Genomic DNA, 235,178 nt, shown 5'->3' with positions numbered 1-235,178 from the left:
CTTTTCTGCAAAAGCACTTTTTGCGGAAAAGCGTCCGTGCCAATCCAGACGTGCTTTTGCGCAAAAAAGCCCCGATCGCCATTTTCGCAATCGAGACTTTTTTGTGCAATACAAATCTGAGCTGTCTATACTGGCCCTTTTGCGCACAAGCTTTGCGCAAAAGGACTTTTGCCCAAACGGGAGCAGCATACTATTTCCGCAAGAAGCACTGATTTCAGACAGTAGGAAGTCAGTGTTCTTGCGGTAATTCAAGCGGCCAGTGTAGACACCTGGCAAGTTTTTCCTCAAAAGCACGTGCTTTTTGTGGAAAAATTTGCCAGTCTAGACACAGTGGAGCAGTCCCCGGCCCAGATCCCCCTTTAGTCAGTTAACTGATTAAATAACAAAAGGTCTGGTAGCACTTTATAGACTAACAAAACATGTATTTCGTGGGCATAGCCCACTTCTTCAGGCGACCAGAGTTTTGAGTTTATAATGTGCACACCTAAAACAAATAGGAGAAAAGGAGGAGGGGCAAGGGGAAAAAAAGGAGGGGTGGGAAACGGAGCAGAGGATATAGAAAATTCAGGAAGGTAGAGGGAATCAGTAAGTATCTGAAGATTGGGTAGTTAAAGCAGATAAGAATCAAAGTCAAGTGATAGAATCCTTCCTGACCCGAATCTACACAAAGAGCTGTTTGCACCTTCATTGACTGTTGTTAGGCAGATAGTGTCTCAACCATCCTTCATCAAGAAAGATACTATCAATTGTCTCTCACCCCCTCCTTTTTTTCTCCCTTGCCTCTCTTCCTCCCCCCCCCCCCATTTATTTTGGGTTTGCATATCCTAAACTCAAACTCTCATCATCTGCAGAAGTGTGCTGTGCCCATGAAAGCTCATCTACATAGTCTATAAAGTGCTACCAGACCATTTGTTTTTTTCTGTACAGACTAATTCAGCTGCCTCCTGAAGCAACTGATTAAATGTTAGGTTAACCTAACCTATGACAGATTAACTGATTAACCAGGATTTTACATCCCTACTTTGAACCACCCCCAGCATGAAAAGCCAGGAATCCCTCCCTTCTCCTTTCATGGAGCAGGAGAAGAGAACAGCACTGGGACTCTAGTGATCATGAAGCAGTGTCAGAGCTGTTCACATTTCTTTGGTTTTACATATCGCCAACAAGGAGAAGGGCCAGTTGCAATGACCATGCAGCACAAATGAGAGGTTGGAGAGCCAGATCTCAGCTGAGCTCCTTAGGCTGGCACTAGAAGACATGGTGATCTCATAGACAACTTTGTAATTTGCTAGGAGTGCCTTCTTCTCCTGCCCCATTACTTTCCAGTTACTGCTGCCCCTTCCCCATTCTCTTGGCTCCTCTGTCTCCTGCTGCCTCTCATCCACTTATCTCTGTTTTTTTCTACTCCTCTCCTCTTGGGACCCCTTTGATTTTCATTCTTCCTGCTGCTGCTGCCTCCACCCTTGCCCTTTCACCCTTTTGATGTTGCTTCCTCAGTTCTTCTCCCTCTTTGCTGTCCTCACCATCAATTCACCTCCTCATGCAGCTACCTCCAGCCAATGTCTTCTCTCCCCCTTACAACCCCAGGATCTTGTTCAGGAAAACTGCTGATGCTCAGGAGACTAAACTGGGATCTGAGCTGGTCCAGTTGCTGTAGCAAGTGGTGGATCTGGCCAGAAAGAAGGTATTTCTTCGAGTTCAGCCCCCGCAGCAGGAGATGTGTGTTATGTGGCTCCAGCCTCCCCAGCCAGGAGGACAGGTGCTGGGGGCAGCAACACCTTGCTCCCAGAATGCCTACAATAGGCATTCAGGAGGCAGAGTGTGGGCAAGGCCATGCCAGGCGGTTTGGGAAGGCAAAGCCTTGCCCCACCTAGGCTACCAGATGCCTATAGTTATGCAACAGCCCAGACTATCCCATTACAGGACTTGTGGTCAAGCAAACTCCACCACCAAGCCCTGTGGTGCACCCATCCACACAGTCTTTTCCCTTGGGTTGTAACCATATATTTTTTCTGTAGCCATATTGGAAGGCCTGTAGACATACTGAAAGGCCTAAACTAAAGCCTTCTTTTGCAGCCAGACTGAAAGCAGCCATTAGCTGTAAAGCCTGGAGTCACATACTCACATTCCATCTAAATTGCATTAAAATAGTGTCACACTAGGCTGTGAGAAGGGGATCCTATCCTAATAGCACTCACTGTCACCAGATAAAGAAACAGATATCAAGATGGGTAAAGAAAACTTAATTAACAGCATTTTGTCTGGGAAGAAACTGTTTACCAATAGTTGAGATTGTGGAATCTGCATTTGATGATTATTGTCCTCACTTTCCTATTGTTTGTCTGTGTGATCTCTGTCTGGTTTGTAACTGTTTCTGTCTTCTGTATAATTAATTTTGCTAGGTGTAAATCAACTAAGATTGTGGGATATGATTGGTTAGGTAAATCTCTTACAGTATGTTATGATTGGTTAGAAAAAGTATACTAAAATAATTGGTTACAGTATATAGCTAAGCAGGACTCAAGTTTCATTATATAAACTGGGGTCCAAGAAGGAGACAGGCAAGCAAAAGGAAAGAAAGAAAGAAAGAAAGAAAGAAAGAAAGAAAGAAAGAAAGAAAGAAAGAAAGCGGGAAGACCCGGAAGAACTCACCTCCAAGACACAGCCTCCTCTGCATGACCATGACGTGCAGCAGCTAAGATCCAGAGAGACTGACCTTTCCTGGTCAACAGGGGAAGTCTGCCTGCCTTTATCAGGATTGGTGAGCATGACACTGTATGCTTAGCACGTGTATTCTGCTTGCTTGGAAATTGTCAATAAATAGAGAATGAGAATATTACTGTGTGAGGCTCTTTCAGTGGCAAAAGATCCTGCAAACCCACAGGAAGTTATGCCCTGAGCCCTAGGAATTGGGTAAGGGTGGATGTTTAAATTAACAGGGTTGCACCTTGAGCCCTAGGAACTGGGTAAAGGTGTGTGTCCCTAAAGTATAGAAGGGATAGAGAAAATTGTGCGGGCAACAAGGTCTCAAGACTGGGAGGCAGCCATCCTGCATGCTAGGGTGCGCTGAGGGAGTAAATGTAAAGTCCTGCTTCCCATAAGCATTGAGGGGTTTTCTCCTTGGCTTGGGTGCTTTCTCAGCACGCACACCCCATAATTCCAACATTCTGTCCCAGCCTGGAGCCCCCTTCCGGAGCCAGCATCCCTACCTCCATCCCCTCCTACATCCCAACACTTTTCCCTAGCCTGGAGCCTCCTCCAACGCTTCTCCTACACCCCAACATTATGTCCCAGCCTGGAGCCCCCTTTCAGAGTCAGTACCCCTCCTTCACTGCCCCTGCACCTCAACACTCTGCCCTAGCCTGCAGTCTTTTCTTCCATCCAAATTCCCTCCCAGAGCTTGCACCTCTCACTCCCTTCCTGCTCACAAATCCCTTGATGCCAGCCCAGAGCCTACACCACCTGTCACAGCCCAGTGAAAGTGAGTGAGAGTGGGGGAGACCAAGTGATGAAGAAAGAGAGGGGAATAGAGTGGGTGGGGCTTCAAGGAAGTGGCAGGGTAGATCCTGGGTTACCCTGATAATTTAAAAGTGACTTTGGTGTAAAAAGGTTAGAGACCACTGACATAGGTGAAGACCTTATACACTGCATGGTTATATTGTATTGCCCTGCTCGCTATGCTCACCTCTTTCTGGGGGTAGGTGTCTGGCCAAGAGGGAGGGTGCAAGAGCAAGGAAGGATGCAGGAGCAGGCAGTGGGTAAGTGTCTGGCCAGGGGGAAGGGGACAGTAGCAGGCTGGGGATGATGAGTTAGGGGGATAGAGGTGTGGGGTCTCAGCTTCTATGGGTGGGGACCACTTACTTGCTCTTGCATGGCTCCCAGCACTGTAGCTCAGGCACCGCCTACCTCTGCTTTTCAAAATCTAGCTAATTTGTTTTGTATTAATCATTTGAGTTACCTACGATTGAGAACCTGCATTTTCATGCCATTCTATATGTTGAGAGTTTGCCCTCACCTGCAGTTCTGACTGTGTTCACTTTTGGTCACCCTACCTCCCAAAAGATGTAGCCAAACATGGAGAGATTTACAAGCCAGGCAGTGAAAATGATTAGAGACCCAGAAAGGTTATGGGTAAAGAGAGACTGAACACATTGGGACTGCATCAGGCTGCAAGCAGATAGCCCCCTGGGACATGCCAACGCTATGCATACCAATGAATACATTGGGCAGGCACGCATTGGGGGTCTCAGATGGCAGAGGAGACATGGTGTGGGCCAGGGGGAGAGGTTGGGCTCAGATGGTTGAGGGGATGCGACACAGGCCAGGGAGGAGTCAGTCTCAGATGGCGGAGTGGACTCTGTGTGGCCTGTGAGGGGGTTGAGCTCAGATGGTGGAAGGGACCTCACCCAGTAGGGGGTGAGAGTCAGGCTCGGATGGCAAAAGGAGCCCAGACCCAGCAGCTCTCCCTGGCAGTGTAGCCCCCCGGGCATGAAGTCGGAGCCAGAGCTGGAGTAGACCATGCCCAGAAGGGATGGTGCCAAGGCTGGCCACAGCAAATGGCTGAGGATGGAGGTGGGTGGAAGTGGTTGAGGCGGCATGTGGACACTGATGACATCATTCTGTCATCCCACAGGAATTTGTTTTTATATTTAAAGAAAGATAAGTTTGTGTATTTTATTTGCCACACCTTTCTTACAACTGTAACCTTTATTGTATTTATTCCTATTTTTTTTTGCTTTATCTAACTTTATAACCACTCATTCCTAAATAAACAATTATTTATGTTTTTAAAGATTTACTGCTTGCTTATCTATTCTTGATTAGAGGGTTGTACCCATGTCCTTGCTCATCCTGGCAAATTCTTTAGGTTTTGCCACAACCTTGGTTGCCCATTTGTATACATTTAAAATAACATCACAGGTATAATTGAATCAAAATCTTCTAGTAACAGGCTGCTATCTCCAGAAACTGAGCCTGGGGTGGGAAGGTGGCCTTCTGCCTGCAGTCTGGCACTCTCTCATTCAGCCGCTGTTGTGCACCAAGCAATGTCAGAATCTGTGGCTGGAAGAGGGCAGGAATTGCCACTTCTCTTCTGATTCTGGCTCCACCCTTCTGCTGAAGGAGCACTTACCCTTGCATGCCACTTCTTCCTCTCGTGATCAGCAAGTGACCTGCATATTGCACTGCAGGTCACAGAATCTCACCCCACCCATTCCTGAAATAAGCCCCTAAACTGGCTGAGTTACTGAAGTTCTCAAATCATGGTTCAAAGATTTCATGTTACAGATAAGTCACCATTTACGCTAGTGTAAACCTGCAAGTGCCCCAAGCCTCATATTGCAGAGAAAGGCCAACAAACAAACATGGTTCTGTCAGTTTGACCTGGGAGGAAACTGCTTCCCAGCTCGAAATGTGACTGTTAGTTAGACTCTGAACATTTAGGCAAGCTCCTCCAGACAAATGCCTACGAAAGAATTCTCTGCAGTAACTCAGAGCCCTCCTCATCTAGCATCTCATCTCTAGCCATTGGGGAGTTTTGCTCCTGGCAATCACTGAAGGGCCACTTGACGTGTGAAAGCCAGTCTTACTCTAGTTCATGATTTGTGCTAGGGCATAGGCAAGAGATACGCAGTCCCTCGCTCTACCTAGGCTCAGGAGCACAAGGCAAGTAGAGAACTTGTAAAGTGTAAGTTTAGGCAGCAGCTATAAGGGGTTTTTCTTGGTTGCAGAGGCACCTTAAACTGAGACTTAGGTGCCTAAATCTCTTTGTGAATGTAGGCCTAAATTTCTAGCCCTCATGATCACAAAGCTACCACAGCAAACATGAACAGAGTAATTAACGGATGCAGTGGTCTCTTCCTGAGGCTGCAGACCTCCTGAAGCAATAACTCTGAAAATTATGAGGTGTCTCAGTCTCTATTATGATAATGGAATTTACTTTAATGACCAATGACAATACATTGTTATGTTAGCTATTTCATTGCTGATTTTAGTAAGTGTCTATGGGGGAGAAGGGAAAGACCCTCAGGGTTGGGCACAAATAAATTTATACTAACTAGTGGAATGGCAAACACCTAGCAAAACAGAAATAAGTACAAGGAATTAGGAGAAAAACAGTAAAGAATGGAATATTTGGAAAAAATGCAAGATAACATTCTGGAGGGGAGAAACCTAGAAAGTAGTAACACTCAAAGGAGGAGGGCCAATAATGGACAGCTAATTAAGCATGTATTTATTCAGATTAGAACAACAGCAACAAAAGGCAAGTCTTTACAGCAAAGAGAAGAGGCAGTATTTCCTCTATAAGGCTCCAGTCCTGTCCCATCTGGGATATTGTAAGTAGTTCTTGTTCTGGTAACCATTTTATGGCAACCATTTTAGAAGTGAAGGTGTAGTTCAGAAGTGAAAGGCTGGAAGCCTTTCTATTACTGGTAACTATTACTGGTGTAACTAGTAGCACAACCTAGTTACGGTTGGCTGACAAACCTCCTTTTTAATTGTTCATAACTTTGCTTATAACCATGTGCACTTAAATTTAAACGTGCTAGTTTACATTCTTAGGCAGAATTTTTCTTGAAATATGTATAGCTTGCCTAAACACTTATGGCTAGGAGAGAAACAAGTCTACCACTGTTTGTACGTAGTTGCACACACCCAGAGAGAACAGGAATTTAATATGGTGTACTGAGAAATAAAGTGGAATAACAAAAAGAAAGGGAAGTTCAGGCTAAATTTGGAAGGTTTTTCAACAGTCTGTTCTGTGAGGGTGTGGAATTCTACCAAGGGAAGTGATGCAAGATGCGTTGCTTGCAAAAGCTAAATTTACATTGGACCAGTTGCAGGAAACAATCCTGCATTAACAGGGAAATGGGCTGTATGTTCTACAACTCTTACCTCTGATTGTACTTAGTAAGTAGGTCCACAGTGGTTCTCAAACTTCATTGCACAATGACTCCCCTCTGACACTAGATGCCTCTCCCTTCCTCCCCTATCATGCAGGGCTGAAGCAACCAAGGGAGGGAAAGGGATGAAGCTAAAATTCAAGGGTTGACCCCAGGCATGTGAGGCTGAAGCTCACAACCAGCTGCCTTGAGTGGGGGAGCTGAAGCTGCAGCCAGAGCTCTGCTGCCCAGGACTAAAGCTCCAGGTGGCAGGGCATGGGGTTCCAGCTTCAGCACCAGATTCCACTGAGTCTTACACTAGCCCTAGCAACCCCATTAGAATAGGGTCTTGACCCACAGTTTGAAGATTGCTGGATTAGGAGGCTAAGTAAGGCATTCAGAGCCTGCAAGAATTTACAGGTGAAATTTAGTGTTATAAACCTCCAATCAGGATCCCTAAATTACATAGGCATTTGCCATGTTTGCAGATGTAATGGTAGTTAATGGTTATTCACTAATACTTGAAATAATCTCTAAAGGCTATAGATACTTGGATAGCATGAACCAAAATGACTATTTTCAATCCCAGTTTGCTGTAATAATCAAAATATACACAAGAGGGAGCTCTGACCCGAAAAAATGCAATACATTTCTTGCAGTTCTAAGTCTGTCTCACCTGTCTAAGCCTCAGCAATGAATTCACACTGCAAAGTGAACAAAGACAAAAACGCATCATCCATTTCAGTTCTCATCGTCAAAGGAAACCTGCTCAACCCCTTCAAAAGACAAGCCTATAAGCTTAAATTCATAACTTTGCTAGACCCTAAAGTCATGATCTTACTGAAGACACTGAAATTATGGCTTACTAGGTGGCTGAAACCCTGCTCACAATGCTCGCCAACCCCCCTCTCTCTGGGGGTCGGTGTCTAGCTGGGGGGAAGGTGTAGGAATGAGCTGGGGCAGAGTGTCTAACCAGGAGGGAAGGGTCAGGAGCAGTCTGGCTATGGTGTCAGGCCTGGGAGGAGAGGGTAGGAGCAGGCTGAGGGTGCAGAGTCTTGGTGGAAGGGGTGAGTGGGCTGGGGGTGTGGGGTCTCAACCGAGAGGGTATGTGAAGAGGCTGAAGGTGCAGGGATGGGGGAATCTTATTATATCATCCACTCAACCCCATATATTCCCAGCAGGTACCCCTGCCAGTCACCCACCCAGAGCTAAGTGGCTTCTTTTCAAGTGAGCCAGAGTTACTCAAAGCCCCTACTGTCAAGTTCCCCCAACCAGTGTCTCTGTTCCCCAAGACCCCCAAACCCACCCAAGCCAGGGGCCCCCCTTAATTCCTCACAGCTGGGTGCCCCCAGCCAGGTCCCTTCTCCGAGCCCCTCATAGCTGGGGCCCCCCTGCCAGCTCCTCCTCTCCACCTAGGGCCCCCCGCTGGGCCCTGCTCCCCAGCTCTGACTGGCTGGGCCACTCCTGAGGTGGGGTGGGGCTGGGCACGTGCTTCACATGCAAGTGGAGCTGCAGCCCAGACATTGCATGTGAGGCTGGATGGCATGGGAAGCACTGGGGAGGTTAGAGAGTGTGCAGCTGTCGTCCTGCAGGAAAAACATTTTAATATATATAGAGAGATTACGACAAATCTGTAACCCGCTAACCTGCCTTTTTTTGTCATATGAGGTGTTAACTAGCTAGATTGCTTCAATGATCTATTACCATACGTATCAGCTACTTATGTTCAATTAACTGTTCAGCCTTATACTTACCTTCGTGCTGAGTACCATGCCCAGACTTGAAAATAAAGCTCTTCATAAGCTCAAAAGCCTGTCTCTTTCCCCAGTTGAAGTTGGTCCAATATTACCTCACCCATGTTGTCTCAAGAAAATAAATCTAAGCAGTTAGAAGAAGACAAGAGATAAAACAAACACTTTGCCAAAATTTCAGAAGGGATTAATGGTTTTAGGAGCTCAACTTCAGACACTTTAAAGGACCTAATTGGAGAGAACAAGACTCCTAGCGCTGGTCTACACCAGGGAGTTATTTTGAAATAACTTCTCTGTGACAGGGTGTGCCAACCCTGTACTGGGCCTGAAGCAGTCAAACAGGGCTATGTGGCTGAGAGAGCGCTGGCCCCACCACCCTGCTGGGCAAACTCCAGCTGGAGGACCCATATAAAGGCCAGTGGAGCAGCTCAGTCAGGGTTGACTGCTGCAGAAGAAGGAGCTGCTACCAGAGCTCTGGAGGAAGAACTGCAGATGGACGGTGCCTAGGGTTGCCAGATGGTTTCAACAAAAATACCGGACACACTTGACATTACATCACAATCTACATTACATCTTATCTAGAAAATACCGGACATCTATATTTTCTCATTTATATTTTCTCAATTTGTCTCCCAAATAGAAAGTTCAAATACTGGACTGTCGGGTTCAAAATCAGACACTTGGCAACCCTAACAGTGCCATGGAGGGCAGCCAGTAGGGAATGGCTGGAGAAGCTCCCAGTCCGGAGGAGGAAAGAGGGGAAGAAGCCAGCTGCCACAAAGTGGATAGGAAGTAGCCCAGGGTGGGGAGACAAGCCCTGGGAGCTCAGTGTGTTGCAAGCAGATTCTCCATTGACCTAATGGTGGGACACATCCACTGACAGGACCCTGAGCTGGGACCTGGAGGAGAGGGTGGGCCTGGGTCCCCTACCACAATCCTATTAATCCCCCAAGAGGGTGCTACAATGATGACTACTGACTGACCACTAATCCTTATTGCCTGGTGAATGGGATGTGATTACTGCTGACTCTGGCTGCTGGGCCTCATTACCCTAAGAGAAGGGACGTTGTACTGACTGTGGCCACAAGGCTGGACTGTTATAGGGAGCAGGGACATAGGGAGGGGACCTTGCCCTTAGGGACTGGGACACTCATGGGGTAGAACACTTGGTGGGGGGCCTGAAAGGCACAAAACTCTGCCTAAGAAGGGGCCAGGCTCACGGGCTCCATGACATGCCCTAATTTTGAAATAACAAGCAGAGCTGTTATTTTGAAATAACAGGCTGGTTATTTCAGAATAACTCCTGCTTTGTATGAAGAATAACGCTTATTTTGAAATAGTTACTTCGAAATAGCAGGAGTATGGATGCTCCACTGCTGCTATTTTGAAATAACTACTCCCCAGAGTCATTCAGAGTAATTACTCCCCAATGCTTCCTGGGGCTCTAAGTTGAGGTAGTGCGCATTAAGGGAGCCTTCCTTGGACTAATTTCAAGGCTTCCTTGTAGTGTGAACATGCTATTTCAAAATAGTTATTTTGCGAGTTATTATTTCTAAATAAATTCCTAGTGTAGACATGCCCCTACTGCGATCAGTGAAGTCAAGATTTCATCCTTAGGGTGCATCTAGACTTGCCAGCTGTCTACACTGACCACTTGAATTTGCGCAAGAACACTGACTTTGTAATGTACAAAATCAGTGCTTCTTGCGCAAATACTTTCAGTCTCCCGCTCGGGAAAAAGCCCTCTTGCGCAAGAATACTTGCACAAGAGGGCCAGTGTAGACAGGGAAGAACTGTTTTGCGCAAAAAAGCCCCGATGGCTAAAATGGTGATTGGGGCTTTCTTGTGCAAAATTGCAACTAGACTGGCCATGGATGCTTTTACGCAAAAGCATCCGTGCCAATCTAGAGGCGCTTTTGCGGAAATACTTTTAACGGAAAAACTTTTCCATTAAAAGTATTTCCGCAAAATCATGCCAGTCTAGACGCAGCCTAAGAGTATGTCTACTCTGAAATAACACAAGTGTGGCTGCTCCATTTCAGCTGACCCTAGCTTGAGCTAAGAGGCTGTTTAATTACAGTGTAGATGGGCTCTGGCTGCATCATGAACTCTGAACCCTCCCACTTCACAGGATCCTAGGCCCTCCGCTTCAGTCCAAGCTCCAAATGCCTAGATGGCAATTAAATAGCCCCACAAGCCTGAGTGTGCTGGCACAGGCCAGCCATAAGCTTTTTTAACTGCAATGCAGACATACGCTAAATGTACAAAGCTTTCTGGAAATCAGGTCTAAGGTAAGACCTAAGGTCTAAGAAACTCAAGGTTATTAGGTGCTTTGAAGAATCTTGGCCCATAAAATGTATGATTTTTGCCAGATTTAACTTTCTTACCATAAAAGCTACCCAGAATATAAGGTCCTGGCAGGACCTTAGCCATTGGGGCAGAGATCATGAGTTGGGCAGGTTAAACACAGGCAGATTACCCAGAACTGTGCAGAACATAGTCTGGGCGCTAGGATGTGAACTCTGACAGACTGCTGGCTCTCCCATCCCATAAATTCAGTCCCCAAGAACTGAGAAAAGCAGCTGCCACAGGCACTTTGAGACACCAATGACATTCTGTCCAACTGCAGAAGAGTTTTCAGTCTTGGCACTTTCCTCATCACTGTGTGGCAATTTGCTCACACTTCTTTCCATCCCCTCCCTCAATATCTTCATCTTCAGCTCACTCTCCTGTTCCTCTCATTTTTTTCCTTTCCCCCATCCCACTTACACCCACTGTCCTTTTATGTCTCCCATCTATTTTCTTCCCAGTAAGGCTTCCTCCTACTATGTATCCCACCATCTCCACCCCCCAAAAAAGAAAAAAATGGCATTACTGTGACATTTGCAGCTCACCATATTGTTCAGTAAGCTTGTAGGTTAATTACATCCCTTTCCTCCATCTGTCTTGTTTTTTGAGGCCTTGTCTACACATCACAAAGTTAAGATGCCTTGTATCAGTCTGTGTTGACTTAAGTAGACACATGCACAATTAGATTTATTGCCTGCCACTGTAAGAGCCCATTATGCTAACATAGTATTAGTACCTCCCCAGGAGATGTAGCCTCATAGTCAATGTACTTCATGACAGCACAAGCGTAGACACTAAAGCCAACTCAACACTGGCAAGTTATTCTCAAGGTGTTCACACTGGCAAGGCACTGAGGGTATGTCTACACTACAGCGCTAATTTGAACTAACTTAGTTCCAATTAGTTAATTCGAACTAAGCTAATTCGAATTAGTGCATCTAGACTTAAAAACTAGTTCGAATTAGCGTTTTGCTAATTCGAACTAGCGCGTCCACACTGATTGGACGCTGGGGCACACTTAAGGGCGGCTGAAACCGGTTCTGGCAGGGCATCAGGTCAGTAGTTGCTTTGTGTGGCTGCTGTCTGAGGCTATCTGAGGCTCGTGCTTAAAGGGACCCCCCTGGACAGCCGGTTCTCAGCTTTTCCGCTTGCTTGCCTACCTTGCTGAGGGACAGCAAAGCATTTTTCTCTGCGCCCGTCTGTGTTGGTGCTTCCCTTCAGGGACGCCACCGCAGGTGGCAACATGGAGCCAGAGCTCACCCTGCAGTTTCTGGTGCAGTTTGTGGACTTGCTGCTGCAAGCCTGCCAGCAATGGCTGGAGGCTGCCTGGCACCACCTGGTGCACATCAGCCCCCTGCCTCTCCGCCTGGCCTCCCTGGGGGCCGTGGAGGAGCCACGGCGGTGCCCGGACGCCGGCGTGCCCCGCTGCATCTGGCATCTGGACACCAGCACCGACTGGTGGGACCGCATCGTCCTGGAGCACTGGGGAGACAGGCAGTGGACCCAGAACTTCAGGATGAAGAGGGACACCTTCCTGGAGCTCTGCGAGTGGCTTGCCCCTGCTCTGTGCAGAAGGGACACTCGCATGAGGCCCGCCATCCCCCTCCAGAAGCATGTGGCCATCGCCCTCTGGAAGCTCTCCATGCCGGACAGCTACCGATCTGTCGGGAACCAGTTCGGCATGGGGAGATCCACTGTCGGAGCAGTGCTCATGCAGGTACGGCACTCGCCAGCCACTGGGCCGGGGGGAGGGGGGCTGCAAGGAGGGGATGGGCCGGGCCGCCCCAGGGAAAAAGGGGGGAGAGGGGGAGGAGGCGAAAGTGCCCCGCATTGGAGGGGTCGGTCTGTCCTGACCGTACTACACGCCGCCCGGGGGGGTTGCTTCTGGGAGTGGGGCGCGGGGCACTGCCAGAGCACAAACACTCCAAGCCACCTGGGTGCCCCAGTGATTCGCGCTTTGCTGTGTCTCTCTGCAGGTGATCAAGGCCATCAACCGGGTGCTGCTCTGCAGGGTGGTCCGCCTCGCCGACCCGGATGCCGTCTGTCATGGCTCCTTCCCCACTCTGGCATGATAAATGCAGAAGTGGGGGCCAGCAAGTGTACCCCAAAGCCTTATCTACCAGGCTTTGTATAAAACTTCCCCCAAGATCTTAACAACCTAGATCTTGGGAATAAAACTTCCGCTGCCACCACCCAAATGTTGCTAAAGAAACCAGGGGAAAGATCATTTGGGAAATCTTCCCCCTAAAACAAAAATCAAGGCACACAATTAACCACTACCAGGTTAATAAAAGAAAAGAAAGAACTTTTATTATTACAACAATATTCTGGTTGCAAGTATAATGACTAGAGAGGAAGGTAACAAAATATACTCATGGAGAAACTCCATGGGCCTAGAACTTAGTTACAAAGAAAAGCCAAAACATCTTCTAAGCAGTGCCAGATCTCAGATCCCATACCCAATCCATAAAACAATAAAACCTAAAGAGACTACCTAAACTTTACCCTACTTACAGAAAATGAAGAATGGTGTCTTGGAGAGAGAGAGAGAGAGACATGCTTGTCCCTCTCTGTAGCTGCAGAGAACTCTCAGAGAGACAAAAGGGAGAAAAGAAAAAAACCCAAATTCCTTTGTCCCAGTTTGAAAAGTCCCACCTACATTCCTATTGGTCACTCCACCTGGCTAGGTGTAGTTAACCCCTTAATCCCCAGGCTGCTGGCTAACCCTCATAATCATGACACCGTCATCCGGGGGTTCGGCGCCCTTGGCTTCCCCAACTGTGGGGGGGCCATCGACGGGACGCACATCCCCATCCGTGCCCCGGAACACCAGGCCTCCCAGTACGTGAACCGCAAGGGGTACTTCTCCGAGCTCCTGCAGGCCGTGTCTGACCACCGGGGCCAGTTCACGGACATTAATGTGGGCTGGTCCGGCAAGGCACACGATGCACGGGTGTACCGGAACTCCTCCGTGTGCCAGAGGCTGCAGGCCAGGACCTTCTTCCCCGACCACCAAATCAGGGTCAGGGACGTGGACATGCCCGTGTGCCTGGTGGGGGATGCAGCCTACCCCCTACAGCCCTGGCTCATGAAGCCCTACACGGGGCACCTCAACCCATCCTGCCAGGCCTTCAATGCCAGGCTGACCAGGGCCCGCATCATCATTGAGGGGGCCTTCGGGTGACTGAAAGCCCGATTTAGATGCCTCCTCACCCGTCTCGACCTCGCAGAGCACAATATCCCTCCCGTGGTGGCAGCATGTTGTGTGCTGCACAATTTGTGCAAAAGGAAGGGGGAGGCTTTCCTGACAGCCTGGATGGCTGAGGCTGAGCGCATGACTGGACACTATGCTCAGCCCCGCACCGCCGCTGTCCAGGAAGCCCTGCGGGAGAGCTTCCATGTGGAGGAGGAGGACTGAACTCTCCCTGCATGCCCCACTGGGGCTTTCTTCCACCCTCCCCCCCTTCCCCTCCCTAAGCCCCCTTCCTAATGTCAAATACAGACACCTTTTTTGCCAACAAAATTCTCTTTTTATTTTACATAACTGGGGTGGGGGGGAGGGAGGAATGAGGGTAGGAGAGGGGAGGGGGAACCTGGGAGGAGGGAGCTGGAAGGGGAGGAAAAGAAGGGAAAGCTCAGGCTTGGGGGTCCAGCTGGCTCTCCCATCTCGCAGCACTGTGGGTGCGGGGGCGTCGGGGGGGAATGGGTGTTGAGGGTGGAGCAGGAGGGATGGGGGGTGCGGAGGAAGCAGGAGGGGGAGCAGGGGCAGCAGGATCAGGGGCAGCAGGAGCAAGGGGAGCAGGGGTGGGAGGAGGAGCGAGAGCTGGGGCAGCCGCAGGAGCCGGAGCAGGAGGAGGCAGGAACCTGTCCACCAAGGTCTGGAGGTGGCCTCTGAGGGCATGGCCCTGCTCCTCCAGTGCTTCCAAGCTCCACTGGTGCAGCCGAAGGTCCTCCCGGACCCAGTGGTCCTGGGTGCTGAGCTGGTGATCCAGGAACCGCAGGTGCCGCTGCTGGTACTCCTCCTCGTTCCTGGCACGCCTGCTGGCCCGGGTGCGGGTGGCTGTTGCAGGCGGGGTGGTGCGTCCTGCAGTCCCAGGTGCTGCGGCTGTGGTGAAACAAGAGCAGCGGTCAATTCTCCCTGGGGACAAGGTGGGTGAAACCCAGCCCCCCTCTGCAAGGCCAGGGCCCCTGCATGACACCCAGCTGCTGCTCCATGGTGGGCAAGGCCCAGGCGCATGGTCCCTGGGCTCCCTCTCCCCCCACAGCCTCCCGTACACATAAGGAGAGCATGATGGTACTCACATGTGGAGGCCTCCCCAGCCTCAGACGACACAGGCGTTGTGCTCTGTGGGGTGCCTCGGGGGTCCTGGGTCCTGGGCAGGCTCCCGGCAGGCTCCTGGCTCTCAGCGTCCTCCTGCTCCTCCTCCTCCATGTCCGGGATGGGGCCCTCTGCCCCGGGGTTGATCACCACCCGGGGGGCAGGAACAGCGTGAGAGTGAGCCTGAAAGTGGGGGGAGTAGGCCTGGCGCAGGTCCTTAATTTTGTAGCAGACCTGCTCCCACGTCCACTGGTGGCCTCTGGCGGCCAGGCTGTCAGCCATGCGGCCATAGACAGCCACGTTCCTGTGGCTAGTGCGGAGATCGTGGACATTGGAGGCTTCCCCCCAAACCTCGATGAGGTCCACGATCTCCGCACTTGACCAAGTGGGCGCCTGCCTCTTGCGGCCCCGGGCAGGCTCCTGTGAACTGCCAGCCTGGTCCCGGGAAGAGGGGGAGGGCTGGGTGGCAGCGGGTGGCTGGCTCATCTTGTGCCAGGTGCAGGGTCTGCTGGCTGGGTGCTGGCAGGCTTGCAACTGGCACAAACACTGTAGCCAGCCCGTGCCCCTTTAAGGGCTCCGGGGCCGAGAGGGGGGCAGAAGAGTTTCCCTGATGTTGGCCAGAGTGGCCACCAGGGGAACCTGGGAACGGCTAGCCTCCCATTAGTTCGAATTAAGTGGCTACACAGCCCTTAATTCGAACTAGTTAATTCGAACTAGGCGATAGTCCTCGTGGAATGAGGTTTACCTAGTTCAAATTAAGCGCTCCACTAGTTCGAATTAAGTTCGAACTAGCGGTTCGCTAGTGTAGCGCCTATCAAAGTTATTTCGAACTAACGACTGTTAGTTCGAATTAACTTTGTAGTGTAGACATACCCTTACTGTGCACTAACTCTGCAGTTTCTGAGCTCTACCTAAACCCACCTCAATGAGAAGTACAGAACTTGTTCTGCTTTGGATACAGTGCTGGGGTACTTATGTGAACACCTGAACTGTTTGTTGCATTCTGACTGGCCTCTGGAAATGGTCAGCTGTCTGCCCTGCAGGCATGCACATATTGCCCTTTCAGAGTCCCGTGTTTGAAGAGCCTGCAAGCTGTGCTAATGTGCTCCAGGACATGGAGCAAACCATTTGTGGTGTGTGTGCGTGCATGTGTATGTAAAGAGCTGGAGATGGAGGAGGCTGAGATACCAGGGTTTCACTCTCCCCTTGCTTCAGAAAGGGTTGTTTCCTGCCGCTGTGTGAACTTACAGGACAGCATGCTGACAAATCCCAAAACTGTCTCCCTCTTGCCCTGCATAAACACACACTCTCTGTCACACTCTCCCACTTCTGACTTCTGTTGAAAACCAGATGTCAGTGTAACAGGATGACCCTGGAACAATGGGATTGGGAAATCTGCATCATGTGATGCTAATGCCCCATGCGGCATTGCAAACCCTTCCCAAAGCACTCTGTGGTCAGTTGCACAGTGGGAAGGGTACTACAATGCTCTGCTCTCTGTGGCATTTCAAGAACATCTAATGTGGACATGCTCCATAATCACAAGGAGCACAGTGTGGACACACAATAGAGGTTTCCTTGAAGTGCTCTGAGCAGCATTGTAATTACCAGTACTTAACTTAACCTATGTCTACACTGGCAGATGTAATGTCAACCCTGTCTGCCCTCCAGCAGCTGGAGCACAATGCTCTATACTGATTGCTCTGGTCCAGCATTTTAACTCCACTGCCTGGGGTCACAGGATCTTGGAAACTCCCTCCCCACACTGCCAAAATGTCCCCTGAATGTTTGAAATTTCTTTTCCTGATTGCCCGGCTTGGTGAGCACACCTGGCAGCTCTCCACTGCTGTGTGCAATTGCCTAGTTGATTATGCCAACTGCACATTCCAGACATGCTCTTGCTTGGGGTAGGCACAAGATATTGGATCTCCTGGACCGGTGAGGACAAAAGGCTGTGAAGTCACAGCTCCAAATCAGTTGTAGACACCTCAACATCTGCAAGCAGATTGCTCAGGATATATAGGAGAGAGAGTACGACAGGGACCAGCAGCAGTGCCCATGAGAGCCAAGGCGCTATATTAGGCATGTCAGTGCCAAGCTGCAGACCTAGCACTTTTGCTAAGAGCTTCATGCCATCCTCAGCAGAGCCCCCACCTTCCCTAGCAGCACTATGGATGCCTCCAAGGAACCCGAGCCACAAGCACTTATTTTGGACCCCAAGTAGGAGGAAGTAGTAGATGAGGAAGAAGGAATATAGAGCAGCGGTGCAGGGCCACAAACAGCTGGCTGCTGGGTCACAGTGGCTCTGGGGATGAGGGCTGGGGTACATGCTAATTCGGCTAGTTTTTAGGTCTAGATGCACTAGTTCGAATTAACTAATTCGAATTAAGTTAGTTCGAATTAATGCTGTAGTGTAGACATACCCCTAAAGACTACATGGAGCACCCCAACACCAGATCTGGTAGGAAGTGAACCAGGGAGGGTGCACAAGTGGTATCTCCCACCTGAAGAAGCTCAGCATGTTGCAGTTGGGTTCCCCATTGAGCGAGTGGTGGAGTGCTCTGCCATTAACAGAGCCCTGGGTTGGAGCCCAATGGAGTAGGGTCCTCCTGGGCCTCCCTACCCGGGCTACTGCCCAAAACCTATGATTCTAGCCATTGGGCTGTGCTGCCCTGCACTCTGGGGCTGTGATTACTGACTCTGGCCATTAGATTGTGTTGCCCTGCACCCCAAGGCAGTATCACTCACTCTGGCCATTGAGCTGTGCTGCCCTGTGAAGAAAGGGGCTATGCTACTGATCCATGCCAATAGGCCTCAATGCCTCATGACGACAGACTGATGTTGGTTGTCAGTTCATCAGTGACCCAACAGGTGACATCCATACCCTTTGGTCCTTGTACCCTACAGGGCGGGGTGTGCATATTTCACAACAGCACAACTTGCACGCCCACTCCACCTTTCCATTTGGCAGGCCTTATATTAACAGATGGTGGGATAAAGGATAGAGTGGAGTTTAGATTTTAAAACTGGTTTACATGAGTGGCAAGAACGTGTCTACTCTGCTTCCTGTGACCACATTTATATGTTCTTATTGGAACCTTTGAGGGCACATATGTTAGAATAAAAGGAAAGGTGTTTTCTTATTTTTATAGTTGAAAGACAAAAACTGATTTTTGAAGCCTCTAAGATACTTAACTAAATAACTCCCTTTGAAATAAATGGGATATATATGTGAGTAAATTCCAGCCAAAAGCTGTACTGCTTTTTCTAGACCAGTGATGGGCAGCCTGTAGTCAGTTGCCCACTGCTGTTCTGGACAGAGGATGTTGTCCTTTTTGTTCCAACTCAATTTTCATGTCAACAGTTCTTTACTGAGAAAGCACACCACAGTCTAATTGAATTTCTAATTGTTTTAGGAATTAAACTTTCTGGATAAGCAATAAAGGAAAAGTTTCAGAGCAGCATCATTTTGGATGAGGAAAATTAAATTACAGTTTTAATAATATCTCATATTTATAGAGCATTTGTCATCCAAAGTGCTTTACAAACTATATATAGGATTCACTTCCCCCAGCAATGACATGCAGCACAGGACAGGAAGACTACTTTATCCAGCTGAAACTACAGAAGGCAGATAGGCAGAACCCACATCAAAATTTAGCTGACACACCAAAGATCATACTTCTAGTTTGGTGCAAAGTGTCCTGAATCTTCCAAGAGGACAGGATTTGTGTTTTACATTGTTTCCCTTGGCACACTTAGCAGCACACTGCTCATTAATTGCACATTATGACAGAACTGACTCAGAAGCAAAAGCATCTTCTATTAATTTAACATCTCGGAGCACATACATTTTCTTTGGGAACTTCCATCTATATACTGACCAAGCCTAACAGTTCTTAGCTTAAGAGTTGATACAATTACAGCCTGAATTGATACATCTTATCTTTGTTTTTTTACACTGGTGACTATATTGGATCTGTGATGGCAAATGATGGTAGCCATCCCCAAGCTAGCTTAAATCTAAGTAGCTTGGGTATCAATAGCAGTGGATTGATTCAGTGTGGGTTAGCTGCCCAAGTACATGCCCAGGGTCCCAGGAGGGTTTGAACAGCTTGGGTTGAAGCCTTTGCTGCTACATCTCCACTGCTGTTGGTACATGAGCTAGTTGGATTCCAACTAGCTCAGGTAAGTCTACTGCAGTCACACACCCCAACTGTAGTGTAGACAGATCCTAAATGAAACCATAACAACCCAAAGTTATAGAAAGGGGTAGGGACATTTTCTTTGCCAAAGAGAAGATTATGGAATATTTTTCCTTTTACACCCCCCTTCTCAAGGGATATTTTTAAACAATAAGGCTATGTCTACACTGCAGGCTTCTTGCTCAAGAATGGCTGTTCTTGCGCAAAAACTTGCAGAGCATCTACACTGCATGTGTGTTCTTGCACAAGTAAATTTACAGTAAGGTGTCAGAACAGAGGGCTTCTTGCACAAGAGCTATTCCTCTCCCCACAAGGAATAAGCCCTCTTGCGCAAGAACTCTTGCACAAGAAGGCAGTATGGATGGGCAACAGCGGTTTCTTGCGCAAGAAACTCCTATGGCTAAAATAGTCATCAGAGTTTTCTTGAGCAAGAGAGCATCCATACTGTGATGGACGCTCTTGTGCAAAAGCAGATCTCTTGCGCAAAAGCACATGGCAGTGTGGATATGCTCTTGCACAAGACCTTTGCATAAGAACTCTTGCACAAAACAGTTCTTGCATGAGAAGCTTGCAGTGTAGACGTAGCCAAACGTTTTTCCAAATTCTATTTCCAAAGACTTTGCAATGGTGAAGAAAAGAATATGGCCTTGTTGTGGTTAGCCTGGAATTGTTGTAGGTGCACAATCTGTACGATTAATTTGACCTGTAACATCATATACAAATCTTTCTGCCTCCTGTCAAAGTCCAAATCCAGATCCAAATCTTGATCTGAGCTCTCTGGCTAATGTCCACCTTTCTTATTTATGCCTTTCAGTTTAACACACTATTGTAGCTCTTTTGCAAAATAGGAATGTTCAAAGACTAGGTTTCTTCCTTTCAATCGGCGTGGGAAGGGGAGATGGTAAAGCGAGCTGCGAATGGAAAATTACAATGAGAACAAAAGCCTGTCCAAATTATGCAATAAGGAATCATTATGCTACAAAATTGCTCTTCAAATGGGGTTGTCAATGGAAGATATTAAGATTTCAAAAGTTATTTTCCTGATGAGGACTTAAAAACCTTATTTTAATGCAAGAAATTAAGCTTAAAACTATGCCTACACAATTAGCATCCTTTGGTTCTTAGAAAAAAAATCAAAAAGCTTGAGCATTCCCAGAGCACATGAATGTAATATATAATGCTTTTGTTTCATGGCAGATTAATCATCTTATAGGCCATTACCACATTAGGACTAGTAATCATATTGGAAACTTGATAACCAGACAACAGTTAGACCGTTTGCTAAAACCACTGCCTATCATGCTGGTGACTGTTGTCTTATTGTTTCCTGTTACTCCCTCATCTGTATCTAGCTGGTTTGGAACCACTGTAAAGCTCTATTTGTAGGGGGAGTAGAGAGAAAACAAAATGGGCAGATGAATGGTCATAATGCTGCTACGGCTGCTCAGGCTTATCCCAGGCAGCCTGACCTACCTGTAATTGGTGGTTTGTGCTCACTGATGCACATGTTTAGAGTTGTGTCCCTATCTACCTACGTTTTATATGACTCTCCAATTTGTTGTATCTCACTGTTTCACAATGTTCTGAATTTACATACAAGATAATTTCTGTCTTCCCTACAATCAGCAGGGTCTGAGCGTGGATCTTTTGGTGCTCTTGTAAGCAGTGCACTGGACTGAGAGCCTAGGTTTGACTCCTAGCTATGCCATTGTCCTGCTCTATGACTCTGGGCAAGTAATTTAACCTACCCAGGATTAGAAGGCATCCTGTTTTGAGATCTATAGATGATTATTTTACAGTTCACTGTGATTCCATATGCTCAGATCCTTTGGACTTTGGAAGTGGATAATGTGTATTTCTTCACGGGAGAGATACTTGCTCCAGCTTCTTTATATACATACACGTATTTTGCCACTGGGAGAAAAGATATTTGTGCACCAAGAAGAGTAATCACTGTTCATTACTAGTAAGGCTGTGAGTCTGTCATGGGTCACAGATGCTGTGACTTTTTGGGACTTTTGCAGTGGATAGTGTGGCTGGCCTGGGGATTGCCCAAGCAGCTTGGAAGTCCCTGGGCCAGCTGCACTGGCTGCTGCTGCTGCAATCTGGAGCTGTCACATATTCCCCCATTCCACCCTTACTAGCAGAAGTCTCAGGCCACTGCATTCCCTTTCCTCCCCCAGCAGCAGTAGGGGTCCTGGGCTGAGTGTCCCTCCAGCAGCAGCGGGAGTCTTGGGCTGTTGCACTTCTTGCCACAGCAGCAGTAGGGTCCTGGGCCTCTTCTCCTTTTTATTATTTTTATTAATGCAGTGCTTAAAGCTCCCAACTGAGGCAGGTCCCCTGCTGTAGGCAACGTTCACACACAGACAGTCCCTCATGCAAAGAGTTTACAGTTTCGATTGCCAATACAGACAAAAGATGGGAAGGGAAGCAGAGGCAGAAAGGTGAAGTGACATGTTCAAGACCACACAGGAGTCAGTGGCATAGCCAACATAGTACGCAAGGGGTGTGTCTACACAGGAGTTTCAAACCAAAGCTTTGTGATGCATCTCAAGTAATTTGCAGCATTTGAGTTGTGCTAATGATGTACACATGGAACACCTGCCCATTTCTGATTTGCATTGTGCAAACACATGAAGCAGCTTGCTGCAAACTCAGGGCATAATGTACTCTAGGGGTGGACAGTGTGCATCCTGGGATTGTTTTCTCTGTGAATTGTGGGAAGCCATATACATTTAAAATTGTTTTAAACCTTACGTGTTTCTATTGGCTTTGCCCCATGTTTCCTTTCTGGGCTGGCTAGTGCCTTTTTCAAATTGCTGTTGGCCAGCAGGCACACAATGGAGCACAAATATAAGCACAAATACACACAGGATGGACAGGCTGCACTACAACATTCAGAGCCAGATAAGTGTAAAACTGGACTTTGCCCATTACACCACCCAGCAGGAGCAGGAGAATATTCTATGACAGCAGCAGCAGCTCCTCTGGCAGCGCAGAATGCTCTGCAGAGGTGGTAGCAGGATATAAAGAGGAGGATGCTAAGCTATTGGACCTAGAAGCTGGTTCCTGGATCAGCTATATAGCATTCAGCACTGTTTGGCATCCTGGGAAGTCAGTGTGACTTGTGAAGAGCAGGTCATTCTACAGAGCTGAGAGATGACCATTACTGGTGAGAGGATTTCTGGAGGAGGAGAGCTATCTTTTTTTGAGATCTGCACAGAACTGACCCTGGACCTGCAGGAAAGTGTACCAACATGTGATGCCCAGCCCCATGGAGAAGCAGGTTGTCATTGCCACCTGGAAGCTGATCACCTCAGAACATTTCTCATCTGTAGCCAACCCATTTGGGGTGGGGAGATCAGTTCTGAGGACCATTCTCATGCTGGTCTGCTATACCACTGATAAGGTGATTTCTAACTGGGACCTAAAGTTAGTAATGCTTAGGAGACTATTGATGGCTTTGAACGCATGAGGTTTCCAAACTGTAATGGGACAACTGATAGAATTCATGTGCCTATCATTTATCCTTGTCCGTGCATGGATCATATACATAGAAAGGAGCATTTCTCATAGAATCATTGGACTGGAAGAGACCTTGAGGGGTCATCTTGTCCATTCCCTGCTCTCATGGCAGGGCTAAATATTATCTAGATTCTAGACCATCCCTGACAGGTGTTTGTTTAACCTGCTCTTAAAAATTTCCAATGATGGAGATTCTACAACCTCCTTAGGCAATTTGTTCCAGTGATTAACCTCCCCAACAGAAGTTTTTTCCTAGGCTGTGTCTAGACTACATGGCTCCGTCGATGGAGCCATGTAGATTTGTTGTTTTGGCAAAGGCAAATGAAGCCGCAATTTAAATGATTGCGGCTTCATTTAAATTTACATGGCTGCCGCGCTGAGCCGACAAACAGCTGATCAGCTGTTTGTCGGCTCAGCGCGCTAGTCTGGATGCTCCCCTGCCAACATCAAAGCCCTTTGTCAGCAGCCCCGTTATTCCTCGTGGGATGAGGTTTACCGGGGCTGCCGACAAAGGGCTTTGATGTCGGCAGGGGAGCGTCCAGACTAGCGCACTGAGCCGACAAACAGCTGATTAGCTGTTTGTCGGCTCAGCGCGGCAGCCATGTAAATTTAAATCAAGCCAAGATCATTTAAATCACAGCTTCATTTGCCTTTGCAAAAAAAAACAAATCTACATGGCTCCATCGATGGAGCCATGTAGTTTAGACGTACCCCTAATGTCCAACCTAAACCTCCCTTGCTGCAATTTAAGTCCATTGCTGCTTGTCTATAATCAGAGGTTCAGAAGAACCATTTTTCTCCCTTCTCCTTGTAACAACCTTTTTGTACTTGAAAACAGTTATAATGTCCCGTCTCTACATTATAATTGTGTAGTTAAATGTATTTTCAGATATGAAAACATCATTATTTTTCCACACATTCAGTTAAAACTATTTTTGTGTTATTTACTATATATTTGAGAGAGTTTGTGCATCTGTTTGTCTGTCCATCTGCTTCAGGGAGTGGTGACCCCCACAACAGCTTTACAGATGCAGGATGATCTGGAAGGATCCACAATGCTCAGAACTTTCAGAACTCTTTTACTATTTAGATTAGTGGAGAAAGAACAGTTTGCCCTTAGGATCACTGTGGATATTAATGGTGTGGCGATTAGCCTAGGCATTCTGGGAAATTCATTTTGTTCTCAGCCTGATTATTAAAGCCACATACAGGCTTCTTGGACAGAAGGAAGGAATATTTTAACTGTCATCTGTGTAGCTGCAGAATGGAGTGGAGAGTGTTTTAGGCTGTTTGAAAGTCAGATGGCATTGTTTATGGAATAGATTGGAAGCAGCAGAAAAACACACCCAAACCATTATAATTGCTTGCTGTGTTTTGCACAATAGTTTAGAGAGCAAGGCAAAAAGCCTTAACAATGGTGGGAGGCTGAAATAGAGCCCTGCGTGGTACAAAATTTGTATCTGCATCCACATTTTTATCCAAAAAAATGAGATGTGGATGCCTGCATCCATATCTGCAGATGTGGATACCTCTGGACATTGTTCCCTCTTTTTTCCATACATGTGCAAAATAATTTTTGTTATGTGCATCAAAGTATGTGCAAATGTGCATCACTTTCAGTTTTGTTGCACTGTTGCTTAACTGATGTTTTTTATAGTTGGTTAATTAAAAGATTGTGTAGTTAAATATATTTTCAGATATGAAAACATCATTATTTTTCCACACATTCAGTTAAAACTATTTTTGTGTTATCTACTATATATTTGTGCATCTATTTGTCTGTCTGACCATCCATCTGTAAGTCTGTTTGTTCAAGAGTCTGTTTGTCCTAACGCTAACCAATAAGAGCTAGGACCACCAAATTTGCATGCAGCTTCCGCTTATCATAACTTACAGCAAGTTAAGGGTTTGGTTGCACCAAGACAATGGGATGTGAGTGGAATGTGATCGTTTCACATCAAATGGAGAGGGATGGCTATCATAGTTGGGACAGTTATACTATAAAATGACCACTTGGGGACAGCAAGCAAGCATGCCCACCTTCCTAACAACCCCAGGGAGCCATGGAGCAGCTGTTGGCCAGTCAGCACGGTCCCTACCACTCCTGCCAGCCCAGCGGAGAGATCCCCATTGCCCTGACAGCTCTGGCTGGCCAGGGTGGCCTCTCAAACCTCTGCCCTGACTCCTGCACCTGCACACCTGCTGCTGCCCTGAAGGACCTGAGCAATGCGGGGTAAATCGTCTAGTATTTCATTATTTGTAAAAAGGCAATCCATTAGTTAATGTTGCATTTAACTCTATGGTGGACATCAGGGGCAAGTTGGATAATAATTCCCCCTCTATCCTTTTTATCCTCATTTTCAGTGATGTTACACTCAAGTGGCGAATAGGAGACAGAAAATGGTTTTATTCATAAAGCCAAAGGGCAGAGTAACACGACATCCTGTATAGTATTCATCATGTTGTTCTCCCCAGAAGTGCTGCAGGAGTGGAAGGGAGTTGCAAGGAACACCAGTGGGCGAGCAAGCATCTATTCCTTTTAATACGTGCAACAATATTGAGCAAACCCTCAGTCTTAAGTTCTACTATATATTTGCTTCAGACAGAGAACAAATGCAGGGAAAAATACATAGGATCCTACAGTTACAAGGCAATCGTATCTCAGTAGGGAGCAATATTGGGTTTCCTGGCTCAGCCAATGCAGGGCAGGAATTGTGATCCATTGCAGCATAGAGCTGGGGTTGGCTTTCTAGCTGGTTTGCATCCAGGTCCCAAGTCCCCAAAAGCTCCAGGCTTTCAGGGAATAGCTCCTTTCTGGCATCCTCCTGCTCACCCTCCCCCTGTAAGGGGTTGACCAAATCTAGTGTGGGGGAGTGTGCCGGCAGCAGGCTCCAAGTAGCATCCGGAAGGGTCATAATATAAGCATTCAGAATTCTGTCCAGTTCCCCAATAAATGTTTGCTGCCTTTTGTCTTTCGTAGCTATGCAGCTTTTTCCTGAGCTGCTTGCACTCTATCTGCCAGTGGCTGGCATCACAGTTGTGACCTATTGCAGACTTCGGTATTGCAGTGCCCACAAAAATGGTTTTTTTATTACTGTGGCTGGCCCCAAGAGCTTCCTGAACCACAGCTTCTCCCCACAGGGCAATGAGATCCAGGACTGATGCCACTCAGCTATCTGAGGCATGTGGTGGGGCTGCTGAAGTGCTATCACGGTTGTCACGGTAGAATAATGTTATCCTGGATCCATGAAGAAATGGTCAAAATCCTGCCCCACAAAGTGGTGGTGTTGAAAGCCATTGAACAAAATGGGAAACCCCTATATAACAGTAACCACAGCAAGCCAGGGGGTGTACTTGTGGCCCCTATCTCAGCAGCCTACTTCCAGCACCTGTGACTCCGTGTCAGCTTTTAAAAGGGGAGGTTTGTCCTAGGAACTTGACTTCAGAGCACAGGAAGGCATACCAGAAAATAAATTGATACTTCTCAGTGGGAATTTCCTTTTAAAATAATTGATGTTTATACTGCTGATTACTGAACAGCTTATTAAAGCTCCAATCCAATAAACACTTACACATGTGCTTAACTTTACCACCGTGAGTACTTCCACTGATGTCAATAAAATGATTCAAAGTAAAATGAAGCAAGTGCATAAGAATTCAAAGAATTGGGATCTCACACTGTACGATCTTCCAGACAGGGACCATCTCTTACCACATGTATATACAGTATCTAGCCTAATGAGACAACTATATCCAGTGGAAGGGGAAAGGGGGCAGATGCCATGGGGCCTGGCAATGTAAAAGGGTAGGTGTGGGAGCCCCTAGCTGCATGGTCCGGGCAGCACAGAAGGCCTGGCAGAGAGTAGCCTTCCATACAAGGGCCTTGCCTTTTCTGGGAGGACCTGGAACTGGCCCCCTCCATCTTTCCCAGTGGCCTGCCCCAGCATGCCTTCCTGGGGTATTCAGCTGCACCGCTGACTGGGAGCCACTCAAGGTAAGCCCCTCCTGCCACAGCCCTGATGCCCCCAAAGCTGGAGCCCCCCTCTGGCTCCCAACGCTCTCATCCTCAGCCCCACTCCTAAGCCCACGCTGTAGTCAAATTACGTTAGGTCACGGGTATCAATTATTTTCTTCACATAGATCACGAGAAAAAAAGCTTGAAAACCACTGCCCTAAATCACATAATGGTATTGTTTTTATTCCCTAATTGAATTATTGAAACTTTATAAAGGCAAGGCAGCATGATTTAATGGCTAGGGAACTGGACTGGAACTCAGGAGACCTAGGGCTTATATACACAGAGGTTTTAAATCAGATCAAATTGAGTTAATCCAGTTTGAAAATGCTTGCATACACATGACACAATATATCATTGAGCAATAACTCTGCATTTATCATGAACTCTCAAGGTATGCTTTGAATCAAATTAGTTTGGACTATTATTCATGTGCTTGCAATTTCTGAGCACCATTTTTTGCATGTTTCCAGTGTCTAGCCCACATTGCTTTGCAAGTCAACCATTATTAGCCTTACATTTTGAAGGAGATAGGAGAAGGCAGCAATTCATAATAGAAAAATCAAACTTTTAGGAAGCCACTTTTAGGACGGCTTTTTTAAGGGTAAATAAGAGTCTATGTCTATACAGATGAATTTCCTACTTTGGTCTTATCACCAGCAATTTTTGGTGCTGCTTTTCATATTTGAAATCTCTGTCCTTCAACATTCTTGAAGTCACTCACTCCAACAAAGCATTGCTCTTTATAAATGGGGTCTAATTTGTCAGTTAGCTTTAACACATCAGTAATTTGTTCCTCAAAATACCCAGAAGATCAGCAGATGGCATTTCTCTTCATGCTTCCTTAGAAAAGGCCAACATTTTCCTACTTCTCTTTCTGTCCTATTTGTCCATCAGTAAGGCTATGTCTAGACTACATTCCTTTTTTTGAAAGAGGAATGTAAATGAAGCAAATCAAAAGTGCAAATGAAGCACAGATTTAAATATCCCATGCTTCATTTGCATATTCATGTCCAAGCACTTTTTCGAAGAAGGATATTTCAAAAGTGAAAGCCCAGTCTAGATACAGTTCTTTAAAAAAAAACTGAAAAAATGAGGAGTATGGGTTCTTTCGAAAAAGAAGGTTTTTTTTTCCAAAGAACGTCTAGACTACGCTTTCACTTTTGAAAAACCCTTTTTTGAAAAAGTGTTCGGATGTGAATATGCAAATGAAGCACGGGATATTTAAATCCGTGCTTCATTTGCACTTTCGATTTGCCTCATTTACATTCCTTTTTCGACAGAGGAATGTAGTTTAGATGTGCCCTAACTGTCAACCAAATAAGAATACATCTGGTGAGAATTATCTGCCTTCCTCTAGGTGGCTGATGATACATTGTTTCCTAGAGGCTCATGCTGGTTTTTATTTGTTGTGACACTTCTTCGCCAAAAGGCTGTCAAAGTGAAAGTTCTACACATCATTCTATACCAGTGGTCTCCAACCTTTTTAACCACAAGATCACTTTTTCAATTTAAGTGCAGTGTAAAATCTACCTCAAAGCCAAATACCCTTGCTCTGCTTCCTTCCCACTTCTTGAGACCCTGCCCCTGCTCCACCCCTTCTCTGAGGTTTCACCCTGCTCACTCCACCCTCCTTCCTCCCCCATCTTCACTCACTTTCACCAGGCTGGAGTAAGGAGTTGGGGTGCAATCTCTGATCTTGAGCTAAGGAGTTTGGAGTGTGGGAGGAACTCTGGGCTTAGCCATGGGTACGGGATTGGGTTTCAGGGTGCAAGCTCTGGGAAGGAGTTTGGGTGCAGGGGACTCATGTCGGGGATAGGAGGTTGGGTGTAGGAGGAAGTTCAGGGTGGGGATAGTCAAAAACCAAAAATAACACACTTTGCAAACAATAAAAGAAGTAACAACAACCCCCCATGTATGTGTTGGGTTGGGAGATGAGTGAAGGACAGTGTGTATTTGTAAGAAAGAGAGACACATACCATATGTAAGAGTGAGAGATTTGCATTGCCAAGCTCCCTCCATCCCCTTCTCTCTGTGTGGAGATAGGGTACAGAAGTGAGGGGGAGGAGGGACATCCTGACATCAGGCCCCCCCATTCTCCTTCCTACACCCTTGCACTGCAATCAGGAGGCTACCGGGGGCAGAGGACAGGAGCAGCATGACAGTGGGTTGAGGGGCAATTGAAGTGCCAGCGCTTGATTGCTTCCTGGCCAAACCTGTCAGGATCACCTGTCAGAGGCTCCAGAATCTACTGGTAGATCCTGATCCACTGGTTGGTGACTACTGTTCCAGACTTACCACTCTATATCCAATTTTAATCGACTCTTAATTGCCACAGTCTCTTGTGAAGCTAGAATTCTACCTAGAAAAATGCCTTCTTGCCCTTTTTTCCTTAAAAGCAAGGGATAAAGGAATAAGTACAGATAAATAAAGACTGCTCTGTACAATTGTAATTTTTATGGCAATTTAGACAAAGAAAGTAAAGAGGAGGCATTTCTAATAGAAACAGAGGGTGATTGTGGTTTATCCAAACCCATATGGGAAGTTTCTCTAGTGTCAGGAATAGAAGCATGGTCTCATCAGTCCCAGCACAACTGACTTAACCACAATAAAATCCTTCCTCTTTGTGGGCTAGATAGATGTTATTTTAACCTAATCAAATTTTCCTGTAGAAAGTCAAAATCCCACAAACATGCAAAAGCTCCCCTTTTGTCTGCCATATATAGGGTTGCCAGGTGTCCGGTTTTCACTCAGACAGTCTGGTAATTGCGTCTTCTGTCTGGTAAAACCCCTCCAGAAAATATCAGAAATGTATTTTCTGTTTTTCTCAGATGGAAGGTTAACAGGGACATTTTTTCCTCTGCTGTGTCTGGAGGGGGAGTGCGGGAATTTAAAGGTGCAGTGACCCTTTTTTTTTTTGCTCAACAAGTTTGGTCTCTTTTTCCTTAACCAATTTTTTCCTGTCATGTTCGGGATTTTTTGTGTAAGTTTCTGGCAACCCTAGCTATACACAGAAGAGTTGGGAGCCTGGATGAGCTAAATAAAATCAGTGTGTATTGATTCCAGCCATTTGGTTCAACCTTTGACAAATGTACAAGTTTTCAAGACATCTGAATACAGCATAATCCATAAATGCTTTTGTAGAAGAATTCTTCCGAAATAGGTACCACATTTAATTAATTCCTTCAGCTGCTTTATGAGATACTTTCAGCTAGCTTCACAGCTGAAGAATTATCCATAGACTGCACCAAAATATCTGTTGTAAAAACCTGCAAAGATGAAACTGTCACTATATTAGCAGCAGAAAAACCACCTTTTGTAAAGCTGACTTCCTGCTTGAGAAACCAGAAGCTAATTGCAGAACAAACACTAGTTTTTAACAGTTTCTATTACCTACAGCAGTTACTCAGCTCCAGCATGCAGAGAAATTCACCAGGCACTCTTGTACATTCTTTGAAGAAGTCATTCTGAAATAAAAATTGCTCCCTGCTTCTGTTGCTTCTGGAGAATTACACTGCAGCATGAACTAAGCCACGTTTAAGCATTTGGTGAAAAGATTTTTCAGTTTCAGCAGGGCCAATGTTTAAACATTCCAGAAAGCAAAGGACCCTAGCTGGAGTAAAGACACAGCAGTTGTTTCTTTTCAGTCAAATCCTTGCCTGGTTAGTTTCCACTGGCTATTTATTTGAAAAATAGAAATGAGTCTTCCTTCTCACTCTCTTCAGCTCAGTTTTCGAAAGCAGGGACAGTGCTTGGGCCCAAACTGGAAGGTGCACGCAAAGCTGCTCACATTAATGTCTTCAGGATAAGGGCCCCACATCGTTCTGTTCTTTTTTTTTTTTTTTTTTCAATTAAAATAAACTCTGCTGGTAAACAACCTCTATGAAAAAGAAACTTTCAAGTTAAAAATGCACCTGAGTCTTAATCTCTTTCAGTCACAAGTTAAAAGAATTATTTTGTAAAGTGTCTCGTATTTTTCACTTTGTTTATGTTTTCAGCAGCATTTTGTGTATGTTGGTTGCAGAGTTTTCCATTTATAGTCAGTCTGTTTCTACAGTTTAGGTGGGTCTTTCATATAGGGAATAAATTAACATTTAAAAAATAATAGGAAAATTTAATTTACAAAAAGATAAAAATATTGCAGAAGTTCCTCCCCACACATTGTTTAATATCTTGGGACCAATATGGCTACAACTACACTGCATAGGGGAACTCAAGTACAACTGTAGTATCTGATACTCATTTTAATTTTTTTTTAAATTAACAAAATAGCAAGTTGTTTGGCTGCCTATAATGAAGATAAATGTTTACACTGCTTTTGGTCATATGAGCTTGAAGTAAATTCATGCCAAAGTTTCTTTGCTAAAACCAAACTGTATTAAACAAATGAAAGGAAATTAAATTCCCATTTTATCAGTGGGAATGCCATTCAGGTCTGACCACAGTGTTTAGTCAATTCAAACTGGGGGGGTTGGCAGTCTTTTAAGTTTCTTCGGGGAGACAAACAGCGAATAGTCTAAGCAACACCTTAAAGATTAACAAAACATGTAGATGGTATCATGAGCTTTCTTGTGCCCACGAAAGCTCATGATACCATCTACATGTTTTATTAGTCTTTAAGGTGCTACTAGACTATTCCTTGTTTTTTACGTTTTTCCAGTTATAGACTAACTTGGCTAACCTCTGAAGCGCTTATCTCCATGAGGTTTATCTTTCTTGTTCCCTAATTGTAAATGTGTCCCTGGGACCAGAGTGCAGGAGAAATGGAATTTCCACCCGAACCCAATGGTTCTCTGGAGGAATCTTTGGAGGTATGGAGCTCTCCCACACTGCTGGTTATGCCAGTATAAAGAGGCTACTGTACATGAGAATCAGGCCCATAGCTTTAAAACCTTTTTTTTAAACTGTGGAAATCGGTATCCTGTCTCTTTTTCTGTTCAAGATTACACAATACAACTCATTGTTATCTGAATACAAAAGACATCTGTCTTACAGGCGCTGATTCTGTTTAATTCAGGTCACATACAAAACATTAACAAGGCAAGAGCTGGTTTGTTTGTTTTTTGTTTGGTTTGGTTTGTTTTTTTTTTTGTTTTTTTTTTGTAAGTGTTTTTGCAAGGCTGGCTGCTTTTCTGGATTTTTTTTTTTAGTTAAAATTTAATTTACCTTCACAGATATGACGAGATTCGAGCATTATCAGCATGTTTCTATGGGTAAACTCTTAACTGTTAGGTACCCAGGCTATTACATTGAGTGATGTTAAAACAACAACAACAACAACAACAAAAGATCTAAAACAAACATCATTACTTTGAAAGTTTATTTGAAGGTTAGTCTTTAAATGAGCTGTTTCCATTTTGACTTGATTCTTAATGATAGAATCAATATCTTTACAGAAATACTATGGATCTTGAAGAAATAATAAATTGCATAATTAAAGAGGGGAGATGATATAGGACTATATCAAACAGAGGTTCTCAATTTTTTTCTTACTGAGCCCACGCCCTGCTAACATGCCATAAAAGCTCCATGGCCCAGTTGTGCCACAACTGTTTTTCTGCATATAAAAATGAGAGCTGGCATTAAGGGGTAGCAAGAAGAGCAATTGTCCAGGATCCCATGCCATAGGGGAAGGGCAAAGCTAAGTTGCTTAGGCTTTGCGTCAGCCCCAGATGGTTTGGCTTAGAGCCCCAGGCAGCAATCCTATGCTGCAAGGCTTTGGCTTTCTGCCCTGATATATAGCAAGTCTTAATACTGGCCATGCTTGATGGACCTCTGAATACTGATCGCAACCCCCAGATCAGAGGTTGAGAACCGCTAATATAGGACATAGTATAATGCAACTTTTTTAAAGCAGTCTCAAATCATACTCCAGTTTTGCTGGCACAGCTAATTGCAGCTGTGACTACTAGCATGTAGATGTTCAAATACCTGATTTACAGACACAATATGATAAATATCTAAATAAAAGCATTTGTTCTTACGTGGCTAAGGGCATTTCTATACTTACTATACTGCAGCAGTACAGCTATATTGGTACATAGCTCTGTGCATACTTGTGCCTATGCCAGCATAACATGTATCACTCAGGGAGTGGAATAGTCATACCCATAAGCAACATATATTTTGCCAATGTAAGTGATAGTGTAAACATAGTCTCAGTTACAGTTTCAACTAACTATAGTCACAAAATTGCCCTTTTTAAAAAATCAGGCCCTAGTAGGGGTGTGTTAAGACCAACAAAATAGCAACAGATAAGTCTACTACAGATTCCATATAAAAACCCACATATAGCTCTTTTTTTTCCAGCTAAGATTTCAAAAGAATTTAACAGCAAGCAAATGGTCTGGTAGCACTTTATAGACTAACAAAGCATGTAGATAGTATCATGAGCTTTCGTAGGAACAGCCCACTTCTTCAGATGACCAGAGTTATGACTAGGGGATAAGAAAACTCGAAATAAATAGGAGAAGGGAAGGGGGGGGGGGAGGTGTCAGCCGACGGTCAGGGCAGTGAGTCCCTTATGACCGGCTGAAGTTCTTTTAAATTGTGCTTGGTTCTGTTACAGCAACTGAAGGAGTCAGGTTAAAGCTTAAACAGTTACTATTTATTGTTACAGGGTAAACTTAGTTGTTAGATGCTACTACTGTGTTACAGATAACACAGACACTACAAAGGACAGGACAGAAATTACACTAATAAGTCACTTACAGGTACCATGAAACCCTTTGGTTCTCTGAGCTCTTATTAAATGCATGCAAAATAGACACATAGCAGGTATATATTCTCACCCCTGCGTTCCAGACTTGGCGTGGCCAGCGTCTTTCTCTCAATCCCTCGGGAAGAAGTAGGGCGAGGTTGGGCGTCCCACAGACCTCGGGAGACAATCAATACCTGCCAGCAGGTATAGATGATTGGAGCTCAAATAGGGTGGGCTGCTGAACCTCTTTTATACCCCTTGGGTCATTTAGGCTTCTTCCTGGGCTCAAGTGGCCAATTAGGAAAAATGGCTTTGAACGCCAAGTTTCCCACGAAGGGTGCAAAGCATAATTTACACCTGGGAAAATGCAGACAATGGGCACCTCTGGTATGTGATGGGCGAAGATTCCTCTCCTGGGACAGTGCAGGCGTGTCAATTACTGGTACTAGCCATCAGGGCGACGGGAGGCCCCGGGTCGTCAGCTAGCCCATTTACTGTCTGGTTTCTGTTTATGGTAGAGTCAGGGACAGGCAGCAAACCTGTGTTCCCAGGGCATCAAAGGCTGACTGCCTTTCTCTTGCTCTCTGGGGGGGGGGGGAAAACAAGATGGGGCTCGTGGAAAAACAAGATGGGGTTTTGTGTCTGGCTACAGGAGGGAAGAGAGAAAGATGCTCTGTCCACCCCCCTACCTCTGGCGACAGAGCGTCTTTCTCTCTCTCCCCTCCTCTTCTCCTTCCCTTCTATTTATTTCACGTTTTCTTATCCCCTAGTCATAACTCCGGTCATCTGGAGAAGTGGGCTGTGCCCACGAAAGCTCATTATACCATCTACATGTTTTGTTAGTCTGTAAAGTGCTACCAAACCATTTGCTTGCTGTTTTTTTCTGTAACAGACTAACTTAGCTACTCCCTGAAGCAAAAGAATTTAAGGGCATTAAGCACCCAATAGCCCCTTTCTTTTGAAAAGCCTGTATAATTACATTGAAGATAGTTTTCCTTAATGAGAAAACCTCCAAATTGAGTCTTGTTATATTTAATTACTCTAAAACTTTTTACCAGCTTATAACTATTTAAATAGATATGAGTCTGAGACTAAATTATCTGACATGGATCTCAGTTTAGTAAGGCCCCAAAACACATTAGCCTTCATAATACACAAATGACCCAAACCAGGAAAGGAAGCTTGAAACAATATGGCTTTCTTTTCTTTATTCATGGATAATATTATGCATCACTTTCTTTATCAACAATTTAGTGATGAGCCTGAAATAACCCAGATTCTTTGGGGGATTTTAAATCTTGATTTAGTCTGGGACTCTGATTCAAAGTTTTACACTTGGGTCAGTGTTTAATAAGTGTCTGTTATTAAAAGCATGAAAACACCTCAGTTGTATGGGAAGTTGGTAAATTTCATCCTAATGTGAGCAATGTATGTATATTTTAAAGTAGGCTACAATGAGAAATATGCGGTTTAGCAATAACCTCAAGAATCTGTATAAAACTACCTTAGTATGCAATGATCTGACATGCCAGTGGAAACTGACCTGATATGATTATTACTAAGGACTGAGAGAAAGATCTTTCGTTTCACTCTTGACATTTTTATACCAGCCATTGTTCACACTTAATTAATATGTTCTCTATTAAATTATTCTTTTGAAATTATAGTTTGAGGTTACTGTGTTCTTGCTCAAAGTGCATTAAAATAATACACCTGCTAAGCTTCCTTTTAATATACACTCTTTGTCTGCCTAGAACAACCTGACATTACTTGTATGCAGTATAAGAATAGTCAATATTCACCTTTCCATTAAGAATTAATGGCAGAGTTCCAAAGTAGAAATAAATGTTAATGTCTCAGCAACTGTTTACCAGCAACTCTTACAAACAGTTACTTTATATAAGAATATTATAAAATACAACAAAGGCAAACCTAAGATTTAGTGAGTTAGTAAATACTGTGTTATAGTCTCTTCTCCAGTCCTTGGTGTGAGCCCTGAGAATCCCCTCTATAATCCTTCCCACTTCATTTCAAGACATTTGATGTCCAATATGACAAGTGTCCATTTTGTATTACTTCAGTGCCGGAGAACATTGTGCTTTGTTTGAATTCCTGTTGAGTGAGAGAAGCCCAGATTCACAAAGTCCCAGATTTTGGCACCCTTGTGATGCATAAAACCCCTGCTCAGCTGCTGCCTGACACTGGAGGTGCCTGAATTCAGTAGGCAGCTACATTTCTGCTGTAAAAGTTCCCTAGATGCCTAAGTTTTTGCCTCTGGGTATGTACACGGCTGCTTTGGGAAGGCTCCCAGCCGCTTATTTCCTATAACCTCAGCCAGACCCTGAAACCATGCGGAAATAGTCATTGCCCTACCTGTGTTGCCTGCAAAGCCCCCACACAATGGATTTGGAAAAAGGATGCCTTCGGTTTAACCTTTAGCCCAGTGGTTAGGATACTCACATGGGTTGTGGGACAGCCTAGTTCAACTCCCTCCTTCTGCATGGTAAGGAGAAGGGATTTCAACAGGGATATCCCATTGCTCAGGTGAGTGTCCTCACTGCTAGACTAAACTTGTGATGCAAGTCTCAATCTCCCCTGTTGAATCTGATCCATTTTGTATAAAGATTTAAACAAAATATTCATTGGGCTAAAGAGACAGAGGGAATGACTATAATTCAGTAGGTAGGGTACTCACCTGAGAGGGAGAGACTCAATTTACCCCCATTCTCACGAGAGAGGAGAATTATACCAGGGCCTCCCACTCAGGAGAGTGCTTTAACTATTAGGCTAAAAGGGAGACCTCCTCCTTCTCTTCCTCCCCCTCTCATCTTACATTGAATTAGATGTGCATCATTGTATCTGCAAGAAGTGGTGTAGGTGCCTGCTTTCAGAAGGGGGTTCCCAGCTCTGGATTGCAAGAAAGACAAGATGCCTCCCTCCAGGCTGACTTTAGGCATGAAACTTACATCACCTCCACCTTTGTTGGTGTTGGTCATTGGCTAGTTTAGGCAGCTCCTCATCCAGAAAGCTGGCTTTTATGGATCTCATTCTCAGGAATGTATTTCTCCACACACATCCCATAGGGAGCCTAGCTTAATCCCTGGGGTTGTGAATTCCACTGTTTGTCGAGGTCTGTGAAAGTCAGACCTACACTCAGCATTGCCACTTAAATGGGGCTAATTTTCAGAGGGTAGGTTCTTAGCACTTTCTGAAAATCAGGTCTGCTTGCAGATGTGGGCCAGGGTCCCTTCTTCACCCCAAGACTGAGAAGTAAAGACACTCTGGTGATCAACACCGCCATAAGAATCTGGAACTCAGTACAGATATAGCATCTCTGATCATCTCTGGAAATAAACTACCTATTTCTCACAGCTTCAGAGGATAGCCAAGTTAGTCTGTACAGTTAGCATAGCCCAATTTCACTTACTTACATGGACAAACCAAAGATCGTCAACTTTTATGGCAAAAGTTTCTAATGTTTACATACTGAGGGCTTAACTTGACCAGGCCTTTAATTATGCACATACCCATTTGCACATGCTAATGTCCATTTACTCATGCTAATATGTGGGCACATTCAGTGGCTATATCTTGGAAATTTGTCCCCTAATTTTTTATTAAGCTTTGAAAGGAATAAAGTCACACGGAATTTAAATGCTGAATACTACGCCCACATGATACTGGTATGGAAAGTACTGCTGCTGTCTGACTTCATTTTTGAAAAAATAATAAATATCTTTCTCCTTTCTGAAACACTTCTGAAAGCCCTGTACCCTCTCCACATTCAGGTTCTTAAAGACCCACCTTTGCCATGATGACTATATTTGCTGATTCACAATGACAAGGCTGAGGAATAATTTGGGGATAATTTATAGGTCAAGATTTTCAAAAGTGACTGGTGGTTTAAGTGCTCAACTTGTAATACATCAAAGGGAGTTGATTCTCAGAGTAGGGATGTTAAAATTAATCAACTAATCAAATAGTCGATAAGGACGCTTACGCTTTGAAATGTAGCAAAAGCCTGCTGGGCTGTTGCTACATTTCAAAGGCAGAAATGCAGCATGGCATACCACCTTTGAAATGTACAAGAGCCTCAGCAGAGCCCCTTGTGCATTTCAAAGATTGAAACGCTTCAAAGATTGAGTCCCCCGCTGACTGCTGGCTCTATGCGGCACTTCCACTTTGAAATTCACAAAAGCCCCAGTGGTGACTCTTGAACATTTCAAAGGTGGAACACCGCCGCTGCTCCCTGCCTCTTCCCCCAGAGCTGGAGCGAACTGGCTCCTCCCAGCACCCCGGCCTCTGCTCTCGCCCCCAGGGGATTGATTAGATGACTAGTGTGTCAACTATCCGATAAGCTTTTGCTTATGTGATAGTCGACTAGTTGATTAGTTGCTTACTTCCCTATTTCAGAAGGTGGGTTCTCAACATTTTCTGAAAATCCAACCCCATTTACGGTGTCTCTGCTGTGCCCCCCAAAATTAAGACACCCCCAAATCATTAGCAACTTTTGAAAAATCAGTATATGTGTCTAACTTTCCCTATCCTCTTTGTCATTAGATTGTGAACATTTTCAACATTTATAGTTGGAAAGCACTTAGCACACAACAGCTGTTACTACAGATAAATATTAATTTCACTCCAAGTTTCAAACCTTTTTGGTGTTGGGTTTGCCCTCTTGGAGTAGAGTTTCCTGTGCATGGAGAGTTGAGTCAACAATAATTAATAAAGAGAACACTATATTGAACATGAAAGTATTTGCACACGTTCCCTTTGTAAAGAACAAAATTTCTTTGTCAATGTAATGAATTACTTTTTTTGCATATTTTTTAAAACATCAAGTAAAGTAGTACCTGAAGAGGGCAGTGAAGAGCTTAATAAAATGGCATCATTGTGATATTTCTCACATAGAATAATATTACACTAAACACATTAGGGATTAGTTCACTAGGAAATACATTTGGGCTGTGTCTACATTGGCAAGATTTAGCGCAAAAGCAGCTGCTTTTGCGCAAAATCTTGCGGCCTGTCTACACTGGCCACGAGTATTTGCACAAGAACACTGACGTTCTACTGTATGAAATCAGTGCTCCTTGCGCAAATACTCTGATGCTCCCACTCATGGATAAGACCTATTGCGCAAGTGTTCTTGCGCAAGAGGCTAGTGTAGACAGGTAACATCAATTTCTTGCGCAAGAAAGCCCGATGGCTAAAATGGCCATTGGAGCTTTCTTGAGCAAGAGAGCGTCTACACTGGCACGGATGCTTTTGCGCAAAAGCAAATCTTTTGCACAAAGACACATGCCAGTATAGACGCTCTCTTACTCAAATACCCTAACAGAAAAACTCTTGCGTTTAAAGTATTTGCGCTAAATCTTGCCAGTCTAGATGTAGCCTTGGACTTTTGTGTTTAAGAAGCAATGGAAGACTTCCCTGTTCCCACCACTGTCTTTCTACAGACTCTGTCTCAGAAGATTACTGGACATAATTTTCAAATGGCATTTATTGAATCTAGCTTTAAGAAAGCTGAATGTTGTCACCAGGTTTAATTGCTACTCCTTATGATAATCTACAGTTTGAAATTTTGTTATAAAGGGTAGCTGGAAAAGGGCAGAAGATTCACAATACAGTCATACACAGTGTGATACAATGACACTATCAAAGTCTTGGGTCTTTTTTAAATTAATCTACCTTAAATATGATAACACTTGCCTCTACTAAGTGTGTTCTTAAACTCATCTTGCTATGGTGCTTGATTCAAGGTGCAGTTGCTAGAAAAGTGAGTGTAAGAACAGCAACTCTTACTTACCTGGACGCATTGCACTAAGTACTGTACAAAAAGATAAGAAGATAGGATCTTCATCTTGAGGAAACTGTCGTCTAATTTCCCAGTTTACCATTTATTTTCTAGAGGACATGTTTCTACTTCTTAAAAATCTTTGACATAATTAGCAGCCATGTCAGCAGTCTTAGCCAAGGAGAGATTACAAGAGGGTCTCGCCATAAGGGCCCAAATGTACTGGTGTTTTCCCATGTAGGTGAGGACAAAATTGGGCCAGGTATGTCAAGACCAGGGAGTCTCACACTTCCTTGCACTGCAGTCCCCTTCTAACAAAAAAAAGTATGGTATGAACCTAGTATGGGGACCAAAGCCTGAGCCTGCCCGGACCTAGCTCTTCCAGGCAGGCCCACCGATGGATGGGAGGCCAAAGTAGGCAGTTGTCTTGGAGGCTGGCAATTCAAAGGGGCCCGGGCTCCAGCCTCCACTGCTGAAGTAGCAGCTGTAGTGGCCAGAGCCCTGGGCCCTTAAAATCACTGCCAGAATGCTGCACCATATGCACCAGGCAATACTAAGGACTGGGGGGGAGGAGGCTGCACTGAGCTCCAGGCAGCACTGATGGTCCTTGGCTCCACCCCTTCTGGGAGCAGGGTGCTGGGCCCCTCTGACCTTGCCTGGGGACCCGTGCAGCCTGTCAGCTCTGCTGGCTCCAGGCAGGGGCTAAAAGCAACACCCAAGGACTTCAGCTCTGCGTCAGGAGGGGGGTCTGTAATCCTAGCCCTACCGCTGAGGACTGATGCCAAGTGGTAATCCCATTTAAAATGTGTTGCATTCCACTTTGGAGTCTCAACCTATAATTTGAGCCACTGCTCTAGATTTAGAAGCAAGGCAGAATGAGAGAACTGGCAATGCATACCTATTTATTGGATAAATTATAATTCAGTTTCCCTGGTGAGAAAGCCTATAGCTGTTGTTGAAGATGCTACTATTTTTCCATTAAATATTTATGAATATTTCCACTCTTTCATAAAGATTGTCTGAGCAGTAGCAGCTTTTGGTCAAGCCAAGCTGAGGCCTGGTCTACACTATAAAATTTGGTCAACATAAGCTGTCTTTATGTTAACCTAACAATGAATGCCTCTGAGCTACCAGGTCCCTTCTCCAGGCATAACCCCTTGTTACATCAGCTTAATTACTTCACTTCCACAAGAGGCATAGCACTTCACTGCATGTTGTTAGGTCAACATAAAAACAATGTAGCCTGGCTTTCGTTGACTTAACTGACCTCCAGGAGGTGTCCCACAATACTCCACTGTGACTACTCTGATCAACATTTTCAATCTGCTGCAACACAGCAATGTACATAGGAAACATCCTTTCCCCATTAAAGGACCAGAAACTTTTAAATTTTCATTTCCTGTTTTTTCAGTGTGAAGGGATCGTTTGCCCAGCTAATCATGCTGGCTCCATGCTCTTAAATGTGTTCTAGCCTGTACTACATAGGTGGTGAATCTTCTTGGTCTATGGGGAGAATGGACACCAGAAAACGCAAGAAGAAAGTAAGGAAGACCACAAATAACACACAAATGAACAATTCTGAATGATATTAAGCACCTCAACATGAATCAGAAGAGTTGGAGAGAATGGCAAATATGGGTGAGGACACACTCCACAAACATAAGAAGTATAGTGTGGACACGCACTACCAACTTAATTATTGCAGCAACTGGATGTCAACTTAACTGAAGTTAATTTAAGTTAACTTAAATTTGTAAAGTAGACATGCCCTGAGAGAATGCACATCAAGGTGAATGAGGCTACCAATTTCTACTTAAGATCTGAAAAAAGCATGCTTGGAATTCAATTTGCAGTGCTTTATAGCTTTTCAATGTATTTTACCTTTTTCCCATCCTCAAATTAAGGTAATAGATTCCTCCTGAAGCAGGAGTCTAGGCTAGAATTCTACCTGTTAACATTAAACTAAAGACATTCAACTGTATCTGTATTAGTAGTAAATGGGAATTTCAATCAAGATAAACTAACTTAATTAAGCTAACTCAGTTGAAAGCACACTTTTTCATAGTCTAGACAAGATCATATTAGATTTTTTTGGCACATGCCAAGAGTGGAGGGTTTTTATGCAGTACTTATTGAGTTACAAACTAAACATTGCTTCATTGTTTCAGTTTCAAAAGTTATTTTTCCCCTTTCTCATAGCTCAAACAGCCAGAGAGTTTTAGCTCAGACTTTCCTTCATCATTCATCTCTGGGTTGAGATAATGCATGGAAAGTTTCAGCCTTAAATAATAAATTTGAGAAACCTGTGAAAACCAAAGGTTACATTGGAAGAAACCTTTACTATATCTTTTCCTACAGCTGTCAATCACACTTGTTCACCAATGTTTCAAGTTAAATTAAATGTTTTAAAAGATCCTCCATGTTTTAATGGAAAAAAAAGCATTAGTGTACAATTCTGTAACCTTTCAACCAGCTAAATGCCATTTGAAATCAATGGGAGTTCACAGTACTAAGCCCAAAATGTATTGCTTTTGTACCCGCATATTGTTTACATTGTGATCTGTACACTGAGATTGAAATAAAGTCTAGGATTTCAGAAACAAACTAGCATATTTACCTGACATTGCTTGGCTCCTTAAGGAGGGACTGGGGAAGGTGCTAGGTAGGGGGAGAGGTGCAAGAGTCCATTTTTTGGGGGGTGGGGTGGGGTGAAGGAGGGGACTCGTGTGTGTGTGTGTGTGTGTGTGTGTTTGTAGGAGAAGGGCAGGGGGAGGGGAACAAAGCCACCCCTCCAAGATTCAGACCAGGGCTGCTTGCTTTTTCCCTATCTGTCCCTCTCAGGCAGTGTGAGCAAAGTACACAACTCATCTGACCCTTGTGCTCCCCAGCCAGAGTGAGGAATGCAGAAAACTGCACTTTTCCCTTGATCCCTAACAAAGGGAAACAGCCAGCAATGTCCCTGTACAAATGGGGGGCAGCATCTCTGCCCTCTCTTTGGGCACCTGGGGAGTGGGAAGCTTTGGAGCAATCCTGGATGTGGCCGGGAGGGGGGGGAAACACCCCCAGCGAATCCCTTTCACCTGCCTGGTGAATCTGTCTCTTTTCTGTATGGTTTTATGAGGAGCAATCCCATTCCAGGCACATCCCATTTCCCTGGCACAATCAAACCTTACCCTTGCTTTAAATTATGGTAAGAGGAAGCGCTATACCAGATTTGGTGGTGCTAGCTCTTACTGTTTAGGAATAGTTCATGAACAGACAGACAGACATGGACAGACAAACTCTCTCAAATATATAGTAAACTAGACAATGTATCTGGTGTTGCTTGGGTCCTTAACTCAATTTAATGTTGGGTTTTTTTTGGAAAATAAAATGAAAATGTGCATTTCTTCATTTAAATCATTGCTCTTGGGATGGGGGATGGGGGGTTCAGTATGCAGGCTGCCCTGGGAAAAGAGGATGATCCCAGCCCTCTCTCACTGCAGCAACTTGGGGCCTGGTGAGAAGCACCTCTCCATGGCTGTTGCAGCTCCAGCAAGCTCAGCTGAGACTTGACAAAGCCCTGGCTGGGTTGATTTGGTTGGGATTGGTCCTGCCTTGGGCAGGGAGCTGGACTTGATGACCTCCTGAGGTCTCTGCCAGCTCTATGATTCTAGAAGTGCATGTCCCCCAGCTGGGGCAGATCCAGGTTTATCTGCCCACTATGTTCCCCAGCCAGAGTGAGGAATGCAGCAAACTGCACTTTCCCCATACTCCCTGTTGAAGGGAAACAGCCAGCAATGTTCCTGTATGAATTGGGGAAGGGGACCTTCAGCCCTTCCACTCCCAAAGGGCACCTGGCAGGTGGGAGGCTGAAGGCTGGGGCACTCCCAGACAGGGGAGGAGGGCATGCCACCAGCCAGCCCCTATCACCTACCTGGTGATTCTTTTAAGCCAGTTCCTCACAGGCACTGGCTCACAGGCACTGGCTCCTGCTTCTGACCCCCTTGCTGCCGTGCTACACGCGGCACGAACTAGGTAGTTCGGACTAGGCTTCCTATTCCGAACTACCTGTACTACTCGTGGAACGTGGCATGGAGTCCGAACTAGCGGACATTTAAAAATGGCGGCGCCCGGCAACATACAAATGAAGCCCGGGAAATTCAAATCCCGGGCTTCATTTGCAACTCTGGTTGACTACATTACCACCCTAGTTCGAACTAGGGTGACAGTGTAGACATACCCATACAGATCTTCCCCTACAGAAGCAGCAAGGTGCGGGTGTGTGTGTGTGGAGGGGGGGGGGCGGGGCGTAGGGAGGTATGTAGTCAACAAAATTGACTGATAAGCCCGGGTTTATCAGTTAATTGTGGAGTCATCTACACGTTGACATCCCTAACCCTAATCCTAGCTTCAAGTTGCCTACACATAGACACTCCAACTCTAGGGCAGGGAGCCCTACCTATCAGCACCCTAATCCTAGGGTTGGGAGCCCTATCCATAGAAACCCTAACCCTAGAGCAGGGAGCCAGACCCATAGGAACCTTAACCCTGGGATTGGGAGCTCTACCCATGAGAAAACAATTCCTAGCACCAAGTGTCCTACCCACAAGAACCCTAATCCTGCCTCCAAGTGGCCTACTAATAGGAACCATAACCATAGGCTGTGGAGTCCAACTCATAGGCACCCTAACCCTTGGACAGGAAGCCTTATCTATACGGACCCTATCCCTAGCACAAACTGCCCTACCCATAGGAACCCTAACCCTAGCTCCAAGAGGCCCACTCATAGGAACCATATCTGTAGAGCAGGGAGCCCTACCCACAAGAACCCTAAGCTTACAGCTTGGAAACTTACCCATAGGAATCTTGATGATCGAGAGGGAAGCCCTACCCCTAGGAATCTTAACCCTAGGGTGGGGAGCTCTAACCATAAAGTCCCTAATCCTAGTGCATGGAGACCTGTCCATAGGTACCCTAAGCCTAGGGCAGGGAGCCCTACCCATATGAACCCTATACCTAGTATCAAGTGGTATACCCAATAGGAACCCTAATCCTAGCTCCAAGTGACCTACCTATAGGAACCCTAACCCTAGGGTGCAGAGCCCTGCCCATAGGATCCCTAAGCCTAGGGTGGGGAGTCAAAACCATAGGAAGCCTTACTCTAGGGTGAGGAGCCCTAACCTTAGGAAGCCTAACCTAGCTCCAAGTGGCCTACCCATAGGAACCTTAACCTTAGGGCGGGGAGTCCTATCCATAAGAACCCTAACCCTAGCTCCACAAGGCCACAGTTGCAGAGCATAGCTGTCCTCAGTTCCCTGACTCAGCTCCACCCTGGGAAACAACACTCATGCTACACAGACTTATTTGAGTAGCAGCAGGGTGTGAATGAATTAGCAGAGTGATTGGTTTAGCAGCTGATGAGTTCTGCTACCTCACATTGTAGCCTGAAACAGTGTCTCTGATGCATGACTAGTCTGTGCTCACTCCCATCCCCTCTAGATAACTCTGACAGGCCAGCAGCCAGCTAGCTAGAATTTACAAAACCATTTAACTGGAACTAGAGATTCATGTGTATGGATGGGAGTTATGTCTACATTAGGGTATGTCTACACTACCCCGCTAGTTTGAACTAGCGGGGTAATGTTTGCATACCGAACGTGCTAATGAAGCCCGGGATTTGAATTTCCCGGGCTTCATTAGCATAAAGCTGGCTCCGCCATTTTTAAAAGCCGGCTTGTTCGAACCCCGTGCCGCGCGGCTACACGCGGCACGGGGTTCGAACAAGCCGGCTTTTAAAAATGGCAGAGCTGGCTTTATGCTAATGAAGCCTGGGAAATTCAAATCCCGGGCTTCATTAGCACGTTCGGTATGCATACATTACCCCGCTAGTTCGAACTAGCGGGGTAGTGTAGACATACCCTTACAGAGTTATGTCTGTTGCATTTAGATAAATAGAACTAACAGAATCTAGTTTGACAGATAAGGCAATATGCTGTGTTTATTGTGACTGCAGAATTCATTTACTGTCACTAGTTATTAAAATTATCCACCACATATATACACATAGTTCTACAGATGGGATATAATTACCAGCCTCGGTTTCTCATGCTAATCCACTGAGGAGAGGAGCTGGGTTGTGTCAGTGTGCACTGATGCCCTGATCTGGAGGGTGATTGTAGAACTGTCTTTTGCACCCATCTTTTTATATGTTTTAATAGATCTTGTCCTGACCCACTGACCCAGGGCACTGTACGGCCATGAGTCATCACTTTGATCTTTTTCTTGATGGGGCTTTTGTCTCCCTCTTTCTTGGGTGGGTTCTTTTGTAGGGCTCACCTGCATTCTTCTTTGACCATCAAGGTGGTGCTGGCAGCTGGTCACCCAGACAGGCTGGCTTTGCGGACAGATCCCCTTACACCGCTCTCCCCCATTCACAGTTTTAAATGAGATTACAGAAACACACACCTAACTTTAAACAACTGAGGCCGAACAAAGATTACAATGGAGTTTCAGTTACAATATGGAATCATTTTAGGTATAATGTATTAATAGTTTAAAATGGGATTTCAGTTACAATATGCGGTCACTTTAGTTGAAATGTATTAAAAAAGAGTTATAATAATAGACAATTCTTAACAGGCTACAAACAAATTAATTCAAAAGTGGTCCACACTGTTTCATTTATAAAATCCCATTCATAGAAATTGGGCTGCAATTCATGAGATTACATAACATCACCTGGGTAGATATAATTCATTAAGAGCAATTTAATTTTTCTGCCGTACTTGTCAGCAACGCTATTGTTGGGGTAGCTGTGCCCGCTTAGTTCCAGAGGCTATGTCTAGACTACATCCCTTTCGAAAGAGGGATGTAAATTAGACATATTAAAATTGCAATGAAGCCAGGATTTGAATTTCCCATGCTTCATTTGCACAATCGCATCACAGCGTTTTTTTGAAAAATGCTATTTCGCAAGTGAAACTGAAATCCTGCACTCCATTCTTTGAGGAGCACAGGATCTTTCAAAAAAGGCTTTTCTTTTCGAAAGAACAGCGTCTAGACCACGGTTTCACTTTAGAAATAGCATTTTTTGAAAAAACAACATAATGCGATTATGCAAATGAAGCTTGGGAAATTCGAATCCTGGCTTCATTTGCAATTTTGATATGTCTAATTTACATCCCTCTTTCAAAAGAGGGATGTAGTTTAGACGTACTCCCAGAGTAGGAACATCACCACCACATGTGATGTTAGCTAGATCAACAGAATCTGTCTTACATCACTAGTCCTGTGCCTGCACTGGGGGTGTTGTCAGCATAGCCATATCATAGGGGGTGGTTTTTTCACTCCCCTGGTAGTCACAGATATGCTGATATAAGTTTTAGGTGTAGACCAAGCCTTGGGTTCAGTGTAACACTTGTGTTATACCTCAAGCTAAGCACACTGAACACAAACCCCATCATTAAAGCAGTTGAGTGACACTCTGCACAATTAGCTTCTAACCCTGCTTCTGCCACAATTCTTATGGAATACTGCACAAAAGATGTTCAACAAAATTTTTCCAGGTGGTAACTGCATTTTTTGTTTTCTGTGTATTTTACTTGAGACACATGGCATGATTGGCAGAAGTGCCGAGCTCTCACAACTGCACCTGAGTTCAGTGGGATATCTACTGTCTGAAAAATCAGGCCACAGATACCTCAAAAAGTGGCAAATTAGCCATTGGGTCAAAAGGGCCGGTACCCAGGGTCCCTGGCCAATTGGGGGACCCCAGAAAAATGGACACCCCTGCACCTTAATCCATTCCCACACCTGGAGCCCCTGCCAGGGACAGGGGAAAGTCCTCATGCCCCAAACTCACTCCCAAGCAAGAGCACCAGGCAGGCAGTATAGGGGAAGACCCTACCCTTGTTTCCCTGCAGAAGTGCCAGCCAGGTGGGGCTAACCCTGGTGCTCCAATCCCACTCCTCAAAAGAAGCACCAGGCGGGTGGGATAAGTCCTCACACCCCAATCCAGTCCCCTGGGCGAGAGAGTGTGAGGGAGGAGGGGTGGGCAGGTGCGGGCAGGAGAGGGGACTGCAGGCAGCAGGAATGGGGTGGGGGCCTCACTTGGTCTGGCTCAAGGCTCCACAAAATCTTTATCCACCTCTGATCTCAAATTGGACACCCAAAATTAGCTGACATTTAATACATTTTATTTTAATCTATGTGTCTCTGTTCCCATATGTAAAATTAGGACAATAACACCACTTTGCCTCCCAGGGAGTTGTGAAGGGTCATTAATTTGTAAAGAACTAAGATACACAACAAGAACATCTTAGAAAAGCCCATGAGGAAATTAATAAATCTGTATTCAGTGCATGTTTTGGAAGGTATATAGTGAATGTGCAGCAGTACACTCTGAACAATGAGGATAAAAATAAATATTCAGTAGTTACTCATTCAGGCCATGTCTACACTAGGGGTGTGTCTAAACTACATGGCTCTGTCGACAGAGCCATGTAGATTAGTCAGGACAGCAAAGGGAAATGAAGCCGCAATTTAAATAATCATGGCTTCATTTTAAAAATAATCGCGGTTTCACGAGGCATACAGGATCTGCTGACAAAGGATTCTGGGATCCGCAGATCCCTGTCTAGACTGCCGCGCTGAGCTGACAATCAGCTGATCTGCAAGCACGGTGGCCATTTTGATTTAAGTGAAGCCGTGATTATTTAAATCGCGGCTTCATTTCCCTTTGCTGAGTAAACTAATCTACATGGCTCCGTTGACGGAGCCATGTAATTTAGATGTACCCTAGGAAACTATTTTGAAATTACTAAATTTGACTTAATAACTCCCAATTTAACAAATTCTAACTAGCGTGTCCACACTACAGGGAAGCCTCGAAATTAGTCCAAGACAGGCTCCATTAATGTATATACAGTACCTCGGACTTAGAGCCCCAGGAAGCACTGGGGAGTAATTATTTCAAAATAGTGGCACTAGAGCAGCCACACTACTACTAATTTGAAATAACTATTTCAGGATTAGCATTTCTCCTGATAAAAACAGGAGTACAGATTTTGAATTCTGTTAACCATTATTTTGAAATAATGGACTTGGTAGTGTGGACGCTCCACTTATATATTCAACTGGGGGAGAGGGAGGGCGTATTCTGAAATAAAGTCCTAGTATAGGCAAAGATTCAGTGAGCACCAGTCATCTTGTGTGCTGCCTGAGGTTGGGTCCTGTGCGAAGAAAATAGTATGTGCTGAAGACATATCATAATACACATGCTAAAGGCGGCAAATTATAAGGTGGCACAGGCCACGTTAATTCTGGCATTCCCTAATCTCTGAGTGCATGACTTTGCAACTTTAACATTCTTTTAACATTAAAAACAACTTTAAAAAAACAGAAAGTAGCTGTAATGTATAAATACAGTAAGGTGGAAATACTTAATGCAATAACCAGCACAAAATAATATATTATAAAGCACATTAGTAGGCAAGGTAAAAATTCTCAAAGGAAAACAGAAGAGCACATACTACACTGTCTGCATATTATAACTACAGATTATGGCTCAACCTTAGGAAAGACTATGACCAACTCTGCTGCTTGAGATCCATTTCAAAGCTATATATAGGCCTGCAACAACTATTGATTCAGTGGGCCAGTGGGGGGAAAAAACAAGTAGAGGAAAATTAGCCAGGAAATTCCTGTATCACATTATACCTTGAAGAACTGAAGGGCCATTCACCAAAATGGAAAGTTTGAGTCACAGTTATTAATGAGGGACTGTGAATTGTACGGATGAATGTTTAATTGAAGATTTAAAACATTAAGCTGTTGTACACAATTAAGGAGTGTGGGACCATTTATTAAATACATGAATTTAAAGCTTTATTTTTAAATCCTTAAAAACTAAAATCTTTTTTAACAGGAACTTGAGATGACACAGTGGTGATACTTACCCTAGCAACCAGGATGTTGTTGAAATTCTATTTTACAAACACGTAAATGTATGAGTCATTGTAAGTACAGTGGGTCTAATAATGAATGTGAATGTAGGGGCCAGGTTGCCCAGCAGAGTTTGCTATCTTAGTGAAGCAATGCAGACTTAGCTTTTATGGATTATAGGTTTTTAGATGGGTTAGACCAGGGATGGGCAATAATTTTTGATGGGGGACCACTCCAAGATTTTGGAAAGGGACACACTTTTCTATGGAGGAGGTGTGGGATTTGGGATGGAGGTTAGATACAGAAGGGAGATCGGGGTACGGGATTGGAGTACAGGAGAGAGTGTGGGGTCTGAGAAGGAGTTTGGGTAAGTAGGGAGTTGTGACCTGGAGGATTGGGGTGCAGGGTTTGGGAGGAAGTGGGGGTGAAGGATTGAATTTTGACTTGGGGGAGGGATGTTACACACGGTCTGGGAGGGAACTGGTACTTGGGGCAGGATGTGTGTGCAGAGGATTTGGGAGGTGACCTAGGGCAGGAGGAGGAGGTGACTAGGGGCAGGGAATTAGGACATAAATAGCATTTCCTGATTGTGAACCTCTTTCTAGAAGGACTCCACTTAGCTCTATAGTCAGGATTTGGTCCAAAGACATTATGCGGTGAATCCACGTTTAGTAGTTGTAAAGCAGTCTTGTCGTAGATCTTCCCGTATTGGCAGAATTATTTGGCTACAATTGCCATATACTATATCCAAGCGGGTGTAAATCCCCTTGGATTTAGAGTAATCAGCCCATTTAAAACCTCAGGCAGAGGAAGGGCTGATTGTTCTGGGAGGAGGGGGAAGATGGGAGAGAAATAGTGTGTGTGCACTTGTAGCTCCAGACAAGTGGGCTTACAGCGAGCAGGCCCTTGTGTAATGTAACAGCTGAGAGGCAGGCTTGAACCCTGGGAGGATCAGACTGGAGACATCTCAGGATGGGAGCTGGATAGAGCACTGTGAGGAGAACTTTGGAGCTGGACCCAGTATCACTATCACAGACAGGCCTTCTCAGAGGTCCAGAGAGGCCTGGGCCACTTCCAGCTTCTGAGGCCCCTAGCCATAATAAATGATGACACATGAAAACACAGTAAGGCACCCAAAAAAGTGTGTGACATAATTTGATTGTTTTTATTTAACAAATGTTTTTCTAGCCTTTCTCTCATCTCTTATTTGCTAAAAAATTGCAGCTCTACGTGGAGACCATATGTCATCTCTTGGTAAGATAAAGATGCAGATAAAAACGAGCTGCACAACTTATCAAATGCCAAAAAATTAACAGGTGTCTAAATATTAAGCCCCCTTTGAGCGTGAGACCCAGGTCAAATGGCTTTCCTACCCCCATCTGCCCCTGTGATTGGCCCAGGTCACACAGAGCTGTCTGGGACTGTGAATACTGAGCCTGGTGACCTTGCATTGGAAATAAAGTAGGAGGTTGTAGCTAGGTAAATGGGGAGATTGTCTCTCTGTGTGGGTTTACAGAGCGCAGCAGAACAGGGCACCAGAAGTGTGTGTTGAGGAAAGTTCAGTAGCGCCAAAGACAATCAGAAGCACCCAAGACTCTCTGCCAGACAGGAATTCAGCCCAGGATTCCTGAACTCTGAGTCTAGAAAGATGCAGTGTTTATTGTGTATCCTGTTATATTGTGGTACCACAGTGCCTATGGGTTCTCGTGTTGGATGCAATCCTGTTTTACTGTTCCCCCATCATCTCCCTCTGTTGGTTTGGCCATTTTCGCCTACAAAACACACTCTCTCTAGGCCACAAGGGTGCTGTACTTACATAGGAGTAGAACAGGACAGGGAATCTGTGTAACACAAGTTCTAAAGTGCTCTGTCACCAGACATCAATCTCAATACACTTAAAACACATCTAAAGCTCCTGTTTGACCTTGGGTATGCTGATGTGTACCCTGCATCTTATAAAACTGGATGGTCTATAGGACTTGTACAGTCTCCAATGCATACTGCTCCACAGTTCATCACAAACCGTTTGAACAAATAATTGAGATCAGAATTAAGCCTCAGTTTAGCATTCAGTTTCCCTGTAGCCAAGATCCTGTAATGACACTTCTATATGATGCCAGAGAACATTGCCACTGCATTGCAAGATTGGATCAACTAGTCTTTTTCTTCTCAGTAGCACTCAGAATATATAATAATATATTTTAAAGGAATAAAACAACATGGTTTAGAATTGTTGATTCATTCAAGAGACAAAGGCTATTTTTGCAATGAATTGTTTGTTTTACAAAATTCCTCAATGGAAGTACACAATGCCTCTTGAAGAGACTAGGTTAGAAGGAAGGAGCATTGATCTGTCCTAGACTGGCATGCCTACCAAAAGTACTGTCACAGATTTACTCTGTTTTCCTTATAGTTCCAAGATTCCACACTTTGCCACACTCTAGCTATTGCTAGGGTAGCAATCATACTTGTGAAGAAGGAGCATTGCTCAATCCCAGCTCAGCAAAACCAGGCTGGTAGTAAGTTTAGTATATGATTGCTCGCTGCTGTACTATGTGAAGGACACATCTTACACCCAAAAGATCTTTAAAGATTGAGAAGCAGGTGCCAGTCCTACAGTCCAGTGGGGAAACAGGGATGAGCTAACTAGAAACTCCTCAATATTGAGGAGTCCCAGAATAGAGTAAGGAGGAAAATGAGACCTTGTGAATGCACCTCATGTAAACATATGGAGTCCCAACGCTTTTGGGAGGAAGTGGATGGCTTATCAACATAACATTTATCAGAGCTTTTAAAGAAGATAAGCTGAGGTTGATGAACTCAGTGAACGCAGGCCAGAGTCAAAGCCCATAGTGATTTTTTCTCATATTCTACACATTCAGAGGTTCCATATCATCAGGATCCATCAGAGAGAACATATGTCCCCTATGGCTGAATTGAGAGAAGCTTGCATGGCTTCCCGAACTAGGGTTGCCAGGTGTCCGGTATTAAACCGGACAACCTGGAATTTGCACCTTCCGTCTGGTAAAAAATTCAGAAAATACTGGACACCGAAAATGTCCAGTATTTTCAGTTTTTCCCAAAGCCCGGCTCGAGCACACGATGGAAGGCCGTTTGGGACATGTGCTGTAGCTTGTGCTGGCTGGGGCAGAGGGAGGGGGGAGCAGCCCGGGAATTAAAGGAACCATGGCTGCATTTTGGTCCCCTTTTATTATTTTATTGTTTGCTCAAAAGAATTTTTTCCCAGCCTTTTTTTTGGGTTCAGTATTTTTTTTGAAACCATGTGGCAATCCTACCCTGAACACTTGTGAAGCCTTGATTTATGGCTGTTCCAGCTAAAGGTAGGATTCTATTATTGGGGGTGAGGGAAAACGCAGCGCTAAAAGGCATCTTTGAGTGACAGTGTGAATGAAAACCTGTCACTTCTCCTGGAGTAATAGAGCAAAGGATGCAGTGCATTCACATTATCTCTTATCAAAGAGCACGTACACTGCTTTATTTACAGTGAGGCACAGAGTAAGCCAGGCTTTTTTTAGCACTGCATTAAAGTACAGCGCCTGCTGGTATCAGTACTAGCAGCAAGCGACATCAAAACGACAGTGTTCGTGAATGTGCTTACAGCTCCCAGTTATGACTAACATAATAAATAAAGAGCAACAACATTAACTCTTTAGGATCCTGGCATGTTCTAAATATCCAGATAAAAGTTGGCCTAGGAAGACATGGGGGTGTAAGGAGGAGATAACACATAGCTAAACCCGGTGTAAACACTAATTTATTGGACAATTTTTACCTGTTTCTCTTTACAAATGGTCTAAAAACATGATTCTCCAGTTTATGCTATTATTCACAAACTTTAGCAAATAGTATTTGGTCTGCAGACAGCCACAAGCGATTAATTATCAATTACTAGATTTTCAAATTGTCATTGTATTTCTTATTTAACTTTAAGGTGTTGGTTCTATTGAGGAAGTTCCTTGGCCTATATTACACAGTACAGCAGGCCAGATGATTACAATGGCCCATACTGGTCTTGGAATTTATTAATAGGTGTCTTACATAACTGACCAATAGCCAAATTTTGCACTGAATATTTATTATTTATATCTATTTATATCAGTATCATCTTTTGGCCACAATCAAGAAGAGGCTGCCTTTGGTAAGTGTTATATATACACACAGGCTACGTCTAGACTGGCATGATTTTCCAGAAATGCTTTTAACGGAAAAGTTTTCCGTTAAAAGCATTTTCGGAACAGAGTGTCTGGATTGGCACGGACGCTTTTCCGCAAAAGCACTTTTTGCGGAAAAGCGTCCGTAGCCAATCTAGACGCGCTTTTGCGCAAAAAAGCCCTGATTGCCATTTTCACGATCTGGGCTTTTTTGCCAAAAACAAATCTCAGCTGTCTACACTGGCCCTTTTGTGCAAAAGTTTTGCGCAAAAGGGACTTTTGCCCGAATGGGAGCAGCATAGTATTTCTGCAAAAAGCACTGATTTCCGCAATAAGTCAGTGTTTTTGCGGAAATTCAAGCGGCCAGTGTAGACAGCTGGCAAGTTTTCCAGAAAAGCGTCTGATTTTCCAGAAAAACTGGCCAGTCTAGACACAGCCACACTGTATAAGACAGACTCTGTCATAACAAAAAAGACAAATGATGGAAAGGGAAACAGAGGTGAAGCATTTTGTCTAAGGTGACATAAATCAGCAGTGAAGGAGGAACCAAACCCCGTTCTACTGAGTCCCAACTAACACAATGCCCTCTTCTCAGGCATCACTCAGTCCTTGGGGCAGGATTTATATACAGTACACCAACTGGGAAGGAGAGCGCCAGGCAATCAATGTTTGTAGAAAGTGGGAGAGGAGGTGATGGGTGTGGTATCACCCCTAAGGAATGCAGCTCACATTGAAGCAAGTTCTTCCCTTAGGAGCTGAGTTAGTGCATTTCCTCAAGGAAGTAACACAAGAAAATAACTTGTTGCAGCCTGGGCTTTTTCTTTCCAGGGGCCTCAGCCACCTTCACCCAAACCAAATCAATGTAACTGCCTTGATTGGAAGTACAACCAAAAGCTTGAAGAATTAGCTTTCTCATTTTGCAGGGCATAAAAAGCTCAGAGAATTGAACGAAAAATGCCTCAGAGGGAACAGACAATGTTATTCACTGAAGAGCATGACTTTCCTCCTAAGTCTGAGCTCCCCTTTGTGACCTCTTCCTTGCATACCCACTAGTTGGAGCTGATAGGTCACCAAGCCAAACTACACATATTCCATACCCCTTAACCATTTTCCTGCCAACTCCAAATGCTGCAGAGTAGATAGGAAAATAGGATTGTTTTGTGGCCAACAAGACGGAAAGTAGTGGTAGAGCCCAAACATCCAGAGCCCTCATGCAACCCAGAGGCAGTGTTGCCAAATCTCATGATTTTATCAATAATCTTGCAATTTGACATTTTCCTTAAAGTTTCAACTGCTGGAGTCATGTTATTTCATGAGACTCTCATCTTCATTTTTTAAGATAACATGTTTGTAGCCCTCATGGTGATGAAGAAAAACTTGAAAATATGACCTGCATGTATGCCACAGGCTCAAAAACCAGAAGGCAAATAAAAAAATCCCCAAATGCTTGATTTTTTGTAAGGGGTGGAGGTTGGCAATACTGTCTACTCCAGCACCAGACAGATAGGGTATCACTTTCCCCCTCTCTCCTTCAGTTTTAATGCTCCCTCATAGACGATGGGCTATATAGCATTGTTTTTATTCTGGTTGCTAGAGAAGTGTCATAGCCATCAATGTTTGTCAAAAAGAGAAAGGAAAATGGAGGTCTGCCCTATTGCTCAATCAGAGTGATTAGCCATTCAAGAAAAGTACAGCTCTCATGCTTTAAACATTAAAAAAAGGGTGTGATGCTGGCTACCAAGTAGGGCAGGAGCACACTTGAGCGGTGTGCATGGTATATGCAAGTACAGAACTAGCAGGAAGTACTTTAAATAAAAGCATAGAGGAAGAATGGTCCATGATGGGGGTACTAGTCTCAGACTTGAGAAACCTGGGTTCAATTCTCTGTTCTTTTACAGACGTCCTGTATGACAGTGGGTGTGTCACTTACTCTCTCCGCCTGTTCCTCTGAAAATGGAATACAAGTATTTCCCCACCTCATGTGGGTTGTGAAAGTAAAACAAATGCCATAGATAAAAAATAAAACTGATGGTGATTTAATGAGATTACTGAATCAACAGCTGCATGTCCTAATATAATGTGAAACTGTTTAAAGAAGAGTGAGATTATTAAAATGGTAAAGACTTGTTTCAAGTACTGCAAAAGCTCAGTGCTTCAAGAGTGAAAAAAATAATGAAAAGAACGTGCTTTTTCTGGTTTGCCAGGTACACATCACTCACTGATTACAGAGCACTTTATGATGGGTTCAATTGTGGGGGAGAGAGCGAGAGATGAGTAATCGGACTGAAAAAGGAAGATACGTGCTTTTGATGGCAGAAAAAATAGAATATAGAAAGTACTAGGCGGTGGTGCCCCCTGCTCGATACACTCGCTAACCCCCCTGTCTCTGGGGGTAGGCAGGCCCAGCTCTCCCCCCAGGCACCAAGGAGGGCCGGGCTGCATCAGCCCCAGCCTCTCGTGTCCTCCCCCACCCCCCGCAGGCTGGGGAGAAGAGAGATGGTGGCCGTGCCATCCCTAGTCTCTTGGCTCCCCACCCCAGCCTCTCGACCCTGACTGACCCACCTTCCTCTCTGGTTGCAGCCCCAGTCTCTCGGATCCCCTCCAGCCTCTAGAGGAGAGCCGGGCCGAGCCAGGGGGCAGCGGAGGAAGCAGCAGCATCTCCTCTCTGTGCTCCAGGCCATAGACGCTCCAGGATACAGTGGGGAACTGCTACCTCCACCTGGCCCGCACTCAGGCCACTGACTGCCTGGTGCTCCAGCCTCGAACCTCCCTCCCCCTGCAAGATTACAGCTTCAGCACCAGCTTCCTGTGGGGGTGTGTCTACACTACAGCGCTATTTCGAATTAACTTAATTCAAAATAGTTAATTCGAATTAAGCTAATTCGAAATAATGCATCTATACACAAAAACTATTTCAAAATAGCACATCTACATAGAGTGGACCCTGAACCGAAGTTAAGGCTGGCCGGAACCAGTGCTGGCAGGGCATCAGGTTAGGACTTAGTGTGTGGGGCTGCTGCCTGAGGCTAACTGAGCTCCATGCTTAAAGGGACCCTACCCCCACCCCGGACAGACAGTTCTCAGGGTTCCCCACTTGCTTGCCTACCTCGATAAGGGACAGCAAAGCAGTCCTGTCTTGGAGTGCCCTGAGTGCCCACACTCGGGACACCATAGCACTCGGCCACATGGAGCCAGAGCTACCCCTGGGCATACCGGTGCATCTCGTGGGGTCGTTGCCATCAGCCCGGCTGGACTTGCTGCAGGCTGCCATCGGGGGGGGGGGGGGGGATTCATCGGGAGGCTGTCAGGATCCAGGAGGCCCTGAGGGAGAGCGTCCACCCTGAGGAGCCCTCAGAGCCTCCCCAGTCCTCCCCCCCCAGGGGCTCATGCCCCATTCGTCCCTTGCGTCCTTCCACTTACCCCTCCCTAGCCCCCCTTCCTGATGTCAAATAAAAGACACGTGTGTTCAAAAATAGAAACTGGGTTTATTGAACAAAACGGGGGGGGAGGATGAACCTCTGGGGAGACTGGGAAAAGGAGGTGGGAGAGGGGAAGAGAGAGGGTGAGAGAGGGGAGGGGGAAACCTGGGAGGAGGGAGCTGGAAGGGGGAAGCAAGGGAAAGAAGGAGGAGGGAAAGCTCAGGCCTCAGGGTTGGGGGTCTTGCCGGACCATCTTGAGTTTCATGCCAACCTGCTCCTAGGTTCGCATGTGGCCTTTGGTGGCCAGGCTGGCAGCTATCCTGCCATAGATGGCCGCATTCCTCCGTCTAGTGCGGAGATCATGGATGTTGGGGGCATCCCCCCCAAACCTGAATAAGGTCCATGATCTCCACCCTGGACCAGGAAGGCGCCCACCTTCTCCAGCCCCTGTCAGGCTCCTGGGAGCTGGCAGACTGCTCCTGGGGAGTGGTGGAGAGCTGGCTGTCAGTGGCTTGCTGGCTCATGTTTTGGGGCCACTGGGTCAGGGGCCCCAGTGGCCACTGCTGGCTGTGGGCTGGCAGGCTTGGAGCTGGCACAGGCACTGTGGCCAGGGTCTACCCCTTTAATGGCTCCGGGGCTGGGGGAGAGGAGAGTAAGTTTTCCTGGTTGTGCCCAGCGTGTCCACCGGCGTTCCCTGGGAAGGGCTAGGGGCCCCCTATTTCGAATTAAGAGTCTACACCATTTAATTCGAAATAGCTATTTCAAATTTGGCATTACTCCTCATAGAATGAGGTTTACCAAATTTGAGTTAAGGGCGCTGCTATTTTGAATTAAATTAAATTCGAAATAGCGGTTTGCATGTATAGACACTATTAAAGTTAATTTGAAATAACGGCTGTTATTTCAAGTTAACTTTGCAGTGTAGTCATACCCTGAGGAAGGAGAGAGAGGAGGAACCCTCAAGGCTCCACACCAGATTCAACTTGCAGGGACAAGTGGCATGCTGCTTTGGGGAGGGGACCTCCATGGTCCACAGCCCACACCCCTCCTTCCATCCCTACCCCCACCTCTATCCTCCATTCCTACACACACCCATTCTCCCTAACTCCTCCCCCTTTCCACACCACACTGCCATCCCCTGCCTCCATTCCTATATCCTCCTCACCCCCACCATTCCCCTTTACTGTACCACCCATCCCCGCATACACCCTATCCCCCTTCCTCCCTCTCTATGCACACCCTGCCCTCTCCCACGAATGGGCAACCTAACCAGCAAGGAAACAGCATCAGTGGGTTGGCAGCTGCTCTCAACATTGCTGGTCCACCCCTTTGTAATGCCTTAAGGGGTGGCAGTGAGGAAAATTAGCCCCCCCGATTTGAACTGCTCAGAGTCCATGGGGGGAGTGGTGTGTGTATGGGGGGGGGTGACAGGTCGCGAGCAACCCACACGCTAGCGCGCGGGGAGGGGCAGGAGGAAGCCACGGTCCTGGCGGAGGTGCCTGGATGCTGCGGTCTTGCCGGGAGTGGGTGGCGGCGGCAGAGCTTTCCCGCGCGCCTGTGCAGACGAGTGGCAGCTGGCCCCGCCCCCTGCGTGTGTCCACGGGGGGCAGAGGTGAGGATCGACGGGCGGGAAGAGGCGAGGGAGCCCGCCACATCCTGAGAGGGGTGGGGCCCAGAAGAGATCAGACGCCGAGTGGAGATGTCCACAGAGCCGGACGACAGAATCACGGTAGGCCCCGGGGACCTCCCAGGAACACACTGAGGGGAGGAAGCAGCCCGGGGCAGGGTCCTTCTGGCGCCCATGGACAGACGTGTTTAGGGAACGCATCTCACGTCTGTCGTGCAGGGGACGAGTGGACCCCTGCACTTAGGGCCCCAGGCTGGGACCCGGAGGAGAAGGTGGGCCCAGGTCCCCCTCCCCCTCCCCACACCGCTTCGGGAGTTGGTGCCACCCTGACCCTGCGAGAGAGAATCTATCCATCGGGACAGAACATAAAGGCCCCTACTGAAGGGGGCAGCACCTGGGTTCGCGGATCCCCTGGACTCATTGGAGCGGGGTGATTGCTTCTGATGGTGCTGGCCTGGGCCCGGACCCGCTAACCAGAGCCGCAGAGTTGGGCGACAGGGTTCGCCGAACCACCCTGCCAGCCGGTAGAGGGCAATCGCACCCCCAAACTCGTCCACAGGGGGGTTAACCACCTGCCCATGTGGCACACAGCTAGCTCAGGAGGAGAATAAGACCTGAGTGCAAGGGGGAGGGGTTAACCCCTGGCCCATGTGGAGCAGAGCCAGGAGAGGGTTGTGTGTGTGTGGGGGGGGGGGGGGGGGGAGAAGGATGGGGGTTAGGGACGCAGAGTGACTCATGATGTTACTCTGTCGGGTCACAGGAAAAGTTTTTTAAAATATATAGACAGATATTTTGTAATTTACACATATAATACAGGCATGACTGTGACAAACAGCAAAAGAGTGAAATATAATTTAAGAGTCTGGAGCAACCTCTTGAATTCTGCCTCCCTCACTGTTTCCAAAAAAACACAGGGTACATCTACACTACAGGACAAAGTCGAAATAAGCTACACAACTTCAGTTACTTCAGTTAATTGTGTAGCTGAAATTGAAGTAGCTTAACTTGACTTTTGGTGCTGTCTACACTGCAGGAAGTTGAAGGAAGAACACTCTTCCTTCGACTTCCCTTACTCCTCGTGAAATCAAGGTTACCGGCATTGACAGGAGTGGCCCTCACACTTCGAATTAGCTGTTTTAACCAGACTGCTCATTCAAACCCTGGAAGACTGACAGAGGCAGCTTCGATCTTCCTCTGTAGTGTAGACATACCCACAGGTATTAAAGTGCATACTGGGGAGAAGAGTGTAAGGAGTAGTGATGGGAGTTTGAAATGTTTACACTTACACTATTTATCTATTTGATGTGTGGGTAAGAGTAAAATACAGTTACTAAGGACACCTGAGAACTATGCATAACTGCCTAACTCTAACAACCTCTTCCTCTCAGCTCTGTGTGAAACCTCTTCCTCTCAGCTCTGTGTGATTTCATAAATGACCATTGCAATATGTACATAGCTACAAGAAGACAACTTCCCACTGCAACATCTGTAAGAGTATGTCTACACTACAGCGTTATTTCGAAATATCTTATTTCGAAATAGTTATTTCAAAATAGCTTATTTCTAAATAACATGCCTACACACAAAATGCATTTTGAAATAGCATTTTGCTATTTCTAAATAGCGCGTCCACACTGAGTGGACTCTGAATCACATTTAAGGCTGGCCGGAATCAGTTCCGGCAGGGCACCAGGTCAGACTTACTGTGTAGGGCTGCTGCCTGAGGCTATCTGGGCTCCGTGCTTAAAGGGACCCTACCCCCACCCCAGACAGACAGTTCTCAGGGTTCCCCACTTGCTTGCCTACCTCGATAAGGGACAGCATAGCAGTCCTGTCTTGGAGTGCCCTGAGTGCCCACACTCGGGACACCATAGCACTTGGCCACATGGAGCCAGAGCTACCCCTGGGCACTCTGGTGCTTCTCTTGGACACATTGCTGCGAGCCTGGCTGCACTTTCTGCAGGCTGCCATCTGGGAGGTCCATCGGGGGGCTGTCAGTATCCAGGAAGCCCTGCGGGAGAGCTTCCACACTGAGGAGCACTAAGAGCCTCCCTGATCTGCCCCACTGGGGGCTTGTGCCTCATTTCTCCCTCGCGTCCTTCAACTTACCCCTCCCTAGCCCCCCTTCCTGATGTCAAATAAAATACACCTATTTTCATGAACACAAACTCTCTTTATTTAAGAAAACTGGGGGGGGAGGGAAAGAAACTCTGGTGAGACTGGGGAAAGGAGACGGGAGGGGGAGAAAAGAGGATGGGAGAAGGGAGGGGGAAACCTGGGAGGAAGGAGCTGGAAGGGGGAAGAAAGGGGAAGAAGGGAGAGGGAAAGCTCAGGTCTCAGGGTTGTGGGTCTCGCCGGACCAACTTGATTGTCATGCAAACCTGCTCCTGGGTTCACATGTGGCCTTTGGTGGCCAGGCTGGCAGTTATCCTGCCATAGACGGCCACGTTCCTACGTCTACTGCGGAGATCACGGACACTGGGGGCATCCCCCCCAAACCTGAATAAGGTCCATGATCTCCACCCTGGACCAGGAAGGCGCCCGCCTTCTCTGGGCCCTGTCAGGTTCCTGGGAGCTGGCAGAGTGCTCTTGGTGAGTGGTGGAGGGCTGGCTGGCAGTAGCTCGCTGGCTCATGTTTTGGGGCCACTGGGTCAGAGGCAGAGACTGCTGGCTCTGGGCTGGCAGGCTTGGAGCTGGCACAGGCACTGAAGCCAGAATCTACCACTTTAAGGGCTCCAAGGAGGGGGAAGGGAGAGAAGTGTTCTTGGTTGAGCCTGGAGTGGCCACCAGGGCATCCTAGGAAGGCTGGACGCCCCCTAATTCAAAATGTCTACACAGCACTTATTTCGAAACAGCTATTTCGAATTTGGTGCTATTCCTCGTAGAATGAGGTTTACCAAATTCGAAATAAGCGGTTTGGCTGTGTAGACACTAGGAAAGTTATTTCGAAATAAGAGCTGTTATTTTGAAATAACTTTTCTGTGTAGACATACCCAAAGAGAATAAATTGGCACTTGACTATCTAAGCATTAATACCATAGGGTATGTCTACACTACAAAGTTAATTCAAACTAACAGACGTTAGTTCGAATTAACTTTGATAGGCGCTACACTAGCGTTCCGCTAGTTCGAACTTTGACACCCTGTACCTGTCTGTTCAGCCAGCCCTTCTGCTTACATCTTTCAATGCTCACCCCGCCTAGGAGATGCCTCACCGTTGTGGAGTGTGTTCCCAGTGGAGGCCATGTTCAAAGGATCCCACCCACAGGCCGCATGTTGAGTCCCACATAAACCCAAACCACACCATGGGCCGCAAACAAACGGGCTGTGGGCCATGTGCAGCCTGTGGGCTGCGTGTTGAGTAGCCCTGCTCCTAAAGTGACCGCATGGACAGTACTTTGAAGCTGTGGCTCTGGCCAGAGCTTGGGGTCTGAATCCTAGGAAGGGGTAAGCTTCAGTGCCTGAGCACCCATACTTGTCACATCTTCAAAGCAATGTCCACAGCTATGTTTGGAGGACTAGTGTGAGTCCTTTTGGCACTAGTGTCTCCAACCAGACTGGGAGGCTCACTCATAGGGGCTTCAATATGCTGTGTAGATGTAGCCTTAGGTCCCAGGCTAGGGCTTTATCCAATGGGACATGTTGCCACACTAGAAAAGCTTTCGTATTCCTGAAAAACATTCATGAACCCTCCAGTGGACATACATAAATGGATAACCCCAGCAGCCCCTCAGTTGAACTCAGGTCTGTAGTTGTAGAATGTAATTGTCTTTGCCTGAATATTTGTCTGCACCTCCATTGCAAAAAAAATCATTTACCACTCACATTATTTGTCTTTGCAAAGTACTCAGGTGTACTATGTGTGATGAGTTTTCCAAATAGTTTCACAGGATAAAATATTATTTCTCTCACTTTCCAAGGTCTATACATACACACACATTTTCAAATTCCACAAGTGGAACACCGCTGTTCTCTGAGGGGGCATTTTTCAAGTGAAAACAATAAACACTTTCAATTAACATATAAGGCTGTTTGCCAAGTGGCATTGCCTCCCTCCTTGCTGAAGGTTATGAGAAAATACTTGTTTAAACTGTAAAACAAATAACTTGATTACCCAGTCCTTGGGTACATAGGATTTATCACAGGATAAATGGGGAAACCTTTGTAGGAGTCACTTAAAATATTGGAATGACAAAATCGTGGTTCCTTTTACACTGCTATGACACTGGAGCAACCATATTGATTTCAGTTAGGTTACTCTGTATTTACCCAGAAGTCATTGAGGGCACAATTTGACCCAATATATGAGGCACTCAGATATTATGGCAGCTATGCAAAATCCTTCCGTCATCAATCAGGAAGGCAAGAATATCTTAGTGCATTTTTATTGAAATTTTGTAATGGTATTAATGTGGTGATAAGTATGGGTATGTCTACACTACAGCACTAATTCGAACTAACTAGCCCCACTGCACCACCACCCAGGAACCACCTGAGGTAAGCAGTGTCCAGCTGGGGCCAGCTCTGAACCCCTGCCCCAGTCGTGAACACCCCCCCTCCACCACACCCTCTACCCCAGCCCTGAGCCTCCTGAACCCAAACTCCCTCCCAAAGCCTGAATCCTGAACCTCCTCCTGCACCCCAACTCCCTGCCCCAGGCTCAGCTCAGAGCCCCTCTCACACTTCAAATCCCTTAGCCCAAGACCAGAGCCTGTGCCCCAACCCTCTGCCCCTGCCTTGTGAAAGGGAGGGAAGATAGGGAACAGAAGGAGGACGGAGTGAGCAGAGGCGGGGCCTCAGAGAAGGGACATGAAAGAGGTGGGGCAAGGACATTTGGGTTTGAGGCAGATTTCACATAGCACTTACATTAAAAAAGTGATCTTGTGCTTAAAAAGGTTGGGGACCACTGTTCTACAGGTTCCAAAACTCTGTGTAGACATACCCTCAGAGACCCTAATTCTCTTTTCAGTTCTGCCACTGACCTCCTGGGTGATGCTGAGTGGTTCTCCCTGGGCTTGTTTCCTTTCCAAGCCTTTATCGTTATGGATGACAAGCTTGTGATGGCAGGGATGGTCTAAGTTCATACAATGCCTAGCACAATAGAGCCCTGATCTCTGTTGAAGCCTCTATATCAGGGCTACTCAACACAAGGCCCATGACCTGTTTGTTTGCAGCCCACGGTGCGATTTGGGTTTATGGTACGATTTTGGTGTTTTTATAGTTAAATCCCTGGACGCTTTTGTGGAAAAGCGTCCGTGCCAATCTAGACGCGCTTTTGTGCAAAAAAGCCCCGATCGCCATTTTCGCGATCGGGGGCTTTTTTGCGCAAAACAAATCTCAGCTGTCTACACTGGCCCTTTTGCCCAAATGGGAGCAGCATAGTATTTCCGCAAGAAGCACTGATTTCTTACATGAGATCGTCAGTAATCTTACATGAGATTGCGGAAATTCAAGCAGTCTAGACACAGCCCTTGTGTTTAAATGGAGAGTTTCCTGGCATCTTTGTAGCAGTTCACTAAATTTCTCATTGGGATAGGATGATTTAACTAAAGTCTGTATTTAAACACCAAAAAGTCTGAGCTTGCAGTAAAGCACTTAAAGTAGCTACCTATGGGTATGTCTACATTAGCTCGATGGTTCGAGCTAGGTAGGCAAATGAGGGCAACAGGGGTTGCAAATGAAGCTCGGGATTTAAATATCCTGGTCTTCATTTGCATCTTCCTGGGTGCTGCCATTTTTAAATTCCCCCTTACTCAGAACTCCATGCCCGCGGCTACACACGGCATGGAGTAGGTAGTTCGAATTAGGATCTCTAATTTGAACTACCGTAACACCTCGAGGATCCCAGGTCTGTTCTTTGACCATGGATCCCAGGTCTGTTCTTTGCAATATAAGCTTGTGATTTGAACATTTGTAGAATCTGAAATTCCTGTTTAAATACAATATTTTCCCTGCATTTTATAATTTTCCAAGAAAATGAAAGCTCTTAGGAGAAACACACACTGCAATTTTCTGTATGCTTATCTTTTAAAGAAAAAATTCTTGAGCTATGGTCAAAGCAGTCCTTGGGATAACATTTGGCACAGTTCTCAAAAACAACGTAACAAAACTTTTTAAAAAATATTAGTTCAGTTTATCTAATATGACAAGTTAGTTACATAATTTACTGGTAATGTTTTTCTCCTTTTGCTATCTTTGTTCTTGAAAATAGATACCATTGGGTTTAATCTTAAATTAATTTTTGAAATGTGCTTGTGTCTGATAAGGAATAAAATAGTACATATAGAAAGTTTTTCACTTGTTAGTCAGCCTGCATAACGATATACACATCCTTCCACTTAAAAATTCCCAAGGACTGGTAGAATAAGAAAAGTTGTAGAGAAAAAGAGAAAACACACACTTACAGAGTCAGAATCTCATATTTACTAAGGATTTCTTGTGTTAGGTATCACTTCTAGGTTATCACAGCACTGTGTTCTTAACGTTTATAGCACCACGCGAACATAAACGAATCATACTTCCACGAAATGTTAGCCGTATTTTACAGATAATGGGAAAGGAGGCACAAGAAAGAGCAGGTCAGCATTTTTTAAAGTAGCCTCTAATTTTGGCATCCTCAGCCATTACATTCCCAACTTGAGACAAGTGTGGCATGATTTTCAGAGGTGCCGAGCACTCTCAGTATAGTTGTAGCTGCAGGTGCTCAGTCAGGTCTTGGTATCAAAACCAGAAGCCCTCACAATTTGAGACTAAGGCCCTGATTCAGCAGTACTTTGCCTGGAATTTTCAGATGAGCCTCATGAGTTACTATCCCAATGGAGTTGGATAGCTAACCCTCTTAGGGTTCTTTGAAAATCCTACCCTGAATTTTACATGCGTGCTTAAATCCATCCCTACTGTACAAAAATGTAAACATCTGACTTTAGGGTTGCCAGGTGTCTTGTATTGAACCAGAGAGCCTGGAATTTGTGCCTTTGGTCCAGTAAAAAAAATCAGAAAATCTAAAATGTCTGGCATTTTCTATTCTGCAGTGCAGCTCACGCTGGCTGGGGCGGAGGGAAGGGGGAGCCGCGACTGCATTTCAGCCCTGGTTCTTTTTTTTTTTTCTCAACAGAATGTTTTCCCAGCATTTTTTTTGGGGGGGTGGGGGGAGCAGCAGGTGTCGGTATTTTTTGTGAAACCATCTGGCAACCCTAGTTAAATGTGTTGCTGAACTGGGGCCTAAGTGACTTGCAGAAGATGATTACTAAAATGGTGCTGAACATGGTTTTTGGTCTACTCTCATGGTTCAGCTGCTCTCATTAATCAAATGCATTAACAGCAATGAGTAAGTTTTCTAGCATGGAGCAGTAGTACCTAACAACATTGCTGTTTTACTATGTGCACTATTTTGAGTCCTCCCCCAAAGAAAGTAACCAATGCATTAACTGTCTTTGACTTTGTCTACACTTTCTATAATTAAAGTGCTACCACTCTCTCCCAGTGCTCTGTGTAAACCACCTCCATGAAGGGAATAGCTAACTGCACTGGCACTGTAGCCTGGTTTTCACTGCTGCTTTATAGTGCTGTAATTTGCTGTGCTTGGACGAGAGGGTGTTTTTCACTTTCCTGAACCAGAAAGCTGCAGCAGTAGACTTACCCTTAGCAATAAAGCAGATCAAGAAAAGTCACATAATTTCATGTCTGAGGACTTGAGATTTCCATAAATATTCAGTTTACACTGACTAGCAATTGCAAATGAAAGAGGCCCTTTACTGACTAGCAGAATTCTTCTATTTACTCTTAAGTTTCTTATTGCATTCTGCCCCTTATTGTCCCAATCCTGTTCCCAATACAATCAACTGCAAAGTTTCCATTAAGTTGAATGGAAGTAGAATCAAGCGGTGTGTCCCTTTCAGGGAAGAATTTTGACAGACTATGAATATGCAACCAGTTTGAGATGCCAGCTTCATGAAGGCTGTTGTCAAATACATGAACAGAGTTTCCAGATGTCCCAGCTGAATTAGGTGTTCAAGGCATTTTTTCCAAATATTGAATGGTCATCAGTGGATATGGCCATAGTAATGATTTTGCTTTTTCTGTGCAATAAATTACCATGTGTGAAAGCTGCAACAATTAAAGAACTATTTCTCATTTTTAACTAGTATTTTCCTTTAGTATTTTAACTAGTATGTTCTTTTAGCCAGAGCCAGATCAACTAAGAACAACCCACAAAACTCCACACTATGGCCCTAACACATTCCTTAGCCCAGTGGTCACTGACCAGTAGATCGGGATCTACTGGTAGATCTTGGAACCTCTGACAGGTGATCCTGACAGGTTTGGCTAGGAGACTATCAAGTTCTGGCACTTCATCTGCCCCTCTCAGCACTGCCATGCTGCTCCTGCCCTCTGCCTTGGAGCTGCCCTCACTCCTGGGAGCCTCTTGCTTACTGTGCAGGGCACAGGAAGAAGAGGAGAGGGGTGCTGATATCAGGGTGCCCCTCCTCTCACTCTGTACCCCATCTCCACAGAGAAGAGGTGGGGCAGGAATGGAGAGAGTTCGTTGGCTGCTTTTGGAAGTAGTGCAGGGCCAGGGTAGGGATGAGCCTGCATTAGCTCCCTGCACCACCACCCAGAAGCCAACTGTGGTAAACGGTGCCCAGCTGGAGCCTGAATTCCGAATGCTGGCCCCAATCCTGAACCCCTCCTGCACCTTAACCCCTGCCCTAGCCCTGAGTCCTCCTGCACCCAAACTCCCTCCCAGAGCCTGCACCTTGAACCCCTCCTGCACAAACTGAACAATACATGGCACCATCAGCATTGTCTGTATATTCTTCAGGGGAGAAGTATAAATATTTATAGCAAATTAGAATAAGTGCAACAGCTGATATTGCTTTTAGTCTTCAATTTGGCATGAACTGGCTGGAAAGATGGCAAAATCAAATTTTGACCCACAAGAAAGTGTGAATAATTGAGTACAATTCACTATTTTATAACCAGCTCCGATGTGAGTGAGAAATCAGTTTTGTTCAAATGGGAAGATGACAAATTCTCCAATCACCCCTTCTGTCTATGCAGTACAGCTTGGCTACGTCTACACTGGCCCCTTTTCCGGAAGGGGCATGTAAATTTCATGAGTCATCGTAGGGAAATCCGCGGGGGATTTAAATATCCCCCGCGGCATTTAAATAAAAATGTCCGCCGCTTTTTTCCGGCTTTTAAAAAAGCCGGAAAAGAGCGTCTACACTGGCCCCGATCCTCCGGAAAAAGCGCCCTTTTCCAGAGGCTCTTATTCCTACTTCAAAGTAGGAAGAAGGACTTTGAAGTAGGAATAAGAGCCTCTGGAAAAGGGCGCTTTTTCCGGAGGATCGGGGCCAGTGTAGACGCTCTTTTCCGGCTTTTTTAAAAGCCGGAAAAAAGCGGCGGACATTTTTATTTAAATGCCGCGGGGGATATTTAAATCCCCCGCGGATTTCCCTACGACGACTCATGAAATTTACATGCCCCTTCCGGAAAAGGGGCCAGTGTAGACGTAGCCCTTGTGTATACCAGAGCAGCTGTGCAATACCTTGCTCCAAAGACCGTTAAAGTAATTGGAAGTCTTTCCATTGACTTTAGTAGGCATTAGATCAACCCTTAATGGTAGGCACCAGTTTAAGATGAAAAGGATGTGCTAGATTTCAGTGAAACTCTACATATATAGGTATATGTTGGTAAACTGAACTAATGAGCTGCTTACCTCAGTCAGCACACATCTATATATCTATGCACCACTCCACATTCTCACTTCTAAGTGAAATCTTACATGGGTACTAAATGTTATATAGACTCATAGACTTTAAGGTCAGAAGGGACCATTATGATCATCTAGTCTGACCCCCTGCACAGTGCAGGCCACAGAATCTCACCCACCCCTCTTAGAATAATCCTCTCACCTATGTCTCAGATATTGAAGCCTTCCAATACTTTGAAGGCCCCAACATGCAGAGAGTCCTTCAGCTGTGATCTGTGCCCAATGCTACAGAGGAAGGCGAAAAACCTTCAGGGCCTCTGCCAATCTACCCTGGAGGAAAATTCCTTCCTGACCCCAAATATGGCGATCAGCTAAACCCTGAGCATGTGGGCAAGACTCACCAGCCAGACACCCAGAAAGTTCCCTATAGCAACTCCTATCATCCCTCCATTGACCTATTTCCAACTGGAAATGAATGGTCAATTAGTTACCAAGATCATGTTATTTCATCCAACCATCCCCTTATCATAGAATCAGAACTGGAAGAGACCTCAGAAGGTCGTCAAGTCCAGCCCTCCGCTCTAGGCAGGACCAATCCCATCTAAATCAACCCGGCCAGGGCTTTGTCAAGCCGAGACTTAAACACCTCTAGGGATGGAGACTCCACTACTTCCCTAGGTAACCCATTCCAATGCTTCACTACCCTCCTAGTAAAATAGTTTTTCCTAATATCCAATCTGGACCTCTCCCACCACAACTTGAGACCATTGCTCCTTGTTCTGCCATCTGTCACTACTGAGAACAGCCTCTCTCCATCCTCTTTGGAACCTCCCTTCAGGAAGTTGAAGGCTGCTATCAAGTCCCCCCTCACTCTTCGCTTCTGCAGACTAAACAGACCCAAGTCCCTCAGCCTCTCCTCGTAGGTCATATGCTCCAGACCCCTAATCATTTTGGTTGCCCTCCGCTGGACCCTCTCCAATGCGTCCGCATCCTTTTTGTAGTGGGGGGCCCAGAACTGGACACAGTACTCCAGATGTGGCCTCACCAAAGCCGAATAAAGGGGAATAATGACATCTCTGGATCTGCTGGCAATGCTCCTCTTAATGCATCCTAATATGCCATTAGCCTTCTTGGCTACAAGGGCACACTGTTGACTCATATCTAGCTTCTCATCCACTGTAACCCCCAGGTCCTTTTCTGCAGAACTACTACTTAACTGGTTGGTCCCCAGCCTGTAACTATGCTTGGGATTCTTCCGTCCCAAGTGCAGGACTCTACACTTGTCTTTGTTGAATCTCATGAGATTTCTAGTGGCCCAATCCTCCAATTTGTCTAAGTCACTCTGGACCCTATCTCTGCCCTTAAGCGTATCTACCTCTCCCCCTAGCTTAGTGTCATCTGCAAACTTGCTGAGGGTGCAATCTATCCCCTCATCCAGGTCATTAATAAAGATATTGAACAAAACCGGTCCTAGAACCGAACCTTGGGGCACTCCACTAGAAACCGACCGCCATCCTGACATCGAACCGTTGATCACTACCCGCTGGGCCCGGCCTTCTAGCCATCTTTCTATCCATCTTATCGTCCATTTATCCAATCCGCATTCCCTTAACTTGCTGGCAAGAATATTGTGGGAGACCGTATCAAAAGCCTTGCTAAAGTCAAGGTATATAACATCCACTGACTTTCCCATGTCCACTGAGCCAGTTACCTCATCATAGAAGCTAATCAGATTGGTCAAGCACGACTTGCCCTTTGTGAATCCATGCTGACTATTCCTGATCACTTTCCTCTCATTCAAGTGTCTCAAAATGGATTCCTTTAGGATCCCTTCCATGATTTTTCCAGGAACCGAGGTAAGACTGACCGGCCTATAGTTCCCTGGATCGTCCTTCTTCCCTTTTTTGAAGATGGGCACTACATTTGCCTTTTTCCAATCATCCGGGATTTCTCCCGATCTCCACGACTTTTCAAAGATAATGGCCAAAGGCTCCTCAATGACATTTGCCAACTCCTTCAGTACCCTTGGGTGCATTAAGTCTGGACCCATGGATTTGTGTACGTTTAGTTTTTCTAAATAGTTCCTAACCTGTTCTTTACCCACCAAGGGCTGTCCATCTTCTTCCCATCTTGCGTCGCTTAGCACAGGAGTCCAGGAGCCGACCTTGTCCGTGAATACAGAGGCAAAGAAAGCATTGAGTACTTCAGCTTTCCCCACATCCTCTGTCACTAGGTTACCTCCTTCATCCATTAGGGACTGCACACCCTCTCTGATCACCTTCTTTTTGTTGACATGCCTGTAGAAACCTTTTTTGTTATCCTTCACATCCTTAGCCAGTCGCAACTCCATTTGCGCTTTCGCCTTCCTGATAACCCCCCGGCATTCTCGAACTATACATTTAAGCTCCTCCCTAGTCATTTGTCCAAGTTTCCACTTTCTGTAAGCTTCCTTTTTGTGCTTAAGTACACCAAGGATTTCCCCTGTAAGCCAATCCGGTCTCCTACCAGGTTTGCCTCTCTTGCTACGTGTCGGGATGGTTTCTTTCTGTGCCTTCAATAAGGCTTCTTTAAAATACTGCCAGCTGTCCTGGACTCCTTTCCCCTTCATGTTAACATCCCAGGGGATTCTTTCCATCAGATCTCTGAGGATATAGAAACCTCAAGAGTAATTACTGAAAACCCCTAAGGGGTATCTGAAATGAACCATCGCTGGAAAAATATACACTACTCTCCAAGCTGAAATGTTTCTGACTGGTATTAGTTGCTACTTGCACACAATAAATAAATTCTCTAGTAAACACTGAGTAAAAATTACATTAAAACCGAAAAAGAAAACTTCTAAGGGCTTGTCTTTCCTCCTCATGTATTCTTAACTATTTCCTGCTCAGCATCACAAAGGTTTATCTATGAAACCTCTTTAAAAGGATTAAAACAATACACTATTTATATATCTCGTGACCTTTGTCTTGCCTCTTTTTCCTGTCCAAGAGATATCCTGTTAGGGAAACAGCTAATCACCATTTCTTGAATTTGGAAAATGTCAACAATGAGACTTTTGGGATGGTGTTATGTACTTCCTGTTTAAGCACTTGTCTGATAGATGTTGATCTAAGCAAAGGTTGTGTAGAAGCTTTTTTTTTTTTTTTTTTTTTTTTTTTTAAAAACCTTCTTCACTTCCTTATTTTGAGTCCCATCCCTCTCAGGTCAGATCTGATTTCAAGTACAGGACTGATTCCATTCAATTGTGAGCTCTTTCCCACCTCCTGTTTTTCCATTCTACAGATTCATGACTTGAAAACATGGTATTGCATCTGTATCTGTTGCAAATCTCATTTCAAAAGCAGTGTCTTTAGACACAAGCTTCTTCACCTGAACTGAGTAAAAATTTAATAGATAAACCAACAGTTTTGGAAGGTTGCAAAGAAAAGATACATCTTGATATTAACCCATGGTGAGGGGTTAGAGATGAGCACAGAACTGAATGGGAACCTTTCCGGAAATTCCAAAAATGTTTCAAAAACAAAACAAACAACCCCATTCTGTTCCCAATTGAAACAGAAGCAAAAATTATTTAAATTTCCTGTGAAGTGAGATTCCAAGAAAATTCATTTTGGGTCTATCAAACCATTTTATTTTGACAAAATAAAAACACAACATTATGATTTTAATGTTTTTTAAATAAGATAAAAAATTAATTTAATTTTAAAAAGGTCAGTTTGAAATGAAAAGGAAAAGAATATGTTCCTAAAAGTCAAGACACTTTGCTTCATTAGTTTTCTCAATAAAATGTTGAAATTGACACTCACTTAAAAATGTTTTGATTTTGTTAAAAAAAAAATCAAGAAACCATTTCCACAAGAAACTTGCAAACAGCTCTATGTGATGAATTCAAACACTTGTTCAATACAAAATATAAGCTTCTATTTTTCATTGGAAAGTACCTTTTAGTTTTCATGGCACATAATATTGATCCAGACAAGCAATATAATGACAACCCCGCAATGCATAGCAAAAGGTACTGTGAGATCTCACAAAAAGCACAAGGTATGCTGCTTCCAACGCAGAAGGACTGAATGTGGGAGGTAATTACATTGCTCTTTCTAGATGGGTGACTCAGGTTTGAGTACATATTTTAGTTTAAAGTGCTGCAGTGTGGTCATGGCAGGAGTGCTGGAAGAGTGTTCTCCCAGAGTACGTCTACACAGCAGGGCAAAACTCGAATTAAACTTCGCAACTCAGCTACGTCAATTGTGTAGCTTAAGTTGAAATAGCTTAATTCAGATTTAGGCGCTGTCTACACAGTAGGAAGTCAAAGGAAGAGCACTCTTTCTTCAACTTCCCTTACTCCTAATAAAATGAGGGTTACAGGAGTCACAGTAAGTCCTCCAGCTCACCATTATTTCAGAATAATGGTTTGCAGTGCAGAAGTGCTCTTTGTTATTTCAGAATAATGTTAGTTATTCTGGAATAATGCTGCTATGTAGATGTACCCCCAGTGTTCTAGGTAAACCACCTTCATGAGGGGAGTAGCTAACAGTGCAGGGAATGTGTCTCCCTGTGCTGGGAGCTTGTTTATATTGGCACTTACACACCTTTGAGCCAGAAAGTCACAGCACAGTAAAGCACCAGTGTTGACAAATCCCAAGTGATTGTTGCCTTCCAGCATTTCTCCACGCAGGAAAATGATTTCCTCTCATGAGACTTTTTCATTGGTACCAAGGCACTAACTGTAGGCCTGAGCCCTAAAAATGTGGCTGCTCCCTTTGTATATTCTGAAAGTGTCTGCTTAGTGCTTGCTTTATTGCAAAAAAAATGTTTAGTAATTTTTTAAAGTCTCCTGGTTTAAATGATCGTAAAGCCTTGATCTTGAAAATCTCTGAAGTGCATAGTAGAGTATATGAGGTCACTGAGATCCCTCTAAAGTGTGAATGAAGGTCACACAGGTGCACAAATGAGGTAAGCCTTAGGCACTTACCTGGGCTCTGAGTGGAAGTCAGTCACATGCCCCTGCATGTCTAGTCACTTACTTTTCAGAGCATGGACAGAAAAAGGAGGGGAAAGTGGCTGGAGAATGAGAGCATCTGAGAAGACATGAACTTAAATATGATCCACAGCATGGAAAGGAAACTCTTAGCTAATACGATTTTTGTATTCACTGTTGCAGCTGTGAATGCTCAGCACTTCTGCAAATAAGATCCAACAGTCTGGCATCAGGCACCAAGAATATGAGAAATGCACAATCAGTGACCACCTGGGAATAGATGGTTTAAGTGACTTGTCAAGCATTACATGGGAAATTTGTAGCAGAACCTTTAATTCCTGCCTCATATAAAACATCTCCCAAATTCTGCAACAAATGAAGCAACGGGCTCAAAAACCACAGGCTCCTTCACTACACAACCTTGATGTATCCCCAAAGAGGGTCCATCCTGGGCTCTGAATGAAGCAGGGGGTCGTGTAATTCAAGACTATCATGATTCATACACACAAGGGGCACATCTACTCTTTTGGGAAAAATTGACACTCCAGAGGTCAATCTTACGGAGTTTGATTTAGTGGGTCTGGTAAGGATCCATTAAATCAAATGTTAAGGGTGCCCCTGTCGACCCCAGAAGTCGCAAGGAATATGGACCTCCCTCTGTGGGGCTGCCCCAGAAAATTGCTACAAGGTATGTTGACACCAGCTACACAAGTCACGTAACTGACATTGCATATCTTGCATTGATTTTCTCTGCCAGTGTAGACCAGGCCAAGGGGACAGAATTAATGTTGTACAGGCACTGGCAACCTTAATTCTGTCATCTCCTAATTTTTCTCTGCTTGACTTTTCAGTCTGAATAACGATCTTTGAATAGAGGTTCTTTTGTATGTATATAATTTCCTTGCTTTAAAAAAGCAACCTGAAAAAAACTAAGACATTCCCTGCTTAAAGGATAGCTAATTGACACCCATGTAGGTCATCAGCAGAGCTGAAAACTTTAGATAAACTGTGCAGACTTCTGCCACTTGAGCTAATGGCAACAGTAGGTTGTCATCTCCTCTGTGGATCACTACTGCAGGGGGAAGAGACACACATTTTGTCAATGGTTTTACAGATATTTGCTGACAACAGAGAAATAAAAGCTTCAGAGGGGTAGCCAAATTAGTTTGCAAACTAGGAAAACTTAAAAAACAACAAATAGTCTAGTAGCACTTTAGAGACTAACAAAACATGTAGATGGTATCATGAGCTTTCGTGGGCACCACCCACTTCTTCAGATGACTGGAGTATTGAAAGTTCAGGTCCAAATCTAAAGTCCAAATCCCTTCCGAATAGTGATAGAAATGTAGCCGTGTTAGTCTGGTGTAGCTGAAACAAAATACAGGACTATGTAGCACTTTAAAGACTAACAAGATGGTTTATTAGATGATGAGCTTTCGTGGGCCAGACCTACTTCCGCAGATCAAATAGTGGAAGAAAATAGTCACAACCATATATACCAAAGGATACAATTAAAAAAAGGAACACATATGAAAAGGATAAATCAAATTTCAGAACAGAAGGGAGATGCGGGGGGGGGGGGGGGGGGAGAAGGTATTCTGTGGGGGAAGGGAGTGTCTGTGAGCTAATGGTATTAGAGGTGATAATTGGGGTATTAGAGGTGTAATTGGTAAGATAGCTAGGGTCTTTGTTGAGACCCACGCGTAGAGAGTCGAATTTTAACATGAATGACAGTTCAGAGGATTCCCTTTCAAGTGCAGATTTAAAAGGCTTCTGAAGCAGGATGCAGGTAATTAAGTCGTTGAGACAGTATCCTTTCTGGTTGAAATGGCAAGAAATTGTTTTTTCTTTGTGATCCTGTCTAATATCTGTTTTGTAGGTATTGATCCTTTGGCGAAGTGTCTGAGACGTTTGTCCAATGTACAAAGCAGATGGACACTTTCGGCACATGATAGCATAAATTATATTTCTGGATGTGCAGGAATATGTATTCTTGATCTTATAACTCACTTGGTTAGGTCCAATAATAGTATCAGCAGAGTGAATATGTGGACAAAGCTGGCAACAGGGTTTGTTGCAAGGGAAGGTACCAGGGTTGGTATTAGTATGGTATGTCCTGTGGTTGTTAGTAAGAATCATCTTGAGGTTAGGTGGTTGTCTATAGGAGACTATGGGTCTGAGACTATTGTATCCTTTGGTATATATGGTTGTGACTATTGTATTCCACTATTTGATCTGAGGAAGTGAGTCTGGCCCACGAAAGCTCATCGTCTAATAAACCATCTTGTTAGTCTTTAAAGTGCTACATAGTCCTCTATTTTGTTTCAGCTACACCAGACTAACACGGCTACATTTGTTTCAAATCCCTTCCCTTATTTATTCTCTCCCTGATTTCCCCACCCACTGGTTTCTAGTCCCAATCTCCCCTCAGATCTATGTCTAATCTCAATATCCCACATCAGTTTCTTACCTGCAGAATTTTATCTAGATTAATTTAATTCATGTGAATCCACATGGGATGCATCATGAACCTTTTGGAAGATTTTTGCTGTGTTGTCCATACCAGAAGATTTTTAGTTTCAAAACAGCATTACTGAATTAGGACCTCTTGCCACATACCACTCTGAATTTTCATGCATAAGAAAAAAAGTTTTTTTTTTCTGTCATTTTCAGGGAAAAACCATCAGGTGATGAAAGTGTCTACTGGTGTATATATTAGGGATATAAAAACATCGTTAAAAATGTAACCTCGTAACTGCTAAAAATCATAGCCACAATGTTAGCCACAAACCAGGGGAAGACAAGCTCTCCACCTAACTCTCATATAGGGCTCATTACAGTAGAGCAGGAGTGATGCAGCTTCCCCTCGCCCCCGCTTGCCTGAATGCAGCCCCCAAGACTCAGGGGGAAGCACTGGGAAGCCCGTGCTGGCGCTCCAGACTCCCTACTGCCCCATGATGGGGCTGGAAGCACACAAAATCTACTAGACTAGGCCTCCCTAGGCCCTGGTGTGCAAGGGGAATGTGGAGAGTGTCTTTCTCCTCTGTTGGGGGCTATGTCCTCCTCAGTGAGGGTCTGGTTTTTTTTGTACTTCTCACTTATGTGCGGCCCCAACTGATTTTTTTGTGGGTCAGTAGCCCCTGACTCAAAAAAGATTCCGCATCTCTGCAGTAGGAAATGCTCAGAGGCCACTTAAGTCCACACAAAACAGCTGAACTAAAGGGGGAAGAGCAGGCCCTTCTTTATAACCTTTATCCCAGTTGTGAAGGTACTGCCCTAGAATGCCAGAGACCACTGGCTCAAGTTCCTCTCTATAGATGAGCAAAGCAGTCTGAATAGGGATCAAGTGAATGTTTTAACCAATTGAGAGATAGATAGGGTAGCCAGGTGTCTGGTTTTGAACCGGACAGTCCAGTATTTGAGATTTCTGTTCGGGAAATAAATTGAGAAAATATAAATGTCCAGTGTTTTCTAAATAAGATGTAATGTAGATTGTGATGAAATGTCAAGTGTGTCCAGTATTTTTGTTGAAACCATCTGGCAACCCTATAGATAGAGGGAACCCTATATCAAAATATCATGTGCAGGAGCAGATTTTCAGAAATTTTAGTGGTGCCCAGAATCTGCCCCCACTCAAACTCATCACCATCTACCTAAGGCTCCAGAAAGAAGTTTTGGTGGGGGAGAAGTGTGGGCTCTGGGAGAGAGTTTGGATGCAGGTTCTAGAAGGGAGTGTGAGGTCTGGGGTCCAGATGCCACCACAACGAGCATGGCAGGGTCAGAGTGGCTTCCTGCCCCTTGCTTCCCACAGCTACTTACATGTGCATCCCTGCAGCAGGGGGGATGGTGTTTCTGTGCAGGGCATGGAAACCCTACCCCACCCCACCTCCAGGATGGGACACTAAACTCCACCCTTTTCTCAGACAGGCACCTAAATCTGGATTGCAAGGAGGCACTGAAGATAAACAGTGATGAAAGTAAAAGGACATAACACAGGGTCTCTGTCCTCCACACATGGCCAGCTGTGATGGGGTATCCACCCCACCCATGACTGGAAGGGGAGGGATTATGGTGACCAGGCAGGCCTAATAGTTGCACAGGCTGCACCTGAAAGAAGACCCAGAGACCAAGGTTTGATTGCAGGCAGGTTCAGCTGGGTAGGAATAATCTGAAAAGAGAGAAGAGTAGCTGTGGGAAAGGCTAGTCATTTCCAGGGAAGAGGTAGGAGTTTTTGGAGGCTGCTGTTGGGAAAGAGCAGTTGCAGTCTCTAGTCTAGACATATGCATAGGAAGTAGAGATGTGTGTGCGTGCTGTAACAGCCCCAGGTTTTGCGCATTCTGGCCACATGTCTTTGCTGCCCAGGATCTTGGCTGCCAGGCTCATGGGCACTGACCCTGGGCCCTACTCTCTTCTGTGGTCCTGGCCATGTGCCCAGGAGCTTTGCTACCATGTCTGGCATGTGAGGTTTCACCTGGCTGCTGGCCCCACCTCTAAGGGGCAGTGAGGTACACAAATGCAGGTCAGCACCCGCACTGCAAAAACTGTTCCAGCACAACTGTCTCTGGAAAGATGGTTTGGAGCTAATGGTCCCAGAGAAGAAACAGAGACCCATGAGAAGCAGGAAGCAGTTCAAGGAAGGAACACTGACTGACTTCAGTTGCTCAGAACAGCTGGGTTAAGGGTCTCTGGACTGAAACTGAAGTAGTGAGTGGGCCTTGGTTCCCTACCAGCCACTGAAGGAGTCACCTGAGGCAGCACAGGGAAGACTTTGATGTGCCTGAGAAGGAAGCACTGACAGTGACCTGGTCAGATGGCAAAGTAATTAATGAACATAATATTTCAGTTCCTGAAGTAAAAGAGGGGCTGCAGAACAAGAGAGAGATGGACTGGTGGTGTGACCTGATGAGCTAATCCCGAGAACATCGGCTCATCCTAAAGCTGGGCCTGATTCACTCATTGGGTTCTGCTAGCAAAACTCAGGCTGTGTTGCTCCAGGGAAGTGGGCATGGCAGTGAAAAAGCTTCTGACAACATCTGCTCCAGCATGGGTCCTAGAGTCAACTGTCCTCCCCCTGGCCCATCCCCTTCTCTCCTGGTTAGACTCTACCATTGGGGTTCCTGTAGAGCACCAAGGGAATTTAGAGTGGCCACTCACTGACAACTTCTGAGAAAGGGAGGCGGCTGTACTGCCATTGGACTTCCCTTAGCGCAAACTTCTCCCCAGTATACCAGAAGCAGAGGGATGCAATCTGCAGCACACTGGAGTCATAGAGTGGGTGAGAAGGGCATTATTCGTCCTTAGTACGTGTCTATCTAATATCCCATTTTATAGTAAGGGTACTCAGTTATTTTTTGTCAAGGTCCAAATTTCTTGGCCAAGATATAGTCAAGGTCCAAACCTCCCCTACCCCCCAAAAAACAAAAAACCCACCCAAAAAACCCAACCCAACAACAAAAAAACTCAACTCCTCCCGCCCCCCCCCCCCCAACAACCCAAAGATAATAAGTAAATTAATTTTGGGGTTTGTTCAGAAGCTGTTAGTGGTCCAGATTTGGCCTGTGGTCCATGTATTGACTACCCTTATTCTATATGGTTCTTAAGCGCTAGTGAGTTAGCGTGCAATTGGGAAATAGAAATCATGGTATTTTTTTTATGAGAGATGTGTACCATAAAATCTACATATCACTCATCTCTGACCACAAAGCTGAACCGTGCTATCTGCGCTTGTCAAAAAAATTATCCTGTATGCTTGTCTATTCAGTGGTCAGGAAAAACTGATTTAAACTGAACTAGGCCGCTGCTTTGCTATGCTCAACAACCTCCTACCTTCGTAATCTAGCATTGAGCCCAGCTGTGCTCTCCATGGCCCCAAGTCACTCTCACCCTTCTCCACTTTCACCCTTCTCCACTTTCACCCACCACACCCCTAGATGGGCCACTGTCTGAATTCTTTTGGTGCATCCCACCTGCTCATGCCTTTCAGTTGCCAGCCAGTCCCCTCTGCCCGCTCCTGACCCACCTGCCAATAAAATAGTCCATGGCCCACAGCCTACCCCCTTTCTTCCATCCCTAGTCCCACCTCCATCCTCCATCCCTAAACCCCCCTTCCCCTGCTGGAGGGAGGGTCAGAGAGTAAGGGGTTCCTCTGGGATGCCAGGTTGAGAACAGGGGGATGGGAGTTTGTGAGGGGGCAGGAGAAGGGCTGAGGACACACATGGAGGGTGGAAAGAGGGCCAAGGAGCCAGGTAGTGAGAGGAATCTCTAGGTGCCACCATGCAGAGGCAGGTGCCCGCCCCCACTTGACTGGGATGAGAGCTGCTCTGAACGCTGTTGGGCCTCCTCTCTGATGCCTCAGGGGTTTCCAGACTGCAGCAGCGGTTTCCACTGGAGGCGGCTCGCCACTGGTGTGGCCATTTGGGGTGCGGCAGAGAATGGGGCAGCAGGCAGCCGGGGATGCGGAGCTTGCCTCTGCTCCTGGCATAGTGGGCCACACCCTGGGTCTATCTGAAGTAGCCCCCTGGGCTGGGGGGCTGAGAGCCCTTGCTTGGGAGGAGCACAGCCTTGCAGTGAGCCAAAGCTCAGCCCACCCCACTCATGCAGTCGCTCACCACAGGTAACTGCCAGAAGGGGACATAGCGCAGTGGTTGCTTCCCCCAAGCAGGGGGTCACCAGGGCCGGCCTGGTGCACAGCAAGTGCCTCCCCTCGGCCACCAGGCCCCGCGCTGCTTCCCCTGTGGGCCTGATCCCATGTGTTGCCTCAGGCCCTCTGGCTGCTGGGAAGGTCCCCAATGTTCCCAGGTCCAGCTGCCCTGAGCCTCTACCTGGGGTCTCTCCTTCGAGCAATGGTGGCGGTGCTGTCACAGCCCCATTCCTTGCGGCAGGCTGATCGGAGCGGCACCCAGATCCTGGATGGAGTTGCTCCTTGCCTTGGATGCTGTTTGGGGACTAGCAAAGCTGCCTGGCAGCCCGGCTTGGGCAGAGTCCACCTCCCAAGGGTCCTCCCTGCTCAGCTCCAGCCATGGCCTTTTGAGAGGCAGCATCTGCCCGGACCAGGCTGTCATCCCCGAACAATGTCTGGGGAAGGGAGGCTGTGGGAGGGCAGAGCCTGAGGGACGCAGAGTGAAGTGATGATGTCACTCTGTCATCCCACAGGAAAAAACTTTTTATATACATATATGCTACATCTAGACAACATCCCTTTTTAGTAAAAGGGATGTAAATTAGACGTATCGCAATTGCTAATGAAGCGGGGATTTAAAGGTTTTATTTTCTGCAAGATCAGCGTCTAGACTGGCGCTTTTTTCCGACAAAGCTCCGTGCGGAAAAAAAGCAGCAGCCATTTTTATGCTAATGAAGCAGGGGAGATTTAAATCCCCGCTTCATTAGCAATTGCGATATGTCTAATTTACATCCCTTTTACCAAAAAGGGATGTAGTCTAGACGTAGCCATAGAGAAAAGCAAACAAAATAAAATCTAGGTATCATGCAATTGTTTAAACTGTAATTTGGCCAGGACGCTGGCTACACTGAATCTAGCATGAAGAATCACAGGCTCCCTTAGTGGTCATGAGGTCAGGACTAGAGGTGGTTGAAATCTGGAATTGCCATTTCATGGGTAATATTGAAACTTAAAAAAAAATTGCATAAGAAGAAACTCTGTTTCTTTCAGAACAGAATTCCAAAATTTTGTTTTGAAAAGAATCAAACTGCCATTGCACTTCAACTTTTTGAAACAAAATTGATGCAGTTCTCTGAGCTGCACAAAAGTCCAACGTTCATGCTTCCAAGCTTTCTGCCACACAGCAAAGGCACTAGACGCCCTGAGAATTCAAGCCAACCTCTGCAGTAGACAAACAAGTAGGCTGCCAGAAGGATGGCCAGAAACCTGCCTGGCTTCCATTGGAAGAGTTTTGACTATTATCAGGGCTTGACAAACAGCAGCGAAATCTACTCGCCAGCTCTGCATTGCGCATGCACAAGACCCGCATTGCACATGCGCGCACTGCCGGTGAACGGGGCGACGGGCTGAAATCTACTCGCCACGGGTGAGTAGAAACAGTGATTGTCAAGCCCTGACTATGATGCATTCCCGTGGAACATTTTGATATAGTTGAATTGGAACAGTTTTCTGTCAGAAAATTCCGTCAAAGTTTCCACACAGCTCTACACATAATCTTTGCGTTGTTATCAGACAGATGGCATCTCCTGGACCACAGTAATCTTCAGACAACCTGCTTGGAACTGGGTCAGTGCTGACTCAAAATAGCACCCACTAAATCACTAATGCTATTTCCTGCAGCACCTTGTTTTTCCTGGATGTCCTCTGTAAGCAGAGGGCCAGACTTGCAAAAGTATTCAGCCCCCAGAAGCTTCCACTGTGACACTTATCACCAAATGGGCTCAAGAGTTCAACACCCAATACATTGAAATTAGTGCTCTTGCTGTGGTATCTACATAGAAGTGCAGCACTCCTGGTAATTTGGCTCTGATTTTAGGTGCAGAACTCGTTTCAATCTGGATCCTGCTGTCAAGTGACGGATATTACAACCACATGCAATTTCTTTGGGGACCATAATGTATTCAATGTAGGAATAGATTATATATCACTAAAGACACTGTCTATGTGAAACTCCAGGGAGAAGCTCCAGAGACTAAAAACTGGGGGAGGGGGTGATTAAGATGAACCACTTAGGTTACAAACACCTCCAGAGAGGTACCTCCTACTGCAGAAGCTGCATATACCACTTATAACTTGGTTTTCCAGAGTTCAACAGACAAAGGGTTTTTGATGTAAAACAGCTGGGTTTAAACGGACTCAGACCTTCTTTGAGATCCAACAAAATCATCAGGGCCATCTGTTATTGGGAGAGGGTGTGCAACCCTTGTGGAAGGGTTGGAAAGACTTTGGGCTATTCAGCTCCATAAGACTGCTGGGTGAGTCCTGCTATGTTTACAGTATTTAAATCTGCATGTTGTTTTGATTATGTTTTCACCTGAATAATGAACATGCTTACTTAGGAAAAGTGGTGTGCTTAACTGCTGGTAAAAGCACTGTGTTGCTACCTGCATACAGAACAAAGTGCAGGGGCTTGTCTTCTTTGTTGGTTTTGCTGGGGATATCACTGCAGATATCACTGTGCAGCCTTAAAATCCTGGTCAGGAGGGATCCTGATGTGAGAGAGGTGATGTCTGGAAACCTTAATGGGGTGCTTTTGGTGGATAAAGAAGGGGGGGATACAGGTTCCATTAATCCTGAAACCATGATATTGAACCTCATTGTTAAAACCTACTCTAGCTGGCTTAAGAAAGGTGATGGATCCCAGCCTTAGGCATATGCTGTATGATAACTGAGTTACCTTTGATAACATAATCCTAGCATCCAAATATGAGCCGTGTACAGAGCAGCAGCAAAGCACTAGTGGCCATGCAGGTGGTGCTTCAGAGAGGATCTCTTACATAGTTTTTCAAGCTCTACAGCTCTAGTAGCATGACAAGGAGAGAAGAGGGAGTAAGGGACAGGACAGAACGAATTATAAATGTTCTGGGATCAGATACCATCTAGAGATCAACAGTTCCTAAATAAGTACTGGAAAATACAATGCATTATGCTTTCACAACATGTATTCACTGCTATTACTATTATGACTAATGTTTGCCCTTTCAATTGAAACTGCATCACAGGCACTAAACACGCTTAGCTTTAGTCCTTCATCCAGTTGCATTTTTAAACAAATAATAATTAACTGTGTGGCCCCATTCTTATCTGCAGACACGTTTCTGGAGTATTGTGGTTTTGAAAGTTTGAGTCCTAAATCACCACTGATTCTAATAAAGCTTTTTCACCAAATCTGAACAGTCATTTCTATGTTTTGACAGACATTAACAAAATGAGGTTTCAGCTGACAATTAAAACTTGACTTGGAAAGGTCCATTAAATCTCATTACATCAGGATCTCTCTGAGAAGGCACTTTTGCCTTTACAAAGTGATACAAAATCCCTCCCTGGATCCAGCAAAATCTTACTGGACAGGTCCTGAGGGTGCTGGACCAGGGAGGTCCAACCTGTAACTGAGATAGTGAATTTTAGTGGGACCTGACCACTAAGGACTGAACTCATCACTTCATTTCACACAACTCAGAATGTTTGGTAGAGACTGAAAGATGTTCCTTTCCAACTACTCACCCTTCAATGAATTACCTTTTTATTCCATTAAAAGATTTCTTGAGCTACCTCCAGTGCCTCCAGTGCCTCCAGCTACATCTTCCAGTGGCTTTTTATAGTGGAAATGAATAGGTTGAAATAGTCACATAATATGTTATCCACACGGGAGTAAATTCTAATTTCAGGGCCTTCAATATATTTTAATTTAGATTTTAAATCCCTCAAGGCAAGAATCTGGGACCAGATTGTCCCCTAGGTAAGAGACAGGAAATGCAGTGAGTTTGGACTTGCAGATTTTCTGGGGCAAAAGGGTGTATTACCACAGTGAAAAGCAGTTTCAGGTCCTTTTATTTAAGCCAGGTAAGAGAACAATGAAAATGGATCAGTCCCTTTTTTTCCCCTTTGTCTATAAAACAGGAACCAGGAGTCTCACAGTGAAACTGAGTGCAGCAATTATTTATTTTAGAATGATTTCACTCATTCAAAATCAGAATTTCTGCATGCAGGTAAAAGGGATGATGGTGTATAAAATGGCTGCAACTCCAGTCCTGACTCCACTAGATCAGTGGTGCTCAACCTTTTTTTATTCGCGACCCCCAGGACTGGGAAAATTTTTGTTGAGCAAGAAAAAAAAAAAAGCAGCACAGCCCCATTAATTTAAAGTACTGGTCCACTCCCCCCACCCGACGAAAATCGGGCACCAGGCTGGGAGAACAAAATGGCGGCCGACCCAGCACCGCAATCCCCCTTAGGAAGACAGCTGCAGGTTGCGCACCACTTCTCTAGATGAATGGTCAAAAGGAAAGAATATATACAATATGAGTTGAGACTGAAAGAACTGGCCATGTTCCTTCTGGAAAAGAGGAGTTTAATAAGGGGGGATATGAGAGCTGCCTTTGGATCTTTGAAAGGTTGCCCCAGAAAAGATGGAGAAAAGTTATTCTTTACTCACAGTGGGCAGGACAAAGGGCAGAGGCTTCAAACTTCAGCATAGCAGATTTAGACTGAATCTTGGAAAAACATCTTAACTGTAAGAGCAATAGGCTAATGTAACAGACTGCTTTATGAGGTTGAGGAATGGACACTTCTTCAATGAGGGTTTTTGAAAGGAGGCTGGAAAGCCATCTGGTTGGATGGTTTAAACTTTAGAGCAACAAACCCTGCATCTTGGCAGGGACCAGGAAGTTAGACTAGATGACCCTTGTGGTCCCTTCTAAATCTACGATTCTAATGGAACATGGAACTAGAGTTGTAAAATCCTGTTTAAAATGTTAATCGGTTAAACCATATGTTTAACTGGTTAACCAGCTGGCTGTGTTGTGTGTGCGTGAGGGGGGGGGGGAGGGCCCTGGAGCAGCCCCCTTCCAGCGGCATAGTGGAATTGGCTGGAATTGGGTGGAGGCTGCTCCATTGTGGAGGGCTGCTCTGACCAGTTCTGCTGTGCTGCAGGTGGGGAGCTGCTCGAGCCGGGCCAGGTGCCAGTTTACTGGTAACCCTGGTATTCATGCCAACGATAAGGCAATGCTTACTGGGTAACTGGTTACTCCTTTATATTCCTAATTTCCATATGGGGCTTCCAAGGAGCTGGCATTTCCTCCTGCCATTTCCCCCCTCTGCCCTTTGTTTATCTTGACTTGTAGAAGAAGTCTACAAGTTTTCCCCTTGCTTGTAAACGCCAGGCACATCTACTGTGACATATAAATAACAAGATGACTTCTTAGTCTACATAGCCAGAGAAAAGGGATCTCTTACATATCTGAACACCTGGAACACAGTTGGGCAGGCATCTTTATCCCCATTAAATGGGTGCAGAAGCCGAGGTGCATGGAGGATAGAGTATGTTACCCAGTTATAAGGGGGCATCCTGGGTTTGGAGAGGTTTATAATATAGGCTATGACTAGACTGCAGGCTTCTTTCGGAAGAACCTTTTTTCGGAAGAGAACTTCCAAAAAAACTTCTTCAGAGAGTGTCCACACACACAAGCGCATTGAAAAAGCCATCTGCTTTTCCGAAATATAATGTCCACACCGAATGGATGCTCTCTTGCATTTAAGCTGTGATTACTATGGACGGAGTGGCCACCAGAGCACCTGTGCTTTTTCCCTCTTTCCTCTTCTTTCGAAAGAACTCCTTTGTGCCCCACACATGCCTTTTCCCAAAAGAGCTCTTTTGGAAAAAGGCTTCTTCCTTATAGAAAGAGGATTACCAACGTCAGAAAACCCCCTGTTCTTTCCATTTACTTTTGGACGATCGCGATGGTAGTGTGGACGTAATTCACGGCCCTTTTCCCCACAAAACTCAGTAGTGTAGACATACCCACAGCTGGCTGGGAAAGGATTTTTGTTTTCGGGGTGGGGAGAAAGGGGATCAGCAAAAATGAGCAGCACTTACTTTGCAGCGAAGATGTTATTTGACGTTTGGGGGCATTCTGCTCAGACCCTGAACTTTTTGGGTGCCAGTTTTCGGCCAAGATTCTGCCCCCCCCCCCCAAAAAGCCATTAAAAACCCCGAACCCACCCGACAGCTGTTCCACTGAAAACCCTTGGGATGGAAACCTAGTTTCTCCGGTGAGCGTGAAACTCCGCGTGGCGGTGGAGCCCCCTTGCAGCCCGCCAGGGGAAGAAAGTGCGTGGCAGCCGGAGCCCGGGAGCTGCTGCCGCCAGACGCCCGGCCCGCGCGAGCAGGGCTCTGCTGCGGTTCCCTACCTGCTCAGGGCGGTGGCTTCGGAGCGGAGCAGCCCAGCAGCGGAGCACTTCCTCTGGCGATAAGATCTTCGCCCTCTTTCGTCACGGAGGCGGTTGCTGCTGCCGCCGCACCGCTCGCGAGCTGCGTCTCTGAAGAAGCTGCTGGGAGAGGGGCGCGGCGGTGGGGCCGGGGGAGCAGGGAGCGATGCACTGCCCCGGGCTGCGCCCCAGGAACCTCGCCGCTCCCGGTGACCCCGCTCGCCATGTGATCCCGGCGGGGCCGAGGCTGGCTCCGAAATGGGAACCTTAGGGAAGAGGGAAGAGACCCGTAAGTTTGCCGCGACTTCGCTTATCCCCCCGCCCCCCCCCCCATGTCTCTCCACGCGGCAGCTCCCGTCCCCAGCAGCGCGAGGAGGTGGAGGGACGGAGGGTGCCTGCGGGTGATGGGGGGGAGGGGTGCAGGGCCCATGGACGGGCAGAGCCGTTCCCCGGGCACCTCGCGCTGCCCTGGCGCTGGGCGCCCAGACCCGCTCGCTGGAGACCCCGCGCTGGCCTAGGGCCTGGGTGGCTGGGACAGAGGCTTGCGGGGAGGACGGGATGAAGTGACCCAGCAGAGGAAGAGGCGCTGTGAAGGCTGAAATCGAGGATGGAGTAGAGTGTCTTGTAAAGCCCCTCGCTCTCCTGCCCACTGACCCCGGGGCACAGAGGGCCGGGAATGCGGTGGACAGCAGATGCTATCTTGAAGGTAGTAGTAGGGTTGTTAACTTTGCCGGCTTTCAAAGCGGGCTGGGCTGGGAATGCCTGAGGGTTGTGCCCTAGCAGGCGTGCTGCTAAGGCGTGCGCGTGCTTCCCTGGCTGCTGCAGGAATGACAGAGCCCGTGGAGTCACCTCGCCCTTTGGGGGACCATGCTTTAGTCTATATTGGAGGGTGGTGTCAAGAAAAGGCACCCGAGAAAACAACTTTGGTGCTAGCGCTCCCACGTGGGAAACGCCACCTAGCGCTGGGTGTTAGCCCATAAGCTCACATTGATTACTTCGTGTTTTCTCTTTCCCTTCAAAAGTTGGCAGTGGAAATCCAGGGTGGAAAAAACCCTGTTCTTTTCCATTTCCCTTCCATGCTAACTCCTCTGAGTGGAGATATTTTTTAATTAGTTGATGAATTCAGATAATGTCATTGATCAGTTAACCTCTGTACCCAGCAGAAAGCGCCTTGCTGTAACAAGGGTAGGAAATCTAAGGCCCGGGTCCAGACTGGCTTGCCTGGTCCAGCTCCCCAGGCTCAGGTCTCCTCCCCCAGCATTGGGGAGCCTGTGCTAGCACTCCAGCCCCTTCCCCCTTCATCTCCCCCCCCCCCCTCAGCCTCTCCGTGGGGCTGGAGCACACAAAATCTACTAGTCTGGGCATCGCTAGGCTCTGGTGTGTGCAGGGAATGTGGGGAGCATTGCTCTAATGGAAAGCCATGTCAGTGAGATTTTTTTTTTTTGCTTCTCACTTGTGTGATGTCCCTGACTCATTTTTTTTGGGAGGGTCAGTGGCCCAAAAAAGGTTCCCCATTCTTCAGTGTAAGCAATATGGGGTGGGATTGTCTTTATTCTGTGCATTGTTCATTTCTGAGTGCATTCGTCGCACCAACCAAAATAATACACCTGCTACATGTAACTTTTGTTTCCCTGCGATTATAATGTTATGATGTAGCAGCCTAGCTTGAAGGGAATCCGCAAAGAGCACCTTGTAAGCTGATTGGTCCCTTCCTGTTCCATAAAATGAGAATTTGAGGTCACACAACAGAGCTAAGAGCAGGAAAACTTAAGACAAAATAGAATACAGATTGATATATTTTGTGCGGTGAATTCTAACTTCAAAAGGAATAGATAGAGCAAATGCTGAACAGCCCTATCAGCACCATCATAGGCTAGCTTTGCATTTCTAGAGATCTGGTTTAAAGCATGCTATACATGACAAATGAAATGAGTTTTATGGAGTATTCTACACAGCACTCTGATGGCATAGAAATTTGACTGCAATCACCTAATTGCAGATAAGGATTGAAATTCATTGCTAATACTATGGAGGAGGGGGTATACTCTTTATCAGGCAGGCATAACTCCCCTTGGTGCCCAGACCCAGTGTCAGGGATGCCTGGATGCTACTTTCAGCTCTGACATTAAAATCAGTTCCTCTGTAGCATGTCTTTCCTTTTGGTAATATAAAGTGCGGATTTACAACAGGAACAGTTTTGCTCTAAAACCTACCCTATAGGGCTGTTGCTAAATTGCATTAATATATTAAGTACCTTGGTTATGAAAAACTGTTTGAATTGCACCTAAAACTATGGGGTTAAAACATAAATGTCACTGCAGGGTTGAAACTGTCCATGAAGGAGTTCTGCACTACTTCTTACTGTACCGAGTTTTGTTCCAGGCAATGCCATCTATGTCTTGCTTACCCATCTGTAAAATTCAACAAAAATATGATTTTTAACTTTCTCTCTCAGAAGATGTTTCAGTGACTTATTTAGGAAGGGTTTGTGGGTGCAACTTATCTTCTTTGGAACAGCTGAATCTTTTTGAATGGTGTGGTGATTACTGACTGGGGGAACTATAGGGCCATATTTTCAAAAGTGTTTCAGAATGGTGCCTGAAGCTTTGCAAATGCAAATTTGAGCACACATTTTCTTATCTGTGATTTTGTACTTTCTGAATCTATTGTGTTTGCATGAAAATTGTAATTTGTATTCACAAGTAAGGTAACACTCAAATGCTGTTTGCAACACAGATGCTTTTGGTACCTACAAAACCTTAAAGTGTGAAAAATTCATGTCTAAAAATAGGCACTTGCAGAATTATGAGTGCAATTCTAATGGTCACCTTGGAAAGTCTGACCAGTAAAGTTATTTATACATTCAGTAGTAACTTAGCGAAAAAAATTCAGTATAAGTGGACATTTACAGGAGCAGTTAAGAGTAGGGACAAAACATAACTATGAAATATTCCATGATAAATTCATGCTGCTATTTCAGGGATGAGCTCTATCATTTCCTAACAGGTTTTTTTTTAATGAAATGCCTTACCAAATTGTTTAGGGGTTTGATTATGGGCTTAAATCCATTCACTTTCACCATAGTGCCCACGTGTAAATATCCATAGACTGGAAGGTCATTACTAGGATACTTTCCCAGTTTGTAATATCCATTGTTTGATTTTTACATAAATGTTCAGATTATATTAATGCCTGTTGTTTTCTTTGGGAATGAATGATGTTTGCATTAAGATTAAAGTGTATATATTTTAAAAATGAAGAGCTCTATAACCATATGCTGTAAAGATCCACATTTTCAGGGCAAAATATAGTTTATATAAAGAGGTTTCTTTGGTGCATTTGCCAAGTGGGAGGGTTATGTTTTTCACCAACCCAATTCCAGGGAGTTAATTGCCTTTTAAATCTCTCCTCCTTTTCCAGTCTGCATCCGAGGCTTGTGTGAAACTTGACTATTGTCCTTTCCTTTAGGAAACCTGCAAAAGGATGCAGCACTGCCCCTAAAACAGCACTTGAACTGAAGCCCATCAGTCGTGCCTCCCATTCAAATCCTTCCCAGGTCACTGAGTTGAGAATAATGATGCCTTTGGGACACTTAGCCAAAGGTGCCAGCCTGGAGAACCTTCTTGAAACCTGCCTTCAGTCTTTTGGTGAGTGTCCTGATGTGAAACTCTTTTTTTTTTCATCTGTGTAAATGTTTTCACATATTTTTACAGTGGCAGTTTAGGTAATCTGAGACATCTAAAGATAGTCAAGTATTTGAGATTTAATATATGCATGGAGCTATACATTTATGTCCTATGCTAAGAATTTAGAATGATTTACACTTTTTTGGGGGGGAAGACTTCCTGATCAGTATAATAAAGTTGCCAGGCATTTTGAAATTAAGAGATTTTCATTTCATTTTTTGTTACTCCATGGCATAATGGAAAAATTCTTTGCACTTGGATGGCTGTGTAACAAGAAAACATTGCAAAATGGAGAGTGCAGTATTCACAAACTGTGTTTTTTTAAAAGTGTTTATATCATCAGAACAGAAATTAGAAATTCCTTCTTTACTGCACCTGTGGACTAGGTACAGTAAAGAAGGAATGCATGCTTGTTATTTAATCAGACGAGATACTTTAAAAATCGGCTCTTACAGAGAAAAGATTCAAGTGAAAAGCCCAATCATGTACTTTTTATCTTATGAATTATTCATGACTTTTTTACTTTCACCAACATAATATCTACTTTGAAGAGCACCATTTGAAATGTATGCCGTATGCAAGACACATATGAAAAAGGTGCTTTCTAGTTTCATTAGCAAATGTTATTTTTGATATTTTATGGAATCAGATGGAGGGCTTCTAAGCCTTTACACAGAATAAAGATTGAAAATACTTAAAGATTTCTAATAATCTGTTTTTTTAAATGATGTATTTCTTCGACCAATGCCATTTTCTTTTATTGCTGCCAAAATTGCAGCTTTCCATGCTATATGCTGGATATTTCAGTCCTAACAGAAGCTTGTGCATTCCCATTTATGTGTAGAATTCACCTTTTTATAGCTGTAAACACACATAAAGACCCTGGATTTTTCAAATGCAGGTTAAACTGAGTATGGCAGTAATTTTTTCTAAATGTCCAAAAAGCTATTTGTTGTCAATTGCAATAAATAAATAAATAAATAAATAAATAAAATAAAAATTTAAAAAATAGGGCAGTAGAAGTTGTATTTGTACATATGCGTAGGGTGAGTTTCAGTTTCATGGTTTTCTTTTCAGAGAAGGATTTATAGGAACTAAATAATACTTACTATTGATATGGTACGTTACCTCTTCAAAGCACTCTACAATGATTAATCCTTGCAATACTCCAGTGAGGAAAGCATGTATTGTTACTTAGTGATTACAAAGAACTTGCAAGGGAAGACATATCTGCAGAAGAATAGAACTCACAATGCTTTTTTTCCTCCATCCAGTTTTAATCTACAACCTGAATTTTACTATTTAAGAAAAGCTGTTATATCACTAATAAGCCTTCACTCTTGCAAAAAAACAAAAACAACATACACACAACCCCCCCCAACCAAACTAATGTGTATATCTCCTTGAACAAACTGTGCCAAAGCAAGCACTAAAGTAAGCCTAAATTTAAATCTGAGCTCATTAATCAAGCTTATTTCAATTTGTACCTGTATTTTTATAAAAGAAAAGGATTCTACTTGTTTATATTAAGCTAGCAAAATGGTTGCAATGACTTATTTCAAATGTTTGTGAAATATTGATTCCACTGACTTCAATGGGGTGTTTCTCATGGATTTCAGTGGGCCGGTATTTCATCCAGTATTCCTATTTGTTTTAGTCAATGTGCGTATTTTGTGTTATAAAATTATATTTTAATTCTTCTAAATGAATGATAATGTGTATAATAATGTGTATATTTTATATAAGGGCTTGCTTGAGAGACCTGTGTTGTCCTGTTGAAATCCACACATTTTTGTATAAGCCAAAGGCACTTCTGTCTCTTCCTTTTACTGAGTTTATACAAATAGTAGCCTTTCCATATGTTTTGTTTTCCTTGACGTATATATTTTTAAAATATCTTGGGACTTTGCAATATTTAGATAAGGCATGACATGAGGCTGGCACAACAATATAACAAAGACACTGCTTACAGAGGGTTCTTTTGGGGGTTAAATACAAACATCTTGCAAATAGCCTTTGCTGGAGTCCATTTCAGGAAAGGGAATGGGGAGACAAAATTCTCTCTCGGGTTTAAAAAAAGGTGCTGAATTAGTACAAGTCAGTCACTAAGTGAGTCCCCTCTATGCCTGAAATTTTAGTGCATATGATGGACAGTCGCAAGACTAGTCCAGATGGAATATGTCTTTCTTCTGCATGTTTGAAAATCACTCTAGAAAACACTCTGATTTGTAAGGTTTTATATATAACCACCTGAATAAATCTAATGCTAGAAATTGTGCATTGTTTTACTTTAATGCTAGAGCTGCATTTTATTAAATTAATATTTGAAACACAGTAGGAAAGCTAATGCTTAGCATTACTTGGAGAAAGTTCTCTGCTATGAAAACTAAATATATAATACCTTCAAAGGAAGGCACACCACATAATTTAAAATACATACTATATTGTATGTTATGCCATGCCATTAATATTTGCAGTAGCATGTAGAGATCCCAATCAGGGATCACATCCCCATTGTGTTGAGTACTGCACCCGGACAAACTCTTTGAAAACTGATACATGTAATGGGCAATAAAAGATGGGAGTGCTAATAGAGTGTACGTGGGAGCTGACAGCCCTACGCCATATCAGAGATGATAATTAGCTCAGGGCTAAGTCAAGTAGTTTTAAAAATGAAGACAAGTAGTTGGCACTTCTTTTGTGTTATGCAAATGAAATGGGGAAATCAGTAAAGGGATACAGTGTTTGAGGAAGGTGGACTTTTTGCAGCAGTGTGGTGAATACATGTAAGGAGAGGTAGGGGGAAGATGACCTTTGCCAAGAACTGAAAGGAGCAAGTCGGAGTGACAAGGTGTGATATAAAGAGGGTCTGAATCAAGTTTTTAGTGGAAGGGCCAGATCATGGAGATTTGCTTTTTTTCTCTTCATGCAAAATTTTAGGCAGAGAGGGGGCTGAGTCAAAGATAATGGGCCTGAATGTTAGGAAGGATTGTAGTGTTGTATGTATTGACGATGAAAGTGGGGAGGGCTTTAGGGGAAAGATGAACTCAGTTTTGGCTACGTTGAGCATAAAGCGATAGTTGAACATCTACAAGTTTTTAGAAAAGACAGATTTGAATTTTAGTTTGGAAGGAGGGGGTTTGAAGAGGAAAAGTACATCTGAAGCTATGTCTACACTTCAATGTAAGCCCAAAGTTAGTAGAACTCAAAGGTAATAAATCCAGGGTCTGCTAACATGGCTTGAGCATCTATGCTTCTTTGTAGCAGATTAGGAATGACTGAACCCAGCATCTACAGTGCCATTATATGGGCATCAGTCCATCCACCCATATTCCAGATGTCTTAAAGGCTTTCAAAAATGTAGCCACATTAGCTTTTTGTTCAGATGCAGCATGAGGAAAAATGTGAGTTTCCAGAGGAGAAAAACACAGCCCATGGCATTATAGAATACTTTTGCTGGGCTCCCTGACCATGAGTGCAGTGAGGCTATGTCTACATTGTAAATCAGTGGGGCTTTATCCTTGTGTCCTAGTTTGACTCAGGCTTGGACATGCCATATTTGTGTGGTCCCAACACCTCGGATCTGAGCCCTCGGATACCATGATTTTGTGTAATGGAGGGTGGTTAGGCTTGAATCTGAGTTTGAACCCTGGGTTTACACTGAATAGTAGACATATCCTGGGCATGTCTAAACTACATCCCTCTTTCTAAAGAGGGATGTAAATTAGACAGGTTGAAATTGCAAATGAAGCTGGGATTTGAATTTCCCACGCTTCATTTGCATAATGGCGGCCGCACATTCTTTTGAAAACAGGTATTTTGAAAGTGAAACTGCTGTCTGGACTTGGTTCTTTCAGAAAAAAAACCTTTTTTCGAAGCATTCTGTAGTCCTCCAAAAATGAGGTTTACAGGATCTTTCAAAAAAGAGCCTCAGAAGAGGCTATGCAGACATTGATGAGACCTGTTTCTGTGGAATAAAAGGATGGAAGCTGGGTTGGAGAGCCCAAGTCACAGCACCTGTACTAGTATTTTCAGTACACAACTAACATCGTGGTAGTGTGAGTCTACCTTGGCTGGGACGCTCGCTTTCAGCTACAGAATAGACATAGATTTAGCGTGTGGTAGTTAGTGCTGCTGTAGATTTATTTTCTGGCTTGCTATGCACTACAGCACTACATCTCAGAGCAGACAAGTATCAGGAAAGAGAGAGCCAGAACCAAAGCAAAAATGTGAGGGAAGGCATGAGACTGCACAGAGGGAGGTCAGCTGGGATGAGTTGTCACTGGGGCAAGTGCAAGGATTAGTGAACGAAGTGCATGAGAGAAATCACAGTTTCAGTGATGGGGAGAGGGTGGTGAAGGGAGTAGAGAAGGGAAGGTGCCCTTTGATAATGCCAGTTTTCTTTTTGAAGAATGTAGCAAGATCCTGAGCAGAGGAGGAGGAGGGTTGGAGTAAGTTGCAGGGGGCAAAATGGACTGAGGCTGCGAGTTTGGGAATAATGAAAGTGCCAAAGTAATACTGTCTGGGTAAAGATGCAACACTTTAGGAGAGAGTGAATTTGGTTGCTTTTCATTAGAAGTGTATTTCAAAAGCACAGATAACAGAGTGTTTCACCAGCAATGACAATGGGTCTGAAAGCTCCTGTTGAATCCAATGTTTTCATATCATGTCCATTAAATTTTCAAGTCAAAAGAAACATTTTCCATTTGATACCCTGCAAACTCAGCCTTGGGCTCTGCAACTCAAACTGGGTTCTGCCTCTTACCTCTCTGCCAGTAATAAAGATTCTTGAAATCTTAATTTTGTTGATGCTTGAAGCAGAATAAAAGCTGTTCTTCCTCAGCTGTATTGGTTCTGTGGTGCTGGTAGTAGTATATGTGTCTGATATAACTTGTCCTAACTTGAGTAGGACACTTCCATTTTCAGTTGCTTCTCTGACAGAAATCTTTGCTTGTGAATGAGGCAGGCAGCAAGCTGTGACACAGGGCACGTCTAGACTACAGGGTTTTGTCGACAGCAGTTTTGTCGACAAAGCTTCTGTCGACAAAGAGCGTCTACACTACATTCAGTTCTGTTGACAAAGCAAGCTGCTTTGTCGACATGGCAGTGTAGCCGCAAGGACGGTTTACATGCAATAACGCTTTCTGTCGACAGAAGGCGTTATGCCTCGTGAAATGAGGTTTACCAGCGTCGACAAAACTGCTGAGTTCTGTCGACGTTATGTCAACAGAACTCAGCGGTAGTGTAGACGCAGGTTTAGTTTTGTCGACAAAAGTCCACTTTTGTCGACAAAACCCTGTAGTCGAGACACACCCACAGAAAGGGCTAAATGCATTTCACAGATGATCTAATTTTAAATTAATGAAGCTCAATGTTGATATTTTAAGTCCAGAAAGTGTGATATTTCTTCTCACAGAATAGACTGGCTGGCCAACAGCTTGAAAGAATGTGATGGTCACTGGGTGATCATGTCTATCCGCTCTACCTACTCTGAGTACGGAAATGTGAATTGTTCACGACACTGTTTACACTAGCTTCTTCTGTAATTATAAGCACAGAATTGAGGGATTTTAGATCCATTATGTAGAAATCTGTGGTAGCTGGTGTTTTTTACGTGTGTGTGTGTGTATAAGTAAAATATTTTATAAGAACCCTGATCCTTTCCTGTATTTGTGATGTTGTATCTCTCCCAGATAAGTCTACCTTTTGGGTTTATCGTGTTTAAGGTTTGAGATGTCATAAGAAAACTGCAGCTAATGTGTTCCAGAACTAGTGCAGGCTTTAACAACTGCTAAGCTCATTCATTTGAAGCCTAGGGTTGGTTTAGAGTAAGCTGAAATATTTTAAGTGTTACCAAAAATGTTAGAAGCATGTTTTAAAATTCTAGTGTAAACAGGGCAAGTTCTATTTTAACTTGCATTAGGTAGTATAATTGACCATTACTTTAAAAATGTATTAGTTATAATGTCTAAAAACCCACCCTTTCTCCTAAATCAACCCGCCCTGGGGGAAGGTGAGGTTGGTGGAAAGTGGAGGCTTCCACTCACCCTTTTGTTAAGGGGAAATCCTGGCCCCACTGAGGTCAGTGGAAGCTCTTTTCTGTGGCTAGGATTCACCATTACTGTCTACTTGCTTAGAGTGCTATAACATGAACAGACACCTTTTACTTATGTGACAAACCCTGCGTTGTGCTTTAAAAAGCAGTTCAGGCTTCCTCTAGTGAAGCTGCAGGGACCTTAAGTCTTTGAAATAAATAGTATATGCATCATTCTGTCATAGCAGTTTTTCAGTATGATTCTTTACTTCTGCCCTATGAACATGGTTGGTTAGTTAGTTTGTTTTTTTAGTGTTAATGAGACAATGCTTTTCTGTTCCTGTATTGCATCTCTTCTTGACATCCTGGGCACCCTTCAAGTCTCACTACAGACCTGTACATTCAAAACTGCAAAGAAGAAAGCTTATTAGAAAAAGGATGCTTGAAACAGCTTCCTTAAATGCATGTCAATTCATATCCTTAAGGCTGTTTCTTTTACTAAAGCTTTAAATAAAAGAAAAAATTATGGAAAGACTATTAAAATACATTAACTTACTGGAATGGAAGGACCTATAGATCTCTTTCTACACTTCAGTCATCTTCTGATGGACAAAATGGTGCCTGTTAGAATGACTCATAATGTCCATACAGGCACAATACACTTCCTTGCATAATGCATTGCTTCCCTTAGTAGATGTACCATTCTGCAATGACATACAACTATGTGGTACGGTCCTGCGCTTGGAAAACGAACTGTGAAAAACTACACTGGAAATAATTGTTCAAATATATGCAGTACTCCTATAATCAAATATTTCATTTTAACCACAAAAACCAAGATTCTGACCACATAGCTAGATTGTGCTATGCAAGATATCTAGAAGTGGTAACCCCAGCACTGCAACCAAATTTTAATTTGGATAATTCCATTTTGCCTACAACTTCTGCCTGCAATTTCAAATGATTATCCTTCACTTCCTGATGATAACGGCTATAATATTGCTTGATTAGTGCTAAAGAGCACTTCAGTCACTGCAAAAGTTATATATTTATAAGCACACATTGTAGAGTCAGAGTAATATATTTTGTGAAGCACTTTGAGGCCTATGTAAACGAAAGTACTCTATAGATACTTATAATATAGTGATACAAATCTGGGGATGGTGCTGGCAGTTGGAATGTACTTCCCTTTCTACCATGCCCTGAAATTACCAGTAAGTGTTTTGCAAAATAAGTTAAATACATTTAAACTTGTCTGCACCTGCTTTATAGATTAGAATGCTTCCATAGCACTTACTTTTCTATTGTTTTGAAGAGGATTGATAATTTATAGCACCTCCAAGAAGGTAAATCTTGCTCTGGTTTTACAGACTGGCAAACAGACGTGTTAAAGGTGAATTAAGAGAAAAAAATAGGTATGTCTCTTTTCTCTGAAAGATTTGTTCAGTATTTGTCCTCCTTTATCTTCCACCCTTTTTAGTGTTTAAGAAAACAAGTAATCCTACATTTACTCAATGCTTCATTCGCTCCAGGCTAGTGCTTTTGTTAGTTGAGCCAAACAATATAACAATGTTTATTTGGACTACTTACAAACTGTTTTTATTTGATTTTGTTAATATGTGGTTAGTTTCAATGATTAAATGACTTTTTGGAGAAAGCAACTGCTTTAAAGATTTGGCAACTGCATCCCCTCAGTTATAATGGAAACACTAGCAGTATGCATTGTCTGAAATTCCCAATAAACCTTCCAGCAGAACCAGGAAAGACCAAAATTCACATTCCTGATATTTCTAAGATAAAAAGACAAGCCGTGAAAATAATTTACAGGTTTCAGGCCTACTTTATACATCAGTAAAGACAAAAGGGCGTAAACCCAAGTTTTTAAAAAACATATGTTGTTAGTCCTTGGCAGGGACCAGTGCAGGAATGTAAAAGTTACCGTTGGGGGGGGGGGGGGGGAGAACAGTGAGGGATGCAGAATTCTGCTCTCCCCTCTCCCCCCCCCCCAAAAAAAAAACCCTCCTCCAGCCCCCAGGCCAGCAAGGAACACAAAATCCTCAAACCCTGGAGCTGCTGCAGGGAGAGGGAGAGTGAGAGCGCTCCTCTCCCAAAGGGCAGTGGTGGGGAGAAGGAACTCCTCCAGCCTCAGGGAAGAGGAGTTTTCTTATTCCCTCTGCCATAGCCCCAGGGCTGGAGGAATTTGTTTTCTGCTGCAGCCCTGAACAGGAGGAGCTCTGCACTTCTCACAGGCCCTAGGGCTGGAGGAATTGTGTCCCCCACCAATTTGTTGGGCGCACATGCCTCTGCTTACTACCTTACTTACCTATCCTCCGTGAATTTATCTACATCTTTTTTTGAACTCTGTTATAGTCTTGGCCTTTACAACATACTCCGACAAGGAGTACCAAAGGTTGACTGGGAATTGTGTGGAGTAGTACTTTCTTTTGATGATTTAAACCTGATGTCTAGTAATTTAATTGGGTGATCCCTAGTCCTTGTGTTGTGAGGAATAAATTAAACTTCCTTATTTACTTTCTGCACACCAGTCATGTTTAATAGCCCTCAAACATATCCCCCCACCTTAGTCTTCCTCTTTTCTAAGCTGAAAAGTTCCAGTAAATCTCTCCTAACATGGGATCTGTTCCATACCCTAAATCAGTGGTCTCCAACCGTTTTACACCCAAGATCACTTTTTAAATGACAGACCAAGCCAAGATCTACCACCCTGCCCCTTCCTTGAAGCCCCGCCCTCTCTATTCTCCTCCTCTCTATCACTTGCTATCCCCAATCCTTATACTGCTGCTTATATTTTTATTATTATTATTCTGTAGGAAGAGGTTTTTCCAACATTTGGCTTGTCTACACTGGACCAAATGTCAGAAAAAAAACCCTTCTTTTGGAAGCCACCTTATTCCTTGTGGAAAGAGGAATATAGGGGTGACCAAAAGAGCCTGTTTGCTCTTCCACTAAAAAAGCAGAAGAACAAACGCAACCCTGGATGCACAAGAGTTTTTCTGGGATATCTCCAGAATCCTGAAAAACTCCTGCAGTCTAGCTGGACCCTTGCTGTGTTGAGACAGGATGTGTAGGCTCTGGGGTGGGAATGAGGGATTTGGGTGTGGGAAGGGGTGAGAGGTGCAAGCTCTGGGAGGAAATCTGGATGCAGGAGGAGGTGGAGAAGGGGACACTGGCTTGGGGAGGAGGTTCCAGGCTGGGCAGTGTTGGGATACTAAGCAAGCCACAGGCTTGCGGAAGTGAGGGTGCAGGAATTTGGGTTGGGGTATGTGAGGGGCTGAGGGCATGAGGTTCCAGTGTTTGATAGGCTCAGATCTAGGGTCTGGGGAAGGGGGAGTGAAGGAGTGGTTGTGGCCAGATGGGGGCTTGGCCCCAATTGGGGGTTTGTTGACCAGGCTTCATTTTTAAATAGAATACTATGTTAAACACAAAAAGTTTCTGCATTGTCTTTATTTATGAGAATGGCAGGGAACCTGCCTTGAGTCAGGGGTCACTGACCCATAGAAAAGTCATTTGGGAGCATGGAGGGAAGCCTCTGACCCGCGCTCCCTCCGGACTGACCGCAGGGCAGCCAGGCTGGAGCGAAGAAAAGCGGCTGACCGGCCAGCTGGCCATGGTGCTCAGCCAGGGTGCCACCAAGCACCACGTGGGCAGGCGCTGAGGGGAAGCTGCCCAATCAGCTGGAGCGCGGTTCAGCCTCCTCTGGGCTGAACGCCACAGCCAGCAGGCCAGGCAGCGTCTCCTCTGCACCAGCTCACGTGGAGCGTGGTGCACCCTGGCTGAGTGCCATGGCCAGCTGGCTGGGCAGCTGCTTCTCTTCCCTCCAGCCCAGCTTCCCTGCGCTCAGCCCAGGGAGGCTGTGTCTAGCTCCAGCTGTGAAAGCCACAGTCAGCTGGCTGGGGTGTTTCAGCCCTCCCGACCTCCCAGCTCCCACCATTCCTCGCAGCTACTCACCTGTGTTGTTGCTCAGTGCGTAGCTGCTCCTCAAATGAGGAAATCTAATGTAAATGTACTGCGCAGGTACGCAGTTCAGAGAGGGCTCAAGAGTTACTTTTAGAGCCCCTGAGATCTACCGGTAGCTCACGATCTACTGGTTGGTGACCACGGCCCTAAATCATTTTGTTGCCCTTTTTTGAACTTTTTCCAAGTCCAGTATATCTCTAAAATGGCATAATCACATCTGAATGCAGTATTCAAGATGTGGGCATATCATTGATTTATATAGAAGCAATATATCTTCTGCTTTATCTATCCCTTTCTTCATGTTTCCTAACATCTTGTTAGTTTTTTTTGGTGGCTGCTGCTGCACATTGAATGAATATTTTCAGAGAACTATCCACAGTGACTCCAAGATCTTTCTTGATCGGTAACAGCTAATTTAGACATCATAATTTTTATATGTATAGTTGAGATTGTTTTCCAGTGTGCATTATTTTGCATTTATCAGCATTCAATTTCATCTGCCATTTTGTTGCTCTGGCACCCAGTTTTGTGAGATTCCTTTGTAACTCTTCACAATCTGCTTTGGCCTTTGCTATCTTGAGTAGTTCTGTATCATTTGCAAATGTTGCCACCTCAGTATTTACCCCTTTTGTCACATTATTTATAATCATGTTGAACAGCATTGGTCCCAGTACAGACACATGGGGGACACTGCTATCTACCTCTCTCCAATCTGAAGACTGACCATTTATTCCTATCCTACCATGAGAGCTTAGTTTGCTTAAGAGCCTTTGGTGAGGGTCCTTATCTAAGGCTTCCTGAATATAGCATGTCCACAGGATCACCTAAATATAGCATATCCACAGGATCACCATGGTCCACATGCTTGTTGACCTTCTCAGTGAAATCTAGTAGACTGAGGCATGATTTCCCTTTACAAAAATTTGTTGACACTTCCCCTACAAATCATGTTCATCTGTGTGTCCGACAAGTCTGTTCTTAGTTTCAACCAGTTTGCTAGTTACTGAAGTGAGGCTTACTGATCTGTTATTGCTGCAGTCTTCTCTGGAGCCTTTTTTTAAACATTGGTATAACATTAGCTATCCTCAATCACCTGGAACAGAAGCTGATTTAAATGATAGGTTACACACCACAAGCCAGAAAGGAAGTCAGAGCTGCTCTTAGGATATCCTGGCCTCCCGTCCGGTTCTCAGACCAGTGGACCACACTTATTTCTCCCTAGATAGCCTGAGCGCCCTGGAGAAGGCAAGCCCCAACCCAGCCCCTTCTGTCTGTGGCCCTGCCCCTATAGCCAAGCCTGCGTACCCCAGCCTGATCCTTCCTGGCCATGTGGAGAGCCAGGGCTGCCATGTTGTGTGCCTGGCCCAGCCCTCCCTGGTAGCCAGGGGGAGCTTGTCTGCGCCCCATCGCTCCCCCGTGGCTGGGGGGAGCTGGGCTTCCGTGCCATGGCTCTAGCCTTCCCCATGATCCAGGTTGCTGAGCTGGACTGCCTTGTCATGGTTCCCCACCCCCCAGCAGCTGGACTGCTAAGCCAGGCTGCCACACTGTGGCCCCAGCCTTAGGGGATAGGGTGTGTAAGCAATATTGGGAAGACTATGCCTTTCCTTGCCTATACTACCATCCACCCCGATAGACAGCAGTATGTGGAGTTTAACAAATTCTTCACCTTTTAGAAAAATAAAGTGTACTATAAATCTAGAGAGATATAGGAATTACCATAACCTTGCCAAGAAACTCATGTGGGCAACTTTCCAGATTTGTGTGGTACCCTAATGATTTCAGTGCATCTTCTTGTGACTAGGGGAGTCTGCTTATAAAGTTCTCTTTATCAGGGCATTCAACCCAAATCATCAAGACCTGGTTAGAGTTCCCTGTGTTTAGCTGTTTCAAAAAGCTTCCTTTTTGATATTCCAACAATATATAATGCAATCTTAGGATACAACATTGTCATCAAATCCCAACAATCTGGCACGTTTTCAAAATATTAAACATTGACATTTAAAAACAAAATCAGGTGCAATATGTGAGGTCAGTATTCCCTACATGCTCAAATTATGTTGCCACTGATAAGAAAGCTTAAAGTCAGTGTAAGTCATACAAAGTGTAACACACAATTCTGACTCAAAAGCAGTTACGTATTGTATAAGTGAATACACACCCACATAGAAGCAAATTATCTTTATCATTTAGTTTTTTGCTACTACGTTCACCTGGCAATGACATTTTGTTTACCTTTTATCCTTCAATTTCTGCCCCCCCCCTTAACATTATCATTCTAAACTTTTCTATTTCATAAAGTACCCATCAGTTAGCTCACTTTTACTATGTATTTAAAACGGGATCAGTCTTCATGCTTTTAAATAATCTTGGCATAAATCCATCAAATATGGCACAGAAGCTTTAGTTGCTTGGCAACAGAAATTATGTTAATAAGGAGCTAATGACATAACAAGCACAGAAGAGTTGTTACTGCTCTTTAGAATGCTAAATGCTAATTTACTTAACTAAAGCTGATTGTGGTTGTAACAAATGTAAAACATCCATTGATAACTTAACATTTTCCACAGAATTTCTTTAACGCTACATGCTTACTTTGGACAATAGAACTGAAAAAAACTCTACTTTGTAGAATGATGTGGCATGTAAAATATGAGATTTGACTAGAGTGTCAATGACTTCTCTATGATTTGAAAGAAGGAATATACCAAGGACTATTACTAGTCAAAATATGCTGGATCTTCAACTAATGAAAGTTTGAATTGCTCTGACATCTGTGGAGCTAGGTCAGTATTCACCGGCTGTGGACTGGGCCCTCCATGTTCAATTTTTATGGAAGTGGTTAGAAAAGATGAAAGGTCCCTTAGGGCACATCTACACAGCAGGGCTAAAGCTGAAATAAGCTACGCAACTTGAGCTACATCAATTGTATAGATCCGTGGTCCCCAACCCGGTGCCCGCGGGTGCCATGGCGCCCGCCGGGCTCTTTACATGCGCCCGCGGAGCAATCTGGGCTGGCAGGTGCCAGCCCCGGGCGCATGGCCGGCCCCGGCCCCGGCCCCGGGGGCGCTGTGCGTGCCCTTGCCGGCTCCGGCTCCGGCCTTGGCCCCGCCCCCGGGGGCACCGCGCGTGCCCTGGTCCCGGCCTTGGCCCCGCGGCGCTTATGGGGGGGGGGGAAGGCGTGCCGGCCCCGGGCGCGTGGTGCTTGCCGGGGGGCGCTGGCCCCGGGCGTGTGGCTATGGGGGGGGCCCCGGCCCCGGCCCCAGCCCTGGGCGCGTGGCTATGGGGGGCCCCGGCCCCGGGCATGCGGCTGGGGGGGGGCCGCCCCCGGGCGGGCAAGTGTCCCCCCCCCCGGCGCCCGGCGGGCGAACGGCCACGCCCGCTGGCGCCCGCCAACCTGAAAAGGTTGGGGACCACTGGTATAGATTAAGTCAAAATAGCTTATTTCAGCTTTTGGTGCTGTCTGCACCGCAGGAAATATGAGGAGGAGCATTTATCCTCTGACTTTCCTTACTCCTCGTAAAATGAGAGTTACAGGAGTTGGAGTAAGAAATCCTCCAGCTCAATATTATTGTGACATTATATCGTAATAACTGCTTGTAGTATAGATGAAGACTAAGTTATTTGAGAATAACACTGCTGTGTAGACATACCCCTAGACTAGAGAATGCCTTTTAGAGGTATCTGGGGAAAAAAATATATCAGTTGAAGAGAGATTTTTTTTCTCTTTACATTTAACAAAAGCTTAAGCATTTTATAGTGATGACCAGTTGAGTCTCCAAAGAAAGGTGTTAGCATCCATTCTTTCCCCCAGTCAGTCTGAGAAGCTGCAGCCAAAAAAAAAGAAAAAAAAATTCCTCCCAGGACTTCACAGTGCATCCTGTTTTGTACTGTGTCTATCTAGTTTGGATTGTAAGTTTCTTGTACAGTCCTTAATAATTCCATGACAATATATTCTTTAGTATGTTGCACCAGTTTTAAATGACTCAAACAATGTAGTTTCCATATCCCAGGGGAGATTACACCGTCTAATAGATGTTGTTGTTAAATTTTAGGCTAGAAAAAAAATAAAGGCAATTTTACTAAGCTTCTTTTCATCCCAACCCTAGTTCAGAAATTGAAGTGAACATCTGGGAAAGGGCAAAGGGGAGGCTGTAGACATTAAAGCCGATCAGTGCTACTCATGCATGGGAGAGGGATTTCGGGAATCTAGGGGCACTGTGTCTTTTAGACTCAGATGTAAAAAGAGTGAACTTTAAGTCCGTTCCCAGTTCCATACATGTGGTGATGAAATGTCACATCTCTAAGTGAAGTTTTTCAGGAGGTATCTTTGTCTTTGAAGTGTGGAGCTCATATGGCAGGGATCAATACTCGCAGTTCCATTTTGCTCATCCTTTGAGCTCAGCTCTCTTGAGTGCACTTGTTTTGTTTGATTTCTGTCTTCTATAATTCCTCATTTTGTGTGTTGGTGGGATTCCTCCCACTACCTAGGGCTGATCAGCAACGTTAAACATCAGCCTTCAAGTCATACAAATATGTAATTTTTTAAAAAACATTACCTTGACAAATGAAGATTATTTAGAACAATCGCTACAATGAGCAAATGAATTGTGTATTACAGTAGCTCCTAGGAGCTGTAATCATGATGTGGGATCCAACTGGAGTTAGGTGTTGTGTACACACAAAACAAAGATGGTCTCTGCCCAGAGTTTAGAATCTAAGTAAATCTGATTTATCACTTAGAATTGAACATACACCAACAAATCTGAACCAGCAATTATGGGCACTCTGTGTATGTGAAATGAACATTGGTTTTGAGTCCCATAAACTTCAGTGAAAGTAGCTACAGAACTGGAAAAGTGAGGAATTAGGATTTTGTCATGTTTTCCCCATTCAGGGCTGCCAAGTGTCAAGTCTTGTGGGACACTCGTGTATTCAGCAACTATGTCGTATATTCCTGCAGCCCAGCTGAAATATCATAGCTCCAATTGGGCTTCAGTAATAGGCTGCAAATGCAGCCACCAGTGTCCACTGTGACGGGATGGCCAAATGGCCTCTGTCTCCCCTGCTGGATCAGAGGGGAAGGAAAAGCTAAGAGGAGAAGCTTGCTCCTCCAGGACCCAGGAAGGAGGGGATCAGGGATTCAGTACTAGTGCTAGGCTCCCACAGATCCACAATTACTTTCCAGACACTATAGAATCCTAGGGTTGGAAGAGTTTTCAGGAGATTATTGAGTCCAACCCCCTGCCCAAAGCAGAACCAACCCCAATTACATCATCCAGCCAGGGTTTTGTCAAGCCAGGACTTAAAAACCTCTAGGGATGGAGATTCTACCACCTCCCTAGGTAACCCATTCCAGTGCTTCACCACCCTCCTAGTAAAATTCTTTTTCCTAATATCCAAGCTAGACCTCCCCCACTATGTTCCCCCCTATTAGTCACTAGTTTCTCACCATAAATTCATCCCTCAGCAACCCCCAGTTTATTCCAGGTAGCCCCCTACCAGACTTCCCTGCCCAGTCCTCCCTCTCTCACTGCAACCTATCCAATTCAGCATGCTCAGAAATCCTTTGGCAATTCCGCTCTCCCACAACTGACCCAGCCACTCTCCAAAGCTTGCTCATCTACTATGACCTCCTCCAAGGTTCTTTCCCATCCATGTCATCTATAGATGTCAATTTTTGTCAGTTCCGTGACCCACAGACACCACTGTTGGAAGCAGAATGTGTTGTCCAAAGGACGAAGTTTGTGGTGACATGTAAATTATATACAAATATGCAAATTTACAGTGAGCTAATATGCATTCTATATTTGGGATTATAGTTTAGACATGAAGAGAAAGTAATCAAAGGAAGTAGCTTCATAGTAGCAAATTGCTCTCACTAGCCCTTTCCTACCCCTATCTAATGATTCTTGTCTATTGTTTGTAAGTCAGTTTGTCCTCTTTAGCTCACTAAACTTTAAGGCCCTGATTTTGAAAGCTGGCAGATAAGATTCTTACTAGCTGCAGTGGGAGTAGGACAGGAAGCTTTGAACCTGGAATGTTTGTGAATGCAAGTGATGGCAGCCAGATATAATATTGTACCTGCAAATCAGCTAGGCAGCCATAGGGGTGGGATTTTAAAAATAATTAAGTGACTAAAGAATACTGAAGATCTATGGGATTTTTTCTATAAATCACTTAAGTGCTTCTGAAAAATCCATTCCTGATTAGGGGCATGTGTGATAAAAATTAGGGAGAACAAAAATGCATGCTGAAAGTGGGAAAGTAGTTTAAAATTTTAAACTATTAGGTCTTCACAGTGCACTTCTTGTCATAGCCTACTGGTCTTAGGGTAAACAGCAAGCCCTAAACCAGTGGTTCCCAACCTTTTTTATACCTGGGACCAGCAAACCCATTCACAAACTTTCAGTGAACTGCTAACAGTTTATTTGCATATTTACATATACATTATGCAAATTATGGATATGCGAAAGTGCAAATAAAATCTTGCCGGTCTGCTCTAACCCCTAGAGCCCCCCCACCCTTCACTACCCCCCTTCCCCAGTGCCAGCCACTGATCCCAGAGTCCTCAGCAACTAACCCCCCCCAGTGCCAGCCTCTCACCCTCAGAGCTCCCCAGTGCCAGCCCCCATCCCAAATGCCTGTGCCAACTCCCCACCCCATAGAGCCCCCCCACCAGATCCCTCAGTGCTAGCCTCCTGTTTCCAGAGCCCCATTGCACCTAACTCCGCAGAGCACCCCCAGTGCCAGCCTCCAGTCCCCAATATTAGCCCCATCGTCAGAGCCAGCCCTGACTCTAGAATCCCCATCTCCAGAGCCTTCCAGTGTCGGTCTCCCACCTCTTAGAGCCCCCCCCAACGTCTTAGAGCTCTCCAGTGCCAGCCCCCCACCTCTTCAGAGCTGGGCAACCAGAGAGCGATGTCTGTTGGCTGAGTGCACACCTCTACGGAAATACTTCTGTGCTGCTGTTGGTGGGGCAAGAATGGCAATACCATAGCCTTACTTGTGTGCTGCTGTTGGTGACAGTGCTGCCTTCAGATCTAGGCCGCTAGTCAGGAGCTGCCACTCTCCAGTTGCTAAGCTGTGAAGGCAGTGTCACCACTAACAGTGGCATTGAAGTAAGGGTAGCAGTACCGCAAGCCTCCTTCCCCAACAATTCCATTTTGGGACAGAGGCCCTACAATTACAGCACTATGAAATTTCAGATGTGAATAGCTGATATCGCGAAATTTATGATTTTTAGAATCCTATTACCATGAAATTTATCAACATGGACCATGAATTTGGTAGGGTTCTACAAATCAGATATTAGCGTCAAGCAAGATTCTTCCAACATGAACCCAAGTTAAACTTTTCAGACTTTCATATTATTAGGTTACTAGTTAATGAAAATTTAAACAAGAAAACAAAGCAAAAGAACCAGTAAAAAGTTTTCCTGCAAGTAACCATAGAACGGTAGAAAGTTCTGTGAACAAGTTAGAATGGAAATATGCTACAAAGTAGGGCAACTAGTTTGAAGAGATGCAGAGAATACTGAGCTGTGATTTAAAGTAGGAAGGGTGGAGATGTGCAAGACAAATGCATCTTCTTGAGTGGAAAAAGACTATATCTTGTTTGTCACTGAAACAGCTGTTTGGTGAATGACAATTCTTAGGAGCTACACTAGTGTAGAGAGTCTTGATACTTGTGTTAGAATCATGTCTCTTTCCCTGTTCACCAGAGAGAGGTCCTGAGGCCTATATTTCTTCATTAGACAAAATACTTGAAGAGGAGGCTAAGCAGGAGACTTCTGTACTGGGAAGGAAGCTTACCTAAAAGAAAATTCTGGTATGAATCCAATAGAAAGTTTCATATATTGAGGAATATGAAGTGGGGCTTCCCATGACTGCAGACTATTTTAGCTATTTAGATATTTTTCAAACAGGAGGCCAAAAGTACACAAACTACAGTAAATATCTTTTTAAACAAGTCACGTTAGGTCTTGATCAGAGCTTCTCAAGAACTAATGTAATACATGAAAGAATTGTTCCTTAATATCTTTGTGCATTGGAAATCTCCACTAATGATTGTCATAAGAACAGCCACCCTGAGTCAGACCATAAAGGTCCATTTAGCCCAGTATCCCATCGTTCATCAGTGCTCAATCCCAGGTGCCTCAGAGGGAACAACAGAACAGGTAATCATCAAGTGATCCATCCCATAACCCATTCCTGCTCATCCTAGCTAATAGTAGGGTTGTGAATGGTTAACCAGTTAACCTGTAAGCATTACTGTTAGTGGGTGGTGATGCTTACTGGTTATGGTTAACTGGTGGAGCTTGGAGCAGCTTCCGCTCACTGTGGACAGGGGGCTGCTGCAGCCCCACAGGGCCTGCTGTGGACGGAGGACACTCTAGTCTGGCGAGAGCAGCCAGTGGCGTGGTGGGAGGTGAGCACTCCACCACAGCTACAGGGGGTAGGCTGCTCCTGCCCAGCCTGGATGGAGCAGCTGCCCATCTACCCCCGTTTAATTGGTTAAACTTAATGTTTAATTGGTTAACTAATTAAATGGGCTTTTACATCCCTAGCTAATAGCCATTAAATCTTTGTCAAATAGCAACCCTTTTGGAAAACAGCTGATGAAGAAGAAAAAGGGGCAGTGTTCCCAAGTCTGGTGGTCTGAAGTTGATTTTGCTGTTGTTTCCCAGAGACTGGCAAATATGTTTATTAAGTTTAAACATTGGTCGTGCAAAAAGATATCTTGACATTTTAGTATTCCCCAGGAGAAAATCATACTTGTTTTTGATTGACTAAATGAAGGCATATATGACCTGGATTAAACCCCATCCTGTTTGTTCCGGTGAGGTCTGAGCAGGGGTGGAATTTCAGGAGTGGAGCAGCAGCCATGCACTCTGGGATGAGGCTTGCTTTTCATCCCATTCCCCGGACGCTAAGGGAGGTGAAAGTACTTGCATTCCGTGCATGCCTTCACACCTGTGCGCTCACCCGGAACGCGCGGCTGCTGCCTCCCTACCCTCCCGAAATACCATCCTTGTGTCTTAGTTGGATGGTCTTCTCACAAAGTTAAGACTCAGTCCAAGGGCAAAGACGATTCTAGTGAACAAGTGGTGTTTTTCACTTCAGTGATAAAGAATTATAATCACATGCTATTAGAAAAAAACAAAAATCATTTAACTTCCAAGAGTGGCTTTATGAAGGGGAAATACTGCAGTCTGCTAAGGGAGAGAGGTATTCGTATTGCTTGGTGGTAATTGGTTCACCAGACATTCCACTTCAGAATGATACACAGGGCTAGGAGTGAGTATAAAAAGGCCAAGCATGTGGTTTTGAGGGATCTATGACATAAGAAGACAGTGATGTGACATGGTGATTTATGCTTTTAAGTGAGTAGACAGTTTGTGGTAGCAGGGTTTCACAGTTCTGGTTGAATTCCTCCTGTAGGACACTTGAATGCCCTCAGCAACATGGTGGGAAATGCTGACTCTCGTGCCCTTGGTTTTCAGGGGCTGGACAGAATTCAGGCACGGTCCCTGGCTTAGGGCCTAGCGAAGGATAGGAGGGAGGCCGGGGGCTGGGACCAATTGCTGAGGGTGTTGTAGGGTTGCCAGGTGTCCTGTATTTTTGCCTCCTGCAGGGAAAAAAATCAGAAAATACCGGATATTTTAGATTCCAGTATTTTCTGAATTTTTTTACCAGACAGGAGGCGAAAATACCGGACTGTCTGGGTCAATACCGGACACCTGGCAATCCTATTTCCCCTACCTCTGACACTTGCCCAGCTCCCAACAGCTTTAGCAGGTGAATATAACCAAAACATCACTATAGGGAAGCTCCTGCCCTTTTATAGTCTTTCAACCTACTATGCCATATGACCACCTCATTTATCTCAATGGTAGAGACCACTACCAGGTAATTCTTTTGCCCTGTGGTTCCCAACCTTTTTTATACTGTGAAGTGGCAAACCCATTCACAATCTTTTGGTGGACTGATAACATTTGCATATTCCAGACATATGCAAATAGTGAATATGCAAATAAAATGTTACCTGTCTGCCAAATATACCCACTCACCCGTTGACCCCATGTTTTCACTGCATATCCGTCTATCTCCAACCCTAGAACCCTGTGACCCTGTGCAGCCAATCCTGGTACTCTGTGTCTCTATATTATTAAACCTGCCAAATCCATCATCTGATATCCTCTATATCCAACTAACCCCATTACCTCACAAGTCTGTCTTGCCAAGCCTGTCATCTCAGGGCCCACCATCTCCTGCTTCCCAACACTCCCTGCTATCAACTTCCTTTTGTCAGCCACTTCTGGCTTGCTTTGAGTCTGTCCTGCATCCACCCTCACTACCAACCTTGGCACCCTGTGTCCCAGTGACCCCTGACTTAAATTGACAACCTCCCATTTTCCCAAATTCTGCCCCACTACCTCTGGTGCCCCTTACTCCACAAACTCATGACTGTCTGTTGTGCCAAACCCTGATCCTGCCCACTGGCTCTGCAACTGTCTTTTCCACAAGCTCTGATGCCTCTCGACTGCGCTTAGACACCTGGCTGCATAACTACTGACCGAGTGCAACCTACCCCCTCTTGCTCTTTGACCTTTAACCCCTGCCCTCCCTCAGCCCCAGCCCTCCCCCCTGAACCCCAGTCCCAAACCAGCCTCTTGCTCCCCAGTGCCTAACACCCTTTGACTCCCATCCTTATGCCTCGTGCCCTTTGACCCTTTAACCTCTGACTCCTATAGCCCATGCTAACACTGTCTTGCCCCATGACCCCACCATACCCTCACCCAACACCCCTTTGACCTCTCTCTCCTCATTCCCCAAAGTGAGGATGCCCTGCAAGGGAGCATGGCCATTACTGCCATGCAGGCAGGGGGAGCAGCCATTGGCAGTGAGTGTGCTCCCTCCTCTTTTGTGCCCCCTCTGTCTGCAAGCGCATCTCGCGCCCCCGTGGGTAGAGGCGGTGGGGGGAAGCACAGAGCCCCATCTGGGCCGCCATCTTACCTGTGATGGAGAAGAGAGATGCCTCCTGCTCCGCCTTCTCCTGCCACCACCTCAGCCCCAGTGCTGCTGCTGGGCAAAATCAGCTGCCACAGTTGGTGGAGCCATGAGCCCCACCCCCAGAGCTGCTGCAAACAGCTGTCTTCAGCTCCAGCAACTGCTGCAGCCTGGCAGCCAGCGATTTACAGCCAGGCACGAGTCCACAGACCAGCGGTTGGGAACCACTGCTTTTGCCCATCAGTCTGTCCCTTGGAGAATCAGTTCTCTTGGACTTTAGTCTAGAGTGATTCTATTTGAAATAAAAATCATCAAGGTTCAATGGACCTCTGTTGCTAGCCCTTGGACACTGCCCCTTGAAATTCAAGAGAACCACAGAAAAAAGCAAACAAATCCCACATCCAAAAGGGAGTGTATAATCTGACAAATACATGTAACAATTCTCCATTATGGGGCCATTCATAAGCTGTATATAAACAGAAGCCCCCGGTTGTCATGCAGGTGAAAGGACACCATGAACTTTCATTTATTTCTTGCAACATTCATGTTATTGTCTTGTTGTTTAGATATCCTGTAGTTCAGACCTGAAAATGGAGGGTGAGAACATTATTCCTGTCTCTCTCCAAGATTCTTGTATGTTCTCATTTAATTTTATAGTCTTCCCTCTTTGTGGACACCTTGTCCTTTCCATTAACTTAGTGGGATTTGGATCAGGCCTTATTTGTGCATTATATGAAGAGCTATGGTACTTAATGTTGAATAGTACTTAACGTTTCTTCCCTAAGGTCCCAACTATATAACAGTTACTACTGTATATGGGCCTTAGCAATCCTACAGAATAGATTTTTCCCTCTTATGTCAACAGGGCCAAACTATACTGTAGTATTATGTTACATTCCAGACCCTTTTTGTGCTGTCTGTAGGATAGTTCCCGGAACATGATTTGGTCCCTCTAGTCAGTCAAAACCCATGGCCATCACGTTACTTGATATCCTTAATATAAATGTAACTGCATTGTAAATAGAACTGCTCCAACATTCTATCTTCTGCGTCTTTCCTAAACCGAAAAGAGCCCTCCCCATTTTTTTTCCTTTAAATTCTAAGGGAACATCTATACTTATGAGAAGATCAATGATCCAGAGGTCAATCTTCTAGTGTCGATTTAGCGGGTCTAGTACAGACCTGTAAATTGAACGCTGAGGGCAGCCCCTGCTGGCATCCGATACTTCTCCTTCTGTGAAGAATAAGGGAAACCTACTGGAGCATTTGCTCCTATTGGTCTCCTGCTGTGTGGGCTCAGCTTAAGGTAAGCCAACTTCAGCTATGCATTTTGCATAGCTGGAGTTGTGTATCTTAAGCCGACCTTCCTGATTTTAGTGTAGACAAGGCCTAAGAGGTTTGATAAACGAATGGTGCATCATGACCTAGTCTGGATCCATTAGGCCAGTGGTCCCCAACCTCTTGAGGTTGTTGGGCGCCAGGGGGCGGGGACACTTGCGTGCCCGGGGGCGGCCCCCCCCATAGCCGCTTGCCCGGGGGCGGCCCCCCCCCCCATAGCCGCTTGCCCGTGGCCGGGGGCCCCCCCATAGCCACGCGCCCGGGGCCGGGGCCCCCCCATAGCCATGCGCCCGGGGCCGGTGCCCCCCCCGCAAGCGCCATGCGCCCGGGGCCGGCGCTTCCCCCTCCCCCCTGCAAGCGCTGCGCGCTCGGGGTCGGGGCCGGTGCTTCCCCCTCGCCCCTGCAAGCGCCGCGCGCCCGGGGCTGACGCTCCCTGCAAGCACCGCGCCATGTGCCCGGGGCCAGGCCCCGAGCACCTGGCGGGCGCATGCAAGTGCCCCCGCGGGCGCCATGGCACCCGCGGGCACCGTGTTGGGGACCACGGCATTAGGCAATCAGCAACGTAGGCCAAATTCTCAAAGCTAATGGGAGGCAGGCACTTAAATACCTTCAAGGGTCTGGTTTCCAGTGATCATATCTTCTGTTAGATGGCACCCACCCCAATTGTGGCTAATTTCAAGATTCACAAATGCAGCTGCAAGCAAAGTGGGTAAATCTAATGAAAGATGTATCAATAACCAGCTTGAGCCTCCAAAGATGTAGGCCATTTTGTGAAAAAGCAGAAGTATAACTTAAAGAATGAGATTTTTGTAAGGTTCTTGGAGAGCTGCTGTAAATTAAGCTAAACAAAGGCTTTTGTCCATTTCTTTTTCAGTAAGCAAACAAAACAAAGAACAGTATATGAAAGAAAGTGAAAGGTATTTAGAGAAAAGCTTCCAGAAATACTTTCACATTTCAGTTGACATTAATGTAGCCATAATTTACATATAAAGTACCCGTATGAGGGTTACCCAAGATAGCATATTTGTATTTTCAGGGTTTTATATAGGAGTTTCCAAGAGAGCAGGAGGCAGTATAGAGGTATTTAAGAGCAGACCAAAACAGTAGACTGCTTTAATATATTTAGCAAATGTGAAGGCAACCACACAATATACAGAAGAGGGGACAAAACTATTTTCTGTCTGGGAAGCCCCAGACTATTCAGAACACAATGGGGAAGGTAATCTCCAGCTTTCATAATGTTTAATGTCTGTCTACCAAGCATGCCCAATAAAATGTGTGTGATGAGCAAGCAGCATGAAGACAGAAGTTATCAGGCATGTCAAATAGCTCCCCTACAGTCAAATTGCCAACTGCTTCCCAGTTATCCCCCTGTTCCTTCAGCAGAGACTTTACCAACTTGTTGCAAGAGGCAGTTTTGGAGAAGGGGGCAAATAAGTTAGTAGCTGCTTTTTCTTTTTTGAGATAAAAATCAGCAGAATCATTTGGGTTCCCTTTTAGTTTCTGTTGGTGCCTCACATAATATAGAGGCAGAGAGAATAGGGATTTTTTAGCTGAGGTCTATTTAAAATCTTTGAGACATGAGAACCTGGAGGCTTGTAAGGTTCTTCCTCCTGCAAAAGGTACTAGCTATCACAGAACTCGTGACAATAACCCCTTCCAACTTGGGTTGATTCTAAGTGTTCCTAAGGTTCTTCTCAGGATCAGAGATACATCAGGATCAGAGATACAATACAGTAGGCATGAATAGGATTATAAGTTTTCTGAGCTCCAGGATAAGCCTCCATATTTATTTTAGACATTTGTGCATGTTTCCTTAAGGCCTTTTAATACAGACTTTGAATAATTTGATTCTCCCACTGTGCTATGGAGTTATGCTGCTTTAATTATCCTTCTGGGGGTCAGCATTTGTAACACTATGCTCCTATGATAACATGGGTGTCTCCCACTATGAGTATGTGGCTATTTAAGCCTTAACAGATAGCACTTTGAAGTAGGGATACAATAGTGTAAATATTAACTGATAAGCAAAAGCTTATAGGTTAATGCTGTAGACTACATGCATCGCCTCCCCCCTGGTAAACTTTTTAGCAGGCTGGCCAGCAGCCCAGCTCAGTTCTGGCTTGTGACAGGTCTGGGACCCACCACTACTGCAGTTCTGCATTTAAAGTGTACTACTTACCCACCTGGCTCCTAATACGGCTCAGTTCTGGCTGTCATCAGATCTGAGCGCTCAGACCCCCTCCCCCTCTAGACAGGGTCTGCAGCTATCTCATACTGCTGCCTCTATCAGGATTTCTTTATCAGGGGTTCCCTAGGAACTCTAAATAGTAAGTTACTGAAGCATGAAGTGAGATGGAGCACAATACAGCTATCTATGACTTTGGTTTAGTTACTGCAACATGTTCTCTAGGGTCCTACCTTTTGAAAACTAATAGGATATTTCAGGTACTTGAGAAAAGTGGTTTACCTTCTTATTGGTTTGGTTGCTGAAAGCATGTGGTAGAGTACTCTTTGGGTGCATTAGCTTCTGATTCGCTTCAGAGTACACTTTAGATACCACAGTGATACATAGTGATACATGTAGATAAAGATGCTGGACATGAAGCATCCAGCCCCAAATATGACCAGTAGGCTTATACTGTACTGACAGTCAGGCATCAGTAGAGGGATCCTGACTGCAAAACATATTCCTTCTGAGAGCCCCTCAGAATCCAGATGTGGCAGCCTTCAGGACATGGTGAAAGGGATTTCTCTTTCCAAAGTTGTTCTAGTTATTGATGACTGGGTTGTTTTGATAGGGGCTAAAGGTGTCAATCAGATTTAGATCTGCCCATTTGAGTAGCATACATACTGGTTGAAAATTTCCTGCATCTACAAGTGTATGTATTGTACATAAAAAAAGTAATGAAAGCACATAGTTTTGTTTCACAGCATTTGTTAAAAGGAAAAAAAAAAGCAAACACTTGTACACTATTTTGCAGCATTCCCCTATTGTGAAGTGATATAATACTGACATGCACTCATTCCAATTTAGTTAGCATTCAACTGAGTGGTTTTGCTCAGCAGGGTGTGTGGTTAGTAACAGGTAGACAAGCGGAAATGAAAATGAGTTTCAAGAAGCTTTCAACTTATAAATGTAAAAATAAACTGCTCATGATTCAAATGCATGTGGAAACATGCAGACACACTCTCTCATAACAGGGATTGATTAAAAAAGGGGCCACTTACTGGCTCCATAAAGTTAATGAAGATAGATTATTTACATGTATGTAATTTCATGAAGTTATATTTTAGTAGTTCCTTTTCTAAACTGAGTATGGACCATGGCCCAGGTTTCCATAGTCTGTGGAGGTTGTTAAATTGGTTCATACAGAACTAAATATTTTGAGACCATTGTAGTTTGGTTTCACTGGGGTTTGAAGGCCAGATAAGGTGGTGACCCAGAGCATTTCTTACAAAGCAGTCAAGAAAATAAGAGCTCCAAACTAGCATGTGGCAGTTCTAGTGGTTGGATTTGACAACTGACCAGTTCAGAGATACTTGTAATTAAGACTTCAGCAAAGAGGATCTGGCAGCTACTAATAGAAGGAGCAGAGGCGGCTCCGGCAACTAAGAAAGCCAGCCATGCAATTGCCTTCCAACGTGTATGTGGTGTGCCTGTGTGTGATGCGGTGATGTTGGATCATGGGATCGCTGAGGGCTTCAGTACATGTAGAGAAGAGGTGCTAACAGAGTGAGTAGTACAGGTTCTGTATGTCAGTGTACTTTGTTCATACTTAGTGCTGGCCTTGAAAAGGGTCATTGTAATAAACTCATTAGAGTGTGTGTTCTAAAATACAGAGAGAAGAGATGTCTAGGTGAATGTTTGGAGGATATTTAATAGCACTCACAAAGAGAAGTGGTGGTATTTAAGTCCAGAAGGCCCCAAGTATGCATAGCACTAGTCCCATTACTTAAGTGAGTACTTAAGTGCTTTCTTGGGCTAGGGGACTAAATGGAAACAGTTAAGTACACCTACCCCCCAGAATCTCCATTTTTTTAAACCATAATCTCCAGATTATGATCTAGGCTTTTGAGTACAAGAACTGGGAGAGTTGTGCTGCTGGAGGCACTTTGGATCCAAATGGTGCCACTGAGGGTATGTTGATAGCAGGGCTCAACAAACTATAGAATCTACTTGCCCATGGCGATTAGAGATGTTAAATTTAGACTAATCAACTAATTGAGTAGTTGATGGAAATTCCATCAACTACTCAATTAGTCGATAAGGGGGGGAGGTGGTGCTTGCTGTCCCACTATGCCTCTCCATTTGAAACGTACAAGAGCCATGGTGGCTCTTGTACATTTCAAAGGAAGAGGTGCAGCAGCAGGGATGCTTCTGCCTGCCCTGCCCCCAGCACTGGCTCCTGCTCCCCCCATTTGCTGCCTCTCTCTGACAGTAGCAGCAGGGGAGGGTTGAAGCAACTAGTTAAGTGACTACTTGACTATATGATAAGCATAGGCTGTGTTGACAAAGCCATGTCACTAAAAATCAGGCAATGTAAATGTTGTCAGCCTAACTTCCATTCCCTACAAGTGGCATTTGCCTTGTGGGCAGGAAAGTGCTCCGACTAGCACAGCAGAAGGAGGGGGCATAAGCCCCCCGCCTTGCTCTTCCCCCGTGAATGACGAAAGCTTTGTCACACAATTGCCAGTGTAGACAAAGCCTGAGAGGCTGCTGGTGCTGCTGCTGAAGCCCTACTTTGCCACATTAACTGGAACGGACATTCCTATTGCCCCAGGTAAATTCTGGCTGAAGAACTCCATACCCTATTACCAATGCACGCAGGGGCTTGACAGGCACAAGAGTACCACTAAATAATGACTTTAAACACTAAGGCTATGTCTACAGTCGCGGCTTCTTGCACAAGAAAACGTCCACACTGCCATGTGCAAGCTGTGCTTTTGCGCAAGAGCGCCCATGGCAGTGTAGATGCTTTCTTGCGCAAGAAATCCCTGCTGAGCATCCACACTGCCGTCTTGCGCAAGCGCTCCTGTGCAAGAGGGCTTACACCTGTCAAAAAAGAGCATAGGTCTTGCGCAAGGAACCCCCTCTTACCACGCCGTACTGTAAATTTACGTGCGCAAGAGCAGGTGGGCAGTGTGGACGCTCTGCAGATTCTTGCGCAAGAACCCGTTAGTGTGGACATAGTCTAAGGGTACATGTAAACTACATTCTGTTTTTGAAAGAAGATATGCAAATTCAGCAGGTCCCCTCCCAAAACCCTCCCCCCGCATCTAGACTACTTTCACTTTTGAAAGATCTGCTTTTGAAAGTGAAATTGGAAGAAGATATGCAAATTCCCATGGGAATTTGCATATCCTCTTTCGAAAATAGAATATAGTCTAAACATAGCCTAACAGTGAAGCGCCGGACCTCAATATCATACTTTAGAACAGAAATTTTAACATAGATTGATGGACAGCACAAGAATGTTTGCCTAAAACCAACTCTAGATATTTAATATCTATGGGACTCCTGTTCTACTGATTTTATTTTTCATGACTTTGCTAAGTAAAGAGTTTGAGTAAATGGTCAACAATCTCTTTTCTTTTGCTTTTTGGAGATGAGAAAAAAAACAAAATACTAGTAATCTGATATGGAAATAACTTACTAGAACTCATAACAGCTCCACAGTTTCTCCTGTTGTTTCTTCAAGAATCCTAAAGTGGATTTCATCTGACTTCCTGCTGCTAATATCAACTACCAGGTTGTTTATTTTTTAAATCCAGGTACAAAACAAGGCAGCATCAGTTACGATGAATAAATGTCATGTTATTGCTTCAGAGATCTGGTTTCTAACTGCATCCACATGGGAACCTGCATTATTTCTGTTCAGAATACCAATTGCTAACTCTGAGCTTTAATTTTTTACTGGTTCCTTGAAAGGAATAGGATGTCTACATAAAGATGTTGTGGAGCAGGAGTCAACATACTTTTTACCCACCTGCATACATGGATACCAATTGCTTGTTACTTGACTTTCAAGGACATTTCTATTGTGAGGAATGACTTTTAGAATCATAGGGGTTGGGAGGGGACTACAAGGGCCATCTAGCACAGTGTTTCACAACCTTTTTTGAGAGGCAGCCTGTTCTTACGGGTAAAAATTTTTCCTTCAGATTTAGATTACATCTGCTATGCTGTTGTCCTGCACTCTGAGGCAGAACAATTTTTCTGTGTTTTTTATGTAAGCCTTTTAAATATTTGAAAACTTATGTCCCCCTTAATCTCCCCTTTTCCAAAGTAAATATAGCCTGTTTTATTAGCCTTTACTCATATGGCTTGTCTTCCATCACTTTGGATACAGGTTGCTCACCTCTGGATCCTTTTGTTTTTCCTCGTTCTGTCTATACATTGGTGACCAAGATTGGACACGATACTTCAGTGGAGTAACCGGCTGGAGAGAAGAGCTGTACTAGCACCTCCTGTGATTTGCCTGTTAAGCTGCTGTTAATGATCAATAAAATCTCTATTCCTACATCTAGGTAATTAATAAAGGTGTGGAAGACCAGGCCCAGAACAGATTCCCATGGAACCCCACTTGATATCTCCCTCCAATCTGACATCATTCTGTTAATACTTGCTTAACCAATTATCTATTAAATAGATACTGGTTCTGTTGGGCCTGTATTCCTCCAGCTTACTTATCAGAATGTCAGTTGGGACTGTCTCAAAACCTTGCTGAGGTCTAGGTATATGACATTGACTGCATTCCTGCTATAGTGATAGGTAATTCATAGTGGTCTCTCTTCCTTTATCTGCATGCCAGAATGTTCACTGCTTCTCATCAGTGGTGAATGCACTTGCACACCGTCACAGCCCATTTAACAAGGATGTGCTGTTAGCTGGTGTGTTTCAAAGCACACACATCTTCCCTAAAGCTGTCTAAGGTTTCACCTTTTGAATGGCAAAACAGTAAACGACAAGAGATGCAAATCTCTACTGCCTTCCTTTATCCTGGGGAAAATGGAGTTAGCTCATCTTCTCATTTAAGTTAGCTCATTCTCAGGCCCTAGGGACTCTGTTCTATGGGTCCAGAGTTCTTCAGTACTCTCTCTGCACCAGGTGGCACTAGAAAGTATAAATCAAACTCATGCTACCTAGAGGTCCCCCTGACAAGGAGAATCTTCAGCTAGCTGCTCACACCCTCTTTCTGTCCCTGTTTTGCTGTCAGAGAAGCAACCAAAGATCTGGACTAAGAATTTTTGCTTATCAAGATGTTCTTGTTCAAAAGCACATCCTTAATCCTTTAAAGAAAGTTTAAGTGTTTCTGTGAGAAGTATACAGTCACCATAAACCACCAGTTCTTTTGCATAACCATATGTATCCCTCTTGTGGTATCATATGTTCCTTGTATGCAGATTGAGGGTACAATTGGCCTTCAGTTACAATTGCATTTCCAGCCATGCAATTAAAGTCAGAATTGGACCCTTTTAAATTAAGATATATGATCCATAACCTAGGCCTGATTTTAGGCGGAGTAGCCCGCTCCTTGTGGCAGATGATACAGAGGTGGTATTTGTGTACTTTGAACAGTGTGTGGAACTATCAAAAATGATGTGCATAAAAGGGTTTAATAGCATGCAACCTAACTGTTTCAGTTTAGAGATATGAAGGAGAACAGTGTGACCATATTTAACTTGATTACACATAAGAAGCTAATGGGTTGAGGAAACCTAGAATACTGAAGGAGCTGATAGAGGAGGTATCTGAGCCTTTAGCTATCATCTTTGAAAACTCATGGAAGTCAGAAGAGATTCCAGAAGACTGGAAAAAGGCAAATATAGTGCCCATCTATGAAGAGTGAAATAAAAACTACCCAGGGTCAGTTTGTGCGCCAGGGAAGATAATGAAGCAAGTAATTAAGGAATTCATCTGAAAATATCTGGAAGAAAATGAGGTGATAAGTAACAGCCAACGTGGATTTGTAAAGAACAAATCCTGTCAAACCAAATCGGATAGCTTTCTTTGATAGGATAAGAAGTCTTGTGGATAAGGGAGAAGCAGTGGACATGGTATACCTAAACTTTAATAAGGCATTTGACACAATCTCACGTGACCTTTTTATCAAGCTAGGGAAGTACAACCTAGATGGGGCTACTGAAAGGCAGGTGCATCTAGCTGGATAACCAGTCTGACGGTACATCTAAACTGTATCCCTCTTTCAAAAGAGGGATGTAAATTAGACATATCAAAATTGCAAATGAAGCCAGGATTTTGATGACTCTGACAGTCCCTTCCAGTTCTATGAAAGAGCTAAAAGTTAAAGAGAAAATTAGTGCATCATTAAAATGAAGACTACTATTAGTTCTAAAACATTAGATCAAACAGATGATGAAAATGGGACTATCATGTAAACAATTTGGACAGTGCAATTCCAAAATGGAAAAGAAACAAAACATTCAGCAGTTTGTCAGAGTCAGTGTAGCAGAGATTATTCACCATTGGAGAATCCCCTTGTATCTGCATCTAGGGATCAGCTCTGCCTAGTCAGACACCCCCTTCCTTCATCAAGGCCCTTCTTGCTTTCTTGTTATTGCAGTGTTCTGTGGCTTGACCCACCAGCCAGGTCACTATGCACTCACCTCCCCACCCGCCAGCCAAAGTGAGGAAGTCTCGCTAGAGTAGATGTCCAGGTACTTTTCCCTGAAAGTCCACTCATTCCAAACTGTACCACCTTCATACGGCTGGTACAGGATCCTAGGCCTACCTGTTACTCTGTGTTCCAGCCTAGAGACTCTACACTTAATAACCAAGTTCCACAGTGTTTCAACCTTTGCTGTCCTTTCCTAGGCTCCTTCCTACTCTGTCCTCACAGGGCTGCCTTCTCCAGGTCCCACATGGGTAACCCTCTTCCCTCCTAGGTCCAGATCCTAAGGCTGCTTGTCTGCCACTAGGTATTCTTTTTCCCACCTCTCCATACCCAGAAACTGACTCCACTCTTTTACCCTTCTGTTAGCCCTTCCTGGTTTTATACAAGCCCTGTCTATTGCTGCCCAGATGGACTCTACCTTTAATTAGTGCTTGTTAGTCAAGTCTAAGTCTCCTTCCAAGTGTAGCCTACTAGATTGATTAGCACCTTCTGAGTCACTTCAATCTCTTTATGGGCGGTGTGTGATGAACAGCCCCCCCAGACAGCAACCAAAGTAAGCAGCATAAATACATTCAAGAAGGGATATGTTTCAAAATCCTACATGAAAAGGACAGTAAATTGACTTGGAGGGGTTAGGGAGAAGTTTGAGGATGTTTCCAGAGTGAATAAAAATTGGCTATCTTCTTTTATCTGATAGACATCCTGTATTTAGCACAGGGAGAGCCATAATATAGAAATCTTCATTAAAGTGAGCAAACTGTGGCACCAAGGCTGAATAACTTTACAAACCAGCCTCTCCTATATTTGGCATACAATTCTGACCCAGGAGAAAGAGGCTCATGTTGCATCCATAGGGAAAGACTTAGGGAGACTTCTCATTGTAATTTTTTAATTGGTGCAAAGATTTCAGATCTGGAGTCCACCTTCCTTAGTTGGCACCTTCCTGTTTGATAGCACCAATACCCATGTCTGACAGCTGCCTCTTCATGATACTGATTTTTAGGTGGATTAACCTGTCAACACCTCCATATGGGTAATATGCAACTTGAAAATGTTTTCCCTTTAGCAATATATGCTGCTGTGTGCTGGGGTTGTGCCTGCTGTTTCCATTTTGCCTTCTTATTAAGCATTGCTTCAAGAATATGCTGTTCTTCTGAACAAGAGGAGGCTCTTGGAAGAGAATATATTTAAAAGCACTCAAACAGGTTACATTTTATTTTCAAATTGCAAGTAAGTCCAATTTCTATCTGAATCAGCCAGTCTGTCTCTCCTGAGTTGGTATAAAATACCTCCTTGGAATATTTATAAAATATGCTGTAATCATGTTTGCATTTCTGTAAAAAATTTACAGTACTATTAAATATGTCTGAACTACTTGATGTCTTGGTTTCTTCCCAAGTATAAATATGGAAAACACAAATTTGTATTTAAAAACTAATACTAGTACAGTCAAGGTAATGGATAAAGAAAAAGAATTTGTGTCCGGACTTTTGGAGCTAGATTTTTGTTCTTAAGTGGGCTTAGCTTTTCTTAGCTGCTGGACTTCTGAATGTGCAAAATCTCCTGATGTGTAAATATTCTGTTAGTAGGATTGTGCATGCTTAGTTGTGTGCAAGTGCAAATCCTGACCTCTGTGGATAATTTTAAAGTCTTGTGCATGCAAGTCAGATGTGCAAAAAACTGCATGTTCGCTTTTAAAAATCTGACTGTTGAGACCTATATCAAATTCTGTTTAATTTGGATAAGTCACCTAACTTAACCTCTCCACTTCAATTTATCAGTTTGTTTCAATGGTTATACTCCCTTGCTTAAAATTAAAATGGCAAGTTTTTCCGCAAAATCATCTGCTTTTGCGGAAAAATTTGCCAGCTGTCCTACACTGGCCACTTGAATTTCCGCAAAAGCACTGACGATCTCATGTAAGATTGTCAGTGCTTTTGCGGAAATACTATGCTGTTCCCATTCGGGCAAAAGTCTTTTTCCGAAAAACTTTTGCGCAAAAGGGCCACTGTAGACAGCAGAGATTTGTTTTCCGCAAAAAAGCGCCGATCGCGAAAATGGCAATCGGGGCTTTTTTTGCGGAAAAGCGCATCTAGATTGGCCACGGACGCTTTTCGGCAAAAAGTGCTTTTGCGGAAAAGTGTCCTGCCAATCAAGACGCGCTTTTCCGAAAATGCTTTTAACGGATAACTTTTCCGTTAAAAGCATTTCCGGAAAATTATGCCAGTGTAGACATAGCCCATGTGATTAAGTACTTCGCTGGATTGGGGCTATTATGCTATCGCTGCAGGATGTTTTGAGGTTGAACTAATTTATGTAAAAGGCTTCCAAGTCCTGGGATGAAATATTCTATTCAAATAAATATTGTTAGTGTGCATCTTTGCTTGCAAAATAATCTCATCTCACTGATGCAACAGAGTAGCTACTGTCATTGATATCACTTATGTAAACAGGCCTGATTGGAACAGGAAAGCTGAATAAAAACCTATCCTCTTATAAGACATATTTATGTCTCTGATAAGAATGCTTCAACTCACTTTTCAGATTCAGAGGGAAACCTGTGTCAAAACAATCAGCTGCTACAGATAACACTGACCATGCACAGAATTATCATCCCTTCTGAAGATGTACTCCGAAAACTAATTGGTCTATATCCTTTATAATGTTCACCTGTAATTATTAAGGTAAGGTAATGCAGAAATATATAGATAGAATCGTAAGTAAAGTGTATAGGTCAATATTAATAAATTGGTGCATTCATCTCAGCATCTCATGATTACTAAGAGGCTAAATTTAGTGCTTAAGAAAAATCTTACCAGGTTTGTTTTAAAATATAAAGATGTGATCAGTGAACTAAGAGAGAAGGTAGGTGGAGAAGGCTCCCCAGCAGATTACATTGCAATCTCAGACCCCATATTTGTAATTATTTATAAATGGAAAGATCTTCATATTATGCTAACTTAGTCTATATCTGAAAATCATTGAAAGATATGCAGTAAATCTTGGATTATCTTCTCTATACAAATAAATGATCAAAAAATGAAGTGGGTAAATTTTTTTTAAACAATCCCCAGTCTAATTATAGAGTTTTAGAAACTTAAAAGTTTTGTGAAAATCTCTTTCCACAAAATGACTTATCAGACAATCATAAAAAAGATGCTAAGAATATGAATACTGGCACAACTGCTCTCCCTTATCAAGAGACTTCTTAGATATGGAAAATACTACTTAACTCTGTTGGCTTTACTGGATGTTCATAATTAAGAGATTATAACCTAATTAGGGACAAATCTTGAGAGATACCAAGAACTTATGAGTCAGATATTTACTTGGTACAACTTGTTTTATTTAGTACTTTTCCTCCACAACTCTAATTTTTATTGTCTTCCAGTTATCATAATTGTACAAAACAGACCTGCCATGACAATTAGTAGTCCGACTACACTAGATACCTGCATCATGCAGGAGCCAATATATCAAAGTTATTTTTTGGAATATAGAATAAGTGGCATTTAATTTAGGGTCCTGCATTCCCTCAGATATAACAAGATAGGGAGCCACTATTTACAGTGTAAATCAAGCAAATAGCTAATTTACAGAGGCAGCTTGCTTCCAAGAGTCAAGAAAACAATCCTGCTTTCAATCAATAATAAAAATAGTTATCTACAACTAGGGATGTTAAATATTGGTAAATTGAATAGTCAAGTAACCTCGTGAATTCTTATCAGTCAGTTGACTACAGGCAGTCCCCGAGTTACGCGGATCCGTCTTTTCCGCACTTACGAACGGGGCTTTCTCGCCCCGGAGCTCGCAGGCAGTGGGACCGCCCAGAGCGCAGCGGTCCCGCCACCTCTACCTCCGGGGCGAGAAAAGCTGCTCCGGGTGCCCCTGGTCTGCTGAGGACCATCTCCAGCAGACCAGGGACACCCGGAGCAAAGCCGGGGAGGCGCGGGACTCCGCCGCCGCTGCTGCTTTGCTCCCGGTGCCTCTGGTCTGCTGGGGACCTTCTCCAGCAGACCAGGGACACCTGGAGCAAAGCCGGGGAGGCGAGGGGTCCCACGCCTCTGAGGCTTTGCTCTGGCAAAGCCGGGGAGGTGCGGGACTCCGCCGCCGCTGCGGCTTTGCTCCCCATGTCCCTGGTCTGCTGGGGGGGGGGGGGGGCGCAGCTAGTGCCCCCCCCCCCCCCAGCAGACCAGGGAGACGTGGAGCAAAGCCCCGGGCCTGTGGTAGAGCAGGTGGGGCGCTGCCGGTTGGTCCCGCAGCACCGCTCCTTGGCGCTACTGGACCAACCCAGGAGCACCCCAGCTGCTCTGCCCCAGGCATCTCCAAGTCAGCCGCTGCTGAAACTGACCAGTTGCTGACTACAGGAAGCCTCTGCCCTGGGGCTTCCTGGAATCAGCCGCTGATCAGTTTCAGCAGCAGCTGACTTGGGGATGCCTGGGGTTCTTAAGTTGAATCTGTATGTAAGTCAGAACTGGCGTCCAGATTCAGCCGCTGTTGAAACTGATCAGTTTCAGCAGCGGCTGAATCTGGAGGCCAGTTCCGACTTACATACAGATTCAACTTAAGAACAAACCTACAGTCCCTATCTTGTACGTAACCCGGGGACTGCCTGTATTCTATAGTCCCAAGGAGCCGGGCTAGCAGCCAGTGCACTCCGGCCCCACTCCGGAGGAGTCTCCTGCCACTCTGCACAGGGTACCAGGCGGGAGTTGGACTGCGAGGAGAGCCAGTTCAAAAACCAGCTCCTTTCACAGACCAGCTGCCTGTTGCCCTGTGCTGCTGCCTCTGATATAGAGGCAACAGTGCAGGGTGGCAGCAGCCCCTATGAGGGGAGGAGAGGGAAATGCCTGTAGTCTATAGCATTAACCTATAAGCTTTTGCTTATCAGATAATCAGTTAATCGACTATTACATCTCTATCTACAATTGGAGTAGTATCTTTGCTGGTGAATGCAGAATTGGGTCTGTCTGTCTGTCTGTGTCTGTCTATATAAGGGGTTTTTGCTCTATAGTAGTAGAAACAAAGAGAACTTATTCCACACCAACACAAATATACCATGTGATCAATTCTTCAGTAAATAGTTGAGTTCAAATTTGCTTCAAGCTGTGGCTAACAGACCCCACTCCTTTCTGATAATTTTTTAAAATAATGGAACAAAATAATTTTTTACATCTTTTCACTATGAAGTTGGGCATTCTGCAGTCAGGGATGTAATTACTGTATATATGCAATCAAAATCTGAATTTTTTGGTAAAAAATGATGCAGTAAAGAGCGGGGATCATTGCATTTTACTAATTTTTTTTTTTAATTTGGGGGGTTTGGCAAACTTCAGTTCCCAGGCCAGCAGGACAAACCGCTAGCATGCTGTGACATTTTATGTATCTGGATTGTCTGCAAGCACAGATCTCCTCAGCTCCCGTTGGCTTCTGTTTGCTGTTCCCAGCCAATGGAAATTGCAGGAAGTGGCATGTGCTCCTATTGGCTAGAAATGGTGACTCTCAGACACTGGGAGCTACAAGACTCCATGTCTGCAGATGTTCCAGATAAACAAAACATCCCAACGTGTGAGTGGCTTCTGCTGATGAGCTGGGACCAGAAGTTTGCAAACTGCTAATATAGATTCGGCTTATGAAAGGGTGATTGTGATTTTTAGATTCTTTTTAACTTGGGGCAGGGGTTCAGCTTATGAACAAAGAGGCTTATGATCAAGTATCTATGGTAGTTTGTGAATTTTTAACTTCCACGCACACAGACTTCACAGCCAGATGTAAATATTTGCAAAGCCAGTGGTAGAGTAAAGCAGATTTGAATGGCTCAATTAATCTAGGTTTTGAGGTATTTGAAGTTGCCTTCAAATTTCCAGCTTTACTGGTTTTCATGTCTCAAAATTACATGACCAGCTCTGGTTAATTTGCAGTTGATTTGGTCATATTTAGGTTTGATCCGACCTGACCCTCGGACAGTTTGTAAGTTATCTTCTTTAAATAGGTGCACAATATCTCAAAATGATGCATAAAAGGTCTGCAGGAGAAAAATATCCATAATGCTCATAATCAATGTTCCCTCATCTAATTTGTATATCCATGTGTAAAATGAGGTTTTTATGTGCACTGAGGTGTATGTAGATGTGCATCATCAGCATAAATACATTCTGCTAGCCGTGGGCACCCTGCTGATCACCTAGGCGGCATTTGAATCTCTCCTGGATGGCCGCCCAAATCCAATTTACAGTAAACACTGCCCATAATATATCTTTCCTGAACTGATCTTCCATAGCTATAAATTACTATTTATAGAATAAAAGTAAATATTCTCTTTGGAGTTCATAAATTTATTTCAAACTTCAAAAATATTTCTGCCCAATGTTATCTCCGGTAAAGCAAACAGTTAATGGGCAGTTTTCTATAAAAATGGTCCTTGATTAATTTAGTACTAATTTTATAATCTTTTGTTTTGTATTTTAACAAGTTGTATGAATGGATAAGTTCTAATGAAAATTGGGAAGCAAATTACCAAGAAACAAACTAAAAAGCAAAGGTTCATTTAACTACTTCACACCTCTCAGCACTTGATGAAATATGTCAGTGCTATTTATAACTATCCTATTTATATCTGTCCTTCACTAACGATTTCAGAAGAATAATATGCATCACAGCTCTGAGCCAATGTCCATGGAAGGCAATGGGAAAGTTCCACTAGCTTTAGTCAATAAGCATTGGATCAGGCCCCAAGAAATACTGAACATACCAAGTTTCTGCTCATGCATGAACCACCATGTTATCCTTAACAGTGCTCTACATATCTGGATGCTTTAGAAAAGAAATCATCCGTGCTTTGTGTAAAGATATGCTATTTCATCAGGTAAGAATTTTTTACATACTATATCTGTGAAAGCAAATAAGTAATACAATGAAATGCTATAGCTACTGTTCAAGTCAGTTATGTGATTCAACAAATAAAAGTGACTTTGCATTTCTAAAGTTAGCATTCAAAAGAGGAATGGGATTCAGTGGCCTTCTGCTTAAGAAAAACATTAAGGATCAATGAACAATGGCCAGATGTCTTGTATAAATACATTAAAATCAATGGATGAAATCAGCTCCATTTTCTTGGTGCATGATTATGAGCCTGATCCTCCAAAAACCTAAGCACCTCAACTTGTATTGATGTCACTGAAAGTTGAGAGTGACTAGCAATTGGTTGAATGGTGCCCTATGTTACCATACAGTTTTCTCTTTCAAATAAAGCAATGCTGGATATTGAGACTGTGTCAGTATGAAACACAACTCTCCATTGCATTTAATAGGGAGCTCCACTTAATCAATTGCAGTGCTGCCCTTGGAAATTTATTTCCTTTTCCTTCTGTTACATTTAATTTAATGGTTGCTATGTTGGTTTAAAGATTTTTTTTTTAAATTAAAGAATAAGCATTTGACAAAAGTGTTTGCATAGGACTAATGCTTTCATCAGTACTTAGACCAGGAAATAACTGATAGATGCTGGCAAATGTTGGCTTTTTAATAGTGTCCATTTTATTACTTCAAAAAGAGGTGCAGAATAATTTGGTACTTACAAGACATTATGGAGTACATTTTCAAATTGCGCACATGTAAAATTAACTGATGCACACACCTACAGGAGTGTACTCATGTTCATTTATTAGAGAAAACCCAGGTATTGTATGTATGTGGCTTACAAGTCAAATAAGCTGAATGGAAACATGAGATGGAATATCATTCACAAGCCATTGTTTCTCAGGAAATACCTTGTACTTGTTAAGGTAAGCTATATTATCTATAACATTTCCTAGTTCTGGCTTTGTAGACCCGGGTGGCTGAACTGGAGGTGTTAAGGGAGTTAGAGAAGTACATGGATGAGACTTTTCAGGAAAAAGTAGAGCGATTCCACCTCTAATCAGACAGCCTCTGTACTCTTGAGGAGGGTGAAAGTCTCAGGGAAGGAGAACATCCAACCAGAAATGATACCATAGTTGGGACCCTCCTTCCAGATGATATGGTATCCTCTTCTACTGAAAATACTTGCGGGGGGAGGGAACACCAGCTATTAGGAAAAGACAGCTGTTACTAATGGGGGATCTGATCATTAGAAACATAGTGGAGGGTCTGTGATCATCGTGAAAACCACATGGTGGCTTGCTTGGTACGAAGATTGTGGATCTCTTGAGACATCTAGGTAAATGTATGTGTAGCGCTGGGAAAGATCTGATGGTCATGGTACATGTAGATACCAACGACACAGGAAAGGATAGAAGAGAGGTCCTGCAGGTTAAATTTAGGCTACTAGGTAAGAGATTGAAATCCAGGACCTCCGTGGTAGCATTCTCTGAAATGCTAGCAGTTTTCATGTGCAGGGCCAAACAGACAGGCAGAGTGTCAAAGCATGGATGAGATGATGGTTTAGGGAGGTGGGATTTACACTTATTAGAAACTGGGGAAACTTTTGGGAAAGGGGGAGCCTATACAGGAAGGATGGGCTCCACCTAACCCAAAATGGAACCAGATTCCTGGCACTCACAATTAAAAGATCCTAGAGAAGTTTTTAAACTAAGGGCTGGAGGAAAGCCAACAGGTGTAGAGGAGCATATGGCTCAGATAAAGACATCCCTTAGGGCGGTGGTCACCAACCCATCAATCGCGATCGACTGGTCAAAAATGTTGGGAATCAATAAGAAAGGGATATAGAATAAAATAGATAATATATTATTGCTTCTATATAAATCCATGGTACACATTTTGAATACTGTATGGAAATGTGGTTGCCTCATCTAAAAAAAAAAAGGTTTATTGGCATTGGAAAAAGTTCAGAAAAGGGCAACAAAAAAGATTAGGCATATGGAATGGCTGCCACATGGTGAGAGATTAATAAGATTGGTACTTTTCAGTGTGGAAAAGAGATGACTAAGGGAGAATATGGTAGAGATATGTAGACTGACTGGTGTGAAGAAAGTGAATAAAAAAGAGTTAGTTATGCTTTCCCATAACACAATAACTAAGGGCAACCAAATGAAATTAATAGACAGCAGATTTAAAACAAAACAAAAGGAAGTACTTCTTCACACTATAGACAGACAACCTGTGGAAATCCTTGCCAGAGCATGTTGTGAAGGCCAAGACACTAACAGGGTTCAAAAAAAGAGCTATATAAATTCATGGAGGATAGGTCCATCAATGACTATTAGCCAGGATGGGCAGGGATGGTGTCTCTAGGCTCTGTTTGCCAGAAATTGGGAATGGGTGACCAAATAGATTACTTGATGATTACCTGTTCTGTTCATTCCCTCTAGGGCACTTGGCATTGGCCACTGTCAGAAAACAGAGTATCGGGCTACATGGACCTTTGATCTGACTCTGTATGGTCATTCTTATGTTTTTACGACAGAGTTGGTAGTGTCAATCCAAGTGTTTGATTCTTGTATTATAAACTCTGTCTCTCTGGATAGAACAGTGTACTCTGAAGCCAAATTTAAAATCTGAGTGACCAAAGGAGAATATAAGTAATAAAACAGACTGGATGTTTGCCTTGTAGCATTACTGGTGTTTCAATTACAAAAATAATCAGCAAACTTCTTTATTTTATTATTATATTTTCCATTCTCAATAGGTATTGGATAACAGAGTTCTGGATCATGTTCAAAATGGATTCTAGTCTAACTAAAACCATGGAGGAATTTCAGAAATTGGTGAGAGTTAATGGTGAGGAGTTACACTGTCATCTAATTGACACAACTCAAATGTGAGTGTCAACGTTTTAATATGTTTGGAAAACAAAACAATATTGCCATCTCACATCCCTAAAATGATAGCAATCAATCTCCAACATCTAGACAAGGAATATTTCCATGTGCCCTATATTAACAATGTACAAAAAAAATCTGTTTACTAAGGGTGATGTTTACCTTGTGCAGAGATCCAGCATGTGATAATTTAAGTCCCATTAGTGCTCTCAAAATATGTCTTAAGTTTAACTTAATTGTTGCTGATATCTGATGCTGATCTTCTGAAAGGGTGAACTTCATTTGAAGGAACACAGAAGACTAAGGGAGGAAAGGTTTGAAAACACTTAATTCCTTGAAAGGGCAGCCAGAAAGGAGAACATACTTTTACTCGGAGTGTACATGAGATAAAACAGTGTACTTTTTTTAAAGCCAAAGTTCAGATTTCTGGGGAGACAATATAAAGTTCATTTCATTATCTCTAATTCAGGGATAAGCAATAAGGGCATTTTGCCAGGGTATCTGGACTATGGGAGCTGTGAGAAGTAGAGTCCCTGTCTGTGCCACTTCCTGCTGCTCCCATTGGCTGGAAATGGCAATCCGCAGCTGTGAACGGCTGTATCTACAGATGCACAGGTAAATAAAGGGGTTAGCCTTGGCGAACCACATCTGGGCCACAAGCTGCTTATTGCCTACCCCGGTCTAATTCTAAATGTTATTTTATATTTTTTTTCTGGTCTTACTATCTGCTCAAGATTAGAGCCCAGAACACCTAGAAAAATAAAGTGCACAGGAGCTGTATCTCACAGGGCTCTCTCCTGAGAAGAGATTTGTCCCATTGTTAAATAAGAGTGAGAAACAGGCAGCAGAATTTGATCCACAAGTCATAGCTGTTCATTGTGAATAGACTTCTATATGAGATTTAGTTGAGCTGCCCAGGAAGACAATAAGGGGCAATAAGAAGGTATAATGGACTGATCAAGACCTGTTGCCACTGGAATCAGAGGCCATTGACTTTAATGGGACTGAGCCTTGATCCAATGGATACAGCAAACGGGAGAGTTAGACACAGCAATATTGAGGAGATGTCACTATGACTGTATTCTGTTTCATACTGTATTTTTACTATCTTTAAAGGGTACTTTACAAATGCATGCTAAAAACATTCAGCAGGGCTCTTGTCATAATCTCTTTTATTGGACCACCTTCCAGTAAAAGATATTACCTCACACACCTTGTCCCTCTAATATCTGGGACCAATATGGCTGCAACTACCATGCATATGTCATTTTATCCATCCTTCATAATGAGTATAAAGAAATTGCTCTTTTGAAATTCAAATCATGCATTGGTTTTCATTTGCAATTAATCATGCAACTGATGCCACCAGGTTTTGGGGAAATGTAAATTAATTTTTCTGCAGAAAGCAACCTCACTTAGTGTACATTTTTTTTTTCATAAAAAGAAATTCCCGGGATTGGTCCCGAAAACTTACACAGCGGATAAAACCCAACACCAGTAAGAAAAGGAAAGTCTCGCTTCTCTTTGATCATCTAGAACCAGAAGAGCTATCAGACCACCTCACCTATCTTGAATTTAAGTCCTTCCGAAGAATATCAGTAAGTGATCAGTTTTTGTCCAGGAGAAACAAAACAATTAACTTTCTCTGCATGCGGTTAGATTCACTTCCATCCTGATCCTTTGTTTTTGTCAAGAAGCTTTTGTTTTTGTCAAGAAATGTGTGCGTTGGGTTGGGAGAGCTAGCACTGGATGGAGAGGACAGACAGTTTGACCCTCCTTGTATTCAAAGAATAGGTTGGTTCAGGAAGGTGAGGTTGAAGAACAGTGTTTAAAGTGATAGAAGTGGTATAGAGGGTTAGGGAGACTGGAGAATGGAGAGAGCAAAGCACTGTAGGAGGGATACAGACCTACTATGACAGCAGAGAGTCATTGCAACACTTCTTCACAAGGGTTCCTGGACGATCCTGAAATACTGAAGCAACACTTCGTTTTAAACAGGCCAATTGGAGCTGCCCTGTCTTTTTTTTCCCAAGTTTGTCACAACATTAAAGAAAAGGCCAGTATTGTTTGATACTCCTTAGCTGTCAAACAAAAGAATGCATAGCAGATTCAAAACAGCCAGGAGGGGCGGAGTGTTTGTGGGTACAGTTTATCCTTTCCCTGCACCCGAGATAAGGTGCACAGCTAAAAGAACAAAGAGACTCATTGTTTGGATGGTAGCACTAGAAACTGAAGTGTAAATTTTGCAGTTAGAGGGATGTTGAACAGGTTGCAAAAAAATCTCTCCTAGTCATGCACTTTATTTTAAGCTTCAGATACATGACTCCTCATATGTTATGTTAAAATTTAACAGCCTTGGGACTGAAGTCATGCATTTACGCATAGGGTCCTTCCCGTAGGCAGTAATAATACTTAATGCTTATATAATGCTTAACATTTTCAAAGCTCTCTGCAGACACTAATTAATGATTAATGGGAATAACAAGTATGATGCACAGTCACAGCCTTGGTTCCTTCATAGTTTTCAGCCAGTTTCTTAGCTGTGTGATATGAACTTAAAATTTAGTTCACTGGAACCTTGGTAAAGAAGAGAGAGTGCTTTGTCCATTAAACAATATAGTTCTTTAACTCCTCGCAGAATACCTCTCTACTATTGTAGCTTAAGATCTGTCACTCTTATGGGAGAGAGTATGCAGATTAGATGATGTAATGCTAACAGGAGTATAATTATTCATAGATTCATTCTAACGCTAGAAGTTACCATCAGATCATTAATGTTTATCTAGTATTTCCTGTATTGTGTCCAATAGCCTGTGTCTGACCATGGCGTAACTTCCAAAAAGGCATTTAGTCTAGAGAGAGAGAGAGCGAATGAGAGAGAATGAGAATCCACCACTTGTCTTGGTAGTTTGTGCCAGAAGTTAAATTACGTTTGATTTTTTTTCACTTACCCACCCACCAACTTTTTCTTATTTAATTTGTTTGGCTTTAACTTCTAGTCATTCTATTCAAATGTGTTAATGCCCATGTTTAATTCTCTGAGCATGTCCAGTTATCATGGCAAAAGGTGCTGGTGTTAAGAACAATTGGAGTTGTGATGGAATGGTGGGATAACCCATGTGTGTGTTTGCAGGGTGTGATGATCTCTGTAGGTCTTAAATATTGAAATAGCCAAACCATTTGAATTTCAGGAGAGAGATAGAATGAGACATTTTTTAAGATTGCATACTGGTAAACTCTGTTTAACAGTGTTACAAGAATTGGGGTGGTTTCCATTTCAGAAAAAAAAAAAAACATTTCACGCTCTCTGAAGCAAGTACTCAGAAATCAGGTCTATGAGATTTCACTTGCTGAATGCCCCCAGCATTTGGGGGGACAATTTTGCCATTTGAATTCCACTCCTATATAGTTGTGGGATGCAACCTTGTAACAGGATGGTTAATAGATTCCCAATCATAATTATCTAGCGAAATACCAAGATGGGCTCTTGAATGACTGATACTGAAATGCTCCAAGCTGAAAACATCATTGCTCCAGTGCTACAGTCTAGAGCAAGAACAAAATGACCTTAGAACTCAGATGTCCCAGATGGGCATTTCTGAATCTAAGCTGTTTTCTGTTATTTCATTCAGCCTTTGACTTGTTCAGTTTGGGTCAGAGGAACTGTGTTTGTTCTTAAGACAAATGCAAGTCACAGATGAAAAGGCATGTTTTACTTTGAATGAAATTAACGTTTATTTGCTCTGTGCAAAATTACTTTCCATTCCAACTTTGTTAAATAACCTTGACGATAAATGCAGACACTAACATTCTTCTGATGTCTTGTCTAAGACATATTTAAAAATGTGCCCAACATTTATAGGGAAACCTTCTGGCCTTTTCCAGGAAGAACTACTTCTGGTAACCAAGATAATCTGATCAAACTTATTTGTTATTATACTTAAACCAATACAGAGGCAATAATTATATAGTTAAATACTGAAAAAATTACTCGGCTCTGTAGAGTGATTGCTTGGGTTCCATGTTACTACCAAATCTGGCTTTGATCCAAAATTCAAACAGTGCCTATGAATACTCTGTAATCTCACAGACAACTCTGCTTATTAGTGTTAATATTTCTTCCATTTTTAATTTAGCAAAGGGAACAAAGCAAGGTTGTCATCTCTGCTTTTTTACATGGATTTTAAACTCTTAATAGCACTTATTAGTTGAAAGATAAGAGAGAGGCTGTGTGGAACATAATGCAGCCTTATGAGCTGACAATTTATTACTTTGTTACAGATCCATCTTCTCCAGTTTCTGTTCTTATTGGCTTTCTAAAGAAATTAAAATTTCCACTCAATACAAAATCAAGTCAGAATTGATGTATGGAGTGTCAATCTGAGTCTATTTTTTCCACAGTTTGGATTGTTCCAGGATTAATCAAATACTTGCATATTAAATGATTCTAAAGTATTGTGGAAATTCAAAAGGCTAGACATTGGTTCAACAAATGGAATCAGATCTCTCTCTTGACCTTGATGAGCAAAGTGACTATGATAAAGATGAGCATTCTTTCTTGATTGTTGTAACAAGTGCAAGTGATCCCTTACACTTTTGACCATATTGTGGTTACATTTAAATAAGACATTGTTGCAAGTTGTATGGCAAAATAAGAAGTCACAGGCCTGATTCTGAATCTATGTTGACTTCAGTGGAATTGCTCCTTTTTTTGCACGAGCGTAAGTGAGATCAGAATCAGTGCCTCAAGGGAAATTGGAGAGAATTTAAGTTTCTAAAAGCTAAATCATTTCTCTAAGGGCTAGATTGAGTCATTACCCTCACTCTAACTTTCCTGGGGTGAATCCATGAAATTGTTGAAGGTGGGACAAGTACATGTGCCTCTCTTGCCAATCTGAGTTATAACAAAAGCTGGAGCTTCTGTGTCAGAAGGCTTGAAGCCAGACTGAGCATTCTAGGCCATGCCAGTTGGGAATGCAGGATTGAAGGGCCTGTATTTCTCCCCATTCTTGTTCTCTTGCCAGTTTGCCACTAAGATTGGTGGACCCCTGGGGGATGCTTTTCACCCACCTCCTGTATTCTCCCTCAGACTGACATGAGTGCAGGGTTCAGACACAAACAGCCTTGGCAAGATGCACAGCCACATATTGCAGGCTAATGTAAATTAAAGGCATCTACGTTAGGCAGGGCTTCTGCACCTTTGTATAGTTAACATGAGTGGTGACTGTGAGATGGCTGTAATATTTGGTTAATTCACCTCCGTGGGTTTCCTTTGGAATGGGTGTATAGTGAAAGACAGTTTGGGGAGCATCTCTACCTCCTTGTGCTGAGTGGAGGTTTGGGATAGGGGAAGATTCCCACCACATAGATAAATATATAACATGTGTTTCATTTACCAAGAAGATCTGTATCTGCACACAGGCACACCAACTTTTGGATTATGTTTAATTTTGTTGCTGTTATTTTTTTAGTTCTCAGATTACCAGAATTACATTGTAAACAGCTGCGTAAAGGAGAATCCAACAATGGAAAGGTCCATTGCTCTTTGTAATGGTATCTCCCAGTGGGTGCAGCTCATGGTACTCAGTAGGCCAACACCACAGCTTCGGGCTGAAGTGTTCATCAAGTTTATTCATGTTGCACAGGTCAGTTTCACTTTGACTTTTTTGTGTTTGCATTTTCTTTGAAGCACTCAGCCCTTTAATTATTCCTCCTTCACCACTACTTGTACTCTCCAATGGGGTCATCTGGGAGGGAGAATTGGCAGTGGTCTCTGTTTTTTACCAAATGCTCACATATCACCTTCTCTTCAGTGGCATAAGTCTTCTCCCTGGAGGCCTATAATGCTGACCTGTTTGCCCAAAGCAGCTAGATTTCCTTTTGAACCATTCAATACTTTTCCTTCATCTTCCAGCGGTGTCACTATTTAGGGTATGTCTACATTGCATTCCTCTTTCGAGAGCGGAATGCAAGTGCAGACACCCAAAATTGCAAATGAAGCACGGATTTGAATTTCCCACGCTTCATTTGCACAATCACGGACCGCCGCTTTTCCGGAATAGCATCTTTAGAGACAACAAATGTGGTCCCTCGTTTTTTGAGAAGCAAGGGTTATTTCAAAGGAGGGGATTTCTGTTGAAATAACCCCGCGGGGACCGCGTTTGTTGTCTCAAAAGACGCTATTTCAGAAAAGCAGCGGTCCGCAATTATGCAAATGAAGCACGGGAAATTCAAATCCGCACTTCATTTGCAATTTCGGGTGTCTGCATTTTCATTCCTCTCTCGGAAGAGGAATGAAATGTGAACATACCCTTAGAGACCCTATTGCTGGAGAATTACTCTGATAAAGAGAACAATGCACCTGTTCAGAAGAATCTTGAGTCTGAACATGATTAAAATCTTACTTTTGCACTGAATAGAGGTGTCCTTTGGAGATTCCCCCTGCTCGCAGGAAAAAGAGACTTTTTGTGTAAAGAAAGAGCTCACCCACCACTCTCAACCAATGCTCGATTATAAAAATGGAGTAGGATTGTTTAAAAATGGTTGTGATGCTTATAAGAAGCGCACAAAATCTTTTTCAGGGGAAAAGGCAATTCACCATGTTTATTGCAAAAACAGCGCGTGCGCATGCTCGCACGTGCATGTCCTGCAGCTGGCATTATAGTGGTGCTTCTGGCCAGCATAGTGACCAGTTAGGCTGGGTACAAGGAAGGAGCCGGGTTCTGTCTGCTAGAGTCTAATCCTCCAAAATTGTCTTCATAGGACTAACCTAAGGCTTTATGGCTTCACACCCCACTTTTATGGTTTTGATTCCCAACTTTAGTCTATGGGCTTTGCAATGTCATGTTAGAGTCATGTAATTGTTGATAGGTGTTTACCTCAAGGCTGCTTCCGTTGTCATGCTCCATCAGATCCTGGGAGTGACTGCAGCTGGTTTATCTCATTCACAGATCTCACTCACAGGTGTATGCCTTTTGCTTTAGAGTCAATTCTGCCCCTCTTGAGCCATCCTGAGTTTGACGGGTGCCTGAGTTCACACCACCTAGTTATCCATGTTGAACATCTGGTGCTGGAGTCTTCTGTCTTTTGTCTTCTCACATTCCTCAGTTACACAAAGGACAGTTCATTTTAGAGAAAGCAATTTCTCTTAGAAAGGAACAGGCAGGATGTTCTTACAGACTTAAAAAGTTAAAAAGACGATTTGTAAACAATTTATTACTAACTTATAAACAATTTCTTACTAATTTATAATCCCAAATATAGAATACATTTTAATAACTATCAGTTGCTATAAAAAAGCTTGTGAAAATAGATCCATATAACGTGAAACAAAGCTATAAAATGAAGCCTATGTAATGACTACTATGACGGGCCTACATGGTATCTAAGTATGATGTGCTAGAAAGGAAACTGTTAGGAACTCCATAGAACCTATGGTACCCAGAACCCCAGCTAAAAATGAGAAAATATTTAGGATGTATTACATTTCACAATTTCAGACCCTAAGTAATTGCTGTTGTTTATCAATACAGAAGCTCCACCAGTTGCAGAATTTCAATACTTTAATGGCTGTTATAGGAGGCCTCTGTCACAGCTCCATCTCCAGACTCAAAGAAACAAGTTCTTATGTTCCTCATGAGGTCAATAAGGTCAGTATGGCTCTCATCAGTATCATAAGCATACAGTATAGATTGGATAACATTCAGACAAACAATTTTTAATGTTTTCCCAATTACATTTACAGATTAAAAGATTCCGAATATATGATGATGGAAATGGGGGAGGGAAGTGAGGGGAAATTAGTGACTTTAGGCTGTATATTTAAGGCTATCTAGTTAAAAATCAGCTCACTTTGTGAAGCTAAAATCTGAATGATTAAGTGCTTCAGAATCGGAAAATACTGATTAATTGCTTTTTGAAAATAGTATGAAATGACAGTAATATTTGTGTAAGCAGTTGTATTGTAGGTTTCCTTTGAAGCCAAAAGATTTAGACTGTTAGAGTTACTTTGTTGCTTGCTGGTTTGGCTTTTTGGAGAATAAATGCAAGTCAGTGAACAATAACATGGGCTGTCCCCATACCACCTGAAGAGATGACAAGGTTCACATGAACAAATGATGAACAAAGAAAATGCAATTAATTTTGCTACTTTGTTTTCTTTAGGTGTTTAATGAAATGACAGAACTGCTCTCATCTTATAGGAATTATGACAGTTATCGACGTGCTTACAATGAGTGCACTAACTTTAAGATCCCAATCCTTGGGGTCCACCTGAAAGACCTAATCTCCCTTTATGAGGCCATGCCAAACTACTTAGAGGACCAAAAAATTAATGTGCATAAACTGCAATCTCTGTATAACCACATAAATGAATTAATACAACTCCAGGAGATGATCCCTCCCCTAGAAGCTAATAAGGATCTTGTTCATCTGCTCACGGTAGGTTTGTAAGATCACAGAATCACATCTTATTTTGAATGGCTTTTCACGCATTTCTCAAGGGTTTAAAGCTAAATATATACTTTTTTACAGCTAATATTTAAAAAAAAAATCACAGGATTTTGGGGGCATGGTAGGAGTTGTACAGTAGTCCCAGTGAGGACATGAGTTAAAAAGAAAAGTAGTGGGAGCTAAAAGGTTAGCTTAACTTACCTGGCAGCATAGGAAGAGGTGGTTGATAATACAGGTTGTTTGGTTGTCTGCTTGGGGTTATCTCTATGGGATGGAATGAATACATTTGTCTCTGCTCTTCTACATTAACAAGCACCTCCTGCACACTTTCACTAAGGAGGCAGTAATTAGGGGCAGAGTTGCCTTTACTCCCTGGATGCTCTGGGAAGGATAAAAGATGCTAGAAAAGTCTTAAAAGTGCAGTGGAGAGGTTTGCTGTGCCTGTTATTCATAGTAGTTGCTGTGTGCTTCAACATGAGAAAGGGGAGGCATCATGTGATGCTGTTGGCATAAACGTACCTCAGTTCTGAGGGATATCGCACTTTTCTTTGTGAAGCTGCTAGATGGTACCAGTAAAGATTGTCTGCAGTTAGCGCGTGTTGCTGGTGGTTCTTTCAGAAATGTCTACTCCAGGACAAATGTTACTTCTACAGCAGGGACAATATCCAAGTTAAGTAAGGGATATGGATGGTTCTTAATAGCCGTGTTTTAGTCACAAATGATTAAAGGTCTAGAAAAGCTGACTTATGGGGGAAGATTTTAAAAACTGGATTTATTTTAAAGAGAAGACTGTGAGAAGAGACATAATTATTTTCATACATAAAAAGTTGTTACAAGGAGGAGGGAGAAAAGTTGTTCTTAACCTCAGAGGATAGGGCTAGAAATAGTGGGCTTAAATTGTAGCAAGAGAGGTTTAGATTGGACTAAGGATGTCAAAATGTGGTTACTTTTTCCTAACCGAGTAGTTGTTAGATTTTTTTTTATCGACTACTAGATTAGTCGATAAAGATCGCCATTGCAGCGCTCATTCCGGCTTGCGCCGGGTCCCAGCAAAACAGTGTAATGCTTGACATGTAGAGTGGCGGGGGGGGGGGGGGGGGGGGGTTATGAGGGCTCACCCATTGCCCACGGGAGCAGGGACTGACCTGGCATCTTTGCGCTCCAGGTGCTCAGTCCCTTAATATTTCAGATCTGCAGCTGGGAAGGTGGGGGGAATCTCCATAAGTGAAGATTTTTAAGAGCAGGTTAGACCAGGGCTACTCAACTTTGGAAGCCCCAGGGGCCACAGTGATACTCACAGCACATGCCAAGGGCTACAACTTAAGTGTGGTTGCATATACATGCAAATATATATGCAAATAGCTTCTTTCACAATGACAGGCATGAATACAAAGCACTTCTCACAATGCCCCGGCACTTCCTCCCTGGGCGCTAAAAATGTTGATATCCTATACCCATCTGTTCCAGCCAGCTCCTCCCCGCCTGCTTGCATCTTTCAATACTCACCCCACCTTGGAAATGCCTCATCATTGTGGAGCGTGTTCCCAGAGGAAGCCATGTTCAAAGGATCCAACCCGCAGGGCACTTGTTGAGCCTCATGTAAACCAAACCTCACTGTGGGCTGCATGTGGCCTGCGGGCCACGTGTTGAGTAGCCCTGGGTTAGACAAACACCTGCCAGGGATAGTCTAGATAATTCTTAGTCCTGCCTTTGAGTAGAGGGGAGCAGACAAGATGTCCACTCAAGGCCTCTTCCAGCCTGTATGATTCTAAGATGCTAGATGCTCCTAGAGTGTTACAAAACTATGACGAATTTTTAATACATATTTGCTTTTCCCCGGTTGTGCTGTTTATTTTTAGCAGCTTTCAATTTAACAAGATGGGCCAGTTTTGCTTTCAGTTTACAGACCCTGTTTCAGCAAAGCAATTAAATACATACTTCAAGCAGAAAGTAGCTATATCACTGGGACTGCCCGCGTGCTAAGGATGTTACATTTAGATTAATTAACTAACAGACTAGGCGATGGGATTTCCATCAACAATTCAATTAGTCTATAAGGGCGCCTCTGCCTGCTGGGCTCTTGCTGCAGTTCAAAGCGGAAGCCCCACAGGGAGCGCAGGGCCAGCAGAGGAATACTGGAGCTCTTGTACATAGCAAAAGCAAAATCGCAGCAGAAGCGGCACAAGCAGAGACTGCTTCAGACCATGCTCATGCTGTTTCCTACTGTGCCTCTATCGCTCCTCTTATTTACTAGAATATTTTCAGAAACAAAGGTGAAAGGGGATGCAGATAAGTTCTTTTTAAATTCTTGCATATCCGGTGCAAAAACAGCCCCTTTTTAAATAGTGGTAACACCAGGGTTCTTGCTGTGAATAAGCAATCCCTATCTTCTGGCTCTGGCATGTACTTACCCTGCTTTTTCTGATCCCAGCTGGATTTGATTAATTTGAAACTGCAGATTTCAAGCTGACAGTACAGACTGAGGTGAAGGGCAATAGCATGAAGCTTAAGTTCCCACAAAGCAGCGCAACCACATAGTTTCCCATTAAGCCCCATGCAGGGCTCAGGGATGCATCAGAGGATTCCTCTTCGCAAGCACTGAAGGTGTTGCAGCTGGTAGGGTAGTGCCTCTCCCTACTGTCCCCAGTAGGGAGCAGCCATGGCTGGTGGACAAGTGCCTCTGCCTGCTGGCCCCAGCAAGGAAGCTGCCATGGCCAGTGAGGAAGCACTCCTCCTTGCTGGCCCTGGCAGCTCTGTGCTAGTGCAGGTGGGGAAGCAGCCAACACAGCAGGTCGAGCTGCAAAATAGTCATGTTCATACACACTAAGGCAGCACCTCTTGCTACGGTTTTACAGTCTAAGTATGTGATGAGACAACAGGTCATACAACAACCAGTGTGGGGGACAAAAGGGAACAGCAAAACAGGTCTCATTATTGCCAGAAGCAGTGGTCACAGAACACCAGCTATTTAGGAATGTGCTGCCTAATTTCAAAGCAAAGTCTGCAGAGATTAAGTCTGCTGCATTAATGTATCTACTGGTCACTCTTTCTTGACTGACAGCTCAGGGCACCTCCATGCACTGCTGCTTGACAGCCTTAACCTCACCCATAGGAGGGGAGGGGAGAGGAGAGACAGCCTGTCACAGTACTGCAGCAGCAAGCCTCTGAGCCCAGGTCAACACTTTTGGGCTTGTACTAAAAACAGCTGTGTAGGAAGTGCCTGTTCCAGCTGCCCTTTCCATGGTCTCTGGGAGAATGGTTTTTGCAGGCATCTCCCCAGAACTGAGCATGTTAAGGACAACATGTACTTCAGAACGTTCTTTCTGATTGACTAGCTGGACCCAGCCTGGAGGGCGAGGGAATTGCTTTGGTTGCATGGCCCTGGTGGGCACTTTGGGCACAGTGGAGGGACAGGTTGGTGAGGCGGTAGCTGATGGGGTGGCACCGTGGGTCTATTGTGCAGCACAGAACGGAGTGGAAGGGGCGGGTGCGTTTGGACCCTTCACACACACCCTGACTTCTGCCCATACAGATACAGTACTTATCGAGTGGGGTAAAGTATTTTTCTGATTTCTATAACAGGCCAAAGGTAGAGAGCCCCTGAGAAACCAATTAAAAATGGATTCCCCTACACGAGGAAGAGCATATGGAAATCAAGAGATACTATGTCATATCCACAGATAGCCAACTCAGCAAGAAACTCAGTAGTCCTTGAGAACAACTTCCCCAAATATGTGGATATCTCAGTAGTGCTAAAAATGACCTATACAGCTTCAATTACTTTTCTCCTTTTTTTTTTTTTTTTTTTTTTTTTTTTTTTGGGCATGCAGTGGGAAGGGGGGGTGAGGAAAGAAAAGGTCACAGAAGTCTGTGGGAGCCATATCCATTCGGAGAGGCTAGTTAAATATAAGTCTAAAGAAAGAAGTAGTCTGTGTGTGGCATACTTGAATAAAATCTATATTGAAATTAATTCTAAATAATTAGAATATTGAGAAATAAATTTGTTGCACAAAAACCTAATTTTGGACTAAATTTTTTGGATAGTTATTAAAGACAAATCTACCAAAATAGAGTTTGACTCACAAATACAGATAGGCAGACATCTCTCAGGGATGTAATAGAACCACCATTTTAATATCATCGAGAAAACAGATTATCAGACCACTTATTAACTCACACAGTTAGATGCAGATAGCTGATTGTGCTTGTGTTCGTTTCTCAGGCAATGGAGACTACAGACTGATGTTTGGAAATGCGCCCGTTTCAAATTGCTATCAGCAGCCAGGCTTTGAATGCATGTTCTCGGAATGCATGTTTTTGTAGCACAGCCTTTAACAGTTAGTTCACCAGTAAGTGGCAGGTGCACCAGAAACAACTAAACCCACAGAATAACAGCAACTGCTTAGAGACTAATCTAGTTCTGTGTTTTTCAGCTGTCACTTGATCTTTACTACACTGAAGATGAAATATATGAGCTGTCATATGCACGAGAGCCAAGAAGCCACCGAGCTGCAGTAAGAGTCTTTCCAGAACCTTAACCTTAACCTTGATTTAACAACATATTCATTTCATCGGTGGCAGACACTTTGGTTTAGGCTATGGCTCATTAAAGAAACAGACATGTTTGTGGTATATTGTTAGAAACAAATAACACAGCGTGAAGCAAAATAGTAATATCTCTTTTTATGGGCCTGCGTCTCCTCTCATTCTGATGATGCCAGTGTAACCCCATTTATTTCAAATGATATACTTGAATTTAATACAGCCGGTCCGCGACTTACAAATGCATCGACGTACGATCAGCCGCACTTATTACCAGCCTCCCATTAAGCACGGCCCGGACTTATGAACAGCGATCCATACTTACGAACAGCGCAGTCCCATTGAAATGAATGGGGTCCGACTTACGAACACATCGAGTTACGACCAAGTGCTTGGAACGTAACTCGTTCGTAAGTCGGGGACCGGCTATATGTGGTGATTTATACTAGCATTAATGACAACATCAGGCCCCTGAGTTGTCGCATTGATAGTGAATTCTAATTCCGCTATAGCATCAGACCTCTAGTAATTCCAACAATCTGCCCCGGGGCATTTTTATAATTTATAAATTTTACTTTTTTCAATTTTTCTTTTTATAAACATGAAAAAGAAAGCAGCTTACCATGACACTCAGGGCATGCAGAATGTTAGTCACTTTGTTAGCCCGCTCGTTGCCTTTACAAAAGAGAGATTTGTTGATGCTGAACCAAGTAACAGCACCCTGCCATTCCAGTTGGTTAGCCAGCCAAACAAATGCCTTAGGACTCTGCCAGCCTTTATTTTGCCTTACAGGTAAAACTTGATACACCCCCATTTCCAATCCCCTCCCCAGAAGAGCCTTCACCAGACACTGTCACCAGATTCTCACAAAGCTTACCAAGTCCACTGACTCCAGAGAGACCGAATAGACCAGCTCTTCTGAGGATTCACACTTTTACTGTAATATTAGAGCGCTGAGATGAAGTTACAGTAAACCCAAGAATAAGTTTATTAAAAGTGAACAGGCTTAACTGAAACTGCAAAGATAATAGAAACAGAAAATGGTTACAAATGAAAGTATAGCACTTTCTGGTGACTAAGATTTAACTTGACAGGCTGCCATCCTTGTTTGAGTTTCTCTCCTAAAGTTGCCCCTCAGCATCCTAAACCGAGAATCCACGAGTCCGAAAGGCATTGGCATCTTTGCTCCTTTAGTGATGAATGCACAAAGCGTCCTTCCCCACCTATGTTCAAGAAAACCTTTGAAAAGTATTCTTTACCATCGTCCCCAGTCAAAGTTCTTCTCTGCTAGCATGCAGAAGTCATGCCATATTATCTTATCTATGCTAAGGCTGTTTTCTCATCCTTCTGTTAATCTGCTTTTCCTGTTGACTTTTGTTTGGCTTTTACAATGCTGATTAGAGACCTAAGGCTGACAGATAAATCAACATTCCATTCACTAGATAAACTTTATCTATCAGGCATGCCTAGTTTACACATATTTTCAGTATACACTCACAACTGTCTAATGGTGATGACCAGTATGAAAGAAGTATTTTTTTCAACTGACACCTGATGCAATATTCTTTCCAGAGAAGCACAATGACACCAATCATAGAATCATAGAATAATAGGACTGGAAGGGACCTCAAGAGGTCGAGTCCAGCCCCCCGCCCTCAAGGCAGGACCAAGCTCCACCTACACCATCCCTGACAGATGTCTATCTAACCTGTTTTTAAATATCTCCAGAGAGGGAGATTCCACCACCTCCCTTCGCAATTTATTCCAATATTTGACCACCCTGACAGTTAGGAATTTTTTCCTAATGTCCAATCTAAACCTCCCCTGCTGCACTTTAAGCCCATTACTCCTTGTCCTGTCCTCAGAAACCAAGAGGAACAAATTTTCTCCTTCCTCCTTGTGACACCCTTTTAGATATTTGAAAACCGCGATCATATCCCCCCTTAATCTTCTTTTTTCCAAACTAAACAAGCCCAGTTCATGAAGCCTGGCTTCATAGGTCATGTTCTCTAGACCTTTAATCATTCTTGTCGCTCTTCTCTGTACCCTTTCCAATTTCTCCACATCTTTCTTGAAATGTGGCGCCCAGAACTGGACACAGTACTCCAACTGAGGCCTAACTAGTGCAGAGTAGAGCGGCAGAATGACTTCACGAGTTTTGTTTACAACACACCTGTTGATACAACCTAGAATCATATTTGCTTTTTTTGCAACAGCATCACACTGTTGACTCATATTCAACTTGTGGTCCACTATGACCCCTAGATCCCTTTCTGCCATGCTCCTTCCTAGACAGTCGCTTCCCATCTTGTATGTATGGAACTGATTGTTCCTTCCTAAGTGGAGCACTTTGCATTTCTCTTTATTAAACCTCATCCTGTTTACCTCTGACCATTTCTCTAACTTGCTAAGGTCATTTTGAATTATGTCCCTATCCTCCAAAGAAGTCGCAACCCCACCCAGTTTGGTATCATCTGCAAACTTAATAAGCGTACTCTCTATCCCAATATCTACATCATTGATGAAGATATTGAACAGTACGGGTCCCAAAACAGACCCTTGAGGAACTCCACTTGTTATCCCTTTCCAGCAGGATTTAGAACCGTTAACAACAACTCTCTGACTACGGTTATCCAGCCAATTATGCACCCACCTTATCGTGGCCCTATCTAAGTTATATTTGCCTAGTTTATCAATAAGAATATCATGCGAGACCGTATCAAATGCCTTACTAAAGTCTAGGTATATGACATCCACCGCTTCTCCCTTATCCACAAGGCTCGTTATCTTATCAAAGAAAGCTATCAGATTAGTTTGGCATGACTTGTTCTTCACAAACCCATGCTGGCTATTCCCTATCACTTTATTACCTTCCAAGTGTTTGCATAGGATTTCCTTAATTACCTGCTCCATTATCTTCCCTGGGACAGACGTTAAACTGACCGGTCTATAGTTTCCTGGGTTGTTCTTATTCCCCTTTTTATAGATGGGCACAATATTTGCCCTTTTCCAGTCTTCTGGAATCTCCCCTGTCTGCCATGATTTTTCAAAGATCATAGCTAAATGTGTTAGGTGCAGTGAGTTTGTCAGGCCTGATGGCCGATGCTGTTTCATGACCTTGATTTCTTTGCTTCTAGGTATTGAGGTCTTATAAAGTCACTCATAAGTTTTTTTTAAACTGATCTATTGTTAATCAAAATACATAGGGTGTAATGTAGCAGTACTGGGGAAATTACTGCTGTTCCTGGTAAATGGGTTGAAACAACAATAGTGTAAAAAAAAGGGGGGGGGCATGATATAAAGACTAACAGCTGTTATAAAGGAAAATTATGCATCATCAATTGCTAGTAGAAAAAGCCTGTGACCAAGTCCTTCACAAAAGACTGCTGAGTAAATTAAATAGTTATGGAGTGGGACACGCAATATTGTGAGGAAGCAGAAACTCAGATTAAAAAAGAGAAATAAAGTGGTCACTTTGTTTTATGGCAAAAGTTTAACAGGATGCCACGGCTCCATACTAAGACAGGTGGTGTTCAATATATACTTACTGAGCTGCAGCAAGGGGTAAAATATAGAGTAGCAAACTACAGATGACACAAGTTTTTAAGCTAATCAAGACAAACATCATGTAAGGAATTGCAGAGTTAGCCAATAAGGGTGGATGAGTAGGCAACATGATGGTAGATTGGTTTGTGTGTGTGTGTGGGAGGAAGGAACAACAAGGGACTGTACCTTGGCAAAAGTAATTTGAACTACTTACCCACCTTACTGAGCTCTGAATTAACTGTAACAACACCTTAGGGAAAAGACCTAAGTATCAATGTAGATAGCTCAGTGAAGATGTTCCTCTTGGGTATCTAGTATTGACCCTGTCAAGAGACAGGCTACTGGGTGCACCACTTTGATCCTGGCTAGCCATTCTTACACATCTGTTAGACAATGGAAAGAACTTGGATATTGAACATATGATGAGATGGTAATAAGTTTTTATGATGTTTATTTTTAGCCATTGACACCTTCCAAACCACCTGTAGTTGCAGACTGGGCCTCAGGCGTAGCTCCAAAACCTGATCCAAAGACAATCAGCAAACACGTTCAGAGAATGGTAGATGTAAGTGGCCAAAGTACTATGTATATTTGATTATGTCTTGTATATAATAATAAAAGTAATGATTAGCTGCAGACATCTTCAAAACTGTACTGAAAACCAGACATCTTCAAAACTGTACTGTGCCTGTTTGTAAACAATGTTTAAAACATTGCATTGTTTGAAAGTTGTTATAGTAGTTACAATCCCCTCAGAGGTATCATCGAACTGCACTGCTACTTAAACTGGGGTTGCAAGTAGTTATTGTTTAGGAGACTAAAATACTCAGATTACCCAGTTCAGCACACATTCATTCTCTGCAAAAGTTAGTATTGATGCAGTGTATTTATCGTAACTGGGACCTGAGCATTCTGAGGTGGTGATCAAAGCAGGAGTCAGGCCAGGTCACCTACCAAGAAGTCAGTCTGAGACCGGCCAAAAGGCAAAACAAGAGTTAAATGTCAGAAGGCAATCAGGGTCAGGTTGCCAGGAAGTAAGAAGCAGAAGATTAACATGAAGAACCACATATCAGGAACCAGAGTTGTGCCAGTTCAGGATACCAGGAAGTGAAGCCAGAGTAGCAAAAGCAGTCAATAGCAAAGTGGATCCTAGTTCATAGACAGCTTCCTGTTCCTGTGCTGGGTTTAAATAGGGCTGTGGATCAATCAGCTTCCAAAACTGGGGCCTTCTACTTTGAGAACAGTTAGCAGAGCTGTGGCGGGCAGGGTGGAACCTGAGAAACTTGAGTAAGCCCTGTTAGAGATGTTAAAACGGTTAACCAGTAAACAAACTATTAAGCACACTGGTAAGCTTGAGGCATACCAGTATGCTTAATGGTTAACTGGACCCTGCCAGTAATCTCCAATGGCATCTATCAGTAGTAGGCTGGGGCAGCCCTGGCTACGAAGAGGCCATCAGGACCCCACGGCCACGGAGGGACTACACAGTCATGGTAGGGTTGGGTAGCAGGCCAAGCAACAAGCCCAGAGTTAAAATGGTTAAATGAATGAGCGGGATTAAAGAGCTATGGTCCATGCTAGTGTTTCACATGCTTTTCCACAAATTGCTTAGCAAGAGTTTAATGAGAGGAACTTTTAAAATGAGGATTTAGGACCTAATTCTGCAACCCTTATATTTAATAGAGCCCTGCACAGATACAAAATTGGTACCGATTGAACCTCTCTCATCTGGGACTCTGTCCGGCAACATCCATGGTCCAGGAGGACCACAATTGTTGCTAGAGCAGACAGCTCCAGCCGCAGAGGTTGAGTGTGGCTGGGAGCAAAGCTGGCCTGCAGCCTGCAGGGCCAGTGAGCTGGGGATTCCTGGGAGCAGGTGCCACCCTGTGTGGGGCAGGAAGCAGAGCCCTGGGAACAGGCGGGGGGGGGGGGGGGGCAGCAGAGCCAGGCAGGTGAGCCAGAGAAGGTCACGCCTCCAGGTTTTTCTGGAGTAGCAGCCAAGAGGGAAGCCCCAGGAGAGCGCAGATGCCTGATCTCCCCAGGACTGGTAAATTCCCTTGTTCAGGACCACTCTGGACCCAAGGCTGCTGGACAAGAGAGATTCATCTTGTATCCACCATCTGCAAAAATGATCTACACATATCCACATCCACACATCCCCAGATGCAGATACCTGTGGCTATAAAGCTGATATCCACAAATTTGCAGGGCTCTATTAATAGATACAAGTAGCCACATCATCTTCAATTGTGCTACTAAATGGCTGCAAGGGTTGCAGAATTGGCCTTAATTCAGCCTGGTTTTTAAGTGTGTGGGCAGTTCAACTGATGTCACTGGGACTGCCCATGCACTCAGGGTTAAGCATGTGTGCTTAAGGATTTTTCAGAGTTGGCCACCTACAAGAAGGAAACTCTTGGCTTGTATACACAAGTTGTGCAGGTGCTAGTTGTATTGCAGTCATTAACTCAATCCCTTTATTTTGATTGAGTGGCTTCACATTGTTGCACTTGCACAGGTGCAGAAATCCTCACTAGTGGTGTGCAGTCTTGCTTGCATGGAGAGGATTTTAGTGAGCATTTGTAAGGGTTGGAGAACCTGGCATCCCAAACTGAGAGAGTGGCATGTGGTGATGTGTGAGAGAAGGCAGAAGACACCAAGCAGGGAAAGCAGAAGAAATGGTAAACAGTGTTTGGAGTGGAGCTAGAGTGATATAGAAAAGGGAAGGACACTTCTGTTCTCTCCCATAGCTATTTCTGCCTGGTTTCAAATAACAAAGGGAGCACGCACTGACAATCAAAAGGAAGCTCCTAAGCTTAGAGCTGCTCTCTTGTATGGCAGGCACTGACAGACAACCTTGTTTTGGGTGAGTTTTTGAGCTCTATTTATGCATACATCTTGCCCCCCAGAGTGAAGAAGTCTGTTCTCTACTTTTAGGTTTAGACACATGTGCTAGGCATTCTAGCCCCTTTGGCAATCCCAAGAAAACTCTGAAAGATTGGCAATGGCTTGCTGGGCTGGTGTCTTGAGCAAGTGGGACTTTTGGGAGTATGTAAAGCATCTTAAAGTCACAGTCACTTTGGAACAAGCTGATGCCTAGACATGGAATGCTAAAAGGTCACCGCAGCTCAGGGAGTCAGTGACTGCTGCAGGGTAGGCTAGAGGTGGTAGGATTACTTGAACTGATGTACATTCGTGTCTGTGGTGCTACTCCATTGACTTGACACTCCCTCCAATTTAGAGCTGCCCCAATAAAATAATCTGAGCAACTATTTTGGTTTTATTACCGAGATCTAGCTCTGGGAGATTTTGTGCACACACACACATGCCTGCTCCTGTTTTAAAAAGGTGGGCTATGTTGGTGCAGTCCTTGTGAGTAGACCTGTCCTTAGTGGTTTGGGGATTGGGGGGGGGGGGGGGGGGAGAAGAGAGGGACCAGGTGTGAAAAACAAAGGGATTTGTGGAAGGGAAGTGTCAGTGGGATTGCATATGCTATGGGCCAGTACAGAATTGCATCCGTGTTGTTTGAATTTATCTTTTGGTTCGACATATCCAGAATGTACAATGCTTCCATAGACTTAAGCAGGGTAGCCAGTGAGAGAGGTCCTGGCACTGTTTTGAAGAAACCCTTAAAGCTTATTTTACACTTAATAACAGAAGGAATACATGTTTTTGTCTGAGATGCTAATATATTTTGAATTTAATTTTTTCCCCAAAAAGTGAAAAGTAAGTTGTCTAACTTCATTATAAATTTTTCTTTTATTCTTTTATCTAGTCGGTCTTCAAAAATTATGACCATGATCAGGATGGATACATTTCTCAGGAAGAGTTTGAAAAGATTGCAGCCAGCTTTCCATTCTCATTTTGTGTCATGGACAAGGACAGGTGTGTGTCCATGAACCTAGTTTTACATTGGTTTTTGCATGTGAGCTTTGTAACAGATAGTGGCATAAGAGATGTTAAAATCACCCTCCCCTCTCTGAAAATGAAAGCAGAAATGTAACTCAAAAGCTCCTTCTTAGTGGCAAATTACCTCACCCATCTGCAGAAAAAAAACCAGTAGTCTGCTGTGAGACTCCAATAGGTTGCATAGACTGATTACACTTCAATTTTCTCCAATGTCTTAAAGAATATTTTATTGAATTGAATTCAATAATATTAACAGTATTGAACATTTTTCTAAAACTTTATCTAGGAACAAGTTGTATTGTCAAAGATAACGTAGAAAAACAAAATTGTTTGATGTAGCCTAGTGAAACCTATGGTTTGACCAAATAACAGACATTCGTGTTAACCAAAATGTTCCTCAACAAAGAAAAATGCAGCGGTAGTCATTTGGGGTATGTCTACACTGCACACTACACTAACTGCATAATTATTCTGAAATAGCTTATATCAAAATAGCACGCCTACACTGCACAGAAGCCTCAAAATTAGTCCTAGGTGGGCTTCCCTAATGTAGACGTGCTACCTCGATTTAGAGGCACTGAGGAGGAATAACTTAGAATGGCCCTGGTGAGGGGCTATTTTGAAATAGCGGCAGTGGAATATCGGCACACACCTTATTTAGAAATAGCTATTTTGAAATTATTTCAAAAAAAAAAACCGGAATGGCTGTGTAGATACTTGCATTGTTGTTTTGAAATAACGATGCAATGTACACACACTTTGTGTTTCTCTGGCCTGCCAAAGATTAACATTAGAAAGCAGAGAAAATTAAAACTTGTTTCTACCACTAATACCTCGTGGGTATTTTTCTTCCTCCTATGAAAGGGCACACCTTTCTAACTCTAAGCTAGAGATTGTAAAGGACAGTGTGACTTCCTGTTGGAAGAAGTTATTCTATTGGGGTTGTCTAGATTGGCAAGATTTTGCACAAAAGCGGCCGCTTTTACACAAAACTTGCCAGCTGTCTACACTGGCCGCTTGAATTTGCGCAAGAGCACTGACCTTCTAATGTAAGAATTCAGTGCTTCTTGCGCAAATACTTTGATGCTCCCACTCAGGGATAAGCCCTCTTGCACAAGAATACTTGTGCAAAAGGGCCAGTGTAGACAGGCACCTTAATTTTTTGTACAAGAAAGCCAGATGGCTAAAATGGCCATCGGAGCTTTCTTGCGCAAAAGCGTGTCTATACTGAACACGGATGCTTTTGCGCAAAAGCATCCGTGCCAATCTAGACGCTCTTTTGCAGAAATACTTTTAACAGAAAAACTTTTCCCTTAAAAGTATTTCCGCAAAATCATGCCAGTCTAGATGCCCCCTTGCTGTTTTGTATTTTATTTTTTTGCTTTTTGATAGTTGCACAGTGGTCTCTGAAGCTGTTATGAGATGGCCTTTCATATGAAGCAATTTTGTTTAGTAACAAACTGCATTTTAATTCATAATTAGTTTCTATAGAATCCATGACCAGTTTTGCCAGATTGACTGACAACTCCTACCATCAGAAGTGTGAGTAGGAGATGATGTAGTTTACTCTCCTTTTGCTGCTGAAAAGCAGAGACCCAATTAACCATCTCTCTTGTTTATTTGCAGGGAAGGTCTGATTAGCAGAGATGAAATAACAGCTTACTTTATGAGGGCTAGTTCAATCTATTCTAAATTAGGTCTTGGCTTCGCTCACAACTTCCAGGAGACCACTTACCTAAAGCCCACGTTCTGCGATAACTGTGCTGGATTTGTAAGCTTATTTTTAAGTACATTATATTCATATTTATTGGCATAATGGTGTTCCTTCAGTCTACTAAGCAAACATTTATCATCTAATATTGAAATTGTAGGAAAATATGCGCATTTAATGTTACTGACCAGATTTCAGTATTTCTCTTTAGCAGTGTTTTTGTTTCTTTAACATTGCTCCTTCTCCCTTGTGTTCTTCTGGCTGTCAAGGCAGCAGGCTTTCACACTGCATCACTGTCAGGCAAGAGTTTCAAAGCCTGCTGCTTCCTGAGGTTGTTGGGACTGGCCCCACCAGACCTGTTTCTTGTTTAGCAAAGGAAGACTGGGCTAGCTGACTTGCACTGCTCTCTGATGACTGATTCCTGGGATCAGCATCATGCTGCTGTGGGGTGATTCTTATGTGTTAGTGATGGCACCTGAAAGTGTCTCAAGCTGGAGATAAGGCTTTACAAAAGTACAATAGATACGGTCTGTAACGCCCCTGCTACTCCACTTCTGGAACCTCTCTGCAGATCAGCAAAGACAATTGATTGACAAGAAGTAGTATCAGGCCTCAAAACAATGAGATGGGCTTTGGGGATGTGAAGAAGCAGGTAATTTCATAATTGTGTAGTTGATAGAATTATATCGACTACATGATTAGTCAATAAGGGAAGGCAGTTAAAGCGAAGTCCAGGACCTATCCCTGCTGTGGCTCTGCATTTAAAATGTAGTAGGAGCCTGGCAGGCAGGCAGCTCGTCTCAGACTTGGCTTGCACCAGGTCTGGAGCCACTGCAGCTCTGCATTGAAATGCATATAGATGATAGCATTAACCAATAAGCTTTTGTTTATTGGTTCATCAACTATACTATTGCATCCTTAGTGGGCTTTTGTCACATTCTTATGCTGGGAGGGGGTCATTCTACATGCCAGATTTTAATGAAATACTTTAACGCAAACATGTCTTTTTTTCTTTGTGCCTGAATTTCAGCTGTGGGGAGTTATTAAACAAGGCTATAGATGCAAAGGTAATTACTACTTCCTCTTCTGTTGACTTAATGCACAGGTGTGAAGGTGCCCTGCAAAATTAAAAATATGGTTGTAGCTGGAGGGTACATTATTTTCTCTAGCCCCACTTCATTGCCCTCTAAGACGCAGATCCCAAGGGCATCTGTTGGCAAAGGAAGCCAGGACCTCAGATCTGGAGAAGGAGCAGGTGATCCCCAGACAGTGTGAAGTCATAACAGATGGCCCTAGCTCTTTGCAAATCCCCACAGGGTCTGTAATGGAGACTCCTGTTTGATAGGGAGACAAACACCGGCTTTCAGCAGAACTATTTGATGCGCTCTACAATGGAAATATTGCAGAATTTTCCTTTCCTGCATACACTTCAGTAGGCTTTTGCATAGGAGAAAATAATATGACTTCAAGATTATTAGACACTTTGACTAGTACTGCTATAACATGTTCTGCTGTTGTGATATCTTTGATACAAAAGTGGTTCGATTAGTACATTGCAAAAGTTGGGTACATTTACCATTCATTTGTGGTTTCATACCATGCCTTATAGAACATGTAAGACGACCTCTGCAGTTTCCTGGGGAGGTAATACAGTGTGGGAACAGCTCTCAGATGCTGCAGCAAAACCACTAACTTCTACAAACCTTGTTTTACTTGTTTACAGATTGTGGAATGAACTGTCACAAGCAATGCAAAGACCTGGTTGTATTTGAGTGCAAGAAAAGATCCAAAAGCATGACTACAGATAACAGCCCAACCTCAGCCCTCGCTTCTAGCCTCTGCCCTGTGGGAGTCAAAGAACACTTCCACGGTGAGAGAGGTTCAGACAGCTAAGATCAAAGTAACTGCTATATAGGACCCCTCTTTTAGTCCCTCCCTGAACTTGCTGATTGAATAAATTCTAGTATTTATTAACATATTAACAGTTGCTAGAGCCAGACACAAGTAAACCTGGCTCTGGGTGCACCCACTACTATCCCCCGCCTGCTTGTTAATTCAGTAGTGGTCATTTCCTAAGCAGAGATGTATGATATGCACCAAGAGCTCAGACCAAACCCTGCCAACTTTTCTCAGCTGTGACTCAAAGGATCTGTCACCTATCTAAAAGTGAAAGGCTGATGTGTTAACTAATTGTGCCACCTTGTGACAAGCAGATTCCAGTATACAGGCAGTCCCCGAGTTACGCGGATCCGACTTATGTTGGATCCGCAGTTACGAACGGGTATTTTCTCGCCCCGGAGGACTGGAGCGGCGGGACGCCTGGTCCCGCTGCCCACCTCCTCCGGGGCGAAAAAAGCTGCTCCCCATCTCCCTGGTCTGCTGGGGGAGCCAGCAGACCAGGGAGACGGGGAGCAAAGCGGCGGAGGACCCGGGGCCGGACCTGCGGCCGCTTCCAGATCAGCTGGAAGCACCGCGGGTCCGGCCGGGTCCTCGGCGGCTTTGCTCAGCGTCTCCCTGGTCTGCTGGGGGGGGATCGCAGCTAGTGCCCACCCCCAGCAGACCAGGGAGATGTGGAGCAAAGCCCGGGGCCTGTGGTAGAGCAGGTGGGGCGCTGCCGGTTGGTCCCGTAGCACCGTTCCTTGGCGCTGCTGGACCAACCCGGCAGCACCCTAGCTGCTCTGCCCCAGGCGTCCCCAAGTTAGCCGCTGCTGAAACTGACCAGCGGCTGACTACAGGAAGCCCGAGGCAGAGTTGCTCTGCCCCAGGCTTCCTGGAATCAGCTGCTGATCAGTTTCAGCAGCAGCTGACTTGGGGATGCCTGGGGTTCTTAAGTTGAATCTGTATGTAAGTCAGAACTGGTGTCCAGATTCAGCCGTTGTTGAAACTGATCAGTTTCAGCAGCGGCTGAATCTGGATGCCAGTTCCGACTTACATACAGATTCAACTTAAGAACAAACCTACAGTCCCTATCTTGTACGTAACCCGGGAACTGCCTGTACTTTAGATTCGACCACTTGGCAAGAAGCATCTGAAATATTATATAAGTGGGCTCAGAGTTACCAGGGGCCTCCCTCAGGCTCATCTCTCTTTCCTGACTCCAGCACATGCAGATATGGCCGTCCATCTTGGCCCAGGCACAAAGACGCACAACTGCATCATACATTACCCCCCCCCCCCATTCGTTTTAAAAAAAACTTTTAAAATTGTCTCTTTTTAACCTCAGGAGTTTGCCCCACAGTTACTGCAGCCAGACTTGCCTCTTTTCCTTCCTTTCCCCCATCTGTACAGACAACTAGGCATAGCCTCATTGTCTCACTTCCCATCCTCTCTCCACTGCTGAGGTGAAAGTCTCTGAAATTCTGCCATTAGGGCTACCTGCTGTACATCTCACCATATCAACTCTTCATCCATTTCCAAGCCCCCCCCCCAGTGGTCCAGGTGCAGGACCCAGAGCAACACCCCTTCACCATGGCGGCAGGAACTGGAGTGGCCCATCAGTCTGCTCCATCCCACCACTCTTTCCCAGCCTACTGCACCCTGCTTCTCCATGGCAGTGAGAAGTGGAACGCCGTAGGACCAGGGCACTCTATTTCCCACTGCCGCAGTGGAGTGCAGCCAGCTGGGAGAGGGCAGCGTGCCAGAGCAGGCTGCTGGATCTCATCACTGCACTGAGTGGAGGAGGGAGTGACCCCTGCTGCTGCACTGTGCCACGCACCCGTAAGCTACTGGGCCCCTCCCTTCCATAAGATGGTTGAAGTGGCTGCCGCAGGACCCCCCCAAAGTGTAGGGTCCTCAGACAGCTGCTGCTAATCGTCCGGTGGATGGAACACCTCTGGAGATACTTTGTCATCACCTGCCCTAAGTGTGAAACAGTCTACCATAAGTCAGCTTCCTGAAAGCCACAGCTTCTGGCCCCACAATGATTGATTTCCCACAGTCTCCACCTTCTGTGCGCAGACTTTGGCTAACCTCTCCACCCCATCTTCCAAGTGCTCCCTTCAATATCTAGTTCCCATCACTGGACACTCACAATAATTACCAGACAAGTTGTCCTCAGAGAAACAGTGTACACTTAGCTTGGCTGGAACATCTCAGGATGTTATCTTTTCATAACACCACAGCACTAATCTACTTGTGTGTTTATTAACAAAGATTTAAGAGATGCTGAGAAAGTTTCCACTCATTATCCTAACTGGAATCTTAAAATCTGCACTGATTCAGAGTTACCTTTCTTGTTCCATAAAGTAGATCTTCTTCCCAGGATTCAGTTATGAGCACGCCACTGGTGTTTGGTCAAAACCAGTATCCAAGGTTTCTTGACTCTCCCCTCCCCTCCCCCTGCTGCCACCTTACAATGAGTTTCCTCAGGAAGGGGGAATATCAAAATGGCTTTTCGCTTCTCCTTTTATTTCCTGTACACATTGTATTGACCCAGTCAGGATTCCCCCCCTCCCCTCCCTTTTGTGCTGCCTGTAATTTGTCTTCACATCCTTGCGCTGACTTGAAATGCAAATGTAACTTCCATTGTATTTAGCTTACATGGCTTACTCTGCACATGAACCTAGGCAGATCTGTGAGCATGTGTCTCTTTGGCAAAACTAGTTCTTCATTTGTACTGGGGAATACCACCATGATACAAGTTACAAATATATAGTTTCAATATAATACAGTACGTAGCTGATTATATGTTACTGTCACAACATTATTAATGATCAGTATGAGTGGCTTTTATTTAAGATCTCAAAATATTCTTTACCGATTATTATTATGATAGCAAACATTTGAGGTGAGTTTATCAGGCCTAGCTGGAGTTGCTGTTACAGAATAGCTCTTAAGGTCAGATTTTTACTTCTCCATTTCTCATCCTCTCTGTTTTCATTTGTTGTTTTCATTTTGTAATTCTCCTTTAACTGCAAATCATTTCGGAAATCACTTCCATGAAAGACAGTGAAATAAAGTGTTTCATTGCACCAATTTTAGAGGGGTAAGCGAACACAGAAAAGTTGTGACTTTTTTCCTAGGTCATGGGGGGAAAAAGTAAAGGTATGGAAAGGTGAAGAGAGGTTGTCTTACCTCAGTAGTTGGCACTGTTGCAACCACTGCTGGAATACTGACTCCACTTCTAGAGTCCACAATTCAAAAAGCATGTTGATCAATTAGTAGAGAGGGTTTAGAGAAGAGTTGGCTGGCAGTTGAAGCTAGACAAATTCAGACTGGAAGTAAGACATACATTTTTAAGTGAGGGTAGTTAGCCATTGGAACAGTTTACCGCATTTTCAATCAGCAGCCATTATAAAGTCAAGATTAGTTTTTTTTTCCCCCCTAGAAGATAAGCTCTAGGAATTATTTGAAGGAAGCTTTCTGATCTGTGTTATTTCATTTTCATTTTTAGTGCATTTTAGTTGTTACACAGAGGTGACTAAAAACGGACAAGCAGCAATGGGCTTAAATTGCAGCAAGGGGGGTTCAGGTTGGATATTAGATAAAGTTTCCTAATTCTCAGGATAGCTAAGCACTGGAACAAATTGCCTAGGGAGGCTGTAGAATCTCCATCATTGGAGGTTTTCAGGAACAAGTTAGACATACACCTGTCAGGAATGGTCTAGTTATTACTTGCCTTGAGTGCAGTAGACTGGCCTAGATGATTTGTTGAGGTCCCTTCCAGTTCTATACTTTTATGATGCTACATCCTCTTATAGACAGTTAAATTTACAGTAATACTTTCCTAGTAATACTTTTCCATGTAAGTAGTTGCTGCAAGGATATTTTGTGAATGGGAGGGAAGGTTTCCATATTCTGGATAAAGTGTAAGAGCCTCTACTATTAGACAAAATTCAGAGAGATGTAAATATAAACACCATTTCAGATTAAACATGGCACTGCATGTTTTTAGAAGGTACGCTGTGAATGACTGTGGGCTATGTATCTTCCTTCCCAATGCATGCCTTTAGTTAACTCAATTCATTGTTTGCATTCTGTAGGGCAGGAGGAAGGACCATTTACATTTCCTAATGGAGAAGTGGTTGAACACAATGAAGAGAGCAAGGACCGAACAATTATGCTTATGGGTGTCTCAACCCAAAAAATCTCAGTGAGAGTGAAGCCAGCTGTTGTTGACATGAGCACACAGACAGAGCTCTCACTGGCAAATAGTGATGTGCCCAGTGGGCTGAGGGAGAAGGAACATGGGATGCCATCAGAAAATATTTATCTACAGCCTGCCCCACCGTCTCCATGGCCAAGCCCAGTTCTATACCGCAAGAAGGCATATGTAAAATGGGAAAACAAAGACTCGAGTCAGAAACAAAAGAATGAGCATCGCATGCATAAACCCTCGTACCAGGAACTGGAGCAGGTACTTACACAATGGACCAAATTCTCCTTCACACTACTAGGGTCTTAACATTGGTTTAACAATCTACTGTCATTTCAAGGTCTCTTTGCCCTGCCAAGGTAACAGAGTACTGGAACAATTAAATAAGGGATATTTGTAGAATTTCCATCCCTTAAACTTTAAATAAAGATTGGCTGTATTTCTTAAAAAAAAAAAAGTTCTACTCAAGCATAAAACTATTGAGATTGATGCAGAAATTACTAGGCCTTTGTTATACAGGAGAACAGACTAAATGATTGCAGTGATGCCTCCCAGCCTTAAAATCCATAGAAGAAATCCTGGCCTCATTGAAGTCACTGGATCCAGGATTTTACACCATAAATCTAATTATCGATTTTAGGCACTGGGCAGTAGTTTGTAACCTAGTTTCCATAGTGAATATGTTGCCATTAAACTGTAAGCCAATATGTTAATGCCAGGTTAGCCTTGCCTTGCCAGAAGCACTAACAGACCATACAGTAAGACAGACCTAAAAATCTAACTAGAATTACTAAATATTATAGTTTCTTTTTTTCTTAAAAAGAAATCTATGGGAGGATAAAAAATTCCCCCAAAAAAATTTCGAATGCAATTTCAAGGTGGTACAGTTAATCACAAAAACTCAAGAAATTAAGCTAAAACTTCCTTAAATAAGCTTGCCTCTGCTGAACAGAATTTAGCATTCTAGTCCCATTTTTTAAATTTAAAATGAACAAGCAAGTGTGTACAAATTGCCTATAAATTGTGATAACACCATAACATTGATTGGCAGAGCAATGGGGCCAGGTTCACTTTGCTGTTGAATATTAGTTTCCTGACTCTGATTTTTACTCGGTAGAAGTTGCATTTAACACCTAGAAAAGTCTATATGAATGATCAAGCAGACAAAGAAATGAGAACAAGAGGCTGGAACCAATGAAACAAGTGAATATACAGAGAGAAAAACATTCAGTGTATGGGTTAGTCAGCCATGGAGAAAAAACAAAAAGGCTAATAGAAATGAAAAGTTGAGGAGAAAATGACAGGGGAATGATTGTGAGGGCAAAAATAAATTTAAAAAAATACCCCAAAGAAATGTAAATAGGAGAAAAGAACAGCAGGAATTCATGACATGGAGGGCGCAGATAACACCCAAGAATAAAGCCAGAAGAGAAAAAATAGGGATGTTAAATTTTGATTAATCAGTAATTGAGTAGTTGATGGAAATTCCATCAACTACTCGATGAGTCAATAAGGTGGGAAAGGTCGCTCGCTATCCCCGTTGCGCCTCTCTGCCTTTGAAATGTAGGAAGAGCCGCCTGTGACTCGCATTTCAAAGGCAGAGGCACAGCGAGTAACCCAGCACAAGCGGGGACTGCTTCCAGATGCCGCACCTCTGCTTTTTAAGTGGAGTAAGAGCTGCCAGGCTCATACTGCATTTAAAAAGCAGAGGCGCAGCGTCTGGGACCAGGCACGAGCCAGGACAACTGAGTCCTGGCTCACGGCTGGTCCCCTGCTGCACCTTGGCTTCCCCTAGTCCCTGCGGAGATGGTGCTCCCCCAGCACCGGCTCCTGCTCCCCTCTTGCTGCCCGTGATAGAGGCAGCAAGTGGGGGGAAGCAACTAGTCTAGTAGTGACTTGACTACCTTATAAGCATATGCTTATTGGGTGATCAGCTAGTCGCTTTCCCTAAGAAAGATATGAGGACTAATGAAAGAGAGAAACAGCACTTTACAGAAATTAAAAAACATTCAGATATGGACAAACGGGATAATCAGCAATGAGGAACTGTAAAATCTATTTACAATGTTAACTGTAAAATAGCTATACCTAGAAGCCCAAATCTAGATTGCTCTAAGCACTGTGCAAAACACATAGAAAGAAACAGTTCTTCAAATCCTTGTCTGTGAGGATCCTGCTGTTATTGATGCACATTATGTTCCATGCACATGAGTTTTGAACTTTCTTCTAAGCTGTGTCCATTGGGGCCATACCTGTGCCCAGTATGTGCTTGTGCTCATACAATCATAAGGCATAAATGGCCACATGAACTTGCTATGGTCAGTAAGGTGGGAACTGTGGTCCTCCTTTCATTTGCAACTAGTCTGATAGGTTTTTGTTAATCTAAATCTATACATGCAGTTATTATTAGATAGTAGTTTTTCTATCCATTTGTCAGCTTTCCATTCTCCTTTTGTCCCAGGGAACTTTCTTAGGTGTTTGTGCCTTCTCACCTCTATGATTGACTCCAAACCCTTGCAGATCAAGTTCTACCCTTCCTGCAACAGGCTGATTTCCCCCACTCTCCCTCTGCTTAGCTGACAATCCACAGCAGATGTCTTGTTTGCTGGGGGAACTATATATTCTCAATTATTGTTCAAGCTGTGTCCTTGTCTACCTAGACTAGAAAACTGAAGGAAACTCACCTAAAATGGTCATTGTTGTAAGTCCATAAGGAGTACCACAGATTCTGAGAGCTCTTCCTGGGACCCCACACAATGTTCTCAGAGCCAGAGATTGCACTCCTACAGTGCTTTGGAGGCTGTACCCCAAGCTTCAGCTCCTCACACCAAGAAAAAGCATCTGTGCTATCCTTGGGATGTCGGCCTGGGACTGCACACAGCTTCAGTTCAGGAACCACATGCTGACATACCCAGGCATGACAGAGTCAAGACATGACCCAGGGCCAAAGGACACTGCCATTCTCCTTCCATGGAATGGAATAAAGCAAAGGTGTCAGAGGAGCCCGGAGCCCTGTGACTCTGATAACTAAGGCCAGTGCATAGATCAGCTCAAGAAAGTGACCTTGACTAGCTTGCCATCTCCCTCTGAAAAAGGGAGGGCTTCTTCAGCTCCAGAACTGGAGCCTGACTCACCAACAATAGAACTCTCTCTAATGTAGGAGTCTCTCTAAATACCAACAGACCCTTTACTCTCCAGCACAAGCTTCACATAGCCTCCATCCTGTTACCTGCCCTCTGGGAACCAGCCAGTACACACATTTATGAGATAGGGATACCACCCCCATTTTCCTGAAGGAAAGGCACCTCCCTCATTAGAGTTGAAAGACTTTATGGATTGCTACTCCTCCTTAGGCTGTCTACACTTCCTGGCTTTCTAGGGCACAATGGGGGTCCAGCCTCCTCTACCTCTAGGTCCCACACTCCTGTACATTCAGCTACAGCGACCAGGATCAACTTCCATGCAACGGTCAGTGTGTCCCACACACTAAAGATATGTCAGCACATACGGCAGCATGGAGAGTACAAGACAAGCACACATTCACCCGTGAGCCATAGCATAGAGAAGCAGAGTGCTCTACATGCTGGAACCCCTCTGGAGAGGCTCTCTACATTCAAGCATTTCTTCCTAATATAGCATCCTGCTATCTCCCAACTCCTGGAGCCTTTCCCTACCAAAATGAGCAGCTCTGGCAGGGGGATGGAGGGAGAACCAGAACTTTCCCATTGCCTGCCCCCTTTCCTTGCCACAGTGAGGCTCCCTGCTCTTGGGGCCTTTCACTGCTGCGAGGAAAGGCTGTGGGAGGAGAGGTGGACAGTGGGGAAAAGAGGGAGCTGCTGGAGTTCATTCACTGCTGTATGTAGCTACACACGTATGTAGACAGACACAGGAGACTGACAGTCAGGGCCTGAATACAAAGAGGGGATTTCCTCCAGACATCTGGTAGATGAAATGATAAATCAAACTGCTGTTTATTCATTGTAAGCTCCTGCTGAGGCAGTCACTCCATACTGATCCTGCCTGCAAATGATTTTAGGGCAGTGTTTTGCAAATTATTTTGTACTGAGTTACTGTTTTTGGTTGTGCCCCATCCATAACCCAGGCAAAAGTAAAGAGCCAACAGATGGATTTGGTGTTTCTTCCCTGAGCCACACCATGCAGGGCTGCCCACAGCCACCTGTCATCACTGCTCACACACATATACCCCAGAACTTTCCTCCAAGCCATCCTAAAAGGGACGCACCCCACAGTTTGAAGATCTCTTATCAAAGCTGTTCCCTATTTTGGCACTTCAAGTCCAGAAAGTGGGGGACTGCAAGAAACCTTAAAATACCCTGCTTCTAAAAGCTTCTGCTTAAATTCCCCCAGGTTACAGATTCCCTGACCTTGGGTGCTACACTGCCATCACCCAAATGCAAAAGCCACTTAGGAGCCCAAGAGGACACACTTGGAAATTTTTTCCTGTGGGGTAACCCCAAGCTCTTTAATCCTTCCTCAGAAGAAAGCTTGAAAGCAAACTAATTTCTTGATAGCTGACCTTTAGCCTTAGACATGTGCACCCAGAACCTCCTGTCTTCTAGGACACAGGAATCAGATCATGGTCTTAAAAATGTGATTTTTTTATTAACAAAACAAAGAGGATATATTTGGTAAAGCAAACTTGGCTGCTAGGTGTTCTAGAGCAACTGAATAAATGCAGATTAAAAATACAGAGAACTGCTTCTCTCTGATTCAGTTTAAAAGTTACTGGTACCTGGGTTCAGCACAAAGTTCACAAACCAGAAAATAACCAGTAAATCACGTCTAACTAAATATTCTCTGTTTTACTTACAACTCTGTTGTTTAGGCTTTTTTCTTAGACATGGATATTGCTGGAAAATCCATGCCTTATTTGTGGCTCAGTTCATTTCTCTCCCAGCTCTTGCTCTGATGAACTCACACAAAGAACTGAAGCAGGGAGAACCTGTTTTTCTATTCAACTCTCTCACTCTCTTCCCATTGGCTCTCTGCCAACACTTCCTGGATACTCTCTATTTCTGGGTTTAACCCTTTACAGGCAATGTAATTATCTGCATGACTGGGATGACTAGAAAAGGTCAGGACCCTTTGGCTATGTGGATCCCATAATCCACTCTCCATCCCTGCTCCTTTGACATTCTTAACTTTGGGCATCTGAATTACTGAGGGAACAGAGAGTTGATTGGATCCACATAGCCTATTATATGCTAGCTGGGGATGGTGGGAGGGAGGGACGAGGAAGTTCAGGTTGCAGGTATAGCCCCCAAACAGACACTACTTGCTAGAAAATTCTAATCTTGTGTACATAGGGCACATGCACACCAACAGTGAGATCCATACAGACATCACATCTTGCAGAACTACATCTGCTATAAGGTAAGCAGCAATTATTTTCTGCCCCATTTAGCTTACAAGCTAAGAACCTGATCCAGTTAATTCTGAAGTCAATGGAAAAAACTCTCATTCTTGACTGGGAATTAGATCAGGCCCGAAACTGACAAGACAGATAAAAAGGGAAGAAAGCATGCATTGTTACCTATTGTACTGAAAGGACTGGAGACACAGAGCTATTAAGTGACTTGCCTGAAGTCACGTCTACATTAGTGGAGAAAATTGATGCAAGATATACAACTCCAGCTATGTGAATTATATAGCTGGAGTTAATGTACTTTGCATTAATTTTTTTGGGGGGGGGAAGTCCCACAGTGGGAGGTCAATGGGAGAAACTCTCCTGTCAACTCTCACAGCTGCAAGGCGCTCCGGGGGCAACCGCAGCGTGTCCTTACTAGACCCATTAAATTGAATGCTGGAAGATCAACCTCTGGTGCATTGGTCTTCCTGCAACTGTAGATGTGGCTAAAGATAATACATGAGCTTTGTGGCACATCCAGGACTTAAACCCAGATCTTAGTCTATGTAGTGCTTTAACCATAAGAACATCAAATGAAAACTGAAGTGATTAAAATCCTAACTCGAGTCAGCATCATTGTACTAAGATCTCAGATAAGCATGAATAAAGCCAGCTCATTTCACACTTTGCAGTCAGCCAGTACTTTGTGGACTTCTGCATCTTAAAGCACTGGGGAAAGGAAATGAGGAAAGGGTTCAGTCAGTTAGTACGCTGTCATCATACTAGACAGTGGAATGAAGAGACATCCTGTTGCTGCCCGATGAAGCCTTCAGTCTTTGTGAAAAAACATGGATTATTATTTGTGTTATATCTACCTACAAACCCAAACAATATCCAAAATCAAACCCTCTCCCACCATTCTTGAAACACATGCCACCTAAATCTTCCTCTAGCATCTTTGCATCACCTGTGCACTTTGTGGTTGAAAGCTCAGTACATAAGAATAAATGCATTCTGCACAAGTCATATTGAAATTTAGTGGTTCCAAGCATAAAATGGTTAATTTACCAAGTAACAAATACATTCTTTAGCGATCTGAACAGAAAATTAATTGCCATTTGCTCATGCTGATCTTTTGTTTAATATGTCATTTACTGTTTCGTGCATAATAATCATTTGGAGAATAGTTTAAATATTCTCTCTCAGAAAATATGAGATGCCAATCAAGCAAACGCACCAGCATATAGAGTTGAAATCAGTTAAAAAATCCAATACCGTGTATATGATGCCTGCCATTTTCTGTTTTCATTTAGGAAAGAAATATTCTAAAGGCAGACAATGAAGCTTTAAAGATTCAGCTTAAACAGGCACACAGAACAATTGAATCTCTCAGTATTCAACGCAGAAATCATGTATTGGACAATATACAACACAGAGACTGCACGTAGCTGACAAGAGCTCTCTTTTGGATGAATGTAAAAGGGGGCTATTTGAATTGTGACAAGGCTGCTGTATTCAAGCGAACAGGAAACAAAGACTTGAATGATTTTAAACAGAGAAATATTCTGTTCCATCAGCATATTTTGCCTGTTCAATATACTGCTGAATGTATAAATGTGTTTCTTTCTCCGATAGTTTACAATAATTTATCTTCTGGACATGGGAATTCATGCATTCTGGAATCTCTCTCAAGAACGGTGATAGGCCCAGAAGTTATTTATTTATCTATCATCAGTAAGCAATTTTGTATCCAATGTGGATGATGCATGTGACTCTACAAGTAGCCACTGTTTCTATCAAGTCCCCAGTTAACATCTACATGGGTTCCAACCAGGTATGTAATTTAAATGGAAACTTTCCATTCAAATTTGGCCAAGATTCAGGTTTTCTAACAACAAACATTTCATAAATGTAAGACATTTGAATAACTTTTGATAAGATCATAGACGTTTCATAGACCTAATCATTGCTGCATTAAGAACTGGAAAGTAAAACTGAATTAATTGATTTTCATCCTCCAACATTAGTTTCACTGCTTTTTGATGTTTAGTATTTCTAATGACAATTTTAAGTCTCTCCTTTTAAATGATCTAGGATGTAGTATGTAATTTTTTTTTTTAAACAACTTAGGGGTAAAATGTGTCCCTTTAAAATCTTTGCCTTCTGAGCTGGTCTTAGAGGTTGTAGCTATCCAAACTTTAACCCTGCAAAACTAAAAACTATAGTGCCTCATACAGAGCAGGGGCCTAGAGATTTCACACTGGAGTGTTGCTTCCACTTTACTGTTTCATGCCACCCCTCAGGTCACAGTCTTAATACTGACCCTGCTAGCTTAGTGGATCATAGATGAAGACAGATTTTGTCAGAGGGAAAGATTTTGGCTATTTTCTTTAACTTTTCTCTAACTTTCAGTCTTTGATTCATAAGAGTGCAATATAGTCTTACATTTATATTCATATTTTATGATTAAATCATGAAAATTAAGGAAGGAGAATTTTCACTCTAATGGGGTACATGACCAGCCCCATTTCCTGGGCATTTGTTGCCTACCCAAATCAGGCTAAGATACTCTCAGTTGTGCAACACCCATGTCTTTATTCACCGTAGCTTGATACCAACACCCATGCCAAACTACAGTCTTTACAGGGTTTTCTCCTCTTACAGGCAGGAAGTCTTCAGTTTGGAGGCCCCCAGCTCCCTGACTGGCCTCTCCTTCCCAGCCCACATATACCTTGGCTCATCAGGCTGGCATGTGTTGCCAATCTATAGGCCAGCATCAGGCCTTTTCTTCAGCCCCAATCTGTGCCTCTTGATTGGGGCTGACAGGCAAAAGCTTATTAGGTGCTCCTGCTATATGCTCTATGATAGCATTTAACTGTTCTGGCATCCAACTATGGACCCTCTTGAAGTGGGTAACTACATCTTCTCTCCATTGACAGCCTTCCTCTACAGGTTACATTATTGTTATTTATTATTTCTGGCACATCTAAGGGTTCCCATCAGGGACCAAGGCTCTACTGCTCTAAGTGCTGTACACGTGCCACTGAAAGCACACCTTGCCCAAGAGCTCACAATCTAGGTTTCATCTGCATAAAAAGCAAAACAGATGTTTGAGGTGATTATTACATGGTTGACAGCACTTCCGAAAAAATTAACCATGGAGCAAGTCTGGGGAAGTTCAATGTACATTATAGGGAATTTCAGCTTATGTTGTTGTATGTAGCTTAGTTCACTAGAGGTTCAGCTAAGCAACCAGAATCCATGGCAAACCCATCCCTCCCCAGAGTATCTCTCCTTCCTGCTCCTTACCTGCAGTTGTCTTCTTGGGAGGAGGGCCAAAGGCCTGCATTTCTCCTCATGGTTCAACAAGCAGCAGCAGGATATTTTTCTTTCCATTGTGCAGACACACCAGGTGCTTAAAGAACTTCTCTCATTCTCTCCCCATGGGCAGATAAGGATGGAGCAGATGCATCTACTACACACTACCAGAGAGCTTCTAAGCCTTCATCTTTTTGTCTCATGTGGAAGCTGGGGAGATTGGGGGGTTTTCTGAATCCCTCAGGCTGTGTCAACACAGCAGGATGGTTTCAGAATAACTGATGTTCTGAAATAACAGAGTCTGCATCTACACACAAGCAGTTATTTCAACAAACTCCTATAACCCTCATTGTACGAGGAGTAAGGGAAGTCCAGGGAAGAGTGCGCTCTCAACATAACTGCTGTGCAGACAGCGCCAAAATTCAAAATAAACTATTTCCACTTTAGCTACGCAATTAGTGTAGCTCGAGTTGCGTAGCATATTTTGAGTTTAGCCCTGCTGTGTAGACATGCCCTCAGTGTCCTGCTTTCCTGTCTCCATTCTGTATTGAACCCATGTACTCTTTCCTGTCTCAGGTCCTTGAGCAATTACTACCCTCCTCCAGTCATGCCCTGCCAAAAATTGTTTCTGCCACCTTTCCCTCTCCCTCCCTTACATTTGTGTTAATTTGGTGCAATAAACAGCCACTTTCTAGGCAGCCTCAGCAGCAAGAGATTCTGTGCTGCAAAGTTTCCTGCTCAGCTTTTAGGATGCTGCTATGGTGTGCAGGAGGACAGCTTTCTCTCTCTCTGGTCTTAGGTTACTGGCTGAAACATCACCTTGCCCAGGATATTTGTGAAGTCCTTCAATTGCTTTGTCTAAACATTGCCAATTCATTGCCACTGTGGGTCAGATTTGACCCAGTCTGTTCATTTATGCATGTGGAAACCATATTGGAGCGCCACCAAGCTCTCACTGAAATCAACAGCATAATCTTAATTGGCTTGCTTAACTGGAGGGAAAAAAAAGCACAAGCCCTAATCAGATCAGGTCATGTAACTGCATTTCTGATTTTCGCACAAGTGTGAAAATGCTTCCGATTGTTTCTGAAAGTCTATTCTTGTCTGTAGTTTGAGCATTCTTTCATGTTTGTGACACTGTAACAGTGCAAGAAACACACTTAATGGGAGAGAATGCCACAGCCTGTGCCCTTTTTTAGACCAAAAAGCCTGAGGTTTCAGACACTCTTCTTTTTCACTACCTCTCTTTGAGGTTGAAGATTGCTGTGCCTCCCTAGGGTGAGCTGACTAGAGTTCCCAAACAGTCTAGCTTTCAAAATCCTGATGCTCATTTACAGCAAAGTCCCTTTACACTGCTTTACCCACTTAAAAGGAGCCTTAATGTAAACAGTTTCAGTGGGTGTATGTTTAATTAAGAATAGAGAGAAAGATTAAAAGGGACGGCATACTGTATTTCATCTCAGAATTTAGCTAGACAGGTTGTTCTTATGACATACTCTTAGAAATATGAGGTTTACTTGCTGTAGGCTTGTCTTTACAGGAAAATTAATTCAGATTAAGGTAAAGTGTCTGCTTAAAGAAGAATAGCTATTTTGAATTAACTGCCTTAACCCATTTCAGATTAAGCTAATTTGGAATAAGGCACACATTTTTAAATGTAAACCTAACCTTAATCTGAATTACCTGTGTAGACAAGATCATAGAACAAAAATATCATTTTTAAGGTTTTTTTTTGGTATGGTTTTTAAATCTTGACCCTTTTTACCTTCCAGCATCCTCAGCCCCCACACCAAGTATTCCTTTAGCTCCCACAGTCTCTTAATCTGTAGCCAATTTGACCTTGAGGCGTGACAAAACCATTACATTCACTAGGGCAGAGGTGACATCAATCATATCAGTATTATTATTATTGCAGGAGCACCTAGGAGCCAGTCATAGAACATAACTCTGTTGTGCTAGATGCTGTACAAAGTTTGTAGTGCTTAACTGGGAGGAGGGGAGGGGGGAAGACAGCAATAACATCCATACAATAGCTACTGTCTTTTATAACTTCTAGCATCCTCTCCTTTAATCTCAGTATTTTCCTCAAAATTTAGCCGTTCAAATGCCGCTTTGATCAACTGAAAGTCAAGAGGACTAGTTCCTGTATTTGCAAGTTATTTTTTCCTGACTGAAGGAGTTAGAATGAGTTTAACTCTGTCTGCTTTTAAATCAAGAAAGTGTAAATGCTGTTAACAGGCAACTGAGCAGTCTTTCATGTTATTGACAGATTAACATCCATCTGGCCAGGATTAAAACTCTGTGTTTCAAGACTGAAAGATTAATTAGACTTTCAGTTATGGAATCTCTAGTGTTGGCTAAACTAAGCAGAGATACAAGCTAAGGTGATCTGTAGGTTCAGTGCTATCTTATTGACTGTAAATACATGTACAGTAAGTAAAAAAGGTAAAATATTCATGTGACTTTTTAGAATCAGTCGCTGTGAGCTCTGTGCAGCTTCTGTTTCTCATACACTAAAATTGAACGATCTAGAAAAACTGCTGATAAATTGCACATCTGTATTCAAGGTAATCAAAAACTGATCTTAGACCTTGCTTTGTTTTATTTCTTTATAAAATGAATTTAGGCAAGGGAAATGCTCTACAAGTCTAAGATGACTTTCATTTAAGATTAGTGGATAAAAAAATTCCTTATACCCCTAGAGATTGAAAGAATCAACTATGTTGTTGCATCCATTGTCACATATTTGGAGATTATCCAACAAATTAAATAAAACCTGCTGAATTTGGTTGTTTGTTAAAATAAACCAGTCAACTAATTTTAGGACTAAATTCTGGATTCCGATAAACTGTTTTGCTAGAATGTGAAGAAAAATATGTTGTTTTAAAATTAAACTGTTCTCTGAAGTTATATGAATCTAACCACAAAGTCATTGTGCTAGAGCAAGAGAACCACAAAGTAAAAGACAAAACAAAAGTGAAACTGACCATCTTAACCAGTTCTTGCAAATTAAATGTTATAGCAACTTTTACAGCAAAAATATAATTCATTCTTAAACTTTATGCCTTTAAGTTGTCCCAAGCGTAAAGCAGGTAGAATTTTTTTTAAAAGTTAATCCACATAATCTCTTTAAATTATAATTTGTCAGATATCCAAATGGATTTTCATACACAAGTGGGCTTTATCCAGGCTCACTATGATAAACGAACCTAAGCGAAGGTGATTACAGATTAAAAACTAATTAAATCTCTCCTGTTTAAGGACTAGCTAGACTCCTCCCCCCTTTTCTGCATCAGCAAAAATATTCAGCAGAATTTCATATTCAAATCCAATCAGCCAGCTGCCATTTTGGCTTTGCTCTCCATTTGCCTTGTCAGCAGTTTCAAACTACAGTAGCTCTCTCAGCAAACATACAAAAAAAAAAAAAAGATGGAGGTGAAAGTCAGGAGTACAGAATTAGATATCGGCCCTACCTTCCCCTGAGCATGCTGTGATTGTACAAAGATTATCTGAATGAGAGATCCATTTACAAGAGACTACATAGGATAGGTGTTTGTTTCACACATTCATAGTACTCAACCAAAAGAGGCAGCTGAAATCTGGAAATGTCAGGGTATTAATGGGTACAGGTTGAACCTCTTTAGTTAGGCACTCTCTAGTCTGGCAACATCCATGGTCCCATAAAGTTTGTTTACAGCCACAGTCCTGCTCTCAGTGTTCTTGCTGTTCTTTGGCTCTAATTTACCCCTAAATGTAGTAAGCAGTGGAAGTGTTGGTAATGTTGCTAGACAATATTGACCTCCTGTGATTAGGCAAATTCTTTGATTCAATACAGGTTAGGTCCGAAGAGTGCTGGACTAGAGAGGTTGAACTTGTAGTTTCAGGTACATCTGCCTATTAAGTCCCTGTGAATGTTTGCAATTTTATATTAAATCTTTGTATTTTTATATTCTTTCTTGCTCTGTGAAAGAACCTGACTATATTGGGAGGAAAAATGAAATTGACTCCACAAAAGTGAAAAGCAGAAAGATTCTGAAAAAAAAACACCCAACTTTACAGAAATATTTTTCATTTCTAATCCTCATAAGGCCTTGTTTGGAGTAGGGACAATGGTGAGTTTTTAGAAATATGTTAGCTGACTCATTACAACTAAATGCTGTTTCAAAACATTAGAAACTAGAAAAGTTTTAATTCCTTTAAAATTATGTTAATTGTCAGCTTACCCAGTTTAAAAAAGAACACTCACTTTTTCTCTCTAATCTACCTAAGGCCTTAAGATAAAAAAAAAAAAAAAAATCACATCAGAAAATAATACACACACACACACACACACACACACACACACTTTTAAGTGGATAGTGTCCCTTCAAAGGAAATATTGCTTTTCCTTTGGTTTCTATTCTAATTTTTTGGAGTATTGATTGTTCTTGGTACTGGTATTGACTAAATTAATACTTATTTACTTGTTTGCATAATGGAGGAGTCAAATGTAATTATGGAAAATAACTTACATGTATATATTGGAAGTAGCAAAACTGCTGTCTTAGGAATTATGTATGTTGCAATAGTAGCAATCTGCATTAATGTTTCAGTAAATTTGACTGACATTTATATTGGTGGTAATTAGTAAAATGCTGTCTAATTATATATGTATGTATGTTAAAGTGACTGACTGAAAAAAGTGTACAGATTGTAAATATTTTGTATATAAAGTTGTGTAATATTTATATTATAAAAGTCACTAGAACAAAATTATTTGCCTGTTGCATTTTTTTTAATCCCATAAGCATCCAAAATATTTGACAGACTTATATTTAGGTATCATGCATATCCAACAAGATTTCTACTCTGGAATCAGCATCGCTGAATGATAGAAGTAGGGATGTAAGCAACCACTTGAGTAATCAACTATCCAATAAACCTAGACATCAGCCCTGTATCAGAAGTGGGAGTGGGGGGAAGGTGAGAGCAGGAGCCGGTGCTGGGGAGAGCTGGCTTAAAAGCTGGTTCTCCCCAGCACCATCTGCACAGTGCGGGGGGACAGGCAGGGCAGAAGCGCAGAAGTCCAAGACCCACCCCCCCTGCAGCTTTGCCTTTTAATTATTAGGAGCCAGATGGCTCTTACTATACATTTAAAAGGCAAAGGTGCAGCAGTCCACTCATTCCCAGCTCACACCAGCCCAGGAGCTACTAATTATTACTGACTAATCATGTAGTTGATACAAATTGTATTGACTACACCAGTGTTTCCCAATTGGTGCTCCATGGAACCCAGGGGTTCCATGAAGCAAAAGCAAGGATTCTGCAAAGAGCCAGCACTCCTCCACCCGCTCTTAAAGAGAGAGCCGTGGCAGGGGCTTTTTTTTTTTTTTTGGCTTGCCAAAATGCTGCGGGGGCCTTTGTTTATTAAGGCAACCCTAGGGGTTTCCATGGCCCCAAAAAATTGAGAAACACTGGACTACACAATTAGCCAAATACTCGCTCCTTAACATCCTTAGACAGGAGATCATTCATTAAAGCACAGAAACGTATGATAGTTGATATAAACCACACTGTGTAAAATGACACAAACTTTAAATACAATACTTTATTTTTCAATGTTCACAGCTATTAAAGTGTTTTCTTAAATCCTGAAATTCATTTCTTCATTTTCAAACTGCCTGCCCCCACATTTTGGATGAATTATCACTAACTGGGAAAAAAAAACATTTTAAAAACCCACACATGTTCACAAACATGTACAAAAAAAATTCTGTATTACTCTTCCAAAACACAAGCTATATTTACTCAACCAAAATCTTAAATTTATTGTTCAGGACAAAAACATACAAACAGATTCTGAGAATAGATTTAAATAAAAAAAATTCTAGATGAATTTATTGCATCTTTTGAAGGTTAAACATATGAGAACAGGGGAGAAAATGTTCTCTCTGAAGTGTATGTACTTATTCAATTTACTGTTATCTTAACTTTTTAGATTTTGGAAGATTAAAAGAAAATTTCCATGTGCATTTTAAAAAACAAATGTATTTCACTTATTTTAGGGCTGGTCTTTTTGCTGAAGTTGCAATGATATAAAACATAAGCTGTGATGTAGCACCGATTTATCTATCTTGGTACAACTGTGGTGGTCACGCTTATGTGGGTTTAAACTTGATTTGTGTCTGTTTAGCTTCTCCCCATCAATCCTGTCACAGGCAAGCTGAACTAGTTTAAAACCAATGTAAGACCAGCCACCCACAAAGCTGTGCCTGTTTAAAGGTAAAATGTCATACTGATTTTTAGTTAAATTGCTGCAATAGTGTATAAACAAACGCTTAGATTTTACTAGTCCCAGCCTCTACTTCTTGATGCTATTCAGATATCACTTGCAGCAGAAGTAATCAAAACACAACTTTGGGGCAAACAGGCAGAAGAATTTCAACTTACTTCCGGACTTCGTGTGTGAGAGGGCAACTGTTCACTTTCCCTCCTGGTGGTTCTTCTGAAGAGCTAGCTTGGAGACAGCAGACTGCTGTACTGAATTTTTGTCTCCACCTCCACCAAAGTATCTGACAGGGCAAAGCTAGATTAAGCATACCTGCAAATACTGCTTGCCACACTCTGTACCTGTACTCTGTACTTCCTTAAGGCAGCAGAAGGTTGTCAGTGGCTCCCCTCTTACACAACAGGGAAAAGAAGAGCTGGTGGTGAGGTTGTGTAGTATCAGCAGCTGAGTGAAACGTGCAATCGGCCATGAGCAGCTGATGGGAAATCTCTTTGCTAATTCTATGAAAAGCTTCAGAGAAATAGTGCCTTTTGGTCACATGATCCCACTACTGTAGGATTCAAGGGTTCTCTGTTTACACCAAGCTGACCTCAAAGTGGAAGGCAAAGGCACCTATAGTTTATCTTCAACACTGCCAGGTATCTAGTACTGTTTAGATCACTTCTGCCAGAGAGGTCATAAATATTGCTCTTAGGAGAAGAAGTCAAAACTGGGAGGAGGGGGAACTATATTCAAGCAAAAGGAAAAGTTGAAATAAGTTTAAAAAACAAATATAACTAATCTTACACAAAGGTATTTGAGGCAGAAAGAATAATTTTTTAATGCTGAATATAGCCTTGGGCCATATTTTGGTCATAACATGGATATGAGACTCCTGCTGAAGTCAAAGGGGCCTATGTGGGTCCCCAAAACTAGAATATATCAGGCTGGGAAATTCCTGATAAGTTAATACAGAAAGAATCAGTCTCAGTGCTCTGGCGCATAAAGAACAAAAAGCAGGCCCGGTTCAGGTCAACTATCTCTGCAATTACATAGGCCATCAAAACTCTTCAAGTTTTCCGTACTCTATAATTATGGACACAACTCCCTGTTTAGAAAGACTTTCTTGTTGGCCTTAGCCACAAACTTTTTTCCCCAAATAAAGGCTCTTGCTCTGCCCATTCAGATGTTACACAGTCAGGGCTTGACAAACCACAGCGAAATCTACTCGCCAGCCCCACATTGCGCGTGCTGCCGATGAACAGGGCGATCAGCTGAAATCTACTTGCCACAGGCGAATAGATTCACTGATTTATCAAGCCCTGTGCATAGTAATCAGAACCTGGACTCAGGTCAGGAGTAGTCACATGTCTAATGCCTCCCACTAAATGGGCAGCTGGGGAGTAAATAGGCTAAGCAAGCTGAAGGTCCCTCTCTCGCAGACTGCTATAACTTGGAAGTTAGGACTGCCCTACACAGGAAAATTTACTAGTATAATTACAGGCAGTCCCCGACTTACGTGGATCCGACGTACGTCGGATCCCTAGATACGAACGGGGTGAGGCAACTCCCGCACATGCGCAGCAGCATTCCCGGGGCTCGCTCACCTGGGTCCTAGGATCCTCCTCCTCCTCGGGCCGGCTCCGACTGGGGTCCCGCAGAGCTGCCGGGCAGAGGAAAAGTGCCTCCCCACGCCCGCTGCCCCCCCCACCCCCCTGCCAGCAACAGGCTGCCCCCTCCCCTGAGCAACAGGCTGCCAAACAGACAAAAGCAGCCTCTCTGCCCCTCCTCCCCTCTATACATGCCGGGCTCCCGGAGAGCAGCAGCGTCCCCGGGGCTCGCTCACCTGGGTCCTAGAATCCACCTCCTCCTCCTCTTCGGCCGGCTCCAACTGGCCTCTGCCTGCAGCAGCTGGCCACAGGGACAGGGATCCCGCAGAGCTGCCGGGCAGAGGAAAAGTGCCCCCCCACGCGGCCTCGCATCCTGCACGCCTCCCCCCTCCCCCCCTGCCAGCAACAGGCTGCCCCCTCCCCTGAGCAACAGGCTGCCGAACAGCAGACAAAAGCAGCCTCTCCGCCCCTCCTCCCCCTATACATGCTGGGCTCCCTGGGCAAACAAAGACTCCACCAAAACAAACAAAGTGCTGGCCTCATTGTGTTAGCAAAAAAAGGACCCTCCTCCTAGAACCCTGGGTGGTGTGTGGAAATAAAGCTATTAGCTCAAAGCATGGTGCAGAGCTGTTTGGTATTTGATGAGTTACTCCTTTAGTCCTGAGTTTGTCACAGGGACAGAAATAGATGTGAAATCTTCTGAACAGGGGAACAGACAGCAAAACAAACATTAGAGGGGAGTTAACCTTTCCCTATGCTATCCAAAACTAAAAAAAATGTTTGGCTAGAGTTTCCCCTACAATATGTACCAGTTCCGACTTACATACAAATTCAACTTAAGAACAAACCTACAGTCCCTATCTTGTACGTAACCCGGGGACTGCCTGTATACCACTGTAAATTACCCACATGGACATACTTCTTTGGAAATAAGTATGCCTTTGTCTGGTTCATTTATGTCACTTCCAAGCATTTAGGAGACAGCGGAGCCAATAGGGTCAAAGAATAAGGCATCTCTCTCTCAAAATCCTACCTGATTATGATAATCAATTTCAGTCATAGTGAAAGCACCCAAACTGACACCAAGAGTTAGTGGAGTAGCGCAGGGGGCAGGAGGCAAGGATCTCATCCATGCAACTAATTATTTTTTAGGGTGCTAGAAGAATGGCATTCAGTCATATGAGCTCCCCTTTCCCACTGACCAACTCCCAGACACAGAGCCTGTGACAATCTTCCTTCTCTATAGGACAATTTAGTGCACAGTCATCTTACTCAGCCTTCTGGGGCTTATGTGCCACAGAAGACCATGTAAGTGACCAGCAAGCTACATGCAATGGTTGGGGAAATTTCATAAAATAAGTTTCATGGAATGCCACTCTTGGCTGATCTTTTTCATTTTAACCTATCTAGGCTCATCACAAATCAGTTCTTACAATCTACGTTTTTGGAAATATTTGTATACGGTACATTATACATAAACACAGCATAACCTTGTTTTCTTGATTATTGAATAGCATGGAATCAATATATCAACCGGAAAGAAATGAAGTTTTTTGTTTTAAAAAATTTTAGATTAACTTCAGAAGTTACATCTTTTTCAATCATCCCATACAAAGGGCTGAAGAGAGACAAGAAGTTGGAACTAGCATTCTACAGTCCTTTTACAGCATATAAAACCAAGTAAAGCCTACAAAGTCAAATTCCTCATAAATCGCTTCCTGTACTCAGGGTATCACATGCAATAATAAAAGATCTGAACACAAAATACTAACATTGGAAAAAAGGAAAATCATTGTTTTTAGTCACTTTTATAAGTTTGTTATTTAACTATAGAGCCAAACAATTAAGAATACATGAGCAGTGCAAAACAAAGACTACATTAAGACATCACATTTTTGTATAAAAAAGGTTATTCAGTTGACTAACATGACTCAGTGATGGATTAATTAGGATATCATAATTTTATCATAACATGAAACCATTGCTAATATACACATCTGCTGCTACCAGTAAATATCACAACCATGTTTTCTTTATTATTATTTACAATGTTGTTATTAGTATCTTCTGTACCCTCCTCCTCCCCGTCCACCATATGGCTCTCCATAGCCACCTCTGCCACTGTAACCTCCCCTGCCTCCATAGTCTCCCCGTCCTTGGAAACCACCTCTTCCACCACCACTGAAACCACCACCACCGCCTCCTCTACCGCCTCCTCCCCCCCAGCCACCCCGCCCACCACCTCCTCCCCCCCAGCTACCCCGCCCACCACCTTCTTGTCTCTTCTGCCAAGGGGGCATTTCAGGAGGCGGTGGTTCAATCTCAGTGGGTCTGCCTCCACGGTCTGGCACTCTCCCCATCAGCACCTGTGCAGAGAAATACATATGCTTCTGTTTAAATAAGAAGGCAGCTGCTGAAAGAATGTACAAATTACCTTGTGGATGAAAAGCATCTGCTTACCCCTTACAGGGAACGCACTCCTAGAGAGAGAGATCTGGGGGGAGTCAGAACTGTCAGGTTACCATCCCATGTCTGCCACAGACTTGCCATGTGACAACAAATAGCCTCGTAGAGTCAGTTTTCCATCGATAAAAGGACTACCCACCAGCTACTGCTTAGGGTGGCCAGGTTTAAAATGAACTTTGAAATCTTGACAATCAAACATGCTGTAGCATGTCTATCAATGCTCATCACTACTTAATCCTTGTATTATATAATGCTGTTTAAATTAAACCAGAATGGCAAGTATCAGTTCATAGCTCAGAAAATACTTCATAGACAACTACATTGAGTAGCATATATGATCACTAGTTTAGTCAGATTATATGCAACTATAGTATGGTTTAGTGCTTTCTTTTCAATCGGGCATTGCTAATGCACTACAGAGAACTGAAAAAGCAACCAACCATATAAAGTAATGGTATAATAGCACCTTTAAGTGAAAAGTGGTATCTTGAGATTCACTTGACATGAATTTATGTACAAAAAGAATATTGTTTGAAAAAATATTCACACAGCATCATTCTAACGTGAAGAGACACTGTATAATAGTCAGCTTGCAGAAAAACAAGACAGTTTTAGCTACCCAAGTAGCCTGTTGATAATTTTCTTGCTTTCCTACATGCCCTCCCAACACCCAATGTATATCCACATGCAAGTTACTCAGATCACTGTCAAAAAAGCATTAACACACATGCTGTATACCAATTAGTATTTATAGAAACAAGGAAGCATGTGTTAAGAAAAGCCTTGATTTCCAGTTATCTCCCTATGTGATTACCTGTCTCATGAGCTATCAGTGCTTAAATAGTGCATGCATGGCCCAGGCTCTTCTGACCCTTTTCTACAACAAAGTGCGGTGCAGATTCTGAAGTAGAGACATTAGGGAGAAGGTGGTGGAGGTGCACACAGATCTCAGAGTGTGCGTTGACTGATGTACAAGACTGAACTTGCTTCAATTGGTAACAGAGGTATGCAGTCAGTGATCCACCTGGAATGTCTCTGAGTGGAGATCACTGTGCTCTGTGATCGTTAAGCAGTAGAGATGAAGAGTTCAGGAGTCTGTCTAAATGGTTTTATTCTATTAAAAAAGAATGATAGGATGTCAGAGTGTGCATTACTACTACAAATGCATTAGTGAGCAGGTGGCCTATGATGTAAAGCTTCTTAAACTGTGTTCTGTGGCACACCAGCATGCCATGAGGCAGTTGGAAGTGTGCCACAGATATATGGTGACCATACGTCCCTTTTTTTCCCTAGGGCAGTCCCGGATTTAAAGATACCCAATGGTAGCGTGGTGCAGCAGCAACTCCCCACCTCCACACAGCATGTAGTGCTTTGGTGCTTTGCGCAGGCAGCCAGGGCTGCTGCCAGTGGCGTGCAGTGTCCAGACCTCTCATGCAGCACACACTGCTGTCTGGCAAGCCCCTCCCCCATCAGGTGGCCCTCCGCTCCCACTGAGGGATTGCCTCTGCCATGCGCCACCAGCCTGGTCTCCTGCACCCACAGGTGGCCACCACTGCTGCGGAAGGGGTGGGGTGGGGTGGGGTGCTGGTTGGAGCCAGTGAGCCGGTCCTGGGAGCTGCCACCAGACTCCCAGCAGAGACCACGCAGAGCCCAGCTGGAGCGCTGCAGAGCAGGGTACATTCGGGCTCTGCCGGTGTGCTCTGTGCTTGGTCCTTTCTCCCCTGCCCCTTCCCACTCCACTGGGGGAGCGGCAGTGCAGACCGGCTCGCTCTGCCACATTCCACAAGCCAGATCTGGGAGGGTGGGGGCTTTCTCCCCCGCCTCCTCCAATGGGAGCCAAGGCTGGTGCGGGGACTGGAATGTGACACTAACATTAGAACCGTGGGAAGCCCAGCTCCAGCCCCAGCAAGCGGTCCTGCCCTGGAAGCAGCTGGGGCCAGGCTGTGGGGACTTCTGGGGCCCGACCACAGACTCCAGCCCCGCAAACTAGAAGGCAAAAGGTGGGAGAGGGGCTCGGAGAGAATGGGGGGAAGGAGGGTGGGAGAGGAGGAGGCTTGTGCTGAGGGGAGGGGGGGCAGGGCAGCAGCAGAAAGAGGAAGGCACCAAGGGACAGAGTGGAGGAGACACAAATGCCAGGGGGCCAAGTAGAGACAATGAGGAAAAGGACAGGAGGAGGGAGAGAAGGTGTCACGGAGTGAGAGGGGTGATGCAAGGAGAGGACGGGGAAGGGCACTGGGGCAAGAGGAAGCAAGGAGAGGGGGAGGTTCTGGGAGGTGGGCATGAGGAAGGCGGGGATGGAGCAAGCCATGTGTGAGGGCACAGAGGGGCATAAGAGGAACTGGGGCAGAGGGAAAGAGGGCAAGGGAGCAGGGGCAGTGAGGGAAGGAGGAAACACCACGAGGGTGCAGGGCTAAGGGAAGGTACAGGTGCCAGGGGATTCTGGGAGTGAAGCAGAAGGGTAGACAGCTGCAGGGGAGAGACCAGCACCAGAGGAGAGAGTGTTCGGTAGCGGGGGGGGGGGGGGGGGGGGGAGGAAAGGGGTGTAAAACTCTTCCCCTATGGGTAGGAGGATGGGGGGAAGTTCTTAGAGAGAGTTACTTTTTCTTCTGATCATGTATCCATCTTGACCCAGAGTGTCAGGGGCATAGTAACCAGAGGTCAGGGGGTGTAGGTAATGTGTCCCTAATTTTGGTTCAGAACCTATGGTCACCATACGCAGAGAGAACAGAGTTCAAATGGCCGTCCTTAAAAGGGGCAAGCTTCCTTTTTTTTTTTTTGTCTCAACAAAAATCCTTGGTGTTTCCCATAAAAAAAAATATTGTTTGATGTTCCGTGGTCTTAAAAAGCATAAGAAACACAGATGTAAAGCATTTATGCATTAAAGCATTGAGTACCAGTTCTATGTCCCAGGGTGGGGCAAGTAGTCTAATGTCTGCGTATAGCAATTAGATGCCCTTCATGAACCTTTTGGTGACTGTGTGGGCAATGACCACAGTGTTATCCATCTTATGATGGAATCTGATGAAAGCAGCAATGTGGACTTTGAGTCAGTGGAAAAGCCCGATGATCTACGTTCCAACAGGTAATCTAAAAATCAGTGGAAGAGAAGTGAAAACTGGAGAGGTGTTTTAGCAGCATACATAGATGTGGACTCTTTCATTTCTGTAGGTAAGTAGTGCATGTAGTATTATACTGCTCTGTAGAAGGACTGTCTGGACTGTTTCTGAACATGCAAGCTCTTCATTAGAGAACCACTGAGTAGCCACACCTGAGGAAGTCCTTTTAAGGTGCGGTGAAGTAACTGGCTCCAGCATTATGATAGAAGATTATGAAGAGGGGGCAGAGGAATGGGTGGCTTGACTGATATCCATATCATGGTTGTCTAGGCCATGTAGAGGCTATTAGAATGATATTGAATCCATCTGTCCTGATCTTTCGTATTACTCTGTTTAGCAGAGGTATCTGAGAGAACACATGAAGGAGAATACCAGTCCATGGAAGCATGAAGTACTCTCCCTAAGAATATTTTCCCAGACCTGAGCTGGAGCAGAATATGAGGCATTTTTTGTTCATTTCAGTGGTGAACAGATCCAGTAACCCAGGACTGTAAGAGGTGTAGGATGGGGTTGTAGAGTTCCCTCTACCGCCGTAGGGGGAAGGATCGACTGAGCTCATCTGTGATGGTGTTCTGAGCGCCAGTTAAGCATGAAGCAGATATATAAATGTTGTGTTGGAGACATCAGTTCCATAGTTTGGATCTCAGTGCATAGAGATTGGCTCCCCCTTGTATATTAACATAAAACATGCATACGATGTTGTCGGTCATGATTCTGATCTTTCGGTCTCATGAGGGGAAGGCAATGGAGGAAGGCATTGTATATGGCTCTGAGCTCTACTAGATTTATGTAGAGCATGCTTTCATTAGGGGATTGGAGTCCTTAAGTTGTGAGATGTTCCATATGTGCTCCCCATTCTGTGAAGGATGCACCTATAGCAATGATGATTCATGGGGGGGATCTTGTCAGAAAGGGACCCCAGCACAAAGGTTGAGAGGGAGGGTCCACCATATGAGCGAGTCTTTAAGGCATGTCAGTAGTCTGAGGTAAAAACCTTTTTTTAAAAAACTAAACAACTAAAGCCTGTGTACAAAATGGGGAGAATAAGAATGCAAGCATGAAGAGCAGAATGATAGAGGGATTGCTGACGTCCGTCTCTAGCTGGGGACTGTAGAGAAGGAACTGAGGAGCCCAGCAGTGCACACGCTGTTCAAGCTCTGACAGACTGTGAGGCAAGCAACGTGCATGCACGGCTTCTACAAATACAGCGGTCAAAATCTCTGATTGAAGGCGCAGGGATGGAGCAGACCACCTACAGGGCCATCCCTCGAAGGATAATTAGATGCTACAAAAAACAGAAAGAAATGAAAATTTTTTGTCAAAGTCATTTTAAATAGGAGGCAAGTGGGGGGAAAGCCATCCAAAGCTGGATTCAGTAAGGCATAAAAAATTAAAATATGAACCGTTTCAATATCAAGCTATTTTCTGGTTAAATTTTATGATTTTGGGGAGCATTTAAAAAATGAGAATTTTCTCCACTACTTTCATATGGTTTTACAGAGTATAGTATAGAATAAGTAATTTGCATGTAATTATGACCATTATTTTTCTTAATAATTGAGACTACTTTCATTATGTAGTTACACAAATTGTGAAAAACACTTATTCTCAACTGTGATTTCAAAATATCTGACAATTTGGATTTATCAGACAAGCATCTCAATAATATGAAGTCTTAATTCCTCACATTTCCAATTTCAAGACCTGTTGGCTGAACAATTTGAAAATTCACTTCATTTCATTTGTTCATAAAAAGAATCTCAGCAAAGTTTTCCCTACTCAAGCACACTTCATCTCAGCTGATTCGAGTCCCTGTTAGTGAAGCTACAATTAGCACTGACAGCCAACAACAAATTAAGATGCACTTCACATTTCTCAAGATTCCTTGCAGGGCTGCGCAAATCCACTTTGACAGTCTGTACTGATTAAGAGCTTTTGAACCAAACCCAGGGATTAAAAAAAGTGATATCTGATCATTTTTTCTTGAAGCTTCCAGGGTTACCATTTAAACAATGGATTTCTGCTGCTCTGTAGCTTCAAAAACCCAGGACCACCTTTGCTAAATTCCAGGGAAGGCTGGGCTCCCATTTTGAGAAATCTGCTCTATGAAACTGCTTTCAGAGTTGGAAAATGTATAAGGGTTCTAAATGAAAGACAAGGTGGGTGAAGTACAGGTTGGACCTCTGGTCCAGCATCATCGAGACCTGACTAATCCCGAACAAGAGAATTTGCCAGACCAAGGGAGGTCTCCTGCTGGCTAGTCTGTTTGCCCATCATCTGCTGCTGACTAGGCTGCTTGCTCAGCTACTGCTGGCTCCCTGGGTGGTATGGGCTCCAGTTCCTGCCACAGGGCTCTGCTCCTGTGCAGCAGGGAGCAGTCCCAGGACTGGGGCTCCACTCCTGGGCAGCCCCAGTCTTGGCCCCACACGGTTGGGGGAAGTCGCAGGGCTCCAGCCCCAGCCCTGGACAGCTGAGGAAAGCCATGATGCTCTAGCCCTGTACTCCTGGGGATCGCTGAAGGGCTCTGGATCCATGCTGTCCCAAGCCAGGCTGCCAAATCTGGTGTCCTGCCTGGTCAACCCTCCTGCCCTTTGGCTCCCAGGCTCTCTGCTCCAGGAGCATTTGTGGTCCAACAGACCAGAGATTCTCTGATTTTGGAGGTATGACCTGTAATATCATTTGTTGGACCAAATTCTGTTGATGTGAGAAACAAGATTTTTAATTTACACAAATTCTTCTTCAGGTCTGGGAAACTTGCTCAGGCCAGGTCTACATTACAGACCAATGTGAGTAAATACAGTCTCTCCATTACTGGTTGTTCCAGTCAGTGAGCCAGCTGCTCTGTTTTGGCAACACAGCAGTCCTGGGTGGGTAAAAGGTGTAACTACAGCATCTCTGTGGCAAAATGTGTTTTCTGCGGGAGGGGAAGGGGGGGTGAAGAACTGTCAGGAACATGAATTCTGCATGCATGCAGTATTCCCCAAGGAATAGTCTCTAGCAGTGATGCAAAGGTGTCAGCACCTCATGATTTCCATGGTCCCAGGTACGGAGGTAAAAATATGTATAAAAATATTAACCATGTAACTGATCAAAATTCTATCTGTTACAGGATTAACTGCAGGGCTGTTGGCCCCCAGCCCTGCAGTGCGGTGCGGTGCAGTGGGCCTGGCCAAGCTGGAGCGTACCACAGACAGGAAGCTGCTCTGGCAGGGTTGGGCATTGGTTAACTGGTTACCTGTTTACATCCATAGTGTCAGGTAGAGCCCTGCAAATCTGCAGATATTCACTTTCTATCTGCAGGTATTAATACCTACAGATATGGATGCAGGTACCTGTGGCTCATTTTTGTGGATATTGATACAAACTTTGGATCTAGAACCCTGCAAATGTGCACCTATCCACTTCATATCTGTGGGTATCTGCATCTGTGAATGTCGATACAGATATTGGTGGCTCATGTTTGCAGATAGAGATGCGGATCTAGCCTGCCAGATTCTTGCACACTGACAGCACGTGGCTTTGGTGAAAAACAATTGATGAATTTATTGCCCAATGAGAAACTCGGATACTATTTTGTACAAAACCCATGAGTTAGATCTAAAGAACAGTTTCTCTCTATGAAAAAAGGTAAATGGCCGGTCTGCAATCAATGCATGCAATTTACTCATCCTCATAGCCCATATTGCAGTAGTAACAAACAGATAAAGAATCTTGGCAAGATTTCAAAAGGCAGCTTCATAAGCACAGATAAAATTATTAAAATCCAATGCTGCAATGGTATCTCTCAAGAAAGAATACATGTTACTTAACCCCTTTAAAAACTTTTAAGCTACACCATGCACAAAAGAAGGATCTATCATTAATAAAGACAAAATAAGCTGACAGAGCCACCAAGTGGCTTCAGAGAAGAATTGGATTACCTTTGTGGCTTTAGATATATCACATTCTAAAATACAAAGAACAGAAGCTGTAACTGCAATTCCAATTTACCCTGCAGTATAACAAATAGAGCCCAATGCAAGGGACATATTTTGCCTACTGCTTTCTAGAGCAGAGATTCCCAAACTTCATTGCACAGTAACCCCCATTTAACAACAAAAATGACACATACCACCAGAGGGAGGTGGAACCAAAGCCTGAGCTTGTTTAAGATCTGTCACCCCAGGCAGAGGGACAGGGGAGCAAAGCTTTCCCTGAGCTCCTCCATTCAGCTCTGAAGCCCTCAGGCTTTGATTCCAGTGGGTGGGGTTTAGGTTTTGTTCCCAGGTCCCAGCAAGTCTAACACCCTATTAAAATGGGGTCCTGACCCATGTTTTGAAACCCGCTGTTCTAGAGGCAAATAATTCTGAACCGTTAGTGAACAGGATTGTTCTAACAAAGTCAAGAGTCCAACAAGCCAGGCCAGCAGATGAATTCTAACATACTATTGCAACAATAGATGCAAAGTTAAGGGAAGCAATCAGTTCACTCTGGCAGCTGAAACAGGTCTGTATCCATACACCACTACTGTCCTTGCCATGCCACGTGATTCAAATTAACCTGGCCTTGTCCTGTCTTATGTTCTTCATCACCTTCTAAATTAATGGAAAGGTGGTGGGAAGAGTGGAGAAAGTATACAGAAAGTACTTTCCCCAGTGCATTAGGAAAATGCAAGATAGCAGGAAAGGATAACTGGTCTCTTGGGAAAAAGAGAGATGACACTTCTTGTTGAACCTTGTTCACAAACAAGCCTAGAACAGGTTAGCCCCAACTGTGGTAAAAGTTCTTACATCTCTTGGTCCTTTAACGAACACTCACATCTAAGAGCTGTCCCTGCATAACTGATCACATTGCTTTCCCTCCTCAACATGGGGCCATGAGGTAGATATTGTGTAATATGCACCAATTCTACATGTTGATTGCCTTAGCATACAGAGACCAAATGGACACATCCTTGCTTAATGGAATACATACTTGTATTATTTATCAACACTTTACCCTTTATATAAGGAAGAAATGATCGGAGCGCCAGGTGGATCACCCTCAGCTCTAAAATATTTTCTGTCGTTTCTTTTCTAGGAAAATCTAATGATCCCCAACTGCTAGAGTTCAGATGAGCTTCATGTGATGTTTTTGGAATTATCATGAATGATGGTGGAGAAGGATTGAAGAAAGCTTCCTTCAGAATACTGGATCTATGTCCACCACATCAAGAAGTCTAGAATGATCTGTTACATAGTAATGTTTAGATTAGGAGTCAGCAACCTTTCAGAAGTGGTGTGCCAGATTTAACGTATTCACTTCTATTTATGGGTCTGCGTGCCATCAATGCTTTTTAAAGTCAATACTAGTCCTATTTACAGCAGCTTCATTAATAAATAAATAAGTAGATCTTACTGTTTTAGTAACACATGATTTAAAAAAATCATTAAGATCAGAGTTTTAGATATCTGCAACACTCCAAAAAAAAATTCTGTTAAAAGAATCTTTTTCTTTCCTAGGGATACACAGGCTTAATTCTTGGCTCCATCACAGACTTCTTGAGGTACACTACAGTTGGAGGTGTAAGTTACAGCTCAAGAAGACATACACACACTATCTTTAGCTGAACTAGTGCAATGAAGAGTAGGTCTTCACTTTAGTTAAAAACTCGAGGCTGTAAGGTGTGGAACACACACAACTTCTTGGAGCACTAAGGAGAGATGAGGATGCACCCGAGTGTCTGAATGGAAAACTGAGCAGGTTTAAATTATTTAAGTTTTTTTTTACTTTTAGAGAGCAGGAAAGGACTCTTTTCTAAAACAAAACTGTCTCATCCCAAACAGATGACATTGTCAAAATGGTTCCTTTTGTGTAAAAAATGTCATGTCTTTTCACTAACTCAAACGTCAAAGTCTTTTATAAACTAGAAGCAAAATGCAGGACAATGTAGCACTTTAAAGACTAACAAGATGGTTTATTAGATGATGAGCTTTCGTGGGCCAGACCCACTTCCTCAGATAAACTAGTTAGTGCCAGTTTTTGGAGGGGCTTTTTTTAAGGAAAAATTTCATTAACTTCTTTGGAGAGTGGGAGGAAATAGAAAAGACTTAGGAAATTTTGAAAAAGGGAAAAAATAAAAAATGGGTCCATTTGACACACTTTGAAATGAAATCAAATTCGTAAGTTAATAACCTATTTTTACAGAGGGGAAAAACAAAGTATCATATTTCAGCCAGTTCTGGTAACATAGGCAAAAATCATGAGTTATTGTTTTTGTTGACAAGTTCCATCAGAGCATTTAGCTTTGTTTTTTAGATCTAGACCCAGATAGTAGAGGTATTTGAGTGCCTGTAAAGGCAGATACATGCCTAACCTGCTTTGCAGTCCAGAAAACCCCAGATGTTTAATTCCCATTAAAAGTCAAATGAAAATACACGCAACTCCCATTAGGCACCTGTCTCTTTAGGTGTTTGTAAATCTAAACCATTAACACTTCCTTGTCTTGCTTCTCCGTTTCTGGTTCCGTGCCATAGGTTACCGACCCCTGGTTTAGATTGTCCAAATGCAAACAAGCCATTCTGACACGAGCATTCTGGTGACATCAGTTGTTGCCACCATGAGGTCCAATAAGCCTAAGACAGACAGATATCTTCTGGGTTTGAAGACCACAAAGTTCTATACCGAGAACAATCTTTTCAGAAATTTCTCCTCTGTGACGAAAAGCCTTTCCTGCTACCACAACTAGATCAGGTCCTATACAAATAATCTGAGTTGTATAGAGATTTGACTTCCTGATACTGAAAAGCAAAATCAGATCTGCAAGCAGGAAAGTTCTGCAGTGAATGCGACTCAGTAAATACATGTGCAAAACTGACTTCACCCAACACTAATCTAAATATGGGCAAACAAAAATACCTTGTTTCCTGACACATGCTGCTAGTACAGAAAGGTACTTCATAAAAACCCTTAGGAGATGCAGAAAAGTCAAGTGGGAAGGCTTTGTACTGAAAATGAATCTGTCCTATCACTAAAGAGAAATATTTCTGACCACTTGACTGAGTATAAACCCATTCATGCTTGAGTTTACATGAATGAGGAAAACTACGGGAAACAAACTTCCAGATGAACATGTTCAATTTTCTTAACTTTCAAATTGGAACAGACCTACCCTCTTTTTTCTGAACCAGATATATTTTGAATGAAATATTTAATACCATAGATGTAATGGAATATCCGCTACAACTCCCATCAGAAGCAATTTTTGAACATCTAAACAGAAGAACAAGTACAAACACGAGTGGGTTCCCTGAAAAGGGCAGGGTACAGAGAATCTAAAAGAGATAGTGGTTTGAACTGTATTGCACCTCCCTTTTCTATTATTTTTAGATTCATTTGTAGGATATAAGCCTGCAACTGCTGACAGAATGTGTTAGCCTGTCTCCAAACAAAGGGGTGGTGAGGAAAGATGCCAATCAGTGTTCCCTGTAAGCTGAGTGCGTGTGCGACTGCTCAGGAGAATCAAATGCCATCCAGCTGATTAGTAGGGCACTCACAGCTAGGCTTTCGTTTCTACTGATGGCTGCCTCAGTGTACATAAAATTCATTCTGCACATGGATGGAAAAGATTTAAGGGAACATTGATGCCAATTAGTCCCCAACTCCTAAACTTCACATCAAATCTGTGGCCAAGTCTTCAGTGAAGAGGAGGATGAAGCAGATTACTTCAGTTTTGGTCTTGATCTAAAATACTACTACTTTTATTAAGAATGAATGGAAGCAGTAGGCTGCTGGTGCTGTCATCGTCTTTGAGCCAAACAGTATAAAGGAGAATGGTGGGTAAAATTGCCTCTGGTAACACTAACACACGCACGCACGCACACAGAAGAGTCTAGTAGTAGAAAATAAGCCAAGTGATTGAGCAGAAAACTTGGCCTCATTAAATTAACATGAAATGCCAAGGCCCTGACCACAGAATTAGAAGCATTAAAAGAGGCTCAGAGCTAGGGATGTTAGCCTTTAATTGATTAAACGATAAGCTGATGCTTATCAGATATTGTTATCGGTTAAATTCTTACCAGCTCCAAGGGAGTGGAGCTGGCAGGGGCTGGCAGCCCTGCTCTCAGGGAGGTTTTGCTAAACACTCTGCAGTATAAAGCAAAGAGGAGGACACAATAACATCTTACCTAGAAATAATGGTCCTTTGGTATGGGCTAGATACTTCTTTGATTCCCAGCATCATCGCATTGAGAAACATTCAATTAGTTTTCTTTACAACAAAAATGTGAAGTATACCCCCAATTTTACAGAAGGGAAACCCAGATACAGAGAGATTAAATGATTAGCACAAGATCCCCAGGAATTGAACGCAGACCTCCTGAGATCTGGTGCATCAATCACAAGACCATCCTTCTTCCCTTAGGTTCAGTGGGTTCTCGGATAGGGAATCTGTCAACCTTACAGAACTGTAATAGAGGTTTAGCTGGTTCTTTCAGTAAAAAGTTGCCTTTGAATGGATGTCCAATTCATATGGCTAACAATGGCTAACTCAACTACTGGGAGGATGACAGTCTGGTTTTTGGTTGTATACCAGCACAAGATATTTGAGACAGATAATAGGGTCTCTTAATCTTGTTTTATAATTCCCACCTCAATTTAAATACATGCTTTTGTAAATATTAGAGGTATGCAGAGCTCTCGTCTGGAATCTGAAGCAAAAACTCTGTTATTTATATCCACAGGGATGAAACTATTTCCCAGCTTTATCCCAAAAGGACTTGCTCTCCTCTGAATAAGGGATCCTGAAGTAGACTGTACATTCTCAGACTCAAGCTCACTCCATGTTCCAAGACCTGCTCAGAAAAACAGGAATTGTGGACTGTCTGTTGTACTACTAGGAGGTGAGTTTTCCAGAAGAAGAGTCATGCATTTGTCAGCCCTAAGGACTGACAGATTGGTGCCTGCTCCCTGAAGGGGTAACAAAGGAATACAATTGCAGGAAGCATGAGATTCTAAATCCTTTTTTCATCCATTCTTATCTCAGATCTTATTTCATCCATATCTCATCTTATTCTTATCTACAATCCACATATAGAGTCCACACCTCTGGCACAAAAAGTATGTGCAGTTACACACTACAATGAAAAGCAGGCTGTGTTCATTCTGCAGTGTGTAGTTACATGCAACAGTGAAAGGCTCTTGCAGGGGAGAGTCAGAGCAGGAAAGCTCATCAGTGGGGAACTGCCAGAGCCATTCCTTTCTGCTGGAGTCTTTCATTGCACCAGGGAAGCAGTGGGACACTGCACTTCTGGAAACACCAGTGTAGACCGGGAAAAGCACTGCATAGGTGAGCAGAGACTCCTATAGGGTTTATATTTGGGTACTTATCCATTTGGTTCGGGAGAGCCTTTACTTGCTGGCGCAATGCCTTACCATCCACACTGCTATTTATACCCACGTGAGATAGGGGTGTAGTGTATGTACTCTATAGACCACCAAAAGGAGCGTGCAGTGTACTCTAACAAAAACTAAGACAACTGAGTTGTAGCGATGCTTATGGGAGTGCTGCAGCCCTACCTTTTCTAGTGCACCAAATACAGGTAGTTTGCAAAAACAAAGGATAACAGTATTATAGAGGATGAGAAAAAAAATCAGAATTCTTGCTAAGGATCTCATTAGTAAAAATATATTATTAGTTGTTATACTTCTGATAGCTCTGTGAAATCCACAAGAGAAAGAAAAGTACCTTATTGATGGCACAGGCTGTTTTTTCTCGAGTAGATCCACTGCTTGTCCTAATGATCTTTGAGAAGTCTTCTCGAGCAGCAAGGAGATGGGCAAATGTAATGGTTGATTTAGGAGATAGTGCATAACGCTTAGGCTGATATATTCTTGCTATGTCATCTGTTTTAACCTAAAAGATTAAAAGTAAAATATAATTCAGTTAAGTATTTCTTGTACAGAAAAGAAATACTCAATGGGTGTACTTAGTGTGCATTTGGTAACTTATAATCAGTGTGAGTTTACACAGAGCACATAGTTTAGACACTCAATGTAGTAAAAACAGTGCTAGCCACTCACAAATGCCTTTGGCCTCACTCCCAACAATCAGCTACTATGCACAAAGAAAACAGTAATGCAGATGTTTAGTTAATGCTGAAGCCTATTACCTATCTCAAATTGACATGGTCTTGTCTAATGCTGTAATCAGTCCCTTTTGAGCGATCCTTTTAATGTGCCAAATCCCAAGGTCTACACAGTTCTACAGGGAAAGTCACAGCATCCATAAGCCTAAAAGTGGATCTTTGGGCACCAGCCATCCTCATCTCTCTCTCTATGGCTCCATGCAGCAAATCCAGCCAAAAGGCATACCTGTACCTCTTCCTAGTGCAATGCTCTCAGTATGTATTTGCAAAAATGAGCCACATTAACATCTGCAGATGTGAATACCTGCTGATATAAAACGAGTACCTGCAAATTTGCAGGGTTCTAGATAGAAAACTTGTAACTGAAAAAATGAGTTGTGGATAGCTGCATCATTCACATCTGCAGATGAGGATATCCACAGATATAAAGCAAATATCCACAGATTAACAGGGCTCTAGCCATGCTGCTGAAGGATCTCTGCCTCCCGTCTGTCTCTTGTTTTGTTTCCATTAGTTTTAGGTGACTATCCTGCATCTCTGAGAGCTCAGTTCTTAAGGCAGACACGTAATACCTTTTTGTCTTTATTTACCATGCTGTGTCCACATCTTCAGCTGCCTCTGAAGTCTGTTAAAGTCTGATCATTGCAGTTTTCATTGGCTTACACTCAAATGAGTGGAATGAGTGTCTAAAGTTAGGCACTGACATCCCTATTTAGATACCTAAATAAAAAGTTGCCTTGCTCTGAATTCTACTCAGTCACACTGCTGTCATAAGATAGGAAAAAATGTCCTTGTGTCGAGGGAGACCAAGGAAAAATATAGCAGTAGTCTCCTTACCCTACAACAAGATAATTCCCTTTTCCTTTCCTCTCCTACAGTGCAGAGTTCATGCAAGCTGCTGAGACGAAAGGTGCACAAAGAAGCAATAGTTTAATGTTTGAGAATCAATTTTGAAAGCAGCATACGTGGATGGAGGTGCATGACTCCCACTGATATTTAATGAGATTTATGCAACTGAAGTTGTATCTGTACTTGCACTAAAGCTAAAACAGACTAACAACAGGGTAGGTTTTTAAAAACAGATCTGTGCATGGTCTTTCATTCATTTTCAGTATACGTGCAAAACATTAAACCAGTTTTAAAATGAATTGGACCTATACTGTTGCATTCCTTTAAAAGAAAAGGTAATCTTCTGGTTCATACACAGAACTGGGAGTTAGGTACGTTTTCTGTGTATCTTCTGTTGACATCATAAACGGTCTCTCACTTTTCTGATTTGTAACATAACTTCTGCCCTCCTGGAGAAGGGGGGCACGGAAGATATAGCTAACCACAAGGCATGTTGATCTTTGCCACCCCTTCAAGGAGCAGCAGTGCTACTTTATCAGGGGTCTCTTCTACTGATGTTTCCTGGAAGGGATGAGAGAGGGAAATGGACAATCTCTCCGAGGCCCTCACCAACAAATGGGTGGTCTGGGCAGGCTGGGTAAACCCACATGGATTCCACCAATGCTATGGTACCAACCATTGTAACTGGTGTCATTGTACTGGCTATTGTAGCATAAGTCCGACGAGCCTGCTGCAAAGGGCTGGTGAGGCAGCTCCTTTGAGCCCTAGACTGAGGCAGGGCTATGATGTGAATGATTGCTGCCCAGGCAGATGGATCCTATGTAGCTACATCAAGGGCAGTGCCATGCCTACAATGTTGAATCCAGCATCAAGGATCCCGACTGCCACCTGGAACGGCTGCGGCCAGTGGATCTGCAGCGGCTGGTGATCTATGCCGCTGGCTATGTGAACAATGCTGCAATGGTGACTGGAGCCATGAAGCGGAATGGGCCTGGTGACTCTATGTGCACGCCCAGGAACCTCAGTGACCAAAGATGGGGACTGGCAAGCATTCAGTGAACCATGCCGTTCTCATAAGCAGTCACACAGGCAGTACTATGGACTCAGGGATCTATAGTACAGTGCTTCTGGTCCTTGGTAGGGAGTGCGTGCCACTGAAGGTGTGTACTCTCATGCTGGAGAGTCATGCCATGTCATCCCTCTGTCTTTGCTGCCAACCTGACAGCCAAAGGGGGTTAGTGGAGTTTGCATCTTGCAGCCTGACTAGTGGCAGTCACATGCCAGGGAGTGCTGCCTGGACCCTTGCCCTAGTAGGGTCTGGTGCCGCTGAGGTGGAGACCTCTAAAACCTAAGTGCCAGCTTCCCCATGACCGAAGAGCTGAAGGAGCCTGGATGGCCAGAACTAGGGATGTGAACATATAACCATATAATCAGTTGCACTCAGACTCCTGTCCTCCTCCTGGGGAGCCGTGGGCTACGCCACACTACTGCTTCTGTAGTGGAGGCAGCAGTGCAGGGAGGCAGGTAGGAGCCAGAACACACAGTGAGACAGCTTGAAAGCTGGCTCCCGGCATGCACTGGCTTCCAGGGAGCCACATGATGGCCCATGCTACCGCCTCTGATGCATTGTGGGGCAACAGCGAGTTCCCCGGGAGCGGTGCATTCCACGGGGAACTGGCTATGAGTGAACATAACCGTGTAACTGCTGAGGTTTTTCAGCAATTACACATTTACCCACATTTTAACATCCCTAGCCGGAATCAACAAGTTATTATGTCCAGTGCTGTCTGCAGAGCTGCTGGCATGACCGGAACGTGAATGTGGCTATGGGTCCTGCTAATATCCGGGATACCTGTGTGGGGGGTGGGCTACTCCACTTTGCTTGAGCAGGGGCCCAAGGGGGCCTGAGAGTTGCCAAACACAAGTCTTTGCTTGCCCCCAGATTTATCCCACTGTTTATGGAAGAGCAGTGAGCACCACCTTCAGCTTCTTTGCCAGAGCCATCAATAGTGGGGTACCGTAGGATACTGCACTGAAGCCACAGTGCTTGGTGCAGAGTTGGATTAGCTAGCTGGTGCTGGAGTTAGAAAAAACTCCATTAGGAGGGAGCAAAGACAAACATCCCTCACCCTGAAAAACTTGCAAATCTTGCACTTGTCATTTATGTGACCTTCTCCCAAGCATCACAAGAAACTCCTAAGAGGATCACTCACTGGCAAGAGCCCTATGCAATTGTCTCAGGATTTGAAGCGTGGGAATCAGGGCATGCCTGGCCTGATTCCTGAAAGGGATAACAAGTTATTAACTATCTAAGTACTATACCACTAGGGAACTATACATGAAAACAAGGAAAACATTTATGGTAGATAAAAGAGCTACAATAGGCACATAAGAATGGCTATACTGGATCAGGCCAAAGGTCCATCTAAGTCTAGTATCCTGTCTTCTTATAATGGCCAATGTCAGATGCCCCAGAGGAAGTGAACATAACAGGGAATCATCAAGTAATATGTTTCTTGTCACCCATTTCCAGCCTCTGACAGACACCATTTCTATCCATCCTAGCTAATAAGTATTAATGGACCTAACCTCCTGCAAGGGTAGCTGGAGCAAAGGCAGTTCTGTGTACTGTCACTGGCGTCAAGAAAGGACTGAAGGTGGAGGGAGCGTGCAGCGCCCCTTAAACTGTGCCACGGAAGCGCCACTTCAGAGGTTGTTAAAGGTGCTCCCCTATGGGTACTGCTAAGAGAAAAAAAACTTCTAGCACCGGTGCAAGTAGCGAGCAAGCGCATCTACTGTGGAATGTACAAGAGCAATCCCTCAAAGAAGAACGTGTTTTAAATATGGTTATTTGTAAATATATACATCTAGGAACAAATAGTGTAGGAAATATTTATAAAATGGAGGAATGACTGAAAAAAGAGATTAGGGAATCAGGGTGGATAATCAGCTGAACACTAGTTCCCACTGTGACAATAGTCAAAAGAGCTAACACGACCTAGGAGGCTTGAGAAAGGGTTATTTTGCCTGTATGTTTGACATTGCTGAGACTACTCCTGGCATACAGTGTCCAGTTCTCGTACTCTCAAATCAAGAAGGATGTTGCTAAATTGGAAAGAGTTCAGAGAAGAGCCATGAGAATGATTAAAATATTTAAAAACATGCTTTACAGTGACTATATAGCTCAACAAAGAGAAGGTCAAGAGTGATTTGATTATAGTCTAAATATGTATATGGGGAAAAGTGTTTAATAACTGGCTCTTTAGGAGAGAAAAGGTTTAATATGATCCAATCACTGAAAGCTGGACTTAGAAAAATTCAGATGGTAATAAAGGTGCAAATTTTAGCCAGTGGAACAATTTATCTAGGGTTGCAGTGAATTCTCCATGGGTGATAATTTCCGTGCACCCCAATGACAATACTTCTCTACCTCTCAGAGATGCTGGCATGATTAATACTCTCATTTTTTAAAGTTTTTATATACTAAGACAGTGAACACCACAGAAATCCCAAACATAATGGGAAAACATACAGAAATTAGGACAGTGGAACAGACAGTTACTGATAAGTAAATGGCTTGTTCCAGACAGATTATCTTTTTTAAAGTATTTTGAAAGAAACATGACACCTGTAGGCATACACTAGAGTAGTAATCTGGAAGTTTCCTCATGAGACAGATACCACCTTTCTTGCTCTCTAAAGCATTACTGACGATGATGAATTTTTTTGGTACAAGCCACTATTCACCTCATTATCCACCAGACACCCAAACCTTTTTTCAGAGCCAGTGCTTCCAAGGACAGATTCTCAATTCTGTATGTTAATTTTATCAAGAGTGATCATGAGAGTAAATATCTGCATCAACCAATTAAATGTGCAAAGGAATTACTGTAGGAAGGCTCATTTGGAATATAGCAGGATGACATTATGGCTAACACTACTGTGATTTGTGTCCTTGAGTTAATGATAAGCTGTCAGGACATCAGTTTTATATCTTCTTGAACAAATCCTATCATACAATGCCTTCCACCACCAAATCATGGCATTGGTTCTCTATTTTGTCACCAATCATTTGCTACTCCACCTGAGTTTTCCTGAGTATGGATTGAAACTAGCAGAGGAGAGACTGATGGCTGTTGGAATATGGCCTTGTGCTAGGTTCAGAAGCTTAGGGTTCATTAACTGGCAGCATTCAGAGTTACTAGGTTCTTCAGAAATATCCCAAGGATTCTGTAACTCTCTGAGATCTGGGTGTCTCTCTGCATGTGGAATACTTTGAAGCTTTTTCCTACAATAGCTCAAGAAAAAAAAACAAAGGGAGAAACTAACATCTTTAAGTGAAGAACACTGGATCAAATCCTTTTCTCTCCACACTATATACAGAATGTATGTTACAAGTAGTACTCAAAAAAGTTAGTTACAAAAGACTTTTCATTGCAAGAGAGCTTGGAGACGTGTAACAGACCTTCACCACCTACAGAAAGCAAAAAATAAATCATGTTTACCTTTGCTCTATCAGACCATCCAAAGGATTGTACTGTCACATCTAGACGCTTCATTAACATCCGACGACGACATTCATATTCACTGCAGAGGACAGCATTGATTTTTTCCAATCTTTCCTACAGCATTACAATAATAGGGACAAATATTTAATTCCATTAAAATGCCCAAGGCCTTACAAGCTATCCTGCCTTTGCCAATGAAAGTGTTGGTCAACAGCTGACAAATATGAAAAAAACATTTAAAAGTTAGACTGTGACCAACTGCATATATTAATGTATCAAAATCAATCTAAAACTAGGACATGAAGTATTTGAAAAGGATGTCATAAGGGTATTATATCATCCCATTAAATCAAATGTAATATTAAACATTCACTACCACACTATTAAAATGGAAACATGTGAAAAGCTAGAAGAGAAAGGCCATCGGCATTCATTTTGCCCATTATATGAAACAAGGAAAGTAAAACAGAGAGGGGTTTTACCGTTTGATCAGGATTCAAAGGTGTTGTTAATAGTGGTTTCCCCACGTGAGTATTTTTTACTTTCAAAAGAATGTCCTTGATCTGAAACAAAACACAAATACACACGCCCATCTCAGAAAACATTTCATTGTCCTAAATGTACTCATGAATCACTTCCAGTTGTCAATTGCAATTGTGTGGGCCACTACCCATTCACAATTACATAATAGTCCTGGGACAACTTCAGCAACTACTCAGCAAATAGCTTTAAAAATATTTCACTCCTATCTAATGCAATGTAGCAGCTAGAAACAAGAAGGTGATCCAGCACCAGGTGACCAATCAGCAATTGCTAATGAAAAATTTTGGGAGCAACACCCTTATACATGAAGTTAAAGGTAAGTACTAGTACTAAAAGGAGTAGCTAGCTTCCTTCACTATCCGATTCTACATTCTTCAGAGGTCTGACCAGCACCACCCCTGCTTACAATTTCTGCCTTGCTTGTGTTCTCCATGCTTTTCTCCATCTTCCTCCTAACTGATCTATCTGCATCCTCCCTCCATTTCATCCTAACAAACTGTTCCATACCACCTTGATATAAGCTCCCTCTTCATTCAGCTGTCTACATGTGAAGTTCTTCAAACATTTCAATGACTGCCCGTATAATTTCTATGTGACTTTGAGGCTAATTGATCCTTTATGTAAGATTCAGTGCAGTCCATGGCAAATCTGGGATGGTTGAAGAAGGGACTATGTCTTCACTAATGTTTTTAACAAAACGGCACACAATTGTTATCCAAACAAATCAAAATAAATCTAGAACAGATGAACATTTATACACTAAGCAGAATAATTATGGCAGCTCATGATATTAAGAAAGGATGCCATTATAACACTAGATCCAAGGCTGAAATGATCTGCATGTAATCACTCAGGCATTTGTATAAGATACATGGTATAAGGATAAATTCCAAGTTCGCTTTCCACTAAAACTCCAACAATTCCAGACCTTTATGTAAGAGGGCAGAGTGCTGCCATATTTTATGTAAATTATGGGATCTTCACAATAATTGATAGGAAACTGTTATAAAAGGCTGTTGCCAGAAATAAAAATTTACAGCATCAACATGTTAAGAAACAAATTTTAATAGCAATATTTAAGTGAATTAATTCATTCCCCTCTTTTCCTTTTCATCTTTGATTCATATTTTTTTTCTTGGTGTCAACAAAATCAAGAGGAAAATTTCTGTTCGGTATGTCTCATATATGAGTGCTTTATTTAGCCCAAGAAAAACAACCACCTTTCCCCCATTCTTCTTGTGGAAAATATGGTGTTTTGTGTTTATTTTCCCTTACATCATTAGTAAAACAGTAGAAAGCACTAATGTAAAGTTATGTCAAATTATAATGTCACCATACAACAGATTGTTAACCAATGGCACACTGAAAATGACCAATGGCACAAAAATAACCAATGGCACAAAATGACTAGCTAGACCAGTGGTGGGCAACCTGCAGCCCATCTATATGTGGCTCATGAGACTTTTTTTTTTTTAAAACCAGTGTCCACTTGCAGGTTAGCCAGATTCCATTGGTTTCTATCCACAGGTTTTTTCCTACCGGTGTTATGTATCTCTCACTTGAGTAAAGCAAGGCTCATGCTGATTATGTGCACAACAATGACTGAGTGCCATGTGCTCCCCCTGCTACGGTCCAATCGGCACATTCTGCAAATTCTAAATACGCAAGCACAGATAGATAAACTAGCTTATATGGGGAGATCATCTTGGAGCCCACAATCGTGCAGCCCATTGAGATGAAGGAGGGCCACTCATGTGGCCCACTCACTAGCCTTGGTTGCCCAGTGCCAAGATAGACAGTGGAGGTTTAGAATCTTCCACCCCATCCCCAGTGCTGATCACATTGAGACTATGTATCAGAAAAAAAGGACATAGCAAGGGGTTTCCTTATGTCTCACTGATCCCCAACAACTACGCTGGTTCCTTGAGGGATCGGCAGCCTGGTTAATTTATAGCCAATTTCAGGCTTGTCCAACTTAACCAAGGTACCACTCTGGGGTATAACCATACCATGATCAGGAGAATTTCAAAGCCACGTGGTCATATACTAACATGAGCTATGCATCTCTCAGCCATAGTCAAGGATCTGGTCACTATGCCTGGATTTTAGTAAACTATTTTTATACCATATCACAATATCTGCCTGAAAAGCCAAACTGCCTTCAATAAATATTATCCCAGGACTTGAAAAACGGCTGAAAGGCCTTGAACTAAAGTTTATTAACTTTAATAATAGTGAATTTAATAGTAAAACAACAACCTTTATGGTGGCAGAGTTGGTGAACTAAAGAGATCAATGGGAAGAGGGACTAAGAGGCACATTAAATTATATTTTAAAATTACACAAAACTGAAAAGTCACACACACATACTAATAGAGACAAATGTAAATTTAAATTCTCTAATGATATCATGAAGAAGAGCAAAATGTATCAAAATAGGATTCATTTTGGAAAAAATAGAAACCTAAGCTTCTGAGAGGGGGAAAATAATCTAAAATAAGCATAATGTAGGAAAGAAAACCTAGAAAGTGCTGGTTTTGAAAGAGATCTAGACATGAGAATTGACAGCAAGTCAGACATGAATTTGCAATGGGACAGGGTTACTACTAGGAATGTAAAAAATAATTTAAAAATTGTAACCATGTAACCATTAAAAATTCTAGCAGGTACATCGTTCTACATACTGCTAGTCCGGTAGTATAAAGCTTATATAATTTATTCCGCCCAGCTTGCAGCGCAGTCACCTCCCCGGGAGTGGGGCCAGCAGCAGGTACATGCCGTGAGCCAGCTTCCCTGCTGGCTCTGCTGTATAAATGTATAAGGCAGAGCCCACAGTGAGGAACGCAAGCCGGCGTGTAACCACAACGGAAACTGATAAGCTGATGTATATGTTTACATCCCTAGTTAGTAACTCAAGGGGACTATAATTCTGGGCTTCATATCCATAATCATTAGAAAGAAGCCATAAACACTGACAGTATGCTCATTATAGGACAGGCACAATTGGAATGCTCAGTTCAGATCTGTGCATCTGTCATGAGCAAAAAGATTGTGACGTAATAGGGAATCTAGGAAACAGGACCAAAACTGAGTAAGTTGGAGAAATGGACTCATGAGGGGAAAAAAGTGTCCTCTAATGCCTCATTCTTTATAAGATGCTAGACAAACTACAGGGAACAACCTTGTATTTTCTGGGAGATTAAACTGATGAGCTGTGAAAATGTCTCTATCTTTTATACCATACTTTTGTTAGTTTAAAAAAATACACATACACACACTCATCCAGAGACAACTTTATTAGTCAAGCAGCATTAATTTAAAAAGTAGTAACATTTTGGGTATTCCTACACTGCATCACCACCACAATCAACAGAGTCTAGGCCAGTGTTTCTTGGGCCGTTCCGGCTTGTCTATCTACAGGCTCCACAGCCACAGAGCTTCATGACTTCCATTGGCTCTGGTTCCCTGTTTACAGCCAAGGGGAACCAAGGGGAGTAGGGTTGCAGAGCGGTGCTTACCTGGGAGGCTTACCTCAGAGCTATTCATGCTGCTTCCACCCACAGGCACCACCCCTAACAGTTCCCATTAACTCTGATTCCTAGCTAGTGAGAGCTGCAGAATTGGGAGCTTGGGGTGGAGTCAGCACATGAAGCTAGGAGTTAGGGGTCACTGCTTCCCAGGAGCTGGGTAGGGAGTCTGCCCTAGCCCCACTAACCTCCTAGGGCACCCCGCAGGCTAAATCCTCCCCCCACCACTCTGGTGCCTCCTCAGGTAACATTCCCTCTTCTCCTCTTGAGCACCCACGGTGCTGCCCCCTTGGGCTATGACCCTCACCCCCAAGCACCTGAAGTGTCCCCCTGTGCAAAGCACCACATTATAGTCAGGGATATATAATAAAAGTCATAGACCTATCACAGGACATTGAATTTTGCTTACTGCTCATACCTATCCGTGAGTTTTACTAAAAATACCTGTGACCTAAATTGTAGCTGTATCTGTAACAGAACACATCTGCCATGTTCTTTAATAGCAATGTGATTGTGTTCAAGTGCATTATGTATGCATTATGCAGTAGGTTTAGCAAATGCCATATAAACATACCTCTGAAAACTAGACATGTTAAAGATAACATGCTAGCTTCAATTTAAAAGTAAACTCCAAAACATTTTTCTAAAACTGTTTTTGCATAGCAACTAAAACATATGAAAGGAAGATAACACCCTTTTCCCCCCTCATCTTTCAAATTGTTTGATCTAAGGTTCCCTGAGGCCTCCCTTGACATGATTTAAAAACTCCAGGGACCAGCAGTGGGTGAGGGAGTCTTGAAGTAGGGATCTTGGGCACAGGCAGAGTATGACTTTTTATTTTGTGGGGCCAAAGATGCTTGAGCCACCTCTGCACCATGGGGTCCAGGGAGGGAACTCCACCTCCCCACCGACTCACTTCAGCAGGCCACCCACCCTGTCTATATACTGGGGGAGGGGAAGGGAGGAAGGAGTCCAGCCAAAAACGATAACTCAAAGGCGGGGGGCTTAGTTCACAAAGTTTGAAAACAGCTTAGGGTATAAGGAGGGGGTAGTTAAGGGCAGAGGGGTAGCACAGAGGGGATAGTGCAGGAGGTATGGAGAGAGGTGTTAGGGGCTGGGAGGACTCCCCTGCAGTCCATGTTCCTGGAGGGGTCTACCAGCCAGGTCTCCCTACCCAAGCAATTCTTACTGGCTACTTCTGGGAGCTGAGGGGCTTGCTTATGGCAACAGCCAGAGAAGGGCTACTTCACACTGCCTGGCTCCCGATTCCCACCTCTGACCTAGCCAGGGGGCAGGGAGAGGTGTGGAGTTGCCCCAGGACTGCTGTGCAGTTTGGGGTGGGGCCAATGTCCTTAATATCCCCAACACTGCCAATGGGATCAGGGCTTCATCCCCACAGGAGGTGCCAGGGATTGGACTCCAGATATCAGCTGCAGGGCCCTGCAGACCCCATGACAGGGATCATGGACCCCAACAGGGCTACAGACTCTGGGTTGAGAACCACTACTTTAGGTCATCCTTTAGTGTTTCATTTCATTGTCTACAACTTAAAAGATTTAGATCTTTTCTACTGTACATATCACTACAGTATATAAGAACGATTAGGTGGCAAAAGGCATTTTACATGATTACAACTTTACATTATTTCATATTGATGTTATTTACTTTTTCTTTGTCCCTTGCCAAATAATTATTAAATTCACACAACCTTGCATGTGAGAGCAGTATAAACCACAGGATAGTAAAGTAGTGTGATTCTCCTGGATTGATCAGTGTTCATTTCAAATATCATTGTACTAAATATCATTGTTTCTCTCTCCATTTACCTTTACAAGGCAAGTCTAGAGGAGGACAATGTCCTGACAAGCAAACCTTAAGGTGCCATACTAATTTTTCAATCCTATCAACTGAAGTAAATAAATATATTATTGTGGTCACTGCAGCACTAAATTGACTTAATTGTTCTCACTGTCTTAAAGTTTAGTAACCACTGCACCAGGTTGCCACAAGCAATATAAATCTTGAGACACTTTCAACCTCTTCAAGGCCAAAATGTGTTCCATTACAATAATTATAGTGTCAGTGAAGAAAGTGGTTTGGATTTTATACTTATACTTATTTTGTAAATAATCTGAGACATGATTAAAAACACAATCAATATTCTGATGTGCCATACCAAAATACAACGTGTGATCTTTCCCTTTGGCTTTGCAGCAGCAGTCTATCAAACACTATTCTCAGAACTATTCCCACAGCTACTGATAATGGTGCTGAGGCTAGACAGAGAAAGAGCAGACATGGTAAAATACAGCAAACATTTGAAAATTGAATAAAACAGACTAAGTTTCTATTACAAATGATAAGCATGAAACTGTAAGTTAACAACACAATTTTACATGGACCCAAATAAAGTCAAAGGTAACAGACATTTGAAAATCCAAGAACTTGTTTCAAGTGAAGGAGTACAAGCAACTAGTACTAAGATAGATACCATTACTAATTCTCAAAAAAGTGATTTTTTTTCTTGAGAGACCAGAAAAATAAAGGAATCACTATTATCGTCCTAATGCTCCCACTATAGCTATCTGGAATTCCTTCTAATACGTTAAGATAAACTGTGAACTTGAGGCATCTAAAAATAAGTGCTTTTAAGTAAATACAAATCAAAGATGTATAATGATTCTGTAATATTCCTCAAGTGCTCGGACAAGGGAAACTTGAATATGTATAAAATAGGTAGGAAAAGAAAGAATTGCACCATTCTTAATAGTTACATGGAATATTGTACAATGGATTAATACACTAGCTTTGACACCTTTGAAGGCTCCAAAGCAAGTATAGCTGATATCGATTCATTGCTTACAAGCATATTGGAAGAGACGCATGAAATAGTTTTCACATAAAAAAAAGTTTCCACTGGAAATTTTCTGTTTGTTCAAGTACCTGTTGTAACTCTCCATAAGTTACAGCACTATTATTTTTATGCATCAGTGCAGACAAAGGGTATCTTTTTGGAAAAAAAATAAACCAAGTTTGCCAGATATGATAGACCTGGGAAATGTAAGAGTCCTATGTGTATTTACTGGATTCCATATTTTCCCCTATTCTGTCAGATAGCTGCTGTTCTGTTCAACATGAGCAGACCATAAGAAGGAGAATTTTTTAAATTAACTAGAACAATATAGGCCTTTCTCCAAAGAGAAGCTCCTCATGAATCAGAATTTCAATGATGATACCTGATGAGGTACATATCTTACTTACAAACACATACACATTGCAGTTCAGACTACAGAGGTTGCAGCAGCCAGCATAACTACAGGATGAAATTGACTGTGTGTGCTTGTCATCCATGTTAAATCTGAAACTGTAAGGATTCTATAAACACTGTTTCAATCAAAAATAATTTTTCTACATTGATAAAGACTTCCTACATAGTGAAATATTATAGGAGGTAATTACTAAATGCCATAGTTTGTACCAATTTATAGATCCTTCAGTTCCAAAAAAATTTACTGATAACAATCTTACAAATTCATAATGCTCATTTGAGCTGTACTACTATTTCAATAAACATGCCCATAAACATTTTAATTACTGGCTCCTACCAGAAGTCTGTAGAAGTGAGCTCAAATTGGCCTTAAGGGTCTGAGCTTTATATACATTTTAGCACCACATTTGAGCTCTGATTTATATGCAGATAAGACAGTTTTCTTCTTGTCTACTTGCAGCTTAAGTAAAGTGTGTGTGCACTATACAATAGATTTTTTTTTTAAAAGCACATTTTTCAAGGATCACCGAATCATAGAAATGTAGGACCTGAGAGCATATGCTAATGTACTGCAAATTTTATAGTCCACACTCTAAAACAAGATGTGGAAGTGGTAAGCTGGTATAAAATCTTAGTCAGTTAAAAAGTAAAAGTTATAACTTTACTCCAGAAGAACATTTAGGTGCTATAAAACAATAATAAAAACAGTCCACCCATAGTTTTCTACTTTATACAAGGCCAATGAAGCAACTGTATATGGATATACTATTAGAGACACAAGGTGAGTTGAAATAATATCTTTTACTGGAGCAACTCTGTTGATGGAAGCAACAAACTTTTGAGCTATAAAGGACTCTTTTCCCAGTCTGTCTAGCTCAAAAGTTTCTCTCCCCAACAGAAGTTGTTCCAGTAAGAGGTATTTCCTCATCTACCTTGAATCTCTATCATCCTAGGACAAACATGGCTACAAACACTGGAAATACGGATGTCACGTGGCATTCAGGAATTTTTGTTCAAGTCACAAATTAGCATACATGGGGCAAATCCTGAAATACGTTCATCTGACAAAAACTACTTCTCCATTTTTTAGAATACAGATTAAATATAAATTATTTTAAAAGTGCTTATATTGATCTTCTTAAAAAATAATAGGGACTAGTTAAGAGACATATAGAATTATACTGGTTAGTTAACCAATTGGGAACTCGAATTTTATTTTCATGTAATAGCCCATTGCTAAAATGAGTATTTCCAGCGGGAAAGGGTTTTTCCAGAGGTCATTTCAGTTAAATAAAACTCTATGATTCTTCTTAGAATTTGAAGTAAACCAGCCGATGCAATGCAGTTAACAACGGCAGGTGACCCTGAATCAACTTCCAGTGAAGTGTTTTTTTAATGTTGTATAAGTTGTCATCATGGCACATGGAAGTACATATAAATATTTTCTACTAGCAGCTATGTGTGTACTAACCATTTCAAGTGCATTCAGAGTAACCAGCCTGAGCTGAAAATATAGGTTTAAAATTATTTACTTGAAAAGATTTGTTTTTGTTGTCTCTACAGCTTTGGCATGATTTAAGCAATCAGACTAGGAGTATCTGTACACTGCAATTAGACACAGTGGTTGGTCCATGCTAGCTGACTCAGGCTCACAAGGCAGTTTAATTTCAGTGTGGACGTTTAGGTTCTGGGATCCTCCCCTCTCACAGGCCTGAGTCTAGGGGCACTCTAGGGGCAATTAAACAGTCTCTTAGACTAAGCCCAAGCCATCTGGTACAGGCTAGCTGCAGGTTTTAATGTAAAATCCTGTTTGTTTAGTTAACTGAACAAGCCATTTGTTACCAGGGCTAGCGTCTCGTATCTCTGGGATCAGAAACAAGAGAGTAATTAAAACTGAATGCACAGTAAAATAACGGAACACTTGCAGATTAGGAGGAAGCCAGTTCTACCCAGGTTGTCTAGGGAAGGGGCTAATCCAGAGGTGGGCAATAATTTTTTATGGGAAGCCACACCAAGAATTTGGAAAGTGGTCAAGGGCCTTACTCTTCCATGATATTAATGGAGGAAGTGTGGGGGTCTGGGATGGAGGCTGGGTGCAGAAGGTAGCCTGGGGACAGGGAGGGAGTTTGGGTGAAGGAGGCAGTTGTGAACTGGGGAACTGGACTGGGGTAGGATTGTGACCTACGGCAGGGAACTGGGGTACAGGGATTAGGGTTGTGAGCTAGGGCAGGAGGGGGCTGATCTGGGGCAGAGGATTGGGATGCCAGATCTGGGAGGGAATATAGGTGCAAGAGGGGAGCAGAGGATTTGCGTATGTGGAGTAAGGGGCAGGAGTGGGAGCAGAGGGTTGGGGAAGGAAGATGATAGGGTACCAATGGCAGGGTCTGGCCAGAAGACTTACCAGCCAGCAGCCCTTCCTGAATCTGCCTCCCTGACAGCCAGTGTTCCTCTATGCTGCACGGCAGCACTGCCTCACAGGTCATTAATCAGCCCTACCCAGTCATTCAGCTCCATGCACCGAGCCCTGAGCCTCTGATTGGGTGGGGCTGATTAATCACCTGGGCAACTTAGGGGAATACTGCATGCGTGTCCTGGCCCCGCACAGGCTGCAGCCATATGTTCTGGAGCCCCTTGTGCTTGGTGACTGCCTGTTATTGAAACAGGCAGCTCCCACTAGCTAGTTTCTGGCCAGAAACCAGCCAATGGGATTGTGCTGGGAGTTGGAGCAGCTGCTAAAGTTTTCCCTCTTCCCCTCTGGGCTCTCATTTTTTAAAAGAAAAACCGCCCCAAAGTAGCATTTGAGAGTGGTGTGTGGGTGGCGCGAGGCAAGCAGAGCGCCCACCCGGGGCTCCATGCAGTATCCAAGGGCGGGATCCGGCCTGTGGGCAATGTTTTGCCCAGGCGTAGGATAATCAGTGGAAAATTCATAGCTACGCAGAAAAGGAGGAACAAACCAATATGGTATTTAAAAAGTCATTTTTTTTAAAACAGACTTTGAAGAATAAAAATTCTTTGACAAGGGAAAACCTTTCAACACCAGGTACTGAACATGGTAAAAGAGAGCTTGCTGCAGGAGTAGAGAGAGGATTCCATGATCAGGAAAAGAAGCCTGAGATAGGAAAGTAGTGTTCAGGAGCAAACACTTGCAAACCCAAAAGAACTCACCGAAAGCCCAACAACACTCAAGAGAGGAGAGGACTCTGCAGGAAGGAAATACATACTGGCATTCCTTCTATTTTGTGTAGATCCATGGTGTCCAATAAGCTAGCCGCTAGCCACATGTGGCTATTTTGCTGGTTGAGTGTGGCTAGTTTGCTATACCAGTAGCCACTATAGAGGCTACCGCTTCAGAACTAGTTGGACACCTGGGATATAGATCTATGCATCTCTTGTGCTTTGTTTACAAGCAGAGAATGACTGGTTTGCAAATTTCTCTTTGATGTGTGAATGAAGGATTAAACTATCAAATGAGGATGGTGCTCTATGGGAGGGTGTGTCTGGGCAAACGGGGTGTCTTGGTCAGGAGGTCCTGAAAGCCTACGCTTAGAGCCCTGTGTGGATAAAAAAATTTGTACCTGCATCTGTATCTGCAAAAATGAGCCGCAGATACCTTCCTCCATCATCTGCAAATTTGGAAGGTTCTAGATACAAAATTTGTATCAGCATCCATAAAAATGAGCTGTGGATATAAAGCAAGTATCTGCAAATTTGCAGGGCTCTACCTACAGTAGCTGGACTGTGTATCCCGTTCCCTAGAAGTGGCACTAGACAAAAATCTATACCTAGGAAATGTGCCCGAGGGGCCAGTCTTGGAGCCTGTCCAGACCCAGGGAATCTTAGAAACACATGGATCCAGTGCACAGCTGCCTGATGAACATCCACAAGGGGAAACTCAGGACAGACAAAAATATAGGAATTTTCAAAATGAAATTATCAGGGGGTTCATATTTTATAATTATTTCTTCATCCTTTCAATGAGATATTGCACTAGGGAGAGAATGAAAAGGTTTCATTAAACAGAACTACAACAGCAAAGGATAACTGTAGGAATGTGAAAGGTTAACCGGTTAACTGGTAAGCATCACTCTTAACAGGTGATGCTTACCAGTTCAACTTAACGAGTGGGGGCAGAAGCAGCTCCCAGCCTGCCGCAGACAGGGGCTGCTTCGGTGTCCAGAGCAGACGCTCCTTGCGGCAAGGTGGCCACTCCAGCACAAGGTGACTACTCCAACCCAGTGGGAATGTAGCCCCCCATTCTCCAGGGGATTTTACATCCCGAGATAACTGGAAAAAATGTAAGACAATATTTTCATTGCCACCATAGTTGCTGCTTTTTCATACAAAAGACTATAAAAGGTAAAAATTGTACATGCTTCTTTTGCCTTTTTATATTAGGCTACAAATACATACTTAATGAGATCAGGGTGGTGAGAGAAAAAAAATCAATTTTTAGCCTACAAAGTGAAAACCACAAAACAAAGTAGCCCAAGAACTAATGAATTTAAAGAAACATTCTAAGTTAAAAATTTTGAGTGTGAAAGACTAATGGTAAAGCTATTTTCTTTTTAGCTCTTCTCTCCATTAGGGCCCCAAATCCTATTTTTTTCATAGTAATCCTAGACTTTTGCTTGACAAAAGTCAGATATTGGGCTCCTGGTGCTTGATTATTCTGTAAGATATATAGTAAAACTCCATTAGTCTGGCATCCAATGCTCCGGGACTCCTGATGGTCCGGCACCATCAGGAACCCGGAAGTGCTGGGGCAGTCAGACAGGCTTCCCCCATTCAGCTGCTCCTGAAACTGACCAGCAGCTGAATCGGGGAAGCCAGGAGCAGAGCAGCTGGGGTGCTGCTGGGTTGGTCTCATAGCGCTGCCCCTCGGGGCTGCGGGACCAATCCGGCAGCACCCCAGCTGCTCTTGGGGACGCCTGGGGCAGAGCAGCTGGAGTGCTGCCGGGTTGGTCCCGCAGCGCCAAAGGACGGCGCTGCGGGACCAACCCGGCAGGACCCCAGCTGCTCTACCCCAGGGTCCCCGATTAAGCCGCTGCTGAAAACAGATCAGGGGCTGATTCCAGGAAGCCAAGGGGCAGAGCTGCTCTGCCCCGGGGCTTCCTGGAATCAGCCCCTCATCTGTTTCAGCAGCGGCTGACTTGGGGACCCCTGGGGCAGAGCAGCTGGGGTGTTGCCGAGTTGGTCCCGCAGCGCCGAGGGGCGGCGCTACGGGACCAACCCGGTAGCACCCCAGCTGCTTTGCCCCAGGAGTCGGGATGCAGCCGCTGCTGAAACTGACCAGCAGCGGCTGAATCAGGGACTGGGGCAGAGCCGGACTATGGTAAGGGGGGGGCTATGAGGGATCTGGGGTGGCGTTCCCTCCCACCCCACTCCAGACCCCTCATAGCTCCCCCTTCTGATAGTCCGGCATATCGGATAATCTGGCACCCCCTGGGTCCTAAAGGTGCCGGATTATCGGAAGTTTACTGTAGATGGAAAAGCATGAAAACATGGGATCTCTCTCTACTTCAGCCCAGGGGTTTGCAGACTTCATTGCACTGCGACCCCCTTCTGACAACAAAAACTACTTCATGACCCCAGGAGGAGTGAACCGAAGCCTGAGCTCACTCAAGCCCCAGTGCCCTGGATGGGGAAGCCAAAGCCCTGCACCACTCCAGGCAGGGGAGCCACAGCTGAAGCTTACGGGGTTTCAAACCTCTGTAACCTGAGTCTTGCTGCACATGGCTGAAGCCCTTGGGTTTTAGCTTGGACAACGGGACTAGTCTAAGTCAGCCCAGCCAGCTCCATTCAAAGGGGGTCATGTCCCATTTTGGGGTCCTGACCCAGAGTTTGAGAACCACTGTTCTAGTGGCAAGTGATTGTTAAGTGCCTTAATTTTCAGGTACCTAACCTGAGAAACCGTAAGACCCTGATTCACTCAGCACTTTCTGTAAAACCAGGCCCCAAGTTGAGTACCCAAAATTCATTACCCAAAGTCAAGTCACTTTTTAAAATGTTGGCCTTTTTTCTTATAAGAAGTTTATTTAACATCTGGTATGAACTAGTAACCAGTTCACAATAGTCTAAATTAAATTATGAACTTAGGCCAAAAGGGATGAAGTTTCACATGTATTCATTTCATTAGATTGTAAGGTCTTTTGGGAAGGGATCACATACATCTATAGATGCATGGGCATTGCATAGTACAACAGGGCAACAATCCCAATAGAAGCCTTTCAGAAGCCCAATAAAATCTTATCTCTATTATTATTATTATTAGAGATAAGATTTATAGAGGAGAAAAATTACTCTAACACATTATTTTAAATGTATTTAAAAAAATATAAGAAACTAAAGCCTATTCTATATTCTACAGCACAGAAGTCAATTTAGAATCAAAGAAGTTAGAACCTGTTGGGGCATAATCTCAAAAGGTGTTTTCCCTAAGTTTTCGTGGGAACTGGCTAATAGGTTACTTGGGCTCTTTCAGGCAATTCCACACTTCACAGAACGGCATTCACAAAGTACTTGTGAATATTTACAAACCAAGACATAAAAGTGGTTGTTTAATATGATCATACATTCAAATGCATGTGTATTCGAATCACTGCTTATTCAGATAAATTATCGAACAACTGGTAGTTAGGTACATCTAACAATTTTTTTCCATTACTACTTAAAATGATTGGCACTGTTTAGCAGGAAAAGTAGTACATGACTTTAGATTTATGGGACAAGGTAAATACTAAAAAGTATAAAGTACAATGTACATCTCATCCTGAGTGTAGCATACATATTTAACATAGTAACTGAAATAGGTTAGTGTAACACATATGTGGTTTAGACAGGGTCAAACATAGTTTTCAAAATAAATACCTTTGCCTAGTTGGACCAGATTTTAATGCACTAAAATGCTGGTTCTAACAATTAAAGACATGCAGCAAAAGAATATTTTAAGGTTAAAAATTCTGTACCTTTGATTCCACATTGCTTAACAAAAGAGGACTATCAGAAGATGATGACTTTGATAGGCCCAGCGAGTCACAAATAGTTTGTACTTCCTGATACATTTCATTATTCTTTTCCAAATGAGAACTTTTAAGTTGCTTGCTGTGCAATATCTGTAAAGCTTGAAGCTCTGTACTTAAAAATACTAGAGAGAAAAAGTGTCATCATAGCATCTTTAAGACATCTTGAATATTTGTATCTTTTTAGTCTAACAGTAAATAAAACACACATGCAAAACATAATAGAAAATAAATAGGCAAAATTCTGCAAATTTAATAAAAAATGCCAAGAGCTACTACTTTATACAAACACATTAGAAAGAGTTATACACGTGTAATTGTTACTCAGTTTTTTGGGAAGATGTTTGCTACCTTCCCAACAAATTCACCAATATAATTCTGTTTCTAATATGGGGTTTTCTTATAAAGGTTGAACCTCTGTAGTCTGGCACCCATGGGACATGACAGGCACAGAACCAGAGTATTTGCCAAACCACAGGAGGTCAATATTGTCTAGCCGTTTTACCAACACTTTATGGGATCATAGAGTACTAAAACTGGAAGGGTCCTTGAGAGGTCATCAAATGCAGTCCCTTGTCCTCACAGCAGGGCCAAGCATCAACTACATCATCCCTGATAAATGTCTATCTAACATGCTTATCTCTAAAGATGGAGATTCCACAACCTCCCTCGGTACTTTATTCCAGTGTTCAACCACACTGATAGGAAGTTTTTCTAATATCCAATCCACACCTCCCCTGCTACAGTAGAATCCCACTGCTTCTTGTCCCATCATCAGAGGTCAAGTTTCTTCCTCCTCCATGTAACACCCATTTAGGTACTTGAAAACTGCTATCATCGGGTCCCCTCTCTGTCTTCTCTATTCTAAACTAAACAAACCCAATTCCTTCAGCCTTCCCTCATAGCTCATGTTTTCTAGACCTTTAATAATTTTTGTTTGAAATGTAGGGCCCAGGATTGGACACATTACTCCAATTGAGGTCTAATCAGTGCAGAGTAGAGCAGAAGAATGACTTCTCACGGCTTGCTCACAACACTCTTGTTAATGCATTCCAGAATCATGTTTGCATTTTTCCCCCCCAACATTGTCACACTTTTCACTCACATTTAGCTTGTGGTCCACTACATCCCTTTCTGCAGTACTCCTTCCTAGACAGTCACTTCCCATTTTATATGTGTGAAAGTGATTGTTCCTTCCTAAGTGGAGTACTTTGCATTTGTACTTATTAAACTTAAACCTATTTACCACAGACCATTTTGAATTATGACCCGATCCTTCAACATACTTGCAACCCTTCCCAGCTTGGTATCATCTGCAAACGTAATAAGTGTACTCTCTATGCCAATATCTAAATCACTGATCAAGATAATGAACAGAACCAGTACCAAAACAGACCCCTGCAGAATTCCATCTGTTATACCTTTCCAGAGTTACTGTGAACCATTAATAACTACTCTCTGAGAATGGTTATCCAGCCACTTATGCAGTCACTCACCTCATAATAGCCCCATCTAGGTTGTACCGCTTCCGTTTATTGATAAGGTCGTGTGAGACTGTATCAAATGCTTCACTAAAGTCTACAGTATACCAAAACCACCACTTCCCCCTTATCCACAAAACTTCCTATCAAAGAAAGCTATTAGATTGGTTTGACATGATTTATTCTTTACAAATCCATGCTGTTATCTATCACCTTATTATCTCCTAGATGTTTGCAGATGAATATCTAATTATTCACTCCATTATCTTTCCAGGCACAGAAGTTAAACTCATTGGTCTGCAGTTTCCTGGGTTGTTTTTATTTCCCTTTTTATAGATGGGCACTATATTTGCCCTTTTCCAGAATTCTACAATCTCTCCTGACTTCCATGCTTTTTGAAAAATGATAGGCTATCCATAAGCTATCCTAACTAAAGGCTATCCTCCTCCTCCTCCATCAGCTTCTTGAGTATTCTAGGATAGATGTCTTCAGGGCCTGATTAAATGTAACTAAGTAATTTTTAACTTCTAAACCCATCCCATTTCTACTAGCATTGACTAGGTTAGGCATCCAGTCACCATCCATCTTGGTTTCAGTTTTCACCAAGAAGAAGTCGTTAAGCACCTCTGCCACTTCCAAGTTTCTGGTTACTGTTTTTTCCTCTTTACTGAGCAATGGGTCTATCTTGTCCTTGGTGTTCTACAAATATATTTGTAGAATGTTTTCACATTACTCTTTATATCTCTAGCTAGACAGAGCTCATTTTGTGCCTCGCCTTTCTAATCTTACCCCTACATACTTGTGTTGTTTGCTTATATTCATCCTTTCTAATTTGAACCAGTTTCACTTTTTATGTGACTCCTTTTTGGTTTTAGATCATGTAAGATCCCCTGGTTAAGCCAAGGTGGTCTCTTGCCATACTTTTTCCATCTTTCCTACTCAGCGGAATAGTTTGCTTCCACTACTTACTGAGCTCTTAGCTCTAACTTATACCTAAATGTCTTCTAACACCTCAACACTCAGAGCCAGAACTGGTGTTTATGTAAAGATACTATGACACCATGGGAAACTTGGCCACACTCTTGATAAATGGGCTTCCAGTAACTAAAATCATGACAGATTACAGATCTTGCTGAACCAGAGAGTGCCCGACTAGAGAGGCTCAAATTGTAAGTTTTTCAGATTTGTCAGAAGAGTTATATTTCCTATAAAAATCCTCAAAATATTGCCCTTATATATGGAACTGGGAGGGCCACCCATTAGGATTTCCTAACACTTCATAAGACTCCGTTTTCAGTTGCTTATAAAAAGGTTTGCCAAACTTTAACTCTCTAGGCTGAAACTTTTTAAGATGGGTTCAAAAGTCATGCAAGACCAAAACTGAGACTGCCTATGTGATCATGTGATTAAAGACGATCATAATCCATATGGCATGAATTAAGGTTGACAGACAAGCTTGATTCTAGCATTTTCTAACTTCTGAGCACTTGGCTTTGCAACCTCAGACCTGGTCTACCCACGAAAGTTACAAGTTAGGGATTTAGACTAGGACCTATGTTCAACCAGTTCCAGCTTCCGCTCCACACACATATCCAGTGCCAGTCTCCTTGTCCAGCCAGTCCCAGCCTCCTCTCCTCCACAGCTCCAGCCCATCTCCTCAGGCTCCTTATTCCAATGTACCCCAGGTCCAGCTCTTATCCCCTTTACATTTGAGTCAGGCAGCTTATTGCTCCAACAGAGAAGTCAGCATGCACACACGAGACACACTCCCTACTCTCAATTCCACAGCCATACCCTAACCCATGGGTGAAGAACCTCACACTCTTGCTGACATGGTCTTCCGCGAGGAAAGAGACATTCACCACATCCTCATCATACATCAGGGCCTGGGAACAGCCCAGGCTAATAGATTTTGTGTGCACCAGCCCCACGAAGAGAGCAGCAGAAGGTGGGCTGGAACACCAGCACGGACACCCAATGCCAAGCCTCGGGGGCCAGACACAGACAAACTTACAACTGCGTCCGATCCCTGGGCCTTAGGTTCCCCACCCCTACCCTAACCCAAAGCAACTGTTATAGGGAAAAGTCCAGCTTCTCCCTTGTACCTCACACTGGAGCAAGGACAAATATTCTGTTGGGATGGCACATATAAAGTCTGGTCACACAAAGAAACAATGGCTGCAGCATGCTCAAAGCTGAGGGAATCTTCAGAGATTTTAGCTGCTAATCTCACCTAAAGCACTCACATACAGATGCACAAGCAAAATTTAGGAGAGTATTTTCTAACTTTTGAGCACTTAACAATGCAAAGTTAAAGTTCTTAACAAATCTTTGTGTGTCATAATTAGCAACCAGAAAACAGTGTATTATGACACTCAGAATGGGATGCATCACTGATGTTAAAGAACAACTAGGATTTTCTATGCCACTTGCACTGCAAAGCCTATTGGGTATTCTTTATTATCGCACAAAATTCATATTGAGTTATACTTGTAGAAATCAAGGGCTTCCAAATATAACTGTAAAGACAAATATGAGGCAAAAGAAACAAAACATTGAAGACAGTGGGAGATAAGCAACTAAAAACGTAGTTTACATTCCATGATGTTAGAGATGAGAAATGCAAACAATTAAATAAGAGGACAAAGAGTTTAACAAAAAAAATATTATTGCAAGAGGGAAAACTATTGAACTTACACAGGAGTTTAAGACAATCCTCTTTCTTTTTTAACCTGTCTTTAATGTCTCCAGACACAAGTGTTGAATAAGGACAAGCCATTTCTTTTAAAAAACCACTAATCTCAAGCTGGAAGCTTTCAACATCTTCCCCACCTTAAAGAAAGAAGAAAAAAAGATCACTGAAAAATATAGCTTCTTTATTTAAGCACAAACTTAAAAAAAATTATAATTACAAGTTTAAACATAATGTATTAGTTTGTGGTATACACAAACTTTTAACAGCTACTAATCTTATAGGACATTCTGATATCTTAAAATTAAAAACTGAGTACTACACATAAATAAGCATTTATTTTAAATTACAAGAAGCAATAAGACCCATATATTTTGAAATTAGCAGAGAAGGTTATAATGATCCCATAAGGAACCAGTGCAATCAGCTGAAACTGGCTATTTCCCCTGCTTTTGATATTCACATCTCCACAGCAAACCCTATGAATGGAACACATCTAGCCTGACAATTATCTTCATTACCATTGGTCCTACAATGACAAGTAACTGTTTTTGCTGTTATACATACCCTAGATTCTCTAATTTCCTCTCCAACTCATCTGGTGAAGTAGATTTTACCACAAAAGCTCATAACCTTATATGTGTGTTAGTTTCACACATATATATGTTTTGCCAGATACATCTGACAAAGTGGGTCTTTGCCCATGAAAGCTTATGCTCCAATAAATCTGTTAGTCTATAAGGTGCCACAGGACTTCTCATTGTTTATGCAGATTCAGATTCGGCTACCCTTCTGATACAGGCAGTCCCCGGGTTACATACAAGATAGGGACTGTAGGTTTGTTCTTAAGTTGAATTTGTATGTAAGTCGGAACTGGCTCCAGATTCAGCCGCTGCTGAAACTGATCAGCAGCTGACTACAGGAAGTCCTAGGCAGAGTTGCTCTGCCCCCGGCTTCCTGGAATCAGCCGCTGATCAGTTTCAACAGCAGCTGAATCTGGACTCCTGGGACAGAACAGCTGGGGCACTGCCCGGTAGGTCCCCGCAGGACCAACCCGGTAGCACCCCAGGTGTCCCGCAGCTGCTCTACCCCAGCTGCTCTACCCCAGGCATCCCACAACAAAAGCCCCCTCCCCCGCCAGCAGACCAGGGAGACCCGAGCAAAGCCGTGGAGGCGCAGAGGTACCGCCGCCTCTGCGGCTTTGCTCCTGTCTCCCTGCTGTGCTGGTGGGGGGGGGAGGGAGGGGAGTCCCCCCAGCACAGCAGGGAGACCCGAGCAAAGCCGCACAGGCGGCGGGGTCCCCCGCCTCTGCGGCTTTGCTCCTGTCTCCCTGCTGTGCACAGGAGCAAAGCCGCAGAGGCGGGGGACCCCGGCGCCTGTGTGGCTTTGCTCTGGGGCAAAGAGCAAAGCCGCACGGGCAGCGGGGTCCCGCCGCCTGTGCGGCTTTTCTCAGGTCTCCCTGCTGTGCTGGGGGGGGGACTTCCCCCCAGCACAGCAGGGAGACCCGGAGCAGCTTTTCCCACCCCAGAGGACGCGGTGGCGGGACCGCTGCACTCTGGGCTGTCCCGCCACCCGCGAGCTCCGGGGCGAGAAAAGCCCCGTTCGTAAGTGCGGATCCCACATAAGTCGGATCATCGTAAGTCAGGGACTGCCTGTACTTGTCAAACTAACTACAGAAATTTTTGCTATAAGCTGAGGACTTATCTGGGAAGTGAGTGGAGGAGAAAAACTAAGATCATAGGTGCAAAGAAGAACTACCAGCAAGGTCAGAAAGATGGAGGGGGGGGGGGGGGGGACAAAAACAAAAAACAAAAACCACTACACACCCTACCTTATGAGAGGAGACAAATCTTGGGTTGTTAAGCCCAACCCAGTGATTTTCAACCTGTGGTCCACAGACTCTAAAATTTCCAAAGGGGTCTACATCTCCATTTGAAATTTTTTTAGGAGTCTGCAAATGAAAAAATGTTTGAAAACCACTGGCCTAACCAAAAGAAGGCTGATGGGAGATATGATTGCTCTTTATGAATACATCAAAAGAATAAATACCAGGAGATCAGGAAGAATTATTTAAGTGTCAGTGCTGAAAAGAACAAATGGATATAAACTGGTCATCAATAATTGTAAGCTTCAAATTAGATAGAAGTTTCTAATAATCAGAACAATTAAGTTCTGGAACAGCCTTCCAAGGGAGGCAGTGGTGATTAAAAAACCTAAATAACTTTTAGACCGAGCATGGTAAGTTTATGCAGGGTCGTATCATGTGTGGCATGTAGCTAGTCTGCAATTGTTAATAGCAAATACCTAAAATAGACCATGGAGCACTCTATGTATGAGGAGGGCTCTGTGTTACCACAGGAAATTCTTTGCTAACAAGCTGGTGGGTTTTGTCCACTTATTGAGAGGCCAGGGGAGAGGAGGCGCAACTGACAGCCTTATCTGGAGTCAAAAGAAATTTTCCCCAGGATGGATTAGCAGAGATCTCATGGATTTTCCACCTCTCTCTGCATCATGGGAAAGGCATCACTTGCACATTTAAACTAGCATAAATGGTGGATTCTCTATAGTGGAGGATTCTCATGATTTGAGGTCTTCAGTTACTTGGCCAGAGATTACAACGCTATCACAGGAATGGAAGAAAGAGGTTTCTGGTTTGCAACATGCATGAGGTCAGACATCTAGATCACGATGTTCCCTTGTGGCCTTAACATCTATGAGTGTACTATTGTAGGATATTTTCACAAAGAACTTACAAAGGGAAAACGTAACTAAATGAGGTACATGTACCTTTTTTTTAAATTTCATTAAAAAAATATAAAGTATGCAATCATATGTATGATGTATGTAAATGCCTTTTTATATTAAGAAATTAAGAAAAGAATTAAGAATTAAGAAATTTTAAACAAAAAAGAACACACCAACATATGAGTTTTATGCTTATGTTTCTTCTTTACTATAATTATCTTACTCCTAAGCATCAATATTTTTTCTTTGAGATTTCTTTGAGATTACAACATTAAACAAAATATAAATTAGATATTGAACAGTCTTAAGCAAAGATTACATTACATTATTTCAATAAATTAAAGTTCAAATACTGTGGAAATACCAGCTGTTGAAGTGATGCTTTCTTCCAGATCACACACTGATTTTATTTGGGAACTTAACCAAATACAAAGCTCAGAAAATTCAGGTGAAGATAATCCATTTTCTATTGCTTTGCTGAGCACTTCTTCCTCTAACAGAGGACCTTTATACCTGAACCGGGGGGAGGGAAAATATCAGTATAAAAACAGTCTGACAAATACAGCACCTAGATTTTAAATTTGTTTTCATTTAAGTTGTTTCCCAGTAGTTAGAAATCAGATTAATCCATTACAATTTTCGGAGTCACTGAACACATCTCTTACAAGTTTTCCTAAAACACCAAACACTACAAAAAAAAATTATGCAGCACTGATGTTGATCTTCTGACAAGGCAGGAAGCACGCATTTATAAATCACAAATATGTAAATCATTTAGTGTATTTATACTTTAATTTAAGATTTGGGATACGCTAAAGATATCAGATATCAGGACAATTTAAATTGACAGACAATTTTTAAAAAGTTATAAAGAAAACTGTTTTACTTCAAATTACTAGCAAAGAAATAGTTTGAAAATCAAAAGTACTTCTCGTTATTTATGCCCTAAATACATTTTGCATTTTCCTGAGCTTGGAAAATAGAAATAAAATCTTTCATTTTGCTCATAATATATTTCACTTTCTGGTTCTTGGTGCTGCAACCTTTGGGGTTCAGGTACAATAGAGGAATGTTCAAAGAATTTGTGCTGTAATTTTAAAAGTTAGATGTAAACCCATCCTTATTTTCATTTCTTCAAATCAATTCTCCCCAGCAGAGCTCATAGGACCTAGGCTTTTTCAGGATTGGCACATTCTACGCTGGAATTCCACTCTTGATGAATTTCTGTACCGAGTAAAAGGCCACACTGCAGAGATTTCTCCTTCAGTTCTTGCTTGGTCTCTTAACAGCATATAGGTCAGTCCTGGGCAACCTGCAGCCCAAGGACCACATGCAGCCCATCAAGATTCTAGGAGTGGCCTGTCAGACATTTTGTTTACTGTTGCCCACCTGAAGGATTGCAAGATTTCACTTGTTTCTGTCCAGAAGCCTTCCCCCCCCCCCCCCCCCCCCACTGGTATTACTATAAAACCACGCACGTAAAAACAAGGGCATGTTAAGTGAGATATGTGCTGACTACACGCAACACTGACTGTCAGGGCCATGCGATCTCTCTGCATTCCAAGTGCTGCTCTGGTTCAGTCTACACTCTACAAATTCTAGGTATGCAAGCACAGTTATCAAAACTATTCTATCCGAGGAGACCATCTTGACAGATAATCTTGTGGCCTACAGAGATGATGGAGGGACTCTCATTCATAGGGATGTTAAATTTAGATTCACTGGCTAACTGAATATTCAATGCAATTTGCATCAACTACAGACAGTCCCCGGGTTACATGGATCCGACTTACATCGGATCCCTACTTACAAACGGGGATCCCTACTTACAAACCCCGCACTAGCTGCTTCCCCCCAGCAGACCAGGGAGACACGAAGCTAGTGGCCCCCGCCCCAGCAGACCAGGGAGACGCGGAGCGGCTTTTCTCAGCAGACATCTCAGCTTGCGAATAAAGGACTGAGGGAAGTGAGGTGTGGGAGAATAAAACTGAGCTCTGGAGAAATGTTTGGCTAGAGTTTCCCCTACAATATGTACCAGTTCCGACTTACATACAAATTCAACTTAAGAACAAACCTACAGTCCCTATCTTGTACGTAACCCGGGGACTGCCTGTATTTGCTCAGTCGATAAGGGTGCCTCCGCTTTTGAAGTGTAGCAACAGCCCCAGAGCTCTTGGGCAAAATCGCTGCAGGGAGCACAGGGCCAGCAGGGACTCAAGCAGTCCCCTGCTGGCCCTGTGCTCCCTGCAGTGTTTCAAAGCAGCAGCACTGCTTGGAGCCGGGGGTCAGCTAGAGACTCCAGCTGACCCTGGGCTCCATGCAACACTACGGCATTTAAAATGCTTAGGAGAACCCAGCATCAGGCTCCACATGGCGTTTCAGAACGGCAGCACTACATCGAGCCTGGGGTCAGCAAGGGAGTCCCCAGCTGACCTCAGGTTCAACACGGCACCGCTACTTTAAAACACTGTGTGCAGCACCAGGGCCAGCTGGGGAATTCCCAGCTGGCCCCCCACTGCATGCAGCATCTCAAGGCAGCAGACCCTAAGCTCCATGTGACGCTGCCGCTTTGAAGTAACCCCTCTGCTTCCCCCCCTTTCCTGCCTCTTTTTGATAGAGGCAGCAAGGAGAGGGAGAAGCGACTAGTCGATTAGCATGTCAACTATCTGATAAGCAAATACGTATCGGATTATCAAGCAGTCATCCCTACTCATGCAGCTCACTCACTAGCCTAAGTTGCCCATTGCTGATAATAAGTACCCAGATACTAGGGACGGTAAATTTTGATTAATCAGCTAATCAAGTAGTCGATGGAACCTCCATCAACTACTCAATTGTTGATAACTGGGGCGCTCGCTATCCCACTGTGCCTCTCCCTTTGAAATGTACAAGAGCTGTCTGCGGATATATTTTAAAGGGAGAGTCACAGTGGTTCCCTCTGCCTCTCTCCATTGAAAAGTATGAGAGCCCTGGCAGCTCTTGTACATTTCATACAATATGATGGGGACTAGTTTAGCTACAACTAATCAGGAAAGAGATCTTGGAGTTATCGTGGATAGTTCTCTGAAAACATCCACACAGTGTGCAGCAGCAGTCAAAAAAGCAAATAGGATGCTAGGAATTATTAAAAAAGGGACAGAAAATAAGATGATGAATATCTTACTGCCCCTATATAAAAGTATAGCACATCCATATCTTGAATACTGCATACGAATGTGGTCTCCTCACCTCAGAAGAGATATTTTGGCATTAGAAAAGGTTCAGAAAAGAGCAACTAAAATGATTAGGGGTTTGGAATGGGTCCCATATGAGAAGAGGCTAAAGAGACTGGGACTTTTCAGTTTAGAAAAGAGGAAACTAAGGGTGGATATGATAGAGGTATATAAAATCATGAGTGGTGTGGAGAGGGTGAATAAAGAAAAGTTATTTACTTGTTTCTATAATATAAGAACTAGAGGACACCAAATGAAATTAATGGGTAGCAGGTTTAAAACTAATAAAAGAAAGTTCTTCTTCACACAGCACACAGTCAACCTGTGGAACTCCTTGCAAGAGGAGACTGTGAAGGCTAGGATTATAACAAAGTTTCAAAAAGAGCTAGATAAATTCTTTGTTAAGATGCTAACTACCTTACCCATTACAAAGATAACTTCCCCCAATTATCACCCCTAATATCATTATCTCATAGACACTGACCTCCCTCCTCACCCCCTCCCTGTTCTAAAATCTGATTTGTCAATTTTATATGTGTTCACTTTTTTTGACTGTATCCCTTTGGTATATATGGTCATGCCAATTTTCTTCCACAATTTGATCTGAGAAAGTGGGTCTGGCCCACAAAATCTCATCACCTAATAAACCATCTTGTTAGTCTTTAAAGTGCTGCATAGTCCTGTTTTTTGTTTCAGCAAGACCAGACTAACACGGCTACATCTCTATTACGATACTTTAAGGAAGGCAATGTTGAATAAATACATTGGAGAAAAAACACACATACCCTATTTGTAGTGCAGAACACCTACTGCCTACCAGTCTTCCTTCCAACAGCCATTTAGTGGAATCATTTATCATGAGCTACACTCTATATTGTCCCTATAGAGAGGCGCCACATACTAAACACTCTCGCCTGCACCCCTTGCAAAGTAAAGCGAGCAGGAAACACAGATGAATTACCCACATCTCTCACTTTCGCACACACACTTACCATAGAGGTTTACAAAATCCCCTCGCGTCTGTGCGCCGCCTTCTCCCACTCCCGGGGCCCCATCCAGAGGGTTGGTCCTTCCCAGCCTTAGAACCAGCACAGCCTGTCGGCCACAACCAAGGATCCCCTGGGGGATGCTACTCCCCCCGTTTGCTCTTCTGCCCGCTCTCGCTCCCCCCGTGTAGGTCCCCGGGGGGCATTTCTGGGTGCAAGGGGCAGGCCGGTCCCGCAGGAGCAGCCCCAGCCGCACGCGGCAGCGCCGGGAGGCCGAGCTGCTCGCAAGGCTGCGGAGCCCAGGACACAGCGCGGGCCAGGGCTGCACTGGAGCTGCGGGCACCCGGCTTTATCCCCTTCCCCGCCCGCCGCAAGCGGGGCCCAGGGAGCCTCTGCCACCCAGGGAACGGCGGCGAGAGGCCGCCCCGCGCGCTCACCCCAAGGCCTCCAGCGAGTCCAGAACGTCGCTCTCCATTTTCAGCTCCTGCTCGTGCGCTCTCGTGCTCCCGCCGCGGCCTGGGCCCACCGCTCCCAAGCCCCGCCCCGCTCGGCCCCGGGTCCTCCCGTCTCCGCTCGCTGACGCAGGCCCCACCGCCTTCCATCTTGCGCGCGCCGGGGCTGGCGCGCGGGCCGAAGGGGCCGATTCTAAAGGAGGGGCGGGGGGCGCAGGCTCGTCTAGGTCCCGCCTCTGTGGCTCGGGGCTGGAGCGCTCCAGCTCCTTCCCCCCCTCCCCCGCTCTCCCGGTCGCGCACAGCATCGACTAGCCTGGGCCTCGCTGATTTGTCTGTGGTCATCGGCCCCTGGCCCAAGAAAGGTTTCCCCGCCCCTGCTCTCAAGCCTGACCTCGTAGAAGGCGGCTTGGCCACGCTGCCTGAAATGCCCAGGAGAGCCAGCGCTGCCTCCCTCCTCATTCCCCAGCTCCGTCCGCAGGGCCAGAGGAAGCAATTGGCAATTTGGGAAAGTGGGATGTCCCGCTGGTGTCGTGCCCAGCACAGGCCAAGCCTCACCCTGCCCTGGCACCCTACTTGCGTGGCTGGAGCAGCCCTGCTCCCTCTCCCCTTTCTCCCCACCGTGGGTTACACGCTCCCTGGGAATGGTGCAGCCAGCCCTGCTCCTGGGGAGCCGGCTTTGCTTTGGCAGTGAAGCCACCCTGGGAGCGGTGCTGGCAGAAGCTGCCTGTCCCAAGCCAAGGAGCCTTCACTGAACACTGCAGAACCCGCAGCGAAGCTTCCCAGGGAGCAGGGGCAGTGGCCCTTGCTGGCCCCGCTCCTGGGAGCCAGCTTCGCTGTGGGTTCTGCAGTGTAATTTTACCCTGGGAGCAGAGCCAGTAGGGCCTGCAGGCCAGCCCTGCTCCCTAGGAGGCATCGCTGCAGGCTCTGCAATATAAGAGAGCCCACAGTAAAGACTGCCCCTGAACGGCACCATCAGTCCCTGCCCGCCCTGCTTCCTGGGAGCCACCTTGGCAGTGAGCTCTGCAATATAAAGCTTATACTGCAGCACATGTATAACCGTTAGGATTTTTAGCAGCTACACGGTTACATTTTTAAATGACTTTACCTCCCTACCTCAGACCACCTCCGGCCACAGTATCTATGACTGGTTTTTGTAAGACACTTTCTAGCTCATAGCAGAGTGGCTGAGTTGTACATTAAGGCCAAAGGAGGCCAAAGACACTCATGTATTTTTAAAACATTATTTTTCACCTCCACCCATACCTGCCCATGGCTTTGACCTGGTCTTTGAGCTTCCTTCATAGACTGCCCCTGGCAGCTGATGTCCTGTCTGAAACATGAACACACATCAGGACTTCAGCCTTCTTGGCCATGAAATTGTTTATGGTGTTTATCTAGTCCTCCCTGGTATTTACCCTTTGTTGAATATGTCTTGGCTTTCACCAGTATGACCGATCCATCACTCCTGGATAGTCCTGGACTCAGTTGTTGCCATTTTGTTGGGACACAGGTCATTTTTCTGCCATGATCGGGTTTTTATAGATTTTTTTACATATGGCATGGTTAAGTGATGGCAGTGCAAAATCATTTGTTGCCTGTTGCTCACCCAGTTTCTAGTAGGCTTTGGATACCTGCAGTAGGTGTCTAATTCGAGCAGCAGATTTGCTGCTGTGGATAGCTAGCTCTGGGATATGTGACCCATTATCCAGTCATACCAGTTGAGTTGTAGCTGCCTAAAGTCCCCTCCCTGCCTGTCCCAAAGTGCATTCATATTCATTAAGTGAGTTTATCTGGCATTGGAAAAGGTTCAGAAAAGGACAACAAAAATGATAAGGGGTTTGGAACTGGTCCCCTATATAGAAAGACTGGAATGTTTTAGTTTAGAAAAGAGAAAACTAAGGGGGGATATGATAGAAGTTTGTAAAATCATGACTAGTGTGGAAAAAGAGAATAAGGAAAAGTTATTTACTTGTTCCCATAACATAAGATCTAGGGGTCACTCAATGAAATTAACAGGTAGCTGGTTTAAAACAAACAAAAGGAAATTTTTCTTCAGACAGACAACCTCTGAAACTCATTGCCAGAGGAGATTGTGAAGACCAGGAATTCAACAGGGTTCAAGAAAGAAATAGATAGATTCATGGTGGTTAGATCCATCAATGGCTATTAGCCAGAATGGGTAGGAATGGTGTCCCTAGCCTCTGACAGAGGCTGGGAATGGGTGATAGGAGAAGGATTGCTTGAAGATCCCCTGTTCTGTTCACTCCTTCTGGGCCATCTGGTATTGGCCACTGTTGGCAGACAGGATGCTGGGCTAGATGGACCTTTGGTCTGACCCAATATGGTGGTTGTTATGCTCTCAACATGAAAACTAAAAGTTGGCTTCCAGCTTGGAGTTGAAGCAGGACACCAGCCAGTTTTCTTTGTGAGGCAAAGGGAAAGAGGAAGTAAAACCGTCTGTTCATACTGCAGTAGCAAACTCCTGAGCGGCACACAGCATGTCAGGTTAGATGGCCACAAGGGCTCTATTGTTACTCATAGGCTGACTTCAGGTCCTGACCCAGAACTATGTGGGATTAGTTATGATAGGACTCCTGCCTGTCCCAGAGCACAATGGCTCACTGTTGGGGTGTGGTAGGTCCCTCATCTTTTCAAAGAATGGAGAAAACATACCTTGAAGTCATTAGGAGTTACTTAGGCTCCAGGGAGCTCTCTATATGCAGTGATGATGGTGGCAAAGCACAGAAGCAAGTGGGTAGGAGGAGGTGGTTTGATGTAGGGCAGTAGAGAAGACCGCTGTAGCTCATCACACAATGGGAACAGCTTTGATCAAGAGCATCTGCACCTGGCACAAAGAGTGCCTTTCCTGACAGATCTAGGACCTTACCACAATTATTGAGCCCTCAATAATCTTGAGATTAACATTCAGTAATGTACCTTATGGGACTATATACGTAGTGAAGCTATTTGGAAACTGAAGTTAGAGCACAGTGACCCTGCACTGCTATCTAGTTGCGGTATTATACACCTCCCCCTCACTCCCAAAAATCATGATTCAACCCTCCAAAAATCATGACATTAGCTTAAAAACTCACAAGATGTTAATTACTTTGGTGCTTCTTTTTATTTGCCTTCTGGTATTTCAACCTTTAGGATTCCCATTTTCAAGCTTTTCTCTGCAACCATGAAAATTACAGCCCCTGACTGATGTAAATTTCACTGACAGAGATGCTGATCTAGACAGTACTGTGTCAATGGGAGATGCTTTCCCAGCAACATAGACACCAGTTCTCATTGTGAGTAGTTTAATTATACAGACGGGAACACTATCTCTGATTCGCACAGAGTGGTTACACTTAGGCTATGTCTACACTACCGGAACAGTAGAAAATATGCAAATGAGTCCCTCATTAGCATATTTTTTGCCAAGAAAACTTGTACTGTAGACATAGCCTTACAGTGCCACAATTGCAGCAGCACAGCTATGCTGTTGAAAAGTCTGTAATGTAGACAGAGGGTACTTCTACACTGCAGGGGTTTTTTCAGAATAACAGCCGTTATTCCAGAAAAACAATACTTGCATTCACACTGCTATTACGTTCTTTTGACAAAAAGTTGAAAGAACTGAGGGGTTTTCCCGATAGCGGTAAACGTCTTTCTAGGAGGAAGAAGCCTTTTTCGGAAAAAGGCATGTGCGGATGCGGAAGAGGGCATTCTTTCCAAAAAAGAGGCCTCCAGGAAATAACAGGTGCCCTGGTGGCCACTCTGTCCAAACTAATCACAACTCTATAGTTCCTGTCTCCTGGGAAACAAACCTTGTGGCAGGAAGCCCACCCTGGGAGCTGCACTCACCATGTGGCTGTGACTGCCACAGTGCTGCACAGCTATGGCCCAGCCACAAACCCCCCAAGACCTCCCCGGCCCTCGCAGAGACCATGACCAGCAGTTCCAGGACCCACCAGGGGCCAGAAGAGGTATGCGCCATCATGATCCGGGGTAGAAATCCTGGCCCTCCTGGAGGTGTGGGGTGAGGAGGAGACCCTGCAGGATCTCCATTCCTGGTGGCACAACTCCGACATAGATGGCTGGATGGCCAAGCCTCTGGCCATGAGAGGCCACCACCTCTAGAGCCTCAAAAAAGTAAGGAGCAAAGTCAAGGGGCTACACCAGGGCAGATCTCTTCCAGCAAAACTTATTCCAAAAGGAGCCTGCAGTCTAGATGTAGTCAGAGTCTAAACAAAATTTTGGCATGAAGAGGAGGGGAAGGAAGAGAGTCTTGGACTTCTTAGTTCACCAGAGCTGGATTTAGGCTATGTCTACACCTCCCTTGTGCAGAGAAGCACCTACATTGTTTACAGAAGAAAAGTCACAGTACTCAGTTTCTTTGGCCCAAGAAACCTTTAATGCCAGCTGGCAAGGGAGTTAGAGTCAGGTATCTATATTCTGGAATGTGCAACCTGGTTCACCAAAGAATGTCAAATGAGGTCTTAAATGAAAGCTGGAGGTCACACTAATCATTAATGTTATTGTGAAATTTATGTACAGATACTGTGTAAGGAATCATGTATATACTGAAAAATTAGTCACCAGCAGAGGTGAAAAGCAGGTCTGCATAGGAGATAGGGAATGTATCTGTGTAGGAATGTAAATGAAGCATTGTATACTAACTATGAAGTCCCATTTACATATAAAGTCAAATGTTAATAAAAAGATGTAAAGTCAATTGAACAGCAGCGCGTGCACACACATGCACACACCAAGTCATAGGTAGTTATCCTGGCTCTGAGTACTGACAATTAACTTTGAGGGAATGCTTAGAAGGGAAAGCAGACACCACCCTCATCCTGAATTTTGGAAGTAAACAAGCATGCTTGCATTCATGAAAATGAGATCACAGCCATTGGCTGAAAATATTGCAGAAGACTTTGGGTAAGATATGGTATTTTTAGGCAGGAAATTAACCTGCTAGTTAAGTTTAATCTCTAGGAAAAGCGTGTTATAATTGTCTCTCATATGTATCCATTTGTTTACAGCATCATAATGCACTATTGCTTATAATCTTGCATCTTTGATAATAAATTTATTCTAGTTTTCACGATACATATAACTAAATGCTGTAATAGTAAACAAAGTGCTGGTCCTTAGCTGAATTTTATAAGTTGCCATGTATATTGTTCCTTTGGAGACAGCAGACCCAACATTTTTGTGAGTGTTGAATGAATAAGAGACTGAACACTACAGGAGACTCAAGCACTGGGGTGAACATTTTGTTAACCTGCAGGGCAAAGTAAAGTCTGGCACTGATGGTGTCCCAGAGCTGATACTCTGCTGAGCACAAGCATGACTCTCTTTTGATGGTGACAGGGAGTAACAAGTTGATTTACAGTCCTAGGTACCTTACGAATTTTTACACTGAGAAAACCTCTACTCCTGTACTGACCTTTACACAGTTAATGGGTGTGCAGGGCTGCCAAGGGTTATGTATTTAACAGTCCTGTTGCACCTGACCTCTGCCCAGCTGTCATCTCACACATTCAGTTGGGTTTCAGGCAAACACCTGTGGTTTCTCTGCCTCCAGGAAACAATGAAATCTGTTATCTCCCTTCTCTCTACTCTTTCTTGTTTCCAGAAACCTGCTTGGGGTAGTGCCTTAGCGGAATATGTTTAAGAGCTTCATTCAAAAGAAACAGACACCAGGACAGCCATAAAGACCAGTTTCAGATACTGACGTGTTCAAATGTTCCACCAAAAAATGTTCACAGTCCACTTAATCACTACTTTAAAGTGCTGGATATATTGTTATGCCACCCCTCCATGCAGAGCAGTATACGTGGCTCAGCACTGCTTTCTTTCTCATAACCCTCACCTGCATCCCAACCCCATCTGCTATTAAGAACAGAGCCTGGATACCATTTCTGTCCGAAGTGGCTATGTCTACACAGGGTATGTCTGTAGCTAATATAAGTAAGCTGACTTGGGTTTGGGTTGTCAACCTAAAAATTCAGGCTTAGATTGGAGCCCAACAGTTGACCTGCACAGAGTGCCATAGATTGGGCAACAGCCTGAGGCCTTACATCTCCAGGACTGAAAAATCACTGTGTAGCTGACAGAACAGGTTTGAATGAAGAGAGGAAAAAGAATTCCAGATATAAAGGATGGATTGAATTTAAAATGATAGTTCTTGGGTGCAAATTCTAACCCGGCCTTGTAGGGCTATATAAAAGGGAAGTGGGAGGAAGTTATGAGTCACTTACCCATCATCTTTGGGAAACAGGCAGACTTCTGTGGGGAGCGTACACTCCTAATGGTCCTTTTCCCCCAGGCACTAGCTATTTGAAATAGGTGCAGTACCTTAGATACAACAACATGGATGGAGAAGCCTGTTATACCTTTTTCAAGTATCTCAGATTAGTAACTGTGTTAATCTATAACTTTAAAAAACAATGAGTAGTACTGTGGCACCTTTGAGATTAACAAAAATATAGTTAGTATCATGAGCTTTCATGGACAAAACCCACTTCTTGAGTGGAGGGGAAAAAAAAGTGCATGCCAACGTGAGCTATCTGGAAGCTCTAAGTCAAGCAAAATCCTTCCTGAACACTCAAGCTGCTCTAACGCCTCCCTACACCCCCATAAATGTGGATACTTTCCCCTCACATTTTCATAACATGTGCATTTAAAATCTTGAAACTCCATGTTCTTAACAAAGCAACAGTAAATGCTATTCATTAACTTCCAGTTTGAATCTAAGTGAATGCAATACAGCATAGAGACATGACCAATTAATGTTAAACTGGAAAAATATGGGGTATGAATAAGCTTTTCATTATTACAGAGTTTATTTTTGATGTCTTTTTAAAAACCGTACAACTACAAAGTACTGTTTCCCATAATGAATCATAGCTATAAAGCTGTTTTTAGGAACCAAGCAATTTTCATGTCACTCTAGGAACATGGTAAGAAAAGTTCATTGTATTAAACTTTAGTACAATTTAAAGTGAAATAATAATTCAAAACAAATCTGGGAATGTGATAATTGAATAGCGTTACATAGGTAATGCAGCAATTTCCGTAACCCACACTTTTTAAAAAGTTTTGTTACTGGCTTGCCATAGATATATTTTCCAGGTCTAATGAATATTTCAGGGCCTTTAAGTATCTTTCTGACAGGCTGACAATATTCTTGACAAACTTAATGGAATTAAAATACAATTTCATTGAATTAGGTTTAACCTTATTTAATTAGGTTTAGTACCTTTTGGGTCCATTGTATTAAAAATGCAATTGTGTATGTGTTAGTATAGAAAGAATGCAACATCTAGGACGAGGGGAATCTCTTATGCATCTAAAAGTCCTAGATTCCAGCATTACTGATTTGTATGCAGGGGTGTCAATATGGCTTCACACTTTGGAAATCCCAGGGAGGGTGTCAGTTGCTTTTAAAAAAATAAGACGTTATATGCCAAAAATATGTTAAGAAAATACTATGGTTGCAAAGGTTGCACTCAGATATTAAAAAAGCAGTGTTAAGATTGCCAGGGTGCATCATGATATAGCAATGTAATTGTAAATTACACAATCAGAGATGATTTGTGCCACAAGACCCTTGCCTCATTCAGTGCTTAGGATGGACAATGAACAAAACAGACGGCTGCAGATGAAAAAGGATGTTCTTTTGTGAGTTAGGCCCTGAACTGGCACACTCTACTCTCACTGCCTTTGCCATGCATTCTGATGTAATACTGATCCAGTCTATTATACATTCATGAAAGCAGATCAAATTAAGGTTGCATGGGTAACATCAATTCTGGTATTTCCTAACTTCGGATTGCTTGAGTCTGCAACCTTAACATTCCTTTGGTAGAGGGTTTAAAAAAAAAAGTAATTAAAAGGTTAGTGTGTTTCAACATAGTTTAACATGCAAGTTTCAAACATCTCAAATTCAAAACATCCAAGCCTTCTAACAACTGATGGTACAAAGAGATTGCCTCCTCACCTGCATTTTTGGTTAATTCAATTGATGGTTGTCCAGGATTTCAGGTCAATCTGAAGTTTACTGAAATATCGTAATATTGTCAGTATTTAGAAAAGTACATTCTTAGATTCAGAAGAATAGTTAGGCTGGGCTGACTCTCAGAAATAGAAATAAAACCTTTCATGCAATATAGGTGTTTTCTTCCTGCCCTTCATCTACTCGTCCTTTTGGTTCCCTTTTTTCCTTTGAGTTATTTTTGTTTTTAAAATTCATCTGGATTTGGCTCAGAGCAATAAAAACTTTTTACCTTGGATTTTAAGAATAACTTTCTTAGTTTCCGATCCAAATATTGACTGGATTTCAGCCTGCTTAGTTTGTGAGAGTCAAGAGGATCAGTGCAAAAAGTACTATGGCTCTTGACATAAGATCCATTTTCTCTTTTCTTTTATTATTGAAGGCTACGTCTACATTGGCAAGATTTTGCACAAATACTTTTAATGCAAGAGCTTTTGCATTAAAAGTATTTGTGCAAGAGAGCATCTACACTGGCATGTGCTTTTGCGCAAGAGCATCCGTGCCAGTGTAGACGCTCTCTTGCACAAGAAAGCTCCGATGGCCATTTTAGCCATCTGGCTTTCTTGCACAAGAAATTCATGTTGCCTGTCTATACTGGCCTCTTGCGCAAGAGGGCTTATTCCTGAGCGGGAGCATCAGAGTTCTTGCGCAAGCAGCACTGATTTCTTACATTACAACGTCAGTGTTCTTACGCAAGAACTCGGCCAGTGTAGACAGGCGGCAAGTTTTTGCGCAAAAGCACTTGCTTTTGCGCAAAATCTTGCCAATGTAGACGTAGCCAAAATGTATCTAGAGGAGAAAGATGCATTTAAAATCTGCAGTAGAAGTATAGACTAAATATAATAGTGCAGCTTTCTTTGGAGAGAGAGAAAAATAATATAGCTGGAAGTTGTGTTCTATTCTTCACCTGGCTTTTCCCAAGAAGTTCAAGGCAAGATCGGTCCCTTAGGTATTCCATTTGTTGTTATTAATAACAAAAGGTCTCAGCATATACATGGCTGGCACTTTGCAGGATGCCCACAATATAGTGGAATGTGATAAACAGATTACCTTTGGAAAAGCAGCCTTCAATTTCTTCATGGAGAAAATACTTCTACAATAAGTAAATATTTCCAAAAAAATCCATTTGTTTTCTCCTTTTATTCAGATGCAGCATGAATAGCTTCTCTACCCTCCTCCAAACAGCATCAAATGTAAATTGAATTCCAGAGTCATTTTAACATAGCTTTTTTTCTATGCATTTTTGTTCAATAAAAAGCAGCAGCAAAAAAAAAATCAACCACTAGAGGGGACCATAGTAGCAGAGAAAGAAGGCGAGTAAGCCAAACAAAGTGCTTAAAAGAGCCCATCTACATGCAAAGTTGCACTGGCTTAAGAAAACATGCAATTTAAAATGGATTTTAATGCATTCAATACTGTACAAATGCTGTATGGGCATTCTTCTATCGATTTAGCTTAAATTGATTACCAATCGTTTCACACTAAAATAAAATAAAGCCAAAACATTTTAAACTAAAATAAGAACTTTTGCATAGGCTATGTTTACATTTAAATCACTATACGGGCACAGTTTCAGTGCTGTTGGTTTAGCATAGACATTCACACAAGTCACAGGAGGGGTTCTCCCATCACTTTAGTTAATGCATTTACTTGAGAGGTAATAGCTAGATCAATGGAATTCTTCTATTGACCTAAATTCTTCCATTGACCTAGAGTTGTCAGAACTATAGGTTAGGTTGACTTAACTGTGTCAGGGGATTGTATTTTTCGCACCCGAGAGTGAAGTAACCACGTCAACTTAACTTTTTAGAGTAGATACAACCATGGGGGTTTGCACCAATTTAATGTAAATTAAATGTACAAATTGTATGTAGACAAGCACCCACTGTTCTTTTAGCCTGATAAGTCTAAAATACAGCTTGTAGTATTTTCCTGTCTGTACATGGAAGTTGTATCTGTGTAAGTTAAATTGATTTTAAAACTGATTCAGTTAAATTGGTGCAAACCCAAGTATGGACACGCTTTAGTTAAATCAATGTAATTCTGGGAGTATCTACACAGCAGAGCTTCATTTGAAATAAGCTATGTAAATTGAGCTATGTCAATTGGGTAGCTTATTTCAAAATTGGGAGCATCTACATAGCACTTATTTTGAAATAGAGCACTCCTCCTCCAACTTCCCTTACTGCTTGTACAATGAGGGTTACAGGAGTCAGAGTAAGAAGTCCTCCAGCTTGAGAGTATTTCGACATTATTTCAAAATAACTGCCTGCTGTGTAGATGTGGACTAAGTTATTTTGAAATAATGTTGCTGTGTAGACATACTCTCTGTGTGGAGAACAGAACAGCAAGAAGAACATGTGGCAGGCAGAACCAGCAATGCTATTAACCTGGATCTTCTCAAGACTCCACCCCAGTCTAGCCAGTGCTCCTAGCCAAGCACTGACAAGACTGATGAAGGGGAAGGAATCTTGAGGACCGTGTGCATGCATTTTTTCTTACAATGATTAAATGTAAAGAAAGCACCTACCCCAACCTCATGTTACCAGGAATTTTCATTGTTTTGCTCATATGAGAGGATGTAGTGGTACAACAAACAGAAGTAGAATTATCTGCTTTTTATTTCTCTGGATGGATGAGGGTGGGGGGGGAGAGGGGTAGGAGAGGCAAAGATGCTGAACAGTTTGTTTATCTAACTAGGGATGTTATAGAGGAGATCAAGCTGGGTGATCTCAGTGGTCATTTTGTGACTCAGAAGATTGGTAATGAGAGTGTGCGCCTTTCACCCCTACCTCTCTGGCTCGAATTCATCCCCAGAGATAGAAACTCAGTCATTACAATGGCTAAATATGGTGTGAATGGGAGAGAGGAGGTCTCCTTAGGGGAAAATCACTTTAATTGGAATATTAAGACAGAAAAGTACAAGGGGCAAGAGGTTGATTCAGTCTTGATGATGCCCATTGAATCCTTGGCATCAGCTGATGCTGCTGAGGACTAATGATGATTTTTGTGGTTTGGATCTCATTCTACCAGCAACCAGACTGAAACCACCTCATGAGACATATGCCATCACACAGACAAAAAAGGCAGACATGCAGTTGATCTGGCCTCCTCCATAGCAAATCTTGGCTGTCAGCCTGGCAGGACAAAACAATGAATATTCCAAGCTCATATTTCTCATTCTTTTAAAAATAAACTGTGCCCATTTTGCTCTTCAGCCCATATGGTCTAAATCTGTTCAGGGAAGTATCCAGCACAGCACATCACGATTTACATTGACATTACTACTTCTTAAATGTTGTGTGTTTTATTGTGAAGAGCAGCAGATAGATGGCTTGATTCTCTATTCTGTTACACTGGTTTCATACTTGTATAACAGCACTGAGCTGAGCACAAACCCAGTGTACTCAAGAATAAATTCTGTCGAGTTTTTTACTGTGATTTTTGTCTCCCTGAATTTTACACGTCTCTTCCCGAGTACATACAAAGTTATATTTGAGGCCTTATATCCCCATTGTGATGTGTTCAGAGTTAGTTACGATCCTTCCCCTCTTTCAGTCTTCTATGGGAAGAAGGGAAACATGAATGCACCTTACAGCAGTTCTTTTGAAAGTAGCATTTTAACTAAAGACACATTTCTGTATATTCAAGTCCTGGGAGCTTGATAAGGGAAGACTCCCAGACCAAAAGCAATCTTTGTAATTGTATAATTGGCACTCTAATGTTGGCAAGTAATTCAAAGCATCCTAGGAACCCAGCTACTAGTCCTATAGCAGTGGTTCTTACAGTTTTCAGCTCATGACCCATTTCACTCAACACAGACCTCTGTGGACCATCAGCCAAGCACCCATGATGACAAAATGGGTGCAGGGGGGATGGGGATGCGGGATCTGGAGTGAGCTAAATATGTGGGGGGTCTGGGTGAGAGAGAAGGAGTAGGCTGGTGATGGGGGTCTGGCCAGGAAGTTGGATACGGGGGGAGGGGGGCGAAGGAAGAATTGGTGTCTCAGAATGAGGGTGATGGGGTTGTGGGGTCTGGACATGAAGGTGATGAGGGGGCACTTGGCTTTGCACCCCCTGCCACTCCTAGGCACCACCCCTCACTGCTCCCCTTTACTGTCATTCCGGCCATTAGGAGCAGCTGGAAAAGCCTTCAGAGCAGCAGTTTCCTATGCTGCAGTTCCTCCAGCTAGGGGAGAGAGAGAGCGGCAGCGTGTGGAGCTGCTTCCTACCCCACAGGCTGGATGCAGCCTGTGAGGCTCACCCTTGCCTTGCTACAACTTTGCCGGGAGGGGGTGGAGGGGAGGGAATGCATGGCTGAAGTGCCAGCACAGGCTTCTCACTGTTGTGGTGGGCAAGTACCCAACCCGTGGCCAACCTGCAAGATGATCATGGACCTTTAGTGGTCCATGGACCACACTTGAGAGCCTCTGTCCTAGAGGATTGAGAAGTTTCATATTGAAGCCTTATCCTAATCAACTCTTGTGTACAAGAGCTGCCCCTTTCCAGTTTGCCTGTCAGGTCAAGTGCATTTATGGCTTCAAACAAAACAAGCCAGTAGAGCAGTGTTTCTCAAAGTGGTCTGTGGACCCACTCTGAGAAAGCTGCTACTGGGCCGCATTGGTTTGTTTATTTACTGGCTCTACAGCCACGGAGCCTTG

General features: G+C 43.6%; 2 protein-coding genes and 1 long non-coding RNA gene across 7 annotated transcripts; 1 reads left to right on the top strand and 2 right to left on the bottom strand.

The window, feature by feature from the left end:
- Positions 1 to 14,497: 14,497 nt before the first annotated feature.
- LOC112547395 (uncharacterized) lies at positions 14,498 to 165,640 on the bottom strand. The gene is made up of 4 exons (XR_012903419.1): positions 163,789 to 165,640; positions 157,937 to 158,076; positions 86,248 to 86,531; positions 14,498 to 15,086 (listed from the first exon to the last, which is right to left on the bottom strand). It is a non-coding gene; the product is annotated as an uncharacterized LOC112547395 (long non-coding RNA).
- On the top strand, positions 86,416 to 172,393 carry RASGRP1 (RAS guanyl releasing protein 1). 4 transcript variants are annotated; one of them, XR_012903418.1, is made up of 18 exons: positions 86,416 to 86,554; positions 89,734 to 89,912; positions 123,494 to 123,604; positions 127,757 to 127,814; positions 130,575 to 130,706; positions 132,152 to 132,305; positions 136,179 to 136,352; positions 138,240 to 138,356; positions 138,871 to 139,146; positions 143,592 to 143,672; positions 147,707 to 147,811; positions 151,019 to 151,128; positions 152,779 to 152,923; positions 153,894 to 153,930; positions 154,587 to 154,733; positions 158,845 to 159,218; positions 165,639 to 166,159; positions 169,740 to 172,393. XR_012903418.1 is itself a non-coding variant. In XM_075927039.1 (18 exons), exons 2-17 carry the CDS (start codon positions 89,840 to 89,842, stop codon positions 164,348 to 164,350), a joined length of 2,160 nt encoding a protein of 719 aa, XP_075783154.1. In that variant the 5' UTR covers positions 86,416 to 86,554; positions 89,734 to 89,839; the 3' UTR covers position 164,351; positions 165,639 to 165,776. The 4 variants fall into 4 exon arrangements, 3 of the variants coding, with proteins under 3 accessions (XP_075783154.1, XP_075783153.1, XP_075783155.1); XM_075927039.1 differs by lacking the exon at positions 169,740 to 172,393 and adding an exon at positions 164,285 to 164,351 and having other exon boundaries at positions 165,639 to 165,776; XM_075927038.1 differs by having other exon boundaries at positions 165,639 to 172,393.
- A 4,896-nt stretch (positions 172,394 to 177,289) lies between these two features.
- On the bottom strand, positions 177,290 to 222,589 carry FAM98B (family with sequence similarity 98 member B). Of its 2 annotated transcripts, XM_075927042.1 has the most exons (8): positions 222,453 to 222,589; positions 218,182 to 218,330; positions 215,078 to 215,212; positions 210,846 to 211,024; positions 197,025 to 197,105; positions 196,540 to 196,656; positions 190,786 to 190,953; positions 177,290 to 177,866 (listed from the first exon to the last, which is right to left on the bottom strand). In XM_075927042.1, the coding sequence occupies exons 1-8, from the start codon at positions 222,488 to 222,490 to the stop codon at positions 177,558 to 177,560; spliced, it is 1,176 nt and encodes a 391-aa protein (XP_075783157.1). In that variant the 5' UTR covers positions 222,491 to 222,589; the 3' UTR covers positions 177,290 to 177,557. The 2 variants fall into 2 exon arrangements, with proteins under 2 accessions (XP_075783157.1, XP_075783156.1); XM_075927041.1 differs by lacking the exon at positions 190,786 to 190,953 and having other exon boundaries at positions 222,453 to 222,564.
- Between the last annotated feature and the right edge of the window lie 12,589 nt (positions 222,590 to 235,178).

Source organism: Pelodiscus sinensis, chromosome 4 (genome assembly GCF_049634645.1).
Source record: "Pelodiscus sinensis isolate JC-2024 chromosome 4, ASM4963464v1, whole genome shotgun sequence".
Lineage (NCBI taxonomy): Eukaryota > Metazoa > Chordata > Testudines > Trionychidae > Pelodiscus > Pelodiscus sinensis.
The sequence above is the reverse complement of the archived record's forward strand: the minus strand, read 5'-3'. Positions and strand labels throughout refer to the sequence as shown.

Excerpts from the sequence above, each read along its gene's own strand:
- FAM98B (XM_075927042.1), bottom strand. The coding sequence starts at position 222,490 with ATGGAGAGCGACGTTCTGGACTCGCTGGAGGCCTTGGG. Across the intron at positions 215,213-218,181 it reads AAGCATCACTTCAACAGCTG|GTGGGGAAGATGTTGAAAGC; the intron begins GTATTTCCACAG and ends TCTTTCTTTAAG. Across the intron at positions 177,867-190,785 it reads CAGCCTGTGCCATCAATAAG|GTGCTGATGGGGAGAGTGCC; the intron begins GTACTTTTCTTT and ends TTCTCTGCACAG.
- RASGRP1 (XM_075927038.1), top strand. The coding sequence starts at position 89,840 with ATGATGCCTTTGGGACACTTAGCCAAAGGTGCCAGCCTGGAGAACCTT. Across the intron at positions 89,913-123,493 it reads AACCTGCCTTCAGTCTTTTG|ATTCAGAGGGAAACCTGTGT; the intron begins GTGAGTGTCCTG and ends CTCACTTTTCAG. Across the intron at positions 138,357-138,870 it reads TTCCTCATGAGGTCAATAAG|GTGTTTAATGAAATGACAGA; the intron begins GTCAGTATGGCT and ends TGTTTTCTTTAG.